This window comes from Chelonia mydas, chromosome 9 (genome assembly GCF_015237465.2).
Source record: "Chelonia mydas isolate rCheMyd1 chromosome 9, rCheMyd1.pri.v2, whole genome shotgun sequence".
Taxonomy (NCBI): Eukaryota; Metazoa; Chordata; order Testudines; family Cheloniidae; genus Chelonia; species Chelonia mydas.
In genome coordinates this window covers 52,925,140-53,213,497 of record NC_057855.1, presented here as the reverse complement: position 1 = coordinate 53,213,497, position 288,358 = coordinate 52,925,140, and the positions used below count along the sequence as shown (strand labels likewise).

At 49.2% G+C, this 288,358-nt stretch overlaps 2 protein-coding genes and 1 long non-coding RNA gene across 4 annotated transcripts; 1 reads left to right on the top strand and 2 right to left on the bottom strand.

Annotated features, from left to right (window-relative positions):
* Positions 1–7,956: 7,956 nt before the first annotated feature.
* Positions 7,957–74,041, top strand: LOC102943619 (ovotransferrin). Its single transcript, XM_007056961.4, has 25 exons — positions 7,957–8,050; positions 12,172–12,335; positions 12,594–12,702; positions 20,543–20,728; positions 21,348–21,477; positions 23,635–23,690; positions 24,789–24,961; positions 25,105–25,276; positions 27,498–27,658; positions 28,062–28,155; positions 29,013–29,051; positions 31,188–31,346; positions 32,382–32,532; positions 34,214–34,278; positions 35,416–35,600; positions 37,781–37,967; positions 38,964–38,987; positions 42,836–42,930; positions 44,041–44,200; positions 45,193–45,287; positions 47,276–47,353; positions 49,446–49,528; positions 58,296–58,432; positions 59,823–59,877; positions 70,101–74,041. Exons 1-25 carry the CDS (start codon positions 8,008–8,010, stop codon positions 70,315–70,317), a joined length of 3,018 nt encoding a protein of 1,005 aa, XP_007057023.3. The 5' UTR covers positions 7,957–8,007; the 3' UTR covers positions 70,318–74,041.
* Positions 74,042–129,876: 55,835 nt separating this feature from the next.
* On the bottom strand, positions 129,877–136,617 carry LOC122461690. The gene is made up of 2 exons (XR_006283794.1): positions 132,038–136,617; positions 129,877–131,835 (listed from the first exon to the last, which is right to left on the bottom strand). It is a non-coding gene; the product is annotated as an uncharacterized LOC122461690 (long non-coding RNA).
* A 1,341-nt stretch (positions 136,618–137,958) lies between these two features.
* On the bottom strand, positions 137,959–273,228 carry RAB6B (RAB6B, member RAS oncogene family). 2 transcript variants are annotated; one of them, XM_037909415.2, is made up of 8 exons: positions 272,967–273,227; positions 204,860–204,918; positions 184,352–184,405; positions 180,417–180,522; positions 159,995–160,106; positions 155,389–155,482; positions 152,242–152,308; positions 137,959–139,021 (listed from the first exon to the last, which is right to left on the bottom strand). In XM_037909415.2, the coding sequence occupies exons 1-8, from the start codon at positions 273,046–273,048 to the stop codon at positions 138,957–138,959; spliced, it is 639 nt and encodes a 212-aa protein (XP_037765343.1). In that variant the 5' UTR covers positions 273,049–273,227; the 3' UTR covers positions 137,959–138,956. The 2 variants fall into 2 exon arrangements, with proteins under 2 accessions (XP_037765343.1, XP_043378472.1); XM_043522537.1 differs by lacking the exon at positions 137,959–139,021 and adding an exon at positions 148,563–148,617 and having other exon boundaries at positions 152,178–152,308; positions 272,967–273,228.
* Between the last annotated feature and the right edge of the window lie 15,130 nt (positions 273,229–288,358).

Below are 288,358 nucleotides of genomic sequence, written 5' to 3'. Positions count from 1 at the left end.
CTAACATTTGAATAACACTGAATCATCACATGGACACTAACTCCCCCCGCCCCCGTAATCTTCTCCCCCAGCCCCAAACACACACATAGTTAATAAACTATTCCCACTCGCAAATGAAGAAACAGGTTATTTACTGACTTCTTCATTTTGAAGGCAAGTCGTGTTCCTTTTTTGGGGCCAGAAATGTTTATGCTGTGCTGATGGCCTGTGGTTGGTCAGGAAGATTTGTTAATTTGTATTTCCTCATGATTTCTGTAATTTTGCAGTCCCATCCTCTTTCTGAACACCTACCAGCAAGGTGGTGTAATGCAACGAACTCATGATGTGTAATGATATTTCATCTTATTTATGGCCGACTTACTGAGTCATGCTCAATTCCAGTACAAGGAGAGGGCCCGATTCTCAGCTGGTTTACATTGGCAGAGATCCATTAATTTCTATTTACATCACCTGAAAATCTGGCCCAATGTTTTAAAAAACAATCGGAAGAACTCTCATGTTTAGGTAATCAGCCCCTTCCTGTTTAAAGTGAAGCCACTCCAATGCATGTGCAAACATGTAAGCACCTTTGTAGCCTTCATTTTTGTGCATGCAAAAAGTGAGTTATGTGTCTAACTAGCCACTTGTGCACAGTTACTTGACTTGCACATGCAACCTCAGTAACTGTGTGTGTGCAAATTAGGTGCACCAACATACATGCATTTTTGCAGGTAAAATTTAAAAGCTCAGTCCTAACTAAACTAGCAGCTGAAAAATTGATTCTGTTTCTTGATTAATGAGCCATATTTATAGCCCTTTGGTTTCAGCATTTTTATCGAAAACCTCTGAAAAATTCCCAGGTTTTGAAAAATCCAGTATTCGGATTATGTCTGATTTCTACCTGGGTTTTGTACCGGCTTGAACTCCCTGACCCAGCTCCCTGCTCAGAGACACTCTGGCGATGGCACAGTGTGCTTGTGTAGGGGAGGGTGACTGTCAGTTGGGGGCTGCTCCCAAGACCTCTCAGAGGTCCAGAGAAGCCCAGGCCACTTCCACCTTTTGAAGCCCTTAGCCATAATGAAAATAAAAAATGATGACACATGAAAACAAAATAAGGCACCAAAAAAAGAGTTGAGACATAATTTGAATATGTTTATATTTAACAAATGCTTTTCTAGCCTTTTTCTGTGCAAATGCACTAATTATTGAGGAAAAATCTACCTTTTGTGCAATGTCACTGTTGATATTAAGCATGGTGAGCCCATTCAAATTCTCTTGTCCCATAGCTGAACAGTGATAGTTCTTTACCTGCTTCAACATATTGACGGTGCATTCACCTGAAGCCACTGATGCAGGCAAACTGACAAAAATACTCAATGCCATTGTGATATTAGGAAACACCCCAGAGAGTCCAAGTGTGAGTATTTCTTGAGCAATTCCTTTGGCTTGCAATCCAATTGAAAGTTCATGGAATATATTCATTTGAGGAAGATAACCTCATCACAGATCTTTTGAGATTTCTTTGTTGTACTGTTGCTGAAATTGTTCAGGCTGCAGAAAGTAGATCTTCATTACTCAGTCTGTTGAACTGCCAAAGAAACCCAAAAAAGGGTACAAATTAGTCAGTGACTCAAATCGATGTGTAAGACCTGATTGAATAGAGTCAACGATGAGAAGGAAGACATTGACCCTATAATGCTGCTTGGCATCGGATTCAGTCGGTAAATTGTGATTGGTGGAGAACTCAGATGAAATGCCAGTATTCCGTGCTACTAATTTGGACTCAGTCAGGATTGTGTCCCATTGTTCACGAATCTGTTGAATATCATTGATAAGACTTTCAGTGTTATTTCTCTCAACATCAAGTGTAGCATTGCGTGCTTCAATGACCAGATTAGTTTGGTGGATCATTGTAAGTAGTGTCATCCACAAAGATGACATCAGAATGCATTCAAATTTGGACATGTGCTTCTGAATAGATTGAAGTTCAGTTTGAGTCTGTGCAGTGAGACTGAGAGATTCAAGCTCATTTAAAGCCTTTCTCACTGAATTTAAATGCTGAGCAACTGGTTGAACATCATCAATCCATGCAGACCATCTAGTTCTGGACATCCCATGCAGTGAAACAGGAAGATATTGCTTCAGAATTTCCCACCTTTGTCGGAAATTTTAAATGTTTAAAATGTTCTAGTGTTAATAAGTAGCCTTTACAACTTGAAATGTTCTGCTGTAAATAAGTAGCTTATCCACACTTGAAATGCTCTACTATTAATAAGTAGCCTATTTACACCTGAAATAGTAAAGTAAATGTGTAGCCTATCCACACTTGAAATATTCTGCTGTAAATAAGTAGCTTATCTACACTTGAAATCTTCTACTATAAACATGTACACAAATGCTGAAAAGACTTAAAACAAAGGAATACTAATTAAGAACACAAAATGAAACAGTCAGACAGGTTATTAACCTTATCACTGAATCAAAACTCAAGCACGCAAGGTATAATATAACAGGCTGAGCTGAAGACAAAGGGATGACATATATATAGTAAACACAGACACGGATACAGACAGAGGGATAATGTCCAAAAATTTCAAACGTGTGTCCACGCGACATTCACTGTACAAGATGGTCGTCACAAATTTTCACCTTGAATCTGGGCCTATAGACTATGAAAGCCTATGATGATGGCTAAGCTACCAAACTAGGGCTCAACCAACCAACCAACCAACCACTCACCTCTTTTAGCGACCATATAAAGATAATAATGATGAATTATCACACACAAATAATTTCTTAGTCAACTAGACGTAAAACTACGAAGACCACTAAAATGTAACAATTCTCTACCTTTCAACATGCACTTGATCCAGCACCAGCCACTAGCAGTGGTTTGTTTATATAATCAGCTGATCTGAGAGGACACGTTCATCATGGTCTAATCTTGTGCCATCAGAACCGATATATTTTAATTAATATTTTTGAACATTTTTAACTCTTTAATATGACAAAATCTATATCAGTTTACAAAAAGTTATGTCTTTTGCCAAATCACATCTCTTACTTGCTTAAATTTGCAGCTCTAAGCTGAAAGAGTGTGTCTCATTTTGGTCTGATAGGGATGCGCATAAAAACAAATTGTGAAACTTATCAAAAGCCACAAAAAATTTAACAAGTGTCTAAATCTGAGGCCCCCTTTGAGCTTGAGGCCCAGGCCAAATGGCCCTCCTGGCCCCAGCTCTGATTGGCCCTGGCTGCTGCAGCTGTGCAGTGGGGGAGTGAGCTGGGCAAGGAAGCTGCTGAGACCACTACAGTGACAGAATGCAGGGAGCAGGGGCATTGGGCCCTCCCCCAACTCCATCCCTTCACCGCTGCCTTGGGGCATGCAAGCCCATCTGCTTCCCACTGTCCTCTCCAGTGCCAGGTACCCCCTGCCCCCTTCCCCCCATGGGGCACCTCCTCTTCCTGCCCCTGCCATGAGTGCCATGTACCCCTCCCCCTGTGAGTAGCTGGGCCAGGGCTTCTGCCACTGTCTGGAGCAGTGTCCCATGGCACTGAGCTCCATCTGCTTCACCCACCAGACAGAGCCCCTTCCTGCCCTCAGGCCAGGAACAGGACCTGCTGCTGGTGGGTCTGCATCTCTGTGACCGGATCTGCCCTCTCCTGGCACCAGTCCCTGTGTCCCCTCTCTGTGACAGGAGACATGATGATTTTAGGATGGGGGGTACTGTTGAAGTGTTGGTTCTTCTTTACTCTTTGGCATCCTTCAGGGGCTAGAAACCCATTTTCTGGTTGTTGGAGGAAGCCTTTTCTGAGCCAGCATGGAAAAGACACTTTTCAAGGACCGCTGTGAGCTTGTGCTGCACAGGCCTTTGGGAATTCACACTGAACCCCGTGATAGGAAGCGCAACTGCCCAAGTCACCAACAGGAAACTGATTTTTGTTTGTTTTGTAATGGGGATTAGAGATAATGATTTCAACAAACTTTCTTTTTCTCTATTTGTTGCTTTTTTTCTGTCCCATTCCCCCTATTAATCCTGATGTATACCTGGGAAGCTGTGAAGTTAATTTTTTACACTGATTTTCACCCATTTTTAATTTTTTTGAGAAATATTGATAAATTCCTGGGAAATTAAAAAAAAAAAGGAAAATGGCACACTACAAGTTAATTAGTGTACTTTGATCTACTCCACTTTGAAATGGGAATAGATCAAAGTGCACTACTAGGGAATTAGCAGGGTCCATATGGCTAGTGCAAAGTAGATTTACAGCCCTGCTGACTGCCCAGCAGTCATCAAGACAAATCCCTGCTTTAGGGTTCCTTTTGGAGTAGTGCGGATGCTGTATGTAAAACAAAAACAACCACCACAGAAAATGCATAGCTTACATCAGGTTCTCACACACTCTAGTACATTGTATGGCATGAAGAAGAACACCAGATGCCTTAATCCACTTGAGAAGCATAGATGTTCAGTTGGATGATACTGTTTGAAGAGAGTAGTCCCTTTATCAATTGTTTTTTAAAAACAGGTTGGCATCAGCTAGCTAACCCTTTCATTGCTCAGTCACTAGCTTCTTTCTGTCTTTCATCTAATCTAGCTATCTCTGTCCATTTAATCTAGCCTACACCTTCTTCCCCTCCCCCAGGCCTAATGTGCTTGTTGCTGTAGTATCACACGTTAAAAGATATCCTGTCAGTGAGTATGGCTCATCTCTACTTCCACAGGTTGTATTTCTCAGGAGCATGTGAGGTGGGGGATCTCAAGGGGATTTGGGAGATGCTAAGTCTAGGCTCACCAGAGGGCAAGTATGAAAAATCGGGACAGGGGGTGGGGGGTAATAGGTGTCTATATAAGAAAAAGCCCCCCAAATTGGGACTGTCCCTATAAAATCAGGACATTTGGTCACCCTAGCTAAGCCCCTCTGTATGTATCTTCATTTGGGCAAGGCTCTGCAGCATGGTATGGCTTGCACTGACCTGCAAAAGAGGCAAGACACACGCTCATCCTGAGCTCCAGGGGAAGATGTTTCCCAGGTGAACGCCCCGCAATCAGCAATACCCTGCCCCAGCATCCAGGGCTTTTCCCTTGGGTTCTGTCACTCCATTGACTAGGGCATTCTTAAAACTTCAAATGTGGCCCACTGTAAAATGGTTTTTCCATTTGGTGGGGAAAGTTCTCCAGAATCTAAACATCTGGGTCTCTTTTTAAATCAACTATCTCATCACCAAGAATTCCAGGGGCATTATTTTTATAGGAGCAAAAGTTTTGTTCTCCCTCTACCAGGGAACAACAAACACTGCTTTCCTGATCTTTGCTGACATTGTCTCCAAGTCTGGAGCACACAATGCCATGTTCATCTCAAGGTTCATCAGAACTACAGAGCGAGAAAGCAATACTTGCTCAGTGGAAAGAAGAAGAAATCAGTTGCAGCAGAAAGGATATTTGCAACCCCCACAATCTAACCGCAATAAGACACCTGGCAACTGTTGATGTGAAGCCAGAGGAAATGACTGGATGAACGTCTCTCGTTGCTTTAAAGCATTATGAAAAAGCGAGTCTTGAGGATCTGGAGTTCTTTAAATGAGGAATATATAAGGTCCCATTTGAGCACATTAGGATACGGTCACTGTGGAATGAGAGATGGCACAATCACCAGTTTGGGTAGGTCATGGGATCTCAATAGCCCCTGATTATTTCCAAACAGGAGCTTCTCACCAGCTCCCTCTGATTCAGCCAGTAAGTGGTAAACAACTCGTCTGCAGTGGTTATCCTCTCATGCAAAACCTCTCACCTTCTGGAATGTAACAAATCCACATACTTCCTTTATTTGCTCAACCAGCCCCTTTAGTCTATGTTCAGATGCCTGTTCCAAAAGAAGTTGTTAAAGAAGGCCATGCAATGTAACGATCCCACGCTGGTGGGGTGATGGCGGAACCCCTCTGGAATACACCTCCTTGTCCCATGCCATGCCTACAAGTGGAAGAATTTAAAGTCATTTCTGATGTAGCCAGATATTGGCGGTGTTAGGAACTCCAGGCTTGGAATGCCAGCATCTTGGACAGTAACCTCTAGGGAACTGGGCTGGCCTGGGGAGAACGGTGGTTGCTGCAGATTGTGGCAGCTCCTGAATCCCTCCCTCTTGGTGGTCCCTCATTGAATTTTCACTGTACTTTACTAATTCCCTTAGGGTGAAATTCACCCCCGTACAGAAGGCCAGCACAAAGCACCACTGAGGGGTTCTAGTGGTGGCTAGGCCTGGTTTAGCACAGGGGAGAATTTCATCCTTATTTTTTAATCCCAGACCGAGTGCTGGGTGCTGCTTGATACACAAATAAAGAAATGCGTGAGCATCCAAGGGCCAATCGAAGACTGGACAGGAATGTACTGGGAGGCCTAAATTACAGTGATACCTCAGCATAGTTATGCTCCAGTCCTTGCTGTTGTTTTCTATGCATTAGGGTGGGACGGCAGTATACTGAAGTGGGTTAGTGTCTGTGGGCCTCGTGGAAGAATGGAGTGAGCAGGAGGGATTTGGAGAAAGTGGCTATCTGGTGCATTGGGCTGGGGAAGGAACGCTGTGTATAGAGGATGGCGGGTCTTTCTTTTGGGAGAGTCAAGAGACTGTAGATTAAAATTTGCCAAAACCACCTGCTCAGAATGGAATGTTCCCAACTTCTGGAACCTGTGACTATTGCTAGATTGAATCGCGTGGCCTAGGCAGAGGGCTCTGGGCAATGGAATAGCTCCTCCAGGAGAAGAATAAGCTGACTTCAATGGGTGTCATAAACATCCTTAAAGTCAAGGATGTGCTTAAGTGCTGTGCTGAATCTGGGCCTTAACGCAGAAAGACCCAGGCAGCCAATGGAGGGATCTGAGGGTGGGGGTGGAGGAGCTGGCACCACTGGAGGAGTGGTGGGGGAAGAACACTTTAGCTGCCGCTTGTGTAGTTTGGAGAGGTGAGAACCAGGTGGGCCAGAGAGGAGATTCAGTGACTGTAAGAGCTATGAGTGGTCACAACCACCTGAACTGGTGGCCTGGCAGAGGAGGCACAGGAAGGAGCAGTTGTTAGAGGGAGCAGGGAGAGGATGTGGTGAGACCACTGTGGCTGTGCACTGTTAGCTCCAACGCTTCGCTCCAGAGGCTGTGTTCCTCGATATACTCTGGTCAGTTCACCCCGCGCTATGTCAGCTTCCGCCTGGAGAATCCCAACTGCAGAGCAAAAGTCCTTTTAAAAGGCACAAGGGGCTTGCAGGAGAACGCAGAGCCAGCATTGCCGCCAGAGCAGGTGGCCCTGATGAGAGAGGGGTGTAGCGAGGAAAGCTCAGGGATGTCCCAAAGGAAGTGAGTCACTCAGCGGGATAGTAAAGCATTTTGGATTCATTCCTTCTGGATGGAACATGCTCTGTGATTGCAAGGTTCCTCTGACTGACTCCTCTCCCTGCATTACAGTTATGGTATCAGGTGTTCTGGGAGCCACTGACTAATGTCTCAATTGCCAAGGCCTGGCATACAGGACGGGCAAAGACTCCTCGGTGAGAAGGAAAGGCAATAGTTAATGGGAAAGAAGACTAAATAGTCTAAATTGGATTTGATTCTCACAGTGGCTCTCTGAGATTAGCCTTTGTAAGGCAGGGGGTGGCTGGAACAAAGAAAATAGCCCTTCCCACTGTATTTCAGCCAAGCAGAAATTGAAATGACACAAAGTGGAACTTTCCCATTTTAAATCCCTTGGGTGAACAACATGCACCTGCCCTGCTCTCACTCATGCCTGCATGTGATTCAGTGCCAAAGTGAAATGCTGCCTGAAAATGGTCTGACTGGAATGGGGCAGGGGGGCGGGGTGAGGAAATTGAGGAGCTATTGGGAAACAAGGACAAACACTGCCAGTCATTGCTTCTGCTAACACAGCGAGCCCTGTCCCTCTATAAAAAGGCAAAGAGTAGCCCAGGAGTCATCACAGACTCAGAGGGGACAGTCTCTGAGTAAAGCTCCTGCAACACCTGGCTGCCAAGCCCAGGAGAGAAGGATGAAATTCGCTCTCCATGCCGCGCTGTCCTTGGGGATATTGGGTAAGTGCCTGCAGAGCAGCAGTTTCGAGGTGTGGGTGTCACTGACATTCTCAGCAGCCCCCGCACTAGCCAGAGACTGAGAGGACATTGCATAAGGGAGCCAGTTTAATTGCAGTGCACAGTAAACGCCAACAGTCACTGAACTGTGCAGGACAGAAACCAAAGGGAAAATAGCTGCTGGGTGCTGGACTGTGTCAACCGTTTGCCAGGGATCTTGCAGCCCGGAGATAGCAATTTAATACTAATTACAGCAACTACCACTGTTCCTATTTTGCTAAGGGCCTGATCCAAAGCCCAGTGACAACCACAGGAGTTTTTCCATTGACTTCAGTGAGCTTTGGATCAGGCCCTAAAACAGTCTGAAGGGACGGGCTGCGGTTTCAGGTTTGCTCCTTATATGGAGCTCCTGCTGCAGGTATGGGTGGAGGTATGTCCCCCCTGGTGGAGCACTGGTGTAGGAGGAGAGTCACTGAAAGCCTTCCCTACAGAGGATGTACATGTATTTAGAGAAGCTTCTTAAAATAATATTAAGAAAAGAATCTTTAAGGTGAAAGTTACAAAAAAATTACTGCAGAACCTGTAGGCTCCTGTCTTTCTAACCTGTCCCATATTCTTCTCTGGGGGGGGTCCCTGCAGCTCAACTTTGGACGCCCTTCTTGTAAAGGGACATGCCCCTTCACACCGCCCCGACCTTGCCTGAGAGTCCAGGGCTTGGCTCTCCCTACAATACCCTGCATTGCTTGGGGTTATCTCAAAGAAGCTTCCCCAATGGTCTAGTGCCACTAATGACTGTACCCTTTCTCTTCTACCCCAGCCCTGCTCAGCAAGATGAGGCTGTGAGGAGCACCTCTCTTTCTTCTCCTGGGCCCAGAAAGGCCCATAAGTCTCCTTCCACTAGATGTGTCTGTACTCTGCCTTTGGAGCCCCTGCTCTTTCAGGCTCCTGGATTCCTTTGTGCAAAAGGCTCGCTGCGCTCATGATAGATCAGTCTCTCTGTCTCTCTCCTCTCCTGCCCAGACCCCTCTATGTGCTGATAATGAGGCCACCTCCCTGGCAGCATTACTCTCTTAGCCTGATCGTGGGACCCTTGACTTAAATGGGAGGCAGTAGGGGGAAGACATTTTAGAAATAGAACTATAAAAAGAAAAACAGGCAGAGATTTTTTAAACCAATCAGTAAAAGTAGAGATTTGAAAATAGAAGCTGGGAGCAGGACAACAATTAGAAACAAACAGAAAAAGCACACGGACAATGGCAGAGTTTTACAGGTAAAACAAATAGAAGCAGGCACTGATTATTTATACAAACATTCTATTTTGCAGTAATTTGGAACAGGCAAGTTGTGCACACATTGCTGGCCTGTGTGACTACATAATCTTATTACTGTTACCCTTGTCCTCTTCCCACCTGGTGTTTGTTACGTTCCCTTAATGCTTCTTGTCTTAAATGAAGTGTCCTCTTCTCCTATGAATCTATCATAATTGGGACCCCCAATCCCAATTCGGGCCTCTGGACACTAATGTTAGCTAAATAATCACCACCCACAACACTGCGACTGATCCAAACTCTCCATCAGCAGAAGAAGAGCATCTGTTTATAATGTTCTGTCCGCCCTTCTTAAGGCCCTGATCCTGCAAATGCTTAAGTGCATGTGTAACTTTATGTATGTGAATAGTTGTCAATGGAACAACTCGTGCATGCAGTAAAGCAAGGACACGTTTGCAGAACTGGGGCTTAAGTTATCTATCCTTATATCTTATATCTATTCATATATTCCCAAACAAAAAACATGGTGAATAAGAGATAAGAGTGCAAAGGTATTTTTACCCCTCTGTAACAAGCCACTGAAAGAAACCTTGTGGAAAAGAAACCACATGCATTTTCCGAAACAGAAAGCTTAGACTTTAGCAGTTCAATACTCTTCATGTGGGACCTAATGCAAAGCTCTGTGAAGTCAGAGGGATTCTTTACATTGGCTTTAATGAGGTTTAGATGAGCCCCTTTTATACCCCAACCAGTTTCCACCCTCATTCAACCTCAGTTTTGCCCATGACAATGTAAACAAGCAGAAAAGAATGACTACACACCAACACCTGCATTCAGAGCCCTGCATTCCTACATGGTGATGATGGTACCTAATACACAACTATTCAGTAAGTAATAGCCACGTGCTTTCAAACATTACCTTAGATTCTACAATGCACAGGCTCAGCACATTCCATTATCCTACACAAGGCTGTAATGTCACCCTGCATGTAACCGCTTTCTTGGCTTTTGCCAACAATTCAATCTTTACTAACAGTTAAACTATTCAGTGCACTGCTGTATCTTCAACCTGTCTTCCTTCTCCAATGGCACAAAAATCCTACCTGGCCCGTGAAATTGGAACTAAACTTTACACAGCAGATTTGTATTTACCACTGATTCCCAAGGGTGGACAGAGTTACCAATAGGTGGGTGATGTGGGCTGGTGGCCTTGTGCGTGATTGCGTAGGGAGGGATGGCAGAGGGAGACTGGCTGCATACCTTAAACAGCCAATTTCCAAATTCTCCAATGTGTAGGCTGGTGGAAGTGCTGGGCAGATCTTGAGCCTCACTACAGCTGCTTGGTTTGGCTCCAGTGACACACACAGCAGAGGAAAGCTGACTTAGCTGGCCACCAGAGAATTCTCCTGATGTGAGGAGATGCTTCGGGTGATTCCACCTCTCCCCATATCTGGGGCAAGGGGCATGTCAAGGGACATGGGTGTAACTAGGGTGCGTCTGAGCTCCAGCAATCCCCACCCATGGGAACAGCCCTTTGGGCTTCTCTAGCTTACACCAAGGACTGGACCCTGGTCAGCCCCAGGATCAGCTGGGGAAAAGAGGCATCAAGACACCTTTTCTCACCCCCATGTCCAGTCCTGTACTGAGTGCAGTTTGGCCAGGTCAGAGAATGTGTTCCTCTGTGTTTTTTTGTGAGGGTGTCTCCTGGGGGCGTTCCAGAGAAGTGATGGCAACAGCCTTCCAGCCTTCACTTCCCTCTCACAAACTGTTTTGTTTGGGAACTTGCAGGTTTGTGGTGAGTCTGTAACAGAGAACATGCTGCGTTTCCACTTCCATTGACACTGTCAGGAACTCAAGTTGGTCAGCCTTCCACTGCAGTTTGCCCTTGCAGCATGAGAGGCCTGCAGCTGCAGAGCTCTCATTGTGCGCACTTCTTTGGGGTCTGCAGGGTAGGAATCCTCCTCCTGGACACGCCCTAAGGTGCACAGGACAGGCAGACTGGAGAGCAGGAGAGCCTGCGCAGGAGAGCAGCTCCCACCCCGCAGACCAGGAAGTCCATGACAGTGGAGCTGCCTGGCAATATACCTTAAAGTCTGCATGGTAGGAGCTCCCCTTCTGCACATCTCTTCAGGAGTGACCTCAGGACATTACGGTAGAGCATGTCTCCTTAGGAATGAAGGAAAAGTGGGAGAGTAGTTCCTTGGCAGAGAAACACATGTAAATTTGGAAAGCTCTCTGACATAGAGGAGGAATCTGGAATAAGGTGTTTATTCAAGCCCTGACGTTTACCCTGCTCACCCTGATTTCAGTTTGTGGGCCAAGTCCTGCTCTCAGTTACACCACAAATCTGGAGTGACTCCACAGAGGTCAGTTACGCTGGAATTACAACAGGGTAATAGAAGGTTGCATTTGCTCCTATTTCTTCCTCGAAAGAGGAATGACTGTCCCCTATGAGCACAAACCCTGGGAATCATCCTGCATTTGGGCTGGGGCAAGGAGCTTTAGTAGAAATCTCCTGGTGATTTGAATCTCAGGCGGCCAATTAGTAAGAGCTGGAATATAAAAATATCACACCCCCTACACTTTGGGCCAAATCCATCTGTGCAGTAACTCCACTAAGGTCACTGTGGTTACACCAGGGGTAAATTTAGCCTTTTGTATCCACTTGAATCTAGATCTAAGAAACCAGTAAACAGCACCCCTAGGCCCTGGAGTCCCGCTATTGGGAGCGGGCAGGGAAGGAGAGACCCATGGGTCTCATGGGAGACCTATGTCTGTAGGGAGGGATGCTAGTTCTTTCATCTAGGTCTGAGGTTCATGAAACAACCTCTTAGTCCTCTTTTGCTCTCTCCACAGTGCTCTGCCTTGCTGACCGCCCAGCCCAAAGTCCCATCCGATGGTGCACAATATCTGATGCAGAGCAGAAGAAATGTGTGGAACTGAAGACGAAAATGTCCTCAACCCCTTCATTAGACTGTGTGAAGAAAACAATTCACCTTGACTGCATAAAAGCCATTGCGGTAGGTTGCCAGTAATGTATCAGGCATGGGGCTGGGAGAAACAACTTGCCTGATGGGTTCCATTTGCCTAATCTGGGATGAAAGCTTCACTATCCTCTTTAAGTCACTGATTTCCTTCTGTCATTGCCTGGCTCCATTGCTACAGCAGCACCCCAGCCAGGAAGGACCCCAAAGAGAGGCTCTGTTAATTAACGCTCAGTGTTTTCTAGCCCTGCTGATGCATTTGCCCACAATTGATGTAACCCTTTTGTGTTTCAGGAGAATGAAGCAGATGCCATTAGTCTGGATGGTGGACACATTTTCGAAGCACACCTTGCCCCGTATAATCTGAAGCCTGTTGTGGCTGAGGTCTATGGCACAGGAAAAGGTACATTTGCATGGAGGACACTTATTGACCATAAAGTTGTGGAACTTTGACCACCACGGTGCTAGCTGTCAGCATGTTAGTAACACCATACTACTAAGGCAAACTGGGAAGGCACAAACCCCTGGGCAAGTCAGTGTGCTAACTCTGAGATTATGTACTTCTTCAGAGCTGGCCACAGATCAAGGGCCAGGGCCTTAGCTGGTATGCATGAGGACTGATCCACAGCCAGTGACCTCAACACAGCTGTGCCCATTTACACAAGCTGAGAATCGGGACCAAAGTGTCCCGGTGGAAAGCAGCAGTGATCTGTACTCCTGCTCCCTGCCTTATTTTCCTAGCTGTCCAGGTGATCACACTCTCCTTTGGAGCCATCAGCGTTAGTTCTATCACTCCACTCACCCTGATCTCCCCTTCCCCCACAACCAGTCCAGGCCTTTCCTAATCCTCTTGATTTCTGATTGGTTTGAGGGGTTTTTCCACTTCCATGAACCTTCTGGTTCTTGCTTCATTCCTTCCCAGTGACCCAGGGTGCTAGAGTAATTTTACCTGCAGACTGGGGAGCAATGCTAAAGCAACCAGTTACATGTTATTACAGGTGACATTGTCATTTTCACATGTCCTCCGCAACACCAGCAAGTGAGGTGACTATCGCTGCTGAGCCGGCATGGCATTTCCCCTCACCAGCCATGCTCACAAGCCCCCTTTGTGGTGCCTGAAAGCTCTGAGCAGCAGCAACCTATGATGCACTTGGCTGTATGCGGGAAGTGTGCTGTGAACAGTAGCTTTTCCCTGATGTCTCTCTCCATGGCTGTTCATGCAGAGCTTAGCTCGTGCGCTGCTACCCTGAAGGGGATAGAGCAGACTACAGGAGATGGTGGTGGGGTTTCTATCCCGGAGCAACCTTTCCTCTCCACACAGCTCTTCTATATCATTTCCATTGGGCAGCTGAAATTTGGCTCCCCTGCGGATCACAGAGGAGGAGCAGACCAGTCTATAGAAACAGTTCTTACTCCCACTGCATGTGGCGGTATCTAGGGAGGTGGTTGAATTTCCTTCCTTTGAAGTTTTTAAGGTCAGGCTTGACAAAGCCCTGGCTGGGGTGATTTAGTTGCGGATTGGTCCTGCTTTGAGCAGGGGGTTGGACTAGATGACCTCCTGAGGTCCCTTCCAACCCAGATATTCTATGATCACAAGGGCAGTAACTCTTTCTCAACAGAACTGGAGTAAATCCAGTGTGCTGCTATTGCTGTTCCCTCAGTGGAAGTTTACTGCTCACTGCCGTGGTGTTGCAATGGCTGGGGAAGGCTAATGCAATAGTGTGTCTGAAGAGTTTTGTAAGGTTAATTTGCCTCAGTAACTAACGGCCCCTGACAAAACACAGCAGGGGGACTAAGCTGAGCAAACCTCAAAGGTTTTCCGCTTTCAGGGACCTTGTACAAAACTGGAAAACAACTGGGCTAATCCAGGCACATGAGACCCAAGCTACGAGTCAGCTGCAGTAACAGAGGTTAAAGAATGGCAACAACACAAACTTTGTAGTGTTGGGGTAGCCATGGTGGTCCAAAGATATTAGACACCCAAGGTGGGTGAGGGAATATCTTTTATTGGACCAATTTCCGTTGGTGAGAGAGACAAGCTTTCGAGCTACGCAGAGCTATTCTTCAGGTGTGTGTAGCTCGAAAGTTTGTCCCTTCCCCGAACAGAAGTTGGTCCAATAAAAGATATTACCTCACCTGCCTTGCCTCTCTAGCAACATGAGGGTCAATTGTTTCTTGGAGGACCAGGCTGAACTGAGCACACAGATGGGGCAGTGGATGAACGAGCCCAATGAAGAGGGAAAGAAACAGAAAAGAAAGCTAAATGTTAAAGCTGCTGCTATCAGAGTTGCTGGGCCTCAGTGGAAGCTGTGATACAAACCCATTCTGTTCAGAATGAAGTCTATCGCTCAGTCTGCATCCCCAGTCTGTAGTTCTGTCTACTGCATTACTGATGATTCTTGAAGGAAAATGACAGTACTTCTCCATTCCTGTCTCCATCGGCTCCTGCTTTCCAGATCCCACCCAAACTCCCAGCCTTCTCTTTGTATTATAATACAGGTCTCTGTTTGGAAAGTCAGGCTGTTTTTTTTTCTCATAGATATTAAGGTCAGAAGGGACCATTATGATCATCTAGTCTGACCTCCTGTACAACGCAGGCCACAGAATCTCACCCACCCACTCCTGCAAAAAACCTCTCACCTATGTCTGAGCTACTGAAGTCCTTAAATCGTGGTTTAAAGACTTCAAGGAACAGAATCCTCAAGCAAGTGACCCAGGCCCCATGCTACAGAGGAAGGTGAAAAACCTCCAGGGCCTCTTCCAATCTGCCCTGGAGGAAAATTCCTTCCCGACCCCAAATATGGCGATCAGCTGAACCCTGAGCATATGGGCAAGATTCACCAGCCAGATACCCAGGAAAGAATTATCTGTAGTAACTCAGATCCCACCCCATCTAACATCCCATCACAGGCCATTGCGCCTATTTACCATGAATGTTTAAAGATCAATTAATTGCCAAAATCATATTATCCCATCATACCATCTTCTCGATAAACTTATCGAGTTTAATCTTAAAGCCAGATAGGACTTTTGCCCCCACTGCTTCCCGTGGAAGGCTATTTCAAAACTTCACTCCTCTGATGGTTAGAAACCTGCGTCTAATTTCAAGTCTAAACTTCCCAATGACCAGTTTATATCCATTTGTTCTTGTGTCCACACTGGTACTGAGCTTAAATAATTCCTCTCCCTCTCCGGTATTTATCCCTCTGATATATTTATAGAGAGCAATCATATCTCCCCTCAACCTTCTTTTAGTTAGGCTAAACAAGCCAAGCTCCTCGAGTCTCCTTTCATAAGACAGGTTTTCCATTCCTCGGATCATCCTAGTAGCCCTTCTCTGTACCTGTTCCACTTTGAATTCATCCTTCTTAAACATGGGAGACCAAACTGCACACAATATTCCAGGTGAGGTCTCACCAGTGCCTTGTATAACGGTACTAAAACCTCCTTATCTCTACTGGAAATACCTCGCCTGATGCATCCCAAGACTGCATTAGCTTTTTTCACGGCCACATCACATTGGCGGCTCATAGTCATCCTGTGGTCAACCAATACTCCAAGGTCCTTCTCCTCCTCCGTTACTTCTAATTGATGCATCCCCAGTTTATAACTAAAATTCTTGTTATTAATCCCTAAATACATGACCTTACACTTCTCACTATTAAATTTCATCCTATTACTATTACTCCAGTTTACAAGGTCATCCAAATCTTCCTGTATGATATCCCGGTCTCTCTCTAAATTGGCAATACCTCCCAGCTTTGTATCATCCGCAGACTTTATTAGCACACTTCCACTTTTTGTGCCGAGATCAGTAATAAAAAGATTAAATAAGATTGGTCCCAGAACTGATCCCTGAGGAACTCCACTGGTAACCTCCCTCCAGCCTGACAGTTCACCTTTCAGTAGGACCCGCTGTAGTCTCCCTGAATGCATCTGATGAAGTGAGCTGTAGCTCACGAAAGCTTATGCTCAAATAAATTGGTTAGTCTCTAAGGTGCCACAAGTACTCCTTTTCTTTTTGTAGTCTCCCTGTTAACAATTTCCTTATCCACCTTTCAATTTTCATATTGATTCCCATCTTTTCCAATTTAACTAATAATTCCCCATGTGGCACGGTATCAAACGCCTTACTGAAATCTAGGTAAATTAGATCCACTGCGTTTCCTTTGTCTAAAAAATCTGTTACTTTCTCAAAGAAGGAGATCAGGTTGGTTTGGCACGATCTACCTTTTGTAAAACCATGTTGTATTTTGTCCCATTTACCATTGCCCTCAGTGTCCTTAACTACTTTCTCCTTCAACATTTTTTCTAAGACCTTGCATACTACAGATGTCAAACTAACAGGCCTGTAGTTACTTTTTATCCCCTTTCTTAAAAATAGGAACTATGTTAGCAATTCTCCCGTCATATGGTACAACCCCTGACTTTACAGATTCATTAAATATTCTTGCTAATGGGCTTGCAATTTCATGTGCCAATTCCTTTAATATTCTTGGATGAAGCTTATCTGGGCCCCCCGATTTAGTCCCATTAAGCTGTTCGAGTTTCGCTTCTACCTCAGATATGGTAATATCTACCTCCATATCCTCATTCCCATTTGTCATGTTACCATTATCCCTAAGATTCTCATTAGCCTTATTAAAGACTGAGGCCAAGTATTTGTTTAGATATTGGGCCATGCCTAGATTATCCTTGACCTCCACTTCATCCTCAGTGTTTAACGGTCCCACTTCTTCTTTCTTTGTTTTCTTCTTCTTTATATGGCTATAGACCCTTTTACTATCGGTTTTAGTTCCCTTTGCAAGGTCCAACTCTACTTGACTTTTAGCCTGTCTCACTTTATCTCTACATGTTCTGACCTCAATAAGGTAGCTTTCCTTGCTGATCCCTCCCATCTTCCACTCCCTGTATGCTTTCTGCTTTTTCTTAATCATCCCTCTCTGAGATGCTTGCTCATCCAGCTTGGTCTACAACTCCTGCCTATGAATTTTTTCCCCTTTCTTGGGATGTAGGCTTCCGATAGCTTCTGCAGCTTTGATTTAAAGTAATCCCAGGCCTCCTCTGCCTTTAGATCCACAAGTTCTTCAGTCCAATCCACTTCCCTAACTAATTTCCTTAATTTTGAAAGTCAGCCCTTTTGAAATCAAAAACCCTAGTTGCAGATTTATTTTTGTTAATCCTTCCGTTCAGTTTGGACTGAATTAGCTCATGATCACTTGAACCAAGATTGTCCCCTACAACCATTTCTTCTATGAGGTCCACACTACTCACCAAAACCAAATCTAAAATGGCATCCCCTCTAGTCGGTTCAGCAACTACTTGTTGAAAGAATCCATCAGCTATCGCATCTACAAAAATCTGAGCCCTATTATTATTACTACTAACACTTGTCCTCCAGTCTATACCTGGGAAGTTAAAGTCTCCCATGATCATGCAGTTTCCATTAGTATTTACTTCATTAAAAACATTAAAGAGGGCTCTATCCATAACCAAATTAGATCCCAGCGGTCTATAGCACACCCCAAGCACTATCCCAGGGGAGGCTCTAGTAGTTTTCTTCCCCAATGTAATTTTTGCCCAGAGGGACTCTGTCTTATCCATTCCATCGCTTCTTATTTCTTTACATTCTACCTCATCATTGATATACATTACTCTACCACCTTTACCTTTATTTCTGTCTTTCTTCAACAGCACATTCCTTTCAATACCCATAGTCCAGTCATGACTACTATTCCACCATGTTTCTGTTATCCCTATAATATCTGGTTTCACTTCCTGCACCAGTAGCTCTAGTTCCTCCATTTTGTTACCTAGGGTCCTCGCATTGGTGTACAAACATCTTAATTTTTGCTGTTTGGCCTCGCTCACATTCTCTACCCGATTAGGCACGGTCATTCTACAGCCAGTATAACCTATTAGACTGGTATCCACACTACCCTTCCTCCTTATATCCATTCTCCTACCCATGGCTGTCTCCTTTCTTACTTCGTTTTCTTCCCTCTCAGTGCTAAAATCCGGCGTGGAGATTACCTGGACATCTCCCAACCATCTCCCCCAAATTCCTAGTTTAAAGCTCTCTTAATCAGTTGTGCCAGCCTCCATCCTAGAAGTCTATTTCCTTTCCTACTCAGATGAAGTCCATCCCGAGAGAACTGTCCTCTGTCCATGAATGCCTCCCAGTGGCCATACATCCCAAAGCCCTCCTTATAGCACTACTGCCTAAGCCATCTGTTGATAGTCATAATCTTGTCACACCTTTGTTGCCCTTCTCTAGGAAGAGGCAGAATCCCACTAAAGATCACCTGAGCCTCAATTTCCTTAAGCGTCTTCCTCAGCCTAGCATAGTCTCCCTTAATACTTTCCAGAGAGAATCTAGCCATATCATTGTTCCCACATGAAGGATAATTAGGGGATTCTTTCCCGCTCCCTTTCAGATCCTTTTCAACCTCAGGTCTACATCCCGTATCTTAGCACATGGAAGACAGCACACCCTTCTATTCTCTGGATCAGCTCTGGTTACAAGCCTGTCTATTCTTCTCAATAAAGAGTCCCTGATCACATAGACCTGCCTTTTCCTGGTGACGGTGCTATTCTCCAGTCTATCCCCCTGTTCCCTCTGGCTGCAAGTTCTTTCCATTCCTATTCTCCCTTGTAATCCTTTTCAACCCATCCTGTATCCTCCTGGGGCTCATATTTGGTGTAGTCTCCATTGACTCTCCCCCTTTTCCTATAGGACTAGCCGCTCTTCTCTTCTTCCTTGCCCTTCCACCTTCAGTGACTACCTGCTGAGCCCCTTCTTCATTTTCCAACTCTACAAACCTATTCTTGAGCTCTATTTCTCCTTTACTAGCCTGTCTTTTCCTCTGCTTGGTTCTCTTAGTCACATGTTTCAACTGTCCACTTTCCTCACCCAGCAGTCTCCCCTCAGAATTCCTCAGTCCTGCTTCCATCTGCAAGTCTGAGCTTTTCCCTTCAGATACCTCATGTCTTTGCTCCATAATCTGCTCGAACCCCTGTCTAAACTCAACCAGACTTTCCACCTGCATCTCCAAACCTCGGATCTTTTCCTCCATCAGCTCTATCAGACGGCATTTCATGCAGAGAAAACTCTTAGCAGGTGCCCCCTCCAGGATCATGTACATACCGCAGCTTCCACATCCAGTCATCCTCCATTGTGTCTTCCACTACATGGGTCACTCCCACTGCTGCCTCTGTATCTGTTATAGCCTTCCCACCTAAATCCTGTTCATCTGGAAAACACAAACCACACCAAAACACCACCCCCCACAGCAAAAACAAACCCCAAACAAGCACCACAAACCAAACTCCACTTTCAAACTCCCACTGAAACTCCCATTTACAGCTCTGTTTGCTGGCTCCTGTGCTGCTACAGCTGTCTGATACTGTGTAGAGAGTTTGGGCTGAAGGCAACATTACAGAGTAATTCTCAGTGTTATGGCTGAGAATTAAAAGGTACCAAAGTCAGGAAATTCAAAGTAGTGGGTTTCTGCTGCCTCCAGAACTCAGTCCCTTTGCATAGATGTAATATTTGCCAGACAGTCTATGGAGAGAATTTTAACAGACCCAGTTTAGAGTCCAGTCCTGCAAGCCTTACTTACACAAATCATCTTTACTCATGTGAGAAGCTCTACTGCCCTCAAAAAGACTTATCACAAGGGTAAGAGCTATTAACAACAGCACACATATCAAATAAATGCAAAGACAAGAGCATTTAACAAATGCTAGTAATACTAATTAGTAAGTTTCAGAGTAGCAGCCGTGTTAGTCTGTATCCGCAAAAAGAAACGGAGTACTTGTGGCACCTTAGAGACTAACAAATTTATTTGAGCATAAGCTTTCGTGAGTTACATCCGATGAAGTGAGCTGTAGCTCACGAAAGCTTATGCTCAAATAAATTTGTTAGTCTCTAAGGTGCCACAAGTACTCCGTTTCTTTTTACTAATTAGTAGAACATTTAACATTATGTCCATTACAACCATTATAATCAGATTGATATCGACATGGCAACCCACTAATACTAAACAGGAGAAAGGGGTAGGGTGTCTTGCTACATTATTATGGGGTTGAAAATGTTGCACTTTGCTTCCTGTGCCCAGGATTTGTGTGACATGGGAGAAAACAATTGTGTGAACTGGAAGGGACGGTAAGCGACTTCCATTTCTGTTTTTGTGTTCCTTTGTTCCAATACTTGCTTGCTTTCTCTCCTCCCTCCCTTACAGATTCGATCACCAGCTACTATGCTGTGGCTGTGGTGAAGAAAGGAACTGGCTTCACAATAAGGGAACTTGAAGGGAAGAAATCCTGCCACACAGGATTGGACAGGTCTGCTGGCTGGTTCATTCCCATTGGGACCCTCTTGTACCATAAAATCCTATCCTGGGATAGAGCCACTCCCATAACCCACGGTAAGCTGGGAAAGAGCTAGGTGAGTAGGGAATGCTAACATTAAGCTGGGGTTGAGGAGAACTGGGATTGATTAGTGTTAGGGGGAAGGAAGTAGATTTTCTGAGGAACTTTTGGGGAAACCAGCAAACCAACGGAACCATTCACATTTCCTAAATTTCTCTTCTTCCATCAATCAGGGCATTTCCATGACAGCAACAGCTTCCTTGCTTTGGAATCCATTATCTTCTACTCAGTCACACTCCAAAAACTTTGTTGTGCAATGGTTAAAGTTGCTACCAATGTAATACGCCATCCTGACACAAACCCAAGGAACTGGAAAGTCTAAGGCACCTCTACTCCTCCACACACAAACACCATGCATCACTGCCACGCACAGCAGACCACATGCTAGAACCTTCACTCTGCCCAGCTGGAGATGCCATTCTTCCAGCATCCCCTTTACCAAACCACCCCTTCCAAAGGCATCAGGTTACAGACAATCTTCCCTTCTGCACATCCCTCTCCCCCCACTACCTCCTCCAAACACCCCATACTACTATACCAAGCATCCACAGCTGGGAGAAGATAGTTTGCTAAAGGGTGAGTTTGCTATTAACTACGGCATGTCTTTTTCTATAGCTGTGGCCCAGTTTTTCTCAGCCAGCTGCGTCCCTGGTGCCCCCGCAAATGAACCAAATCTGTGCCGCTTATGCCTTGATCCGAAATGTTCCCGTACTGGGCCTTATTCTGGCTATTCTGGAGCCTTTAAGTAAGTGAAAGTTATTTTTATCTGGTAACTATCTGTTCCACACACATGTTTTCAGCTGCACTATAACTGGGTCTCCTGACATGGCTACACTTGTAGAGTAGTTGGGACCTAATTGTCTCATTGGTTTCTGTTGAGTAATGGGCCTCAATGGAATTAAAAAGGGCTCCAGAGGTGATCCCAGCAATTAGACCTGTAAGCCTGACTTCAGTACCAGGCAAACTGGTTGAAACTATAATAAAGAACAATATTGTCAGACATATAGAGGAACATAATTTGTTGAGGAAGTCAACATGGTTTTTGTAAAGGGAAATCATGCCTCACCAATCTACTAGAATTCTTTGAGGGGGTCAACGAGCATGTGGACCAAGGGGATCCAGTGGATATAGTATACTTAGATTTTCAGAAAGCCTTTGACAAGGCCCCTCACCAAAGGCTCTTATGCAAAGGAAGCTGCCACGGGATAAGAGGAAGGTGCTCTCATGGACTGGTAACTGGTTAAAAGATAGGAAACAAAGGGTAGGAATAAATGGTCAGTTCTCAGAATGAAGAAAGGTAAACAGTGGTGTTCCCCAGGGGTCTGTTCTGCAACCAGCCCTATTCAACATATTCATAAATGATCTGGAAAAAGGGATAAACAGTGAGGTGGCAAAATTTGCAAATGGTACAAAATTACTAAAGATAGTTAAGACCCAGGAAGACTGCGAAGAGCTACAAAAGGACCTCTCAAAACTGGGTGACTGAGCAACAAAATGGCAGATGAAATTTAATGTTGATAAATGCAAAGTAATGCACATTGGAAAGCATAATCCCAACTATACATATAAAATGTTGGGGTCTAAATTGGCTGTTATCACACAAGAAAGAGATCTTGGAGTCATTGTGGATAGTTCTCTGAAAACATCCACTCAGTGTGCAGTGGCAGTCAAAAAAATGAACAAAATGCAGGGAATAATTAAGAAAGGGATAGATAATAGGACAGAGAATATTATGTTGCCTCTATATAAATCTATGGTATGCCCAAATCTTGAATACTGTGTGCAGATGTGGTCGCCCCATCTCAAAAAATATATATTGGAATTGGAAAAGGTTCAGAAAAGGGCAACAAAAATGATTAGGGGTATGGAATGGCTTCCGTATGAGGAGAGATTAATAAGACTGGTTTCAGAGTAGCAGCCGTGTTAGTCTGTATTCGCAAAAAGAAAAGGAGTACTTTTGGCACCTTTACAGCTGTAGCTCACAAAAGCTTATGCTCATATAAATTTGTTAGTCTCTAAGGTGCCACAAGTACTCCTTTTCTTTTTATTAATAAGACTGGGACTTTTCAGCTTGGAAAAGAGACGGCTAAGGGGAGATATGATTGAGGTCCATAAAATCATGACTGGTGTAGAGAAAGTAGATAAGGAAGCGTTGTTCACTACTTCTCATAACACAAGAACTCGGGGTCACCAAATGAAATTAATAGGCAGCAGGTTTAAAACAAATAAAAGGAAGTATTTCTTCCCACAACGCACAGTCAACCTGTGGAACTCCTTGCCAGAGAATGTTGTGAAGGCCAAGACCATAACAGGGTTAAGAAAAGAACTAGATAAATTCATGAAGGATAGGTCCATCAATGGCTATTAGCCAAGATGGGCAGGAATGGTGTCCCTAGCTTCTGTTTGCCAGAAGCTGGGAATGAGCGACAGGGGATGTATCACTTGATGATTACCTGTTCTGTTCATTCCCTCTGGGCCACCTGGCACTGGCCACTGTCAGAAGACAGGATACTGGGCTAGATGGACCTTTGGTCTGACCCAGTAGGGCCATTTTTATGTTCTTATGGAAGAAGCACCCGTACTCCAGTGTTGAGTATGTGGCCTACGATAGCTCCTAGCCTCTACAAGCAGTTAGTGAGTGACCAGAAATTGAGCTATAAATTGCACATGGCAGTACAGAGCATTATCATTGGGCTACTCCTGATGATTTGCATTATAAAATTCTTCTCTGCCATTGCATTTCCTTCTGCAGCCCGCATGGCTTTTTGTGAAGATAAACTGTCACGTATCTGAGGCTTGTTTCAAAGGTAGTTGTCTGAAATGTAGAGGGATGATCTGAGATTAGCAACAAACACAGTATTTCAGTGTCCTCCTTTTCCTTCTGCTTTATTTCCCCCTCCAGGTGTCTGAAAGATGGAGGTGGAGATGTAGCTTTTGTCAAACACACAACTGTTCTAGGTAGGCATGGCGGATCATTCCATTTCACCACTTTCTGGTCAGGGCTTTCACTGGGACTCTATCCTTGAATTCTGTCTATATTGCACCTGCATTCGTTTCTCTCCCCGTTTATCCTAAGCCTCTTTTCTCTTTGTCTCTGGGAGGAAATATGATCTGTACGCTGTGTTCCTGACTGCTAAATAATCAGCAGAGAGAGATTAGATTTCACCTCTTAGTCTAATGGTTCTTTCTTGTGGCTGAACAAGGCTACCAGAGTGGGGACCAGTTTGTATGTTGCTTCTTTGATGTGCACAGTGAAATCACACTAGCACATTGTTCTCTGAAAGATTAAATTTGGGAATGGGCTTCACCTCCACCAACATCATCACTGGAATCTACTAACACGACGCCAGCAAAAGAGAAAGGATGGTCCTGTGGTAAAGCATTGGGCTGGGACTCAGGAGACCTGGATTCTGTTTCTAGCTTTACCACTGACTACTTAGGCAAGTCATTTTGTGCCACATTCACAAAGGGTCTTGGGCGCCCTTTCCCTTCCCCCACTGTTTTGTGTGGAGTTGCAAGAATGGATTCGATGCTTAAGGCCTCTGACTCCAGAAGCAGGGGGCCTGGTGGTGGATCGCAAGCAGAGACCTGCCCCCAATTTCAGGAGAGGGGAAGAGTTTAGGACACATCCCTCTTGTCAGTATCTGCCATTGGCTAGCTTAGGGCACACGTGTCTTGTCGACTTCTCCAATTGGCTAGCTTAGCTGTCTCCCCGCTCAGCATGCTGGCTTTTTGAATCCCATTCTTAGGTGCCTGTGTCTCCCCACACACTGTACAGGGAGCCTAGCCACGGCTCTCAGGCTTTGTGGATTTCTAGATGTCTAAGTCCCTTTGGGGATCTGGGCCTTCATCTCTCTCGGCCTCAGATCTCTAGCTGTGAAATTGGGATGACAATAATACTTCCTGCAGGGAGGGAGGAATCTGTCTCATGGAAGTTGTCACGCTTCTGGTTCTCATTCAGGGACAAAAATCATTGGGGAGTTTCCTGAAGTAGGGTATTCAAAGCCCTTTTAAATATTGGTGTTGCTGTAACCTGTGGACTTCCATTCCTCCCAGAAAATGACCCAAGTGGGAAAGACGAGTATGAGCTGCTGTGTGAAGATGGTTCCCGGAAGCCTGTAGATAAGTATCATGAGTGTCACTGGGCCAAAGTTGCTGCTCATGCTGTTGTGGCTCGAAGTGTTGATGGCCGGGCTGATGAGATCTGGAGCTTCCTCTCTCAGGCGGAGGTATTGCTTTCCTTCCCATTCTCTATCTTTCTCTCTGTTCCAGCCTCTCTCTTGCTATTATCCCTCTTTTGTTTGTTCTCTCCACTTTTTCAAAACTATCTCCTGCTCTTGGTATACACCTGATCATTTCTCCCCTGTGACAGGCAAAGTATGGCAAGAACACAAAAGAGAGCTTCAAACTCTTCAGCTCTCCTCATGGGAAGGATCTGCTTTTTAAGGACTCTGCTTCCAATTTTAAGCGTGTCCCTCGACTGATGGATTCCCAGTTCTACCTGGGCTACCAGTACTGGGCTGCTATTCAGAGTCTCAGGCCAGGTAAGCAGAGATTGGGCTCCATGGCAGGTGGTCATGAAATTTTAAGCTGCGGGAGGGTCCATAAGGAAGCCATGGCCCAGATCCTGCTCATAAAGCAAAGCAACTACATCGACTTCATTCACTTTGAAATTAACAGAGCTACTGAGCTGTATCAGGGTGTAGATGAGAGCTGGATCGAGCTGCATGGGTTGTGCTCTGCAGTGCGAGTTCAATATACAATTGGCACTGCCACAACTGGATCTGTTTGAATGCAAATTCTTGTGGCCCAGGGATCAGACTCCCAGGTGCCATTGAGCTGCATTGTCATTAACGAGCAGTAGTTTGGTGTCTCTCTGCTCTCGCAGCATTCTGGGTCCATCACAAAACGCCCCACTCAGAATATAGCACACAGCCCCAGAAACACCCAGAGGAAGAATCAGGCAGCAGGGAGACACATTTCTTCCTCTGTCCTCTCCCACTTGTTCCAGGGGCTATTCACTGGCTATGGGCCCTGACCAAGCAGGCACCTCCCAACCCCCTTCCCCGGGCAGCTCAGCTGTGCAGCTTGGTGGGGTGGGGTGGGGGCAGGGGGGAGCCTTGGTGTCGCTCATTTCTCATCCCTCTCCTGCCAGCAGCCCAGCAAGGGGGTCCAGGAACACAGCCCTTTGTCTCCCGAAGGGGCAGGATGCTGCTCAGCAACGGGGGGGTGTTCTCCCCCTCAGGCTCCTGTGCTGCCACGTGCGCTGGGCCATAAGTGCCGTGTAACACAGGGCACACTGAGCACAGGGATCCCTGACCCTCCAGCAATGGGGTGAGGGTGGTGGGGGTCAATGTCCTAACTACCAGCCCAGCCATTGGTTCCTGGGGTCTCCTGTATCGTGGGGACACCCGCTGCCCTTTGGCTTTGCTTTGCCTACATCACCTTTCCCACCACACTGGGTCTCCCTTCCGCCCCTGTTAACAACGCTCCCACACCAGTCAGTGGGGCTGCTGTAGAGCGACATGAGATCTCCCTGGGGCTGGCCACCCTGCCTCTGTACCGTGGCTGGGAGAACCATTCTGCACAGATTCAGGAGCTTCACCTCTGGGGTACTTTGTGCAATGGGCAGGTGATGGTTCCCATGACCTGCTCCTGAACTAGGGACACACCAAGAATCAGTCACGGAAACATTTGGAGAGTCGAAGAGTAAATCTGTTTGGGGGAATGAGGCAATTTTCTCACATTTATTTGCAATCCAGAATTATTTGTCAGATGTTTGCTGTCAATTGTTCCTGCTCTGTTGTTCGTTCAGGGACAGCTCATGGGGAATATCCCATAGTAAAATATTGGGCCATTTTGACTGGATGTCTGGATCACATGGGGCTAACTTTTTTTAGGGAAAATCAAAAATCAAACCAAAAGAAATCATTTCAGATTGAAACAAACCATTTCAATTCAAATTAAATGTAGTCTTTGAATATTTAGTTTTAAAAATGCCAAACAAAATATTTAGACTTCTCTGACACTTATTTATATTATTTTGGTGCGGGAGGTGAAACAATTAACCAAATTCGACCCATGTTCACAAATGCTTTCTGTCCACCCAAAACTACTTTTTTTTAAGCAGATAAACTACTCAGCCAAGAAACTTTGCCCAGCTCAACTCCCAACCTGGCTGGGCTGGGGAGTGAGAGGCTGGGGCTGTGCTGAGAAGAACACTGGTCTCTCACATAGCAATGCACAGCACCACCAATGCTAAGTGACCCTGAGGTCATGAAGCCTAGGACCAGATTCTGAGCTGGAACAAATCAGTAGAGCTAAGTGAAGCTAAGGCAAGTGGTGGAGTGTCCATCTCTTGCTGTCTTCAGACCAAGACTGGTGGCCTCTCTGGAAGATGCTTTGGTCCAACACACATTATTGGTCTCAAGACAGGGGTAACTGGGTGAAATTCTCTGGCCAGGGCTACACAGGAGGTCAGACAAGATGACCTAATGGTCCCTTCTGGCCTTAAAATCTAAGCCTCTCTGATTTTGAAGCATCCCCTGTCCAGTGAGAACCAGACCCAGCCAACTGGCCTCCCCTTCCTGCATATTCTGCACTCCACTAGTCCAGCATTTGTCAAACAACAAGACTATTTTGAATGGAGTTGCAGGGAGCTTGTGTGCGCAATGACCTGCTGTCAGCAGCCCTGCTCTTCCTGCAATCAGTCAGTTGGTGGCTTTACATTTTAGATAAGCTTTTGGCTTATTCTTTCTGCGTCAGTTTCTTCCCTAGAAACTCCTGAAGCCCCTTTGAAAAAGGTGAAGTGGTGCACAATAAGTAAGGATGAGAAGGCCAAGTGTGATGAATGGAGTGCAGTGAGCGGAGGCAGCCTGGACTGTGCGGTGGCAGAAACCACAGAGGACTGCATTGCCAAGATAACAGTATGGGCTTTTCGTTTTACCACTGTTCTCTCCATGCACCTGCCAGCTCGGAGAACAATTTCCTCTCTCTGTCTTTGAGCTGCACTGGTCAGGAATGTTTCAATGAAACAATTTTTCATTGGAAAAGGCCAATTTGTTGAAACTGAAACTTTTTCCTGGAAAGGGTCAGTTCTGACGAATTTCTGAACTTGATTTTTTTTTTTAAGTTTACAAATTGTCAGAACATTTCGATATTTTCTAAATTTTCATTTTCCGAGTCAACATCAATCTTCATTGTAAAATGTAAGCTACTTATACTACCCGTCTCTTTCATGACAGCAATTTTTTTAAAGGCCTCATCTCTGGCAGGGGGAGGCTGCATGAGAAGTAGCTTCACTTCATATTTGAGTTACTTTCATTGCAGAAAGGTGATGCTGATGCCATAAGCTTGGATGGAGGTTATGTCTACACGGCTGGTAAATGTGGTTTGGTGCCAGTCATGGGAGAATACTACGGGGGTGAGTGAGGTGCAATCTGCCTTTTTAGCTTGTTCTTGATGGGGAATTAATTGATATCAGAAGACTTTATTTTACATTGAACTATGATAAGTCAGTGGTCCTGATTCTGGTCACAATTAGCTTGATCCAGGAAATGAGTGGAGGTGTGGGGGCAAAGGGGCTTTAAATCACTGCATCACCTGGATGCCAAAGGCAGATTTGGACAGGAGTGGTTCTGGGCATAAGCTAGAGCATTCCCTTAATGGCTGGAGCAGGGTTCTCTAGCCGCACCCTTCCTGCTTCTGACACGCCCCTCCATCCCCTGGAAAACCCCAGCCTTGGGGGCTGTGTGGAGGGGATGGCATGGGGCTGCTCCATTGGCTCTATCCCTCAGGGAACATCCGCCCTGTATCAAGGTATTCCTAGCTGGCCAGTTCCAGATGACGTAGGGCCCCTCCCTGCCAGCAATCCAAACGTGGAGAGGCTGTCTGGGATCCACAATAAAGGCCAATGACAGCTGGTTTTGCCTGTCTTGAACAACCCTTATTCACAGAATTCCTAACAATCATTAAGTTATTGTCTTCTAGCCTCCAGCTCCAGTCTCCTTCTACTGAGTTGTTGCCCCAGAAGGGGAGTAGGGCAATGCTTTGTTCTGCTAATGTGCTAGATGTTAGACCAGCTACTCCTATCCCCTTCTGTATTAAGGCTTCTTCAGAAAGTAACTTGCCAGCAGCCCCACAGAGAAACCACTGCTGTGAACAGAATCCTTACAGAGCTAGGTATATACACAGTGCCAGGACAACCTATTTTTAGCATTAACTGCACACTTGCTTTTCAAGAGCTCTCTATTTGAAATCTCCTCCTCTTTCCCATTTCAGATGACTTTGAACGATGCCAGAATGAAGGAGCACCCGGAGGTAATTACTGGTAACAGAGGGGCAGAAGATAATATCCTGACCTAGAGTAAACTGAAAAAATAAATTGGTCAAGAAACAGAAAGCTAAGGGTTAGGAATAAATGGCCAACGTTCACCACAAAGGCGGCTATGGGGACCTTTGTGTCCAGTGTATTTAGTAATGATCTGGTATGCAGATCCAGTAGTAAAGGGGAAAGTTTGCTAATGGCCCTCAATTATTTAGATTAAGGAGCACAGAGAGGAACGACATAAGGACCTACCCAAACTAGTCAATTTGACAACATGATCTCAGATAAAATACAACAGAAAAGCAAGGTCAAGGTAGTACATACTGAAGGGAACAAGTTAAATTATCTAAAGAAATGGGGTCAGGAAGAGATTTACCCCTTGATATAATATTGCCCAACTGGCCAGGTGGATTATGCAGGATTTTTGTTGTCTTCCTCTGAAACATCTTGTACTAGCCTGGATCAGAGACTGGAGCAGACTAGATGATCTGTTCTAGGATGGCAATTCCTGTGTTCAAATGAACAGTTGTGATAACCACTGTTCAGAGTGTATTACACATCCCCACGTCCCCCACCCCACACACTGGCTGATCCATAGGGGGTTTTGAACCTACATCTGGTTAGTCCGCTAGCTCGAGTTGTAGAGGTTCAGACTTTTAACACTGAAGGTCTTGGGTTCAAATCTTGCTGCTGGCCCAAGGAGGGGTGAATGAGGGGGAAATCTTTAGAGGAGCCTCATATACAGAAAGGAACCCAAGTTCTCTTATGATATCTAGAAAGTCTGATTTCATGTTATTCAACAAAAACCCCTCTAGGGGAACTGAATATCTCCAGGAATTGCTAATGGGATATAGTGCTTGCTACCGGTAGGTCACTGATCAAATCACATCAGTAGCACAGAAGGTGTTATTGTCTGCTGCCTGTTCACTGACCTACATGACATGGGTTTGCCAGGTTCAGACCAGTTCCTAGTGGCCTGGCAGGGAAGCATTCACCGCAGCAGCTTGTGCGGTGCCAGTTCTCAGGATAAGCAGGGACTTTAGATCCAGAGCTGTCATGAGCACTGACTAAACATGATGTTGGCTTTTAAGGAACACATCAACCTTTCCTCTGTCTTATTGTGGACCATGGGCCATTTGTCCTTGAGAGCGGGAGAGGAAAAACCTTTTCCACAGTTTTCCTGGAAAGGGAGGGGAGCCCCCACTCAAATACCAGTTTCTGGGGTCTCCTCAACACAGACACATCATGGCCAGTTCCTGAACCCTTCCCCCCATGGGAGCAGGTGGCCTGAAAGGGATCAGAAATAGAAGGCTCTATAGTGGGAAATTGGGGTGTTCAGCCCTCGGAGAGCTCAGGCATTGGAGTCTAGGGTGACAAGATGTCCCAATTTTATAGGGACAGTCCCGATTTTGGGGTCTTTTTCTTATATAGGCTCCTATTACCCCCCACCCCATCCCGATTTTTCACACTTGCTGTCTGGTCACCCTATTGGAGTCTGTCTGCTCCAGTATATTGCTGAGTTGTACTCAGCTGGATCTTCATTGTTAGCAGAATGGTGGATGTGTGGCCAGCTGGATCTGTGACTACATGGATCCACCAGCTGATCCCACTGCGAAGTGTGGAAGAGTGTTAGAGAGACAGTCTCTGTGAAGCACCAATATGCCAACACATTACACCAGGATCTACCACAGGGACAGAAGGCCTGGGATACAGTACTAGAAAATAGGCTTTAGTTGAAATATTCCCCCAAACAGAGAGGCAGGATGGTCTTGTAGTCAAGGGGCAGGATTGGAAATCAGAAGGCATATGCTATATCCCTGGCCCTGACACAGACTTCCTGTGTGACTGTGGGCAAATCATTTAATGACCTAGTGCCTCAATTTCTGTGGGGAGAAAAATAATGGGGATACTACCAGAGGGGAACTGTGGGGCTAAATGCATCACACCTGCAAAGCCCTCTGTATCCTGGGGTGGATAGGCTGTAGGAGGACACAGTATTCTTGTTGTTCCCATTTGTAGATCCTCTCTATGAATAGGAAGGATGAAAAGAATTCTGGAACCTTGGATGTCCATTCTGGTTCAGGTTTGACTCTCCTGATTCACTTCCTTTTCCTTCTGCTCTGTGACAGAAACATATTACGCCGTGGCTGTGGTGAAGAAATCCAACCCCAGTATCACCTGGAAGACCCTGCGTGGTAAGAAGTCCTGTCATACAGCTGTTGGGAGAACTGCCGGCTGGAACGTCCCCATGGGCTTGATTCACAGTGAAACCGGGAGCTGCGACTTTGGTGAGTCAACTTGTGTATCAACTTCTCACAGCAACTGTGTGTATCCATGTCCCCAGTACAGACATCAGGGAGGCCAGTGCTGGAGAGCAAGAGCCTCATCCCACAGCTCTTGTCTGGCCTTCGAGTCTCTGGTGACTCCCAGATGGTGGTTGGGCGCTAGCACATGGGAAATGCTGCTTTGTTAAAGGTTTCAAGGAGCCACTTTTCCCTGAGATGGACTTGAGTATTTCTTACCCTGATGGAGCAGCAGTTGGACGTGGCATGTCAGTCTGTTTCTTTAGCAGATGTTATTGAACATGAAACAAGCAATGGTCATTTGTAGGGATAACAAGCCCATCTAGAGTTCTAATAGCCAGGATGAAAAAGACAAGGGCTTGGGCAGAAATTGGGTTTCTTGCACTTTCTTCTAGAGCAGCTGGTACCAGCTATGGTTGGAGACAGGCTGCTGCACTAGACAGAGCCCCGGTCTGGACCAAAGTAGCAAAATCTGTCTTCCTGCTGTGAAGGTTGTTAGATCAAACCCTGACCCATATTGACAGTGATCCCAGTTCACAATGTTTCCCTTATGCAGCCTCTGCCATTTCTTAGGCTGAAGATATTGCCTAGATTATAAACTCTTTGGGGGAAGGGACTGTCTTTTTGCTCAGTGTCTGTACAGCACCTAGATCAGTGGGGTCCTGGGCCACGACTGCAAAACAAATAATACTTATTTCCAAATTTCCTGTCATTGGCTTTGAGTCTCACGCTGAAAAACTGGTGCACACGATTTGCTGCCCACAGCAGAGATGTGCCTGCTTCTTATTGTGAGTTTCTCTGTCCATAACTTCACTTTGTACACGTGCAGCACAGCAACTGATGGTTTCTAAGGAAATGCCTCCTCAGTCTTTTAAAGAGGTTTTAGTTTTCTTTTCAACTAATTTAAATTACTTCAAGACCTAATAATGATGAATCATATGAAGATTCTCACTAAGGGATAGAGAAAAGCAAGAGCCAGAGAGGAAATATACAACAGGTGTTCTGTATCTCTCCTGGCAGATAAGTTCTTCAGTGAAGGCTGTGCTCCTGGATCTCCAGTTACCTCACCACTCTGCAAATTGTGTGTGGGCTCAGGCAGCAGCCTCCCACCAAATTACACGTGTGCTGCCAACAGCAATGAGAGATACTATGGATACAGCGGGGCCTTCCGGTAGGTGACTCCAATATAATACTAGGTGCTCCTTGGGCGGTGATGGAGTGAGAGCCCTGCCCCTGCTGACAGAGCCCTGAGAATCCTACCCCTTTCCCCTCACTCTAATTTCCTCTTCCCTCCAGGCCCCTCAATGCAGACACCATCTTTCTCCTCATAACTCCCTGCAAAGCCCATCAGTGCTGCTCCTTCAGGAGGAGGAGGAGCGACAGCAGATGGGGACTGGAACTTTAGACTTCCCACAGGGCAGGGTCACTAGATCTTACCCTTTAACTGAAAGGGAGAACAGGAACACATCTGTAAAATCTTCCCTTGAACTCTGTTGAATGATCCCAAAGGAGAACCTAGGGGGCCAGCTCCTTGGCACCCCTCCAACAGCTCAGGACTAAGTAGCTTGTGCTGATATGAGCCTTGCCAGGCAATTAATGGTGTTTCACTCCCTACTGGTAAAGAAATGACCCAATGCAGCAGTGCTTCACGGCTCGCAGTAGTTTTGGTGTAAGATCCACCTTTCACAGGCTATCGCTATTGAAATGTACAGCCAGGATCCTCGCTGACAGAAATTACAAGGATTTTGAGGGTAGCAAATTGAGTCATGCAACAAGAAAATAAATAAAATAAATAATAATAAACAGCCAGGGACAGCAGGTTTGTAGAAATTTTGGTGGTGCCCAGAATGCCCAGAGCCTGCCCCCCCCCAAACTCTGCCCCGCACCTGCCTAAGGCTCTGGGAGGGAGTTTGGATGGGAGGGAGGAGGTCTGGGGTGCAGGCCCTGGGCTGGGGCAGAGGATTGGGGTGCAGGACGGGTGAGAGGTTGAGCTCTGGGAGTGAGTTTGGGCAGGGGAGGGGGTCTGGGGTGCAGGTTCTGGGAAGGAGTTTGGGGGCAGGAGGGGGTGTGTCGGAAAGGGGTGGGGGTGCAGGCTCTGGGAGGGAGTTTGGGGGCAGGAGGGGTTCAGGAGGAGGGGGTTCAGGCTCTGGGAGGGAGTTTGGGGGCGGGAGGGGTGTGTGGGAAGGGGATGGGGGTGCAGGCTCTGGGACGGAGTTTGGGTGCAGCCTCTGGGCTGGGGGTGGGGGTGCAGGCTCTGGGAGGGAGTTTGGCTGCAGGGGCGCTTGGGACAGAACACAGACCCACCCTGCCCAGGGGCTGCAGGGAGGGGCCGGCAGCCATGTGGAGCGAGCAAGTAGGAAGCTGCTCAGCTCTGCTGCGCTGCCAGTGGTGAGTGGGGGCTCCGGGCTGTTTTAAATCACCTGGGGGATGCGCTGGGGCGGGGGGGGGGCGCCCAGGGGCAGAAGGCAGGGCCGAGGGAGAGACCAGTGCTGGAGCTGGGCCTGTGGTGCCTGGGAAGGAGGAATATGCCTGGGACCCAGGCACCATGGGCCCATAGAACTCGCCGCCCATGACAACAGCACACAAGCTTCTTATTCATTGAATAAGCTTATATTTTCTGTTAAATTAAAAAGGGTCAGTGGTGAAATGCACACTGGACTCCGCACATTGCTGGTGGTAAAAGGTTACATTTTAACTGTCCTTGTCAATTCTGTGTCAGTTCTAACAGAGCTAAAAATGCTCACAGATTCAGGTTACAAAAGATGACAAGTATCAACAGCAGATGTGCAGGGAAGGCAACGATTCACAAACACCTGTAACTCCTGATTGTCTTCTCTCTCGGTATTTGTTAGGTGTCTGGTTGAGAAGGGAGACGTGGCCTTTGTTAAGCACACAATTGTCAGTGAGAACACCGATGGTATGCAATTATTTCACCTTGACATTAAACTCCATAAATGACTAGACTGGATATTCATGAAACCTATGGTACAGGCAGGCTGGCTGTAAAGGTCTAGGCACTAGATCTGTCAGTAAGCACAGAGAATAGAAAGGGCTGTGGAGAAGGGGAGCACTTCATCATGCTGACGGGAATACCCCTCGCTGACTTAGCTGCTGATGAAGCACATGGTCTAGTAGCGTTGCTTCCCCACATCGCCATCCCACTGTGCTCTAAGGGCTTGCGCCAAAGCCAGCTGAAGTCAATGGGAGTCTTTCCATCGCCTTCAATGGGCTTCGGATCAGGTCATAGAAGGGCAAAGCCTCATTATCTGCTCAGGGATAGAAATTTGCAGATTTGGGTGGGCACACACACTAGTGCTAGCTTCAGACTCCAGTGGCTGGTCACTGCAGTCTATGGCCCAAGTCCTGCTCACCTTGCTCTGGTGTCAGGGAGCAGATGGCATGCTCACCCTGCTCCAGATAAAGCCTGCCTGTTCTGTCTGAGGTCAGTCTTACTCCTTTCCTGGGGTATGACTTTACTGGTAACTCAAACAACCACGATAGAACAGAAACCCCAGTCCAGGCTTTCTCCCCAAGAGTGTCTGGTCCCAGGGCTTCCTGCAGGGACAGGCTGTCTCTGTCCCTAGTTCTCTGACCACAGGCTCAGCCCCCTTCTCTTCGTTCCTCGTGGAATTAAAAAGCCACACCTGCCCCAGTCAGCTCAACTCCCACTCAACAGCTTCATGCAGGGTTCTTGCTCCTGACAGCCTGTCAGAGAGTCTGCCAGTCGCTGTCTCTACACCTGAGAGTTCAATACCCATTTCCACAAATCCTGGCTATGGTCTTCAAGCCAGCCTAGGGGATTTAGCCACATCCTCTAGTAGAATGAATATTAATAGAAGATGTGTGAATAAATCCTCCAGATTTCCCTGACAGTCTCCCGCACACCAGCCGCTCCCTGCTGAGCTCTAGTCAGTACATCTCCTAGACACGTGCATGTATCCAAATACAAGCACACACAGACATTCCCAATGATACCCCCTGTGGGCAGCCACACTCAGAGTAAAGCCTGGTGCTGTCAAACAGCTCTAGAGCCTCCATCTAATTCTCTTTCAAGGACATAATACTGCTGAGTGGGCAAAGGGGCTGAGAAGCGATCAATTCGAGTTGCTGTGCCTGGATGGAAGTCGCGCCCGTCCTGACGAATACAAGAAATGCCACCTGGCTCTAGTTCCTGCCCATGCTGTGGTCACACGTCCAGACAGAGCAGCTGCTGTCCGTCAGATGCTGATAAAACAACAGGTCAGTACTGGGGCAGAAATCTATTTAGCTTGTTTTTATATTCCACTGTTAGCACTTAGAGTGAACCAATAACAGGTCATGCGTAAGTGACACAAACCAGTGTTAGAAACTCTTATCAGCACGTCCAACTCCCTGTTCAAATCCAGACAGTTGGCTGTATCAGTGTTTGGATTCATGAGAGTGGATGACCGTCCTGCTACAAATTAAATAGAAGAGGGGCAGTCTATCACACTGAATTTTTTCATCCAAACAGCCCACTGCATTTAATGAAAGGTCTCCCATTGACTTTGGTGGGCATTGGTGCCAGACCCATAGGATGCCATAAGTCAGATATTTTATTTCATCACAGACCATATAAACTTTTCACGCAGTTGCAGCTTGTTTCCATATTCTGTCTCATCTACTGGAAATCTGAACGCACAAATAGTTTTCATACCATAGCAAGAAAAGTAGAGGCGATCAGGACCTTCCTCTTTTGCTGGCAGAGATTCCTGCTGTGATGGGTTGGGTCATAGAAACCACCTTAGGACTGCCACCTGATGTGTTGAGACTACCCCTGAGCCTATTTCCCCTGGCAGCTTGGGACTTCGGTACACCGCCTGGCTTCGGTACAAACACAGACCCAGGTCTGAACCACGTCCCCTAAAAGCTGCAGGCTTAACTGAAAACAGCTTAAGAAGTGCTCCTGTCTCCAGCATCCAGATACCCAGCTCTCAATGGGATCCAAACCCCAAACAAATCCATTTTACTCTGTATAAAGCTTATAGAGGGTAAACTAATAAATTGCTCGCCCTCTATAACACTGATAGAGAGATATGCACAGTTGTTTGCTCACCCAGGCATTAATACTTGCTCTGGGTTAATTAATAAGTAAAATGTGATTTTATTAAATATAAAAAGTAGGATTTACGTGGTTCCAAGTAATAACAGACAGAACAAAGTAAATTACCAAGCAAAATAAAACAAAAACATGCAAGTCTAAGCCTAATACAGTAGGAAAATAAATGCAGGTAAATCTCACCCTCAGAGATGTTCCAATAAGCTTCTTTGACAGACTTGCTCCTAGTCTGGGTCCAGCAATCACTCACAACCCCGTAGTTACTGTCCTATGTTCCCGTTTCTTTCAGGCATCTCTTTGGGGTGGAGAGGCTATCTCTTGAGCCAGCTGAAGACAAAATGGAGGGGTTTCCCAGGGCCTTATATAGTCTCTCTCTTGTGGATGGAAACCCCTAGTGTTCTCCTATGAAGAATCACAGATACAAGATGGCGTTTTGGAGTCACATGGGCAAGTCACATGTCCATACACAACTCAGTTCTTTACAGGCCGACGCCATTGTTTACATGTTAGTTTGAACATTCCCAGGAAAGCTCAGATGTGGACTGATGTCTCTCCAGGTCCATTGTTAGCTAAGTACTCCCAATTACTTGAGCAACCCCTTCACACTATGTTGACCAAATCTGCCTTATGTGCTTCCTACAGCAAACACTTTAAATACAAGCACAGAGCCAACGCTCATAACTTCAGATATAAAAATGATACATGCATACAAATAGGATGAATACATTCAGTAGAACATAACCTTTGCAAAGATATGTTACATGGCATATCTAGCATAAAATATATTCCTGTTATGTCATATTTACACTCATAAGCATATTTCTATAAAGCACTATGAGGTGCAACATCACACCTGGTATACAAGAGGAATTGTCCTATGGGAATCTCTGGCCACCTTAAGTTGAGCCTCAAAGTGAACTTGTGAGACAGGAGAATCCAATCCTCTGCATGAGGAAAATATGTATTTTGAGATCTTTCACTATTTCTGTAGGACCAAAACTGATTAAGATCAGTCATGTAGTGATACACTGCTTCATACTGCAGTCCCTGCTCTCTGTATTCGGGTTTTCTACCTTGCCCAACACTGTGGTATCTGAGCTCTTTCCAGGTAAATCTGCATGGTGAGGCCCCTACTGGATTTTGTGGATTCTTCTGCTCTCCTCCCATCCTTGTAGAAGGAAGTTCTTTTGGGAGTGTATGCAAACATTTTTTCTTACATTGTTCTGTTGATGGTGAGAAAACTTTTTCTGCAGCTTTGCACCCTACAGATGATCTGACTTTGCATGAGGCTGAGTCTTTGCTTTCATCTATGTCCATTTACCCATTCACTCCTGTATTTCAGGCATTGTATGGAAGCAATGGATCTCAGAGAGATATCTTCCAGATGTTTCAGTCTGAAACCAAGGACCTTTTATTCAAGGATTCCACCACGTGCCTGATTCAACTCTCCAGCGGAATAACTTATGAGCAGTACCTGGGAAAAGAATACTTTGATTCTGTCTCTAGTCTCAAAAAGTGCTCACCATCAGGTAACTGTAACAAACCCAGATGAGAAATAGATGAACTGCATCTCTCTGCTACATAGACATGAAGATCATGGGGAGTTGGGGCTCGAGGGAGTTATGTCTGTCACTGCCCAGTCCAGTTTTCCAAGCAAAATGAAGGCAACAACTTATGAAGATATCAATAGATCTTTTTTTCGTGTAAAAATGTTATGAGTTGAACCATGCTGGACTGGTATCACCAGACACCAAGGTCTGTTATTTATCTCTAGTATAGGTACAGTATGAGAAGTGGTGATGCAACCTTCCCTGCCCTGCCAATGTGCTCAATCCTGTTCTGTAGAAACTATGTCTTAGGAGAAGAGACGACGAGTTCCTTTTTCACGTTCATTCAGTACTTGGCCTCTCCTCTGAGATTGCCCACAAGAAGGGAAATTAGAGGAGAAGCCAAGAAAGGAAGATGGCTTTTGTGATGCGGACTCGTGTCCACTAAGAATCTAGCCTGAGATCACCAGTTCGTTTCACACAGTCCACTGTCCACTCAGTGAATGGTAGCGACTCTTGGCCCCTGCTGACCTGGCACAGATTTGAACCAGTGCCCAAGAATCCTCTTACAAGTCCCTTGAGCCCGTCCAGTCCACTGGCCACTTAATATTATGAAAAAGCTTATTCCCCAACTGGAACTGTTTTCCAGAGAGAGCTGGAAACAATATATTGCTGTGAGCTCTCCAGCCAGCCAGTGCTCCTGCCCCATTTCCTATGGTGCTTCGTGCTTGGAGAACACATGGCCAGAGTAGCTCTGAGCAGCCTACCCCTGATCCATTCCCAACAGTGAACTCCTGTCGGGACTGGGTTGGGAGAGCTCTTTGTAGCACTTTGTGCATGTAAACCTAGGGTATGTTTTCCACATGAGAGATTGTTACTGTAGTGTTATCTGTGCTGGTAGGATGTGAGATGTATTTATTTTCTGTTTAAGCAAGCTGCCAGCAATATCTGAATCTGCCTGTTCTCTTCCCCTTACAGAACTCCTCCAGGTCTGCAGCTTTAGTGACTTGGACTGATCAGATTAACGGGAGCTCCTCACCATGGGAGGAAAAATCTGGAAGCTTCATTCCTTGTAGCGTTCTCAGCACTGACCTCTAGCTAGCTGGGGTCCCACTGCTGCTGTCTCTTTCCCCCCTTTTAACTCACCACTGAAGAGGTGTCTAGCCTGTTCTCATGACATTTATGACTCCCTGATGTCACCAGAGCACGAAATAAAATCTCAGAGTCTAACACTGGGCTTGCTGTGATTTAGTTTGAAGTTCTTCTTTGCATTTGCAGAGTCTCAACTATTACAGAATGCTATCAAACACACAGAATAGCACAACACGGCCTCACCGAAATGTACATATTTATTTTTCAGAGTGTGTGGTGTGCCTATCATATTTCTTTGTTAGCATGAACAAGGCATCTATACAGCTGCTCTGGTAACAAATAATACATACCCAGAATAACCCAAACCAATAGAGCTTATTCAGCACTAAACCTTAGATACCAAGTGGAACCAGTCAGAAACGTTGAGCTGCAATTTCCATTAATGCTACATGACCAGCATTTCTGATGCAATAGGTTGGCACCTGTAAGCAGCAAATAAACATAGTTCACTGCATGGAAAATTTTGATTGTGTGCTTTTCTAGAAGGTCAATTGTATCCAACCAGCTAAAATCTCCAAAGTATTGACATACCAACTCTCTCAGAGAATGCATGGTCTGACCAGCCTCTCATAGCTCCAGTCAAGTGCCCCTCTTGGCTACTCCCAGACTGCTGTGTGGGGATCTAGCAACCGAATCCCTGAGTGCTTTCAGCCTCCAGAGTTGGAACAGAGCCCAAGCACTGCCCCTATCTTCGGGTCCCTAGGCACACTCTTGGGATGCTGATCCTCTATCTAACACCCCCTCCTGAGGGCCCTGCTGCCGGGGACAGGGTCAGAGCAAGCCAGGGCCCCCCTCCACCCCCAGTATGCTTGGCCCCTGTCCCCAGCAGCCAAGCCCAGACAGGGAGCGAGGCCTGCTGAACTGCCAGGGAGAGCAGCCAAACGAACAGGGGAAACACCCGGGGAAAGTACTGAGCCCCCCTTTCCGCCACGCCACAGGTAACGTGTGGTGGAGAGAGCAGGGAGGGTTGGATAGGGGATGGGGGGGGCCACGGGGTGGTCAGGGGGTAGGCAGCAGGGGGGATTGGATAGGGGACGGGCGTCCCGGGGGGATGGTCAGGAGGCAGAGAGCAGGGCTGTTTGGATAGCATGTGGGAGTCCCGGGGAGCAGTCGGGGGTTCCAGGGGGCTGGATAGGGGGCAGGGGCCAGGCCATGCCTCGCTGTTTAGGGAGGCATAGCCTCCCCCAGCCTTCTCTACCCAGCCCTCCACACAATTTCTGTACCCAAAAAGTTTGCCCACCCCGATCTAGGAGAACATTAGCCAACCCCTTCTTGCAGCAGCTCTGATTGGTTGTTCTGCTGCATGGGCAAGTGGGGCAGGCACCAATCACAGGGCTAAGATTTGCTAGGGTGCTGTGGCTTCTTAGCGTCAGACTGGGCCCAAGCCCTCCCAAAATCTGGTTCACTTGTGAAAAGTTGTGTGAGGTAGTAACACTGCAGACAAGTAGGAGGAAGTATCTTCTCCCAGCTCCAGCCAACCTGCTTAGCATATCTATTGGCCAGTCAGCATACAGCCATTAAAGTTAAGGGCATACCTGCTTAGGGTGACCCGAATTGGGTGGGACAGTCTCAAAATGCAGAGTTCGAGTCCTGGTCTGAATGACTCCAGGACAGTATTTGTCCCAGCTCTGCACCTGTCTAAGGCTCAGAGACAGCGCCAGTCTCACCCCTGCTCCTCCTCTTCCCCATAGACCCCGCCCACTGGCCAGGCCAGAAGCTAGAGTGGGGCCATGGTAAGAGCCACCCAGGGAGACTGGGCCACTGTGGGGAGCCCTGGACCCTCCACCTGCCCTGGGTGGCACACTTGTTATTTCTAGTGCAGCCCAGCTTGCTTCAGGCTGAATCCTGAAGGGGCTTACGAAGTGCAGTCAGGTTAAGCTAACTTGCTGAGCAAGGATGCTGATCTGTAATTTATAGCAGTGCTCTTAAAGTACAGGATATTTGATTCAGGGGCTTCAGTTTCAGAGTTCCCTTTGGATTATTTAAACACTAGTTTGGGATTTTTTTAGGGCTCTTATGTCCTGGTTGTCCCCACTGATCTGGGCTAACGCTTGTGATTGGTTGGAGTTTTCCCCAAAGCCCCAACCGCTGCCGTCAAGAGACTGTGTGAAGAATAACCTCAACTTTCATTAACAAAAAAAGAAAATGTATAGGTCTGATGTTTGCAGAGAAAAACTTGAAAAAGCTTAGGTGTGCCTTTTAAAGCCTGTGCAAAAGAAGGCATAGAAAAAGAATCCATAATTTATTATTTAAAAAAACCTCAAGATTTTTAAGCCCATTCCATGATTTTTGGAGGGCCCTGCCTCATCATTTTTGAAAGCTTTGAGGTCAGTAATACTGAAATCAGACCATACGTGGCCAGTTTTTACTTTGCAGAGTGACAGCATGTTTTCAGGCCTCTGTGTATTCTCAGACAGGCACTTTTTATCTTTTTAGTAGCGCGTGATGCTTTAACTCAGAGGTGGGCAAACTACAGCCCGCGGGCCACATCCGGTCCAAGGGACCGTCCTGCCCGGCCCTTGAGCTCCTGGCCGGGGAGGCTAGCCCCCGGCCCCTCCCCTGCTGTCCCTGTAGCTACGCCGCTGTGCGGGCAGTGTGGCTGGCTCCGTCTGGGCGGCAGGGCTGTGAGCTCCTGCTGCTCTGAGTGGCCTGGTAAGGGAACGGGGAGGAGGGGGGTTGGATAAGGAGCAGAGAGTCCTGGGGGGCAGTCAGGGGACAGGGAGCAGGGGGCGGTTGGATGGGGCGGAGGTTCGGGGTGGGGGCGGTCACGGGACGGGGAATAGGGGGGAGGGGGGTTGGATAGGGCGTGGGAGTCCTGGGGGGCCTGTCAGTGGGCAGTGGTGTGGATAGGGGTTGGGGCAGTCAGGGGACAGGGAGTAGGGGGGGTTGGATAGGGGGTTGGGTCCTGGGGGGGGCAGTTAGGGGCAGGTGGTCTCGGGAGGGGGCAGTCAGGGGACAAGGAGCAGGGGGGGTTGGATGGGTCGGGGGTTCTGAGGGGGGCAGTCAGGAGGCGGGAAGTGGGTGGGGGCCAGGCTGTTTGGGGAGGCACAGCCTTCCCTACCCAGCCCTCCATACAGTTTCTCACCCTGATGTGGCCCTCGGGCCAAAAAGTTTGCCCACCCCTGATTTAACTGCATGGACCTCTCTCACTCGACTCGAGTACAGCAGTTGCTTGATTGGAAACAGAAGTAGGCTTGTAACTTGGACCCCTTGTTTGCTGTAGCTCTCCATGTACATATTTATTAAGAAAACTATTGGTTTGAATATGGAGAGAACAGGGGTTAGTGAGCTGGAGAGCACACATGGGGAGTAGCCTCTGCTTTGCTAATTTACATCTTAGCCGTACTTAATGATTTTAGCTTCTATTAGCAGCAGCTTGCTGAGTTGTTATTTTTAGAGGAGCAAGCCCTATGTGTTAAAAAACAGTACCATCAAATGTGAGTAATTTCAAATGGATTATTTATATCCAAAAATTCATTACATATCTGGCAATTTAGTAGGGGCCCTGTGGAAAATATATTACTGTATGTACTCATGTAATTAGAGACAATATAATGTACATACGCAAGGGGGCACAATTCAAGTTGCCAAGCAGCCTTAATCCTGACCTTTCCTAACCTTTGAGTACTTGACTTTGCAAAGCTAATAATTTTCTCTTAATGCCATTTTTTGTACGGAATATACTATGTAATATGTAGAATTCAAGAACACAGCAGCAGGCGGATTCCTTAATCCCACGGTGCTCCATATAACTGCCTGTTTAGCTGTGGAACTCATGCACGTCACTCTGGTGGTGATCCATGAACTGCTATCTTGTCAAGCCTTTGGGAAATGGCCCACTATGCTCTGGAACTATTTGGCGTTATAAATTGATAAATCCTGATGTGGTGGCGACGCTGGTTGTCCTACATGGGAGCAGGAGGTAGGCATGACTGCCAGTGAGCCTGGTATAAAAAGAGGAGTCGCTGTTAAAAGTTTTACAGACTGTTTGGCAGCAATTGCTTGCAGACTGCTGAGTGACTGCACTTAGCAAAGCCACCTATGGCGCTGGGCTCCTGGCAGAGTCGGGCTACGGCCCCGAGTGCAACCAGCTCCATGGGAGGAGGGCTGGGCCCTCATGCCGTGTAGGATTACCATATTTTAAGTTCCCACATAGAGGACACTGCTGGGAGGAGGGGGAGTATAGTTTCTACTGTAGTTCCTTTCTAATTTGAATATCGAATATTTATAAATAACAAGTGTGATGACCTCAAAAACAAATGAAAATCAAATTTAAATGTACCTTTTCCCAGGCAGTCAATCCCGGCCCACAGCCGCTGCTCTCCAGCTGCCCAGTTCTGAAGGCAGTGCTGCCGCCAGCAGCAGCGCAGAAGTAAGGGCGGCCTCCGGTAAACACGCATGCTGGGATTTGCAGTTCTACCAGTACTGACCTTGAAAAAAGGACGAGAAAGGAAAAATCACAGACATGTGTATATTTCAAAAATCCACTAGGACAGAGATCAGAGGAGAGGCTGTGGGCAGGGAAACCCGGACGTCTGGTAACCCTGGCACCGTGGGCGCTACGGTGAGGCTCCCGACACGGGCCCTGGGCTGCTCAGAGGAGTGGAAGTGGCCTGGAAAGATGCCCTCTCTGCCTGTGACCTGCACAGGGGAATGTGGGGAGGTAAACTGGGTCAGGCCAGGCAACCCTAGAAGAGACCAACACTCTGTAGGTCCCCGGCTCAGGGCACCGCCCTCCAAACCAGGAGTGGGTTAAAAAGAGAACTCCCATGAGGCTCTCTAGAGAAGGCCCTTAAAGGACCACAATTCCCGAGAGCCCTTGCGGCGAGACTGTTGGCGGTTGCGAGCGGGAAACTACGTTTTCCATGATGCATCTGCACGGCGCGGCGCAGGACACGACTAGGGACACGTGGCTCTCAGCGCGGGGCAGGGGATGGCGCTGGAGGGCGACCAGCGAAGCGGGCTGCAGCCCTACCTGGACTCGCTGCGGCGGGAGCTGCGGGTGCCGGACGCGACCCTGCTCTCGGTGCTACTGGCGCTGCTGGCCGTGGCCCTGACCCTGCGTGAGTGACCGCGGCCTGATACCCCGGCCCGGTTCCCCGACTCCCTACCCGGCCCGCCTTCCCCTGCCGGTACCCCGGGCGCCCTGCGCGGCCCGGCCTGCCTTCCCCCGGCCGCCCCGACAGACTGCCTGGCCTACCTCCCCGGCCCGGTACCCCAACCGCCTAACTTACCGAAAGTATCGGTGTCACAAATTCGGTGCGCACAACCACCCCCTCTTGTGGTTTATTTTTGAATGCGCTTTTAATTTACAGCGGAACCCCATTATCCGGTCTAATTAGGACTGGGGCCAGATCAGATAATCAAAAATTGGGATAATCAGGAGAATTGGCAAAGAGCTTTCTATGCCTTATTTTAAGATGAGGTGGGAATTCAGGCAGTCAGCCCCTGGTGAGTGATGGCTCGCTTATTATGAAGAGCCAGATAAGGGAGGCGTGGATAAAAGGGGTTCAAACTGATATGTATATATATCGGCTCAGGAAACTAAAGTTCAGCGTTTCATTTTAATTGTGGAAAAACGCAGATTTTTGTTGTTTTTATTATCCTGGAAAACTAGGATCCCTGGTCAACTTTGCTCTGTTGCAGCTGAATATTCTCAGATGTGGTCCATGAGTTTTCAGTGAAGTTGGGCTAAATGGAAAATTTAGAAAAGTTAGTATGAACCATTCGTTAGCTAGAGAGATTTAGAGAAAAAATGGTGGGACTTGCAAAATTAAAGGGAGTATTATTTAACTTTAACTCTAGCTAATTAATTGTTCATCTATAACAGGTAGTATTAAACCTCGTCAGTAAGAAACTCAAAGCCAGCTTACCTGGGAAGATGCTATGGCACCTCCATAATGCTCAGAGCAAGGTTAGACGAAAAGGGGTAAGATATCTGAGCTGTATCTAAACTAGTACTTCCACCGATGATGAATTACAGATCCAAAATTTGTTTGTACGGATGCACGCTTGGCCATATGCTGGTATCCTATAATTTTTCCTCTTTCCACAGTGGTTTGGAAACTTATCCAGGGCAGGAAGAGCAGCCGGAGGACGGTGCTTCTGGTAGGCCTTTGTGATTCAGGAAAAACACTGCTGTTTGTCCGAGTAAGTAAGGTCTTGTGTGTTTTATAGTACTTCTGCCACTGAGATTGGCAAGGCGAATGAAAGCTGAGTGGCTCGTGCTCTTCATTTCAAACCTTTAATGGGCTCTTTGGGTGCATTTGTGGAAGGGGAGAATTCTCTTTAAATTAAAACTTGCAAGTACAGTATAGTAGATTCTGCTTAATAGAAACCTGGATGTTAACAACTTCCGGTTAATAACATCATTTTGTTGGGAATCAGCCCTGTTGCATTGACTTTAAGGTTACTGGGATTCAGATATTGGCAATAGCATGCCATTTATTAAGGACAATTTTTTAGGAGGAAGGCTCCAGCTGCAGGTAGGTTTGCAAGCTGCAGCCAGGGAAGGAAGTGCTGGAACGGGCCTTCTCTAGCTGTAGCCCAGCAAACCTGCCTGCAGCCCCTAGTGCTTCCTTGTGGGGCTGCAGCCCAGCAAGCCTGCCTGTGCACAGGGATTGCACAGGAGGTCAGGGGCTGAGGGCTGCGTGGGGAGGCTGGGGAAAGGAGCTGCAGCCAGGGGTGAAAGTAACTTAATGGACTTACCGGTACGCAGGGCGGCCGGGGTCCTGGGCAAGGTGGCGGGGGGGCTCGGGTGGAAGGGGCAGGGTTGGGGCTAGACTCCCCCAGCCAGCCCTTCGGTGCTGCCCAGCCTGCACCGGCCAGGGCTCTGGCGGCAATTTAAAGGGCCTGGGGCTCTGGCCCCTGACATGGGCCCCAGGACAGCTGCCCCTTTTGCCTCCCCTTGCCACCCCCCCAATCAGTGGCCCTGCTGGCATGGTCAACTGTGTACCGGCAGCCATTTTCTTACCGGTATGCTGTGCCGTGCCGTGCAGGCTTACTTTCACCTCTGGGTGCAGCCCAGGTGCCAGAGCTTCACGGTACCTCTCCTTGTGCTCCCCAGGCTGCACCAGGGAAGAAAGCACTAGCAATCTCTGGAGAGTTGAGGTACTGTGCTGCTCTGGATTCCCACTGCCCCTACTCACTGTAGAAGTCCCAGGATCTGGGCTGCAGCCCTGCTGCCTGCAGGCACGTTTCCTTGGCTGCAGCCCTACAAGTCGCAGGCCAGTGTTTCCTACCCTGGTTGCAGCCCTGCAAACGTGCCTTCCACTTACTGGCAACTGCTGGATAATGGCAACTTTTTGCATGCCACTGAGGGGTTGCTAATAAGCAGGATCTGGTGCACTTTGTTTTATTCCCTCTTGTTTGCAAAATGCTCCTTGAAACATGAAGATTAGAAAACCTATTTTTTTTTCTAATTGGTACATTATTTATTCAGTTTTGAAAAGAACTGGAAATGATGATGACTTTGTAAATGCCTTTTTAAAACATGTATTTAAATCTATCACTTTATAATCAAACTGATTGGGAAAGTGGGCCAAATATCAGACCTATGATATTTTATCTTTTTGTTAAAAGAAGTCTCAAAGCTGAGTTCATCTCTTTATATATTCCTGTATTTCCATTACCTTGTTCTAAATGTTGTTTCATCCCTGATTTTAGAAATCAGGCTGATCAAACAACTGGTTCATACATAAGTAAAAGTTAATTATAGCTCAACACGCTGCTTTTTGTTTGCTTGGGTAGTCTTCAGTGTCCCTATTCTGTTTCCAGTAGGGCTGCTGGGATACAGAGCAAAGAATGTTTAGTGTTTTTTGTTTTTTTTTTAGAAGAAACTGCCTACAGCATTGTAATTGCACGTCATTCTGGACTGTGATTAAGCATTAATGGCAGCTTTGAATTAGGCTTGGTGTTGGAGCCATTCATTTGGGGGGATGGAAGTGTTCCATGGAGATGAAGCCAGCCAATGTTAATTGATTGGGGGGGTTCCTGGAATGATAGGAAACAATCAGTGTAACATTTCCTAAAACGGACAATTCCATCATTTTGCTGAAATTTCACTGAGTAGAAAAACCATTTTCTCTGAAGCCTGGAAATAGGATTGATTTTCCTCTGTCTTGTTTTATTTTTAATAGCTGTTAACAGGCACTTACCGAAACACCCAGACCTCCATAACTGATAGCTCTGCTGTTTACAGAGTCAGTAATGACAAGGTAAGCAGACACTGGTTTGGATTTTGCATAAAACTCTTGGGATGTGATGAGTTTGGTTGTGAGTTGGTGGCCTTAGAATTTACAGCTGATTACAGTCAGATTCTGCAGAGAGAGGCACTAGTCTCTGCGTAGTTAAGCGGAAGCTATCAATCTGATTTGGTATTTCCTCCTCCAAGCTTTGCCAAAACTGGAACCGGTCTGCCTAAAATTTCACTCGGTTGGTCTTAACCTGGAGTAGAATCTTTCTAGAGGGGCTGGGACAAATCCGTGATGGAAGGGCAAAGAGGGAATGGAGGTGTGAGAAGCTCAAGTGGGTTTCATTCCATTGTCAGTTTATATTTTTGGTTGTTTTTTTTTTTTTGGCTCATCGTATCTTCAAAGTAGCAGCTGTGTTAGTCTGTATTCGCAAAAAGAAAAGGAGTACTTGTGGCATCCGATGAAGTGAGCTGTAGCTCACAAAAGCTTATGCTCAAATAAATTTGTTAGTCTCTAAGGTGCCACAAGTGCTCCTTTTCTTTTTGCGTATCTTCAAAGTGGCTTGATCTAGAAACTGCAGATTTGTTCCAGTCTTTTAAGGAGGTTGGTTGGGGGATTATTTAGATATTAAGAGCTGTGTTCATAAGCTAAATAAAGTATGCATTGCGCTGATGGGGCAGGAGTCATGAGAATGGAACCACATGAGGAAAGGGGGCTGGTCCAGAAGAAGCCACAAAAATCTCCAGCAAAACTTTAACCCCGAGTTCAAGAGACATTCTTAACTTGAAGTCTAGTTATTTAAGTCTTACACCACCCTCGCGCTGCTAATATTTGTAAACTTATACTCATATTTTTCTGTTTTTAGACATATGTTTTTCTCCTTTTTGTGTGAAAGGCCTATACAAATTTTAGGGCAGAGGTCTCCAATCTGTGGGGCTTGCTCCCCTAGAGGGAAGCTGAGGAATATTTAGTGGTGCATGGTTGGGCCCGGGCCAGCCCTCACCGGGGGTAGGGAGGGAGTGGCACCCATCTCTGTTCCTGCCCCTGCCCGCCAGCCCCATGCCCACCCCCAGCGGTGACCCCAGCCTCAGCCCCCTTACCCCTGTCCGCGTTCCCCCTCCCCCTGGGAGCCAGGGAGGGTGGCAGTGCCGCCATCTGTGATGGTGGTGGTGTGGGGGGCAGTGGCGGCGCCGTGGGTAGTGGTGGCATTGCTGGCAGGCTTCCTACCTTGCTCGGTGCCTTCCTGGAAGTGGCGACATCCCTCAGCCTCCTAGGCAGAGGGGGAGGCGCAGCCAGGCAGCTCTGCACGCTGCCTTTCCCCTGAGTGCCGGCTCCGCAGCTTCCATTGGCCGGGAACCGCAGCTAATGGGTGCTGTGGGGGCAGTGCCTGCAGGCGGAGGCAGTGCATAGAGTGGCCTGGCCCCTCCGCCTAGGAACCAAGGGATGTTGCTGCTTCCGGGGAGCCTCCATGAGGTAAGAGCCGCCCAGAGCCCTCTCCCGCGCCCCAGCCTGGAGCCCCCTCCCACACCCAAACTCCTGCTGCTGCTGGGGAAGGGGGGTGCAGTGGCCTGAGACTGCCCCAGTAGCAGCTGGTGCAGTTGGCCCAGGGGCTGCCCGAGCTGCTCAGATAGCCCCTGGGGCAGCCGCAGGAGGCACTGCAGAAGTCACAGAGGTCCTGGAAAGTCACAGAATCCATGACAAACTCTTAGCCTTACTTGTAACTAGTTGTAGCAACACAAAACATGACCGTGCTTGAGAATGTATGAAGTGTGTGGGGAAAGGTTCAACTAGCAGTTTAAATCAGCCTGGAGCTTGGCCTAGGAGAGAGATAGTTGTGATGGTGGTATGGGGGCCTCTTACACTCATGTATAGAGGCTGCCTATCAACAGCAAGTAAGTGGGAGATTTGGGACGCATATGCTGTAGGAGAAATGATGATACCAAAAGGGGCTGGGGAACTACAAAGCAGTCTTGTTTGCCGTGTAGGCCATGTCTGGCTGTAGAAGATGAACTGTTGTGTCTTGTTGTTACATATTTTATTACCCAGGCCTGCATGATCATGCATATTTGTGGATTAAATATTGATGGAACTGTTACTGCTTCTGGTCCATTTACAGGGCTCTAGTGTGACGCTGATTGACCTCCCAGGCCATGAGAGCTTGCGACTTCAGTTCTTGGAGAAGTTCAAAGCTGCAGCTAGGTAAGTGGTTGAAGAATGGAGGAGATGGATGCTTCAGTCTGTAAATGGAGAGAGGCCAAATTATGATACGAAGGCTGGGTTGAGGCGTGAGTTCAGAGAGATTCGAGCAAATCTAGAGCCCCTATAAAGCTGTTCTCTTGTGCCCTGTGTTATAAGGTCAAAAACCAACATGCAACCTCCTTCATTTCCTCCACCCTTGCATCCCCCGGAACTGCTCTGCCATGTCGGGGTGGGGGTAGGGCACAGGAAGAGGGTGGTAGTAGGCAGTAGGAAATGCGCATGGAACTGGTGTGTGCATTTCTGGAGAGAGTAGAAAGAGGTTTCTCTCAATTCTGCACGTGGCAGGTGTTGCTTCATACCATGATACGCAAACATCACACTGGCATCCCTGGTAAGGCAGCACCCCCACCTGTCCAACACATTGACCCATGCTGATTTGGACAGGGGTTCAGTGCTGCCTTTGAGCAGAAAGTCACCTATGATACTAAATCAACAAGGTTGCTTGTGCAGCGCCTAGACTTTCCTTGGAGGCCTCCCACAGTGCAGTTCGTGTCAAACCCTGCAAAGCTTACAGTGTGGCAGCCAGGATAGCATAGCTGCCTGGCCCCGTTGTACAGGCAGAGCATGCAGATAGCATTTAGCAGAATTGCATTCCCAACATTTTATTCAGTATAGTCCAAGCTTCTATGTAATGGAGCAACTCTTAGTTCAGGGGACTTGCCCCAGAGGGCAGCATAGAGAGAGCTAAAGGCAGTTCTTTGCAGGATTTTTGACACCAGCTTTCTGAAATAGCACCAGGAAAGTGAACCCATCAAGATTTTTTTTTTTTTTTTTTTTTTTTTTTAGGGGAGGGGGCACAATTGAGCTTTAAGAGTGGCTCTTCAGCACCCCAAGTTAGTACAATCCGTGCTCCTTGGGACTTCTCTCCTTTTTTAAAATCTTTTCCATGCTAGTTAAATCCTGTACTTCTCCCTGTGTCCTGCTCCACAGCCTCAGGTAGTGGCCTGGGTTCAGACTAAGGGTGCATTGGGAAATGACTAACTCTTTTACATTTCAAAATTAATGTCAGTCACTGGGAGGGTTGTCGGGTTCTCTTTGGTGGGGTTGATATCAGCTGATAACTGGTGGGAGTTGCTGAGCCATCCATACCATAGTGTTAGCAGGAGGTTGGCTATGCACAGGGGAAGAGAGCTTGCCTATGCTGCATTCACATTGCTAATCTGCCCCAGCTGTTCCAGACCTAAGCCTCTGCCAGTGCCCCTCAATCATGATCTGCAGCTTTCCAGTTCTGGTTAAGTTCTGAGCAGATCACCAGATGTAGGAAGTGGTTTGCTGTTGTAAACAAAGGGCCTCCAGAGGTCAGGCCAAAAAGTGGCTTTGACTTGGGATGTGTTCGGAACACAAGAACCAATTGCTGATGCATTAAACCCTCTGCCCTTGATGGTATTTCTTAGAGGGCTTTCCCTTCACCCTCCCACTTCCCTGGTTCTTGTCATGCAGACTGTGTGACGAAGTGGGACTGTTCTTAATGTTGTCTCTGAATACTGTGTAGGTACCTCAGTTTCCCCTATGCATTTCTTAAGGATCTAGGTGGTGGGATAAGGGTGTGTGATTGTTGCAGAGCTCTAGAGGGCAGGGGTGATGCGGTCTGCACAGAGAATGGCCAACACCCTGTCTCCTGGCAACTGATGGCCTGGGCCCCTCCCCTGCAAGGTGCCAACTGAAGGTGTTGGAGAACAAAGAGATCAGGTGGCCTCCTGGCCCTGGGAAAGAGACAAAGGCCAGAGAAGGGGCTGGAGGGAGTCTCAGTTTGGAGCTGGCTGAGGAAATGGAGGGAGGCCCAGCACTGGGGTCTGGGCTCCCTACCCTCCCAAGATGGATCTGACTGAGGGGTCCTGTTTTCTGTACCTACAAGCTCTGTTTTGGACTGTGCTCCTGTCGTCTAATAAACCTTCTGTTTTACTGGCTGGCTGAGAATCACGGTGAATCGCAGGAAGTGGGGGGTGCCGGGCCCTGACTCCCCCACGCTCCATGACAGACGGCAAGCAGCAAAAGACCAGAAGTCTGAAATGCAGACAATGAAATGTTTATTGGGGTTAGTTTCCAAGCAAGCATATTCCAAAGCCCTTCACACCAGTCGGGTGTGTCTCTGATAGTCTGTTCCCCAGTGTTCCATTCCCAGCTCTGATGCCACAGAGCATTTACCACATGTCCCCCTTCCCAGCTCGGATGCTGCAGAGCCTTGCCTGTGTCCCTGTTCCCATTCCCGCACCTTAGCAAACATGATTCCAATTTCCCCTCCACTTCCTGTTTGACCCCAGTTTATATAGTAATATTCTCAGCTATACCTTAACCGATCATTTTACTGAAATTTAACTAACCAATCCTAACATATTGTAACATAATTCTCTAACCAAGTATATCCCACTACCCTAATTAACTTACACCTAGCAAAATTAATTATACAACAGACAGAAACAATTAGAGAACCAGACAGATTAACAATAGAAAAGAGAGGGCCATAAAGATAAAACCGTACGGAAATGACGGTTTCACAGCCACAACCATTGATATATGATTTCTTGCCAGACAGGATGCTATCAAACAGTTTTCTTTACTGTTTCTTTATCTGGTGGTGATGGGCACTGTCAAGACAGGATCGTCTTCCTAATAGCCCAATACCACCTTATTCAATGTGAAAGGTTTGGGATGTGAGGATGTGACCGTATGCTTCCCAGCTTTTAAGGTTGCCCCTGCTGCTTAGCCAAAGGCCTTAGCCTAAGAGCAAGGCCTCAGACTATCCTAGTGAGAGAAGGCCCTTACACAGGAGGACTGTGATTTTGATTCTTTGTTTTTATACCCCTGTGACTAGCTAAATGATAAACATACACCTAAGTTCTTAAAGTATAGGCCTTTGCAGGCAGGCCTGAATATCTGTATTCTAACAGTACTGTCTGTTGCAGCCATTCAGATAAGGAATTCTACTAGTCTGTCACCTCAGCCTGTCAAAATGTATTCTTACCCTCTTGGCTCCCTGGTGTTAAATCCAGGCTTGCTCAGACATGAGACGTGGTGGTGGGGGTAATTGTAATCCTAAACAGTGCTGCCAAGAAAGAAATCTCATTCTCTCTGGTGTTCCACAGCCAGCCTGCAGGCCCACTTCTTCTCGAGCCCTGATCCCCAGCAGTAGCTAGGAGAAGCCCTTAATGAAGGTACATTACTAGTTCTGTGGCTGACGTGAATGGCATAGTTGCTTGTTTGTAACTTTGGTTAAAATTTTTATTAAAGTGTCCAGGCTTCCTACCTCCTCTTCTATGAGGGGCTCGTGTTTCCCATTGTGCGTAGTACAGAGACTGTCCCAGTAAGGGAGCATTTTTTTTCTGTCAATCCTCTGGGAAACCTGCTCTCAAAGACAAGTTACTGAGTTAACGGCTAATGGCTTCTTGCTGGGTGGGATGTGTTTTAGTTATCCAAGTCTGAGTTTGTGGTCAAGAGTGGGATAATGCTTATTTAGAGAAATACAAGCTTTTGCTGGGACTGTGAGACTGGGAAACCCATAGACCACTTGTTGCAGTTTTATCTTCTGAAACCGCCCGTGTAGATTCTGATGGAGAAAGATACCAAGAACTCAAGACCCTAATGACTCAGGAAGGTCACAAGTCCAAAAAGGAAGTTTTCTCCTTTGACCCTTCTTATTCAGAGGAGGGGATGTGGTGATGTCAGCACTCAGGATAACCTTTAGCCACAGAGCCCCACAGTTCAGCAAGGCGAAGAGCTAACTTGCATGTACTGAAATGCAAATTAGATGGTTGCTCTCTGTAACTAGGTTGTCTGGATGGTGCCCCCGTGTGGACTCTCTGGGCAAAGCTTGCCATACTTCAGGTCCTCGCAGTTATGGGGTCGTGGTGCCTTAGCCCTCAGGCTATGGTTCAAGTTCTACCCCCTTTCAGGGGTGTTAGTGTCCAGAACAAAAAGGAAAACATAAGACTTCAGAATGGGTGTGTTGGGAGCATCCTGCTTTTCTGCTCTGGGCTTGTCTCGGGGGGCTAGTCACCTTGTCAGTCCCACCCACCACATGGCTCGTCCAGGCAGCAAGCTGCCTTATGCTTTTGGCTGGAGTAAGGCATCCCTCGTCCAGGAAGAAGCAGAGCCCCAAGCTGGGCTGGGTTTCCCCATTTTAATTCTCCTCTCCCCATCTGACATTGGCTGCAAGTGGAGCGGGGTGAAGTCCAGTGGATCCACAGGCTCTCCTGAACCCCATCATTGCCCTTGTGGTGCAGAGAGACCCAGTCACGCTCTCTGTTTGCAGCAACCTTCTGCGGGTGGTAACAGGAATGTGCTCATGTCTGCCCAGCTGTATGGGCCTGGCTCCAGCCTGAGGGAGAAGATGGGGTGGTCAGTTGATGCAGCAGCCTTTCACCTGGTCCTGGGTTCAACTGTGGCATGGTCAGAAGTGAAAATACATTTGATAATCTTATTCTCGTACCTGCTAGCACAGTAGGCAGCTTCTGCTGCAAAGTGGGCTGGATCGAATGGTCGGAAAGTATTACAGGGGACTATTCTGGAGAGTAAGGGAGGTGAATTTACCTTGGTGCCTCTCTCCATCTCTGGCTTGAGGACTTTCCCAGGAGAGCATCCAGCACAGCTCAAGAAGGACGCCTCAGTCCGGATTTAGGTGCATCCTTTGTGGGCCCCCATGGAAGTGACTGTGACGTTGCACTCCATATGTTTATGGAAATATGCTTATGAGTATAAATATAATGTAACTGGAATATGCCTTTTGCAAAAGGTCTCTTGTAAGGTATCATTACAAAGCTTATAATCTACTGAGTGTGTTCATCCTATTTGTATGAATATCATTCTGGTATCTGAAGCTAGAAATATGAAGTATTACTCTGAAGTCCTATTGTAACTATGCAAAGTGTGGGCCATAAATGGTGGTTTGGAATCTTGATGGCTCCCATTAACAAGGACAATTGGTTGTAAATGGCTCTGTTTACTTATAAGCCTTCCTGTGTTCCTGTGAGTCAGGTCGGGAAGAATGAAGGCTTGGGGACCCACAGGACATGTGACCATGTCACCTGGTACTGGAATCCATCTTAAATCTGGTGCTTTTCCATTTAGAATGAGGGATGGGAACTCAGAGAGAGACTAAGGGCATGGCCACACTTGCAGATGTAGAGCGCTTTGAGTTAAACCCGCCTTTGGAGCGCGCAGTAGGGCAAGTGCTGCAGTCTGTCCACACTGACAGGAACAAGTGCACTGGCGTGGCCACATTTGCAGCACTTGCAGCGGCATTGGGAGCGGTGCATTATGGGCAGCTATCCCACAGAGCACCTCTTCCCATTCTGGCGCTGTGGCTTGTGGGAAGGGGGCGGGGTATTCTGGGTCCTGTCCCAATGCCCCGTGATGCATCGGTTCGCATCCCAGCAATCCCTGTGCTTCCATCCATATTTGGCACAGTCTGTCAACATTTTTTGTACTGCGTGCTCTGTCTTCCCTTTCAGTCTGCGGGAATGGAGTCCGAACTGCTGAGGAGTATGCTGACGAGTCTCGCCAGCACGTCACATTTGGCAGTCAAGTTATTCCTTATGATCCAAAGTGACAGCGAGGGTTCTGATGATGATATTGACTCGAGTAACGCATATGACATGAGTTTGCTTGTGGCATTCACGGACATGCTCACCACCGTGGAATGCCGCTTTTGGGCTCGGGACACAAGCACTGAGTGGTGGGATCACATCGTCATGCAAGTCTGGGATGACGAGCAGTGGCTGCAGAACTTTCGGATGAGAAAAGCCACTTCCATGGGACTATGAGAGGAGCTCGCCCCCACCTGCAGCGCAAAGACACGAGATTGAGAGCTGCCCTGACTGTGGAGAAGTGGGTGGCTATTGCAGTCTGGAAGCTGGGAACTCCAGACAGCTATCAATAGGTCGCTAACCAGTTTGGAGTGAGGAAGTCGACCGTTGGAATCGTGTTGATGGAAGTTTGCAGGACCATGAATCTCATCCTGCTCAGAAGAACCGTGACTCCGGGTAACGTGCATGACATTGTGGATGGCTTTGCACAAATGGGTTTTCCTAACTGCGGAGGGGTGATAGATGGGACGCATATTCCAATTCTGGCACCAGCCCACCGAGCCTCTAAGTACATTAATCTGAAGGAGTATTTCTTGATGGTTCTCCAGGCGCTTGTGGATCACCGTGGGCATTTCATTGACATTAACTCAGGCTGGTCCAGAAAGGTGCATGATGCACGCATCTTTTGGAACACTGGCCCGTTCAGGAAGCTGCAAGCCGGAACTTTTTTCCCAGACCAGAAGATTACCATAGGGGAAGTGGAAATACCCATTGTGATCCTTGGATACCCCTCTTACCCTTTAATGCTGTGGCTCATTAAACCCTACAAAGGGAGCCTTGACAGCAGCAAGGAGCGGCTCAACAACAGGCTGAGCCAGTGCAGAATGACTGTGGAGTGTGCTTTTGGCCGTTCAAAGGGCCGCTGGCGCTCTCTGTACGGGAAGCTGGACCTGGCTGGTAACAGCATCTCTGCAGTTATATCCGCGTGCTGTACCATCCATACCATTTGTGAAGGGAAGGGTGAACGATTCACTCAGGTATGGAACTCGGCGTTTCAACACCTGGAGGCTGAATTTGAACAGCCAGAGAGCAGAGCTATTAGAGGGGCCCAGCGTGGGGCTGCAAGAATTAGGGATGCCTTGAGGGAGCAATTTGAGGCTGAAAGCCACCAGTAATGTCTGGTGCCCTGCATGGGAGTGAAGTGCAGTGGTTCCAATGTTAGTAGGAATCTGCGTTTGCTAAGCTGACTTGCAGTGCCTGTTTCTTTCCTGGGCTAAGGTATCTTTTACTTTATGTAATAATAAAGAATTTTTTCAAAGCCAGAAAATCCGTTTATTGAAAAGAAAATTCATTTATTGAAAAGAAACACAACTGCTTGGGAAACAGGGCAAGGGGGTGGGGTGGGGAACGTACAATCACAGATTTGCGTATGTCCTGTTATCATACTCAGCCTTCCTGTCTGGAGTGCTGTGCAATGAGTGCTGCACTTCAGGATGGCTGTACTGCATGGTAATGGGGGTTGAGTGCAGTGGGTAAGGGTCATAGTTTTCAGGGCTAGGTGGTGAAACTACAGGTGTTGGAGGTAGCTGGTGGCGGTAAGAACCCAGATGTTGGGGCAAGTGGGTTGGAGGTGACATGGGGGCACAAGGGAAAGAGTTTTGGGACAAGGGCTGCAGGGGGGATCGGGCATGCTAATTATGCAAAATGTAGGCCATTAATGGTGATTTAGAATCTTGATGGCTCCCATTAACTAGGACAATTAGTTGTAAACAGCTCTGTTTACTTGTAAGCCTTTCTGTGAGTCAGGCCAGGAAGAATAGAGGCTTGGGGACTCACAGGACATGTGACCATGTCATCTGGTATTAGAATCCATCTTAAATCTGGTGCTTTTCCATTTAGAAGGAGGGATGGGAACTTGGAGAGACAAAGGATTCCCGTCTTGTGCCAAAGCTATAAAAGGGGGTGGAATAGAACAAAGGGGGCTGCCAAGAACTGTACCAGGGAAAGGATTGGGCCCAGACTAGGAAGGAGTCAAGTCTGTAAAAGAAGCTTATTGGAACATCTCTAAGGGTAAGATTTTATCTGTAATCAGTTGCCTAATGTATTAGGCTTAGACTTGTGTGTGTGTGTTTTTATTTTGCTTGGTAACTTACTTTGTTCTGTCTGTTATTACTTGAAACCACTTAAATCCTACTTTTTATACTTAATAAAATCACTTTTGGTTTTTAATTAACCCAGAGTAAGTGATTAATACTTGGGGGAGCAAACAGCTGTGCATATCTCTCTATCAGTGTTATAGAGGCCTGACAATTTGAGTTTACCCTTTATAAGCTTTATACAGAGTAAAACGGATTTATTTGGGGCTTGGATGCCATTGGGTGCTGGAGATAGGTAACTTGCTGAGCAGTTTTTGGTGAAAGTCTGCAGCTTTGGAGGCGTGGACCAGACCTGGGTCTGTGTTGCAACAGACTAGTGTGTCTGGCTCAACAAGACAGGGTTCTGGAGTCCCAAGCTGACAGGGAAAACAGGCTCAGAGGTAGTTTCAGCACATCAGGTAACAGACCCAAGTGGGTCTCTGTGACCAAACCCATCACAGTACGGTGCTGCAGGTCAGGACTAGAGCTGGGCGCAACTTTTTGATGGAAATTTTTCTGGCAAAAATTGCAGATTCAGCAGCCCCGGGGTGCAGTGACAGTCTGGGTCCAATGCATCGAATTGTTTCAATCGGGAGGTGGGGGATCTAAATGAAATGATGTGATTTGAACAAAACAAACTCTTCTGGTTTTGTTCCAGTTTGCAGTTTTCTTTCACTTTATGTTTAGAACCTCCATAATATGAACTGAGCCAGCTGAGAGGCTTTGTTCCAGCTGAAATGATTTTTTTTTTTTTTTTTTTTTTTTTTTAATTTTCCTGCATTGCCAGTGAACAGAAAAGTCCGTTGATCACCCAGCCCTGGTCAGGGCTCGAGTGAATTGACAGAACTGCGTGGGAAGGCTTGGCCTGTGCTGGCCCCTTCCTTCTTCAGGAGCACTGTGAACGACTCCAAAATAAAAGCGTGCTGAGTGATCATGTGACAATCCACTGGGGGAAAACCCCCCTGGGGATGAGGACTTGGGGTGTGGGCTGCATGGCAGTCTGAGCCTGCCAGCCACATGGCTATGTTGTGTTCACTCCCTTTTGCACAGAGCAATCGTGTTTGTCGTGGACAGCGTAGCGTTCCAGCGGGAGGTGAAGGATGTGGCAGAGTTCCTGTACCAGGTCCTGACTGACTGCACCGTGCTGAAAAACGCTCTGCCACTGGTGATAGCCTGCAACAAGCAAGGTACTGTTCATTGATTGGGAAACTACAGCCCGTGGGGGCTGGACGTTGAATAGGCCAGGTCTTTCTGGGTTAGCTCACAGAGTCTGCGGTGTTCTGCAACCTCTTTTCTTGGCTGACATGGGAGTTGGCAAAAAGAGGTTAGGGGACCTGTCAAAGGACGACTGGCTCTTTAAGTGTGACTGGGTCCACTGCCCCTGCTGCCCAGTTGAGCTAAGAGAAGGCACCTGGGCCTTGTAAAGGGGGAAATAGCAGCAGATGGGTTGGCAGGTGCCTGCAGACAGTGCAGGGAGTAAGAAGGCTCCTGAGTTAGAACAGAAGACTTGTGGAAAAGGCCAAACTCCAGGCAAGAGGTGCTGGGAGAGCAGGAAGACAGACCCTCAGGGAGGGGAGGCTGGGCCCAACTTTGGACTAGGGCAAAGGCTGTGTAAGTTTGAGTTCTTTATTGAAAGACCTTTGTGCCGGACTTAATAAATTGGAACCTAGGACAGGAATGTTTTGAATATCTGGCTTGTGTGGATGTTTTAAGGAGCCTTGAGTGAAGGGGAAACTAAGGCAGGCCTCAGTGGGAGCGCAAAAGGGCAGGCATGCCCTTTGACAGGACCACATACAAAAACCTGGTGTGTCCTGTCCAAGTCTGGGCCCCACCAAAGTAAGGGGTGAAACTAATTCCAGAGTCAAAGAACTCTAGGCAAGAACGCTACCACCAGCCCTGCTTCTCCAGGTTATGTAGGGGCTCTGGTGCTTCGATGATCCCAGCTGCACACGAGTTACCCGGGGAGAGGCAGCTTATTAGTGAGCCATTGAGGTAGAGAAGATAATTTTCCAAAGGTGAACAGAGTGCACCCTGCAGAGTTGTCTTCCTGAATCTGCAATCAGCATAATACAATAGCCCCGAGAACAGGGTCAGCTGCCTGTGTGCATTTTGCAGTGTTGCCTCTGAAACCGAGAAGCAATTTGAATGTCAGCATTAGCTATGCTGCAAAGTTATGTCTCCAATAGACAGACGCCTGCAGCACACTGACAGCTCAGGCAATGTGAAGTCAGTGTAATTTAATATCAAAATAACACAAGGGAATCTGTCCTGGCTGTGGTGTTCACTTTCATATGTAATTCAAACAAACACTTCCATTCTGTAATCTACCTGAGGCAGCTGCAGAATTCCCAGTTTGCCACACTGGACTGCCACAGAAAGTAGGGGGTCTTGCTGTTGACTGTAACTCCAGCCAGCCTTAATTCACATGGGGCCCTGGTTGAAATACCAGGTGATAGTATTATAGCGATGGGGTCTCGTCACTGAGCGTTCATCCCCACACGGAGCCCACTTTTCCATGTCTTGGAAAAAAAATGATGATGATCCAAGTGTAATTTTTTTAAACCACTTTTTTTCTAGATATCACAATGGCAAAATCGGCCAAGCTTATTCAGCAGCAGCTGGAGAAAGAACTGTAAGTGTGGAGTGGATTTTGTTAGACATCTCAGTGCCCCTCTCCCTATTTTACCCTCACTGATCTCCTCTCTTGTCAAGCAAAAGTCCCCTTTTGTGCATGTGTGTGGCCATTTCACAGTGAAGAAAGGAGCCAATACATAAGCTAGTAAAATCACAGCAGCCCTGTCAGGTGGGGATTTTCTGAAGGAAAACACTGATGTAAAAAGTGGGCGTTCACCCAGGCTCCTAATCTACTGGGGAGGGAATGTTGGACCTTAACTACATGGCAGGAGCAGTGACAGAGCTCTCTTGTGTTCCAGCGGGTTATGTGTTCACAACACGCTGCAGAGTTCACTTACAAGGAAGGTGATTGTATTATCCAATTCTGCCCTTTAAGTGTTTAAAAAAAATAGAAAGTGGGAGGGCAGAGGAGAGGGAACCTCTCTCTACTTGTCTATGACCACATTCAGATTAAAGTGATGAGGATTTAATCAATCATGGAGTCATCAGCTCATTAGCCCTTCCTGGGACAGTCAGTGTGGCACCTGGATTTCTAGGAGAAATGAAAATCGGAACCTATTCGATACAGTCAGTCTTACTCCCCATGATTGTAACCAGACTGAGTCTGCTCTGGTCGGCCCATTAAATCACTTCTGCACTTTGTCCAGTAGATGGCGGTGGTGTTATTTAAATGGAGCCTGTTCCAGCCTGAATGCATGCCCCTCCCTTTCATAAACAGAATTAGATCCGCATTATGGAGCTCAGAGGGGAAAGAGGCTGAAGGGTAATTTTCTGCTGTTCCGATGTTAGGTGTTTGCAAGTTGTTTGTGTCCTGAGACTGGGTTTCTGCTTAGAACTCACTGGCTAGCGTGCCAGCACTGAACAGGGCCTTGCGATTCCCATGGTGTTTGCCTCCTGCTATACAGTCCCCTCAAAACACTACACTGGCTCTTCTTGGCATGGCAGGTTCTTTTCCAGCCAAGCCTGACCAGCAACGCATCCGCTGTGTTGTCCATAAAACGAGGTCTCTGCTGCGTTGGTGGGTTCAAATAACAAAAGCTGCTAGGCTTGGCTGAGAGAGAGAGGACTTGGGCAAGTAGTATAAGGCATACTTGGGCAAGTAGTATAAGGCAGTATAAGCACAGGCATAAGAAGGGCTGTGGATTTGTAACAATAATGGAATGAAATGATTCAACAGTCTCATCCTGCCGGCTTTTCTAGATGCCCAGAGGCCTCAGTTACTATTTGCATCAGAGCCCGGCTTGGGCCTGACAGTCTTAACTCCCTTAGGACCAGCTCTGCTCTCCTCTTCAGCCTTTCAGAGGCAACTCAAGCACACGGTGTAGGCTTTCTTGGAGCGCTTCCCTCCCACCTGTCCCCCTTTCTGTTAACTTCAGGCCCCCTGGTGTGGCAGAGGAAGGAGAAGGGGGATAAACAAAATCAAAGGCTAACAAGGAGGGTTCCCCTCACTCCAGGGCAGTGCGGAGAGACGGGGGACTGTGATTAAGGGGGAGAAACAGGGCAACAGAAATCTCTGACACATTGCTTTCATTCATGTGTGTGTCCCCTAGAGCAGTGGTTCTCAAAGCCGGTCCGCCGCTTGTGCGGGGAAAGCCCCTGGTGCGCTGGATCAGTTTGTTTACCTGCCGTGTCCGCAGGTTCAGCCCATTGCGGCTCCCACTGGCCACGGTTCACCGCTCCAGGCCAATGGGGGCTGCGGGAAGCAGCGCGGGCCGGTGAAGGGGCTTGGAATATTTTGGGGAAACAGGAACTCCAAGTGGTCCTTTTCCTGAATCTTTGTCTAACTCACTTGGTGGTGGCAGCAGTACTCATTCAAGGACAAGGAAGGATTTGTGCCTTGGGGAAGTTTTTAACCTAAGCTGGTAGAAATAAGCTTAGGAGGTCTTTCATGCGGGTCTCCACATCTATACCCCAGAGTTCAGAGTGGGGAGGGAACCCTGACACTGGTCTAGCTGCTTTTGTAATGTGGAATTCTGTATGGTTTGATGTATGCTAGGTCAGGTTTCCCCTCTAATTTGAGCTCTATGATGGGATATCCTAACCATAAACGTTCAGTTTGTCCCTGTATTAGCCAGGACTCCTCGTGCCCACTCTTTCCAGATGGCGTTCTGCACCTTTATTGCTTTTCATTAATTTTCCAAGCAGTGCAGATTGTTGGGAGGGAATGTCCTTGAAATTTTTCACTTTCGCTTGCAAACTGTTACCCGATTTCTGAAGTCTCGCCTCCCTTAGGAAGTGAGCATAAGCATCTTCCCGCGGATAGAGTCTAGGGCCAGGAGTTGGGCGACGGAGGGTTTTCTTCTCAGCTCTGCCACTGACCCATACTCTATGGTCTTGGGCAAGTCACTTACCCTTTCTGTGTCAGTTTTTCCTCTGCAGAATGTAGAATACCTTGTGCTCTGCAGGTGACAAGTGCAGTGTAGGTGCTAAGTAATGTTCTCTACTGACACATTTGGTTTCCGTCGATGATAGAATAATGTGGCAACTGTCCAGTTTAGAATTAATCGACTCCATTGTTGGTCTGAGTTTTCTTCTGCTTCAGAAGTGTCTGCAGGTGGAGATCCCAGTATGCATGGGCAGGTATACCTCGGGGACCAGACCACAGTGCCTCACGAAATCTTGGCTGGCTGCTCCAAGTTCCCTCATTTTGCTTTAAACCATAGCACCTAGCATCCCCAATGAGGTAAAGCCCTGTTCTTTTGCAAGTGATTGCTCATGTGTATTCCACAATAGGTGTTTTTGCTCATCACGTGCACCGGTGCCGGAAGTATTTCCCCTAGCAGCACCCATAGGGGGGGAGCGCCCCCTGCGACCCCTGGAGTGGCGCCTGCCTGGTGTGGTATGTGGGGAGCTGCCCACTCCCCCTACCCTCAGTTCCTTCTTGCCACCAGTGAAGGTGCGTTGGAACTGCTCTGCTCCAGCTTTGCTGTAGCTCGTCCCCAGAACCGTTCGTTCGTTCGTTCGTTCGTACCTGTAGGTAGTTAGCTGTTTCGTTAGTCAGTGATCCCAGGCCGGGGCATGCCCCGCGCCCCGGGGTTTAAGTCATGCGGCTCTTGTAGGCGTTCTGTGCCAAGAAGTGACCCTCATGCAGAATGTTTGTGCTGTTTGGGAGTTACCCATATCAGCAAAAGGTGCAAGATTTGCAAGTCGTTTAAGCCTCGGACCAAAAGAGAAAGGGACATTAGGCTCCGGGCCATCCTGATGGATGCTGACCCTGACTCGGGCACACTGCTCCGAACCGGTACCCGGCACCGCAGCGTCAGTACGTGGCGACCCTCCGGTTCCATCAACCAGTTGGCACCGCTCCCCATCCAGAAAGTCTCCCTCTTCACAGTGGCACTGAGGGAAGTCTGGGACAGAAGCTAGGCCCATGTTGGGCAGTCCTCGATCCCCACTGGGCCCCAGGCCTCCGACTCATGTTGAGCGGACTAGCCCGGCCCCTTCGGAACAGGCCTTTCTGGATGTCCGGAGGCCGTCCACACCTGAAACCCTCCAGGCGGCCCGGGACGTTATGTCCATGCTGGTGCCCGGAGCGCCGCCGATGTCGGCCCCATGCTCCAGAGGCAAGCCGCCGCTGGAATCTCCACAGTCATCTCCAGCCCAGTCTCGGTCGAGGGAACATTCCCGACACCGTTCCCTGCCCAACAACCGTTCGGGGCAGAGTCCATGTGGATCGTCCTTGACACCGACCAGGCTGTCTGGCTGGGTTCTGTCCGGCCAGGACTCTCGGCACCACTCATCCTCAAGGAGCGAATATCGACGGGACCGCATCAGGCATCACCAACGGCCCTCGTCTCGGAGGGGGTACTGCAGTCGGTCACGGCATGGTCGTCGACGCCGTTCCCACTCGGACTCCAGCTCCAAGTCTCTGCCAAGACATTGCAGTCCCAGGCGTCGATCGCTGGCGTCTCGCTGTCGTGGGTCTGCCCGTTGAGGAGCAGCTGTTACCATTGGTACCGGTCCTCCACATTGAGATCGTGGTCCCGTGGCTGACGTAGATCTCGGCACCGCCACTCCTCCCAGTCCAGAGACAGCAGCAGATCTTACCCCAGCCTGGCCTCCATTCGTAGCCGTCCTTCGATGAGCTAGGCCAGTCAACCTGAACAGCCGGCCCTGCCGGTGCCACAGCAGGTGCAGTGGCACCGAGCATCGCGGCTGGCCCTATGGTACCAGTAGGCACCGTGACCTCCCGCGCAGCCCCCAGTGGGAGCTCGCTCAGTGGCCGGAGCTTCGGAAACACAGTCGGCCTCCCTCTCCAGACGCCCCGAGAAAGGAGTCGGTGGGACGTACGTCCTCGGAACCATGCCCGGAGTCCAACCAGGTGGTGGACCCGCCAGTGCCGGCCGATTACCCAGAGCACCGCACTGGCCTTTTCACCCGCTTCCCCCCCCCCCGAAGGAGGCAATTGCGGCCCTGCCCCCTCCGCCCCACAGGAGGACTTCAGGGTCCATCAGGAACTCTTAAAGAGGGTGGCAGCAAGCCTCCACCTCCAGGCAGAGGGAGAAGGAGGAGCCCTCTGACTCCCTGTGCAATATGCTGTCCCTGTTGGCACCGGGTAGGGTGGCCTTGCCCCTCCATGAAGGGGTGGCTAAGATTTCAAATGCCCTGTGGCAAACACCGGCCTCGTTGGCCCCCATCTCTAAGTTGCAGAATGCAAGTACTTTATACCCACTAAGGGGCATGAGTACTTGTATACCCACCCGGCGCCCAACTCCCTGGTGGTCGAGTTGGTCAACCACAGGGAACGGTAGAGTCAGCCCACCCGGACCCCAAAGAACAAAGACTCTCGGAGACTGGACTCTTTCGGAAGGAAAATTTATTAGTCTTTGAGCTTCCAGTCACGAGTGGCAAACCATCAGGCTCTCCTGGGCCGGTACAAATTCAGTCTGTGGGGCTCCCTGCCCAAGTTTGAGGACTCCCTCCAGGAGCACAATAAGGAGTTCAAGGCGCTAGTGGAGGAAGGGGCAGCGGCTGCTTGGGTGTCCTTGCAGGCAGCCTTGGATGCTGTGGACACAGCCGAATGATCCATGGCCTCCGCAGTGTCCATGAGACAGGCGTCATGGCTCCTGCTCTCTGGGCTGTCCAGCAAGGCACGGTCTTCCACGCGGGATCTCCCATTTGACTGGAAAGCTCTGTTTGCGGAGGAAATGGACGCAAGGCTGCATGGCGTGAAAGACTCCTGCACTACCCTACAGACTCTGGGCCTCTATGTCCCGGCTCCGGCAAAACCTAAGTTCAAGCCGCAGTGGACTCCCGCCCAGGCCGCCCTCCCGTAGTATGAGGCTGCCCATAAGAAGCACCGGGACTATAAGAGATGCCTTCAGAGGCAGTCTCGGCCTGCCCCCCAGCCTGGGTCCTCCAAGGGCAAGCAGGCAGGGAAAAGGCATTTTTGACGGGATGCTCGGGGGCACCCCGCCAGTCCTTATCAGGGATCCACCCCAAATAAAGCTCCCCTTCTCCAACCGATTGTGTGCTTTCCTCCCAGAAAGGTCGCAGCTAACCTTGGACCGATGGGTCCTCAACACCATCTCCCTGGGTTAGACCCTCCAGTTTACTTCCTCCCCGCCCAACCACCCCCATCCCTCTTGGGGGACCCCTCGCACGAAGCTCTGCTCGAGCAGGAGGTGGGGCGGCTCCTAGGACTAGGAGCGATAGAGGCGGTGCCTGAGGAGTTCATGGGCAAGAGGTATTACTCCCGTTATTCCTTATTCCGAAGGCCAAAGGGGGCTCAGGCCCATCCTGGACCTGCGAGGTCTGAACCACTACATGGTGAAACTCAAGTTCCGTATGGTCTCCCTGGCCGCCTCCCTGGATCCCGGGGACTGGTACACTGCCCTCGATCTACAGGACGCGTACTTCCACATCCACATATTCAAGGGGCACAGGCGCTTCCTCCGTTTCATGGTGGAACAGAATCACTACCAATTCACGGTCCTCCCGTTTGGTCTGTCCACTGCCCCCAGGGCGTTTACAAAATGTTTGTCGGTGGTAGCAGCCTACCTCAGACGGCGGGGGGTCCAGATATTTCCCTATTTGGACGATTGGCTTGTCAAAGGCACCTTCCTGTCACAGGTGAGGGATCACATGGCGTTCCTCCTGCCCACGTGCACTGCCTTGGGCCTGTTGATAAACAACACCAAGTCCACGTTAGTTCTGGTCCAACGCATAGAGTTTATCAGGCACTCCTGGACGCAGCGTTGGCCAGGGCCTCTCTCCTGCCAGACAGATTTGAGACCCTGAAAGGTCTCATCAACTCGGTCACAAGGTTCCTGGTGACGACAGCCAGGGTTTGCCTGCAGCTCTTGGGTCACATGTCAGCATGCACGCACGTGGTCCGTCATGCCAGACTCAGGATGAGGCCCATCCAGCTCTGGTTGGCCTTGAAGTTCTCCCAGGCTACTGACAGGATGGACAAGGTCCTCACCTTGCCAGACTCTGATCACCTCCCTACGGTGGTGATCTGCCCCAAACAACATGCTCCAAGCGGTCCTGTTCAGGGACAGGGCCCCGTCGTTGGAGCTGGTGTCCAATGCGTCAGACCGGGGTTGGAGGGCCCATGTGGGGAACTTTCAGACCGAATGCCTGTGGTCGGCTCAAGATCTGACCCTACATATAAACGTCGAGGAGCTCAGGGCACTACGGCTGGCATGCAAGGCCTTCCGCTCGCACCTGGAGGTCAAGATAAGGTCCTCACAGACAGCACGGCCTCGATGTTCTATATCAACAGGCGAGGCGGGGCCCGATCCTCTGCCACGAAGACCTCAAGCTGAGGGACTTCTGTGTAGCCCACGACATCCACCTGAAGGTCTTTCACCTACCAGGCGCCCAGAACAAGAGGGCGAATCGCTTGAGCAGGGACTTTTCCTCTCAACACAAGTGGTCCCTCCACCCGGAAATGGCTCACTGGCTCTGCCAAAGGTGGGGAACTCCCCAGGTGGACCTATTTGTGACTCGGCAGAACCAGTGATGCCCCCAGTTCTGCTCCAGGGGGGGTCTGGGGAGGGGCGCTATCTCCAATGCCTTTATACTGTCCTGGTCAGGCTGGCTTCTCTGCACCTTTTCCCCCATTCCCTCCAATCAGCAGAGTCCTGGAGAAGATAAAGACGGACGAGGCCCGGGTCCTTCTGATTGCCCTGGCGTGACCGAGGCAGCATTGGTATGGGACCCTCAAGGGCGGTAGCTCCGCTGTGGCCGTTGCCGCTTGCCTGCTCTCTCAGGACCAGGGCTGCCTCCTCCATCCCAACCTAGCGGCTCTTCACCTCATGGCTGTGGCTGCTCACTGGTTAGGTGGAGAGGAAAGGTCGTGCTCAGAACAGGTTCAGCGCGTCCTCCTCGAAAGTAGACAGCTCTCCTCGCCACACTTATTTGGCGAAGTAGTCCCGGTTTTCTAGGTGGGTGGCAGACCAGGGTGCCTCCCCTGTGGCCACCCCGATTACCTTCTCCTCCTGAGGGCCCAGGGCCTGGTGCCCTCATCAGTCAAGGTGCACCTGGCAGCCATATCGGCCTTCTATTCGCCGGTGCAAGGGCACACGGTATTTTCCCATGCTATGACTGGCCGGTTCCTTAAGGGTTTGGACTGTCTTTTTCCATATTCTAGACCACCCCCAGTCCCACAGTGAGACCTAAACCTGGCATTGGCTCGTCTCACGGGGGCCCCCATTTGGCCATATGATCCTGGTCTCACCTCTCATGGAAGGTGGCCTTCCTGGTTGCAATCATGTCGGTCAGGCGAGTCTCGGAGCTCAGGGCCCTGACCTCCAAGCCGCCGTACACAGTCTTCTATGAGGACAAGGTCCAGCTCCGCCCACACCCTGCGTTCCTCCTGAAGGTGGTCTCCACCTACCACATGGGTCAGGACATTTTTTACCCATCCTCTGCCCCAAGCCTCACACGTCCAGTGAGGAGCGCCATCTCCACACACTCGGTGTGCGGTGGGCTCTGGCTTTCTACCTCGAGTGGACCAAGTCATTCAGAAGGTTCTCGCAACTGTTCGTCGCCTTGGCCGAGTGCGCGAAGGGCCAGCCGATTTCCACTCAATGGCTTTCCAATTGGATCACTTCGTGCATCCGTTCCTGTTATGAGCTGGCGGGTGTCCCCCCCCGCCACCCATTGTGAGGGCACACTTGACTCGGGCGCAGGCCTCGTCGGCTGCCTTCGTGGCCCACATCCCCATCTAGGACATTTGTAGGGCCGCCACGTGGTCTTCGGTTCACACGTTTACCTCGCACTATGCTATCATCCCCCAAACCAGGGATGATGCCGGGTTTGGCAGGGCTGTCCTCCGTCCTGGGAACTTGTGAACGCCTACCCACCTCCAACAGATATAGCTTGGAATCCCCTATTATTGAATACACATGAGCAATCACTCGAAGAAAAGACAATTACCTTTTCCATAACTGGTGTTCTTCGAGATGTTGCTCATGTCTATTCCACATCCCACCCTCCTTCACCTCTGTCAGAGTTGTCTGGCAAGAAGGAACTGAGGGTGGGGGGAGCGGGCAGCTCCCCTTATACTGCGCCAGACAGGCACCACTCCAGGGGTTGTGGGAGGCGCTCCCCCCCCTACAGGTACTGCTAGAGGGAAAACTTCCGGCACCGGTGCACGTGGCGAGCACGCACACCTATTGTGGAATAGACATGAGCAACACATCTCGAAGAACACCAGTTACGGAAAAGGTCTTTTGTGCCAGGTGCTGTACCCGCATGAAGCAAGAGACAGTCCCTGCTCCAAAGAGATTATAGTCTAAGTAGGCAATGCAGGCACACAAGGTCAGAGGGAAGAAGGATTGTCCTCTCCGTGTTACAGGTGGGGAACTGAGGCATGGGGTGGTTAAGTGACTAGCCCAAGGTCACCCAGGCAGACTGTGTCAGAGCCAGGAACAACATCCTCCAGCCCTTAGCTCATCCATTTTTTTACAGTGTTGCTGCAGTAATTTTTCAGAGTCCCGGATATCCAGCATGTCAAGCTGTGTGGTAGTGGTGCTCTGCTCTGTTTTGGCCAGGTGCACCGTCTTTCTGCCCTACTCTGGTGTCATCTTTGCATTTCTCTCTCTGTCCATCCTTCCCCTCTCTCCAGCTTTTCATGTAAGTTTGGATTTTATTTTTTTTTTAGCGCTGGAATTAAATCCAGCACCATCTGCAGAACTCACTAGGTTCCTTATTTGCATTAGATTAGCATATTTTTGCTGAGGAATGATCAGACCTCTGAATGGCTGACTCTAATCCACATCTGAATAAGGGCAGGGGTAACTCCACTCCCCTAATTATCCTTGGTAATCTTCTTAGTTAGTATCAGGCTCTGCTCTTGGCAGGCTAATTGCATTGCTGGATAACGAGATTTGTGTTATACGGGGCTGGCAGCGGGGCTTTTTAAAGCGATATCACCTCTCCTGGCAGAAGGATGGGGAAGTGCACTGAAGCATGGAGCAAGGCTAGTGAGGATATCATGGCCTCCCAGGAGAAGGTGCTTTAGAAGGTGTTGGCAGTTTCTGGAGTCGGAACGGGCAGCTGGCGTGTGAATGGCCTACTGTTCATTAGTATGTGCTGCCTGAAAGATCACTTTCCCCGACTTTGTCACTGGTTTTAAAAGGAACCATAATGTTCATGCAATGTGATAGTCGTGCGAAGGGAATCAGTCCACACGGCGGGTATGGCAAGCTCCCCAGCAGTGCTCCTCCATGAAATCTCCACGCTGCTTTGGAGGGATCCCCTCTGCCAATCAATGGGCAGGCCATTTCTCAGGCCTCTTCAGGCCAGCTAGGAACTAGCTAGAGCCCAAAAGTTCATTGCACTCGCTGAACAGCCATTAAACGGGACCTTTTGGTCCCTGCCAGCCTAGGCTGGAGGTTAGCCAGTAGCATCAGCTTAAAAGCTCCATGTCCCATTTTCACACCCCTGTAGACCCCCAGTGCCCTGAAGAGACTATTCTGTGGCATGAGCATCATAACAGGTGGGCAGAATAGCTGGATGCTAGACACACACTCTCCCTGCCTACCTGCTCCTTTTGACTTCTTGTTAAACCCATGCACATGTGGGGGTTTTCTTGTTCACCAGACTAGCTGGTAGCTCAGTACTAAATGCACCACTCCCCAAGCGGCAGTGTTGGGTGAGGAAGGTTTGTCAGCGCTGGTGTTTACTGTTCCACTGGTAGACCCGTTGCATGAAGGAGGCTCGGTCTCTCCCCAGTTTATAATGTTTTCTATTTTCTCTCCTGCAAAACAGCAACACCTTGCGAGTGACTCGCTCAGCTGCCCCCAGCACCTTGGACGGCTCAACCTCCAGTGGGACTGCTCAGCTGGGGAAGAAGGGCAAGGAGTTTGACTTCTCACAGCTGCCCATGAAGGTGGAGCTGGTGGAATGCAGCGCCAGGGGCAGCAAGGCAGAGGAAGGCAGTGCTGACATCGATGACTTGGAGAAATGGCTGGCCAGGATTGCCTGAAAGCAGAGGGGGTTAGGGGTGGACGCAGAAACTAGCAAAGGGGAAACTAATGGTAAAGGCACTTAGCATCTGATAGGAAAGTACCGATGGGAAGGGGTGGGGCCCAAAATGTAATCTTGTTGTGGAAAGAACTTCAGGCATGCGCTGGCAGTAAATCCACTGTTACCTGCACTGGGCTGGGTTTTAATCAACCTATGAACATATTTGCCACTGTGATTTCAGTCAGTTGCAGTCCTTCCTATTCCTATCCCATGCTCCCCTTCTGGGAGGCTGCCCCTAGTGCTTGAGCTGCAGAGAGTTTAGAGTGGGGTTTCGGTTGGGGTAAGGAGCCTCTGGTTGTCCCAGGCAGCCTCCAAACAGATGGGAAGGTTATGTTTGGATAGCAGAAATTATTTCAAGATTGGACTGTGCAGCTTCTCCTGCTTTACCTTGGCATCTCGGCCCTCGTGCCTATGGTCGTTACTAACCTCCCTACTCATGGCATCTGATTTCTTCTCCCATTCCTGTCCTCTGTGATTCCGGCACAGTGAGTTTGTGATCTTTGTGCTGCCACAGCTAAAATGCCCAATTGCACATGCTACTGGGAAATCCCTGCCTGCTACGGAATGTACTAAAGCTGCTTTCATGGGTGTTGGCCAGCATCCCGCTATTTCCCCCCTTCCCACCTCCTTTTCAAAAGGAACACACAGCCAGATTGTCAGATGTGCTCAGCACCCCTGTAAGCACCGATATGGAAGTGACCAGATTGTCAGACATGCATAGTAGGTGCTGGAGGGTGCTGAGCACTTCTCATGATCTGGCCACTTTCATCTGGATGCCTAAGTGGGTGCTGAACTCTTGGAAAATCTGGCCCGGATAGTAAAGGTGGTTGATGATCATTGTGTAAATGGGGGCTGCTGTTCTGTTTGGCTCTGGCCCAGTCTTTGGTGCTGATTCACTTCTGCAGAGTGCACAGTGCTAAGAAAACTCATGCGTTCCTGTACATGACTTCTCAGTGGTGTACCGTTCTATAATGTGATCTTCATAAATGCACACAATAGTATTTGTAACACAAATGGTCGGTCGAGGTTAAACTTCTGGGAGGCCTGTATGCCTGGGTCTGAATATAACCCAGTTCTCCTTCCCCCGTGGGGCTCCAGCCTGAGTGCTGGATTCAGCTCTCTTCACGTAGACATGCCCCAGTTTCGGCTCCGTTTTTTCTTGAGACAGAACAGCAGCTTGCTGGTGCTCAGGTTGTGCTCTGGAGCCACCTGTGCCTTTAGCATCAGGAGTGCAGCACCCATACTGAGGGAACGGAAACCAGAGCAATTGGAGGTGAACCTGACTAGCTAGATGGTGTGTCTCATATAGAGCCTTGGCTGCCTATCTTATGTGATGGTGCTAATCTCCTGATGAAATCCTGGCTCCTTTTGAAGTCAGTGGGAGCATTGCCATTGACTTCATTGGCCAGGAGTTCACCCTTGATCTTTAACTGGGGCAGGGTCTAGAATTGCAGCAGTCTCGCACAACAAATATGTATTAAAACCCCATTCAGGTGCGTGTTTCGCCTGTGTTTTTGTCTCCCAGTCTTTCGGTTAGGCCCTCTTCTTGCAAACATGCCCGAGTGGGCTCACTCAGTTCAGCACATTAGTAAGAGGTTTGAAGAACAGAACTGTCCCTATGTGGGATCTACATGCGCCTCTGACTCAGTGATGTCGTAAGCAGAGTTTGACATCAGGATTGTCCTAGAATGAATTATGTTGTCACTTCAGTTGGACAAGGCCATAAAAAGAGAGGTAGGGGTTGACTTTTAAAGGCGTTTTTTCTTGTTTACACATAGACAGTGATTGTCATAGGAGCCAGGAATAGCTGCACAGAGGGCCTAAGAAGATCAGTTTACTGACCTGAGTGGGAGCAGTCATTCCAGTTTAGGTGTTTCTGATGAAGGTTCTTGATGACAAAGGGGAAAGCATTGAAAGTTTCCCAGTACTTGTTACATGTTTGTCCCCTGTAATGTTTAAAGCCAAGGGATCTGTTGTGGTTCCCAGATGCGGTGCCCTGTTGTGTGTTACATGTATTATGCTTAATTTTGCGAAGGAACAATTCTGTAGCAGTCTGCTTCTTCCTGCGGATGTACTCAGACCATTGGGGTCTGGTCCAGGACCTGTCGGAGTCTTACTTTAGCACATGTTGGATCTGGTCTAAGAGCTCTTTCCAAAGGTGGAAAGAGTGAACTGGCTGACCTTGGGAGTGATTCCGCAAACAAGCCAGCAGGGTGGTAGCAGCAGAAGGGGATGGGGGAGGAAGTGGTGGTTTTAATGGGCTGGCTGAGGAGATAACACATCCTCTTGGTGACCTTTTCCAACAGTTTCCTTCACTCCCAGTGGGGGCTCTGGCAGTGAGCATTGTCTGTCTGTGCCTCCAGTGGAGTCTTCCAGCGGAGCTCACTGGGGGAATCCTTTGTAATGCTGGACTGTTGATCCTGCCTCTGCTTCCTTAATAGGAATCTTCTCTGCAAAGAGGTGTTCACTGACCGGAGGCCACCTGCTGCTTTTTTATCTCCCAGGCAATAAGCTTGTGGTCTGCTGATTTATTTCCTCCACACTGTATCTGCTGAAGAGAGCAGCTGCTGGTACCCAGGAAATGCCGTTGCTGCGTTTTGTTTTTTTTTGTGGCCGGATTTGGCATTATCTATAACCCAGCCGCTCTCTTGGTCTAGAGGGTGGGAGGGAGGTGGTGTCTGGTCCTCTTCTTGGCTATGTTGGTAAGAATTCAGTATTTGAACTTTGCTCCTGGTAAATCTTGTTCCCTCCCCTCCTTTCAGCCTGATGTTCTCTGTGGGCCCCTTCTTGCCATGTCAAGCAATATACCACAGCATATCTTCTATCAAAGGTTACGTTCTGTATCCACATATTCTTCTCTCTGACATCTGTACTCTCTGCTCTCCTTAGCACTAATGGGTGTATAAAGCTATGCAGCAAGAGCAGATCGACTTGTGCTACTCCCATCAATTGGAGCAAGGTGTTTGTTTGCAAACAGCATCTTTTCTTGAAGAGAAGTGAATGTCTGAGCTGGGCTTTGCATCCAAAACTGCCAAACCTGCGGGACTAGAGGAATCCTCTCTTAAAACTGTGTGACCAGCCCTGTTCACTGCAGCAGCAGTTGGGAGGATTAAATATACTGCTAACACTTGGTGTAAGTGGAGGAGTGAGGGGGTGGCATGCTGAACTACCCCTCCTTTGCTTCCCCCTCCACCCTCCCGAGCCCAAACACCCCCTACCCCTTCCCACGGCTCCCTCTTTGAGTTGGGAATGCTAAGACAGTATACTTTCCAATGCCTCTTTGGGAGACAGGTCCTTCCCAGGTTGCTCTGATTTTAAAACCTGTCCCTGGGCCTAGAGAGAAGCGAAGCTGGATGCTCATGTCACAAGCCCAAAGGCTCACAAAAGATTTTTGTGTTAAGTATGTTGTGCTCTTCAATTTCCAAGCATAAACTTTTCAGCAGCAGAATGTTGCTAGAGGTACTGGTCACCAGTCACATTTTGAATTTAGTTAGCTAGGGCAAGGGTCTGATTGGTCAGTCTGTACCTGCAATGCTGAAGCAAGGAATGAAGAACTTATGCTTTTTTTCCCCTTTGCTACTAGCAGCCTTCCTCTTGGGAAGCCCCAGGACCTAGGAGCCTGTGTTTGCTTTTAAATTTATTCTCGGTAAATGTGGTCACTTAAATAAAGAAGTTTGGCTCTATGTTGTCAGTCCTCATTCAGTGCTGGAAGCAGCCATCTGTTGCTGTCCTTTCCTGGCTTCTCTTGTCACCAGGCCCACTAACTGTGCTAAGCCAGGCAGAATGTGGCAGCTCCGTATTAATAGGGCCCTAAATAGCCCTTGAGCCAGGGGCATTTCTCTGAATGTTGGTTATTGGAAGGGTTGTTGCCCTCACAACAAATTTCACAAGATTTGTTCTGGCTCAGTGTTGTGAAACTAGGGCAAACCTGGCTTCTATTGATTGAGCTGAATTCAGTAAGAAATCAACTTACGCTAAATCATTAAGTGAGGCTTAAATCAAATTCGGTGTGTGTCCATGCACTTCATGTCCATCCGTCCACTGCTTAACTGGCATTATTAAACTGCTTTTGGTCACACCAGTTTAACTTCCCTATAGATATAGCCTTGCTTGTGTCTCTGAGCCCTGGTGCCTTAGCAGTGGCCTTACAGCTGCGTCTGTGCCGTGGCACACCCTAGCCCCATGACTTTGTTCCACTGAACCAGCACAGGGAACCTGCTGTTGCTGCTCAGTTTCCTGTCGTGTCCTGCAGAGAGACACCTGCCCTGCCTCCTGCTGGTCTGGGAGTAGAGATGTTCCTTAGCTTGGTGCCCGCCATAGGCCCTTCCACCCATAAGGCTAGTGCGCCGCTCTGTGATCACAGGCAGGAGGGACTGGGGGGGTGCTGCTTCAGTAAAGATAAGCAAGCTCCTGCCCTTCTCTCCCCAACTGCAGCCTCACTTTGGCTCCCTTCAAATCAGCTGCACTTAGTACACATTTAAGGCAAACTTTCCCTGGGCATCCTAAGGTTGGGACTCTTCAGTTTCTGTCAGTGTGGCCGTACTTCCATGAGTGGCCTGCTTAATTAAAGCAGGGGCTATGGCAGACTTCTCCTGTGGCTGCTAATTGGTCTCTTCCTCCTCCACAGTGCATTACTTTGCTAAGTCTGTGGTGCAGGGAGGAGCTGGTTCTGGAAGAGGGACAGCCCAGCAGCCAGGCAGCGGTTTAACATCATCACGTGTTCCCCTGCATCAGGCTGGAGAAAGTTCTCCTTTCCCCGGGGGTGAGGTATGGGGAAAGTCTCCTCTGGCCTGCCAGGAGTGAAGGGGCATAGGGTGTATCAGTAATGACCCTCACCACAGACCATCAGCAGGGCTACAACCCGCAGCTCCCAAAAAGCAAGTCTGTGCTGTCAGCGGTAGTAGGCTATTATGTGAACTAGCTGCTTAGGGGAACGCTGCAAACTCCACCAGTGGGTTACCCCTCCTCCATGCTAGAAGCCAGGAAGTGCTATAAGAGACAATGGAAAGCCCTGTTCCCTGACTAGCCAGCAGATGAGATTCAGGGGATGGAGACCATGGCTTGGCATTTTCCCAGAGCAGTCACCTTAATGCTATTCCCAAGCCCCACCCAGCTGTTGGGGGGGAAAAGGGCACTGCACTCACTGTGTCCCTGTCGACCTGGCTGGAAGAGGTGGTTTCAAATCACGACTGCTTTCAGGAGATGGACAAGATGGGCTCAGGGTGTCCTGGGAATTTATACTGCTGGTCCTTGGGCAGTTCACCTAGCTGAGCAGCAGACAGGGTGAAGATGGAAAGAAATTCCGCAAATTTCCATTCTGTTTTTAATAACAAGGCTAATTGCTTGGATTAAGCAACTGCTCATGAAGTGTGTGATTTAGGGGGGAGCGCAGTGTGTGCAGAACTCTGCTACGACCAGGAGGAGGGCAAAAGCCCTGTTGATGCTCAGAGCGTGTAGCTCCTAGCCAAGCCGTGATGTGTCTTTCCATCCTGCTGGCACTATCCATGAGTGCTGCTGTCAGAGAGAAGCTGTTTTCATTTGGTCTTAGCCATATGGGTGAGCTGTGATGTGTAGGAGAGCTGTACAGCGGTGCAAAATGGCCAATGGGAGCTACGGGGGCAGTGCCTGAGGGCAGCAGTGTGTGGAGATCCTGCCCCCCCCCCCCCCGCCCGCCTAGGAGCTGCTGCCAGAGAGGTTTGCGGGTTGCTTTCAGTGGTCAACCGTGGTAAGCGCCTCACCCCCTCCTGCACCCCAATGCCCTTGCCCCAGCCCAGAGCCTGCACCCACCACCCAAACTCCTTCCCAGAGCCTTAGGCAGGTGGGGGGCGAGGAGGGGTGGGACTTGGACCCGTTCTGGGCACCACCAAAAATTATACAAACCTGCTACCCCTGCCCAATATCAAGTGGTACCAAAATATCCCAGTATCAAGGATGGTACAAAAACATTTCCCAAGGGTAATAGAAACACACTAACCTCTTCTAAAAGATAAGGTCAGGATAACAGTGTGTAATAGAGATGTTTTAATCAAACCAACATGTACAAGGTGGGTAATAACTAGCCACGTCAGGGGGCAGTAACTATGTCAGAGGTGCAGTACATAACTTGTTTGTATCGGGGTATAAAAATGTATCTCAGAGGAAGCGTCTTTGTCTAGCCTAGGGAGGAACGGAAAGTCCTGCCGTTCACTGAGCTGGTCCATTGTTCTGGGCATACGTGTATTAGAGATCCAGTAGAGTCTGCGGGATACTAGTACCGTGCTTTGTTGACAATAAACCTGGCGTGGTGCCTTCGTACCTTGACATCTTGTGGTCACTGGGCAGTCTGCTCGAAGTCTGCTATGCCACCTGTCTGCTCAGAGCAGGGGCAGCACACAGGAAGAACACAAAAAACACACACCCAGCCGAACATCTAACCACACAGCTGTCAACCTCAAGTCCTGTAACCCTCCCCCCTGGGTTCCCCCAGCGAAATTCCCTTCTCTTCAAATTCCCCCCAGGCAGATCTCCATCAGCCCCTGTCAAAACTTAGTTCGCTCTGAGTCCGTAATTACTTAAATTAAGCCTGTTAAAGCTTAAAATAAAATCCTATGAAAAACATTAATTTGCATGTAGGGGCTACACATGAGTCAGAGCCCAGCTTAACTGTGCAGGGAAGACAGACCTGTAGGTTTTGTCTACACTTAACACGCTACACTGGTGCTGCTGCAGTGCTTCAGCGGAGACAGTACAACAACGGGAGGGGTTTTCCCATCACTGCAGCTAATCCACCTCCCCGAGAGGCAGTAGCTAGGGTGATGGAAGAATTCTTCCAGCGAGGTTAGGTCACCTTACTTCGGTCTCTCGAGGTGCGGATCTTTCACATCCCCGAGAGACGCAGCCATGCTGATGTAAGTTTTCAGTGTGGACCAGCCCATTGATCTTACAACTGAAACAGACAAAAAAATGGGAGGAGAAATAGGAGCCCAGGGAGGTCAAGTGACCAGCCCAAAGTCACCCAACAGGCCAGTACAAGACTGTTTATTACTCATTTTGGACAATGAGTTTTCTTCCAAATGCCTCCAGCGCTCCCTTTCTCCCCACCCCACCCCCTCCACCGCCCCAAGCCTCTCAGGTTGTGTTGCGGCTGCTCCACAGGAAGTCAAACCTTTCCCCAACATTAACATCCATTGTAAAAAACAACTGCAGCAGCACAAAAGGATAACTGCACATACCTAGACAGCATGGAAATCTACAAAATGCCATAGCTATATATCAATTACAACACCCAGGCTGTCATCTGCATTGAGGGTTATGGTGGGAGGCAGGGAATGGAGGGAGATGCTAAATGGATGGCTAAATAATGTTACACAAACTGACAAAAGCCAGGAACTTCAATGTTAATTCTTCAGTGCCAAGAGCCGAAACTTCCTGGTGGAACTGTCTCCGTTGGAAGATGTGAAACTGATGATGACAGAACTACAGTTAAAGGGACAGAACTTAATAATCACGCTGCTGTCTGATTTCCCCCCCTCCCCCTTCCTTACTATGGTTACAAGTCTCCTCTTAAAGTCCTAGACATGAAAGAGATGAGAGAAGGAATAGTTACTGTTGAATTTGAGAGCAGTTGGCACAGAGCATGCTGCTGCCTCCCACGAACAATCAATTTCCTCGGTTGTTTCTACTGGCTACTGGAGGATCAAACTGATATTCTCCGGTGTCTGGTGGAGTTGCAAGAAAGGCAGCAGGTGCTGCAGCTCCTGTGTAACCACCCGTCCTCCTCCCCAAGTCCTATAGCCTCCTCACCCAGATGCCCAAGAACGTGGGGGGGGGGGCCCTCTGGGCACCCAACCACTCCACCCCAAAGGACTGCCCAAGCAACAGAAGGCTGGCATTCAATAAGTTTTGAAGTGCAGTGGGGCCTTGTCCTTCCCTCCTCCCCTCATCCACCACCGCACCCGGTGCTTCCCTTTTCTCCCACCCCTCCCGGGCTACCTTGGCAGTTATCCCCCTCTTTGTGTGACAAATTAATAAAGAATGCATGATTTTGAAACAACAATGACTTTATTGCCTCTGCAAGCGGTGATCAAAGGCGGGAGGGTGGTTGGCTTACAGGGAAGTAGAGTGAACCAAGGGGGTGGGTTTTCAGCAAGGAGAAACAAACAGAACTATCACACCGTAGCCTGGCAAGTCATGAAACTGGTTTTCAAAGCTTCTCTGATGCGCAGCGCGCCCTGCTGTGCTCTTCTAATCGTCCTGGTGTCTGGCTGCATGTAATCAGTGGCCAGGCAATTTGCCTCAACCTCCCACCCTGCCATAAACGTCTCCCCCTTACTCCCACAGATATTGTGGAGCACACAGCAAGCAGCAATAACAATGGGAATATTGGTTTCACTGAGGTCTAACCAAGTCAGTAAACTGCACCAGCGCACTTTTAAACATCCAAATGCACATTCTACCACCATTCTGCACTTGCTCAGCCTATAGTCGAACAGCTCCTGACTATTGTCCAGGGTGCCTGTGTATGGCTTCATGAGCCATGGCATTAAGGGGTAAGCTGGGTCCCAAAGGATAACTATAGGCATTTCAACATCCCCAACAGTTATTTTCTGGTCTGGGAAGTAAGGCCCTTCCTGCAGCTGTTCAAACAGACCAGAGTTCCTGAAGATGTGAGCATCATGTACCTTTCCCGGTCATCCCATGCTGATGTCCGTGAAACATCCCTTGTGATCCATCAGTGGTTGCAGCACCATTGAAAAGTACTCCTTGTGGTTTATGTAGTGGCTGCTTGGTGGTCCGGTCCCAAGATAGGGATATGCATTCCGACTATCGCCCCACCACAGTTAGGGAATCCCATTGCAGCAAAGCCATCCACTATGACCTGCACATTTCCCAGGGTCACTACCCTTGATAGCAGCAGCTCAGTGATTGCATTCACTGCTTGGATCACAGCAGCCCCCACAGTAGATTTGCCCACTCCAAATTGATTCCCGACTGACTGGTAGCTGTCTGGCATTGCAAGCTTCCAGAGGGCTATCACCACTTGCTTGTGAACGCTGAGGGCTGCTCTCATCTTGGTATTCTTGTGCTTCAGGGCAGGGGAAAACAAATTACAAAGTTCCATGAAAGTGCCCTTATGCATGCGAAAGTTTTGGAGTCACTGGGAATCATCCCACACCTGCAACACTATGTGATCCCACCAGTCTGTGCTTATTTCCCAGGCCCAGAATTGGCGTTCCACGGCATGAGCCTGCCCCATTGCCATCAGGATGTCCAAATTGCCGGGGCCCGTGCTTTGAGAGAAGTCTGTGTCCATGTCCTCATCACTCTCGTCATCGCGCTGCCGTTGCCTCCTCACCTGCTTTTGCAGGTTCTGGTTCTGCATATACAGCATGATAATGCGCAGGTGTTTACAATGCTCATAACTGCAGCAGTGATCTGAGTGGGCTCCATGCTTGCCGTGGTATGGCATCTGCAGGAGAGCAGGAGAGCAGAGTTGCGGCGGAAGTGGTGGCTGATGACGCATGCCATGAGAATAGATATTTATAGAGAACGACGAGAGGACCTGCGAGGTGGATTCATGACAGCAGGACAGCAGAGTTGCAGCGGAAGCGGAGGAGGATGATGGTTAGCACCGCACACATTTCCCAAGGAAGAACACACGTACCTGGGAGCCCATGACAGACAACATGGAGAAATTCGCTATTGAGACAATAGCAGCAGAGCAGAGTTGCAGCAGAAGCGTTGTATGACTATGGTTAGCAGTCCTACTGCACTGGCTGCTGCCAGCAGCACCCAGGACACAACAGCGGCGGTGTCGGTGAGCTGAGCTGAGTGAGCTGCACGCTTGCTGTGGTATGGCATCTGTGCGGAAAAAAGGCACGAAATGATTGTCTGCCGTTGCTTTCACGGAGGGAGGGGCAACTGAGAACATGTACCCAAAACCACCCGCGACAATGTTTTTTCCCCATCAGGCATTGGGAGCTTAACCTAGATTTCTAATGGGCAGCGGAGTCTGCGGTAACTGTGGGATAGCTACCCACAGTGCACCGCTCCATAAGTCGATGCTAGCCATGGTAGTGAGGACGTACTCCACCGACTTAATGCGCTTAGTGTGGACATATGCAATCGACTGTATAAAATCGATTTAGGGATTTAGGGATTGTGGGAACTGGGATTATTTAGTCTGCAGAAGAGAAGAATGAGGGGGGATTTGATAGCTGCTTTCAACTACCTGAAAGGTGGTTCCAAAGAGGATGATTTTAGACTATTCTCAGTGGTAGAAGATGACAGGACAAGGAGTAATGGTCTCAAGTTGCAGTGGGGGAGGTTTAGGTTGGATATTAGGAAAAACTTTTTCACTAGGAGGGTGGTGAAACACTGGAATGCGTTACCTAGGGAGGTGGTAGAATCTCCTTCCTTAGAAGTTTTTAAGGCCAGGCTTGACAAAGCCCTGACTGGGATGATTTAATTGGGGATTGGTCCTGCTTTGAGCAGGGGGTTGGACTAGATGACCTCCTGAAGTCCCTTCCAACCCTGATATTCTATGATTCTATGATTTCTAAAAATCAACTTCTAAAAAATTGACCTAATTTTGTAGTGCAGACATACTCTTAGTGTGTGACAATGACCCAAATGGTGGGGGGACGGGACGGGACACAAATATTCATACCAGAGCCTTAAAATGCGGTGGGATCCTTTCTATTAATGGAAACAACTCTCCCCTGAATCTATCTGATGTAAATAATCAGCATCTATGAATGTAAGGAGACACCAAATGTGTCTGGAAGGTTGGGAGTGGAATGAAAGCCACCTGGTGTGGTTAGAAGGTGGGGAAATGGACTCTCTTGACAGCTTAGCTATGCTCCTGCAACACTGCCCAAGAAAGCAACATCCAGTTCTCCCAGAAGGCCAAGTGCCCAGGGATAAAGGAGAATGTCCTCTGCGGTGATGGCAATAAATCACTACCAGATGACAGTGGTTCGGCTGGGCGGCACCTTCCACCGCAAGGCAGATGACGGGCCCATGAATAAGACTGAGCATGTGCAAAGACCCCCAGCTTGCAAATGCTTTGAGTTCCACACACATTGGTGTATTCTGCTGGGTGTTTGGTTGGAGGCCTTAGAGATGTGGCTGGTGAGCTGGCTCAATCTTTAACTGAAAGGGCAGGTTCTGAGTTCAGTGGACCTGCTCATGTGCATAAAGTTACTCCTGTGTGTAAGCGTGGATGGGATCAGGCCTAGAGCTGAACTTGGCACAAATGTGATGTTCCAAAGCTGTGTTAGTACGATTTTATTAACGGAGACAGGGACTGATTTTTTATTTAGATTTAAAACATTTTGGGCAAGATCCTCAGCTGGTGTAAATGGGTTTGACTGTAAATGGAGCTGCGCCAATTAAAAACGGCTGAAGATCTGTCTCAAAGTGTATCGGTTGTGTTTGTTACAACTTATGTAATTCAAATGCCTGAACAGAAATAAATCATTAGTAATATTCAACACCCCACCCATTCAGCTAAGCTCACAGCCCACATCTGAACCCTCCAATCTGTCCTCTGGTGAAGACCAGACTGGGGACTAGTGGCTGTCCAAGAGCCATCTCCTCTTGGCTTGACCATTGGTTCCAGACAAATGTTTCATGCTCAAGTATTTAACTAGCTACTCAGTCTTCAGCACTGTTAGTGGTGTCAGTTGTACAGCTTCGTTACTGCCTGGGCTGGGCATGCATTTGTGCAGCTAGTGGGATGTCATGCAGTATGCCCTGTGGGCTTTCCCTCTCTCTGTGGAGCCCAGCAAATTTTTACAAATACTGAGAAACTGGGTAAACTACAAGGTCCCTGCTCTCAGAGATGTTTTGAGGGCTCGCTGTTTCTTTACTTGGTCTAGGAATTGAGTTCTTAGTGGAGAGCACCCTGGTATCCAGCATGAGTAATAGTTACTTCTCTATCCTGCATGGGAACACACAGGTAGATACCATCCTAGAGTGTCTGAAAGAGCTGTGACTACCCCTAGCTCAAACCCCTCTTGCACACGTCTACAGGTAGGGGTCAGCACTGGTGCAGCTACACTGATTGTAGACCCAGGGCTATTCCAGACAAAGGCCTTTGTGCGTTTCTTACACCTTTTCGTCTAAAAGGCTGCACACTGTGGGTTCTAACCTGGAGCCGGTTCGGAGCAGAGAGAAAGTGATAGAGCAGCTGCTTGTTACAGGCACCTCTTACCCTGGGATGATGGAACACACTTCTCCTTCTGATTTTACCCTTCTGGATCAGTAAGGAATTAGGGGTCATAGAGACTGGGCTGCCCCTCCAAAAGCTAGTGATCACAGCTCCTGGAAACAGGACAACATTCTGGTTATAGCAAATAGCCAGTTTGTCTGTGTACGCAAACACACATTATGCAGTTCATGTTGGGATATGCTGCATTGGTGGGACAAGAAATGTGGTAAGTAAAACAGATTAGTTTGATTATCTTTCCAAAGCAGGTTTAGTGGGTTTATGATCCTTCCTCATCTTAAAAACCCTGTGCTTCTTTAGGGATTACCAATCCCAAATCAAATTCTAATGGCTGTATTAGACCTAGCTGTGCTTGATGGTTTCTATAACAAAATACATCTTGCTGCTTTCCCTCTGCAATGCGCTAGACTCAGCTGAGCTCCAGCTGTTTCTCAGAAATGCCCTGTGCCATCTAGTCCTTGAATTTTTCCCTGCCAAATTGATTGGGGCATCACCTGCCTCTGATAATCAATCAATTAATCCACAAACAGCACCCAGCCCCACCCTTGTTCTTCCAGACCCCTGCCTGATAGAAATGAGACACAAACTGACTTGCCTGTTAGGAAACTGAGCAATGTTAAATAAACCCAAACCAACCCCAGTGAATTTCTGCCCATTCTGAATTCTTGTCATTCTCAGCCAGGGAGGCCATGCTAACTGCCTCCAGGGGAGCAACAAACCCTGAAAAGCATTTTCTCTTGAGGCAGTGACAGTAGGAGCAGAATAAATGATCTTTCTGAGCGGTGGAGGGAAAGGCTGGTAACTTGCGAGGTATAGGTTAAGGACAGAGCTGGGTAGCTGTGTGTAATGGGGGAGAATGAATGCCTGGATTATATAGCAGGTGGCCACCCAGGGGATGGAGGAGTTAGAGGGCCTGTTATAGGAAAAAGCAGGCTGGGGAATAAGAACATAAGAATGGCCACACTGGAGCAGACCAAAGGTCCATCCAGCCCAGTATTCTGTCTACTGACAGTGGCCAATGCCAGGTGCCCCAGAGGGAGTGAACCTACCAGGTAATGATCAAGTGATCTCTCTCCTGCCATCCATCTCCACCCTGTGACAAGCAGAGGCTAAGGACACCATTCCTTACCCATCCTGGCTAATTGCCATTCATGGACTTAACCTCCATGAATTTATCCAGTTCTCTTTTAAACCCTGTTATAGTCCTAGCCTTCATAACCTCCTGAGGCAAGGAGTTCCACAGGTTGACTGTGCGCTGAGTGAAGAAGAACTTCCTTTTATTTGTTTTAAACCTGCTACCCATTCATTTCATTTGGTGGCCCCTAGTTCTTACATTATGGGAACAACTTTTCCTTATTTACTTTCTCCACACCACTCCTGAATTTATATACCTCTATCATATCCCCACCTAGTCTCCTCTTTTCCAAGCTGAAAAGTCCTAGCCTCTTTAATCTCTCCTCATATGGGACCCGTTTCAAACCCCTAATCATTTTAGTTGCCCTTTTCTGAACCTTTTCTAATACCAGTATATCTTTTTTGAGATGAGGGGACCACATCTTTACGCAGTAGTCAAGATGTGGGCATACCATGGATTTATATAAGGGCAATAAGATATTCTCCATCTTCTTCTCTATCCCTTTTTTAATGATTCCTAACATCCCATTTGCTTTTTTTGACTGCTGCTGCACACTGCGTGGACGTCTTCAGAGAACTATCCAGGATGACTCCAATGTCTTTCTCCTGATTAGTTGTAGCTAAATTAGCCCCCATCATATTGTATGTATAGTGGAGGTTATTTTTTCCAATGTGCATTACTTTACATTTATCCACATTAAATTTCATTTGCCATTTTGTTGCCCAATCACTTAGTTTTGTGAGATCTTTTTGAAGTTCTTCACAGTCTGCTTTGGTCTTAACTATCTTGAGCAGGTTAGTATCATCTGCAAACTTTGCCACCTCGCGGTTTACCCCTTTCTCCAGATCATTTATGAATAAGTTGAATAGAATTGGTCCTAGGACTGACCCTTGGGGAACCCCACTAGTTACCCCTCTCCATTCTGAAAATTTACCATTTATTCCTACCCTTTGTTCCCTGTCTTTTAACCAGTTCTCAGTCCATGAAAGGATCTTCCCTCTTATCCCATGACAGATTATTTTGCATCAGAGCCTTTGGTGAGGGACCTTGTCAAAGGCTTTCTGGAAATCTAAGTACACTATGTCCACTGGATACCCCTTGTCCTCATGTTTGTTGACCCCCTCAAAGAACTCTAATAGATTAGTAAGACATGATCTCCCTTTACAGAAACCATGTTGACTTTTGCACAAAAAATTATGTTCTTCTATGTGTCTGACAATTTTATTCTTTACTATTGTTTCAACTAATTTGCCCAGTACTGACGTTAGACTTACCGGTCTGTAATTGCCTGGATCACCTCTAGAGTCCTTTTTAAATATTGGCATTACATTAGCTATCTTCCAGTCATTGGGTACCAAAGCTAATTTAAAGAACAGGTTACAAACCATAGTTAATAGTTCCGCAATTTCACATTTGAGTTCTTTCAGAACTCTTGGGTGAATGCCATCTGGTCCCGGTGACATGTTACTGTTAAATTTCTCAATTAATTCCAAAACCTCCTCTAGTGACACTTCAATCTGTGACAATTCCTCAGATATGTCACCTACAAAAGATGGCTCAGGTTTGGGAATCTCCTTAACATCCTCAGCCTTGAAGACTGAAGCAAAGAATTCATTTAGTTTCGCTGCAGTGACTTTACCGTCTTTAAGTGCTCGTTTTGTATCTCGATCATCCAGGGACCCCACTGGTTGTTTAGCAGGCTTCCTGCTTCTGATGTACCTAAAAAACATTTTGTTATTACCTCTTGAGTTTTTGGCTAGCTGTTCTTCAAACTCTTTTTTGGCTTTTCTTATTACATTTTTATACTTAATTTGGCAGTGTTTATGCTCCTTTCTATTTACCTCACTAGGATTTGATTTCCACTTTTTAAAAGATACCTTTTTTCTCTCACTGCTTCTTTTACATGGTTGTTAAGCCACGGTGGCTCTTTTTTAGTTCTTTTACTGTGTTTTTTAATTTGGGGTATACACTTAAGTTGAGCCTCTATTATGGTGTCTTTGAAAAGTGTCCATGCAGCTTGCAGGGATTTCACTCTAGTCACTGTACCTTTTAATTTCTGTTTAACTAACCTCCTCATTTTTGCATAGTTCCCCTTTCTGAAATTAAATGCCACAGTGTTGGGCTGTTGAGGCGTTCTTCCCACCACAGGAATGTTAAATGTTGTTATATTATGGTCACTATTTCCAAGTGCTCCTGTTATAGTTACCTCTTGGACCAGATCCTGCGCTCCACTCAGGACTAAATCGAAAGTTGCCTCTCCCCTTGTGGGTTCCTGTACCAGCTGCTCCAAGAAGCAGTCATTTAAAGTATCAAGAAATTTTGTCTCTGCATTTTGTCCTGAGATGACATGTACCCAGTCAATATGGGGATAATTGAAATCGCCCACTATTATTGAGTTCTTTATTTTGATAGCCTCTCTAATCTCCCTTAGCATTTCATCGTCACTATCACTGTCCTGGACAGGTGGTCGATAATAGATCCCTACTGTTATATTCTTATTAGAGCATGGAATTACTATCCATAGAGATTCTATGGAACATGTGGATTCATTTAAGATTTTTATTTCATTTGATTCTACATTTTCTTTCACATATAGTGCCACTCTTCTCTTCCCCCCCACACCGCACGACCCGGTCTGTCCTTCCAATATATTTTGTACCCCGGAATGTTTATGTCCCATTGATTGTCCTCACTCCACCAGGTTTCTGTGATGCCTATTATATCAATATCCTCCTTTAACACGAAGCACTCTAGTTCACCCATCTTATTATTTAGACTTCTAGCATTTCTGTACAAGCACTTTAAAAACTTGTCACTGTTTATTTGTCTTCCCTTTTCTGATGTGTCAGATTCTTTATGTGACTGTTTCTCATCTGATCTGGCCCATATTTTATCCTCTTCCATCCCCTCCTCCTGACTAAAACCTAGAGAATCTCTATCAATAGACTCTCCTCGAAGAGAAGTCTCTGTCTGATCCACATGCGCCTCTGCAGCAATTGGCTTTCCCCCATCTCTTGTTTAAAAACTGCTCTGCAACCTTTTTAATGTTAAGTGCCAGCAGTCTGGATCCACTTTGGTTTAGGTGGAGCCCATCCTTCCTGTATAGGCTCCCCCCTTCCCAAAAGTTTCCCCAGTTCCTAATAAATCTAAACACCTCCTCTCTACCCCATCGTCTCATCCACGCATTGAGACTCTGAAGCTCTCTCTGCCTTCCTGGCCCTGCACGTGGAACTGGAAGCATTTCTGAGAATGCCACCCTAGAGGTCCTGGATTTCAGTCTCTTTCCTAGTAGCCTAAATTTGGCCTCTAGGACATCTCTCCTACCCTTCCCTATGTCATTGGTACCTACATGTACCACGACCATCAGCTCCTCCCCAGCACTACACATAAGTCTATTTAGATACCTCGAGAGATCCGCAACCTTCGCACCAGGCAGGCAAGTCACCATATGGTTCTCCCGGTCATCACGAACCCAGCTGTCTATGTTTCTAATGATCGAATCTCCCATTACTACCACCTGCCTTTTCCTAATGACTGGAGTTCCCTCCCCCATGTGGCAGACATGTGGCAGTCATATTCTTTCTAGGGCGGTTTCTGTCCAGTTCCAGATTAGGTACAACTCTAAATGGGGGACATTTCTGGGGAGCAAGGCTGGGGCTAGGAATATGCGAGTGTCACCCTGTATGTGATTCATGGCTGGTTGGGCAAGCATTCATGTATTCAGCTGGTGTGATTTTGCCTAGTGAGGGCTGCGTGAGCAGGCCAGGAGTGGCAGTTCTGACAGCAAAGCAGTGTAAAAGACACGACAGGCTAGAGAGTTAAGGGGATATTGCTGTTCCACAGTCCAGAGTGTACCCTGGAGACTGTCACAGGGAGTGAACATTGGGAATCCAGGCTCTGGTAGAGTTAGGAGAATCAAAACGATAAATGGTGTCAGAGTGCAAAGATGAGCAATACAGCAACCGGGAGAATTACACCAACAAAGGCCATTTATGAAGACGGTGTGTAACGTCTTGGACTTCAGCTGCTCCTCTGGCCTCCAGCCCGTCCGTGTGTCCAGCACCCATTTCCCATCTAGTGGCCTTGTTTCTCTTTTATTGTATCAAGAGCTCAGTTCTCTGTGCTGTGATGGGACTCCCCAATTGACCGCACCTCCTAGTAGCTAGGTCAGGAGCTCCCACAGCCTTTGAATAGTGCCATTGGCGCTGGCAATCCCCTGCAGTTCAGGCCATGGCTGACACTGCTGCACCTTTGCTGTCTCCCTTTGACCAAGTGGGACACGGTTCCATCTGCAGCGTTCTGCGTGATGAATGGGAGCAGGGCTAGCGCTGGTCACTGGTGAGGAGGTGTGCAGTGGAAGTCAGGAGCAGCAGTGGGCTTCCAGAGCCAGACAGAAGCTGAGGGGAGGCGGTTTCTGCCTCTGGTGGGCTGAGGATGGCTGCTAGGGCATGGCAAGAAGCTGCAGTAAAGAGGTCTTCACTTGACAGTTAGCCAGGGGTGCGCTGTATGGGTCTGGCAGTAAGGTCTGGCTTTATTACCACAGTGTCTCATTGTCAAAGCCACCTGTAGTGAGGCGATGTGGTTCCCTGCCGCCTCAGAGAGAGACGAGCCCTTCCAGATACCAGAGTGGGTGGAGTCAGGGAGCTCTGAGCCTGCCCCCAAGAGGGTCAGGCGTTGCCCCAGAAGTATAAAGGCCCGACCTCAGGGTTCACTGGGGAAGCAGCCGCCTGGGAGGTCAGATGCCTCCGGCTTAGCTTGTGAGTGGGAAAGCCCAGCGGCCTGCGGAAAACCTAAGGACTGGCCCGACCTGCCCAGCAACAGCTACCAGAAGGAGTTGCCGAGTCTACCCCTGGCCAGCTATCCCGAGGAACCCATGGTGCTGGTTTCCCCTGAGGACACCACCCTGACCCAGGTACTCAAGAGGGGGAGTCTGGAAGTAGCCCGGGGGCAGCCGACCCTACTCTGGCTGCAGCACTACCAGAACCCATGTCAGTGTGTTGCGGCCAGGATCCCCAGTGACTCAGCAGTGGGTCTTCTCCCACTGCTAGGACCCCAAGCTGGGAAGCAGTGGAGGGGGAGGGCCTGAGTCCCCCCCCCACTACCCAACTCGCGGGTGGCAGTCTCCCCCTCTCCCAGGCCCTTTGGAACCTAGGGCCTGGGCCTGTTGTTCCTATATACTGTTGTTGCTCAGCCCCTGCCTGAGGGCCTGAGCACCTGACTCACGATTGCCCCGCGCTGACCCAGGGCCTGGGCTCACTGTGTTTATTTGTACCTTCACTAAGGCCGTAGAGGAAGACTCGCGCGGCCGGACTAATTCCCCACAAGAGCTATTCCCAAAGGGAGTGAGGTGGTGTGGTTCCCTGCCGCCCCAGAGAGAGACAAGCCCCAGCTAGCCTCTCTACACATGGTGGAGAATGTGGGTGCGATCCCTCACCCCTTGTGAGAAGGGGTCTAGGGGGGAACGTACCTGAGAAAGAGCCATGGAGATGGACAAACTTATCAAGCTCCTGACTGAGAGCCAGGAGTGGCAGCAGGCAGCCCAGCTCCAGCAGCAGCAGCAGCATACGGCCCAGCTCCAACAGCAACAACAGCTCATCCAGCAGCTGGGAGCACAGCAACAGCAGCTGATTCGGGACCTGGGGGTTCAGAACAAGGAACAACAGCGGCAATGCCTGCAGCAGCTGGTGACGGCACTGCCGTGACCCACAGAGCCCCAGCCGGGAGACACAGCCGGGTCACCCCGCACCACCGCGCCAGGGCTGCTAACCAAGATGGGACCTGATGATGACCCTGAAGCCTTTTTGGTAACTTTTGAGAGAGTAGCACTGGTTGCAGGGTGGCCCCTGACCGATGAGCCACTCTCTTGGCCCTATACTTAACTGGGACAGCCCAAACAGTGTACAGAGGGCTGTCAACAGAGGATGCACAGGACTATAACCAGGTAAAGGCAGCAATTCTGGATGTCTTGGATGTCAGCCCAGAAACCTTTTGGCAGGAGTTCCGGAGCCAGACCTACTCCATTGGCACCAGCCCCTGGTTGGTGGCCCAAGAGCTGAAGGTAGCATGCAAGTGGTGGCTACAGCCAGAGAGCAGGACCCCGGACGAGGGCACGGAACAAATTATTTTAGAATAATTCATACACATCCTCCTGGCGCGGGGAAGGGCCTGGGTGCTTCACCATCAGCCAGTGATGCTAGCCACCGCCTTCACTTTGATGGAAGACTTCTTCACAGCCAAAGCACTGGTGGGGCCAGCTACCAGAGCCCACACCCCAGGACCAGAGCGCCCAAACCCCAAAAAGAAAGGGGGCTCTCAGACCGAAGTGTGGAGTCTCCCCCGTGGGCAAGAGGCTCACTTGAGGCTTTGGGCTAGACGCCCCGAGCTCCCACCTCGACAAGGATCCTCCCGCCATGTGCCAAGTGTCCTAAGGACCCGTCGAAGTCCCCCCAGGGGCCCAATGGGAGTCCCCACCCTGGGTGGTTGCCTGGAACTCGGGCCCTGCTTTGTATGCGGGAAATATGGACACTTACAGCGTGACTGCACTGAGATGGACTGCAGCTTCGGCCTCGTCTGTGCGGGAGACACCCAGGCCCGGCTGCCACAGGTCCCCAAGATCACGGTTCCAGTTGTAAGCAGAGTCAGGATGAGCTCCACCCTGCATCTTGCTGCTATCAACTTGGCCTGGCAGACGGGTTACATTTTTGGGGGGTCGTCCGGGATAAAACTGGGTCAGTACCCCTCGCAAGCACATCTTAGGTGAGTCATTAAATTGGGAAAACCCAAAATCTGGTTGTTGTTGTTTTGATCTGTTATATTTGGGAAAGAAATTACAGTTTGTATAATGGCCCTACACTTACTAGAGGATTGGTGCAGGGGGATGAATATTAACCCTAGGAACTGTCTCCTGGTGACCGGGGTGCTGGAGGCGTTCGATGAAGGCTCAATAGAGCCTGCTTTAAGGGCATCCACTGAGTACCTGAGTAAGTGTAAAATGCGTGGGCGCATGTTTGTGAGGGAGGACGGAGATTTTGCTGTACTGTGTGAGCTGTCGTCAGCTGTGGACCCTCTACAGGTTCGAGGCACGATAGCAGTGGAAGATGGTGAGTGGAAGGTAATAACTACTGGGAGCCAGCCCTCACCAGCCCCTGCCTCTGAAGTGGAGTTTTTAAAGAAAATGTCGGCCTTTTTGGGGAAAGAGGGGAAGACCTTGGCTGATATGCCGGGTCTGTTGGGCCTTGACCCAGGAGTCCCACCTCGGGAGGCTGCTCCATCACCTGATGAGTGGCTGAAGGCTTTGGGGCAAGCATTAGAGAAGGTTGTGCCACCCCACCCTGAGTCAAGCCCCTATCGTAAACTGAGGTTGTTTTCTGGAGGTCCCACCCCAATACCTGGGGAGGAAGCATTTGAACCCTGGCTGGAACACACCACTGAAATGCTGCAGGAGTGGGCAGTACCTGATGCTGAAAAGAGAAGGTGACAAGTAGAGTGCCTCAGGGGGCCAGCCCTAGATATGATTCGCACCCTGAAGCTCAGTAACCCTGGGGTCAAGGTAAAGGACTGCCTAGAGGCCCTTGATCATGCCTTTGGGAGAACCGAGGGCTCACAGGATGTTTATTGCAAGTTCCTCAATGCCAGGCAACAAAAGGGAGAGAAAGTTCCTGCCTATATACAGAGGTTGGAGAAATTATTACAGAGAGCCATCATGAGGGGAGCAGTAGCGGTTGAGCAAATGGACCAGACTAGATTGGCTCAGATTGTGAGGGGAATTCAATATCAGAACCCAATCCTTCTCCACCTTCGATTAAGGAAGCGCCAAGACAATCCACCGGGTTACTCTCGGCTGATAAAAGAGGTCCGAGAGGAGGAAGAGAAGCAGGCAGCTGTTGAGGTTTGCGAGGTTCAGCCACACCAGGCAACTGCCACAACATCCATATGAACGCCCAAGGCGCTGATGGTGAATCCTCAAGAGGAACTTACCCAACGAGTGCAGGTCCTGACACAGAAAGTGGCTGAACTAAAGAATACCATCGATTCAGCAAAGACTTCAGGGTACAAGGAACCCCCCGTTACCACGGTCCAGAAGACTACATTTAGAACCTCTGCCCCACCCCGGCAACATGGGAAAGGGCAATCCTTCTTCTGCTACCGGTGTGGCCAGGGTGGGCACATTGCTGCCAGGTGTCAGAATGCAGAGAATCCCCTGCTAGTATATCAAAAGCTGAGGACCACCTGGGGAAAGTCTGGAAACGGCCCCAGGGCTTGGGAAGGGAGCCGCCCAGGCCTGCAGGGTTTGGAGGCTCCCCTGCGAAGTACCATGCCACCCGAATCCCACCAGGATTGATAGGACCTCGAGCAGAGGTCACTGTAAAGGTTGAAGGGACAGAATGTAGAGCAGTGCTTGACACGGGATCCCAAGTGACTATCATATTCCAGTCTTTCTACAAGCAGATGCTTACGTATCTGCCTATACAGCCCTTGACAGGGCTTGGCCTGTGTGGCCTCAGCATGGATGAATACCTGTATCGGGGGTATGTCATTGTACACTTGGAATTCCCAGAAGAGATCGCTGGGGTAAGACAGGAAGTGGACACTGCAGCTTTAATATGCCCTGACCCTAAAGGTGTCTCTGATGTGTCCGTGCTAATAGGGACCAACTCCAGCCTCTTTAAGGTACTTGCAGATTACTGCAGACAGCGAGCAGGGGACCAATACCTGAACACCTTGGTGATACACACACATTGTGCCACAGCCTACAGAAAAATTGAGGACGCAAAAAGAGTGATGCCTGATTTGCCGGTGGGAGCACTGAGGTACGCAGGCCCGGTCCCCTTAGTGGTGCCTGCAATGACAGAAAAGGAGGTGATTGTCATGAGTACCTGCCTGAAAGGCAGTAAGAGAACATTAGCAGTGGTAGAGCAGCTGACCGAGGGAGGGCTCCCTGAAGGAGTGCTGGTTCTTAGTGGAGTCATAACCCTACCGGCTGAAGCCCAGGAAGAGGTGACTATACTGATTGCTAATGAAACGAGTTGTGATATTTTTGTGAAGCAAGGACAAAAGATAGCAGACCTCTTTGAGCCCGAGTCAATTGTAAAACCCCAGTGTGAAACTCAAGTTCCGACGATAGACCCAGCAAAGTTTGACTTTGGAGATTCACCAGTGTCCGAGGAGTGGAAAGATCGCCTGAGGAAGAAACTTTGTGAAAGATCCGAGGTGTTCTCACTGCATGAGTGGGATGTGGGATGTGCAAAAGGAGTAGAACACAATATCAGACTACATGACTCTCGACCTTTCAGAGAGAGATCTAGGAAGATTGCTCTCTCTGAGATGGAAGATGTGCGACATCATCTTCAGGAGCTGGCTGTGAATGGCATCATTACAAAGTCCCGCAGCCCATATGCCTCATCCATTGTGGTAGTCCGTAAAAAGAATGGGAAAATCCGGATGTGTATTGACTACCGCACCCTAAACAGCCATACTGTGGTCGACCAGTACACTATGCCTCGAGTGCAAGATGCCTTAGACTGTTTGCTGGGAAGCCAGTGGTTCTCTGTGTTGGATCTTCGAAGTGGATACTACCAGATCCCTCTGGAAGAAGAAGATAAGGAGAAGACAGCCTTCATCTGCCCATTAGGGTTTTATCAGTTCGAACGCATGCCCCAAGGGATTTCTGGAGCACATGCCACCTTTCAACGTCTCATGGAGAAAGTTGTGGGAGACATGAATTTACTGCAAGTGTTAGTTTATTTGGATGACCTGATTGTGTTTGGAAGAACCTTAGAGGAGCATGAAGAAAGACTTCTTAAAGTGCTTGATAGGTTGGAGGATTATGGTCTGAAGCTTTCAGTTGACAAATGCCAGTTCTGCAGAACCTCAGTGAAGTATGTGGGTCACATCATGTCCCAAGAGGGTGTGAGTACTGATGCTAATAAAATAGAAGCACTCACTACATGGCCACGTCCAAGTAACTACAGAGAACTCAAGACCTTTCTTGGATTTAGTGGCTACTACCACAGGTTTGTGAAAAACTATGCTACGATTGTAAAGCCTCTGAATGATCTTACCAGGGGACATCAGTCCAGCAAGAACAAATCTAAGACCAAGAATAAGGGGAGGTCCCCAAAGCCTCCTGTGCAGAGACACTATGGCCCTTTTGAACCATTTGGGCCACGGTGGGATGAGAGATGTGAAAGGGCTTTTCGAGAAACCATTACTTGCCTAACTCATGCTCCAGTCCTAGTTTTTGCTGACCCAAGCAAACCATTTATCCTGCATACTGATGCCAGTTTGGAGAGTCTAGGAGCAGTCCTGTACCAGGAAGTGGAAGGCAAACATAAACCTGTAGCCTTTGCCAGCCGAGGATTTTCTGATAGTGAAACTCGCTATCCCACCCACAAGCTGGAATTCTTGGCCTTGAAATGGGCCATCACTGAGAAATTTCGAGACTACTTGTATGGTGCTCAGTTCCAGGTGTGGACAGACAACAATCCACTGACTTATGTGTTAACAAGTGCTAAGCTGGATGCTACAGGGCAGAGATGGGTGGCCGCCTTGGCTAGCTACAGTTCAGCATTCAGTACCGATCAGGGAGAAACAATGTAGATGCAGATGCATTGTCCAGGCATCTGCCGACTCCAGAAGTTGCTGTGATACCCACAGATGGAGTGAGAGCTATTTGCAGTGTGAGTCACCGAGAGCCAGAGGCCCATGAGAGCCTTCAGGGATGTGTTGCAGAAGCTTTGGGCCTGCCCCCTGAATGTATGCCTTCTGCTTCAGTGAACTATATTGCATTGGACCAATCTCCTTTGCCCATGCTCAATGCGGCTGACTGGCAAGAAGCCCAGCGGCAAGATATTGACATTCGTGATACACTACTTGCCAAAAGGGAGGGGCGAAGCCCAGCTGCGGTTGTCCCACCTAACCCAGAGGGTAAACTACTATTGAGAGAATGGACCAAACTAAAACTGATTCAGGGAGTGCTACACCGAATGACCACCGACCCTTTACAAAAGCAACGAGCACAACTAGTACTGCCAAAAGAGTACAGAGCCCTGGCCATGAGGGCCCTGCATGATGACTTTGGGCATTTAGGGATAGAGAGAACCCTGGAACTTATTCGTAGTAGGTTCTATTGGCCCCGAATGGCTGAAGATGTTCGCAGAAAATGTGAGACTTACGCTCGATGTGTTCAAAGGAAAACTCTGCCCACGAGGGCTGCATATCTCAAGAACTTCACCAGCAACAAACCTTTGGAACTGGTATGCATTGATTTCTTGTCTGTAGAGATAGACAAGAGGAATGTTGGGAACATTCTAGTAGTGACTGATCATTTTACACGGTATGCACAGGCATATCCCACACGTGATCAGAGGGCCACCACGTCGCTTGAGTATTGTGGGACAAATATTTCTCAGTCTATGGATTCCCGGCTCGGATAGACTCTGATCAGGGGCGGGATTTTGAGAGTCACCTTCTGAAGGAGGTGCTGAAGATAGCAGGAATTAAAAAGTCTAGGACAACGCCTTATCACCCCCAAGGTGATCCTCAGCCAGAGAGGTTCAACCGAACCCTATTAGATATGTTGGGAACTTTGCGACCAGAGCAGAAGGCAACCTGGAGCCAGCATGTCGCATTTCTAGTGCATGCCTACAATGCCACAAAGAACGATGCTACGGGAGTCACCCCATATCTCTTGATGTTTGGGTGAGAACCAAGATTACCCATAGACTTGTGCTTTGGTGTATCAGAGGATGGAGATAGCTATGAAACTCAGCAGCAATATGTATTCCGACTAAGAGAAAAGCTGCGGGATGCTTATCACTTAGCTACCGCTGCAGCTCGGAAGAACGCAGATCGCAACAAACATCGATATGATGCTAGAGTGCGTTCGCAGGAGCTCCAGCCGGGGGACAGAGTCCTGCTGCGAAATTTGGGTATTGCTGGCAAACACAAGATAGCTGACAGATGGAAGGCAATACCTTACCTGGTGATGGAAAAGCTGGGAGATCTGCCGGTCTACAAGATCAAACCTGAAGACGGTCCAGGGCAAATAAAGACGGTGCACAGAAACCTTTTGCTCCCTGTGGGAGAATTGGTAAGCACCCCTTATGAGATGGGCCACGACAGGGCAGCCGGGCAGAACAGAAGTGCTAGACCAAAGCCGCCATCCAACACAGACAGCGGGCCCCCTGCAGCTAACGTATCCCTATTCTGCACATCTGAGAGTGAGTCTGAGGAGGAAGACACAACCCTGGTGTATCCTGGGATGGAGACAAGATTTCAGTCTCAATCAGCTGAACCAAACGAGAGTTCTCCCTCTTCCGCCCTAAACCCCATGGCGGAATTATTTAGGCCCCTTTCTGACACCCCTTTGCCGCTGATGAGAACCCCGTGTGATGACACACACAGGTTATTGGACAGTGGAAACACACAGGTAGAGGATGTCCTGGGCACCTTGGGCCCTCCAGTGTTAGAACTAGGAGTGCAGGGGCCTACGCCAGTAGCCAAGGGACCCTCAAAGGAAGCCTCTCCATCCGTCAATCAAGAGGATGTTCCCCCTACCTCGGCAACAGAGATTCTCAATAGACGAGACAGGGTGATAAGACCAGTAAAACGGTTAACTTATGATGCACCTGGGGTAACTAGTGAGGAGCCAATACATTTAGCACACAGGATTGTGGAAGCTAAAGTGGGCTTTCTGAGGCCCTTTGGAGGAAACCAATGAGTTGGTATAAAGGGAGTGTGATTTGTCGGGACGACAAATTCTCGGCTGGGGGGAGGATGTAAGCAGAGTCAGGATGAGCTCCACCCTGACATCTGGTGGTGAGGTGTGGCAAGTTGTGGAAAAGAACTTCAGGGGCCGATCTCATTTGCATAGGCACCCCCCCCCCCGCCTAGAATGAGGCTATAGCTACCCAAATGGTCACTTTGGCTGTTGTGGGATCCCCAGTGTCTCTGTTATTGGGGCAGGAAGAATAAATTGTTATTACCCTGATTATGGGAACTGTGCTTGAGAGCCTTTTGTTATAATAGAGGGACTCACCATCAACTAAGTAGCACTCGCTAGGCAAGGGACATGGGTTCCAAAACTCTGTGAATTGAGAGAGGCTTGGGACAGGTATTAGTACCTGGTGGTGTGGGCCCCTTTGTGAGGGCCTGAAACACCAATTGCATCTCTGTCTCTCTCCACTGTGGAATGTCAGAGCTAATTTTGGGTCTATTAAGAGTCTTGCTACAGGTACTGTGCTGAATTCACTTTGGCCTTATGGTGCACCAGCACTAAGGCTCCCACTACTATGAGCTGAAATCACTGAGCACTGTGTCAAGTAGTGGGGAGCTGGAAGATCTAGAGTGCAGTGGTGCTGTTCGTGGCTAGGCTGGCGGAGTGTTCGTGAGCCGGCGAGGCGAGCTGTGCAGAGCGGAGCCATTCATGAGCCAGCGGTGCGTTCGTGAGACGGCGAGGCGAGCTGTGCAGAGCGGAGCCGTTCGTGAGACAGCGGAGCCGAGCCCTGTGTGGCAGTCAGCTTCAGGTCACGTAAGGTGCCCCTTACTTCTTTCCCCCCCACACAGGCACATTTTTAGCCAGACTGGGGAGTAACACTCTGCAGATGAACTTTTGAACTCTGGGGATGGACTTTTTGGACTTTGGGTGATTTGTGGATTGCTGGACTCAAGAGACGTTTGGGTTCTGGGACTCAAGAACCCGAGGGAAACGATGTGGCCCAATTTGCTGGGGTGGGTTATGGTCTTTGCTCATGGTTTGGTTAATGAACACTAGTTGTGGTGTTTCCCCAATTTAATGCTGATGTCGTTTACCTCATGTTATTAAAGATTCTCTGCTACACCGAGACTCTGTGCTTGCGAGAGGGGAAGTATTGCCTCTTTGAGGCGCCCAGGGGGTGTGTAAGATTTTCCCAGGTCACTGGGTGGGGGCTCGAGCCACTTTTGCATTTGCTTTGATGAGAGGGAACCCCTGTGTACTGAACCCGGCTCTTGCTGCTATCAACTTGGCCTGGCAGAAGAGTTACGCAGTAATTGTCAAGGATCACCCAATCCTGGCCCTGAACAATTCAGGCTGTGGCCAGACGCTAATCCGTCAGACCTTGGGGCCCTGGGCCAATCTCCACCTGGGGATGATCTGGCTGCAATGTATCCATGGCAATGTGCGGCCATACCCCAGTACCCGGGTCCCACTAATGGTGGCCGGGGTCACAAGACAGATGGTCGTTGGCCTGGCTCCTTGACTAGCCTACCTGATGATTCTGGGGTGAGACTTGCCGGCATTCAAGGAGATCCTCCACTTGACTGTACTGGGAGGAGATTGCCCCAAGGCCCAACCGGAGGAGGAGGAGACCCCAGACCCCGAGGGAGGGACCGAGGAACCCCAGGACCCCCCATCTGGGCCGGCTATCAAACCCCGACTTATCACCAACTTTTGCCGCGATCAAAGAGCAGACCCCACCCTTAGTCGGGCCTACAGACAACTAGCCTCTGTCGATGGGGCTGGGATTGACCCGCATCGCGCAAATCAGTGGCCTTTGTTTGAGCTTCGTCGTGACCGTCTTTACCAGGTGGAACAGGATCACCGCACGGGAGAACCATGGACCCAGCTGCTGGTGCCTCGGTGCCACCAATGAGCAGTAATGAAGCTTTCACACAACATCCCTGCTGCAGGGCATGTGGGCCATGAAAAGACCCTTGCCCGGATTTTGACGTGGTTCTTTTGGCCCGGCATTCACCAGGAGGTGAGGAACTAGTATAGCTCCTGCCCGGAGTGCCAATTAGCGGCTCCCCCACAGGTACCCAAGGCCCCTTTGGTTCCCATGCCCATAGTGGAGATGCCATTTGAGCGGGTGGCCATGGACTTGGTGGGCCCACTCCTGAGAAGCACAACAGGATTCCAGTATGTGCTGATCATCGTTGATTATGCCACCTGTTTTCTCGAGGCTGTCCCATTGTGAAGCACCTCTGCCTGGACCATCGCCGGCGAACTAGTGAAGGTCTTTGCTCGAGTGGGCCTGCCCTGGGAAATCCTAACGGACTAGGGCACCAACTTCACTTCCCGGCTGTTGCAGCAGGTATGCGAGCTCCTGGGAGTTAAACAGTTATGCACCTATGTCTACCACCCACAGACTGACGGATTGGTGGAACGATTTAATCGGACTCTGAAGGAGATGCTGCACAAGTTCCCCGCAGAGGAGCTATGCCAGTGGGACCAGCTACTCCCACTCTTACTGCTGGTGATCCCTGAGGTACCCCAGTCATCAACAACATTTTCCCCGTTAGAGCTACTGTATGGCCGCTGCCCTCGGGGCCTATTAGACTTAATGCAGGAGACATGGGAGCAGTCTCCGTCTCCAAGCCAGGGCCTCCTGAAGTATGTTCTCAAGCTCCAGGAGCACCTCGCTCAGGCCGGAGCCCAACACGCGAAAACTTAAAAGCCGTGCAGGAAGCCCAGGCACGAACCTATAACCAAGAAGCACAAGCCTGTGCCTTTGAGCCAGGTGATCGGTCCTGCTCCTCCTACCGTTGAGTGAATCGAAGCTGTTGGCCCATTGGCAGGGACCCTATGAGGTGGCCCGGAAGGTCGGGCCCATCACCTGTGAGGTCCACCAGCCTGGCTGGCAAAAGAAGACCCAGCGATATCATGTGAATCTATTGAAACCATGGCGGGAGCAGGAAGGCCTATTAATTAACCCTTACCCACCGGAACCAGAGTTGGGTCCCCGCGCGCCCCTGACAGAGGACCCCGCAGGACTCCAACTCAGCAACATGCTCACAGAGAAGCAGCAAAAGCAGGCCCAATGTCTCCTGCAGGCTTTCAGGAGAACCTTTACAGTCCTACCCAGTTACACGACCCTGGTCCATCATGCCATCCAGACCGAACCAGGGAAGGTAATGTGGGAGACGACCATGCCCCTGCCACACTGAATGCGGCAGGAGGTCGAAGAGGAAGTACAGGCCATGCTAGCCCTAGGAGTCAACGAGCCATCGCAAAGTGAGTCGTGCAGCCCGGTGGTCTTGGTACCTAAGCCCGTTGGAACACAGTGCTTCTGTATAGACTTCCAGCGGGGCAACGCAATCTCGAGGTTCAATGCATATCCTATGCCCCGTGTGAACTGCTTGGTCGCCTAGGGGAGGCCTGTTTCATCACCACCCTCGACCTCAGTAAGGGGTACTGGCAGATCCCGCTCAACCCCATCTCTAAGGAGAAGACAGCCACCCCAACGGGACTTTACCAATTTACCCGGATGCCATTCGGCCTCCATGGGGCCCCAGCGACGTTCCAACGACTAATGGATTGCCTTCTATGGCCCCATCAAGACTATGCGGCGGCATATTTGGATGACGTCATAGTCTACAGCCACCAGTGGGAGGACCACCTGGAACGCGTAGCCGCGGTCCTGAATCCCTGCGAAAGGCAGGACTAATGGCCAATCCATAGAAGTGTCGCATTGGGTGGGAAGAGGCAACGTACCTCGGATACACCATAGCGGAAGGACGAGTGAAACCCCTCGTAGGGAAGGTTCAAGCACTGGCGGCCTGCCCACCACGAAACTCCAAGTGCGACAATTCCTGGGGCTCGCTGGCTACTATCAGCGATTCATCCCCCAGTTCGCTTCAAGCGCAGCCCCCTTGATGGGACTTTTGACTAAGGATAGCCCCCGGCGCGTGCCGTGGACCCAAGAATGTGAAGACGCTTTCCGGATACTCAAGGAGTGCCTCTGTCGGGAGCCAGTCCTATAAAGCCTGGACTTCAACCATGACTTTATCCTCCACACGGATGCCTCGGAGGAAGGGCTCGAGGCTGTCCTGTCCAAGAAATCGACGGAGAAGACCACCTGGTCTTATATCTTAGCTGGAAATTATTTTCCCACTAGAAGAACTATGCGGTAATAGAGAAAGAAGCATCTGCAGTGGAATGGGCCTGTGATGCCCTGTGGTACTACCTCCTTGGGGCCCCATTTACACTAGTCATGACCATGCCCCACTCCAATGGTTAACAAGAATGAAAAACAACAACACTAGACTACTGCGCTGGTACATGGCGTAACAGCCCTGTGCTTTCACCATCTGGCATAGGGCCGGCAAAGACCATGCGAATGCCAACTTCCTGTCTCGCCTAGGAGGCGTGGAAGAATCTGGCCACAATGAGCACTAGCTACCCAGAGGAGTTGCTGAGCCAGCCCCACGCCAGCTACCAGAAGGAGTTGCCGAGTCTACCCCTGGCCAGCTATCCCGAGGAACCCATGGTGCTGGTTTCCCCTGAGGACACCACCCTGACCCAGGTACCTCAAGAGGAGGAGTCTGGAAGTAGCCCAGGGGCAGCCTGCAGCACTACCAGAGTCTATGTCAGTGTGTTGCGGCCAGGATCCCCAATGACTCAGCAGTTGGTCTTCTGCCACTGCTAGGGCCCCAGGCTGGGAAGCAGTGGAGTGGGAGGGCCTGTGTCCCCCCTGCCACCCAACTCGTGGGTGGCAGTCTCCCCCTCTCCCAGGCCCTTTGGAACCTTGGGCCTGGGCCTACTGTTATTATATACTGTTATTGCTCAGCCCCTGCCTGAGGGCCTGAGTGCCTGACTCACCATTGCCCCACCCTGACCTAGGGCCTGGGCTCACTGTGTTTATTTGTACCTTCACTAAGGCCACAGAGGAAGACTCGCGCGGCCGGACTAATTCCCCACAAGAGCTATCCCCAAAGGGAGTGAGGTGGTGTGGTTCCCTGCCACCCCGGAGAGAGACAAGCCCCAGCTAGCCTCTCTACACCACTGTAGGCCGTAGCCAGTGTAACGTGTATGCGCAGCACAAGACTGCGCTGAGCTGTAGCTTATTACTGAGCTCTCTGGCCTTCACCAAATCCATCCTGCTCAGATCACAACCGTGGTCCCTGGAGCCTCTGACAAATGAGCTGTCGGTTGGACAGAAGCCTTAAAAGGATGTTGAGCTAATTAAACTCTGCCAGGCGCCTGCTGCTTTCCCGCAGCATCTTCACCACCCCCATTGGAAGAGGAGCGACAGCCCATGACACAGGCAGGGCTCCCTCACCCGGACTTGACAGCCTGGCTGTGAATCTCCTCCAGCTTCTGGCTGGTGTAGCCTGGAGACCGAATGCTGTAGAATCTACAGTCAGGGCCTGCTGGGAGGGCTCATTGTCAGGGCCTTCACATCAGTGTCCAGAGAGGGAAAAGGAGAGGAAAGGGGGAATTCTGGAAGCCACAGTGAGGGACTGAGGTGGGAAGCAGAAGCCTAGGTGTGCCAGTCACCTAGTATAGGGCATGTTCCAGACCTATCTTACAGGGTTAGGCAGGCCCACGAATAAGGACCAAAGGCCCAGGAGTTAGGTGCCTAAATCTGTTTGACAATTTGGACCTAAGGCTGTTTAGCTCCACATTTTGCCATCTCACCTTTCTTCTTCAAGTGATTGCTCATGTGTATTCCACAATAGGTGTGCATGCTCACCACATGCACTGGTACCAGAAGTTCTTCCCCTAGCAGTACCCATAGGGGAGCGCCCTAGCCACCCCTGGAGTGGTGCCTCCATGGCGTGGTATAAGGGGTGCTGCATGCTCCCCCCACCCTCAGTTCCTTCTTGCCGCCAGTGAAGATGCTTCGGAACTGCTCTGCTCCAGCTTTGCTGTAGTTCATCCTCAAAACTGCTTGTTCGTTCAGTGTATGGTACCTGTAGTTAGTCATTTAGTTAGTTTAGTTTAGCTAGAGTGCCCAGGCTGGAACATGGTCTGTGCCTCGGGTTTTAAGTTGTGTGACACTAGTAGGCGATCTATGCCAGTGAGTGATCAGCACGTGGACTGTTTACACTGTTTGGGGGAAACCCATCTCAGCGATCACTGCAAGATTTGCAAGTCGTTTAAGCCTCGGACTAAGAGAGAAAGGGACATTAGGCTCCAGGCTATTCTGATGAAGTTGGCGCTGACCCCAGCTCTGGCACACCGCTCCGAGTTGGCACCAGGCACCGCGGTGTCGGTATGCAGCGACCCTTCGGCGCCATTGACTAGTCGGCACTGCTCCCCATCCATGGGGCATGCTAAGAAGGCTAGGAAGAGGCCTTCTTCGCCATGGCACTGGAGTATACCTGGGACAGAGTCTAGACCCATGTTGGTCAGTCCTCGATCCCCACCGGCCTCTAGGCCTCTGACTCAAGTCGAGTGGAGTAGCGCGGCCCATTCGGAGCAGGTGTCCCTGGCGGTTCGGATGTCCTCCACACCGGAGGCCCTGCAGGCAGCCCGGGATGTTATGTCCATGGTGGTACCAGGAGCACTGCTGATGTCGGCCCCGCGGTTGAGAGGCAAGCTGCCGCTGGGATCTCTGCAGTCACCCCTGGCTCGGTACTGGTCTCGGTCGAGGGAACGTTCCTGATGCCGTTCGCCGCCCAGCAACCGTTCAGGGCAAAGTCCACGCGGATCGTCCTTGATGCCTACCCGGGTGTCTGGTTGGGTTCCATCTGACCGAGACTCTCGGCACCGCTCTGCCTCGAGGAGCGAACACCGACGGGACTGAGGCAGACAACGCCAAAGGTCCTCGTCTCGGAGGGGCTATCACAGCCGGTCACGGCACGAACGTTGACGTCTTTCCTGTTTGTTGTCCCACTCCAGGACCCTGCCACGGCATTGCCTCCACGGCCCCGGGCGTCAGTCGCTGTTGTCTCGCCATTGTGGGTCTGCATGCTGGAGCCGATCGCAGAGCAGCTGTTACCGATGGTACCGGTCCTCCACGTTGGGATTGTGGTCCCGTGGTTGGCATCTTTCCCGGTGCTGCCGCTCCTCCCGCTCCAGGGACAGGGGCAGGTCATATGTCAGCCTGGCCTCCCTTCGTAGTCGTCCATTGATGGGCCAGGCCAGCCAAGCTGAACAGCCAGATCTGCTGGTGCTACAGCAGGTGCAGTGGCACCGGGCCCTGTGGCCAGCCCAATGGTACCAGTGGGCACCGTGGCCCCCGATGCAGCCCCTGGTGGGGGCTCGCTCTGTGGCGGAGCCTCAGACGGATCATTGGCCTCCCTCTCCAGACCCCCGAGGAAGGAGTCGGTGGGACATACATCCTTGGCACAATGCCCAGAGACCGACCAGGTGGTGGACCCTCCAGGCTGGCGGGCACCCAGAGTACCGCACCAGCCTCCTCGCCCTCCCCGGATGAGGCGATTACGGCCCCTCCTCCCTCCATCCTGCAAGAGGACTTGAGGACCCATCAAGAACTCTTTAAAAGGGTGGCATCAAGCCTCCACCTCCCAGCAGAGGAGATGGAGGAGCCCTCGGACTCCCTGTTTAATGTACTGTCCTCCTTGGCACTGGGAAGGGTGGGTGGCCTTTCTTCTCCACGAAGGGGTGGCGAAAATTTCAAATGCCCTGTAGCAAACGCCGGCCTCATTGGCCCCCATCTCTAAGAGAGCAGAACACAAGTATTTTGTACCTGCAAAGGGGAATGAATACTTATACACCCACCCTGCTCCTAAATCCCTGGTGGTTGAGTCGGTCAACCACAGCGAGCGGCAGGGCCAACCACCCCCTAACCCGAAAAATAGAGATTGAAGGAGGCTGGACTCATTTGGAAGAAAAATGTATTCATCCTCGAGCTTCCAGTTACGGGTGGCAAACCACCAGGCTCTCCTGGGCCAGTAGGAGTTCAATCTGTGAGGCTCCCTGCCCAAGTTCGAGGACTCCCTCCAGGAGCACAACAGGAAGGAGTTCAAAGTGCTGGTGGAGGAGGGCACAGCGGCTGCCAGGGCAACCCTGCAGGCAGCTTCGGATGCAGCGGACAGAGCCACATGGTCCACGGCCTCCGCAGTGTCCATGAGAAGGGCGTCACGGCTCCTGCTCTTTGGGCTGTCCAGCAAGGCACAGACCTCCCTGCAGGACCTGCCGTTTGACAGCAAATCTCTGTTTGCGGAACAAATGGATACAAAGCTGCATGGCCTGAAAGACTCCCGCACGACGCTCCAGACTCTGGGTCTCTATGTTCCGGCTCCGGCTAAACCTAAATTCAATCCGCAGCAGACTCCCGCTCAGGCCACCCATTCAAAATACGAGACTGCTTATAAGAAGTTGCGGGACTATAAGAGGCACCCACTGAGGTAGTCTTGGCCTGCCCCCCAGCCTGGGTCCTCCAAGGGCAAGCAGGCAGGGAAAAGCGGTTTTGACGGGACGCCCTGGGGCGCCCTGCCAGTTCTTATCAGGGATCCACCCTCAATAAAGCTTCCCTTCTCCAATCGGTTGTGTGCTTTCCTCCTGGAGTGGTCGTGGCTGACCTCGGACCAATGGGTCCTCAACACCGTCTCCCGAGATTATACCCTCCAGTTTACTTCCTCCCCACCCAACCACCCCCCGCCCCCATCCCTCCTGGGGGACCCCTCGCACGAGGGTCTGCTCGAGCAGGAGGTGGGGCAGCTCTTGGGCCTAGAAGCGGTGGAAGCAGTACCAGGGGAGTTCAAAGGCAAGGGGTACTACTCCTGCTATTTCCTTATCCCGAAGGGGGATAGGCCCATCTTGGACCTGCGAGGCCTGAACCAGTACATGGTGATGCTCAAGTTCCGCATGGTCTCCCTGGCCTCCATCTTCCCCTCCCTGGATCCCAGGGACTGGTACTTCGCCCTCCATCTGCAGGACGTGTAGTTCCACATTCATATATTCGAGGGGCACAGACACTTCCTCCATTTCACGGTGGGGCAGGAACACTACCAATTTACAGTCCTCCTGTTTGGCCTGTCCACTGCCCCCAGAGTATTCACGAAAGGTATGCCGGTGGTGGTGGCCTACCTCAGGTGCCGGGCGGTCCAGATCTTCCCCTATCTGGATGACTGGTTGGTCAAGGGCAGCTCCTGGTCGCAGGTGCGGGATCATGTGGTGCTCCTTCTGTCCACATGCAACACTTTGGGCCTGTTGGTAAACAACAGCAAGTCCACGTTAGTCCTGGTACAATGCATAGAGTTTATCGGGGCGGTCCTGAACGCCTCTTCGGCCAGAGCCTCCCTCCACTGGACAGGTTCGAGACCCTGAAGGGGCTCATTAACACGGTCACAAGGTTTCCGGTGACAACAGCAAGAGCATGCCTCCAGCTCTTGGGTCACATGTCAGCGTGCATGTATGTGGTCCCTCACGCCAGATTCAGGATGAGGCCCCTCTAGCTTTGGTTGGCCTTGGAGTTCTCCCAGGCCAGGGACAGGATGGAGAAAGTCCTCACGGTGCCTGAGCCAGTGATCACCTCCCTACGATGGTGGTCCTCCCCGAGAAATATGCTCCAAGGGGTCCCATTCAGGGGCAGGGTCCCATTCAGGGGCAGGGCCCCGTCGCTGGAACTGGTGTCTGACGTGTCGGACCTGGGATGGGGGGCCCATGTGGGGAACATTCAGATCCAAGGTCTGTGGTCGGCTCAGGATCTGACCCTCCACATAAACGTCAAAGAGCTCAGGGCGGTACGGCTGGCATGCATGGCCTTCCACTCACACTCTGTCACGGACAACACGGCCTCAATGTTCTACAACAACAGGCAAGGTGGGGCCCAATCCTCTGCCCTCTGCCGCGAAGCCCTCAGGCTGTGGGACTTTTGTATAGCCCATGACATCTGCCTACAGGCCTTCCATCTGCCGGGTGCCCGGAATACGCAGGCGGATCACTTGAGCAGGGACTTCTCCTCTCAGTACGAGTGGTCTCTCCACCCAGAGGTGGTGCACAGACTTTTCCAAGTGTGGGGAACTCCCCAGGTTCACCTGTTCGCGACTTGGCAGAACCGTCGCTGTCCCTGGTTCTGCTCTGGGGGGCTGGGATGGGGCACTATCTTTGATGCCTTCCTCCTGTCCTGGTCAAGCCAGTTTCTCTATGTCTTTTCCCCATTCCTGCTGATTGGCAAGGTCCTGGAAAAGAGAAAGATAGCCAAAGGGTCCTTCTGATTGCCCTGGCATGGCCCAGGCAGCATTGGTACGGGACCTTCATGGGCCTGGTGGTCACCCCGCCATGGCTGTTGCCGTCTCACCCGCACCTGCTCTCCCAGGACCAGGGCCACCTCTTCCACCCCAACCTAGCGGCACTCCACCTCATGGCATGGCTGCTCAATGGTTAGGTAGTGAGGAAAGGACGTGCTCGGAAGGGGTTCAGTTCATCCTCCTGGAAAGCAGGTAGCCCTCTACGCGCCGAGCCTACTTGGCAAAGTGGTCTCAGTTTTCCAGATGGGCGGACGAGTGGGGCGTTTCCCCGGTGGCCACCCCAATCCGGTTTATTCTGGACTACCTCCTTCACCTTAGAGCCCAGGGCCTGGCGCCCTCATCAGTCAAGGTGCACCTGGCAGACATATTGGCCTTCCATCTGCCGGTGCAGGGTCACATGGAATTCTCCCATGTTATGACTGGCCGATTCCTTACGGGTTGGATCGTCTCTAAATCTGGTGTTGGCCCGTCTCACGGGGCCCCCGTTTGAGCCTCTAGCCACGTGCTCCTGGTCACACCTCTCGTGGAAGGTGGCCTTCCTGGTTGCAATCACCTTGGTTAGGCAGATCTTGGAACTCAGGGCCCTGATCTCCGAGCCCCTGTATACAGTGTTTCATAAAGATAAGGTCCAGATCCGCCCACACCCTTCGTTCCTCCCGAAGGTGGTCTCTGCCTATCACATGGGTCAGGACATTTTTCTGCTGGTCCTCTGCCCCAAACCCCATGCATCCAGTGAGGAGCGCCGCCTCCATAGTCTGGCTGTGAGACTCTGGCTTTTTACCTGGAGCAGACTAAGCCATTCAGAAAGTCCTCGCAACTGTTCATCGCCTCGGCCGAGCACATGAAAGGTTGGCTGATCTCCACTCAGCAGCTATCCAACTGGATCACCTCATGCATCCGTACCTGTTATGACCTGGCAGGAATCCCTCCGCCACCAATTGTGAAGGCACACTCGACTAGGGCAGAGGCCTCGTCGGCTGCCTATTTGGCCCATGTCCACATTCAGGATATTTGTAGGGCTCCACATGGTCTTCAGTTCACACATTCACCTCGCATTATGCGATCATCTCTCAAACCAGGGAGGACGCTGGGTTCCGCAGGGCAGTTCTCCGTCCCGAGAGTTTGTGAACTCCTTCCCACCTCCAACAGATATAGCTTGGAATCACCTATTGTGGAATACACATGAGCAATAACTCAAAGAAGAAAAGACAGTTACCTTTTCCGTAACTGGTGTTCTTCGAGATGTGTTGCTCATGTCTATTCCACATCCCGTCCTCCTTCCCCTCTGTCGGAGTTGTCTGGCAAGAAGGAACTGAGGATGGGGGAGTGCGCAATGCCCCTTATACCGTGCTATGGAGGCGCCACTCCAGGGGTAGCTAAGGCGCTCCCCTACGGGTACTGCTAGGTGAAAAACTTCCGGTACCAGTGCACGTGGTGAGCACGCACACCTATTGTGGAATAGACATGAGCAACACATCTCGAAGAACACCAGTTACGGAAAAGGTAACTGTCTTTTACTGTCTCCACCTTACAGAAGAATGACCATTCTGGATCAGACCAATGGTCCATCTAGCCCAGTATCCAGTCTTCTGACAGTGGCCAATGCCAGATGCTTCACAGGGAGTGAACAGAACAGGGCACTTTCGAGTGATCCATCCCTTCTCATCCAGCCTCAATTTCGGGAAGTCAGAGTTTTATGGACACCCAGAGTATGCGGTTGTCCCCTTGACCATCCTGGCTAATAGCCACTGATGGACCTATGCTCCCTGAACTTATCTAATTCTCTTTTAAAACCAGTTATACTTTTGGCCTTCACACTATTTCCTGGCAGCAAGTTCCACAGGTTGCTTGTGCGATGTGTGAAGCAGTACTTCCTTTTGTTTGTTTTAACCCTGCTGCTCATTAATGTCATCAGACGCTTTGTGTCTACAGATGGTGGTGGTGGGAAACAGTCCCAGGGCATGGCAGACCCTCATTGCCAAGCAGCACAGGAATGGCTTCATGGATGGAAGATGCTTCCTGTGACCATCTGCAAGGCCACTAGGTTCTCCTCTTTCAGGTCATGCCTTAAAACTCACCTCTGCCAGGACAATGGCTAGGCCACTGATGGGCTGTGACTGCTGATTATTACTCTAACCACAATGGTCTCACTGGTGCATTGTGCTGCCCCTGCCTGTACTAGTGGATCCACCTGTTGTCTCTTGTCTTGCCCTTAGTCAGGCAGCAGTTTAGGGCAGGGACTGGCTTTTTGTGATATGTGTATGTACAGCGCCTAGCACAATGGGGCCCTGATCCTTGATCCCTGAATGGGATCGCTAATCACTACCACAGTACAATGAATAGATTACTTTAATAGTTCCACGTAGCAAAGCCGTGAGGCAGGCAGATCGTCCTGTGTAAGTGCTAATGGAGCATTTCTGCAGCCATATATCATCATGTTGGCTTTATGACACAAAGACAAGTGACTGTCAAAATGACGTTACATTTAATGTATTTATTGGTTGTATTTTTTTTTAAGCACCTTTGGAAAAACAGTGGGGGGAAAAGTCATCAAAAAAATTTCCCAAATTTTGCATGATCCATTTTCAGCAAAATATGTGAAACATTTCAACCAGCGGATCAAGGGGAAAAAAACACCCCAAAAACCCCAAACCAAAAACCCCTGGTCATGATAAAATATGTGCTGTTCTTAATTTATATCATGGCAAGTCATAGAGACACCTAGTGAGAACAGGCTTCACACTGTACAAACATAGAGTAGGACACGGTCCCTGCCTCAAAAAACCTGATCTAAATAGCCAAAACTGGTAGTGCCAACCCCAGCATTAAAAAATGACGTCAGGCCCCCTCCCCGAAATTACACAATAGCACAAAATTAAGAGAATAATAATAAATGTTAGAGCCTTTTAATTTATCGCCTGGTTTCTGAACCTTAGGTCACCCTTTCAAGCTTTTCTCGGCAGCTTGGAGGGCTGGAAATGTATCTTTTCTCCAAAGAGCCTCACCTAACTATGTGACTCCAGGAGCTGGTCGGGGGCGGGGGGGATGGGGGGGTTTCAAGCATCACGAGACTCATGATAAAACAGTAAGAGTTGGCACCATTATAAAAGAGATGAAGAGTGGGAGGGGAAACTGAGGTGTGGGGTGGGAGAGTGACTTGCATGTTTCATATCACATTGCCAGGTTGCTTTAATAACAGGTCTCAGAGGGGCCAAAATATTAGCATCCATTTTCCAACCTGTTAATATTAGCATTTCAGGATGACGAGGCTCATAATAGTTGCAGCTGTTCCTGGGGATGTTGGCATGTTGGCTGTTTTGTGGTTTGCTTGGTTGTCATTGTTTCTGTTGCTGTTGTGGTTGAAATAATTGTTTTAAAAGAAGACATCTTGCAGGAAGATCTCTGCTAATGCCCTTTCTAATTGAATATGTTCTTCTTGCTCTCGCATTCCTGGAAAGGTCTGGGAGAGTGGAATTGTGGGTGATCACTGGCGGTGCAGCGGGTTAGTTTTAACAGGAGGAAGGGGTGGCCTTAAGCAGTAGAAAAAAATCAGTAATAATGTTGATGGGCCTGATGCAGTTAATGGCAGGACGGGTGAGTTCATTGTGCGTTGCCTCAGGCCCTACAGCACTAGAGAGAGGAGAGCTAGCAAGCAGTTGGAGAGCTGTGCAAATATTTGTTTTAGTGTTTCTTTTGATTTTTAAAATGTTGCTGAAGGGGCCAGCGGGCAGAGCCAACAACAGCCATTTCCATCCCCACTAGCCTACAAAACAGGCTTGTCATATTTATTCTGTGGGGAGGAGTTTGCTAGGGCTGCTTTACTGGTGTGTCGCTACCCAGGGCCTTGGGATTGCACCACCATGCTCCCCTAAGCTCCTTGTGTCAGTAATGCAGAGACACCCTAGTTAGAATGTCTGCATGGCTCTGTGGCGGCTTCCCTGCTCCCACAGCTGAACTATGCCTGATTTCCCCCCTGCTCTCCTCCTTGCAGCCTCACTTACAGCAGGGCACAGTTATGTGAAGCCAGCCATGTATGAGCGTGGAGGGTTACCCAGCTCACAGGTGTAATTAATCACAGGAGCAGCAAGGGCCTCGTGGCCTAACGAGTGTGATCTATGGCTGTTGTCAACGTGAGGCTTTGATTTAATCTCATGTATTAATTATTATGTTTATTATGGTAGCACCGGTATGCTCCAATCAGAGGTCAGGGCCCAGTGTGCCCGGAGCCGTACGCACCCAGCAGGAGACAGTCCCTGTTCTGTACCATCATAGTATAGTGCTGCCCCTTTGGGAAGCTACTGATTGTACCAGTCCTTGCCCTGAAGCATTTATAGTTCAATTCAAACCAAGCTGCCAGAGATGAGTGTCGCAGGCCAGAGGGAGGGAGGGGACAGGGCTATGGCTGCCAACTGTCTAATCGCAGAAAACCGAACACCCTTGTCCAGTCCCCTTCTCTGCCCCTTCTCTAAGGCCCCACCCCCCACTCACTCCATCCCCCCTCCATCCATCGCTCGCTCTCCCCCACCCTCATTCACTCGCTCATTTCACCAGGCTGGTCAGGGGGTTGGGATGCGAGAGTGGGTGAGAGTTCTGTCTGGGAGTACAACCTCTGGGGTGGGTCTGGGGATGAGGTGTTTGGGGTGCAGGAGGGGGCTCTGGGTTGGGGCCGAGGGGTTCAGAGTGTGGGAGGGGGCTCAGGGCTGGGGCAGGAAATTGGGGTGCAGGAGGAGGTTCAGGGTATGGGCTCCAGGTGACGCTTACCTCAGGCAGCTCCCGACATGTCTCTCCACCTCCTAGGCAGATGTGTGGCCAGGAGGGTCTGCGGCGCGCGATGTGTCCGCCCACTGGTACCGCACCCGCAGCTCCCCGGCCAATGTGAGCTGCACAGCCAGTGCTCAGGGCGGGGACAGTGTGGAGAGCCCCTGTGGCTGCCCCTATGCTAGGAGTCAGAGGGAAATGCTGGCCACTTCCTGGGAGCTGCACAGAGCCGGGCAGGAAGCCTGCCTGCGCCGCCAACCAGACTTTTAATGGCCCAGTCAGCAGTGCTGACCGGAGCCGCCAGGGTCCCTTTTTGATCGGTTGTTAGGTTCAAAAACTGGTCACCTGGCAACTCTAGACGGGGTGCAGGGGCGGCTCTGAATTGGGTTTACAGTTGGGGAGGGGGGGAAGTGCGTCTCTTCTGACTTCTTTTTTTTATCATTTAAAAACTTCTTGTGGAGCAACCCCCCGGGGGCTCCTCACATCCTGTCCCTCCCCAGAGGAAGTGACCCCCCGCAGCCTCCATCCCCACCACTGCTGAGTGTGTCTCTCCCACCCTTCCCCGGGGCTCTGGTTCCCTGTGGGTGCTGGAGGGGTGGGTGCTGGGGTGGGCAGGGCGGAAACAATCAGTGCCTGCCCAAAGGCCAAATCTGAGAGGTGGCTGTGACCCCTCGGCAGAGGCTGTGGAATGGGGGAAGGAAGTGTCACTCAGGATGATGATTGTACTGCACAGGTCTGAGATGGGGGGAGAGGCCTCAGGTGCACTGTATCCTTTCCTGGCTTCCCAGCTCCCCTAGGAGCCAGGCAAGCCCCTCGTAGCCGGTGAGGGAGCAGGATGGCACAGGAGGCAGGTGCTTCTGCCTAGGAGACCCACCCCCTTGCTTAGATGCAAGCTCTGTGAGCCAGAATATTCCGCCCTGCAGGTGTGTCCATTCTGCATGGTTGTTGCTAATTGCACAGGCACCTCTGGATAATACAAAGGCGCTCAGCCTCCCCTCCTTCTCCTGAGCCCCGCTCTGTTCCCTCTTGCAACTAGACCATTGAGCCAGGTAGCGTTTTATCTCTATGGCCTAGGGGGGCGCTGAAGTTATCCCTAGCCAGTGATGTCATTGCTGGGGAGCCGGGCCCCCAGCTGGATTAGCTGCCCCCGACCAGGAGGCCTGGTCTGATCTGATCGCAGCAGGCCCCTGTGCTGCAGCCCTGGCCCTGCTGTAGCACTCGCGGGGCATGTGTAGGTGGAGCCCTGTGCGATCACAGCAATTTGGGGCTGTGTCCAGTTACAAGTCGAACAATGTTAAAAATTGTCCCTGTGGGACAATGAAGCACCCAGCCTCCTGCGTCATCAGGATAGCTCCCTGGCACTCGTTCAGAAATGAAATCAGCAACTGCTCCTCCCTTCCCTTTGTTATTTTTGCAAGTTACACACTCCTCCAGAGAACTCTGCTGCTGCTCCCCACCAACTTCCCCTCCCCAAGTCCAGACAGAAGTTATTCAGGCTCTAATGCCACTGACCATCTCTTTTTGCTTGCTTAATTCTGTAACCCTTCTGCCAGGTGGAGCCAGCAACCACATGGGCCGGGTTCAGTATCTAGGGGTTGCTTTTCAACAATACAACACAAAACTTGGGACAATTACACACCACCCCCAAGGTGCCTCTAAGAGGCAATACTTCTTCTTGGAGTATGTCCCTATGGGTGCTCCACTGTAGGTGTAGGTGTGCCGCTGCGCCTCTAATCGGAGATTTTTGGTAGCAGTGTCCCTTTGAGCCTGCGCATGTGCTCTCCCTCCCTCATGGTCTGCCTGGAGGCTATTTAGCACTGCACCTGCGAACCCCCCTCACTTCCTTCTCTACCACCTTTGGCCTCAGATGGAATGAGCAGTTGTCCCTTCCTTATCTGTGTCATTAGCATAAGTAGTGTTTGTTTTGTTACCTTTGTTCTCCTTAAAAGTAGTGAGGCTAGTGTTTCTTTATTTTATTTTATTCCTTTGGGTTAAAAAAAAAGAGAGAGAGAGAGAGAGAGAGAGAGAAAGGAAAAGAACTTCAGTTTCCTGCCCTGTCTGGGGGGATCCCCCCTCCCCCTAGGCATCTAGTAGACTCGTAATTTTTTTTTTTCAGTTAAAAAAAAAAAAGTAAAGACGACGTTCTTCTGCATATTCCTCCCTGCTAGAGGATGACAACTCCTGCCCAGGGGCTTGGCTCTCTCTGCTCCAAGCGGTGCCCCTCCTGCCAGGAGTCAGGTCCTATAATGACCAGACGCTCACTGTTCCTGGGAGAGCCTCACAGAAGTGCTTTACCTGCCACAGCTAAAACGGCAGCCTCACAGGAGCTGAGAGCTGAAGTTCAAACTCCTCTCAGTGGAGAAAACACTTCAGTCTGCAGGCGACTCGGGTGGGTGCTGACCCTGGATCATCCCCGGAGCCTTCACTTCAAAAGGGATCAAGTGGTGAAGAGGCGAAGGAGGGAGAGAGAGAGAGCCACCAGCAGACTCCCCCCGGAAAGGCTCATAAAAAGAGCTCCTCTGAGCAACTGGCCAGCCAGAGAGATTCCCCAGTGTGGCCACCTCGGCACCGACCCAAACACATGGGTTCCGAGTAGCTGGCCAGCTAGTGGGGCTCAGCAGCTCCGCACGGAGAAGGGGCCCCCTGCTGTGAGCTCTGCCCTGTGGCACTGATGCCAGGGGCTTCCACAGTCATGCTGTGAGGCAAAGGTACTGCCCCCTAAAGAGAGGGGACAATTAGAATAATAGAATATCAGGGTTGGAAGGGACCTCAGGAGGTCATCTAGTCCAACCCCCTGCTCAAAGCAGGGCCAATCCCCAATTTTTGCTCCAGATCCCTAAATGGCCCCCTCAAGGAGGGAACTCACAACCCTGGGTTTAGCAGGCCAATGCGCAAACCACTGAGCGATCCCTCCCCACTAAAAGAATGGCACAGCAAAACCCTTTGGCACCAGGTGCAACAAAACTCCCATCTAGGAAGTGTTCTGCACCTTCCCAACCATCCATACTTGACAACATACTGCAGACACTCCTCTGTGGTAACACGTGCTCTGGTACTCTGGAGACCTGTGGTCTCAGTACCCAGGGAGAGACAATTACCTTACCATCTCTAAAATAGATTTCAGAGTAGCAGCCGTGTTAGTCTGTATTCGCAAAAAGAAAAGGAGTACTTGTGCACCTTAGAGACTAACCAATTTATTTGAGCATAAGCTTTCATGAGCTACAGTTCACTTCATGCATCCAATGAAATGAGCTGTAGCTCACGAAAGCTTATGCTCAAATAAATTGGTTAGTCTCTAAGGTGCCACTAGTACTCCTTTTCTTATCTCTAAAATAGTGGCACCAACAAACTTTCTGTACTGGGTACAACAAAACTCTCATTTAGGGAGTGCTCTGCCCAACTATCGGTACTGACAATGTACCACGAACACTCCTCTATGGTACCAAATGAACCCATGGTACTGCATGAGCTCTGGTACCCTGGAGACATGATGGTTGGGGAAGAACCACAATCCCCATTACTTGGTACCAGGACCCCAGTATCGAGCACATCCTGGAACCCAGAATCATTCTTGGCACTGGGCTGTATACTGCCAATACCCCAGTCAGCGCAACCCTTACCCACTGACGAATCTGACACTGGCCAGGAGGAGATCAGTTCCCTGGCCCCTCATCGTGGCCCACTGTCACACTACAAGGGTCCTCCCCAATTCCATCAAGCCAACCTACAGTCACGGTACAGGCCCCCTGAGGTAAGTCCACCACCCATGCCTGCCTTCCTCCCTTGCCCCACCAAGGCCATATTGTAATTCTTGGGCGACGTACACACACGTCGCAACTGTCCATGGGAGAGTCCACCAGGGAGAGTCCACCAGATGGTTTGCTACAGCCTGGCTGTTCAGAGCACCTGAGCTGGGGCAGGAGGAAGCTTTTTCAGAACAGGAAAAAAGAACCCAAAGAGGAAGCTACCCCTCCAGCACACTTCTCCTCATCTCTCCCAGATGAGGCTGTGCTGCCCAGCCCTCATCACTAGGTGAAGATTTAAGAACTTTCTGGATCTTACCAAGAGGGTGGCAGACGAGCTGCAGATTCCCCTACAGGAGGTGGCAGATACACATCACAAATTGGTGGAAATTCTGCACACCACCTTCTCATCTAGAATTGTCCTCCCAATTAATGAAGCGATTCTAGATCCTACCAAAGCCCTCTGGCAGACACCAGCCTCCATCGCACCAACCAGCAACAGAGTGTAAAAAACAAACAAACAAACAAACAAACAAACAAACAAACAAACCCACACCTATATCTCTACCCAAAGAGGCAGACTTTGTTTTCAATAGCCGCAACCCAACTCCATCATAGTGGATGTGGTTAATGCATGAAGCAAGCAACATAACGCCAAGTCAACTCCATATGATCAGGCTTGGCAAGATGGCGTATTCAGCGACACCATTACTGTTTAGAATCATAAATTTCCAAACTGTCATGGCCAAATACAATTTTATTAATTATGGGAAACCCAATGTGTTTCTGGAACATTACTGGAAACACAAAAAGAACAGATTCAGACCATTCTTAGAGTCAGTCAGTTAATAGCCAGACTGTTCCTAGAGACAGCACTGGATGTAGCTGTTACAGCTGCCCACCCAGTCTCCATGATAGTGGTACTGAGGCGGGTTGTGGGGTTTTGTTTTGTCTTTTTGGCTACAAAGAGCTACAGATTTCTAGTTTGAAGGGCCAAACTCTTTGCGGAGAAGACAAATTTTCTCTCTACATCCTGAAGGATTCTCGGACCATGTTACACTCCTTAAGAATCTACACTGTGGGACAGAAGAGAAGATATACCTCTCAACCACACCACAGGTCACAATCTTCTCAATACCCACCATCTCAGTGCTCTTATGAGCCACAGTGTAAGAGGACCAGGGCTCAAAAGTGAGAACAGTCTTCACCCCAGTCCGTGACCTCTCAAACTGCCTCTTATAAGCACTTTGATGAGCTGGTCAGGGGCCTAAACAATGATACCTTACAGCATCAGCTGTCATCTATATACCTGTCACGCCACTCAGAAGTCACCTTGCCCTACTTCACAGCAGTTAGGACCAGCTCTAGAGCAAGGAGATTGATTTCTATCCCTGAACCTACAGGGTGCCTACTTCCATATCTCAATACAACCATCGTACAGGAGATTTCCTACTGCTTACCTTTGGGGCAGGATCATTTTCAGTACAGACTGCTCCACGCAGGGTATTCTCCAAGGTTCTCTTCATTGTAGCAGCATACTAACCCCGGTACAGTGACTAGACTTTATCAGGACCAACCTTGATGCAGTACAAGCAAGAGTGTTCCTCTCGCTACCCACATTCACCACCCTGGGACACATGTCTCCCTAATACGCTGGGGAGCTCACCTACACAACCACAAGGTTTACGACAAATGGCCGTCCACAGAAATGACCTTCCATATCACTCTTTTGAGGCTAAGGGCTGTCAGGAGTGCCTGTGCACACTTTCTGCCTTTCATCAAAAACAACACACAAAGGTCATGATGGACTTAATGTGACCTGTATGTTTTGTATAAACCGCCAAGGAGCTGCCAGATCTCTCTACCGCTACAAGACAGCACTCAAACTTTGGAACTGATGCACCCATCACAATGTGCTCATCTCAGCTGTCTATCTACCAGGGATACAGAACGTGACAACCGACAGTCTCAGCTGGAATTTTCTCATGACAATGAGTGTTTACTGAATTCAGAGGTGCTTCAAGATATATCTGCCCTTTGGGGAACCCTGATTATGGATCTCTTCGCTACTTAACGGAACAAGAAAAGTCCTTGTTACTGCACCAGGGCCAGCCTGGGGAAACATTCACTGGCAGGTTTCAGAGTAGCAGCCGTGTTCGTCTGTATCCACAAAAAGTACAGGAGTACTTGTGGCACCTACCGGTTTTTGAACACTTCAACCTCTCTGGCCACTCAGTAAAAGATTTAAGGGTGGCAATTTTGCAGCAGAAAAGCTTCAAAAACAGACTCCAGTGAGAAACTGCTGAGCTTGAATTAATATGCAAACTAGATACCATTAACTTGGGTTTGAATAGAGACTGGGAGTGGCTGGGTCATTACACATATTGAATCTATTTCCCTATGTTAAGTATCCTCACAACTTCTTGTCAACTGTCTAAATGGGCCATCTTGATTATCACTACAAAAGTTTTTTTCTCCTGCTGATAATAGTTCATTTTAATTAATTAGCCTCTTACCATTTGTGTGGCAACTCCCACCTTCTCTGTATGTATATATATATCTTCTTACTATACGTTCCATTCTATGCATCTGATGAAGTGGGCTGTAGCCCAGGAAAGCTTATGCTCAAATAAAGTTGTTAGTCTCTAAGGTGCCACAAGTACTCCTGTTCTTTATTCACTGGCAGTTGCCCTCATCTTCCCACGGGCAAGGGCCCACTTGTATGTCTTTTCCCAGTTTCCTACTCTATCCAAGATTCTGGTGAAAATTCAATGAGACAAAGCGAGAGTTATTCTGATTGCCCCTCTTGACCATGACAAGTCTGGCTCCCTTACCTGACACAGATGGCAATATGCCCTCCTGTTTCTCTTCAGCCCATCCCTCACCCACTCTCTCAAAACAATGGGCTGATCCTTCACCCCAACCCGTGGGTCCTCTGCCTCCAGGCGCGGCTCCTTCTTAGTTCCAAGACTTAGAGGCAGAATGCTCTGACGAGCTGAAAGACGTGTTGCAACACAACCAAAAGTTGACCACGCAACATACTTATCTACAAAATGGAAATGACTCCAAGTTTGTGTCATTCCAAACAAACAGACCCAACCTCATCTTTCCTCCCTCTGATTTTGCACTACATTTTAAACTCTCACTCAGGACCCTTAAGGTACATCTCGTAGCGAAAACAGCTTCCCACTTGGTGTTTGCTCACCCACTAATGCATAGATTCTTTAAGGGCATTGGGAATCTCTTCCCACATGCGACACCACCCGCAGACTTTAACCTAGTTCTCAGGACTTTGACTAGACCTCCCTCTGAGTCCGGGGCAACTTGTTCTCTCTTACACCTGTCCATGAAGAGAGCATTTCTAATTGCCATCACCTCAGCTAGGCACATAGGAGAAATAGAATCACAAAATATCAGGGTTGGAAGGGACCTCAGGAGGTCATCTAGTCCAACCCCCTGCTCAAAGCAGGATCAATCCCCAATTTTTGCCCCAGATCCCTAAATGCCCCCCTCAAGGATTTAACTTATAACCCTGGGTTTAGCAGGCCAATGCTCAAACCACTGAGCTATCCCTCCCCCACTGAGCTAGTCCTCCCCCTGATGGCACATCCATCATTCACAGCATTTTTTTTTAAACACAAAGTAACTCTAAGGCCATATCCCAAGTTTCTCCCTACTTTCTCTGTACCTTCCATATGACTCAACAGATCCATCTCCCTGTTTTTTCCCAAAACCACATTGTGACACCTGGAAGACAATTGTGCATATGCTAGATATTAGAAGGACATTAGCATTCTACTTGGACAGGACTAAGGACTTCAGGAAATCCCCTAAACTCTTCCTTTCATCCACAGAAAGATCCAAAAGCTCTGTGATATCGGCTCAAAGACTATCCAAAACGGTCTCTAGTTGCATTAATCACTTATCAAGGGCACAACTTGCTTCCATCCAGAGTCCATATGCACTCCACAAGGTCAGTTTCTACCTCAATCACATTCCGTAGGGAAATCCCTATCTCAGCAATCTATAGAGCAGGAGTCGGCAACCTTTCAGAAGTGGTGTGCCGAGTCTTCATTTATTCACTTTAAGGTTTTGCAGGCCAGTATTGCATTTTAACATTTTTAGAAGGTCTCTCTCTATAAGTCTATATATTACATAACTAAACTATTGTCGTATGTAAAGTAAACAAGGTTTTCAAAATGTTTAAGAAGCTTCATTTAAAATTAAATTAAAATGCTGATCTTACGCCGCCGGCCTGCTCAGCCCACTGCCAGCCTGGTGTTCCATTCACCTAGGCTGGCAGCAGGCTGAGCGGTGCCTGCGGCCAGGGCCCCGGCTGGCAAGGGGCCGGCAGCCAGAACCCCAGACTGGCAACTGGCTGAGCGGTGCCAGCGGCCGGGACCCCAGACCAGCAGTAGACTGAGTGACTCAGCCCGTCCTGTCAGCCACTGTCCTGGCTCCAGGCCCCGCTCAGCCAGCTGTGGTCTGGGATCCCGGCCCTGCCCACATAGAGTGGGTACCTACCTTCTCCCTGATTCTAGCCCATTCTCTTCCTCTCTCTCTGCACTGAGCTGAGGATGGGAGTGCACTGAGCACAGGGCTGGGGGTGAAGGAGGAGGCTGGGGGTTGGGGTGTAGGGTCTGGCCAGGAGCTAGAATGAGGGGCGGGGCTCAGGGTTGGGGCAGGAGGTTTGGGTGTGGAGTGCTTACCTGGGCAGCTCCAATTTGGTGCAAGGTGTGCAGGTGGGAATGTGTGTGGGGGGGGGTGCAGGAGCTCCCATTTGGTGCTCTGCGTGGGGTGGAAATGTGGGGGGTGCAAGAGTCAGGGCATGGGGGGGGGCTGGGTGTGTGTGAGGAGGATGCAGGAGTCACGGCAGAGAGCTGGGGGCATGTGTGGGGAGTGCTGGAGTCAGGGCTGGGGTCGTGGGGGGTGCAGGGGTCAGGGCAGGAGGCTGGGGTGTGTGGAGGGTGCAGGGGTCAGGATAGGGGGCTGAGGTGTGTGTTGGGGGGTGTAGGGGTCAGGGCAGAGGGCTGGGGGTGTGGGCTAGGGTCCTGGGGGTGCTCCCAGCCCCCTGCCCAGAGTGGCTCATGGCAGGGGGCTGGAGGGGATATGCCCTGATTCCAACCCCCTTCCCCAAGACCCCATCCCCACCTCTTCTCCGCCTCTTCCCCGGAGCAACAAGCGCGCTGCAGCTCCGCTTCTCCCCCTCCCCCGCAAGGGCCATCAGCTGATCTGTGGCAGGGAGGGAGAGGAGGAGGGGCAGGAACCCAGCACGGCGGGGGAGGGGGACCTTGCCTGCCCTGCAGCAGCAGCCGACAGGACCAAGCTTCTTCACCCTGCCCCTGCAAGGGCGGGGAGGGCGGGGCATGGAGAAGAGCGGGCCGGGGTGGGCAGGATTTTTAATGGCATGCCGCTGCCTGCCACGGTCCCGGCCACCAGCCCTGCTCAGCCCGCTGCCAGCCTGGGTTCGGCAGCGGGCTGAGTGGGGCCAGTGGATGGGACCTAGCAGGCAGCAGAGTGCCATTAAAAATCGGCTTGCGTGCCGTCTTTGGCACGTGTGCCATAGGTTGCCGACCCCTGCTATAGAGCAACAACTTGGGCCTCTGCCCATACTTTTGCAGAACATTATGCGATCACTAAAGATTTGGTCGCTGACACCATCTTCGACTCCGCAGTGCTCTCTGTAGTAAAAGACTCTACTCCAAAGTCCTAGCCTCCAGTGGTGGGTACTGCTCGAAGTCACCTACAGTGGAGCACCCACAAGGACACTACTCAAAGAAGAAGAAGAAGTTACTCACCTTTGAGATGTGTGTTCCTATGGGTGCTCCACAACCCACCCTCCTCCCCTCTGCTTCGAAGTTCTCTATAGGGCTCTGCGGTAGAGAAGGAAGTGAGGGGGGTTCGCCTGTGCAGTGCTAAATAGCCTCAAGGCAGACCACGAGGGAGGGAGAGCACATGCGCGGGCTCAACGGGACACTGCTATCAAAAATCTCTGATTAGAGGTGCAGGGGCACACCTTCACCTACAGTGGAGCACCCATCGGGACACACATCTCGAAGAAAAGACGGTTACCTACCTTTCATAACTGTCGTAACTGTTGTTCTTTGAGGTGTGTTGTTCATATCCATTACAATTAGGTGTGCGTGCACCACATGCATGGACGTCGGAAACTTTTTCCCTTAGCAGCTCCCGTCAGGATGGCAGGGGAGCCCCCCTAGAGTGGCGCCCTCCTGGTGGTGTATATATTACCCCGCCTGCCCGACCCACCTTTGGTTCCTTCTTGCCATAGACTCTGACAGAGGGGAAGGGGGGTGGGTATTGTAATGGACATGAACAACACATCTCAAAGAACAACAGTTACGAAAGGTAGGTAACCATCTTTTCTTCTTCGAGTGATTGTTCATAACCATTCCAATTAGGTGACTTCCAAGCTTACCATTGGAGGAGTGTAGGAATCATGGAATGATTAATTGAAGAACAGCTCTGCTGACTGCTGCATCATCTCTGGCCTGTTGGTTAACAGCATAGTGGGCTGTAAATGTGTGCACTGAAGACCAGGTGGCTGCTTTACAGATCGAAAATTCCTGTGCTCTGGTTGAACGGGCTGTGATTGCTGGGGCTGGGGCCTTGGCCAACTCATAGCATGTGCGAATGCAGTCTGCGATCGAGGATGATATGCGTTGCGCAGAGACAGGAAGACCCTTCATTCTGTCAGCTATGGCGACAAACAATTGGGTCGACTTGCGGAAAGGTTTTGTGCAGTCTGTGTAGAACGCCAGGACTCTCTGGACATCCAGTGTGTGTAGGCTGTGGTGTCTCGGGCTCGTGTGGGGTTTTGGAAAGAACACCTGTAAGCAAATGTCCTGACCCATGTTGAATTGGGAGACCACCTTGGGGAGAAACTTCGGGTGTGGTCTAAGCTGCACCTTGTCCTTATGAAACGCCATATAAAGCGGTTCAGAGGTGAGGGCTTTCAGCTCGGACACCCTCCTTGCGAATGTAATGGCCACCAGGAACACCACCTTCCAAGAAAGGTAGAGGAGGGAACAAGTGGCCAGGGGCTCAAATGGTGGGCTCATGAGTTTGGAGAAGACCAGGTTCAGGTTCCAGGTTGGGACTGGTGGGTGAGAATACGGGAACACCCTCTCCAGACCTTCGAGGAATCACCCCACCATGGGATTAGAAAATACCGAGTGCCCACACTCCCCTGGATGGAAAGCTGAAAGGGCCGCCAGGTGTACTCTGATGGAGGAATAGGATAGACCCTGATGCTTAAGGTGTAGGAGGTATTCTAAAATAACTGGGATGGTAGCCTACAGCGGTTGAAGGCGCTTGGGTTCACACCAACAGGAAAACCTTTTCCATTTCACCAGGTAGGTAGCCCTAGTGGAAGGTTTCCTACTGCTGAGGAGAATTTGTCTCACCAACTGAGAGCACTGGCTCTCCATGGGATTTAGCCACGGAGTTTCCACGCCATGAGATGCAGAGATTGCAGGTTCGGGTGGAGGAGGTCCCGCGTGATCAGATCTGGGTGGAGGGGCAGGGCAATCGGGGTGTCTACGGACAGGGTTGTATGCCAATGCGGTCGGGGCCAACACGGGTCGATCATGATCACCGTTGCCCTGTCTCTGCGAATTTTGAGGAGGACCCGGTGGACAAGCGGGGTAGGAGGGAAGGCATACTTCAGACCATGGTATTAAGAACCCATAGGCAATCAAGCCCAGACTGTGGTTTTGGAATGAGCAGAACTGAGGGCACTGTAGTCGCTCTTGGTGGCAAAGAGGTCTACTTGGGGATAACCCCACTTCTGGAAGACTGACTGTATGATGTCCGATCTGATTGACCACTCGTGCATGTGGGTATGACCTGCTGAGGCGATCCGCAAGCTCGTTCGGCACTCCTGGAAGGTAGGATGCTTTCAGGTGAATGGATCGGGCTATACAGAAGTCCCAGAGAAGGAGAGCCTCGTGGCAGAGAGGTGAGGAGCGGTCTCCGCCTTGTTTGTTTATATATGGTGTTGTCTGTCAGGACTGTCATGCTGTGACCTTGCAATGTGGCGTGAAAGGTTTGGCAGGCCAGATGAACGGCCCTGAGCTCCTTCAGGTTGATATGGAGAGGTATCTCGTCCCTTGATCACAATCCTTGTGTCCTCAGGTCCCCTAAGTGTGCGCCCCAGCCCAGATCTGACGCGTCTGTTACTAACGTCAGAGAAGGTTGGGGCTTGGCAAAGGGGACCCCCTGAACAGACCACTAGTTGGTCCAGCCACCAGCGCAGGTATTCTAGAACATGTGCCGGGATCATCACCACGAGGTCCAGGGGGTCTCTGTACGGACGGTAAGACAGTGCGAGCCACACTTGCAAGGGTCTGAGTCTCAGTCGGGCATGCTTGACCACGTGCATGCATGCTGCCATATGTCCTATTAGCTGTAGGCAACATCTGACTTTGGTAGTGGGATACCGAAGCACTCCTATTTTAGCTGTAGGCAACATCTGACTTTGGTAGTGGGATACCGAAGCACTGAATTCACAATCTGCTCTATGGCTTGGAATCTGGGCTCTGGAAGGCTTGCTTTTGCCTGTACCGAGTCCAGGACTGCCCCTATAAACTCTAACCTTTGGGTGGGTATGAGAGAAGATTTGGGCACATTGAGGAGGAGCCCCAGTCTGTGAAATGTGTCCATGACCATCGCCACATGGGACTGGACCTCGTCCTTGGAACAACCTGTGAGAAGCCAGTCATCAAGGTACGGGTACACTCAAACCTGCCTTTTCCGCAGGAAGGCTGCCACCACCGACATGCATTTCATGAGCACTCGGGGGGCAGTGGACAGGCAGAATGGGAAAACCGTGAACTGGTAATGATGTTGGTTTATGACAAACCAGAGGAAGCGTCAGTGCGCCGGATGAATAGCGATATGGAAGTATGCATCCTTCATATTGAGGGCAGCGTACCAATCTCCCAGATCCAGCAATGGAATGATAGTGCTTAGGAGACCATGCAGAACTGGAGTTTGACCATAAATTTGTTGAGTCCGCGAAGGTCTAAATGGGTCGAAGACCTCCCTTTGGCTTGGGGATTAGGAAGTAACGGGAATAAAATCCCTTTCCCCTTAGCTCTTGTGGAACCTCCTCCACCACTCCTATCTCGAGGATTGAACGAACCTTCTGCATAAGGAGTTGCTCATGAGAGGGGTCCCTGAAGAGGGACAGGGAAGGTGGGTGGGAGGGAGGGGAGGAGGAGAACTGGAGAGAGTATCCCACCTGTACCGTGCGTAGGACCCAGTGGTCCGATGTTATATGGAACCACGCACAGTAGAAGTGGGACAGTCGGTTTAAAAACCATGGGGATGGATCGGGGAACTGGGTTGGTACACTGTCCTCAGGCGTGCCTTCAAAACCCTTGCTTGTTTCTGGGTTGGGGTTTATTTTGGCCCTGGTTAGGCGCGTTGTTCTGTCTCCGCCTGTTATTTCTGCCCCGCCTGCGATACGGCTCCTGCCTGGGTCGGGGCTGATACTGCCTCTGCTGTGGAGGCTGAGGCCTGAAGGACTTTCTCTGGGTTGCCGGAGAATGCATCCCTAGCGACTTCAGCATGGCCCGAGAATCCTTAAGGCCATGCAGCCTGGAGTCTGTTTGCTCTGAGAAAAGGCCCAAACCCTCGAAAGGAAGGTCTTAGAGGGTATTCTGGACCTCTGGAGGGAGGCCTGATGCCTGGAGCCACGCTGAGCGTCGCATGACTACCCCCGAGGCAATGGTTCTGGCTGCAGAGTCTGCTGACTTGAGGGAGGCTCGTAAGGAAGTCTTAGTCACCGCCTTCCCTTCCTCGATCAAAGCTGCAAACTCAGAGTGAGAGTCCTGGGGCAGGTGATCCTTAAACTGGGACATGGCCGTCCAAGAGTTGAAATTATGTCTATTAAGGTTCACCTGCTGGTTGGCCTTGCGTAACTGGAGGAGGAGTAGACCTTCTTACCGAAGAGGTCCAAATCCTTGGCTTCCAGGAACTCAGGAACTTGTAGCCACTGGAGGGAGTAAAGTATTTCCGTTCTACGCCCCTGGCCATTGGCGTGATGGAGGCCGGGGTCTGCCATATTGTTTTGTAATTTGTTTGTATGGTCTTTATGAGAGGGAGCGTGACTTGGAGGGATCCTCGGGTGTCAGAGTATCCACCATCGGATCCTCCTGCTCAACCGTTTCTTCCGCCTGGAGGCCCATATTGAGGGAAATCCTATGGAGTAGCTCCTGGTGAGCCCTGTGGTCGATCGGTGGCGGTCCTGAGACTGATGTGCCCTCCACCGCCTCATCTGGGGAAGAGGAGAAAGTGAGGTGCTGCAAGTTGCCCTCATCTAGACCCTCCAGTGTGTCCTCATATGCCTGGGACACTTTAGGGCCCTGCGGGGCTGACACCTCTCGGGGTGTCGCAGAGCTTGGCGCCACCTCGGGTATTGGGTCTGGGGGCGCCGGTTGCTCTTGTGGGTCCAGGGGCAGCCTAGAGAGAGTGGCCTCCCTTGTCCTTGTTGCGTGCCTGTGTGGCGACCTGGAATAGCGTCGCATAGATTGTCCGGACCTAGAGGCTCTGGAGGAGATGTCCTGTTGCTGGTGCTAGGCCCATGGGGTCCAGAAGGGCCACTGACTTGGAGGAGGCCATTGTGGCTGCCATGCTGGTTGGGATTCTCTGCTGGCTATTGTTCGATTTCTACTATAGCTAGAGCAACCGGAGTCAACCTCGGAGCCGGAGAATGCCAACGGAGAGGACCAGAGCGGTGCCAAACATTGAATGGTCGCAGGGTGCCAGGGAACCGCGGAGCAGTGCCTGGCTGACCGGGACCGTGAACAGTACTGGGAGTCTCCAGACTAGGATCAGTGTCTCACACTCGGTTCCAGTGAGGTCATCGGTGCCATACTCTGGTGCCGGGCAACTGATGGTGTCAAGGACTGGCGTGCAGTCACTGAGGGCACTGCTGGCTGGTTCGCCTCCGGTGCTGTAACCTCACGCTGGGTCGTGGGTGCCGGGGAATAATAGGACGCCGAGCTCCAACGGGAGTGGTGCTGTGAGATAGTGACCTCAAGTGGCGCACCATTGCCGGCATCCCTCTGGACAGCACCCTTTTAGGTGGTGCTGGAGGCTTCTCCCTGCATGGGAGGGGGTTTGGCAACAACAACTCAATGAGGTCTTTTGCTGCCTCGAAAGTGTCTGGTGTGGAGGGGTGTTTGAGGACCTCCTCCAGCCCTTCATCGGCACTGAATCCTCTGGGTACCAGACTCAATGGGGCCTGAGGTGCTGGAGTCGACGGTGCAGGTTCTTGGCTCGGGTCCGCAATATGTCTTTGCGTGCTGGGGGCGTCTTTGAGCGGCTTAGTAGCTCTTTGGGGAGAGCGTCCTCTTTCCCCTTGCTTGTGCCGCTTAGTTGGTGCCGGAGAGGTCGACCAGTGCTGAAGTTGGTCGTCCCGTCTCGGTGCCGGTGATTTGCGGTGCTGGGTCGCGCATGGATGCCAAGGCACTTTGCACTGAGGAAGCCGGTGTCAGTCGGTCAGAGGCTGGTGGTTGTAACACAGCCTCCATGAGCAACTGCTTAAGGCGAAAGTCTCTTTCTTTCTTGGTGTGTGGCTTAAAGGCCTTGTAGATTTTGCAGTGCTCTGTCTGATAAGACTCTCCCAGACACCAGAGACAGGAGTCATGGGGGTCGCTGTTAGGCATAGACTTGCGGCACGTGGTGCAAGCTTTGAAACCCTGGTCTTGTGGCATGCCCCGCAGCCCAGGGCTGGTGCTGGAACTAGCTTCCAGACACCTGAAAACAATGGAATTCTAATCAACTGATAACTATCTAAAAACAACTCTAACTAGAAGACTGAAAGGCTAAGGGATCACTCGCAAGCGAGAGAGAGGGAGAAAGAAAACGTTCCAACGCCTCCACGGACGGTAAGAAGGAACTGAAGGGGGGGCCGGGCCAGCAGGGTAATATATACACCACCATGAGGGCAGCACTCTAGGGAGCTGCTAAGGGAACAAGTTTCCAACGTCTGTGCACGCAGTGCGCGCACACCTAATTGGAATGGACGTGAAAAATCACTCAAAGAAGAACCATCGTTGCTGCACAAGGTGAGTAACTTCTTCTTCCCCTCTTGCAAGCACAGAGTCTGAGTGTAGCAAAACCTTTTAATAAGAGGAGGAAAGTAACTCAGCTTTAATTTGGGAAAACACTGCAATGAGGGTTAATAAACACAAACCATCAGCAAAAGTAAGTTGGGCAGTGTCCTTTTCCCCTCAGGGTCTTAAGTCCAGGAAGCCAAAAGTCCCTTTAACGTGCCCGTCCCCTCTGTGCTCCCCACTCACAATTGCTATGCGTCCTTGGCCAGTGCAGCCCCAGAGTTCAGAGGTTCATTGGAGAGTTCACCTCCCACCCTGGGTGGAAGGGGGAGGGGGTAAGGAGGCACCTTACATGCTCTGTTGCTCAGGCACTCGCTCGTCACCCTGCCAGCCAATTGCTGCACTTCTCTGCAGGGCTCTGCTCTGGCTTTCTCTACCAGCTGCCCTGCTGGCCGCTTGCCACGCCTCTCCACCAGCCACCCAGCTGACCACTCAACAAGATGTCTTCAGGACCCAGCACTTAACACAGTGATTTCAGCTGTTAGTGAGGGAGCCTCACTGCTGGTGCACACTGGGCAGTTTCTTGCAATAGATACACTCTCCCAAAGTAGGTCTAATACTTAGACCTAGGTATCAGTGATTTCAGCTCTGCAGCATGTAATAAGACTCTCAATTGAGTCTAAATTAGCTCTTTTATTATACTATGGAGAGAGGAAGGGTCAAATGGTGTCTGGGACCCTTAAACAGGACCCACACCACCAGGTACAAGTACATGTTTTTTTTCATTTGCTATTATAAAAAAAAAAAATCAATGTTTTTATCAAATGCCCCCTCCCCTGATGTTTTACCTAGAATTGTTTTTTGTGTGTGTTTTTTTGTTTTGTTTTGTTTAAATAAATCTGTAGGAAGTTTAGAAAAACATTCCCCACAAAAAATAGGATTCCGCTCTGCCCAGTGAGTGTAGATACTGCCATTCTGATCTGGCAGCATTACACACCCGTTTTATACTCTCTTTGCAGAGATGTAAATGCTACACAAGGTGCAAGAGTGAAGAGGCCAAACCTACATTCCCTGTATAGGTCAGAGATGCAAACTCCAGGGTCACTCAGCCAACCTGGATCCAAATCAGTGAGCGGTGGCTTCGAAACAGAGAGAGGGCCAGCCCTGCTCTGGCTGCTTCACACTGCTCCAGAGGTGCAAAGCCGGTTGGAAAGCTGGCTTAGTCAGCTACCCAGGGATCCCCCCAGGGTGAAGGAATTCTTGGAGGGTGTAGAGCTGGCTCAGCTGGATCCTACACACAGTTCTGCACTCCCTATCTCGGAGGATGACCAGGAGAATGGGGGCATAACCAGAATGCTGCTATACTTTGGTTATCCCTGACTGGGCTGTAGGGGTTGTAGCTTAGGGCTACAACCAGCCATTGTAATTTAGAGCAGACCTGAGAAAGCTCTAAACTATGGTGGCAACAGTAGTGGGGTAGAACTGGATCTTGGGAAGGGGAGACTTAAATGGCTTCTTGGCACCCCACCCTCCACAGCCTCCCTGGGCCAGAGCACCTGGAAACTGTTTTGGCAATAATGAGAAGGCCCATCACATCTGCAGGAGTTAGTGATACACACTCACATTCTTTGTTTTGAATCCAGTCCAGAGTCCGGTTTGTTAACCAGCCCCCAGGTGCATTTCTCATAGCCTGGCCTGGACGTTTGTTCTGGAGAACAGTTGAGCATGTGAATCAGGTTTCCAGACCCTGCCAGTTTAACAGGCCAAACATGACAAACACCACGCAGCATGATTATCAGTGCACTGATTACGCTGGGCCCGATTCAATCCAGGGTGTAATGCCGCTGGCTCCAAGACTTAAGCAGAATGAAGTGATCCTGGTAAAGAGCCAGTGATTATTTGTCATGCAGTGTGTGAGCTTGGGTCTCTCAGCCACAGGTACTCACAGCCCCTCTGTGGTCATAGTTAACTTGATAACCACTGGAGCTGGTCAGGAAATTATCATTTTTATCAAGGTTTCATTAAAAATCCCCAAACTGAATCTTTTTTTTGAATACCTGACAATTTTTGAAAAAAATTTTGGCAAAAATTTCTGTTTGGTGCTAAAGCCATTTTCCATCTCTAAAATGTTTTGAGGGAAAATTTTTGACCAGCCCTGTTAATGGTGGTGTGATGGGCTGACTCCCTTGACTTTATTCCCCGTAGTACTGCCTGGCTTCTGTGGTCCATGCATGACTCCTGGAGGCAGGGAATTGGGGAGTAGCCTGTACTAGCTCTTTGTTAGTTCAGACTTGCCATAGTGACACATAGGCGGAACGAACCCAGAGGGGTCTGAACTGGATCCTTGACGTTAATACAGCTGAGCCAGTGGGATTTTACTAGAATGACGAGCACAGAAAGGTTAACTGAGATCTCTGCCCAACCAGCACTTGTAGGTATAGTGATGAGTGACCCCCTCACAGAACTAACCTCCAAAAGCACAAACATAGACCACCTGAGCTAAAGGATTAACTCCATTATCTGGTAGCAGTAGCAGGCTCTTATCCTACATGATCCACTTGGCCAGTGGGTTACATAGATGTTGGCTTTAATAAGGCAGTCCTTGGAAACAATCCATTGGGAGAGCACGTTCTGTCACTGAAAAAACCCACGCAAGAGACTGTGCTTGAGAAGAAGTCAGTTTATTGTTTGTTTGACTAACATGCTAAGTCTTTTATACACAGTTTTATGGAAGGTTAACATGGCAGTCTGCACCCTCTGAGCCAAAAAGAAACTGAAACACCATGATGAGAACTGCCTACAGCCAGTCAAGTGATGAGGGAGGAGTCAGAGTGAGGAGTAGAAAGGGAAGATGAGAAGGGTGAGAAGAGAGGATGGAGAAGGACTACTCAACTGATAACCCACAATGTGATTTTGGCCTCACAAGCCAAGAAAGCCATCGCTTTGGTGAAGTAACTTAAAAGCTTGTTGACCGATCCAAGGTGGCAGCTGTTTGGCGTCCTTTGTGATAACTTTGACGTACCCAGTAAAGAACCAGGTTTAGCTCTTTCAAGTTAGTTTGTAATTTCCCCATGTGGGTTGGTTTTGATTAAGTTTTCAGTTTTACGCTCATTTCATTTATCATTTGACCATCACTGTGAATGTTTAATTTGTTTCTTACACTTATCGGAACTTACTTTTGACATGAGCCACTTTAAATCCAGATGCTGGTAGGTTCTTGGCTTATTTTCTGATGACCCCAAAGCAATGCCTTGGATTTATTTGTGCATCTTTTTGCCAGCTGTAAGGGTTGAAATCAGAGGCTAGAACTCTGTGCATTTAGTACATTTCGTTTCATCCCTCATGTTGAGTAGCTGCAAAGAATCCTGGTGCTATTTGCTCAATTGGCTGGTGTGGAGGCATTGATAATCTGACACTTATGCATGATCTTCCATCCCTCAAAGTGAAACACAAACTATACCCAGTACATACAGGAATCAAGTCATAGCTGAAATGAGGACACCGCTGAAGTTGACCATAGCAACTTTTTAATAACACATGCATTAGAACAACAGAACAGTTTAGGACATCAAGTGAGGAATAATATCACATATAACTGACGCTCCTGGGAGAATTTAGGTAGAATGTAATTTCTCTCATAAAAATTTGGCCAGAGCGAACAGCCCTCCTGATGCAAAAAATGACAGGAGTGTTTTTTTTTCAACAAGCACAAGTGTGAACAAGGACACCTCCAACAGCATGGAGCCCTTCAGCATGGAGCTGTGGTATTGGTTCTGTGCTGAGTGAGAGGAGTGTCACCTTCTGAACCTTCAAGATCTTCTGGAGTGGGAGCAATCTAGGCTCATAGAGGAAAGGGGAGAGCACTGAGGGATGGAGAGCTGTAGAGAGATGTCTGGGTATAGGATGAGGCTCTGTCTTCTTGTAAGAGCAACTGAACTTCAGTGTCAAAACAGAGGGGGCTGTGTCACATTCTGGGGCCACTGTAGCCATGTAACATGGCTATGGCTTTCTCTCCTGTCACTTTCCTCTTAGAAGCTGGTTTTGCTGTTCAAGGGTCTCATATTTATTAATGGCAACAGACTGGCCAGGATCCTAGCCTGGAAAATCATCCTGTAACATGTTCCTCTCTCCACCTTTGTACCCTCCACAGCCTTAGTGTGTTCTCCTTTGACTTCCCTGAGAAAGTAGAGACAATTTGATTCTGCTTCCTTTCTTAGTGCCCTGACTACAATTTGCAAGGGTCTGGGACTTCCTACATCTTCCATATGCCATCATGTGGGTTTAATGGTTCTCATATGTTCCTTTTGGAGGTTTTGCCATGTCCCAAAAGTGTCCAGTTATCTGACTCTAAGTCAGGGATCGGCAACCTTTGGCACGCAGCCCATCAGGGAAACCCACTGGCGGGTTGGGATGGTTTGTTTACCTGCAGCGTCCGCAGGTTCAGCCGATCGCAGCTCCCATTGGCCGCGGTTCGCTGTTCCAGGCCAATGGTGGGGTGCGGGGGAAGAGAAGGTATTGTCTTATTTTAAAGTGATATGAGTTTGTAAGGAAAACTAGGTTCTCCGGGGAAATTCTGTTAACTACCCCATTCCCTTTAACAGATATTTGAGAAGGAGACAACCACCTAATTCCATTAGAGACTAACCAATTTATTTGAGCATAAGCTTCGTGAAATACATTTTCTGTATTTTCCACAGTATGCATCTGATGAAGTGAGCTGTAGCTCACGAAAGCTTATGCTCAAATAAATTGGTTAGTCTCTAAGGTGCCACAAGTACTCCTTTTCTTTTTGCGAATACAGACTAACACGGCTGTTACTCTGAAACCTAATTCCATTGGCATCGCTAATAGAATAAGTTATTTAACAGATCTCAGTCTGCTGTTGGCTTTCCCCACTAAAAGCATGGGGGACTACTCTAGGGCAGGGGTTCCCAAACTTGGTTCGCAGCTTGTTCAGGGTAAGCCCCTAGCGGGCCGCAGTATACTTTGTTTACCTGAGTGTCCGCAGGTACGGCCACTCGCAGCTCCCAATGGCCGCGGTTCACCATTCCTGGCCAATGGGAGCTGTGGGAAGCGGTGGTGCTCTAGGGATATCTGCAGTTCTGGGATTTTGTGTTCCCATTGCACTCTTATGTGGGACACAATGTTTGGAGCATTGCATTAATTCATTTATCTGGTATGGACTCACCTAGCTTCAGTCTTATCTGCCTGAACACCTGCAGTTTGTTACTGTGGCCCTTGCTCTTCTATCATTACACGTATGGTTTCAAAGATGTCCCTGGGGAGAGTTTGGTTTCTGCTTGTCTAGATTTACATGCACCTTTGGGTCAATAAGTTATTGGTGGTAGACACCAATGGTCTCTGGTGTCAGATGTACATAAAAGCTTTCTAGTTCTGGGGCAGATGGAGACAAAATGAGGTTCATATCAATCAAAACCATTGGGCCTCCAAACTTATTTGCATATTTCCCATAATATGCTTGCAAAAGTGGGTATAAACATCACCCAGTGCAATATCACCACTGGGAAGGCACTTCCCCTGGGATTAATCTGTAGCCCCATGCACATGAATGCTAGACCCCTATCCTATGCTCCCCACTCACACATCCCATCTCCAAACATGGTTCCCAAGCCCCTAAACTACCATGTCCCCATATACCTAAAAAATAACATTTATGTGTATCTTATTGTAACATTTGACATTAAGCTTTTCAGTGGAATTAAAATCTATCCTTCCTTCTTCTCCCCCTCTGCACTGTCTCTTTTCTTCAGTCTAGTTAGTCTGTGAATTTGAGAACATTTCTATTATTTTTTTTCTCTGCCCATTTTCCTATCCTTCATCTGACTAGCTCTCTCTGGCATTTCTAATGCACCCAGGGCATTTCTTCAGGTTTCTCTTCTATCTGATTCAACCTGTCTTCACCTCCTTAGTTGTCATCTCCCTATCTTGCCCATCTATATTTTCTCACATTCCTTCCTGGTACATTGATCTCAGTTTCTTTTTCTCCCTCTCTGCTTTCTTAACCCTTTCTCTCCCTCTCAGCTCTTCTTTCCCCTTTCCCTTTCGTTCCCTGTGTTCTCACCTTCCTCCACCATTCTTTTCTCTCTCATATTGCTCCCCTTTGAAATGCCAGGGGCCTGTTTTCTCCTCTGGGAGAAGGGGGATCCCATAGTTTTTTCCTGTCTTCTGGAGTGGAGAGTCTGTTCTTTTTTTCCTCTCCCCTCTGGGATCCATTAGGGGCCTGTCTTTCTCCAGTAGGGGCTGTTCCGACTCCCTCACATTGGCCCCACATTCTCCTTCATCCCTGAGATGGGGATGAGGTGTCTGTCTGAGCGCTGCAGGAAGGACAGGCCTCACAGTAGGTCTCCTGTTTCTTGTTAGAGTATCCTTAGTGCCACATAGACACCCAGTGGCCCTGCAGGAGACAGCAGCCCATTGTGCCTATTGCCAACACTCACTGCTGTGGAACTGGCAGCTGCCAGATGTTCTGTTCAGGGCTTGACTCCACCTGTGCTCCACATCCGACCTAGCTGTGCCTAAAACACCATGACTTTGATTGCTCTTGCTGCCATATAGGGATCCTTTGGAGCGGTCCATCAAAGCAGCAGAGTCAATGGCTTGGGGGTAGCAATGACAAAGGCAGTCTCAGGTTTTTATGATCACAGCATGGTTACATCCATCCCTGCTCATTGTCTTGACATAGTTTTCATTCCGATACTACGGCTCTGAATGAAGACTGACAAGGAAGAACTGTTCTTGATGGGGCCCTCCAACACAGTGCTCATCTATCCACCCTAGTTGCTTCTTCTGAGGGCGGTTCCATTTCTCCCGCTTCCAAAGCAGATATTCTTGGAGCCATCGCTGCCCTGGCCTTTCTTCGGAAGTCTACATTAGTTATACTGAAAAGTTGTCAAAGCACAATAACCTCCCCAGCATGCTTTCACCCCTTGACACTGAGATGAATAGCTACCAAGGGCAAGTCCCTAGTTAGACTTAGAAAACCTTTTAAAATGATTTGGTTAGCATTGATTTTTCTCTAACTTTTTTCCATTTCATCTGGTTTTATCATTTGCAAAGTGCTCTCTGATGTTCCCATGAAGTATGCTAGAGAAGTAAAATTGGAGGGAGTCTTACAGGTAACTGTTTAAATCAATTACGCCCCAGGGATTTTCCATACCATAGAGGGTCCATGTCCTTCCACCCTCATAAGGTTCCACATGATTGGCTCTTGTGCATACAAATGACAAGTCAGCCTCAGATAGTATCACCCCCAACAAAGGGCTAAGTCAAGATTCCGTTCCAGTTTTCAGAATGAAATTTAACAACACTGCATTCCTGACAGCATGGGAGGCAAACAGGAGCGGAAAGTACAGTGATGACAATGTAGCAAATAAAGAGATTTGGTTATTAACACAATGAATGGGACACAGTATAAGGCTGGAAAAAATTAAAGTCTACATGACATGAGAGTCTATATAAGTGATGTGACTGGGGGGAGAGAGGGGGAGCAGAGAGAGTAGGAAAACTGCCTTATGGCCAAGCAGAACTGATTACTAATGCAACAAGGGAGGAGGTAAATGAAATTCTAAATACCTCATATTCAGGTCTGGCTGCAAGTCACATTGAGACAAACGACTCTTATACTGAAGCTCGGCTATCTTTTCTCTAAGGCTACTGATGAGGGGAAAAGAAAAAGGCTAAAGGTTCTCCAGATTGTGTGTGTGCATCTGTGTGTGGAGCGGGGAGGTTTATTTTTCTACAGGAATATTGCATGAGGAAAGCTACTTCATAAAGCAAAAATCAGTACATTCATTAAGTTCATACAATATCCTGTCACTCAGGCCAAGTACTGTACTAAAGATAAGACAATACACTGCAACCCAGGTGACGCTGAATTGGTTTAAATTGCTGTGAGGTAACAGGCAATCTTTCAACTACCACCATTGTTCTCTGTGTTTGTGTTTACACTGAGTGTGCATCTGCACAGCTCCCATATACAGATGTAGTGGATGTGGAGCTGTTTCCATGTGCATTTTTTTCTTGCTTAATGCACATCTATGTGTTATTTTATTGATGAGATGACAAATCACAAGTTATCTGACAATAACAAGAACCTCTTATTCCCACACATTTCATTTTCCACAACTGTTGTGTAAAGCAGTTGCATGTCATAACAACAGTGGGTGAAACAAAAACTATATGGTGTGTGTGTGTGTGTGTGTGTAAGTACGTGTGTGCATGCACCTGTGTGTGAGCGAATGGATGCTTTATATATATATATATATATATATATCCCGCTGTTGTTATGACATGCAACTGCTTTAGACAACAGTTGTGGAAAATGAAATGTGTGGGAATAAGAGGTTCTTGTTATTGTCAGATAACTTGTGATTTGTCATCTTTAGTACAGAACTTGGCGTGAGTGACAGGATACTGTGTGAACGTAATGAATGTACTGATTTTTGCTTTATGAAGTATATATATATGTAAAATGTGAGTACACAATACAAAAATTACATCCATGTTACCAAAACAGTCTTCCCTTTTTAGAAGACAAGACCTCCCCAATTCATCAACCACCTGCCTTTCTTTACTCATACAGAAAATGTTCCATAATAAAGAGCAACCATCACGTATGGACCAGTCAGTTGAAAAGTACGGTGGCCCCACTGGACAAACTTTATGATTTTGCAGTGATCTACAGGAGTGGCTTTGGCCACCATTTTGGAGCTGGAAGAGTGGGTGGACACTTAGTGCTCAATCCCCTTTGAAAGTGAAACACATCTGAATATTGCCCAGGCTCAAACAGGCGCTTTCCAACAGGAACAGGATTTTTTTTAAAAAGGTATCAACTGTTTGCAAGCACTTACTCCTATTCAAGGGCGAATGCAAAATGGTGGCCACTGTTAACCATGGTGAATGGAATTCTATGGGTCAACCATATTTTTTAAGTGATAGTAATGTAGTTTTTCCATATAGTCACTATAGCATGTGTGTCTTTCTTCTACCATACCCATGAGGAAAAAAAAACACCAGTACATTATACTTCAAGAACTAGGCCCATACAACATTAGCAACTAAAAATTCTTAAAAACATTGATTGCTATATCAGTATTTCTGCACATACCCCCTCTGGGATGGTATAATACTGTGTAATGCATGATGTTGAGACTTACATGTATTGAACACTCTGTCTGGGAGTTGGGTAGTCACCCCTAAAACATGAGATAAGAAGTGTATTACACTGCCCCCATCATATATTTCCCCCTCTGTTTATCTCTCTCTAAATCAGGGGTGGGCAAACTTTTTGGCCCGAAGGCCACATTGGGGAAATAGAAATTGTATGGCGGGCCATAAATGCTCACAAAATTGGGGTTGTGGTGTGGGAGGGGGTGCGGGCAGTGGTGAGCTGGAACTGGTTGTTACACTTAGAAGCCTTTTTAGAACCGGTTGTCCCAAGGGCTTCTAAATTTAACAACGGGCCAAAAGTGGCACCTTAGGCGCCGACTCCGTGGGTGCTCCAGCCCTGGAGCACCCACGGGGAAAATTTGGTGGGTGCAGAGCACCCACCGGCAGCTCCCCTCCGCGTCCCCGTCCCTAGCTTGCCTCTGCCCCTGAGTTACGCTCCGCCCCACTCTGCTTCTCCCCCCCCCGCCCCCCCGGCTTCCCACGAATCAGCTGTTCGCACGGGAAGCCTGGGAGGGCTGAGAAGCAAGCAGCGGCTTCGCACTCAGGGCCAGGGAAGCGGAGGTGGAGCGGAGGGGAGCTGAGGCGGGGGGTGCGAGGAGGGCCGCCCGCGCCGCAGCAGGTAACCCAGGGGGCGCGCAGGGGAACCGCTCCCCGCCCCAGCTCACCTCCACCTCCCTGGGCCTGAGCGTCAAGCCGCCTCTCGCTTCTCAGCCCTCTCAGGCTTCCTGCACGAACAGCTGATTCGCGGGAGCCAGCGGGGAGGGGCCTTCAGGGGAGGAGGCGGAGGTGGAGCGGAGGTGAGGCCGGGCGCAAGCTGGGGCCGAGCGCGGGGTGGGGAGCTGTCGGTGGGTGCTCTGCACCCACCAAATTTTCCCCGTGGGTGCTCCAGCCCCGGAGCACCCACGGAGTCGGTGCCTAAGGTGCCACTTTTGATGTGATCAGTGGGGGAAGCAGCCGCTCCCCCTGCTCCCCCCCACAGCTATGCTACCCCATCCCTAGGAGCCAGAGGGACCTGCCAGATGCTTCCTGGGAGCCGCCCCAGGCAAGCACCACCGGGACTCCCCACCTCGCCCCCGGCAGGTCCCTCTGGCTCTTAAGGGCAGGGTGGGCACCCACTACGGTGGCCCACAAGACCCTCCTGCCCAGTTCCGAGGGCAGTCAGGGGACAGGGCTGGATGGGATGGGGGTCCCGGGGGGGGGGGCGGGGATGAGCCACGACCCCCTCCTGGGGTTAGGAGGGAACCGGTTGTTAAGATTTTGGCAGCTCATCACTGGGTGCAGGCTTTGGGGTGGGGCTGGGGATGAGGAGTTTGGGGTGTAGGAGGGTGCTCTGGGCTGGGACTGAGGGGTTCGGAGTGCGGGAGGGAGATCAGGGCTGGGGCAGGGGTGCAGGAAGGGGTGCACATTCTGGTTGGGAGTGCAGGCTCTGGGGTGGGGCTGGGGATGAGAGGTTTGGGGTGCAGGAGGGTGTTCCGGGCTGGGATCGAGGGGTTTGGAGAGCGGGAGGGGGATCAGGGCTGGGGCAGGGGGTTGGGGTGTGGGGAGAGGCTCGGGGTGCAGGCTCTGAGTGGCGCTTACCTCAAGTGGCTCCCAGAAGCAGCGGCATGTCCCTTCTCTGGCTCCTACGTGGAGGCGCAGCCAGGCTTCCCCATCCGCAGGCACTGCCCCTGCTGTCCCCATTGGAGCACCGGAGGGGGCCACTGGATTGCGTAGCAGCCAGAGCAGGGCCATCCCGTGGCTTCCAGGAGCCATGTGGTGCAGCCCCCAACCCTGCACCCCAGCTGGAGCGCTGGAGCAGGGCCATACCACGTGGTGCAGCCCCCGACCCAGTGCCCTGGCCAGAGCGAGGCTGAGCCCCATGATGCGGCCCTGACCCAGGGCCCTGGCTGGAGCAAGGGCCAAGCCGCGTGGTGCGGCTTGCAGGCCGGCTTAAAACAGCTCGTGGGCTGGATCCGGCCTGCGGGCCATAGTTTGCCCACCCCTGCTCTAAATCTATATATGGAGATATAGTTAGAGCTATCACATCACACACTTATTTTATATATTTGCAGCATGATTTGTTCTACCATCAAATCTTCTACTGTACCGTTAACGTTTTGTTTAACCAATCAGGGAGTAGTTTGCTACAAGCAATGTCCTATATCGAATGCTGAAACTAACCAGACTGTAGTATTCTGGGGAGCTTTTCTGTAAGTTTACAAATATACAAAAACAAAAGACCAACCTCTTTCCAAAAAAACCCAAGTCACTACTTTTCATCTGGCAAAAAGTTGTATACACATGATTTAAACTTTCCTTTTTAAATGTTGAACTGGTTTTGGCAATTTTAATAAAGTACAATATATTACAACCAAACCAAAAAAATAGCAAGTTTCAGTAACAGCTGTTAAGAGTGATGTAATCTGAATATTTTCACCCACCCCTCCCCAGAGACAGAGAGAAAAAAAATCCTCCCCCATCCGATAACTCAATTTGTTTCTTTAGGAAGCTAACCAATAGGAAGCAACACAACAAGCGTGTGGTATCAAATGAAGCTGACCAATCCTGTGCTCTGTATTAGCAAGAACACCCTCCTTCACTGGCTGGAGGATCCTGTGGTTTGTCCAACTTGATGTCAATCACTGATGGAGGAAAGAAAGGTTAAGGAAGATGATGATATCATTACTCAAGGTAAACCTGTGTATTCTAGGTGCTGGGGCAGTTACCGCTGCTTGATTTCTGGCAGGTGGGAATTAATTTTAGTGCGCATGGAAGTGATATACCAACTGGCAGCAAGCACAGTGCAGGTTGGTGCTGTGTATCTCCACCCACCTATGCCCTAAGCCATCTCTACAGGACTTCTGCTTCACATGGAGGACCCCCAAAATTTCTGTCAAGGCACTTCCATCCAGTCTCCGCTTGTAGTGTCCGCTGCTTTGGTCTGGGCAGAGATTGCCAAGTGTGCTGAGTTGGGCAGGGGAGTTGGCAGACAAATATCCTCTAAGACAAAAGCACCGAACGCAAATCACATGGGACCAAAATCCAAAAGCTGTTCCGCGTACAGGCCCACCTGGGAGCCGAGGCATGGACCCAGGGGGCTAGCCCGTCGCACCACCGTGGCCACACCGCTATTTTAGACATGAGCTTGCTCAAAGCTAGTGTGCGTAGGTCTACCCACCTGGACCTACACCTCTGGCTGCAGGGAGATGTACCTGTCCTCCAAAGGCTCTAGGGGGGAGTTTGCTACAGAAAGAAGCGGTGTGGGAAGCTTTGCCATAGGGTACTGCCTCCCTCCCCATCCCCACCAGCTCTTTTCCTCCTAGGGAAGGTGCCAAATAAGCTATAAATGTGTACACTAGCCATAAAACATGGGAGCAAAATTACAAGTACCCCACTCTGCTCTCATATAGCAGGACTACAGGCCCTTGTTCTGCTGTGACGAATGTCGTTGAACCCAGGAGGCCAAACCTCCCCTGGTCCTAATGCCACTTGCTGCTGCTGCTTTAAAACGACACAGCAATTCCATCTGGCTGTGCGCTAAATGCAGCTGATTTAATAATTCACAGGCTTCCGTGAACAAAGAGTTGAACTGAGGTGCACATGAACAGCCACAGCCAATTCCGAGAGCTGTGGCTGCCAACGCGCGCAAAGATAAATACATTAAAAAATAATGAGCTGGGTTGATGTGCTGCGGAGAGGCAGCCCCTTCAGTGTGACAAGCCACTTGCTAGCCTGGGCATGCAGGAATTTCTCAACAGATAGGTATGTTAAGGCGCAAGGCTAATCCTGGCCTTCTGGACCAGAGTATCCTACCTTAATGGTTCCAAGAGAGGACATCAGGTCCTCATCTTGCCTGAAACTAGCTTCTTCCCTGAATCCTCCAAAGGGACTACCAGCTCATCTCATCTGACCTCTTGTACCTCACAGGCCACTAGCCCCACCCAGCACTCACACACTAAACCCAACACCTGAAATGCGACCAAAGTATTACAGCCCCTTAGGAGATTAGACTATTACATGCCATGGGAGAGATTGGGAGGGACTGAGGTGCACCAGTGTGTGAGGCCTCTGCACTGAATCATAGAATCATAGAAGATTAGGGTTGGAATAGACCTCAGGAGGTCATCTCGTCCAACCCCCTGCTCAAAGCAGGACCAACACCAACTAAATCATCCCAGCCAGGACTTTGTCAAGCCAAGCCTTAAAAATCTCTAAGGACGGAGATTCCACCATCTCCCTAGGTAACCCATTTCTGTGCTTCACCACCCTCCTAGTGAAATAGTTTTTCCTAATATCCAACTTAGACCTCCCCCACTGAACTTGAGACCATTGCTCCTTGTTCTGTCATCTGTCACCACTGAGCACTGCCTAACTCCATCCTCTTTGGAACCTCCCTTCAGGTAGTTGAAGGCTGCTATCAAATTCCCCCTCACTCTTCTCTTCTGCAGACTAAACAATCCCAGTTCCCTCAGTGTCTCCTCATAAGTCATGTGTCCCAGCCCCCTAATCATTTTCATTGCCCTCCACTGGACTCTCTCCAATGTGTCCACATCCTTTCTGTAGTGAGGGGCCCAAAACTGGATGCAATACTCCAGATGTGGCCTCACCAGTGCGAATAATCACTTCCCTTGATCTGCTGGCAATGCTCCTACTAATGCAGCCCAACATGCCATTAGCCTTCTTGGCAACAAGGGCACACTGCTGACTCATATCCAGCTTCTCATCCACTGTAATCCCCAGGTCCTTTTCTGCAGAACTGCCTCTTAGCCAGTGGGTCCCCAGCCTGTAGCACTCCATGGGATTTTTCCATCCTAAGGACAGGACCCTGCACTTGTCCTTGTTGAACCTCATCAGATTTCTTTTAACCCAATCATCCAATTTGTCTAGGTCAGTCTGGGCCCTATCCCTACCTTCCAGGGTATCTACCTCTCCCCCCAGCTTAGTGTCATCCACGAACTTGCTGAGGGTGCAATCCATCCCATCATCAAGATCATTAATGAAGATGTTTAACAAAATCAGCCCCAGGACAGACCCCTGGGGAACCCGCTTGATACCAGCTGCCAACTAGACATAGAGGAAATCACTGGATGGTGACATCAAGAAAATGCCAACTAGACATCACTGGCAGGAAAATGATTAAATGAGAGAGACCCAGATAATCCTGGCAAGTGACCCTGCACGCACATGCTATGGAGGAAGGTGGAAAACCCCCGAGATCCATATCAATCTGACTTAGGGGAAATTTCCTTTCTGCCCCGTGAGGCAATCTGTTAGACCCTGAGCATCTGAACCCAAACCAGTCAGCCCAGCACCTGAGTGAAAGAATGCATGGTGCCATCTGAGAGCCCTGGCACACCCCAGCCAATGTCCCATCTCCAGCCATGGCCCTCACTGATGCTTCAGAGGAAGGAGATTAAAAAAAAAAAACCCTCCCAGAATACATGGGTGGGAAAAACTGCCTTTCTGACCCCTGCTCGTTGTTCCACATGGCCTGCCCCCATAGTGTTTGCTGTGTGATGGGGTTGGGATTCCTTTGCTTCACCCTCTCCTATGGTTTTTAATCCATTTGCCCAAATGTCTAGTTCATGGCTCTGTTTCCTCAAAGACTTCGGGGCAGGTGGCTGAGGAGGGACAAGTGCTGGGGAGAAGGGGTTGGGAGACAGGTCAGCATCCTTGCCATCCAAGTCAGGGGGAGTTAGGTGCCTGTGAGGATCTGCGCTCCAGAAGAAGGCCCGTAAAGGGAGAGGCCCTGGCAGAATCCAGGAGTGAATATGGCAGATACCACTGGCTCCAATACTGAGTATGGCACTTTTAACTGCCCGCCTCCCACCCCATAGATCCACCAATGGGCTGATAATCTATTGCGCTTGTGGAATGTTCACTACAGAAGGTGCTAAGTGTTATTTCCCAGCCTACTCCATATTACAGCTGCAGTGAGAGATACCTGAGACACAGAGCCATGAAAAGCCAGAAAACTGACTACTGGGCTCTCTGGGCCAGATTGTCAAAGGTTGTTAGGCACTGAAAAATGCAGATGGGTGCCTAGTGGGCTATCTCGTACCTAAGCAGGTTAGGTGCCTAGCTCCCATCGACTTCACTTGGAGCTGCAAGTGTTTAGCACATCCGGGAAACAAGTGCAAGTCCAGTGCTAGTGCTAGTGTAAACAGGGCTCCCAGCGGTCATCATTGGCCAAAGTACCATGTCCTCTAGCTTGGCTTAGAGCAGGTCTGCTCGGCCCAGTGGGGCCAATGCGGGCAGTCATAGGCCTTTGTCTGCACTAGGGCCTGCAACAAGCACCAAACCTGGGCAGAGCATTTCAAAGTTGCCTAATGGATCTGGATGCCCAATTCCCATGAATATTAACTGAGGTCCCTTAGTTGGCTGTGGAAATCTCAGTCTTAGGGCTCAAACTGTGGAGGGCCATGATGCATAGGGCTGCAGGGGTGGCAGCCTCACAGCTCTGCAGAATCCTTCACACCACTGGGATCAGGAGGGAGTGCCTGGCCTGCTCCGAGGTTGCTGGGACTCAGCTCAGCATGGCAGCAGAAAGACATCCCTAGCGCACGGCTGCGAGTGGGAAGGGATCACAGCAGGCAGCATCGAGCGGGGTGCTGGGCACAGCTGATCGGAGGAGCTGCACTACAGGGGAATGCTAATTAGGTACACACCTCATCACAAGAGCTCATGCCATTTCCTGGGAGGCAGCTTTTGCTCCCATGGTAACAGGGACAGGAATCATTAGCCTGGGCCACTGCCTTGTGAGGAGGAACGGTCCTGCCCAGCCAGGCTTCCAGACATCTCCTCCTGGGCCAGGTGCTGGCGCCTTCAGTGAAGTGATGGCACAGAACAGTTTCCTGGTGGGGCAGACGGGTGGTTTTCACTGACACTGCGACAGTATTAGGATTTCCCCTGCTGTTGAGGCCTCCGGCCTTTGTGAAACGGGAGTGTCCTTCAGCTCTGAAACTCTGCCTGGCTCCATTAGCTGAACTGGGGATGGAATTTAGGATTTTCAGAGCCTACATTGGAGTATGCCTGGTCATGGTTGAAGGAGGCTGCAGCACTCACAGCACCACCCAGACAACTGGCAGGCACAGTCCCAGGCATTGGCCCCTCTGTGCCGCCTCCTAGTGCTTTGTTGTGGGGGGCGGAGTCCTGGCACTATGGAGTCAGCAACTTCTGTGGGCTTCTCTTGGCCTCCAATGCTGGCTGCTGCTCCACACTCCCTCTCACCTGCCTATGTGCGTCCAGGCCAGTGCTTGGAGAAGAAGAAACCATCCCCTAGCTCCATTAATTTAAGGCAAGTGCACCTGGATAGCTCCTTCGTCAGGTGTGTTTACCCCTCACATGGGTTTTCCATTGCTCCCCATAGCTGGCTGGGAGGGACTCACTGTCACCTTCAGTGGCCATGGCAACTGGGTTTGAAGAAAGGGCCCAGTCTTGTCTCCCCTCAGGGCTATCAGCAAATCTGAGGGACAAGAGTGGCTAAAAGCTCCAGTTCCGTCCCCTCTCGTAGTCTGCAGGGACACTGACTCGGTTGCCCCACCTCCTGGCAGACCCCAGGGAAGAATGTGGGAGAGGGAGGGTGGAATCCCAGAACTGGCCATCTGCACCAGGGGCCACATGCAGGCTCTGACCTGCCCCTGAGACAACCTGAGCCCGGCACACCTCATTGCAGATTAAGGGGCACATCCTCAAGCGCAGCTGTCTTCTCCATTCCCTCCCACAGTGCTGCGCTTCCATTCACCTCTGCTATCTGCCCACCCTTGACTCTGAACTCCCCTTCCCCTCCTCCTGTCCTGCTACCTGTCAATCTGCCCATCATGTCAGTCGCTGTGCGCCTCACTGCCTCGCTGGGCAGCCTCATCCAGACCAGTCTGGAGTCCCCACCTGGAGTTGTCACACTGACTTCCAACCTGCACAGCGCCCCCAACCCTGGGGAAACAGTCCCCACCCATGAACTGTGTTTGTCCTGGGTACAGGAGGGGCTGCACTCACCAATGTCTCCATCTTGTGAGGGCTTCATACAGAGACTGAATACCCTTTTGGATGATGCTTTAGCCAAGCAGTGCAAACCCATACAGATTTAAGTAAATACACTGATATCACAACCCACACCCACCCCCCGCCCAGGGTGAGTCGTGTCCTTGAACTGGGAGCCATTGACATCAATGCCCTTTTGGAGGGGGGAGCCCTTAGGACTTGGGGCTTAGCAGTCACAGTGCACCGGGGCAGTTTAAACCCTCCCTCGTCTGCACAGGGATTGATCGGAGAGCTCAAATGGCTTCTGTACTGAACACCCCCTGCTGCAGTGTATAATAAATGCCATTGAATAGCTGCCAGTGTTGTGTAAATATTAACTGGGATTGGCCCAAGGCTGTCACTCCGGTGCCTCAGGTCAGGGGAAGCCTTGGTGATACTATGTGGGGACAATAGCAACTTGACACAAGCTGTCCTCATTCAGAAAACACTGCCTCCCTGCACTGTTCACTAAGGAACTATTTGCTGCTCCCTCTCCCCTGGCCCTGGGGGAGTCATTATTGCTGTGTTTAATTTAAAAACAGGGAACTTCTCTGTAATAAATAAATCTTAATTGGAGCAGAACCATTAGCCACCCAGCTGGAGGAACTGCTACATTGATGCTTTTCTTTTTGTTCATTCAATAATTGGAGAAAAGAGACAATTAGCTTGGTCTAATGAGAGCACTGGTGTCTGCCAGAACCTAGCTGTGGTGGAAGAGAACATTTTCTGTCTACCTTCACACTGGGTACAGAGCAGTTTGCCTTGTAAGCTTCCCCAAATCTGCCCTCAGATTCTCCTCTGGTGGATGGCTGAGCAGTAATCCAGAAGCACAAATAACTAAGGAGCGGTTATGAGAGGGGAGCATAGGGAGACATGAGGAAATCCACCAAACGGTTCACTTTACCCTCTTTGTTATTAGCTCTTCATGGCTGAGAACTAACGAGGGGTGAATCTAAAAAGGGATGTTTCAAATAGGAATCAGAAAGCTCAGCGGCTTTCTCAATCTCATCTCAACCTTCCAGTCTGCAAAGCGTAGAAGATGAGCTGAACTGCAAGATTTCTGATCCTGACAAGTTTAGGCCCTGGTCCTGCAATGAGCTCTGGCTAGGCAGACCCTTCCTGACTTAACTAAGGCTCAGTGCTGGTAAGGTGATCATAGAAATGTACGGCTGGAAGGGATCTGAAGAGATCATCAAGTTCTGCCCCCTCGGCAAAGGCAAGGCCAAGTAAACCTAAATGATCTCTGAGGGCACTTGTCCAACCTGTTCTAAACCACTCCCAATGACAGGAATTCTGCAGCCCTCCCTAAGGAACCTATTCCAGAGCTTAATTCTCCTTAGAGTTAGAAAGTTTGTCCTAGTATCCAACCTAAAACCATCTTGCTGCAGACTAAGCTGCTCACTTCTTGCCCTACCCCGTGTTGAGTTCAGAGCCTTTGTGTGAGTCAAAAGTACCATGAAAAACAATAGTCTCCTTCATGGTATTATGGTACTTTGATCACACTATAATAAGGGTACTGTGTGATTAAAGTGTGGCTACATTGTAGTTACAGTGTAATTCAAGTGTGATTTTTGCTTTTCAGTGTGTAATCACCAGCACCATTTATATCACGAGTGGGTTAGCTACACCACTGAATTACTTATCATTACCCCTTGTGGGTATATCCAGGTATATTAACTACATCATAGTCAGGTTGTAATTCCTCTCAGTCATGTAGCCAACTTTCCGGTGACAGAGATCAGCACTAATTACAGATCTCAGAAAGCAAAACCACAGTAGCACTACACTGTAATTGCAGTTACAGGACCCTTTGTAGCAAGCATGGTGGATACTTTTGGCTGGAAGGAGAAAGGGCCGAGGAAAAACCTACAAAAACGTAGTGAAAGCTTTGGAATTCAGGAACAGTCGAGTTTGAGCTTCTAGGTGACTCACTGTGTGACTTCTCTGATCCAAAATGGGTGGGCCAGCCCTCCTGCGAACAACTCCCAGCATGCCCCCCTGCAAAACTGGAAAGATAAGTTGGTTTAGGTCGCTCAGCTGCCTGTTCTGCTAGCCCTGTGGCATGGCAGCTGGAACAGCGATCGCTGGACAATACCTTTCCTGGAGGCAGAAGTAGCAACTGCCTGATGTGTTTCCTTGGAAGGCTGGGTAGAAATCCAAGAGTCCAGCACTAAAGGTATTGATCCTACTGATCCTACTGCTGAGCTCTTTTACAGAGTTGCAATCCAGGCTCATGGAGTGGCCGATAGAGCTGTGATGGGTTGTCAGTCCCAACAGAAAAACAAACCCATCTGCTGCTGGCAGACTTCATCCACTGGTGACTTTACATCACCACCAGGGAGGGATGCAATGAGGGAAGCAAATTCTGATGTCAGCTTTGGGCCTCAGAGCTCTGGGTGCCTCCCTTCTCAGGTACCTTTGTCACTAGTCATTTTATAAAGCACATGTTGTAGAGCCTTAAACAGGAGAGGTCTGTTTGAGAGATCTGCTCACACAGCATGCTGGATGCACACCTGATGGTGCAGCTAGATACACAAGGCACCTCCCTGCTGCAGCCTGGCCCTGCACACACAGATGTACCCATAGAAGGACAGGTGGAACTGTGGAGTTCTGCTGCTTTGGAGGCCCTGTAAATCCACTAGGATCTCCACAGCAGCCCAGCTCGCAGCGGCTACCTGGGGGCCATGCTGAATCAGTGCATACCCCAGCTGTCTTGGCCATCCACCCCTGCTGGCAAGTGCAACCCCAGATGTCCTGGCTCTGTAGCATTAGAAAGCCTGCTGCAATCTTCCTCCCAGGCAACCAGCATCTGCCCCAGCTTCAGGTCTTACAGCTCAGCTTTCTCTGTCATTCTGCCTTTGTGCATCACTATATCAAACTCAAGGATTTCCTTTCTATTCTGCCTCTGTCATGACATTTTGTATGAAGAATACTGTCTAAAAACATTCTGAGGTCTTATGTAAACCAGTAAGATATGGCAGGGTGTGGCCATACAGCCTTCAACCTCCAAAGATTCAATGATGTTAGATAGGATTCCTGCACTCTGGAGTGTCTTACCTCTATGGGAGAATGGTTCTGTTTGAAAACTAAAACCCCAGTTTATGGAAGAGAAATCCAGATTCTGTTGCTTCTCAAGCTTTCAAACTGTGGCGATGGCAGAGGCACCACTGCATGGATGAATCAGAATGAGCCTGGCTTTTGTGTTTGACTTTATACCCTAGTAAACTGGGTTAGGGGTCTTTGCTGATACATTGGTCTGATTTGTAATGCCAAAGCTCCTGCCTGTGCTAGCCAATGCGGAATAAAAAGGTGAGGAAACAAAAGCAAAATCTAAAGAGTGCTAGGCATGAACCACACAGACGTGTGGAAAGATGAGATTTGTATCGGCAAATGTGGATCTCACTGTACATACACAAACCGATGAAACAATATTTCCATTGATAATAATCGAAATGTGCAGCTAGGCAACGTGAGAAAAATGTGTTTTGAGAATGTTTTACAGTTTCATTTAAGGAGCTTTACTTTGTATATTTTGCCATGTGATGTTGTCAATTGTGTTTTAATGGTTATAAAGCTTTAACTTTTTGAATTTCAACATCTATTGTCATTAAATAATTATTGTCTGGCTCCCACCATAATGAACATTTAATTAGATAAACACTGAAAAAATGCTTAACACACATGATTTGGTGCAACTGTAAAAATGTAAGTTGAAAAAATAGGCTTAAAAATACATCAATATACATCTGTCAAAATTATAAAAAAATCAAACTCTAATCCTGCCAAGCCCAGCCATAAAGCACTGAGCCAGCCCTTCAGCTCCAGCCTCCAAGTAGTTACATGGGCCCTTTGGAACCGAAGGAAAAGAACCAGTGCATTAATGACTCTTTTCCTTCTAGCATGTTGGATGTGATTGCATAGTCACAGGGGACATACACATATGTGCCTGATGGCTTCTCTCCACTTGAGTGAGTTTGTTTGGAGGCCTAAGGGTATTTTATTAGCTGCGCCACTCTAACACCCTCTAGTTGGCCTCTGCGTTGGGAAAGCATGGCTCTTCTCCCAGCATTCCAAAAGCATCAGACCAGAAAAATGGTATGTCCCAGACTGCAGCTTCAATACTGACGGTTCGTGGAATGCTCCGCTTTCCAAATGGCCTCTACACATTCCCGTGGAGTATTAAGGGGTTACAAGTATCTCCATTATTGCTGTCCTTAGCCTGGGGGCAGAAATAATGTCCCTTAGACAATGCTATTCTCTGTTTGGAGCAGTGCTCAAGTCTTAGCAGAGAAGTGCCGCAATGGCACTGGTGTCTCATTCCTCGGTGCTGGAGGTACCGGAATGCTGATCCCAAAGAAGGGCTGGAATGGCATTCTGGCATAACCTGGGCCCTGGCTTGGCTGCAGGACTAAGATTACTGGGACATCATGTTATCAGAGCAGAATTAGGAGTAACATTGCTTGGGCATTGGAACCTCAGGCTGTGCTGACTGGCGCTGCTCTTTGGAGCAGGTCCAGTGTGTAGACAGAGCCTAGCATGCAGTTGGCATTACTGGAATACTGATACAATAATAACAGAGCAATACTTCAGCTGGTTTTACTGCATTTGCTTGGCATGAGGAGCAAGATTTCGAGCATTGGCACTTTCTGGTGGCTTGGAGGAAAAAACTGGGGCATCAATTTTAAGCCCTGAGAGTGGCTCCCATGCACCCACTAGTGCCAGGGCTGTGTAATGACTGTGTAACCCAATGCAGGGACCATGCTGTACTAAACAATGGTTCACACAAAGCCTTAGGGAATATTGCAGAGGCCAACAGTGTTATCCGCTGTGCCAGGAAATCTTTACCTTCCATCAGACGGACCATGACGATGGGCTCCTTTATAAAAATAATAAAAAAGAAGCTAGAGAGCCACCTGGACAACTGCCAGGGAAGTATGGAAAGACTTGGGTTAATTGTATCAGCTGAAGGATGAGGCGGCAAGGCCATGATTTTCAAGAGTGCAGCACACTGGGCGCTGAGGTCTTGAAAATCTGGCCAGGAGCGTCCCCTTGGGAGCAGCTGGGTGCTGAGCACTTTGGGCTCCCTGTCCTGTTTTAGGGGCAGAGCTCTTTTGAAAACCTGGCCTGCACCATGACTCTTGAGCCCTTTTGACAATGATACCTTGCTGGACAGGAACCCCTGGGATCTTGATTCATCCCAGCCCCTTTGTGCTCACTTTGTACCTCTCTTTCTCTGCTCTCTCTCTAGCACCCAGGCCAGCCTGCTCCCAGTGGGCATCCTGTACTGGAGGAGGCAGCCTGAGGGAAGGGCACAGCTTCTCCATTCCCAGCCTGGCTCTTTGCTGTAGGGAACAACACTGTGTGGGGTGCTGGCTGTGCAATAGGCACAGCTACTGCCATGCCGGCTTGTCTCCGCGGGAGTGAGGAGCCAGAAGAGCACTGGCTGTGCGGAAGCTCACAGCTACAGCTGGGCTCCATGTCACACCCTGCCAGAGAGGGGAAAGTAGGCTTTTTTGGTAGAAACTGAAGCTAATTCCTGCCTCTGCCAGCCAGTGGCTCTGTGTGTGCAGGGCTGGAGCCGTAACAAATCCAGCTCAACACAAGTTCACACCAGTCCCCCAGCTCTCTTCAGCCGTTGCTGCACGTAATGACTGATGGGTGCTGGCTCTTTTATGCAAGGGAAGTTTTCATCTGCTAGGCCCTCCACATCCTCAGCCAAAGATAAGTCCTGGCCTGTTACAAAACACCACCCCACCCCTAAGCCCCACCCCTGACATGGGGCTTCGCCACCCTCCCGGCTCTTACCAGAGCCCCCAGCACTCCCCAGTGCCCCTGGATGGTGGCCGAGCAATTGACTACAACTCCCACCAGACTGTGTGTGTGTGTGTGAGAGAGAGAGAGAGAGAGAGAGAGAAGCATGCAGCACTGTCCACGGGTTCTGTGGATAGATTATACCAGCACCAAATGCACACTGGAAAAAAGAACTCTGCCTTGGTGCTATTCACAGTCCAACCCAGACACGATGTACAGTCCGAGGGAAGTGGCCTACAAGTACTGGCCAGTGGGGCACTTTTATCTGCAGCCTGTCTCTGACTTGCTTGGCTCTGAGAAGCCTCACGAATCACTGCACCATTCCCCATGGATTGTATGCACAACATGAGGGCCACTGGCCCAGGGCAGGCACAGATAGCAAGTGGGCTACAGTGGCACATACAAGGAAACCCCCCCACTGCTGGAACCACTGTTGGCAATTAAAACCTGAATACACAAACCACACATCTGTGACCATAGCTAGCCAGGGCTGGCTTCCCTAAGTATTTAGTTGGCATCCAATGGGATTTTCCAAAGCACCTAAGCAGGGCTGGTGCTTAATTCCAATCGATTTCAATGGGAGTTAGGCACCAAACCCACTCAGGTGCTTTGGAAAATCCCCCTAGGCACCTATTGGCATCATCAGGCTCCTAACTCCCTAACTCTGACCTTCAGTGTCTCTCAAAGGAGCATCCTGGCCCCATGCATGCCACTAATAGCCACAAATCTGTCCCCTCTGTGCTCAACTCCTCTGACCCATGGGATTTCTCTCACTCTCCAACTCCAGGTATGGTTCCTTTGCCCAACCCCGTCACCCTTGCACCTGGTCACTCCCGTCAGGACTCCTTCTCTTTATGTACAAGGCTATTTTCCTTCATCCTCTCCTCATCACGTCCACACACACACATTATTAAGTCCTCAACCCCCTCTTTCCAGTGCTGTTCCCCACTTCAGCCCTATTTTCTACAGGTCTGGTGACACAGAGCAGGGTGAGGCAGCCCAGCCCTGAATAAACCCAGCTGGAATTCCCAGCCCACTCTGTGCAGACAAGGACGAGGGACGGTGCACTGGAGGCTCTGGATTCTGCAGCTTTATGGATGTTTGTCTGCTCCCAAGTATTGTATATAGGATTCATGACTAGCTAAGGGCCAGATTGGGAACCCCTAGCACACAACAGTGTGTGCTTGGGCACAGAGTAGCCCCATTGAAGTCAATGTGGTTACTCACATGAGTAACTCCACACCCATGTGAGTGAGGAGTTCACAGCCTGCCCTGCCTGTGCACAGGACAGAAATGACCTGTCTGAACAAAAGACCCTGGCAGTGTTTGCTGATTGCAAACGTGAGCCATCCAGGAAGTCTTGTGTTTTCATCCGCTGGCTCACGCCTGCTCTGTGAGGCTGAGCCAGGCCTGGGGGCCTGCAGGGGAAATGGGCTCAGGGGCCCGTGCTGGGCCTTTGCACAGCTCTGGAGGGGAGGCAGGTGTGAGACACCACTGTGTCTGCATTACATCTGACAACAGGGGATGTGGAGTCAGCAAACTCTGCTGTGCCACCAGGATTCTCACAGGACTTGAGCAAATGAAGGCGTGGGACTACATGTCACATGTGGGATAACGTATGGGGATGTGGGCTCGGAGTTCACCCAGCAGCTCAGGCAGCTCAACAGCACCTAGGCTCAGGGCATGAACATGTCTGTGCATGTGTCACATGGCAGGCTCCGAGCCCTGCGCTCATCAGGCAGTGCAAGGATGCCTGAGGTCCAGGTGCCGGGCTTCATCCGCCCATGCTGTAGACAATGGTGCCAGGGCCTGTTTCAGATGGCGTCAGGGTGCCCAGGCTTGAGGTGCTGGGCTGGGCTCAGAGAACTGTGCCATCACTACACTGTTTGTGGGCTCTGAGTACACAGCCATGCTGTGTGACTGTCACCTCCCTGAGTCTCAGTTTCCCTTGGGGGACAATGTACTGACCTCTGAGATCGATGGCTGAACAGTGCAATAGAAGAGTTTGGTAGTTTCATTAAAAAAAGGATACTTCCTTCTTTGCTCTTCTCTTGAACGCTCTCCATGCCGGGAAGGGCAGATGCAACACGTCGGAACAGCTGGCGTAGGTCGGGGGGTAAGAGAGAGAAGGAATCTGTCACTGAAGTTCAGGGTTTGTATCCATAGCCATCACTTTTCATTCTGTATTTGACACAACTGAGAACAGCAAAACTCATTATGTGCAATGTTGGTGAAGCTAAACTAGGGACTGAGAGATGTGTCACTTCCACTCTGGTGTGACCAGGTCAATGTGTAAGGTCTTGCTCATGATAGAAAACTCAGACTGGTGTAACTAAATGGATTTAAAATCACTTTATACCGATTTAACTTAATCCAGGAAATAAAGGGATTAAACTAACCCTGTATAAACATGATTTACACTGGTTTAAGTGCAGCTATATAATGGATTTTCATCAGTGTAACTAAATCAGTTTAGTAATGCAAGCAGGGTCTGAATGAGTTCTCCCCTGACACTAGCTGGGAGGGGGACAGACTTCAGGAGAAAACTGTATTTACATGAACACACCTACTCTGCCAAGATGTCCAGCAGATAGAGTGGTGTTGTTCAAAGTGATCAACTTTGGGTGGTGTTGGGTTGCAAATCACTTTCGTACTGAATGCAGGGGTAGTGAAAGGTTGTTATTAGTGTTGTTGTCTTTACTGTATAAGTAAAGAGGATTAGAACTGTGCTTAACTGTCCCAAATGAGGGGGTCATCCCCATCTGAAAGGACCTTGTTCAGCCAGGGGCTCGAATGCCAGACCCCTGTGAAAGTAAGACGAGTGGGGACAGATGTCCTAGCCAGGAGATGTGGCTTTTCCATAAGGGTCCCTGGGCTGGTTTAACCTGTTTCTCCCCACTGTTCAAAGATAGAGCTAAATAGGCTCTATTAGGAGCCTTTGTTATTTTAAGTGCTTAATTGGGAGCTGAAATCACTTGTGGTGGGACAGCATTTCTGTGCAGCCTGCTAAAAGCTGAAAATCACTAAGAGACTGACCAGCAGAGAGGAAGGTGGCACCAGAAGGTAACTGACAGTTGGCTGGCAGAAGCGGAATGAGCGGCTGGTGAGGTGGCCAGCCAGAGTAAGTGCTCAGATGGTGGAGCAAGCAAGGTGCCTTCTTCCCTGGGTGGGAGGTGAACTCACACAGATGTACCTCTGACCTCTGTGTCCTCCCTAACCAAGGACAACCACTGTGAGTGGGGTATGGTAAGGGAACAGAGTGGGGCACAGCAAAGGAACTTTTGGTTTCAGAACTCAGGAACATGAGCCCATGCACTCCGGGGTGGGTGTTCTGCTCATGGTTTTATGATTATAAATCCTGCTTGTGGCATTTTCCCTAATTAATGTTGGGTGAATTCCACTCTGGTTTGTCTGTGAAAGTGTTGTTTTCTTTGGCAAGAGAAAAGAGAGTTACTTGGAAATGATGCAAGGAACATGTCTGATTTAAACAGAGAGAAGCAATTTACTCACATGACTGGATGACTTGCCCAAAGCTCTAAGGAGGTTAATTTAAGTTTGACATGTGCTGAGCAATCCTTCATTTCCTTCCACTAGAATCAAAGACCACCTTCGATTTTGTCACCTGTTTCCTGGCTGGATGTTGAGAGACATGGCACCAGCAGAGGAAGTAGCTAGACATCTAGGGCAGATTCCCAGCTGGTATAAACTGGCATCCCTTCATTGAAGCTACAGTGATTTCCACTAGGTGGGGAGCTGGCCCTTCAAAGTTATCATTTGCACCTTCAGTTTACTGTGCCAAATAAGACTGTTTCTGAAAACCGCTCCCCTATTTCTATTGCCTCCACGTTCCAGTCTGCAATACTGCATATTAGCATATTGTGTTAGTAAAGCGCTCTCACAGCTAACAGTCATAAACTTCTTCCATGGAAGCTATTAGCATACATGGAGCCTTCCTTTCTGTAGCGTGGGGCAATGTGCGCTCATATTGCATTACTCCGCAAAGTAAATAACCTCAGCCAGGGAACAGCCATCCCCATCTGTAGTAAACATGCAATCTGAGATACTGCATGTGTTATGTGAAAAATCATATTTTCTTCTTCTCAAATAATTTCTAAACAGTATCATTTACATTAGATGATTAATTACAGGAGCACTGCTCATGTATCCCAAGTATGAGGCAATTTTATATCACATCTCTCATTCATCAGAAGGAATGAGGTGATTTCTATCTTAGGACATGATTTATTATTTTTGAGGCCAGCACAAGTATCTGTTAGAATTGACTGTTATTATCATTGTAGTTTAGTGAATCTACATCTGCTTTGCTGCTGCAGCTGTAGGAGCAAAAGACAATGGCTAGTACTTAGATTTATCTCGAAGCTAATGCTGTGCTCCGGTGTCCTGTCCATTACACTTTTCAAATCCTACGTTCAGGGATCTAAACCAAGTCCTGGCTGTACAGTGACCTGGGACTTCTTTCCCTGAGATGCAAAAGGGAATACACATCCCTGTTTATTCATTTGCTCTAGTGAGATATTTACCTCCTGATCGTTATTATTGGTTATTTGTATGGTGGTAGCTCTCAGGGCTCCAGTGCAGTCACCACAACAGGTAACAAACAATTATCAACAGGTTTCAACAGAGTGAAAAGACAGCTCCCACTGCAAAGATCCCACTGAGCAGTGATCTCACCTCCAGAGCTGTTGCAGCAGCTAACATGAAAGGGCCTCCCTGTTGTAATGGATTCAGTTTAATTAAATCTAGCAATCTGTTTCTGAGTCAAAGTTTTTCTTCGTCTACAGCTGCCCAGCTACCCACGCAATCCTTCCTATTAGAGCCACACCTGCCTAACCCTATTCAGAGTTAAGTGTTGAGTTGTGCAGACCATGTCAGACAAAGAGGCATGTATGCTGTCATGCTCAGAATGATATTGCAATGGGCAGCATCCTACTTGGGGCCTCACATGTGTGATCCCAGTTTTTATATGTGCAAAAAGGACACCATGTCTTGCAAATCTATCCCTCCAGAGGGCACCAGGAGGAATCTAAGAGTGCTCTATGTAGAAATGAACTGATGGAGGGGAAGGTGGCAGAGCTTTCTGCTTCTATAGCCAGTAAAGATACAATATTGCATCCTTATGATCTTGCTACGATTCTGGCTGGAGCAGGTCTTCCCTTACCTGTTTTACATTGTAGCCTGTCTTTGCACTGGTCTCGATAAACATGACACTCAGTTCTTTGGCTCTCTGTTCTCCCTCTTCAATTGTTATCTGCCTGAGGACACACAGGAGAGAAGGGAAAACCGTAACTGTTCTAACCTTGCTGGGAAGGACTGGGGAAGGGCCTAGCTTAAAAGTCTGGAGGGAGAAAGGGGAAGAGAATTGCAGTTGGCTGTGATCTTGAGCACAGGCCTGTTTCCTCGCACCTCAGAGCAGAGATGGTCAAGGTCTCATGCCTACAAAGCCACAAGACCACACAAACAGATGCCATCAATTGTGCCTCTGTGACATGGGCTGCTTGGCAGACAAAGTGCAGGCAAGGGAGGGTTTCAGTACCTAAATCCTTTGTGACTCAGCAAACAGAATGAGGGGGAGCTGAAGAGCGCATAGGAGTGTTTGAACCCCAGGGAGGGGGAGCCGAGCCCGGTCTGATCACACTTTAAACATCTGCTCAATCTGCTGAGAGTGGAGCCTCATTTCGACATCCTCAAGCAGGCAGGACATATTTTGTGGGTGGAGCTTGGAAGAGTCGAACGAGTCGAACCAATGCTCCCCTCCTGCATTCGGCCCCAGGTGTGTGGGTGAGGAGACGGGAAAATCATTTGAACCCCTTTCCAGGCTGGACTCTCAGTGTCTATTCTGTGCCCATCAAAGTGGCACTGTCCTGTGAGCTCGGCCTCTGGGCTGCAGCAGGAACCCTCTTTACATGCCCTGGGCCTGTTGATCATTAAGGACGTACCAGGCATGGGGCAGCGCTTGAGGGTTAATGAATACATTGCCGGCCTTTCTCTGTGCTGGCACAGGGTATGAGGTTCGATTGGCACTAAACAGTATTCTCCTCTTCTTGGACTCTAGCAAAGTGCCTAGTGCAGAGGGGCCCAGCGTGGGCGTGAGTGAATGCAGACACTGAATCCCTCTGCCAGCACAGGCTGGCTTCTCCAGCTCAGTTTTCTGATCAAATGATGGAAAAAGTAGATTCTCCAGCTGCCCCTGCAGTCACCAGATCTGAGCTGTCCCACACAGGGTGTCTACACTGCACTTAGACATCTGCGGCTGGCCCGGGCCACCGGACTTGGGCCACAGGCACTGACATCTACTGGCACCAGTGGGTGCTCGACCTCCCTCTGCCCCAGCCCCGCCCTGACTCCACACCTGCCCCGCCCCCTCCTACTCCCATTCCAACCTCTTCCCCAAAGTCCCCACCCTAACTCCGCCCCCATTCCAACCCCTTCCCCAAATCTCCGCCCTGGCCCCGCCTCCTCCTCTGAGTGTGCCACTTTCCCGCTCCTCCCTCCCTCCCGGAGCTTGCTACAGCTGTTTGGTGGCAGCAAGCACTGGGAGGTAGGTGAAGGAGCGGGGATGCAGCGTGTTCAGGGGAGGAGGAGGTGAAGAGGGGCAGGGCAGGGAGCTTGGCTGCCAGTGGGTGCAGAGCACCCACTAATTTTTCCCTGTGGGTGCTCCAGCCCCGGACACCCATGGAGTCAGCGCCTATGCATGGGGCTGTTTCATTGTGGTGTAGACAGGCTTGCACTGCAGCCCGAGCTCTGGGATCCTCCCACTGCACAGGGTCCTAGAGTCCAGGCACCAGCACTGCAGTTAAACAGCCACTTAGCCAGAGCCCCATCAGCTCAAGTCTGGGGGCACGGACCAGTCGCGGGTGTCTAAGTGCAATATAGACATACCCTAGATCGGACTGTCTCCATAGGGCAGCCAGCCTTCTGATGCCTGTCAAATCCATTCTTCTGACTTGACATCCACATTCCCTGTCTCCTCAGCTGCTTTCTGGAGGCCTGAAGGAACAACTGGCGCCTCAGACCTCTCCTTGGAGAAGCGGGAGAACAATGGAAGCTGGAAGTCCTGCAAAGCTTAGCTTAATGCAGCCCTTCTTCCCTCTCCTCTCGCCGCAGACAGGCCCTGGGCAAGCCCACTGCTATGCTGCAAGAACGCATCCATGGAGGAGAGACCGTGCATGTGCAGGCCCAATGGACACAGCTACCGAAGTTCTCCATCAGCAGCGCAGGGACTCAGACACACCTGCAGCGGAGTACCCCCAGGGACACACTTCTCTAAGATGAATGCCAAATTCCTCAGCAGTGGCGACAGAGGGGGGAATTGGAGGCTCTTCTAGCTGTTAACGGGTTGAAGGCTGGCTGCTGTTTGGCCCCTTTCCCTGCCCACCTGCAGCTCCTTTTGCCCACAGATTGCTGGATAGCTGCCTGGAGCCACTTTGTCTGATACAGCAGCATGTTTCCTGGTGTCTTGGAGGGCCACAAGGAGAGTGGGGGCCCTCCCCCACCTCCCAGCAGTATGAGTGTGATTCTGACAACTCAGCTTTCTTCAGTGGAAACCAGGAACTCCACCTCCCTCTGCCTGCTCAGATCTCTACTACCACATCCCCCTACCATCTCCAGAGCACAGGCTCCCTTCCTGTCTCTCTACTTTATCCACCCCCCCTGCATCCTCTTGCTCACTCTATCTACTCCGCCCCAGAATCTGGAAAACTCCATCTCTCCATCCCCAGAGCAACAGTTCTCCCCTGCAGTACCCATTCTTTGCTGCCAGATTGCTCTCACTGGCCTCTAGCACACTCACCTTCTCTGTTCAATCAGCGTGGCACTAATGCTAAAGGGATGCTACCATTGCAATCCCTGCTCCAGGATGGGAAGGGGCTGTGGCTCTATTCCACTCCTGCAGGAGGCTGGGTCCCCAGCTCTCTAGCTCCCAGAGAGCTGTTTCAGAGGGTGTCTCGAAATGCAAAGCACTTATTTCCCTACCACTGAATTCCAACTGTTCTGTTCACCAGGATGCTGGAGGGAGCTCCTATCAGACACCTGCCTAGAAGCACTGCATTTCTTGCAAAGAGTTTATCTTTTTGTTCCATTTTGTCCCCCTCCCCTCCCGTTTACTCTGGTGAATTTCAGTGGAATTCCATTTCACCCTGGAATTTTTTTGTCAGCAGCTTTTAAAATGTTGGCAGTGTGACTGATTTGATAGTGCACTGGACTGGGCCACAGGAGACCTGGGATTCTAGTCGCAACTCTGCCCCTGGCCTACAGGCTAAGTTACTTTGGCCCACAGCCTCAAAGGATGCCCTATCTCTCACTAAAATCAATGTGTGTTGGGTGCCCAAATAGCTCTGAGGACCAAGGCCTTTGGCTCTGTACAGTAAGGAGAATGAGGCTTACCTCTTGGGAGGGCACTTTGAGCTGTCTGGATAAGGGCTAGGCATTATTAGTCAGCCGCCACAACCAGAAATGCCCACTTCTTCCCAGCCTGTCTTCAACAGCTCATATTTTGGTCCAGGCTGATTGGGACCTGTGGGCCAGGATCCCCCAGCTAGGGTGACCAGACAGCAAATGGGGGGTAATAGGAGCCTATATAATACAAAGCCCCAAATATCGGGCTGTCCCTATAAAATCGGGACATCTGGTCACCCTACCCCCAACTGCGTGCCTGCTGGCAGCATGTCCCTGAGCTAGACCAATCAGGGGCTGCTGCACCTACTGCAGTCAGGCTCAGGACCCCTATAAAAGGCAAGACAGGCTGCTGGGAGGGAGACAGGATCCTGTAGACTAGCAGCCAGGGCCAAGAGCTTTGCACACATAGAAACTGATCTGCTTATGGAAGGAGCTGTCAGCAGGGGGTTACTCCAGTAACACTGGTCATGGATCTGTAAAGCAGGGGACTACATTTCCCATCAGCTTCCCCTCCCCCCACAATTGCACTCCCTGCCCCTGGCCAGGTAAGGGGGAAGATCCTGAGGCGGGAGGTGGCTGGGCTCTGGTTTGGAGAGAATCCCCGGGAATGGGGGAACTGTGCACAGGGCCGCTGTGACTGCTGGATGCTCCAGCTGGGGCAGGTCTGTGTGGGACTTCTGGGGGAGCAGTCGCAGTTGGGCACAGAACCAGTGCATAGGGGCCCCAATAAGAGACACTAACTGAGTCTGGCTTGGAACCCTCAAAGTCTTATTTGCTGGGACAGAGAGTGGCCTGGAGTGGGCACCCCTGGCAATAGCCCTGCAGAGCCCTGGTTCTCTACTTGGCTGCTATTGTTCACTTAGTCTCTGTCCCTAGTTTGTGTGCGGCCTTCCCCTTTCCTGACAGCCCCAGTACAAAGCTCTCCCTGAGCCATGGGTCTCAGTGGTTACCGGGACCAACAGTGCTAGTGCAGCAGCGCCTAGCTGCTGCAATACCTCCAGTCATTGCCTCTAAGACGTGGTACGCTGGGCATGCTACTGGCACCCCAGTGCTTGGGGTACCAAGTAACCCCAGTAATGACACTTGATTGGACAATCTGACACTCACAGTATTTCAGTGCCCTCCCAAGCCAAAATGTCAAACTCAATAGCATACCACTGAGTTACCATGGGGCACAGCAGGAAAAAGGGGGTCGCGGCTGTGGCAGCGATTTGAACATGGCCAGTCTTCCAACTGGTCTCCCAATGGTACGTCAGTGCTTATCAGCTGTGACATCTGAGAATCTGCTCTAGAACTGCTGGGCTGTAAGGATAACGCCGTTCTCTTCCCTACCCGGTTCCCACCCTCCCGGCCCCCAGCCCCTCCTTTACCTCTTGTCTGCAAGGTCCGTCTTGTTGCCCACTAGCATAATGATGACATCACTTCCCCTTTCTGTCCTGACATCATCAATCCATTTGGATGTCTGCTGGAAGGAGTTGAGATCTGTGAGTGAGGAGACAGAACAGTGCAAGCGGCTGTGAGAAAGAGAATGATTTTTGCCAATTGTGTGATCTGCTGCGGTAACTCGGTTGACTTCTGTCGAGTTAATCCTGGTTTGACACTGGTGTCACTGAGAAGAGAATTGGATTCTGGGTCACTTTGGACAAGTCAGGTAATATCCGTGGTGTCTCAGTTTATCTCAGGGTCTGTCATAAATATAAAGGGAAGGGTAACCACCTTTCTGTATACCGTGCTATAAAATCCCTCCTGGCCAGAGGCAACATCCTGTTGCCTGTAAAGGGTTAAGAAGCTCAGCTAACCTGGCTGGCACCTGACCCAAAGGACCAATAAGGGGACAAGATACTTTCAAATCTTGGGGAGGGGGAGCGGGAGGAAAGGCTTTTGTTTTGTGCTCTTTGTTTACATGGTTTTTCTCTTTTGGGACTGAGAGAGGCCAGACAGAAATCCATCTTCTCCAACCCATCCTAATCCAAGTCTCCAATATTGCAACCAGTATAGGTAAGCCAGGCAAGGCAGATTAGTTTATCTTTTGTTTTATGTGAATTTTCCCTGTGTTAAGAGGGAGGTTTATTCCTGTTTTCTGTAACTTTAAGGTTTTGCCCAGAGGGGGATCCTCTGTGTTTTGAATCTGAATACCCTGTAAAGTATTTTCCATCCTGATTTTACAGAGATGATTTTTACCTTTCTCTTTTTTAATAAAACCCTTCTTTTAAGAACCTGACTGATTTTTCCAGGAGCTCTGTTCCAAGGTATAGGGGTTTGGGTTTTTGATGATTTTGTAACCAATTGGTTAGGATATTATTCTCAAGCTTCCCCAGGGAAAGGGGGTGTGTAGAGCTTGGGGGGATATTTTGAGGGGAAGACGTCTCCAAGTGGTCTCTTTACCTGTTCTTTGTTTAAAACGCTTGGTGGTGGCAGCATACTGTTCAAGGACAAGGCAAAATATGTACCTTGGGGATGTTTTTAACCTAAGCTGGTAAGAATAAGCTTAGGGGGTCTTTCATGCAGGTCCCCACATCTGTACCCTAGAGTTCAGAGTAGGGAAGGAATCCTGACAGGGTCTGATCATACTTGACAGGGATATTGTGAGATTTAAAAATGTAAAGTTTATACGGCACCTTGCGGTGTTTACAGAAAGACACTAAGCGCAAAGCATTTGTAACAGTGTCATTAAGTATTGTTTGCAGTGGTGTTGTAGCTGTCTTGGTCCCAGGATATTAGAGACAAGGTGGGTGAGGTTCAGTAAAAGAGATTACCTCACTCACCTTATCTCATTACATATTGTCCTTTATGTTACACTACAGGCAAGCATGGAGCTGTACAGTGCCTCGTGGGCTGGGACATGAAGGGAGAAGGAAAAGAAATCAGGGAAAAGAGAACATCAAGTGAGTGGCTTGTGCAACAGGAAAGATGGTGCTTACAGGGACAGAGCCAGTTAAGCGTCCGGGTGAGCCCTTCCAGAGGAAATACTGGAGAAGGGCAGAAGAGATGAACAGAAAGATAATTAGACTGGGGAGTCATCAACGGAGAGGTGCCTGACAAACCCAGGGGAGCATGAGAGATCAGCAGGGGCTAAAGTAAGGAGGAGCATTCACATTGCCCCCTTCTCCTTGGCTAGTGCAAGGGGAGATCCCTTCCTGGTCCAACCCATGTTACCCTCTAAAGGGCACTGAAGGGAGACCATAGAGGGGGAGGGGGCAGAGCTTGGGGGGCACATAGAAAGAGCTGCATAGTTGAAACCCACCAAAGAGAGGCTGACGGAGATGTCGGAAGAGTGGGAGAAGAATTGGAGGTGACGAATCGGTTTGAGGGCATCAGAAAGGTGATGGAGAGTGAGGACAATGGCCCTGGTTCTCCACTGCTCTGTGCAGAGTGTGACATGCTGCCCCCGCCGTGAGTGCATGGGAGCATTTCACACCCAGTTGCACAGGGGGACCAGTCTGCACAGGGGGCAAGACAGGGAGGGGTGAGGGAGTAGCCAAGAGAAGGATATTAACAGCATTGGTGGCAGGAGTCTATGGTTGGAAGAGGCTGATGGCAAGGGGAGCTGGGGGAAGGGGTCATGCAGGCTGGAAGAGATCCCATGTTCAAGGAGTCTGCAGAAGGAGGAATGGGGCTGAGAGTGGAAACAAAGGCATGTGTGAATGCCAGACAGTCCCTAAGGAGAGAGAGGGTGCAGGAGAAAGGGCCTGAGGAGAGGTACCGGGTGGAAGGTCAGACCATGAAGGAAAATGAGGAAAAAGAACCATCAGCGGTTGCTGTCACTTTTGTCCGTAACTTCCCACCCGCGTACTGAGCTCCACATGTCACTGCCACACTGGCTGCATGCTCCAGTTCTACCCAACGCCTGCTGGGATGGCACCCGACCCACCCCTTGAATCTACAACAGCTGAGAGGTTCATTCTGCTGAGGATGACATATTCTCTCATGAATGTAGCTTCACTGGGGACTGTTTCTCCAGCCAGTAACTCAGCTCAATACACAAAGGGCCGGGCCCAGTCTCTGCTCTGGAGCTCTGTGGAGAACCCACCACCCTTCAGAGACAGCACGCAGAGAGGAGGCACAACAACTGAAACAGGGACTTTGGGTGTAGTCCTGTCCTGAGGAGCCTTTTAGCAACACATTGTGAATGAGCAATACATCCCCAGATCAGCTCAGTAACCCTGCCATGCTCCTGTTGCAGCCACCTCCCTGCCCTTGTGTCACTTCTCTGTCACTTTGCATTTCCATTTCTGTTAGCAGCAGCCACAACAAAAACCCCACGCCCGTGCCACCAATGGGAGCTGAATACAAAGCAGAAAGAAAGGTCAGCGTGCCAAAGGCTGGCCTTGCCTTCGAGCTCCCAAGCAGCGGAAAGGCACTGGGTCTCATTTTCAATCTCTGTAGCAGCACAGCAGCCTGCAATTCTTCTTCAGCATGGAGACTGCCTTGTCGCTGGACAGACTGACTTGTTTGGGCACCTCTCATTACCAGTGTACACAGGCCAGGCCTGGTTCTGAATCTTTGTCCTTGCTTCACAGCTGCTGCATTGGTGAAGAGCTAGCTGAGAATCCTCAGGATAGGGTAAATTGCATAAATATGAATTCATTTACATGTATTTGCATGCCTGCGTTGCCTTTTTGTCCCTCTCACAGCCACTTCATGTATTCATTCCAGACACTCCAACCTGCATTTATTCCACACCTCCTTTTACCACACCTCCCAACCTGGTCTTTTCAGTCACACACACACACTCAGTGTGTGCAAATTCCCAAGATGCAATTCGTCTCCAGTTTCTTCTGCATCCACCCAGGTTTACTGCCTGCACCCCCATCCAATGCTCATGCAGCCAGCTGGACCCGTCCAGGCTGTGGGTTTCCACATTCTTCTAGAATGTTTTTGGGGGTGCAGGACACACTGGGTCGCTGAGGAAATCTCCTCCGATGTGCTGCTTTGCCCATGCCTGCTGAATCTGAAAGGTAGGCCTGGCCATTGTTTGGGTGTCATACAGGACTCCCTCTTCAGGAAAGCACACAAAGTACACAAATGTTCTAGGTCCATCAATGGCTATTAGCCAGAATGGGCAGGGTGGTGTCCCTAGCCTCTGTTTGCCAGAAGCTGGGAATGGGCGACAGGGGATGGATCACTCAATGATTACCTGGTCTGTTCATTCCCTCTGGGGCACCTGGCATTGGCCACTGTTGGAAGACAGGATAATGGGCTAGATGGACCATTGGACTGACCCAGTATGGCCATTCTTATGTTCTTATCTAAAAGTGGCTCTTCTGAGATAGCAAATCTCAAATAGAATTTTACAAAAATAAACATGCAGCTAGCTACGAAGAGTACAAGCAGTCTTCTCACTGACGTCTTGTATGATTCAATCCACGAGCTATATCATATGATTGGCTAGTTCCTCAATGGGAGTCAATCAGCATAGCGCTATTGACTTCAGTGGAGCTGCAGCGATTCACACCCACTGAGGATCTGTCCCACCACTTCTATCCAAGAAATAAATCCTAGACACGTTTGTCCAGCATCTGTTGACATGAAAGCCCAACTGTCTTTCCCGTGAAATCACCTGCCCTTGGATGGATGCAGAGATTACAAATCAATCACTTCTGAGGCATCCTCTTCCTAGTTATGGAATGGACATTGAGAAAGGTGGACTGTGGCTGGCCAGCCCTACATGCAATGCCACTCTCCATGAAGACAGGATCTAGCTCCCTGCCTACAGGCCCACCCATCTGAGCAGTGCACATGGTCCCTTTCCTATGATGTTTCTTCCGTCAGGAGCAAGCATGCAAAGTCCTTTGTAGTTCCTAAGCTCATCTGCACCACTTACACCAGATTGTACCAGTTACAGCTGTGCTTCAGTGCTGCTGCTGACCATGTGAAGGACTCTGGAGCACATCTCCGACCTGCACATGACTGAGCAGAAACAGGCAACCCTTTCTGAGACAGCACATGGGTGGGGGAAACTCAGGCATCAAAGAATAGTTCAGAATGGAGTATATTTGTCTCTAGCATCATAGGGATGGATGGTGCTTGGCAGTGAGAAAAAGACACAGTCTCTGCCCGGGGAGCCTCCATTCGAGGTATTATTGATTAGTGACCATGCTGAGGGAAAAAGCATCCTTTAAAATTTTGAAGTCAAATCCTAATAAAGAAAACCGTAAGGAGCATCAGTTCTGGCAAGTAAAATGTAAAAGTGTAAAAAGGCAGGGCAAGAAGGAATTTGAGAAGCAACTTGCTAAAGATGCAAAAACTAACAGGCAGTGGGGGCACTAGACAACAAAGGTGTTAAATGAGCACTCAAGAAAGACAAGGCCTTTGCAGAGAAGCTACATGAATTCTTTGCATCTGTCTTCACTGCAGAGGATGTGAGGGAGATTCTCAAATCAGAGCTATTCTTTTTGGGCAACAGAGCTGAAGTAATGTCCCAGACTGATGCGTCAATATAAGAGGTTTTAGAACAGACTGATAAACTAAACAGTAATGAGTTGTCAGGACCAGATGGTATTCACCCAAGAGTTCTGAAGGAACTCAGATATGAAATTGCAGGACTACTAACTGTCATCTGTAACCTATCACTTAAATCAGCTTCTGTACCAGATGACTGGAAGATAGCTAATGTAAAGCCGAGTTTTGAAAAGGGCTCCAGAGGAGATCCTCGCAATTACAGGCCAATAAGCCTGACTTCAGTACCAGTCAAATTGGTAGAAACTCTAGTAAAGAACAGAATCATCACACACATAGAGAAACACAATCTGTTAGGGAAGAGTCAACACGGATTTTGTAAAGGGAAATCATGCCTCCCCAGTCTATTAGAATTCTTTGAGGGAGTCAACAAGCATGTGGAGAAGGGTGATCCAGTCAATATAGTATACTTGGACTTTTAGAAAGCCTTTGACAAGGTCCCTCACCAAAGCCTCCAAAGGAAACTAAGTAGCCATGGGATAAGAAGGAAGGTCCTCTCATAGGTCAGTAACTGGTTAAAATACAGGAAACAAAGGGTAGGAATAAATGGTCAGTTTTCACAATGGAGAGAGATGAACAGGAGGGTTCCTCAATGATCTTTCCTGGGACCTGTACTGTTCAACCTATTCATTAATGATCTGGAAAAGGGGGTGAAGTGGCAAAGTTTGCAGATGGTACAAAATTATTCCAAGACGAGTCCAAAGCAGGCTGTGAGGTGTTAGAATCATAGAATATTAGCACTGGAAGAGACCTCAGGAGGTCATCTAGTCCAATCCCTTGCTCAAAGCAGGACCAACACCAACTAAACCATCCCAGCCGGGGCTTTGTCAAGCCGGGCCTTAAAAACCTCTTAAGGATGGAGATTCCACCACCTTCCTAGGTAACCGATTCTAGTACTTCACCATCCTCCTAGTGAAATAGTGTTTCCGAATATCCAACCTAGACCTCCCCCAGTGCAACTTGAGACCATTGCTTCTTGTTCTGTCATCTGCCAACACTGAGAACAGCTGAGCTCCATCCTCTTTGGAACCCCCCTTCAGGTAATTGAAGGCTGCTATCAAAGCCCCCCTCAATCTTCTCTTCTGCAGACTAAATAACCCCAGTTCCCTCAGCCTCTCCTCATAAGTCATGTGCCCAAGAGCCCACATTGCCCTTCGCTGGACTCCCTCTAATTTGTCCACATCCCTTCTGTAGTGGGGGGACCAAAACTGGACGCAATACTCCAGATGCCTCACCGGTGCCTAATAGAGGGGAATAATCATATCCCTCGATCTGCTGGGAATACTCCTACTAATACAGACAAATATGCCTTTGGCCTTCTTGGCAACAAGGGCACACTGCTGACTCATATCCAGCTTCTCGTCCACTGTAATCCCTGGGTCCTTTTCTGCAGAACTGCTGCTTAGCCAGTCAGTCCCCAGCCTGTAACAGTGCATCGGATTCTTCCTTCCTAAGTGTAGGACTCTGCACTTGTCCTTGTTGAACCTCATCAGATTTCTTTTGGCCCAATCCTCCAATTTGTCTAGGTCACTCTGGACCCTATCCCTACCCTCCAGCGTATGCACCTCTCCTCCCACCTCCCCATCTTAGTGTCATCTGTGAACTTGCTGAGGGTGAAATTAATCCCATCATCCAGATCATTAATAAAGATGTTGAACAAAACTGGCCCCAGGACCAACACCTGGAGCACTCCGCTTGATACTGGCTGCCAACAAGACATGGAACCGTTGATCACTACCTGTTGAGCCCGACAATCTAGCCAGCTTTCTATCCACCTGATAGTCCATTCATCCAATCCATACTTTTTTAACTTGCTGGCAAAAATACTGTGGGAGACCATATCAAAAGCTTTGCTAAAGTCAAGATAAGACAGTTACCTTTTCCGTAACTTGTATTCTTAGAGATGTGTTGCTCATGCCCATTCCACAATACATGTGCGTGCTCGCCATGTGCACCGGTGCCAGAAGTTTTTCCACTAGCAGTACCTGTAGGGGGAGCGCCCCTAGAGACCCCTGGTGTGGTAAAAGAGGCACTGCACGCTCCCTCCCACCCTCGGTTCCTTTTTGCCAAACAACTCTGACAGTGGGGAAGGAGGGTGGGATGTGGAATGGACATGAGCAATACATCTCAAAGAACACCAGTTACAGAAAAGGTAACTGTCTTTTCTTCTTTGAGTGATTGCTCATGTGTATTCCACAATAGGTGATTCCAAGCTATTTCTGTTGGAGGTGGGTAGGAGTTCACAGACACTCGGGACAGAGAACTGCCCCGCTGAATCCGGTGTCCTCCCTGGTCTGGGAGATGATAGCATAATGGGAGGTGAATGTGTGAATCGATGACCATGTAGCAGCCCTACAAATGTCCTGAATAAGGACATGAGCCAGAAAGGCAGCCGACGAGGCTTGTGCCCTTGTTGAGTGCGCTCTCACAATCGGTGGCGGGGGAACTCCCTCCAGGGCTAGTTCCTGCACGGACCACAGGCCTTGGGTCTGGAGGTTTTGCACATGGGCTCCCCACCCCAACTCCGACAGATAGGACACCAATTCTATAGTTGGGGATCAGCTCCTGAATGGGACTCCTCAGAGCATGTTCTCCAGGGTGGACCATCAACGGAGGGAGACTAGAATGGGCTCGGCTATGGTGAGGACTTTGTCCAGCCTGTCTCTGGATTGGGAGAATGTCGAGGTCAGCCAGAGCTGAAGGGGCCGCATCCTGAGTCTGGAGTGACGTACCACATACGTTCACACTGACATGTGACCCAGGAGTTGGAGGCACACCCTGGCAGTTGTCATGGGAAACCTCATGATCACCCTGATTAGTTCCCTCAAGGTTTCAAACCTGTCCGGTGGGAGGGAAGCTCTGGCCGATGTCGCATCGAGAATCGCACCAATTAACTCTATACATTGTACCGGTACCAACGTGGATTTGGTGTTGTTTACCAGCAGCCCCAGCGTGGTGCATGTGGACAGGAGGTATGTTACATGGTCCTGTTCCTGTGATCTGGAGCTGCCTTTGACCAGCCAGCTGTCGAGGAAGGGGAAGATCTGGAGCCCCGATACCTGAGGTAGGCCGCCACCACAGACATACACTTTGTGAAGTCTCTGGGTGCCGTCAAGAGGCCAAATGGAAGGACAGTGAACTGGTAGTGTTCCCATCCTACCATGAAGCAGAGGAAATGCCTGTGGCCCTTGAACATATGAATGTGGAAGTATGCATCTTGGAGATGGAGGGCGGCGAACCAGTCTCCGGCATCCAGGGAGGGAGTGATGGAGGCCAGGGAGACCATGAGGAACTTGAGTTTTACCATGTACTGGTTTAGGCCTCACAGGTCCAGGATGGGCCTGAAGCCCCCTTTGGCCTTCGGGACAAGGAAATAGCGGGAGTAGTATCCTTTGTATTTGAACTCTGCAGGCACGACCTCCACCGCTCCTAGGTGAAGGAGCCACCTCACCTCCTGGTCAAGTAAGCTATTGTTAGAGGAGTTCCTGAAGAGGGACTGGGAGGGAGGGTGAGTAGGTGGGGTAGACAGAAACTGGAAGGTGTAGCCCCGGGAGATGGTGTTGAGGACCCAACGGTCCAAGGTCAGTCGCGACCACTCCAGGAGGAAAGAACATAGGCGATTGGAGAAGGGTAGGTCGGGCAGATTCCTGGTGCAGACTGGTAAACCATACCCGGGCGTCCCATCAAAAGTGGCGCTTGCCCGCCTGCTTACTTCTAGAGGGGCCAGGCTGGGGAGCAGGCCAAGATGTTTCTTATAGTCTCTCGATTTTTTATCAGGAGGCTTGTATCTGGAGTGGGTGGCCTGTCTGGGTGCCTAATGAAGCTTGAACTTGGTCCTGGCCAGGGCCGGGACATAGAGACCAAGAGTCTTTAAGGTCGTGCAAGAATTCTTGAGACCATGTAATTTCATGTCTGTTTGCTCCACGAACAGGGCCTTGCCATTGAAGGGGAGGTCCTGCGGAGAGCTCTGTGGCTCGCTGGACAACCCAGACAAGAGGAGCCATGATGCCCTGATGCTCCTTGTGGTTGACCGCCTCGACCACTAGGGAGCTGGGACAAGATGTGTGTATAGATAGTCATGCCCCTTAGTGGGCACAAAATACTTCCGCTCTGCCCTCTTAGATATGGTGGGCAGGGAAGACGGGGTCTGCCACAGGGCATTGGAGATCTTCACCACCCCTTCATGGAGAGGAAGGGCCACCCTGGCCGGTGCTGTGGCTGAGAGGACATCAAAGAGGGAGTCTGAAGTTTCCTCCTTCAGCCTGTAGGTTGAGGCTCGAAGCCACCCTTTTCAAGAGTTCTCGGTGGGCTTTTGTGTCCTCCTGGGGAACAGGATTAGGAGGCGCTGTGATTGCCTCATCAGGGAACGATGAGGATGGGGGCGTGGTGCTCTGCGTCCCCACTGGTGCCGCAGAACCCATTGCTTGGTCCGCTTCTGAGTGCGGGGCTGGAGAAGAGCACTCCGCTGACCCCTTCCGGGGGGGCTTAGGGAAGGAGGCCGACGGTCTTTTCGAGGCCCCGGCCACTGAGCGAGCCGCCACCGGGGACTGCGTCGGGGCCCATGGGGTCCATTGGTACCAGGGCGCTGGCCAGAGAGCCTCGTGCCACTGCAATTGCTGTGGCACCATTGGAGCCGGCTGACCCGCTGGACTCGCCCGGTCCACCGACTGTCAGCTCTGAGGGGAGGCCGGGCTGGCATACGAATGCCTGCTATCCCGGGATGTGGACGAGTAAGGTGTCGTGAACGGTGCCTGGCTCGAGACCGTGAGTCTGGTGTAGAGGAGCAGGAGTACCGTCTGTAACGGTTGCTCTGCGAATGGCTCTCTTGGGCGGATCCGCGAGGGCCGGTTGCCAGCGATCTACACCTGGGGCTACGGGAGCGGTGCTGTGCCAGGGACCTCAACTGGGACAGAGAGCGTGAGTGGCGTCAACGTCGGCACTGTGAGGGGCTATGGTGGCTTCTCAGATTCAGCAACCTCGATGCGGAGCAGTGCCTGGATTCCCTGCTGCTCAGCACCCAGCCAGACAGTCTGGTAGGAGTCAATGGGGACCGGTGCGGGCTGCGAGCAGGTTGGTCAGTCTGCGGAGAACGGCATCAGGAACCTTCCCTCGACCGCAAGCGGTGCTGCCTGGGTGGCGACTATGGCAGTCCGAGTGCTAGCTTGCCCCAGGACCGGGAAGCTGCTGGGGTCGATGCAGCTGGTACTGGGAGAGACATTACGGCCTCTGGCGTGGAGGGCACCCATATGTGGCCACTGGCATCCGGGGAAGCCGGCTCAGAGTGGACTGGGCTACTCTGCTCAACTTGAGTCGGAGACAGCGAGGTTGAAGGGGATCGAGAGCTGCGCAACATGGGTCTAATCTCGCCCCCAGTCTTGCCCCAGTGCCTTGATGGAGAAGATCACTTCCTCGTCTTCTTTGAGCGTCCTGTGGTTGGGGAGTGGAGCCGGCTGGTGGAGGGCACCACGGGGTCACCACACACCGATGCTGCAGTGCTCAGTGCCGACTCGGAGCAGCGTAGTGGTGTCGGGGTTAGGGCCGACTCCATCAATATGGCTCGGAGACGTATGTCCCGTTCCTTCTTGGTTCGAGGCTTAAATGATCTGCAAATCTTGCAGCGGTCGCTGAGGGGGGTCTCCCCAAGTCAGCGTAAACAGCTAGTGTGCGGCTCAATTACGGGCATAGGCCATTTACAAGTGTCACACGACTTAATGCCCGGGGAGTGGGGCATTACCTGACCCTGATACATTTCTCTACTCTATCTATATAACTTTTTCTTCTTCTTTTTTTTTTTTTTTTAACCGGTACTCACTATCTAAAAACTAATGACAGTCCAAACAGGGAAAGCTACAGCAGAGAGTTGGAGCACAGCAGTTCCAAAGCACCTTCACTGGCAGCAAGAAGGAACTGAGGGTGGGAGGAGCACGCAGTGCCCCTATACCAGGACCGGCTCTAGGCACCAACAAAGCAAGCACGTGCTTCGGGCGGCATTCTGGCCATCCTTTTTTTCGGGGCAGTTGCGCTCTCGGAGCTGCATCACTTAAACAGGGCAAGGGTGCTGCGCCGCCGGCCACAGCGGGAAGGGGAAGCTCCAACGCCGGGATACTGAGCTGCCAGGGCCCAGCCACTACCCGGGGAGGAGAGGGTGAGTCCTGCCGGGGAGCCGGGACTGCGCCGTCTCCTCTACGCACTGGCTGCTGTGCTGCCTTGTGCCACCCCTTATATCGGGGCTTCTCTGCGCGGCTGGGCGGGGGAGGAGGTAAAGCCCCTGCAGGCGCTAGGAGAAGGTGACATCACTCCCTCCACTTCCAGCGCCACCTGCGAGCCCCAGCCCCACCTGATCACAAATTTTTTTGGGGCGGCAAATTTTTTGCTTGGGGCGGTGAAAAATTTAGAGCTGGCCTTGCTTATACTGCACCATAGCGGCGCCACTCCACGGGTCTCTAGGGGCGCTCCCCCTACGGGTACTGCTAGGGGAAAAACTTCCAGAACCGGTGCATGTGGTGAGTATGCACACCTATTGTGGAATGCACATGAGCAATCACTCGAAGAAGAAATATCACATCCACCGCTTTCTCCATATCCAAAGAGCCAGTTATCTTAATATAGAAGGCAATCAGGTTGGTCAGGCATGACTTGCCCTTGGTGAATCCATGTTGACTTCCTCTCCTCCAAATCCTTCAAAATGGATTCCTTGAGGACCTGCTTCATGATTTTGCCAGGGACTGAAGTGAGTCTGTAATTCCCCGGGTTCTCTTTTTTCCCTTTTTTAAAGATGGGCACTATATTAGCCTTTTTCCAATAATTCAGGACCTCCCCTGATAGCCACGAATTTTCAAAGATAATGGCTAATGGCTCTGCAATCACATCAGCCAACTCCCTCAGCACCCTTGAATGCATTAGATCTGGACCCATGGACTTGTGCATGTCCAGCTTTTCTAAATAGTCCTGAACCTGTTCTTTCATCACTGAGCACTGCTCACCTACTCCCCATGCTGTGTTGCCCAGTGCAGCAGTCTGGGAGCTGCTCTTGTCTGTGAAGACTGATGCAAAAAAAGCATTGAGTACTTCACCTTTTTCCACATCATCTGTCACTAGGTTGCCTCCCCCATTCAGTAAGGGGCCCACACTTTCCCTGACCTTCTTCTTGTTGCTAACATACCTGTAGAAACCCTTCTTGTTACCCTTCACATCCCTTGCTAGCTGCAACTCCAGATGTGCCTTGGCCTTCCTGATTACAACCCTGCATGCTCTAGCAATATTTTTATACTCCGCCTTAGTCATCTGTCCGAATTTACACTTCTTGTAAGCTTCCTTTTTGGAGTTTAAGCTCACCAAAGATTTCACTGTTAAGCCAAGCTGGTCGACTGCCATATTTACTATTCTTTCTGCACTTCGGGATGGTTTGTTCCTGCGCCCTCAATAAAGCTTCTTTAAAATACAGCCAGCTCTCCTGGACTCCTTGCCCCCTCATATTAGCCTCCCAGGGGATCCTGCCCATCAGTTCCCTAAGGGAGTCGAAGTCTTCTTTTCTGAAGTCCGGGGTCTGTATTTTGCTACTCTTTGCTCCTTTTTTCAAGATCCTGAACTCAGCCACCTCATGGTCACTGCTGCCCAGGTTGCCACCCACTTCTACTTTCCCTACCAGTTCTTCCCTGTCTGTGAGCAGCAGGTCAAGAAGAGCACAGCCCCTAGTGGATTTCTCCAGCACTTGGACCAGGAAGTTGTCCCCAACACTCTCCAAAAACTTCCTGGATTGTCTGTGCACTGCAGTATTGCTCTTCCAGCAGATGTCAGGGTGACTGAAGTCCCCCATGAGAACTAGGGCCTGTGATCTGGAGACTTCAGTTAGATGTCTGAAGAAAGCCTCGTCCACCTCATCCCCCTGGTCCGGTGGTCGATAGCAGACACCCACCCTTGTTGCTGTCGCCTCTAAACTTAACCCAAAGACGCTCAACAGGTTTTTCTCCAGTTTCAAACTGGAGCTCTGAGCAGTCATACTGCTCCCTTACATACAGTGCAACTCCCCCACCTTTCCTCCCCTGCCTGTTCTTCCTGAACAGCTTATACCCATCCCTGACAGTGCACCAGTCCTGTGAACTGCCCCACCAAGTCTCTGTTATTCCAATCACATCATTGTGCCAGGACTTCCAATTCTTTCTGCTTGTTTCCCAGGCTTCTTGCGTTCGTGTACAGGCACCTAAGATAACTAGCCGATTGCCGTACTTTCTCAGTATGAATCAAGAGGCCTCCCCTGTTCCACCCTCCTCCTTGTGTTTCTTCCCGGTATCCCACTCCCCCACTTACCTCTGGGCTTAGGTCACCATCTCCCGGCGAACCTAGTTTAAAGCCCTCCTCACTAGGTTAGCCAGCCTGCCTGCGAAGATGCTTTTCCCTCTCTTTGCTAGGTGGATCCCATCTCTTCCGAGCAATCCCTCTTCCTGGATCTCACAAAAGGGAGGATGACTGGGCAACAAAACAGGGTGACTGGGCAACAAAATGGCCAAAGAAATTCAGCACTGATAAGTGCAAAATAATGCACGTTAGAAAACAATACCAATTATACGTATACAATGATGGGTTCTAAATTAGCTGTTACGACCCAAGAAAGATCTTGGAATCATTGTGGCTAGTTCTCTGAAAACTTCCATTCAGTGCACAGCAGTGGTCAAAAAGGCTTACAGTATGTTAGGAATTATTAAGAAAGAGATAGAAAATAAGACTGAAAATAGCATAATGTCACTATATAAAGTCATGGTGCACGCACATCTTGAATACCTGTGTCCAGTTCTGATTGCCCCACCTCAAAAAGAACACAGTGGAACTGGAAAAGGTTCAGAGAAGGACAACAAAGATGAAGGTATTTGTATTTGGTTTTGTATTTGTATTATTTGTATGTGTAGAGGCTTGTAGGGGCTTTGTGCTGGGAAAGAAGCTGAGCCCTGATTAGGGGGTGGGGCTTCTCTGAGTAGTGGTCCTATAAAGGTAGCCAGCCAGTCAGGCAGCAGCACAGGAGCCAGCAAACAGAGCTGTAAACAGGGGAGTTTGAAAGGGGAGTTTGGTTTGTGGTGCTTGTTTGGGGTTTGTTTTTGCTGTGGGTGGTGGTGTTTTGGTGTGGTTTGTGTTTCCCAAATGAACAGGATTTAGGTGGGGAGGCTATGACAGATACAGAGGCAGCAGTGGGAGTGACCCATGTAGCGGAAGACACAATGAAGATGACTGGATGTGGAAGCTGCAGTATGTACATGATCCTGGAGGGCGTACCTGGAAAGAGTTTCATCTGCATGAAGTGCCGTCTGATAGAACTGATGGAAGAAAAGATCCGAGGATTGGAGATGCAGGTGGAAAGTCTGGTTGAGTTTAGAAGGGAGTTTGAACAGATGATGGAGCAAAGACATGAGGAGGCTGAAGGGAAAAGATCAGACTTGCAGTTGGTAGCAGGACTGAAGAACTCTGAGGGGAGACTGCTGGGTGAAGAAAATGGACAGTGGAAGCATGTGACTAAAAGAACCAGGCAGAGGAAAAGACGGCCTAGTGAAGGAGAAATAGAGCTCAAGAACAAGTTTGCAGAGTTGGAAAATGAAGAAGGGGCTCAGCAGGTGGTCGCTGAAAGTGGAAGGGCAAGGAAGAAGAGAAAAGCCGCTTGTCCTATAGGAAAAGGGGGAGGCATAGCTCGGGGGGAGGGATAGCTCAGTGGTTTGAGCATTGGCCTGCTAAACCCAGGGTTGTGAGTTCGCAGGGATTGGTCCTGCTTTGAGCAGCGGTTTGGACTAGATGACTTCCTGAGGTCCCTTCCAACCCTGATATTCTATGATTCTATGAAAAGGGGAAGAGCAATGGAGACTACATCAAATATGAGCCCCAGGAGGATACGGGATGGTTTGAAGAGGGTTACAAGGGAGAATAGGAATGGAAAGAACTTGCAGCCAGAGGGAACAAGGGATAGACCAGAGAATTGCACTGTCACCAGGAAAAGGCAGGTCTATGTGATCAGGGACTTCTTACTGAGAAGAATAGACAGGCTTGTAACCAGAGCTGATCCAGAGAATAGAAGGGTGTGCTGTCTTCCAGGTGCTAAGATACGGGATGTGGACCTGAGGTTGTTCTGTTCTTCATGTTCTTCATGTGGGAACAAATGATACCGGTAGATTCTCGCTGGAAAGTATCAAGGGAGACTATGCCAGGCTGGGGAAGTCACTTAAGGAAATCAAGGCTTCAGTGGGATTCTGCCTCTTCCTAGAGAAGGGCAACAAAGGTGTGACAAGATTATGACTATCAACAGATGGCTTAGGCAGTGGTGCTATAAGGAGGGCTTTGGGATGTATGGCCACTGGGAGGCATTCATGGACAGAGGACAGTTCTCTCGGGATGGACTTCATCTGAGTAGGGAAGGAAATAGACTTCTAGGATGGAGGCTGGCACAACTGATTAAGAGAGCTTTAAACTAGGAATTTGGGGGAGATGGTTGGGAGATGTCCAGGTAATCTCCACACCGGATTTTAGCATTGAGAGGGAAGAAAACAATGTAAGAAAGGATACAGCCGTGGGTAGGAGAATGGACATAAGGAGGAAGGGCAGTGTGGATACCAGTCTAATAGGTCATACTGGCTGTAGAATGTCCATGCCTAATCAGGTAAAGAATGTGAGCGAGGCCAAACAGCAAAAATTAAGATGTTTGTACACCAATGCGAGGACCCTAGGTAACAAAATGGAGGAACTAGAGCTACTGGTGCAGAAAGTGAAACCAGATATTATAGGGATAACAGAAACATGGTGGAACAGTAGTCATGACTGGAGTACAGATATTGAAGGGTATGTGCTGTTTAGAAAAGACAGAAATAAAGGTAAAGGTGGTGGAGTAACATTGTATATCAATGATGAGGTAGAATGTAAAGAAATAAGAAGCGATGAAATGGATAAGACAGAGTCCGTCTGGGCAAAAATCACATTGGGGAAGAAAACTACTAGAGCGTCCCCTGGGATAGTGCTTGGGGTGTGCTATAGACATCCGGGATCTAATCTGGATATGGATAGAGCCCTCTTTAATGTTTTTAATGAAGTTAATACTAATGGAAACTGCATGATCATTGGAGACTTTAACTTCCCAGATATAGACTGGAGGACAAGTGCTAGTAATAATAATAGGGCTCAGATTTTCCTAGAGGCGATAGCTGATGGATTCCTTCATCAAGTAGTTGCTGAACCGACTAGAGGGGATGCCATTCTAGATTTGGTTTTGGTGAGTATTGAGGACCTCCTAGAAGAAATGGTTGTAGGGGACAACCTTGGTTCGAGCGATCATGAGCTAATTCAGTTCAAACTGAACGGAAGGATTAACAAAAATAAATCTGCAACTAGGGTTTTTGATTTCAAAAGGGCTGACTTTCAAAATTTAAGGAAATTAGTTAGGGAAGTGGATTGGACTGAAGAACTTGTGGATCTAAAGGCAGAGGAGGCCTGGGATTACTTTAAATCAAAGCTGCAGAAACTATCAGAATCCTGCATCCCAAGAAAGGGGAAAAAATTCATAGGCAGGAGTTGTAGACCAAGCTGGATGAGTAAGCATCTCAGAGAGGGATGATTAAGAAAAAGCAGAAAGCATACAGGGAGTGGAAGATGGGAGGGATCAGCAAGGAAAGCTACCTTATTGAGGTCAGAACATGTAGAGATAAAGTGAGAAAGGCTAAAAGTCAAGTAGATTGGACCTTGCAAAGGGAATTAAAACCAATAGTAAAAGGGTCTATAGCCATATAAATAGGAAGGAAAGAAAGAAAGAAGAAGTGGGACCGCTAAACACTGAGGATGGAGTGGAGGTCAAGGATAATCTAGGCATGGCCCAATATCTAATCAAATACTTTGCCTCAGTCTTTAATGAGGCTAATGAGGATCTTAGGGATAATGGTAGCATGACAAATTGGAATGAGGATATGGAGGTAGATATTACCATACCTGAGGTAGAAGCGAAACTCGAACAGCTTAATGGGACTAAATTGGGGGGCCCAGATAATCTTCATCCAGGAATATTAAAGGAATTGGCATATGAAATTGCAAGCCCATTAGCAAGAATTTTTAATGAATCTGTAAACTCAGGGGTTGTACCCCTGGAGAATTGCTAACATAGTTCCTATTTTTAAGAAAGGAAAAAAAAGTGATCCGGGTAACTACAGGCCTGTTAGTTTGACATCTGTAGTATGCAAGGTTTTGGAAAAAATTTTGAAGGAAAAAGTAGTTAAGGACATTGAGGTCAATGGTAAATGAGACAAAATACAACATGGTTTTACAAAAGGTAGATCGTGCCAAACCAACCTGATCTCCTTCTTTGAGAAAGTAACAGATTTTTTTAGACAAAGGAAATGCAGTGGATCTAATTTACCTAGATTTCAGTAAGGCGTTTGATATGGTGCCATTATGGGGAATTATTAGTTAAATTGGAAAAGATGGGGATCAATATGAAAAGTGAAAGGTGGATAAGGAATTGGTTAATAGGGAGACTACAGCGGGTCCCACTGAAAGGTGAACTGGCAGGCTACAGGGAGGTTACCAGTGGAGTTCCTCAGGGATCGGTTTTGGGACCAATCTTATTTAATCTTTTTATTACTGACCTTGGCACAAAAAGTGGGAGTGTGCTAATAAAGTCTGCAGATGATACAAAGCTGGGAGATATTGCCAATTTAGAGAAGGACTGGGATATTATACAGGAGGATCTGGATGACCTTGTAAACTGGAGTAATAGTAATAGGATGAAATTTAATAGTGAGAAGTGTAAGGTCATGCATTTAGGGATTAATAACAAGAATTTTAGTTATAAGCTGGGGACGCATCAATTCAAACATGAATTCAAAGTGGAACAGGTACAAAGAAGGGCTACTAGGATGATCCCAGGAATGGAAAACCTGTCTTATGAGAGGAGACTCAAGGAGCTTGGCTTGTTTAGCCTAACCAAAAGAAGGCTGTGGGGAGATATGATTGCTCTTGATAAATATATCAGAGGGATAAATACCAGAGAGGGAGAGGAATTATTTAAGATCAGTACCAATGCGGACACAAGAACAAATGGATATAAACTGGCCATTGGGAAGTTTAGACTTGAAATTAGACAAAGGTTTCTAATCATCAGAGGAGTGAAGTTCTGGAACAGCCTTCCAAGGGAAGCAGTGGGGGCAAAAGACCTATCTGGCTTCAAGATTAAACTCGATAAGTTTACAGAGAAGATGGTATGATGGGATAACATGATTTTGGCAATTAATTGATCTTTAACTATTCATGGTAAATAGGCGCAATGGCCTGTGATGGGATGTTAGATGGGGTGGGATCTGAGTTACTATAGAAAATTCTTTCCTGGGTATCTGGCTGGTGAATCTTGCCCAAATGCTCAGGATTCAGCTAATCGCCATATTTGGAGTCAGGAAGGAATTTTCCTCCACGGCAAATTGGAAGAGGCCCTGGGGGTTTTTCACCTTCCTCTGTAGCATGGGGCACGGGTCACTTGCTGGAGGATTCTCTGCACCTTGAAGTCTTTAAACCATGATTTGAGGACTTCAATAGCTCAGACATAGGTGAGAGGTTTATTGCAGGTGTGGGTGGGTGAGATTCTGTGGCCTGCATTGTGCAGGAGGTCAGACTAGGTGATCATAATGGTCCCTTCTGACCTTAATGTCTATGAGTCTATGAGTCTATGAACAGGAGTATGGAACGACTTCCATACGAGGAGAAACTAAAAAGATTAGGGCTGTTCATCTTAGAAAAGAGACAACTAAGCAGGGATATGATAGAAGCCTATAAAATGCCAAACAGTGGTGGGAAAGTGAATACAGACATGTTATTTACTCTTTCCCACAATACAAAAATCAGGGATCACCTAATGAAATTAATTCAAACAAGAGAAAGTACTTTTTCACACAACACACAGTCAACCTGTGGAACTCATTGCCATGGGATGTTGTGAAGGCCAAAAGTATAACTGGGTTCAAAAAAGAATTGAATAAGTTCATGAACGACAGGTCCACCAATGGCTATTAGCCAGGATGCTCAGGAATGTAACCCCATGCTTGACTGCCAGAAGCCAGGAGTGGAAGACGGGGTGGATTGCTCCATAATTACCCTGTTCTGTACACTCCTCCTGAAGCTCTGGTATGGGCCATTGTGGGAGATAGGATACTAGACAAGATGGATCATGGTCTGACCCACTGTGGCAGCTCTTATGAGTCCAGTTCCACTGCAGAGTGCCCCTTGGTTCCTTGCCCTGTACCTACTGTCTCCCTTGTTCTGTGTAATGTCTGTGGTATAAATACACAGTTCCAGGCTCATTAGCCAATTGTTTAATTAAGTGTAACAAAGGCAGTGAATCAAGCCAGTTCCATAGCCTGTCAATGCTCCGCCCTGCAGGAGACCTATGGGAGCCAGCCGAGTTCTGCTGCATAGCCAGCCGGGGATGGGCACTCCTGGGCACTGGCCTTGGAACAAAGGATGTCCTTGGGTCACCTATGAAGTACAGGCTGTCCCCCAACCAGTGTTCATGAGCTCTGGAGAGGGGAGTAGCCAGTGCTGTTCACTATGAGAACATGCCCTCTGACTCACTACACACAACACTCACTACATGCTGACATGGGGACTCTGCAGGGGGAAGATGAAGGACCTCCTGTGTCTAAACCAGTAAAACCGTGTTTTGTACAGCACCTAGCCCCAAGGTAATAGAAATAACAGTAAAGAAGAGTGGTTACACAAGATCCCTGGGGATGGATCCTCCACCTCCCCGCACCTTGTGCAGGCCTGCACCCCTGTGCCGAACGCTTCCACCACAGCTCTGGTTGCACTTTTCAGCCACTTTATGCTGACGGGCAAGACTCCCCCAGCTGGGCTCTCAGAACCTTTGGGACCAGCTTCCGGACCCGCAGTGCCAAGGGCTGTAAAGCTGCCCTAACAGGCCATCCCTGGTGATGTGGCAGCCCCCTGGAGTCTGACATAAGAGGCACAATTTAGAGCACCTCAGGAACCAGAGGAATGCAAAGTTGATGATCAGCCCCATTCGCCATCCATCACCCCCTCTCAGGTCCTGCACTGAGCAGAGCTTGGCCAGACCTGAGCTATAGGAGACCTTGTATGTATCTGAGGTTCTAGACAACTTTGATTTCCCTCTCGTCTGCACTTTCTCCTCCCCGCTACACAGCATTTTTTGCAGTACATCACACTTTGGAGCTGATTCTGGCTCCCTGCCCTGCATTTCTGCCTTCCTGAATGATGGCCCACATCCATGCTGGGTAGTAGCGGAGTAGCATCTGCCATTCCAGCACCAAGCATGGGCACACGGACATTGGGATGGAAAGCATGACTCACTTGTGATGTCATAGACAACCACAGCCACTGTGGAGTCACGAATGTAGCTGGGTATCAGGCTTCGGAACCTCTCCTGGCCTGCCGTGTCCCAGAGCTGCAATCGGACCTGCCGGGGGGCAGATGAGAGACAAACAATTAGCAGGAGAAACAAGAAGAAAGGAGGATTTGGGTGGTGAAGGCAGAAGGGAAGAACAGGAGAGGTGATTAGGGTGGAGTTTTCTAAAGAACCCAAGGGAGATCGGTGCCAATGAGACTCAGGCTGCTAACTTCCACAGGTTGTGTTGAAACTCCCAGCCTCGGACAACAGTTTTACGACTCTCTCTTCATCTGTCTTTAACATTCCCTTTGGCATTCCATTTGGAAATATTGCAGTCCTCATTTACTGTCCTAGTCTGTTGGGAGGTGTTGCTGGGTGCTGTTAAGTGGCTGCCATGTTACATCCCAGAAGGAGGTACATTTCAGGTGAGGGTGAAGTTCAAACTTTGTTAAGTTGTTTGGGGCGATGAAAGGGAACAGTACAGAAATAGGAGCCATTACAGGAGTGTGAATAGAGGCACACGGGATTTTTCGATTTGCTGGCAATTTTGGGGGAAAAATTAGTTTCAAGTTGACCCGAAAATGAATTTTTCAAAATTTTGGCAAATCGAAAAGTTAAAAAAAAGAAATGTTTGTTATAGGTTGAACAAAATGTCAAGCATTCTTTAAAACATTTTTAAAATAAAACATTGAAGGACGTTTCATTGCAAGGTCATTTTGAATAAAAAAATCAAATAGTTTCATTTCAAAACATTTTAACCAAAATGTTTGGTCTTGTTCAGGTTTTTGGGCTGGGGGGAGGGTTTTGACACAAACGATTTGGCAGAAATGACACAAATCTGCTAAATGTTTCAATGTCTCCAAATCTGCTTTTTTTTTCCAGCTGAAAATTTTCCATGCAGCTGGCAAAGCAGTGAGAGGGAGCCCAGGACTGAAGGAACATGGAGGTGGAATAACTATATATGTTTCAGTGCTAGATTGACAGCCCTGGCAAGCGAAGTTCTCCTTTTCCCCACAGAGCCGTTACAGCCCAGGCAGTGGCAGTGCAAGCCTCCCCATGCTATCCCAGCTGTGTGCCTCAAACCTACTCGGGAAGGACCTGCCCTACTGCTCAAAAGGAATTCAGTCTCCCTGCCTCTGAAGTTCGTTGCCCTAGCAGCAAAGGCCATGTCTACACAGCCTGCGCCAGCGAACCTCCCAGCCTGGGTCGACAGATTCAGGCCCATGCTACAAATGGTGGTGTGGACATAGCAGCTTGGGCCGGACCTTGGGCTCAGAAACCGAGGGAGGGGTTAGCCCAAGATCCAGCTTGAGCCACAACTTCAAAGCGCTGTCTCCACAGCTAGGTTAAGCAAGGTAACATGAAGCTGAGTCTGTTGACCGAGACTGGGAGGCTCGCTGTCGTGGGCTGTGTAGACATAGCCAAAGAGGTCAACTAGTGCCAGTCATGGGGGTGGTTTGGAGAATATGAACATCGGTCCACTGGGAACTGGAGTGAAGCCACCAACTCTGGTCACCCAGGTCAAACAGATCACAGCCAACCTGGGATGGATTTCTACTGGCGCACGAAAGGCTCCATAGCCGATTAATAATCCAATAACTAATCTAGGCTGAGACTTCCAAAAAGAATTTAAGGGAGTTAGGCACCACATTCTCCACTGAACATCAACTCCCTCGGGTCCCATTGAAAATTCCAGCCCCTGGCTCCTATGGAACAACTCCTCTGGACAAAGGAAAATGCGGCTGTAGGGGGAATCCCAGGTCACAGCTGGCATCCAATTGTCGAGAAGTGAGATGGAGGCTGAACACAAAAAGGCTGATTCTCCTTGGCCAGGGGTGGAGTCCACTGGTGAAAGGACACGTATGAAAACCTGAACCCGAAAGAGGTGCAAACTGGGAATTAAGTGTGTGTACTGAGTAAATAGTTGCCTATCAACCCTGGGAACCTGATTTCAAATCTTAGATTCACTCTAAGACATGAGTTTGGTGGGACCCAGCCTAGTCCCTATTTGTTCAGCTCCCCTATCCCACCATCCAATGATTCTCAGACCTTGCTCAGGCCTAGTATTACAGGTCACGACCTTGGTGTATTGGCAGAGCTGTGTTAGGGGAGCTTGTTCAGTGCCAACTTGAATTCCAATGACTCAGTGCTGTGAGGTTAGTCCCTCACGTTCATGAGCACTGCATCAACCCACACCATTTCAAAGGCCTAAGACTATGATGTTTTTAAAGAATTGTGGGAGCTGAATTGTCTTCATCCTCCAGCTCTTGGGTCGGAGACAAATTCCCTTTGAAGGAATGTAGCCATGCCTTACTGTAGTTACTCCTCCACTCAGACTGCGGCTAAGCAGTGGATTTCATCAGAATGACTGGAGTGCCGTCTGAAGTAGAACCAGCCCATTTAACCCAAGACAGATGTCTCTGAGTGCATTAACACTGCAACAATAGCGAGAGGCTGTTTATGGATGAAGCTGTAGCATCTCTTTCATTACATTTCACTTCCATTTCTCCCATTCCCTTGTACAAAATTTCCCCCCAAAATCAATAATTAAAAAACTTGAAACAGATTTCCTTCCAGTGCCATTTTCTGTAAGATCTGTGAGCTGGCAGAAAACAGGGGATGGCTGGCCCGTGGGGATAAACTCTTGCCCTTGTCCAACAAAACTGAAGAGCCAGGGCATTTCTTCCCACTTCCTTGGGGTTCAACCATGCCTTGAAAGCACTGATCTGCACTAGGAGCAGGGCAGTCGTCCCACCCCACAGGTTGCTCAGGGAGGCATTGCACATGCCCCTCCCCAGCACAACCTGTCCCCTTCCCCAGCCCATTTGGGGTGAGTTGTGGTGCTAGCTACACATGGTCATTGCTGTCCAGGGGCGGAAGGGCCTGCGTGGGAGTTAGAAGAGAGTGTGGCCTAACTGGCCATGGACTGCCCAATCTGATTTTAAAGTACTGACTGGACGGACGGGTGTGGAGGTGCATCACCCCAAAAGGAGGGTCAAGAGGGAATGGAGGCCCAATCTCCCTCAGTGCTCCCAGGAACGCACACACTTCCCCATGCCCCTGCCCGGAGCAGCCAGCCAGTGTGAAAGAGAGGAAGCAGGTCCATATAATTGCCTGTCCACCCCCCTGTGTGGCAATTTGTACCCCTGGCGCCTCATGGAGGGAGCTGCCCTTTCTCCCCCCCATACGAGGGCTGTGATTGTTCCAAACACTTTCATGGGGTGCGGCATGTGTATATGTGTGGGGTGAGAACCCTGTTCACACAAGGTCAGGGCCTCCATGAGGTGGAGGGGAGCAGAAGGGCAGTGGAGATGGGGATCTCTAGGCTCTATATGCAGGGCTGGGACAGAGTTGGCTGTTGTGCCAAAGTTCCCTCCTTTGGGGTGTTTGGTGTAAGTGTGTCAATCAATCAGACTCCTTCAGCACAGTTGTGTGTCTGTGGGTTCCTGATGACTTGGATGGCCTAGGGCTTTGGTACTTTGAGGTCAGTTCTTGGTGGAAATGTCCAACCTTCATCCCAACCCACTCTCCCTCTCTGCTCAAGGGAGGCAACAACTGTCATTCTGGTATGCAGCTATCCTTGAACCCCTCTACCAGGGAGGTGACCTCCTAGGATGGGATGGAGAAGGTCAGCAGCGAAGCCACATGGGGGAAGTTACTGTGCATGGAGGCAGGGAAGGGGATTTCAGTCCCCTTAAGTACCCAAACTGTGGGTGAAGCTATCTGTGAAAGTCAATAATTGGCAGCATGAGGCGAAAGGGAGGCGCCCAGCTGGGGTATTTGCTGGGGTAGGTTTGGACAGCATAGAAGGGATTATAGCTAGTGGCTCCCTCTTCCAAAGGGTCTGCACAGAACTTCTTTTGGCATGGTCAGCAATTCAGCAGCATCTGACACTTACTGTCCGATCTTCCAAGTACATGGTTTTTGATAAGAAGTCGATTCCGATTGTAGCCTGTAAGAGAGGGAGACAGGAAATGAGAGAACATAAGAATGGCCATACTGGGTCAGACCAAAGGTCCATCTAGCCCAGTATCTTGTCTTCCAACAGTGGCCAATGCTAGGAGCCCCAGGGGGAATGAACAGAACAGGTAAACATCAAGTGATCCATCCCCTGTTGCCCATTCCCAGCTTCTGGCAAACAGAGGCTAGGGTCACTATCCCTATCTTCCATGAACTGATCTAGTTCTTTTTTGAACCCTGTTATAGTCTTGGCCTTCACAAAATCCTCTGGCAAGGAGTTCCACAGGTTAACTGTGTGCTGTGTGAAAAAATACTTCCTTTTGTTTGTTTTCAACCTGCTCCCTAATAATTTAATTTGGTGACCCCTAGTTCTTGTGTTATGAGAAGGAGTAAATAACACTTCCTTATTTACTTTCTCCACACCAGTCATGATTTTATAGACCTCTATCATATTCCCCCTTAAATTGTCTCTTTTCCAAGCTGAAAAGTCCCAGTCATATGGAAGCTGTTCCATACCCCTAATCATTTTTGTTGCCCTTTTCTGAACCTTTTCCAATTCCAATACATGTTTTTTGAGATGGGGCGACCACATCTGCACACAGTATTCAAGATGTGGGCATGCCATAGATTTATATAGAGGCAATATGATATTTTTTCTCTTATTATCTATCCCTTTCTTAATGTTTTCCAACATTCTGTTCACTTTTTTTGACTGCCGCTGCACAATGAGTGGATGTTTTCAGAGAACTATCCACAATGACTCCAAGCTCTCTTTGTGATGGGTTGGATCACAGAAAACCCCTTGGGAACTGCCAACTGATGTGCTGCGACTACCTCTGAGCCCGTTTTCCCTGGCCGCTTGGGACTTTAGTGCCCTGCCCAGTTTGAGCCAGACACGCTAACCTGCTACAAACTCAGCCCCAGGTCTGAACCACGTCCCTCAAAAGCTTCAGGATAAACTGAAAACAGCTTAAGAAGTGTTTCTGTCTCTAGCACTCAGGTACCCAACTCCCAATGGGGTCCAAATACCAAATGAATCCGTTTAACCGTGTATAAAGCTTATACAGGGTAAACTCATAAATTGTTCGCCCTCTATAACACTGATAGAGAGAGATGCACAGCTGTTTGCCCAACCGCCCCCCCCCCCCCCAGTATTAATACATACTCTGGGTTAATTAATAAGTAAAAAGTGATTTTATTAAATCCAAAAAGTAGGATTTAAGTGGTTCCAAGTAATAACAGACAGAACAAAGTGAATTACCAAGCAAAATAAAATAAAACACACAAGTCTAAACCTAATACAGTAATAAAACTGAATACAGGTAAATCTCACCCTCAGAGATGTTTCAATAAGTTTCTTTCTCAGACTGGACGCCTTCCTAGTCTGGGCACAATCCTTTCCCCTGGTACAGCCCTTGGTCCAGCTCAGGTGGTAGCTAGGGGATCTCTCATGACTTCAGCCCCCTTTGTTCTGTTCCACCCCCTTATATAGCTTTTGCACAAGGCAGGAATCCTTTGTCCCTCTCTGGGTTCCCACCCCTCCTTCTAAATGGAAAAGAACCAGGTTGAAGATGGATTCCAGTTCAGGTGACATGATCACATGTCCTGTGAGACCCCAAGCCCTCATTCCTTCCAGCCTGACTCACAGGAAGGCCTGCAAGCAAACAGAGCCATCTACAGTTGTCTTGGTTGATGGGAGCCATCAAGATTCCAAACCATCATTAATAGCCCACACTTTGCATAACTACAATAGGACCTCAGGGTTATATTTCATATTTCTAGTTTCAGATACAAGAGTGATACATTTATACAAAGAGGATGACCACACTCAGTAGATTATAAACTTTGTAATGATAATTTACAAGAGACCTTTTGCATGAAGCATATTCTAATTACATTATATTCACACTCATTAGCATATTTTCATAAAATCATATAGAGTGCAACGTCACACTCTTTCTTAAGTGGTAACAGCTAATGTAGACACCATCATTTTATATGTACAGTTGGGATTATATTTTTCAATGTGCATTACTCTGCATTTACCAATATTGAATTTCATCTACCATTTTGTTGCCCAGTCACCTAGTTTTGTGAGATCACTTTATAAGTCTTCACAGTCTGCTTTGTACTTAACTATCTTGAGTAGTTTTGTATCATCTGCAAATTTTGCCACCTCACTGTTTACCCCTTTTTCCAGATCATTTATGAATATGTTGAATAGAACTGGTCATATTGGGTTGCATTAGTAGGAGCATTGCCAGCAGATTGAGGGAAGTTATTATTCCCTTCTATTCAGCACTGGTGAGGCCACATCTGGAGTATTGTGTCCAGTTTGGGGCACCCCACTACAGAAAGGATGTGGACAAATTGGAGAGAGTGCAGTGGAGGGCAACGAAAATGACTGGGGGCTGGGGCACATGACGTGAGGAGAGGCTGAGAGAACTGGGCTTGTTTAGTCTGTAGAAGAGAAGATTGAGGGGTTCCAACTATCTGAAGGGGGGTTCCAAAGAGCATGGAGCTTGGCTTTTCTCAGTGTTGGCAGATGACAGAACAAAGAGCAATGGTCTCAAGTTGCTGTGGGGGAGGTCTAGGTTGGATATTCGGAAACACTATTTCACTAGGAGGGTGGTGAAGCACTGGAATGGGTTACCTAGGGAGGTGGTGGAATCTCCATCCATAGAGGTTTTTAAGGCCCAGCTTGACAAAGCCCTGGCTGGGATGATTTAGTTAGTGTTGCTCCTGCTTTGAGCAGGGGATTGGACTAGATGACCTCCTGAGGTCTCTTCCAACCCTAATCTTCTATGATTTTATGGTCCCAGTACATAGGGGTCACCACTGTTTCCCTCTCCCCATTCTGAAAACTGACCATTTATTCCTATTCTTTGTTTCCTATCTTTTAACCAGTTACCAATCCATGAGAGAGCCTTTCCTCTTATCCATGACAGCTTACTTTGCTTAAAAGCCTCTGGTGAGGGACCTTGTCAAAGGCTTTCTGAAAATCTAAGTACACTATATACACTGGATCTCCATTGTCCACATGCTTGTTGACACCCTCAAAGAATTCTAGTAGATTTATGAGGCATGGTTTCCCTTTACAAAAACCATGTTGGCTCTTCCCCAACAAATTATGTTCATCTATGTATCTGACAATTTTGTTCTTTACTATAGTTTCAACCAGTTTGCCCAGTACTGAAGTCAGGCTTACTGGCCTGTAATTGCTGGGGTCACCTCTGGAGCCCTTTTTAAAAATTGGTGTCACATTAGCTATCCTCCAGTCATTTGGTACAGAAGCTGATTTAAACGATTGGTTACAAACTACAGTTAGTAGTTCTGCAATTCACATTTGAGTTCATTCAGAACTCTTGGGTAAATACCATCTGGTCCTGGTGATTTATTACTATTTAGTTTATCAATTTGTTCCAAAACCTCCTCTAATGACACCTCAATCTGGGACAGTTCCTCAGATTTGTCACCTAAAAAGAATGACTCAGGTTTGGGAATCTCCCTCACATCCTCAGCCGTGAAGACTGATGCAAAGAATTCATTTAGTTTCTCTGCAATGGCCATATTGTCCTTGAGAGCTCCTTTAGCATCTCGATTGTCCAGGGGTCTCATTGGTTGTTTAGCAAGCTTTCTTCTTCTGATGTACTTAACAAAAAAAATTTTTGCTATTACTTTTTGAGTCTTTGGCTAGTTGTTCCTCAAATTCTTTTTTGGCCTTCCTAATTATATTTTTACAGTTCATTTGCCAGTGTTTATGTTCCTTTCTATTTTCCTCACTAGGATTTAACTTTCACTTTTGGCACTGTACCTTTTAATTTCTGTTTAACTAACTTCCTCATTTTTGTGTAGTCCCCCTTTCTGAAATTAAATGCTACGGTGTTGGGCTGCTGTGATGTTTTCCCTGTCACAGGGATGTTAAATTTAATTACATTATGGTCACTATTACCATATTCACCTCTTGGATCTAATCCTGTGCTTCACTTAGGACTAATTCAAGAATTGCCTCTCCTTTTGTGGGTTCCAGGACTAGCTGCTCCAAGAAGCAGTCATTTAAGGTGTCAAGAAACTTTATCTCTGCATCCCATCTGAGGTGACAGGTACCCAGTCAATATGGGGATAGTTGAAATCCCCCAGTGTGATTGAGTTTTTATTTTTATAGCCTCTCTAATCTCCCTGAGCATAGTCACTATCACCATCCTGGTCAAGTGGTCAGTAATATATCCCTACTGCTATATTCTTATTATTAGAGCATGGAATTACTACCCCGAGGTGTATGGCACCAAATAAAGTAGCCTCTACTGTGAAGAACTCACTCTGTGAAGGCACAAAAGGACACAGTTCTATACAGAAAACACCCATATGGCAGCATCGCATACATACAGTAGATGGGGAAGGGCGAACAGACAAACTTCCTCTAATTCACTGTTGTGAACTGCACTCTGAGTCTATATCTGGCTGTATAAATGACATAACACTGAATTTAAATCCTGATCACAGAAAGCTCTTTTCTCTTTAAAATACAAATCATTTGATGATAGCCAGGTTCCAATTAGTTTCCTGACCCCGTCTACCACGTCTGGGCCCACTTCCTTTGACACAAAAGCCTTCCCACCACAACTGTACAAGTGCTGGTGTTGGACTGAAAATGTTCCCATGTGCATAGTTCGTGGATGATGGCAAAGCAGGGGCGCCAGAACAGAGACCAGGGAGCCATGTCCCCCCACGTTTTACTGGTCGTAAGGGCAAGCAATGGGGGGAAGGGGTGGAGAGGAGGGAGCAGGGGATAGAGTCTTCGGGGGAAGAGGAAGCTCAGGAGTGGGGCCTCGGGTGAAGGGTAGGGTGACCAGGTGTCTGGTTTTTTACCAGAACACCCTGTCAAAAAGGGACCCTGGGAACTCGGGTCAGCACCAGCACTAAGGCAGGCTAGTCGCTACCTATCCTGGCTGGCACTGCGCTGTTCTCCGGAAGCAGCCAGCAGGTCTCGCTTCTAGGTGGGGGAGCCATGGGGCTCCGCGTGCTGCCCCCACCCCAAGCACCGGCTCTGCACTCCCATTGGCCAGGAACTAGCCAATGGGAGCTGAGGGGGGGACAGTGCCAGTGGGCGGGAGCAGCGCCTGAAGCCTCCTGGCCCCCCACCTAGAACCCGGACCTGCTGGCCACTTCCAGGGTGCATGCAGCATGGTGCCAGGACAGGCAGACAGCCTGCCTTAGCCCCCCATGCTGTGCCAGAGGTAAGCCCCTGTCCCAATGCAAAGCCCCAACCCCCTGCCCCACCCCTGAGCCCCCCCCAAACACAGAGCACCCTCCTGCACCCCAAACCTCTCATCCCCAGCCCCACCCCAGTGCCCGCACCCCCAGCCCAGGGCCCCCACCCCCTCCTGCACTCCAACCCCCTTCCTCAACTCACAGCCCCCTCCAGCACTCCAAATCCCTTGGCCCCACCCCCCAGCCTGGAGCCCCCTCCTGCACTGCAAACCTTTCATCCCTGGCTCCACCCCAGTGCCTGGACCCCCAGCCCAGAGCCCTCAACCCCTCCCACACCCCAACCCCCTGCCCCAGCCCAGAGCCCCCTCCCACACCCTGAACCCCTCATTTCTGGCCCCACCCCAGAGCCTGCACCCCCAGCTAGAGCCCTCACCCCCTTCCGCACCCCAACCCCCTCCCCCAGCCCAGTGAAAGTGAGTGAGGGTGGGAGACAGCGAGCCACCAAGGGAGGGGGAATGTAGTGAGTGGGGGGCAGGGGCAGGGCTAGGGTGTTTGGTTTTGTGTGACTAGATAGTTGGCAACCCTAGTGAAGGGTTGGTGTGAAGGCAGGGCCTCGGGGGTGGAACTGGACAGGAAGAGGCGGTGGAGCGGGCACGGGAAGAGGTAGAATGGGAGTGAAGTCGCGGTAGGAAGAGGTGGAGTGGGGGCAGGGCCTGGGGATGAGGGGGGTTGAGCACTCTCGGGGAAAGGAGAAAGCTGGTGCCTCTGATTCTGAGCCCCTTCATTGCTCCTCCCCCCTTTAAATTCTTGATAGGGGATGAAGTGGGATTTAAGAGATAAAAGCAATGGAGCCAGTCAAGTGATTAGCTGTATATCTGACCATCCCCCCTCCCCCCCCCTCGGAGAGGCAAGTAACCTAGTTTCAATGCTCTGAAGCTCAGAGGCACTTAAATATATATCACTTAAGCACTGCTGCTGACTTGAGAACAAAGGGGGTGGGGGTGGAGAGGCAGGGCCGGGGATGAGGAGAGCTGGACAAAGCAATTATATCCCTCCAACATGCTGGTGTGGGGGGGAAGGGAGAGAGGGGGTGAGAGAGAAGGCTGGAGAGAGGCAGTGACAAGCCCCCGGAAAGAGGAACACTAGACCGCACCTTGGACACTACTGCTGCTGCAGAGTGCAGAGCATGAGGCACTGGAAGATGGCGTGAAAGGACAGGGAACGAGATCAGAGTGATGCACATAGGTCAGAATGAGGACCCGAGTCTGGGGATGCCCAGAGGGCACGTTAGGTGGCAAGACCCATTGCCAGACAGCCCCGAGTACCTAGCAGGCTGGTGCAGCACAGTGCAGTCCCCTTAACGGAGAGGTGAGAGAATGGTTCAGGGATCATTCCTGTGGCTGGAGCCTCCTAGGACGTGGAACATGTTACGCTGCGGGATGGGCACCTCAACTTAATGAACTGCTTTTAAAACTAGGCATCCTGCAGAGCATGACAAATGGGAGTCATGTGAGCAGGGCTACCTCAGTTCTGGTGGAACAGAGAAGCAGGCCAACAGGAACCTGTGCATTAAGGATTGTGGGTAGGCTGCCCATCACCCACACTCTTCAAATGGAGTGGTCAGCCCATTTCTCTAGTGTTTGGAGACGCTGGAATGGACTGTGCCTAATCTCTTCCCTGGCAGTCATCCTATTTTGGGGACAAGTTGGGGAGTGTCATTTATCAGGAGGCGGATTCAGTTGACTCACTAGAAGGCTGTAGTGGTCCCATCCTAGATAGAAATGTAGGGCTGGAAGGGGCCTCAAGAGGTCATCTGGTCCCTCCCCCAGGCTGAGGCAGGATTAAGGATAGCTCCCTGACAGGTGATAACTATGGCTGCAACCAGCCTCCATCACAGAGCCCCACTTTAGCACATCTGTAGTTTTTGGTTTGAAAATTCAGGCCCTTAGAATGGGAAACACTCATGCAAACCTAAACAATGCTGTTGTCATGATTTATGCCCCCCCAACCATGATTATACCTCCTCATATAGATGAGCCAGTCTAGGAGAGCATGAGTCCTGTAAGCCAGTATAAATAATTTTACACTGGATGCTTTCCTTTGGAAGAAATCAAAATGAATTGTGATGTATTTATGCACAAGTACAGAATGGGGGAGAACTGGCTTGGCAGCAGCACTGCTGAGAAGGATCTGGGAGTTGTGGTGGATCACAACCTTGAAATGAGTCAACACTGTGATACTGCTGCAAAAAAAGCAAATGCAATTTTAAGTTGCATTAACGGCGGCATAGCATGCAAATCACGGGAGGTGATAGTACTGCTCTACTCAGCGCTGGTTAGGCCTCAGCTGGAGTAGTGTGTCCAATTTTGGTCACCAATGCATAGAAAGGATGTAGAGAAACTGGAAAGGATCCAGAGGCGAGCAACAAAGATGATCAAACGGATGGAATGCAAGCCATATGGGCAAAGTCTGAAGGAACGGGGTATGTTTAGTTTGGAAAAGAGGAGATTGCCAAGGGACATGATCGCGGTCATCAAATAATTCAAAGGCTGCCATAAAAAAGATAGAGAAAAGTTGTTCTCTCTTGCCACAGAGGGCTGGACAAGAGGCAATGGGTTCAAACTACAGCACAGCAGATTTAGATTGAATCTCAGAGAAAACTTCCTAACTGTAAGAACAGTAGGGCAATGGAACAGATGACTAGGGAGGTTGTGGAAGCTCCTTCACTGGAAGTTTTCAAAAGGAGGCTGGATAGCCACTTGTCTTGGATGGTTTAGACCCAACAAATCCTGCATCTTGGCAGGGAGTTAGACTAGATGATCCTTGCGGTCCCTTCTAACCCTATGGGTCTATGATCGGAGTGCTTGTCACAGCGCTCACCAAACAGTCCACACAAGCCATGTGTCAGCAGCTGTAAATGGACTGGTGCTGGGTCTGTTGGGTTGGGCCATTTTGTGATAGCACTCCCCCTCTGAGAATCAAGTTGGACACCCAAATATCACTAGCTGATTTTGAAAAGGGAGGCCTTCCTGTGTTTGTTAGTATAAGTGAATGTGATTTATCAGCTGGCATTAAAGAGAACTGGCACCCATGTGGCCAGCCCCGCTTTGAGAACTGCTGTCACCAATAGAAACAGGTCAGTTAACATGGACGGTGTCTGCTGTTCAGCCTGAGCATAAGAGTCCACAGCCACAGAAATGCAAGCTCTCGTATGACAAGTACAAGACTGAATGAGAAGTCCAGATCCATCAGTTCAGGCCTAGCTGCAGCAGCTGTAATTGTCTTAGCGCAAGGCACCAAAAAAGAAACAACAGAAGAATAGTGTGTGAAATGGGGAACTTTAGGTAATTTGACCATTTGCTAAACCTTAGAGAAAACGTTCCTTCCCCTTGTCCTACATTCTGAAGGCCGTGTCTCTCCAATCACCTACTACAGGGATGCAGGATGTGAACAGTATGGGGCTGCAGCCAGCCAATCATGGAGGCTGGCATTTAGAAAGGAGCCTAAGGGCTTATCTACATGGGGACACTCAGGAAAGTTAATCTAAATTAACTGTCCAAGTGGATTAGTTGAACCTCGTTAAACCCCAGTGTGAACACTAATTCAGAATTAAAGTGGCCTGAAGTTGATTTAGCTTAATTGACTTCCAAAGTGAACTAAACTAAATCGAATTAAGGCCTCTTTAATTCTGAATCAGAGCACCCACCCAGGGGTTTAATGTGGTTTTACAAATCCACTTTCAATTCACATGGTTCATCAATTTGGATAAACTTACCTGCGTGTCCCTGGGTAGACAAGAACTATGAGTACCTAACTCCCTTAGGTGCCTTTGGAAAGTCCCAACCAGAGGTTCTGAGCCCTGGTCTACACTAGGACTTTAGGTCGAATTTAGCAGCGTTAAATCGATGTAAACCTGCACCCGTCCACACGATGAAGCCCTTCATTTCGACTTAAAGGGCTCTTAAAATCGATTTCCGTACTCCACCCCTGACAAGTGGATTAGCGCTTAAATCGGCCTTGCCGGGTCGAATTTGGGGTACTGTGGACACAATTCGACAGTATTGGCCTCCGGGAGCTATCCCAGAATGCTCCATTGTGACCACTCTGGACAGCACTCTCAACTCAGATGCACTGGCCAGGTAGACAGGAAAAGAACTTCGAACTTTTGAATCTCATATCCTGTTTGGCCAGCGTGGCAAGCTGCAGGTGACCACGCAGAGCTCATCAGCAGAGGAGACCATGATGGAGTTCCAGAATCGCAAAAGAGCTCCAGCATGGACTGAACGGGAGGTACAGGATCTGATCGCTGTATGGGGAGAGGAATCCGTGCTATCAGAACTCCGTTCCAGTTTTCGAAATGCCAAAACCTTTGTCAAAATCTCCCAGGGCATGAAGGACAGAGGCCATAACAGGGATACGAAGCAGTGCCGCGTGAAACTTAAGGAGCTGAGGCAAGCCTACCAGAAAACCGGAGGGGCGAATGGCCACTCCGGGTCAGAGCCCAAAACATGCCGCTTCTATGATGAGCTGCATGCCATTTTAGGGGGTTCAGCCACCACTACCCAGCTGTGTTGTTTGACTCCTTCAATGGAGATGGAGGCAACACAGAAGCAGGTTTTGGGGACGAAGAAGATGATGATGATGATGAGGAGGTTGTAGATAGCTCACAGCAAGCAAGTGGAGAAACCGGTTTTCCCGACAGCCAGGAACTGTTTCTCACCCTGGACCTGGAGCCAGTACCCCCCGAACCCACCCAAGGCTGCCTCCTGGACCCGGCAGGCGGAGAAGGGACCTCCGGTGAGTGTACCTTTTAAAATACTATACATGGTTTAAAAGCAAGCATGTGAAAGGATTAATTTGCCCTGGCATTCGCGGCTCACCTGGATGTACTCCCAAAGCCTTTGCAAAAGGTTTCTGGGGAGGGCAGCCTTATTGCATCCTTCATGGTAGGATATTTTTCCACTCCAGGCCAGTAACACGTACTCGGGAATCATTGTACAACAAAGCATTGCAGTGTATGTTTGTTGGCGTTCAAACAACATCCGTTCTTTATCTCTCTGTGTTATCCTCAGGAGAGTGAGATATCATTCATGGTCACCTGGTTGAAATAGGGTGCTTTTCTTCAGGGGACACTCAGAGGAGCCCGTTCCTGCTGGGCTGTTTGCCTGTGGCTAAACAGAAATGTTCCCCGCTGTTAGCCACAGGGAGGGGAGAGGGTTGAGGGGGTAGCCACGTGGTGGGGGGAGGCAAAATGCGACCTTGTAATGAAAGCACATGTGCTATATATGTAATGTTAACAGAAAGGTTTACCCTGAAAGAGTGTAGCCACTGTTTTATAAAATGTGTCTTTTTAAATACCGCTGTCCCTTTTTTTTTCTCCACCAGCTGCATGTGTTTCAATAATCACAGGATCTTCTCCTTCCCAGAGGCTAGTGAAGATTAGAAAGAAAAAAAAACACACTCGTGATGAAATGTTCTCTGAGCTCATGCTGTCCTCCCACACTGACAGAGCACAGACGAATGTGTGGAGGCAAATAATGTCAGAGTGCAGAAAAGCACAAAATGACCGGGAGGAGAGGTGGCGAGCTGAAGAGAGTAAGTGGCGGGCTGAAGAGAGTAAGTGGCGGGCTGAAGACAGGGCTGAAGCTCAAATGTGGCAGCAGCATGATGAGAGGAGGCAGGATTCAATACTGAGGCTGTTGGAGGATCAAACCAGTATGCTCCAGTGTATGGCTGAGCTGCAGCAAAGGCAGCTGGAGCACAGACTGCCACTACAGGCCCTGTGTAACCAACCGCCTTCCTCCCCAAGTTCCATAGCCTCCACACCCAGACGCCCAAGAACGCGGTGGGGGGGCCTCCAGCCAACCAGCCACTCCACCACAGAGGATTGCCCAAAAAAAAAGAAGGCTGGCATTCAATAAATTTTAAAGTTGTAAACTTTTAAAGTGCTGTGCTTAAAGTGCTGTGTGGCATTTTCCTTCCCTCCTCCACCACCCCTCCTGGGCTACCTTGGTAGTCATTCCCCTATTTGTGTGATGAATGAATAAAGAATGCATGAATGTGAAGCAACAATGACTTTATTGCCTCTGCAAGCGGTGATCGAAGGGAGGAGGGGAGGGTGGCTTACAGGGAAGTAGAGTGAACCAAGGGCCGGGGGTTTCATCAAGGAGAAACAAAGAGAACTGTCACACCGTAGCCTGGCCAGTCATGAAACTGGTTTTCAAAGCTTCTCTGATGCGTACCGCGCCCTCCTGTGCTCTTCTAACTGCCCTGGTGTCTGGCTGCGTGTAACCAGCAGCCAGGCGATTTGTCTCAACCTCCCACCCCGCCATAAACATCTCCCCCTTACTCTCACAGATATTGTGGAGCACACAGCAAGCAGTAATAACAGTGAGAATATTGGTTTCGCTGAGGTCTAAGCGAGTCAGTAAACTGCGCCAGCGTGCCTTTAAACGTCCAAATGCACATTCTACCACCATTCTGCACTTGCTCAGCCTGTAGTTGAACAGCTCCTGACTACTGTCCAGGCTGCCTGTGTACGGCTTCATGAGCCATGGCATTAAGGGGTAGGTTGGGTCCCCAAGGATAACTATAGGCATTTCAACATCCCCAACAGTTATTTTCTGGTCTGGGAATAAAGTCCCTTCCTGCAGCTTTTGAAACAGACCAGAGTTCCTGAAGATGCGAGCGTCATGTACCTTTCCTGGCCATCCCACGTTGATGTTGGTGAAACGTCCCTTGTGATCCACCAGAGCTTGCAGCACTATTGAAAAGTACCCCTTGCGGTTTATGTACTCGCCGGCTTGGTGCTCCGGTGCCAAGATAGGGATATGGGTTCCGTCTATGGCCCCACCACAGTTAGGGAATCCCATTGCAGCAAAGCCATCCACTATGACCTGCACATTTCCCAGGGTCACTACCCTTGATATCAGCAGATCTTTGATTGCGTGGGCTACTTGCATCACAGCAGCCCCCACAGTAGATTTGCCCACTCCAAATTGATTCCCAACTGACCGGTAGCTCTCTGGCATTGCAAGCTTCCACAGGGCTATCGCCACTCACTTCTCAACTGTGAGGGCTGCTCTCATCTTGGTATTCATCCGCTTCAGGGCAGGGGAAAGCAAGTCACAAAGTTCCATGAAAGTGCCCTTACGCATGCGAAAGTTTCGCAGCCACTGGGAATCATCCCAGACCTGCAACACTATGCGGTCCCACCAGTCTGTGCTTGTTTCCCGAGCCCAGAATCGGCGTTCCACAGCATGAACCTGCTGCATTAGCACCATGATGCATGCATTGGCAGGGCCCATGCTTTCAGAGAAATCTGTGTCCATGTCCTGATCACTCACGTGACCGCGCTGATGTCGCCTCCTCGCCCGGTATCGCTCTGCCAGGTTCTGGTGCTGCATATACTGCTGGATAATGCACGTGGTGTTTAATGTGCTCCTAATTGCCAAAGTGAGCTGAGCGGCCTCCATGCTTGCCTTGGTATGGTGTCTGCTCAGAAAAAAGACGCGGAACAATTGTCTGCTGTTGCTCTGACGGAGGGAGGGGCGACTGACGACACGGCTTACAGGGTTGGCTTCAGGGAGCTAAAATCAACAAAGGGGGTGGCTTTACATCAAGGAGTATTTCAGGCAGGACTTCACCGAGGGTTCCAATAAGAAATGGTGCACCTAAGTTATTGTTCTTATTGGAACAAGGAGGTTAGTCTGGCCTCTGATTGATACGTGGCTAGATTTACCTCGCTGCACCTTCCCTGTGAGTGACTGCAGTGTGACCTAGAGGAATGAGTCCCCTAGACGGGGGAGGGGGAGAAGCAAATGAGTACAAAACAAATCTGGTCTATTTCTTGTTATGATACACTCCATCTATCTTTTACATCTTTGGCTGGCAGCAGATGGTGCAGAAGGACTGCATGCCATCCACATCTCATGGCTGCCCGGCAGAAGATGATGCAATAGGACTGCTAGCAATCCGTATCGCCTGCCTGCTCACCATAAAATGGTTCAATAGGACTGACTGCAGGACTAAAGAGAATGACATGGTCAAGTCACTCCAAATTTAGTCCCTGCGCCCATGTCTGCCCAGGCGCTCCTGGCCGACGTGGCCAGGAGCACCTCGGACATGACGATGACGGCTACCAGTCGTATTGTATCGTCTGCTGCCACAAGGCAAGGGGTTGCTGCTACTGTGTAGCAATGCAGTACCGCGTCTGCCAGCACCCAGGAGACATACGGTGACGGTTACCTGAGCGGGCTCCATGCTTGCCGTGGTATGGCGTCTGCACAGGTAACTCAGGAAAAAAGGCACGAAACGATTGTCTGCTGTTGCTTTCACGGAGGGAGGGAGGGAACAGGAGCCTGACGATATGTACCCAGAACCACCCACGGCAATGTTTTAGCCCCATCAGGCATTGGGATCTCAACCCAGAATTCCAATGGGCAGCGGAGACTGCGGGAACTGTGGGATAGCCACCCACAGTGCAACGCTCTGGAAGTCTACTCTAGCCTCGGTACTGTGGAAGCACTCCGCCGAGTTAATTCACTTAATGCACTTAGAGCATTTTCTGTGGGGACACACACACTCGAATATATAAAACCGATTTCTAAAAAAACCGACTTCTATAAATTCGACCTAATTTCGTAGTGTAGACATACCCTGAGTGTATTGCCTCAGCTGTCTGACTTGAAGAAGGGAAGACCAGCGAAGCACCTTCCTACCTTCCCTTATTGTTATTTCCTTTGAAATTCCCTATTTCGAATGAAAGGGCAGCTCCGACAGAGGCCATAGTCCAGTGAGGACTGGGCACTGCCCCTTGGGTCCTTCCAAAGTGCACTCCTTGCTCCAGTAGCGGGGAAGGAAAGTTGTTTTGGGGGTGCTGATTCAGCAGACAGCCCAGCTGGTGGGGCAGCAGCAACTGCACCAAGATGATTTTTCAAAACGGCCCAGAAACACATTTTCACAGGCAATCAGAGGAGAGGGTGACTTACCTTTATAACTGCTGCTGGTTTGCAGGGTGGGGCTGGTAAGATGGACCCCACCAGTGGAAGGTGCTGCAGGGCCCAGCAGCCAATGGCAGTTATTCCATCTTCAGTGGTCAGTCCCAGTGCCTCTAAAATTTGCTGAGATTGGCTGACAGGTCACAAGGAAACAGGCCGCCTTCTACTCTCCCTGTGTTTAGCGGCGGGTCGGGTAGCAGCAGGCTCCATCCTTCTTGCTAGGACAGGATTATGAATGGGGCACCAGGGTCTGTTGCTGATGCCAGTCTGAGGGGGATCCTCTTGGACTTTGCACAGAGCAGGCACAATCTCCTAGGTGTGAGGGTGATATTACCGCTGGTATTTCAGCAGTGCCATGAGGCCGCAATCAGGGTCAAGGGCCCCACAAATGCATGGTGAGAGACAGTTCCTGCCCCCAAACGCTTCCAGGCTAAGATGAAGACAGAACATAACAAGTGGGTTCAACACGCAATGAGAACGGAGGAGGAGGAGGGACTTCAAAGGGAATTAGGCACCTAAATGCATGTGAGGATCTGGGGCAGAGTCAGATGCAACTGGATTTCTTTTAGTTCTTCTTTTTCTCTTATTATAAGTTCCGCTGCCTAGTTTCTTTCATAGAATCATAGAATATCAGGGTTGGAAGGCACCTCAGGAGGTCATCTAGTCCAACCCCCTGCTCAAAGCAGGACCAATCCCCAATTTTCCTTGTATTTTGCCTTTGATTTGTTTCTATAGCAGTAAATCTCCACTCTTGCCTGCTTATTGACAATTTTATTCCACTGGATAACAAGGGAAAGTCGCGTATTCAAATGTCCGTATTTCAGCGTTAGCCCATACTCCGTTCCCTTTGTCCAGGTTGTGGGCCACACACTGCCTCCCAGTCATCACAGCTGGCTCTTTCTTGGGAAGGTGTTTGTGTGTATGTGGGAGGCTTCTCCTCCTGCAGCCCTTGCCTCCCCCTGCCCTAAGATTTCCACCCCTCTCCCAGCAAGCAGCCACACAGGGCTCCATCTCCATGTGCTTGGGGAGGGTGAGGGCACTGGGACCCTGCCTCTCCCACTGGTGTCTCTCAGGATGCGCTAGCTGGGACTTCCTGCCCCCTGCTGCTCTCCGAGTCCTTCGAGGTGCACAGGTGCACCCTGGAAAGGGGCTGGGGCTCAGCTCCCATGTGCTCAGGCAGGGACGGGGGAGAGGGTGATGATATCATTATTTCACGGGATCACCGCTATGGGCATTAATGAGTGTGGGGGGTGTTTAGAGCTCACTTGTCTGCGGAGGTTGAGAAAGGGGGACAAAGGCCTTTCCCAGAAAATCAGATATCAACCCACCTTGCCTTGGATTTAGTGCTTGTGGGGAGGTGTGGGGCTCCTGCATGCAATAGTGGCTGCAGGCTTTGGGATTACAAAGGCCCATAAAGGCCTGGGTTGGCATGAGACAGGCTCCAGATCAGCAGTTTATTCTGGATGTAAACATCAAAAGGAAACCAGCCTGGGGGAAGCTGTTGTCCTCACCCCTCTCACTGCTGCCGGGATGGATCACTTTTAGGAACGATCCTGCCTGTTGTTAAACTTGCAGCCACTTGGATATAAATCAAATGCTTGGGCCCATCACTGGCACTTGCCGCCACTGGCAATGTGGTGAATTGCCGTGGAACTGGTGGGAATGGCTGACCAGCAAACATTACCATTGGCAGCCATCTTGGAGTAGGCAAGGGCATTTTGGAAGTGCTGCGTGCCTTGGTAACTGTTATCCTTCCTTTACCCACAGTGCTTTGCAGTGTGAAACTAACTGTACTTCTCTCCCTAATTGGGACAGTCAGAAGAGAAGTAGAAGTCACCAAACTATTTAACTCGGGACAGCAGCAATCAAATATTTACCAAGCAGAGCTATTGCTTGTGTTTGCAGAATCCAGCATGGCCTTAATGGACGTGAGGGAGCCTTTAATACACAAATTAATACAGCCTGTTCAGACTATGCCTCTCTTTTGATGTATTATTTAATTGCTTGTAAAAGGTGAAAGAGCTGTTTGTTCACCTCAATCAATTGCAACACTGATTAGATCAGGTGGCCCTGGGATCCCAACATCACTGAGGAAATGGCTGCCAAATGTCACTAGTCCTTTTTATCTCAATTAAAAGGCATAACCTCTTTCAAACTACATGTTGTGAGCATACTGGCTCTTGGCCCCACTGGGAACCCCTTCTAATCTGAGGAGGTGAAGGGGTGCCCTCCAGGTCAGGGATTAAGAACAATCAGCAAAGAAGGGAGGGAAGTGGGGACTCAGCAAATATGAACAGTGACGTCCTGTGATGCACTGTACCTCAAGACAGTGCCCTGTAACTCCCACAGTCACTCACCACTTGTATATGGTTCTGATATTTTGTACAAAAAATGCCTTGTAAGGTCATGATCTGATGAAACTCATTGTTCTGTCCAAATATGTATATCATTATTGTATATAGAGTTAAGAGATTTTGGTATATGGTTGTTATTGAAATAGGTTGTGAGTCTCAAACGAGATGACTCACACCCAGTGACCAGCCATTGACCAGCAGGGGAATTGTAAACAAGAGACATACAATTCAATAAAAGCACTTGCTCCAGCTACACACAATGGCACTTGCTTAACTCTGTGACTCCGGAAGGCCTTGGGACATGTGATGCTTGACTCCATGTTTGAGCCAGTATTTTTCCAGGCACATGAACTGAGGGTATGAAATAAAGGACAGTGGCACCATGAGATTCTCTCCTCCCCCACCCATTCTGAAGGCAACATGAAATTTTGGAAGAAAAAGACACTGAACTGGGGAGATTGGTCCCAGGCTAAGCAGAGAATTCTGCCTGTGTATTAAAATCTGTGAACTGCTTACAATGCTTAGTGGGGTGAGAAAAACTGCTTGATTCAACTCTTGCTTGGTATGACAAAGTTTAAAATTTAGAATGCGTGTTTACTTTTTATTTCTTATGTAACATTCTCTGACCTTTATCCCTACCTCTTATAATCACTTAAAATCTATCTTTCTGTAGTTAATAAACGTATTTTAATCTGAACCAGTGAGTTTGTCCTAAGTGCTTGAGGGATCTGCTTAGGTTACAAAGGCTGGTGCATGTCCACTATCCTCTAATGAAGTAGCAAACTAATTAATGAGCTTGCATTGTTCAAGAGAAGGTCTTGAGCAGTGTAAAATTCGTACATTCCTGGGGTGCAAGGCTGGGGGGATTTGCTGGTGTTTCCCTGTGTATAATTCATGAGTGGCTTAGAGAGCATTCATGCAATTTAGCTTGGTGTGTCTCTGCATGTTGTTGGATGAGTGATAACAGCACCTGGAAGGGTCTGCTGCTTGTCACTGGCATAGCATTGTAAGAGACAGCCCAGGCTAGAGAGTAAAGGCAGCATAGCGGTCCCACAGTTCCAGGTTGTACCCAGGGGTCTGTCACACTTCCCCTCTGGTTTCTTTGCTTCAGCATCCTCCCTTCTCTTCTGCACAGGGAGACTTCTCCAGACACTCAGCAATCCTGCTCCCGAACACAGTCCCATAGATACAGCAGTTCTTGCCCCTCAGAGCCCCAGGTCAATAAATGCCATTTAGGAAATGTCTGTTCTCTTCATTAGCACAGGGAAACTGGGCTCGGTACAGGATCCTGTCACTTGGCATTGGGTGGCTGTTATTTTATGTACAGATCTTAACCCAGCGTGGTTCACAGTGGACCAACCAGCAACTGAGAGAACACAGAGGACAGAATCCTCAGAGGGGCTGGACCCACCTTCAGTGCAGTTCCAAGCCACCTTTCCGCTCCCTTGATCCTGGGGTAGGGTGGGGACCAGACTGGCCCCTGGCATAGCACAGATTAACTACAGGACCAATGATGGCTGGAGCACCACCTGGGGGATTCCATGACCCCAAGGGAACCCCCAGCTGCTCCGGACTCCAGGCAGCTTTCCAGCTGCACTGTGCTACCTGGATTGCTCTGGTTCTTCCAGATAGTTCCTTCAGTCCAGCTGCAGGGCTTCCCCACCTCTTGGGCAGCTCTGCGACATCTAACACCTATGTTCTGCTCCTTAAGGGCTCTCCAGCTGTTCCTGGGTTGATTGCTTCTCTGCCCTGACTGACTCCCTTTGGGTTAGGCCATGCTAGTCGTCTGGGGCCAGCATCTGCTCTCCTTGTGCAATGACCATCACTGCAGCTGACACACTGGGGATCAAACCAGGGACCCTCTGAGCAAAATGGGTGACACTCCCACTCCACATAGCAGCAGCTGTGCTGTGAAGGCAGGCCCTACCTCTGGAAACCTGGCTGGGGATAGACAGGCAGCTGACCTCTGAGCACGAGCTGGCTGGAGGGCTAGCAGGAAATCTTGTCCCTGCTGCCAGCTCTTCTGCAAATGGGGCTGAAGGATGCCACTTGAGATAGGACAACACAGATACTTCAGCGGCAAGCCAAGGAGCAGCTGGAGCATGTGGCTCCTGCGAGCCTTCCCCAGACATACCAACCAGCTACAGCCAAAGGGCAGGAGCTGCTGTACCTGGTCTGCCGAGGCCATTTGTAACTGAGTGAGGTACATCTGCTCCCACTGACTGTTCTTTGCAATGACACTGAGGTCCTGTCCAGTCAGGGCGCTGGGAGAGAGCTGGGTATTGGAGCAATTGCTGGGCGACTTCCTGCCTCCTCAGAGGGTGTCAGAGGTCAGACCAACCTAGCAAAGTAGGGAGACCCCACCACAAGGACCTGAGTCTCTCCTGCATATGCAAAGGAGCCGGGCTCTCTCGCTGGGGCAGCAACAGAGAGGCTCGCTCTGTGGATCAGGCACAGAGGGAGACGTGTGATGCACACTGACCCAGTGAGTTACACGCATGCTGAGCAGTCCCATTGACTTCCGCGGAGAACCCATGGAGAACAGTACCGGTCACCACGAGTGGGGCACCAGAGTCTGGCCCCTCGCAAGAGCTGTCCACGATTTCATCACCATCAATGGCACAGTCACTCCTCCCTAACAAAGGTGAACCCTCCATTTCAGGGCCAAGATACCTTGGCAAAGTGCACAATCAGGGCAGCTCGCACCTGCATACTCAGAGAAGGAGGAGACCTACAGACAGGAAAATGCCTCTGATGGGGTTCACATGCAGATGGGGCTTTCAGGCCATGCATTGCTTGAAAGGTCACATTTTGGCTCCTCTGCAATGGAAGCTGCTAGCAGACACACATTGTGATCGATACCATTCTCTCGCAGCTAAACTACATTTCATATAGCTTGGGTCAACCGCTTGCCCCAAGGGCAAATCCCTCCTGAGAGAAACAAACCCAGGAAAGGTGGAGATGCCAGTGAAAGGGGAAGTCTAGATTGAGTTACAAATTATTCACTGGCCCCAGGGGGATGTTGTTCAATGCACAAGAAAAGGAAATAAAGGCTGAGAAATCCCTTTGCCTGAATGCACAATGAAAGGAAAGAGAAACCCAATCTGTCTTTGGGGTCCCAAGCTAATTCAGGAAGGCTCTAGTGGAAAAGCAGAGTTAGGATATGAAGAACTTAGTCCTGATTCTCCTCAGCTTTACACTGACTTCAGTGGAGTTACTCCTAATTTACACCAAAGCAAGAAGAGAATCATGCCCCCTGCATTTTGGCAACAGCATCAGTGTAGAACTTGGAAAGTCTGAGGCGATCACACAGTTTACTTCTCATTACACACCTAGAACTCAAAACAATCCCTGTGAAATTACAGACACTATCTGCATAAATTAGAGAACTCCACAAAACGTATAGACTGACTATGTCATGATGGTTGCAAAATGCGCCAATGCCAGCTACTGCGGAGAATGGGGAATGTAAAGAGTAGCCCAAGTGCATGTACGTCATTCACCACTGGAAAGCCTGTTGGTAGCCAGTTTGCAACACAAGTGCATGTGCTCACACCACTACACCCATTTTGGGTTGCTAGGCAGAAGCGTTCCCCAGCAGACCCTGCTGATTTCATTCATGCACAAAGAATTGGATGCAAATATGTAGGCGCCATTGAAAATAAACAGCGCTATAGTCTAGATCTCAGTGTCGGGCTATGCGAGGAGTCATAAGTGGGCCGTGTTCACATGTCCATTTCCCACCTCTGAAGAAAGAGAGCTTATTTCTGCTCCGAAGTGGGTCCGACGCTGTGCACAGAACATGACTGGGGATTGACAGGGAGTAGGCGGTGCACTGGGGTTACTGTCACTCCAGATCCAGAAATGGAAAAAGGGTCTCACCTGATACGTGTTGTCAAAACTGTCGTACATAAACCTTGTGATCAGGGATGTCTTCCCAACTGCAAGAGAAGAAGGAACAAGGGATTAGGTGTAGAAGTTCACAGTCAGGCCCTTCACTTTCTTTTAAAGATTACAGACAAAAAGGAGACAAGAAAAGCTCATGCTAACCCCAGGCATCTCCCTGTACACTCCCCTGTACACAGCAGAGAGCAACCCACTGACTGATAAGAATATTCCTGTGGGTCAAGGGGCGTAGGCCTGGGCCCATTATTCTTCTGCTTTACATTCTTAGGGGGAAGTAAAACAGAGCATCCCTTTAAAGTCATACAGCTCTCAATACCCGTCCATGGGCAGAGGGGGGTCACAGAATTTGTGAATATAAAGGCTGGTTTGGGGACAGTGGTGTTAGGAGAAAGGCATGTGTCCTAGATCTGTAGCTGTGGCTATGTAAAATTAGCCACAGCTCTAACTCCTGTGATGTCAGAGCATTATTGTTCTGCAAAGTAACAAGCCTGCTCTGAGGGTATTTCCACCTGTGTGATATTCCCTCACTGCCAGCAGTGCACAAGGTCACTGGAATGGAAAGTAACCAAACTTTTCTCCCCTGGGGGCTGTGCACTTCATCCCACCAACCGCAGAGGTTCAGTGCATGTCTGTTCATATAGAATCATAGAATATCAGGGTTGGAAGAGACTTCAGGAGGTCATCTAGTCCAACCCCCTGCTCAAAGCAGGACCAATCCCCAACTAAATCATCCCAGCCAGGGCTTTGTCAAGCCTGACCTTAAAAATATCTAAGGAAGGAGATTTCACCACCTCCTTAGGTAACGAATTCCAGTGTTTCACCACCCTCCTAGTGAAAAAGTTTTTCCTAATATCCAACCTAAACCTCCCCCAAAAGTTCGAGACCAATGCGCAGTTTGTACATTAGCTTATAAAAGAATCATGCCTGAAATAATAGAATCATAGAATACCAGGGTTGGAAGGGACCTCAGGAGGTCATCTAGTCCAACCCCCTGCTCAAAGCAGGACCAATCCCTAATTTTTGCCCCAGATCCCTAAATGGCCCCCTCAAGGATTGAACTCACAACCCTGGGTTTAGCAGGCCAATGCTCATACCACAGAGCTATCCCTCCCCTCCCAGGTTACTGAGGTTAAGCCTCAGTAAACCACTGCCACCTCTCTCAGTCAGCCAGCTGTACTCAGCGTGTGCCGCTGTCTTTACTCCACCTGATCTAGGTGTCATTTTCAGAGGATGCAACCACAGCTCTGGCTCTCCCCTTCCACACTCTCCCATGGCTGTATTAAGACCCTTACGATAGTTGGGGGTTTTCTTTGATGATCTGGCCTTCTCTATGTGATTGACTTCTCTTCCTTCGAAGAGAAGAATAATGCACCCAATCTGGCATCGTCAGTGATTCCGATTAAATGGCACAATGATCATTCCCTCTCCTATGCAGGGCTAGTTATTTTGAATGTCAAAATATTAATTTTCAGAGGGAATTAGGTCCCTAGCGTGCACTTATATTCAAAAGCGGTTGGAGAATTCAGAATGGTGTCTGCTGAGCAGGGACCCTTTCCAAGACAATCTCTCGATCTTTTAAGGTTCACCCATCATGATGCAAACCTCCCGCTGCAAGTGCTTGGAGTAGACAATGAACTTGGTCAGCTATTGGTGCAGGCATGACATTGTGTGGTGCAAAGCTGTGAGCCCATGCCAGGTGAAATATGGATTTAGCAGACGACATACGCAGGGCATGTGCAGTGTCTATGGTGCTGAGTATTATGTGGCTCAGAGACACTGGATGGATTGTTTTGTGACTCAGAAATTTAACACTCTGTTCCTGAGCCAATGGAAAGACTGCCATTGACTTCAGTGGTTTTAAGATTAGGCCCTAGATCTCCCCGATTTTCCGCTGCACCCCTCCCCAAAAGCACAGCGGTCAGTGCTGCTGGCCCAGGGGCTGCCTGATCTGCTCAGGCAGCCCCAGAGCCAGCCACACCGGCCGCTGCAGAAGTCACAGAGGTCCTCCATGACAGACACACAGCCTTACTCATGAGCAATCAATCATTGTTCCCTTCCCTTCCCCAATGGCCAGAACACAGAGTTCTTTCTGCTACCCACACACAGATCTAGCCTCGCCAAGGCCTGGTGCCTTACTGACCAAAGATGAAAAGGAACAAAGGTTCCAGAGCAATAAGATGTCTATTGATTCACAGTCAGCACTAACACTGGTGAAGTAAACAACAGTTCAGACATAAGCCAAGCAGTTGCTGATATCTCATTAGACTCACATAGTTCGATTTGAAAACAACACCTAAAGTCCAAGCAAACATTATAACCCAAAAAACATTCTGCAGACTCCAAGCCCAAATCCCACAGAAGCACACTAACGACCTGTGGAGTTTAAAACACAAGGCACAAAGCAAGCTGAAAAGCAACCACACAAATATCAACTGAAGGCTTGAATCTGAGTTGTGGGCTCAGTCTTGGGATTCCGTTTAGAACTTCAGTTGATAAAACTGGAACTTTGGGTGTGATAATCTGGACCTCAGGGGAGCAGCCTGCACCCCCATGTTCATCCTTATAATATGACTGTCTGGTATCCAATTCAAAGTTCGTCAAGTCGGGTGTCTCCAGAAGGCTCATGATGCACTGAGCATTGTTGTTATAGTGATGTTATAGGTTGTAATTTCAGGTATATAGTTATCAGGCTGAAAATGTGTCCTCATAGCTTAGGACAAGCCCAGGCAAAACTCTCCAAGAGCAGAGGGGCAGTTCACACCTCATCAGGACATATATGGGACAAACCCAGCCCAGCCTCACAGGAACAAAGGACACTGGCCTAGGCAGCAACAAAGGATCTGTTGGACTCTCGAGGGAGTCACCCCCCTTCCCTTGGTCAGGGCTAGTTATTTGGGACTGCGATGAGGTAATGCTCACCTGACTCTGAAGCGGGAGGGGGGGGAGGGGGCAAAGCCAAGGGGGAAGAAAGAACATGATAAAAGGGAGAGATGTTTGCCATGCTCTCTGGGCACATCTACACTGGCAGTTACAGCGCCGCTCAGAGAGTGCAGAAAGGAAACCGCTGTTGTGTGTTCACACTGCCAGCTGCTTGCGCAACAGCGTGTTCACACTTGCAGCACTTGTGGCGCTATTTGGAGCGGTGCACACTGAGCAGCTATCCCACAGAGCACCTCTTTCTCTTCTGCCTCTAAGCCTTGTGGGAAGGTGGAGGGGGTCGTGGGGCATTCTGGGTCCAGTCCCAATGCCCCATGATGCCTTGCTTCACATCCCAGCAAACCCTGTGCTTCCATCCGCATTTGGCGCCATCTTTCAACAGTTTGTGTACTGCGCGCCCTGCCTCTTTTAGGCTGCAGGAATGGATCCCGAACTGCTGACCAGTGTGCTGCTCGCTCTGACCAACACGTCACGAGTGGCAGTGGAGCTATTCCTTAAACTGACCAAACGTGCTCACTCACAGAACTGGGAGCAGCTTACATGCCAGAGGCTGTGCGTGAACAGCCCGGGAGTGGGGATTCTCACAGCACAGCAGGGTAAGGCTGGCTCCCAGAGTCAAGGATTGGAGTGACCTAGCAGATCACCAGTCCAGATAACACCAAGGGAACATCACAATGGGTAGCTGCAGCTGGGGCTAACCCCTCAATATTCTTAGAATAGGCAGACATTTTCAAAGGAACTGGGCTGCTCCCCAAAGGAAAACTATTCCTTTCATTGTGACCTGAGCCACTCCTATGCATCCAGAAAGGTAGTACTTGGGTACCCCAAACAGGAATCGGATCACATGGCACATTCAGGACTCATTACTGGAGCTTGACAGAGGGCGAATCTACACTACGGCTGCTAAAGAATTCTGCCGCTGACATCTGCACCAGGGATTGGGTTGGTTCTAACTACGGTGCTCAGGGTATGTAATTTTTCACAGCCCTGAGCAATCTAGCTAGGTCAGGCTAATTTTTAAGCTTCGACCAGGCCAGAAACCACATTTTTGGTTAGCTCACTAGATGTAAAAAAGCCCCAAGCAGACAAATTCACTCAGTCTGGAACTGCAAAAATCTTAAGCAAATGGTAAAAACATCCACATGAATCTTTCTCAGTCTTAACAGATGTTACTACAAAGGGTCACTGGTGCTCCTGGCATCAGAATGGTAGATTCAAAGTCAGAATATTGAGCAATTAAACGGGTGTGAAGAAATGGAAACGTACATGAAAAATTTTAATGTTTTGAAATTCCCTTCGTTTCCAAAGGTTTGAAATAGAACCATTTAGAAATACCCAGAGTATTTTTCCTGAATTTTTTTCCAATTTAAATTTTTTTTGGAAAATATTCTCAAAAAACATCAAAATGGTTGTTAACTTCTTTTGTTTAGCAAAAGCTTGATTTTCGGTAAACAAAACATTGCAACAACTATTTTGATATTTGAAGTAATTGTTTTTAAAAAAATTTACCCAACCCCTCCAAAAAAAAATTTTAAAGGCAAACATTTTGCATTAAATGAAAAACTTTTAGGTCTTTTTTTTGGGGGGGGGGGGGTGGCGGGGAGAACACAGCTCATTTCTGGTCAAAAAATGTTGACAGCTCTACTTCAGTCACCAAGACTAACCACTCTGAACAAAGAATTCTGCTAGTACAAGTCCCTTGGTCTGATTTTGACAACAGGACTGTATTAGATGCAAGCCTGATGAGACACAGGAGGGACTCAGTGAAGCTGGAGCGGCTGCCTAGATCTGATGGCTCCAAAGTAGAACACAATGTAACCCTTTCATGCTGTGTTCAGCAGTCACTTGCGAAAGGCGTGTACTATGTCTCAGCTCAGGTAACGGCGCAACCTGCTTTCCCAAAGCCAATTCTTTCAGACAGTACCTGGCTCCATATGGGATCCGACCTGGCCTAGGTAAAGTCAGCATGATAATGAATACGGAAGTGCCCCAAAGTCATGCAGAGGCAAATGCAACCATGCCCCACTCAGATCCATTCAGAATGTAGCTGCAAAGATAATTTTCCTAGCCCACTGCTTTGACTGTGTCACCCCTCTCCTTGAATTCCTCCACTGGTTCCCTCTTCTCCATCGCATCAGACATATGCTGCTTGTCTTCACTTCCAAGGCCCTTCACGGTCATTCTCCACCCTACCTCTCATAGAATCATAGAATCATAGAATCATAGAATATCAGGGTTGGAAGGGACCCCAGAAGGTCATCTAGTCCAACCCCCTGCTCAAAGCAGGACCAAGTCCCAGTTAAATCATCCCAGCCAGGGCTTTGTCAAGCCTGACCTTAAAAACCTGTAAGGAAGGAGATTCTACCACCTCCCTAGGTAACGCATTCCAGTGTTTCACCACCCTCTTAGTGAAAAAGTTTTTCCTAATATCCAATCTAAACCTCCCCCATTGCAACTTGAGACCATTACTCCTCGTTCTGTCATCTGCTACCATTGAGAACAGTCTAGAGCCATCCTCTTTGGAACCCCCTTTCAGGTAGTTGAAAGCAGCTATCAAATCCCCCCTCATTCTTCTCTTCTGCAGACTAAACAATCCCAGCTCCCTCAGCCTCTCTTCATAAGTCATGTGCTCTAGACCCCTAATCATTTTTGTTGCCCTTCGCTGGACTCTTTCCAATTTATCCACATCCTTCTTGTAGTGTGGGGCCCAAAACTGGACACAGTACTCCAGATGAGGCCTCACCAGTGTCGAATAGAGGGGAACGATCACGTCCCTCGATCTGCTCGCTATGCCCCTACTTATACATCTCTCATCTCTCATTTGCTCTCAAGCCTCATCTCTCATTTGCTCTCAAGCCTCTGATTAGCCCATGATGCTGGCGTCCATCACCCTCTTGGTACATTTTCAAATAAGTCCTTTCTGCCAGGCTGCCCCTCACACTTGGGAGGAGCGCCAAGCCACCTCCCTATCCTCCTCCAAAACCCTCCTTTGCCATGAGGCCTACGGAACATTTGACAATGCTGAGGCTGTTGGAGTGCAGAGACTGCTGCCTGTCATGCGGAGCAATACTGCTTCATTGTTTACTTGTACTCCCCCGTCTGTCTGTCTGAACTATTGTCTCTTGTCTTATATCTAGATTATAAACTCCCTGGGGCAGGGACTGTCTTTCTGTTCTGGCTTTGTACAGCACCTAGCACAATGGGGCTCTGATCCATGCCTGGGGCTCTTAGGTGCTATGGTAATACAAATAAATAATAATAATCACCTATTGCAGGAGGTTATATACCAGTCCCTTCTGATGTCTATAGCATGCTGGTGAACCAGGAGCTTGGAGACAAGTATGGCAGAAGCTCCAAGCACCAGGCTCTACCAGAACCCAGGCCTGAACGCACATTGTGAAGATAACATTCCTTTATTAGATGAGCAGAAATACAAGGTGCAAATACTCTAGGGCAGCATTTCTCAAATGTGGCCACTGTGGCCGCATGCAACCACCAAGGACCTTTCTTAAGGCCACAGCCTCCTGGGCTGGGGGAGGGGGGCCAAAGTAGGGGGTCCTCTCCCACCCTGTTGGCCCCCCATGCCTCCCCTGGCCTCCAATCCAGGGCTTAATTAGTCCCCAGGCTTGGCAGGGCTGAATAAGTCTTCTGTGAATAGTGCTACTTGTATGTTTGTTAATATCACTTTTCACAATGGACTTACTAGCTCGCAATAAATTAATTACAATGATTTGGACGTGTATATGTGCATATTTATTTGTTTTTTCTAAAGCTAATTACATGTTTTAGGAAAAAGTGTGAGAGCAGCCACCAGCAAGATTTGGTGACTGCACTCTGCAGCCACCAAAATTTTTTTTCCTGAGAACCCCTGCCCTGGGGCACAACTGTATAGCAATTACAACAAAAAAAATCTAAATGGCAGCTCCCAATCAAGCCCCTAGGGGCAGTATGGTACAGGGTTTTAAAGGTGACAGTCTCCCCACTGTGCTTTTGCCTGCAGTCCCCAACCTAGCCCCTAGGGGCAGTGTAGTACACAGGTAATGGTCTTGTGTAATCCCGCCCCACTGTGCCCCTGTTGTGGCTATTACTGGCCCATGCCAGAAGCAGTGTCTCTCCTTCAGCTCTCAGCCTCTCAGTCCAACCGCAAGCCACCTGCTGCCCAGCTTTGCCATCCCAGTCACTTCCCAGGCTGCTTCCCTGCTCTCAGGCAGCCTTCCTGCCCTCAGCTTGCACTTTCCATTGCTGTATCTTGGGGACTAAGGGGCTGTTTGCTGGCTGGGTGCAGAAATGCCCCACAATGAGCTGGCAGGTTCATTACAGTATGTTTACTCACCTGTCCAACTATGCATCAAACTTGCTTCAGATGCATTACTACAAAAGCTGCTAAACCAAGACACTGGATTTCTTCAGGCTAAGCACCAGCGCCCGGCTTTCCAGAACACAGAGGGCTGGGACACAAGGGAATGATCAGTATCACCAAGTGTTTGCCTGCTTCGATCCTAAGAAAGAGCACTCTCTGCACACAGATGCATCTGAGAAAAAACATAGTGGAGGAGAGGGCTGGTAAGTACAGGCTGAGCAGGGGAACCTAGGAGAAGGGAACTGACCACGTCTAGGGAGCCAGGCATCAGGTGTTCCGGGGGCAGGTTCAGCCAAGGGCAGGCACAGAGAGGAGGGAAGAAGGTCGAGGCGGGGGGAGGGGAGCAGCCACTGATTGCAGCACAGGCTCTGTCACAGGCAGAAGAGACAACTGAGCCATGGCCCATCCTGGGCTTACGCTGTGGAAGAAGCCAGATACACAGGGCCTCTGGGTTGACGCGTGGAGACTTGTAGTCCGACACTCCCTGATAGGGTCTGCTGAGCAAAGGGCATGGGACCTACTGACACAGCTAACCAGCAAGGACATGGCACAAAGGGACCCCTGAGAAGATTACCAGTGGTACCAAGGCTAGGACTGGACCTACAGGCTAAAGTCTCATTTGCTCTGAAAGAGAGGGATGTACTGGAAGGTACTAAAGCCACAGAACACGCAGGGCACTGTTAAGCTTACACTCCTCAATTGAACAGTTTATGAAATCAAAAAGCCCTACAACACTGCCGGGTTGTTGTCCCCCTTTCTGTAACCTCGGTCTGTCAGTTTGTCCACAGGTGACGAGGTCTTTGGAGAGCAGACCATCCCAGCTTCTCAAGTATCTGGAAATCACATAGACCTTTGTGGACACAGCCATACATAAACTACTGCAAAATACCAGTACCACGACAAATTAATGCCTCACTTTGGTGCACGCTCACACGGATGTCTGGTAGAGGAATATCCACTGACTCAGCTCACCACAGTACGTCCATAGAAAATGGACGCTTCAGTTTGCCCGTCCTTTTACTCACAGGCTTGGGAAGTGCTGGTGCCCACCCTGCTAGCAGAGCCCCATGTAACAGGAGTGTGACATTCACCCAAAGTATCATGTAAATGGCTCCCTAAAGCAGACAGCTGCTGGGACTGCAGCTCTTCCATCTCCATGCTGCAGTGTTGAGGACTGACTGAAAATCTAGCTTTTCCCAGCCCCCACAATAATAAAAGTCTTCCAGGTTGTACTAACTGCACAGTAAAAGGGGAAATGTTGAAAAAACTCTTTAATTTAAAGAGTTATGTCCATCATCTGAGGACATAAATGTTAATTAAGAAACTATGTAATGCCATTCATCAGGCACTTTAATTAAATATGACAGGTTTCAGAGTAACAGCCGTGTTAGTCTGTATTCGCAAAAAGAAAAGGAGTACTTGTGGCATCTTAGAGACTAAGCTGAAGTGACGAAGTGAGCTGTAGCTCACGAAAGCTTATGCTCAAATAAATTGGTTAGTCTCTAAGGTGCCACAAGTACTCCTTTAATTAAATATGCTAATTCCCTGCGTGTTGTGCACCCAGCTATACCAGGGGAATAAGATCCTGTCGGGTTTTGCTAGCACTGGTTTTAGGGTGGTTCTAGGGTGGTTCTAGGGTCTATGACAGGACCATAATTCAGAGAGATGGATCACATTTTGCCTTCCAGCTCGACTGCCCTTAGTAATGGGGTGCAACCAGATGGCTTGGAGGGTGGTTCCAGGACCTCCCTCTCAGAGACTGTGGCTACATTGCTGAGATGATGTGTTTGGTCTCTGGAAGGGGGGTGCCACTAGCATTTCCATTAGGTGCCCCATGCAGGTTGGCTCACAGAGTGGCAATCATGTGCCTTAGAGGGATTTTGAGGCAAGGTCTCAGAATGATCCAGAAAAGAAGTTCACAGCAGAAAACTGAACAAACCATTTTAGTCCCTGTCCTGCTTTTCAGTCCAGTTCCTAGTGCTCCCCGTGTCTAATACATTAGCTATGTGACGGAGAGATTTCAGCAGCTGCAACCATGAGGCTAGGGAATCATCACAGCAATCACACTGTCAGACTCCAGAGTTCTACCTTTGCTCCAGAATCTTCTTCACTTTCTTCCAGGGTCGGTGCGGGACTCCTCCATTGGGAGAGGTGGCATGTGCCTGGACCATGGCCCTGCCCCAAGGCCCGCCCCCGCTCAGCCTCCTTCCCCCCCAAAGTCCTGCCCATGCTCCATCCCCAGTCCCACTCAACCCCCTCTCCGAGGCCCTCCCCGCCTGCTGATCGTCGCCCCCTCCCTTGATCCCCCCACTCATGCACACCTCTTCACCCCCTCCCACAAGGCCCACATGCGGGCAGAGCAGAGATGGGAAGAGGCAGAGCCTGGGCGGAGGGGAGGGGAGAGAAGATGAGTTGGAGCGGGGCCTCAGGGTGGAGGAGTGCAGGTGGGGCCATGGCCGGGGCGCTCACCCTTTCAGCGGCGGAGTGCTCCAAAGGCAGTGGGTGGTCTGTTTGGGGAGGTTTAGCCTCCTCTGGCCTCTTTACCCACCGCCTACGTCTTCTGCCTCAGTAAACTGAGCATCAGCTCAAGCAATCAGGAATTACACCAGCTCAGTAACGGAGGCAGCATCTTCTGAACTCAGGAAGGAAAAACCTCAAAGGAGCGCTGGTCAAAGCATCCACAGTAGTTTCTTCAAAAAATCTGGACGGAAATGAACAAAGAATTCATTTCCTTCCAAATTTTGTGGAAATTGTTGATTTTCTGACCAAAAGTAAAGTGAAGCTAAACAAAAATGTTTCTTTTGAGTTGAAATTTTCCTTTTGTTTTTTGGGTTACTTCTGCCCTGCTCCTTTTTCATTTAATCTTCCCCACAGGAAAAGTGTGAGTGGAGAAGGGAGAGGAACACCCTGCCCCACCTGAAAATCAAACCTTCAAATTATTTTCAGTTTTCAAAAATGGAAGTAACAACCATTTTCAGTCAACACTAAACAAAACTGGTTTCCCTTTGCCAAGAAACTTTCAGTAAAATCAAAAAAATTTGATCACAGCCAAATTTTTCTATTAGGTGTCAAAACCCTTTTTCGTTTGGGGGGGGGAACCTACTTTTTTTTTTTTTTTTTTTTTTTTACCAGTTCTACTTCTAGTAGAAGAGGCCCAGGATGGTACCTTTGGGATCAGATCTATGGACTCAACCAGTGCTTCATTTGTAATGAAAGAGGCTGAGCGGGGGCCCTGGCATGGGACTCAAACAACTTTTTTTAACTTTCATAATTCATGCCGGAAGCCCAGAGGTTCCGGGGTTCTGAACTGCCAAGCCCAGAGGTGCCAAGGCTCAGCCCTGGCACAAATTAAGCACTGGACTCAGCTACCCTTCTCCAGGAGAAAGAGAAACCCTCCTGGGAATTAGAGCTGTGGCCACAGCTCCCTGCGCAGGGGAGACCTCTGAGTTGGAGATATGCAGATCCCCCTTGCAGTGGAAGACAGAGGCAGCTCCCTTGTGACAGAGGATGACTCTCCAGAGGAAAAACAGGCCCAAGAGCTTGTCAGAGGATAAATGATAATCATTATCAGCATTCTAATGAGGCCAGGACTGTGCGGGGTTCCAGGCTCTGCCTGCCTATCAGGTCAGCCCATAGCCAGCGTTTGTTCTAATTTATTAGGAGGAGGCAGCAAGCTAAAGGCCCCACTTCAGAGGACAGGGAACTTCGTCACAGCCTCATCGGCTCATCTGCTGAGCAATGGCCTGTGCTGTGTGGACACAACAGACTGGGTCCTGAAGTGGAGGGGAAGGGACAGTAAGCCACCAGGAGCACCAGGTGATGAAGGCCTCCTGGAATTGCTCACTGTCAGTTGGTCGTGTATTACTCCTTTCCTCATCCCACCAATGGATGAGGGCAGGCCTTCCTTTCGCCTGTGCCCATGCAGAGGATCTAGGTCGCACGCCACTGGCTAATCACATTAGGCTTCAGCAAAAAGACCCCTAGTCTTCTGAAAAAACCTCTAGCTTTGACTATTTTATCCACCCATCCATTATACGAACCAGGGTGGATTTGATTTAAATCAAATTGATTTAAATCACTAGTCAGGAAGACTCGATTTAATCATGGATTTCTACATAAAAGTGCATTCTTGTCGGTTGTTACAACCTTAATACATATTCTTCACAATTCAGAGATAGATGTCGGTTTCATTTTTAGAAGGTACACACTATACATTTTTAAATGATTTATTTTGAAAACTTTTCAGATTAGTTTTACAGCTATATCAGAAAATGAATGATTGTTTGGTTATTTCATTTACCAAAGGTAATTGAAGCAGATATTTATGAAGTCATTGGGAGGTGAACTATCTCCAGTTCAACAGGTTAATCATTAATATTTGGAGGATTTTCTTGCCATGCTGTATTAGGAGGAGAACATCACCAGACAGACATTTAAATTGTTTTATTTAACTAAAACAACAATGTTATGTATTGGGGATTTTTTTCTTCAACAGAAAACGTATCATATTTTAATAAAACAAGCATATGAATTTTGAATTTAGTTAAACATTCAAGTTTTTTAAAATCAGGTTTGTTTTTGTTAAAATTATTTTTTACTAAAATAGTTAAATGAAGTATTTAAAAAAAAGACAAAAAAACTAAATCAGCTATGTCAGCCAGGTCAACATGAGAAACTTAAAATATTGGCTTCTGCAGCTAACTGAGTCGCCTTCACCTTCATTTTCCTGTTTGTTCATAAGCTGAAAAAGAAAAACAAGCTTTCCTGCTTTTGCAGGTCCCAAACTATTTCTCAGTTTGGAATGAATTAGTCCAAAGGAAGAAAATATTCTCCTACACTAGCAGAAGAAGCTACTGCTGTTAAAAGTGAGATTATCACTTCAACAGTCTCTGAGTCCAAGCGCTTAAGTGACTTCCATCAATTCACTTTCTTTTAAAACATCATCAGCAAACATGTATTTCTTGAATGGTTCACGCTCAGCTCTGAAGTTTATTATAGTTGGCATTATGGAGGGATGATTGCTGGATGTCCATGTCATAGCCAGCTCCTCTTCTTCAGTAGTTAAGGTTTGACCCTGGTACCGAGTATTGAGAATATTTGCAAGAAAGTGAGCTGGAGATAGTGCTTGTCCCATTTGTTTTTTTAATGCTTGTAATTTAACTCTGTCATTGCATATTTCTCGTTTTAAGATCTCACTCAGTTCCTGCCAAATGTCAACAGCGTCCGTAATAAAACAGCGATTTCCCTGCATTTTGTTCAAGGCTACAGAAATAGGCTTCAGGGTACTTAGCATGTGTTCAACATTTCTCTTAAGCCCGTTGTTGAGAACTGGGAAGGAAGATGGGAGGGATCAGCAAGGAAAGCTACCTTATGGAGGTCAGAACATGTAGAGATAAAGTGAGACAGGCTAAAAGTCAAGTAGTGTTGGACCTTGCAAAGGGAATTAAAAACAATAGTAAAAGGGTCTATAGCCATATAAAGAAGAAGAAAACAAAGAAAGAAGAAGTGGGACCACTAAACAATGAGGATGAAGTGGAGGTCAAGGATAATCTAGGCATGGTCCAATATCTAAACAAATACTTTGCCTCAGTCTTTAATAAGGCTAATGAGGATCTTAGGGATAATGGTAGCATGACAAATGGGAATGAGGTAGATATTACCATATCTGAGGTAGAAGCAAAACTCAAACAGCTTAATGAGACTAAATCGGGGGGCCCAGATAATCTTCATCCAAGCATATTAAACGAATTGGCACATGAAATTGCAAGCCCATTAGCAAGAATTTTTAATGAATCTATAAACTCTGGGGTTGTACCATATGACTGGAGAATTGCTAACATAGTTCCTATTTTTAAGAAAGGGAAAAAACGTGATTCGGGTAACTACAGGCCTGTTAGTTTGACATCTGTAGTATGCAAGGTCTTGGAAAAAATTTTGAAGGAAAAAGTAGTTAAGGACATTGAGGTCAATGGTAAATGGGACAAAATACAACATGGTTTTACAAAAGGTAGATCGTGCCAAACCTGATCTCCTTCTTTGAGAAAGTAACAGAGTTTTTAAACAAAGGAAACTCAGTGGATCTAATTTACCTAGATTTCAGTAAGGCATTTGATATTGTGCCACATGGGGAATTATTAGTTAAATTGGAAAAGATGGGGATCAATATGAAAATTGAAAGGTGAATAAGGAATTGGTTAACAGGGAGACTGCAGTGGGTCCTACTGAAAGGTGAACTGTCAGGCTGGAGGGAGGTTACCAGTGGAGTTCCTCAGGGATCGCTTTTGGGACCAATCTTATTTAATCTTTTTATTACTGACCTCGGCACAAAAAGTGGGAGTGTGCTAATAAAGTTTGCGGATGATACAAAGCTGGGAGGTATTGCCAATTTAGAGAGAGACCGGGATATCACACAGGAAGATCTGGATGACCTTGTAAACTGGAGTAATAGTAATAGGATGAAATTTAATAGTGAGAAGTGTAAGGTCGTGCATTTAGGGATTAATAACAAGAATTTTAGTTATAAGCTGGGAATGCATCAATTAGAAGTAACGGAGGAGGAGAAGGACCTTGGAGTATTGGTTGACCACAGGATGACTATGAGCCGCCAATGTGATATGGCCGTGAAAAAAGCTAATGCAGTCTTGGGATGCATCAGGCGAGGTATTTCCAGTAGAGATAAGGAGGTGTTAGTACTGTTATACAAGGCACTGGTGAGACCTCACCTGGAATACTGTGCGCAGTTCTGGTCTCCCATGTTTAAGAAGGATGAATTCAAACTGGAACAGGTACAGAGAAGGGCTACTAGGATGATCCAAGAAATGGAAAACCTGTCTTATGAAAGGAGCTTGGCTTGTTTAGCCTAACCAAAAGAAGGTTGAGGGGAGATATGATTGCTCTCTATAAATATATCAGAGGGATAAATACCAGAGAGGGAGAGGAATTATTTAAGATCAGTACCAATGTGGACACAAGAACAAATGGATATAAACTGGTCATTGGGAAGTTTAGACTTGAAATTAGATGAAGGTTTCTAACCATCAGAGGAGTGAAGTTTTGGAATAGCCTTCCAAGGGAAGGCAAAAGACCTATCTGGCTTTAAGATTAAACTCGATAAGTTTATGGAGAAGATGGTATGATGGGATAATATGATTTTGGCAATTAACTGATCTTTAAATATTCATGGTAAATGGGCCCAACGGCCTGTGATGGGATGTTAGATGGGATGGGATCTGAGTTACTACAGAGAATTCTTTCCTGGGTATGTGGCTGGTGAATCTTGCTCATATGCTCAGGGTTCAGCTGATTGCCATATTTGGGGTCGGGAAGGAATTTTCCTCCAGGGCAGATTGGAAGAGGCCCTGGAGGTTTTTCGCCTTCCTCTGTAGCATGGGGCACGGGTCACTTGCTGGAGGATTCTCTGCACCTTGAAGTCTTTAAATCATGATTTGAGGACTTCAATGGCTCAGACATAGGTGGGAGGTTTATCGCAGGAGTGGGTGGGTGAGATTCTGTAGCCTGCGTTGTGCAAGGGGTCGGACTAGATGATCATAATGGTCCCTTCTGACCTTAATATCTATGAGTCTATGAAACTTTGGCTGTGACAGTGCCATCTATTTTTTCATGATTTTGTTCACAAATGGTCATCAGATTAGGTCAGTTCTTGATATAGTGCTCAAAACAGTCCACTAGTGAGTTCCATCACACGTCTTGTGGGAGAGTTAGCTTGGTTCCTCACACTTTCTTCAGAGCAGCTGCTGCAAAGTGGTTGTTTCGGAAGTATTTTGCAATTTCAACAACATTAGCCTTTATTTCTGGAACACTGAAGTCTTTGGCTAGGAGGTGCCTCAAATGAGCACTGCAACCATGTTATTAGCTTGGGACTCTCTTCACCCTCTTCTAAATAATTTCTTCTCATCTTGGATACATTTGCAGCATTGTCTGTGACCAAGCTGCGTACTAGACATTTGAATTTTTTTTCAGTTTGTCAGAGCTTTTAATGCTACTACTTGTAAGTATTCTGCTGTGTGTGCATTTCCTGATGTATCAGTTGTTTCTGTATGGAAGACATTCCCTTTTTCTGTTGTCACACAAGCACATACAACAAGATCATTGTGGACATTGCTCCACACATCAAAACTCAGGTTAACAATTTCACCCTCTAGAGCTTTTGCACACTGCTCAATTTCTCTTTCATATAATTTAGCCAGCAATTTGCCTGAGACATCTGCTCTGTTGGGTGGACTGTATCCTGGTCTCAATGACTGCACCATGTTAATGAAGTGTGGGTTCTCAATCATATGGAAAGGAGCGTTTGTTGCATAAACAAACTGGGCAATTTTTTTGATCAATTACCTCTTTTTGTAATCTGCTGGTTCTTATTGCAAACTTATCTGTGGTTGTTTCTGGATGATGGAGATTTTTTTTTCTTTTTGCTACTATGGCTATGTGACATATATGATGTGACTGAAACACTATCATTGGCAGGTAACTCTGAAACTATATAAAATGATGGTGATCTTGATGGTGAATAGTCTTCAGAATCCTGTATGTTGAGGATGGATTCTCCTAAACAAAAAAGTCAATGCAGTTATTTAATTATTATTACCGTACTGCTCATTTCGTATTACTCATTGCATTCACTGACACTCAGTACTACTTTAAAGGTGAAATTGTAAAAGGAAGATCTGCCTATTTCAGCTATTTATTTTTTATCACAACTGCATCTAAAATGATAGTACCATAGAGTAATAACTATATTTTTGATCAAACATGAGAATTCAAGACTAGTCCAGAAGGACGATAGTCAGTGCTTAAGAAAGAAGTATGAAATAAAAAAGTTCACCAACCTGAAGATCCTGCGTGTTGAGACATGTTCCTTTCATCATCTTCAACGCAGCTTCCTCCTGAGAAGGAACACTTCTCGTCATGTTGTTTCATTCGGGCAACCAGGCCTTGCATTTCTTTGTTGCACTGTTTGCATTTTGCACACATGCCTGTCTTACCCACAAGTTGAGGAACTTCATTAAAATATTCCCAAACTGGGTCTCTTTTACGGCCTGTTGCCATTATAGATTTTCCCTTCTAGTGAGAGAATGGTATGGTAGATCTCAAATCAATGAAGGCTACACTAAGAAAGACCTCAAGACTTCTGGAATACGCTGCTCAAACAGTTTCACTTTTGTTTCTACTGCCTGTCCCTCCCGTCTCACATTTATCTCCAGAATTCTTCTCCTTGTCCAGATCTATTCTGCCCCCTCCAACAATCTTCTATTCATTGAACTTTTTGAAACTTTGCACTTTTAGAGAGGGTTGAGGTCTGTTATTTCTCACCTCTGTATATTATTTATTTATTTTAAAACATTTTTGCTGTTAAGAAGCATGTTATCTCTGGAGATACAAATCCACAGTCTGAGAACTACAAAACTAAGCGCCTCTGATGGTATCTTCTAGACTGAGCACTCAGTCCCATTGGGTAGATAGAAAAATTAACCTAAATAATCTATACAGAAGCCCCTGGAACCCACAAGATTGGGTCCCTAATCCATGAACTATTGGAACTCATTTACAAAACTTTTCTTAATCATTACATGAATATACTGTCTCATACTATAGAATTAGAATTTATAATCCCTATTCCATGGTGAGATATCTTTGAGCTATAATGTGTCTTAATTAAAACTATCTTTAGATAGATTTTTCCCTCAAAAAGCATTTCATCAAAAAAATCTGATGTAAATTAAAAAATCCAATTTAAAGAAAAAATCTGATTTTTATATTTTTTTTTAAAAAAAATAATTTATTTTTATCCACCCTGATCCAAACACAGCCCCTTCTAACCTCTGCCTTGGGGGGCAGTGGACCCTCTTCCTTCAGATTCCACACCGTACCTCAAGGCTTGTCTACACATACAGTGCTGCAGCTGTGCTTCTGTAGCACTTAATGAAGATGCTACTTATGCCAATGGGAGAGCTTCTCCCATCAGCATAGGAACTCCACCTCCCTGAGAGGCAGTAGCTATGGCAATGGAAGAAGCCCACCTGTCATAGTGCTGTCTACACCAGGAGTTCAGTCGGTATACCTGTCACTCAGGGGCGCTGAGGCCTTATCAGTGCCGAGTAGAGTGGAAGAATTACTTCTCGAGTCTTGCTTACAACATTCCTGCTAATACTTCCCAGAATGGTGTTACCTGTTTTTGAAACAGTGTTACATTGTTGACTCATATCCTCTTCTGCACCACGCCTTCCTAGGCAGTCATTTCCCATTTTGTATTTGTGCAACTGGTGATTCCTTCCTAAGTGTAGCAACTGTCTAATCACTGGCCTCATAATATCTAGCATCAACGAGATCCAAAACCTAGTCTGTGCTCTGTGTTTCCTTCCATCTGTTTTAAATGTGCAGCCCTGCATTTCATTGACTGGCTCTGTGTGTGCATTACAGAAAGTGGCTGTGGTGGTGGTGAAGTGCATGCATGCCTAGAAAGCGTTTGGGGGTAGGGGCTTGTTTAATTGTGCCTGAGATTCTAGGGTAAAGTCCATAGGAATTGGGGGCGGGAGGGTGATCACATATGCTCATTTGGTGCTTGGCTGAACCTTTTGGGATTTGCCATCACTAATATGGAGTCTCTTACACTGAACTCCCAGGCTACCAGATAGATATTCCCCTACTATTTTATCGAGGTGGCTGCTTTGAATAAAATCAAAGGAGTAGATAAACCAGACAAAACCTATGGTCCAATGGGTTATTATCCTGTTCCAGACTGTGTTCTATATCAAATGCTGTACAGCAGCGATACCCAATCCAGAGCAGCCAAGGAGCCAGCATGGAATGAAAAGTTGTTGCAGAGAAAAACAAGAGAATGGAACAGATTTACAAAACCAGCTGTACGCAGGGTCTGAATGAATGCTTCCCTGACAGCTAGCTGGGAGGGGGAGAGACTCTGGGTCTGGTTATGTAAATACAGTTTGCTCCTGATTTGTTTAGATTTGCTTAGATATTCAGCAGATGGAACAGTGTTTTGCTCATTGTAATCAACTTGGCTGGTGTTGGGTCACAAATCACGTTAGTACTGAATGCAGGGGTAGTGAAATGCTGTTATCAATGTTGTGATTATTGTGGTAATGCAGGGAAGCAGGACTGTGCTTAACCTCTTCTAAATGGTGGAGGGGGAGAGGGTTCACCCTGAGCGGAGAGGACCTCATTGAGCCAGAGGCTCAACTGCCAAAGGCCTGTAAAAGATGGATGGGGACAGAAGTTCTGGTCAGGAGGCTGTACCCCTGGGGTCTTTTCTAGACTGGTTTAACCTGTTCTTCCCCACTGTTCAAAGAATGACGCCACATAGGCTGTATTAGGGGACTTTTTTGTTATTTTAATTACTCAGTCACTGTTGAAACTGGTTGTGGTAGGCTTTGTTTCTGTCCTGCCTGTTAAGCGCTAAAATCACTTGAGATGGGGCAGTATTTTTGCCCAGCCTGCAAAAGAGATGAAAATCACTGAGAGACTGATATGCAGAGATCACAGCAGAGAGGAAGAAGCTGACTGACAGTCAGCTGGTGAATGAGTGACCAGCAGGGTGGTGGTGAAGAGGCGTGATGAGTGGCCAGCAAGGCAGCGGCGGAGAGGCTAGCAGAGTGGCTGGTGGAGGGGCATGGCGAGAGTGGTGAGCAGGTGGCTGGTAAGTGGCCAACAGAGCGAGTAAGATGCCTCTTTACCCCCCACCCAGGGTGGGAGGTGAACTGTGCAGATGCAGCTCTGAACTCTGGGTCTGCACTGACCAAGGACAGCAACAGTGAGTGGGGTGCAGAGAAGAGTCAGGCATGTGAAAGAGACTTTTGGGTTGCTTGACTTAAGAACCTGAGGGGAAAAGGGCACTGCCCAACCTAGTTGGGGTGGGTCTTTTATTCATGGTTTATGTTCATGAACCCTGTAAAAGCGGCAAAGAGTCCTGTGGCACCTTATAAACTAACAGACATATTGGAGCATAAGCTTTCGTGGGTGAATACCCACTTCGTCGGATGCATGTAGTGGAAATTTTCAGAGGCAGGTTTATGAACCCTGTTTGTGGTGTTTTCCCAAATTAATTCCGAGTTACTTCCCTCCTTTTATTAAAAGTTTCTTTTCTACACTCGGACTCTGTGCTTGCAAGTGGGGAAGTATTGCCTCTCCGAGGTGCCCAGGGGTGGTGTGTAATTTTCCCAGGTTACTGGGTGGGACTCGAGCCAGTTCTGTGTTGTATCGATGGAAAGGAACCCCTAAATATTGAACCTGGCCCTGGTTGCTGCTGGCTCCACTGGGCAGAAGGGTTACACAACTTACACATGAAAATGTTTTAATTATAAAAAGAACAGCTATTTATTATCGTAACAGCTAAATAAAGGTTACAAGCTGAGCAGTATTCATCAGCAACTCAATGGACATGCTAGTTCCTAGACGTTTGATTCAGCTGGAGTGATCGCTATCCGTTCGGAAGAATGTATCAGTGAGAATGTTTGCACTTACTTAGCCCTGCTCTTTGCATGCACGCGTGCACACACAGTCTGCTGAATGCTTCTAATTATTTTTGTTGCAATTTCCAATTTTTTTTTACTATTTCTGCTCTACCTCTTTTGAGATGATGCAACCAAACCTGAACTGACTATTTAAGGCGAGGACATGCTGTACCATCATTACACAACAGCCTCTTTATGCTTTTCATATTATTCTCTCTTGCCTTTCTCATCCAGCCTAACATTTGATTAACTTTTTTGACTACTGCTCTATACTGAGCAGGTTTCTTCATTCAGCTCTCCCCAGTCTCACCTTGATCTTTTTCCTGAGGTTATAGCCAACTCAAAATCAGCCAGTGATGACAGTGGAGCAGAACAATTGAGAATTCTGTTCCAACTTCTCCAAGCCCTAATGGGTAGGAGTAATTGACTAAGAAAGGACCCTGCATCCTTCCCCTCTGAGCTACCAACCTGCCTTTCTATCTCCTGGCCACTTTCCCCATGTCCTTCAATCTATCCATTCCCAGAGACTAATTTCTCCTGTTTTTCTCCCTCCCAGTAACAAGAGCACCAAAGCTACCGTTCCCTCGTTGACAGGCAGTCCAGTGTTATTCTCAAACTTTCCTCCCCTCTTGATTCCTCCATTAGTAAAAGATCTAGCTAACCATCTCCAGCAGCCCAAACCCTCTTGACTCTCCAAGTAGCATGTGTCTACACCTCACTCTAGGGTTGCCAGGTGTCCGGTTTTCAACCACTGACCAGGCCATAAAAAGTCTGGTTGGCAGCGCAGGGGGGATAAGCCAGGTTCCCTGCCTGCTGTGGCTCTGCATGGCTCCCAGAAGCAGCGGCATGTCCCCACTCCAGCTCCTATATGTAGGGGCAGCCAGGGGGCTCTACATGCTGCCCCCGCCCCAAGCGCCAGCTCTGCAACTCCCATTGGCCAGGAACCATGACCAATGGGAGCTGTGGTGACGGCACTTGCAGACGGGGCAGAGCACAGAGCCGCCTGACTGCGCTTCTGCATAGGAGCCGGAGAGGGGACATGCTGCTTCTTCCGGGAGCTACTTGAAGTAAGTGCTGCCCAGATCCTGCACCCCTGACCCCCTCCCATGCCCCAACCCCCTGCCTCAGCCCTGATCCCCCTCCCACCCTCTGAACCCCTCAGTCCCAACCTGGAGCACCCTCCTACACCCCAATCCCTCATCCCTGGCTCCATACCAGAGCCTGCACCCCAACCCCCTGCACCAGCCCGGAGCCCCTTCCTGCACCCTGAACCCCTCATTTATGGCCCCACCCCAGAACCCACACCCCCAGCCCAGAGCCCATACCCCCTCCCATACCCCAACCCCCTGACTCAGCCCAGAGCCCCCTCCCATACTCTGAACCCCTCGACTCCACCCCCCACAGCCCAGAGCCCGCTCCTGCACTCCAAACCCCTCCTCTTTGGCCCCACCACAGAGCCCACACCCCCAACCAGAGCCCTCATCCCCTCCTGCATCCCAACCCACTGCCTCAGCCCGGAGCCCCCTCCTGCACCATGAACTCATTTCTGGCCCCACCCTGGAGCCCGCACCCCCAGCCAGAGGCCTCACCCCCTCCCACACCCTAACCCCCAGAGCCAGCCTAGTGAAAATGAGTGAGGGTGGAGAGAGTGAGTGATGTGGGGATGGAATGGAATGAGAGGGGGCGTGACCTCAGAGAAGGTGCGGGGCCTCTAAGGGGCGGGGCAAGTTTGTTCATTTTTTTGTGAGTAGAAAGTTGACAACCCTACCTCACTCCCCTCCTGACTGCAAGCCACTCACCTACATCACTTGAGCCCCACCCCAACAGATCAACCCCCCACCCCATCCCGGCGACCAGCTGCATATGCTCACTGAATCTCTGCTTGTGACCTTCCACATGGCCCCATCCCTGGTTGTGTGCATTTTGCAGTCCATGCTGTAGTGTGCTGCCCCCCACCACATGGCAGGCGAGGGAGGAGCAGGGCAGGCTCCCCTCTGGAGTCACTCTCCCAGCCCAGGAAGCACCAACCCCGGGCTCCAAAGTCTGCTCAGGCCCCTTCTTCAGGGCACCCTTTTATTTGCCAAACACAAAGCAACACCAACAAAGCGATTACCCTGAGCTACCAGGCCCAGATGCCTTTCCCTTTGTCTCTCTCCCCTTGTTCCAGGGCAACCTCCTTCCTGCACCTCTGCTCTGCCTGAGCCGGAGCGCTCTATAGGAACCACCGGGCCCCTCCCAGCTATGTCTGATAATCTCCCGGGGCTGTCAGTGGCACTAGGGACAGAACAGAGAGGAAGTGGGGTAAGATGAACAGACTTGGGGTACAAGTGCTGCCAGCATCTGTCCCCAGCTCCTAACCTTGGAACGGGCGACAACATGGACAAAACGTGCCCCTCCCATTCCAATGTGTGCAAAATGGGCCTCTCTCCACCAACTGTGCTAATGTTATCGCTGAACCATGTTCTGAGGCGCCTCCTCTGCCCCCACCCTCTCCCTATTAACTTGGCTCCTATTAACTTCTCTGTGCTATGGGAACCCCCTCCTGCTGGGGGGAAGAGGGAAGGGTGCGGGTCAGCAGTGGAGGGGAAGAGTCCCTGGAAGTACATCTCTATTGCTACCCAGGAGAGGGAGTGGCCAGGAGCCCTCAGAGCCAGGACCAAGACACAAGACCTCCAAGAGGTGGCTCTGGCCTCTTGGCCAGCAGTGAGTTCTGAGGGATGATCCCCCTCCCTACTGCTCCGGGGATTTGTTTCCTTGATGATGAGCTGAGCTGCTCTGAGGACCTGCTCAGGGCTGGAGTCCTGCACAGCACGGGGAGGCAGGGGAGTGGTGATACATGTGGAAGCAGCAGGTAGGGCAATGATTCCAGGAGCTGGGAGGGGGCAGACCTGGTGGTGAAGGGGACGCCTCCCTCTCCAGCTCTTCACTTTCCTGCTGCCGCCTCCCAGACTTGTTCCTGTGATGGCTGCTGGGAGCCCCGGTGAGATCGCCTGTGTGGACACCATCCCAGCTGCACAGGGCTGGTGTGCACACAGCACTGCCTCCTAGGACAACTCCCCTGCCCCTCCTCCCTGGGGTGGTTTGCACCCCAAAGGCTTCTGGCAGGGGGCAGCCCCTGCCCTCCTCCATGCACTGCTTACTGGCCCTCACCCAGGAGGCACATGGGGAAAGGGGTCCTTGTCCTCTTCCCTTGCACACAGGCGAGGGACAATCTATCCACTCACGAGGGCTGCCATATGGCTGCTCTCACTCCCGCCTACAGGCAGCACTAAGGCCTCTCTGTGTGGTCTTTATCATCCTCAATTGCTCCTTCAATTTCCTGCCTGGCCCAGTGACTCCCAATACACTCAGAGCACGTCCTGGTTTTATGTTCTTGACTATTTGCTTTCTTTTCTGATTCCCATGCTAACAGGCTTTTGTCTCCTCCCCTGCCCAAACCAGCTCCGGTGTCCCCCATCCCACTCACTCAGCACCAAATCATATACCACCACTGAGTCAGTGCCCTTCGGAGCACCCTCTGGTGAAACTTACGTCAGTGAGCACGACCTGCCAATAACCCTGCCTACGCTTTGGGGCTGCTCTTTTGTTCTCCTCCCAGTTTACAACAGTGTTGTCAACTCTCAGGATTATTTTTTGCAACTCTCCCAGTATCTGGCATTGAACATAAAGCCTCAACTTCTGGAGTCATGCCATTAAGTGAGAATCTCAGATAACTATTTTTCTTTTTTTTTTTTTTTAAATGCAAGGTTTTAGCCCTCCTGATTTAGAAGCAAAGCTTCAAACGTGATCCATAAAAAGCCTCAAAACTCAAACATTTATTATTGTAAAACTCCCATGATTTTTAAACCAGTCCCGTGATTTTTTGGGGGCCTGACCCCTAGTTTTCAAATGCTTGAGACTGGCATTACGGTAGATACTGTTCTGTTCGTGTCAGCTACACAAACCTATGTAAGGAGTGTGAGCCACTGATGCTGAAGTGTAACCCAGTTAAAAACTAGGCTAAAAATCAATGGCAAAATTCCCATTGATTTCAGTGGGGCCAAGATTTCACCCTACATGTCCAGATACTGGTACCTGCTGTATACAAATAATGCAACAGCCATGCACGTTCCTCCTCTAAATCCCAACGCTGCCAAACAGGGTGACCCTGTCTCAGAGAGCCTGTCTAGTCCAACCTGGCTTTCTCTCTGCCCTAGGGGCTGGTGGGATGGTCAGGAGAGGATGTCAGCTCCTGGCAACCCTGTGGGCTGTTCCTATGCTGTGAGAGTAGCTGGAGCTGGACCTGCAGGGGGGGAGCCTGAGAGAGGAACCACGCAATACCTGCTCCCATGCAGACGAGCCTCTCCTTTTCAGATGGGTTACCACTGCCTCTGCATTACACACCTGCAGCTCTCCAGACTTGCACCATCCACCCCAAGCAAGCCCAGTGGTGTTGGGCTAGGGAACCATGAGCAATGCTGTTGCAGGAATTGCCAGTAAAGAAAGGGAGGAAGGGTGGCCCAGCAGTTAGGGCACTAGCTAAGCTTTAGGAGGCATGGGTTCAATCCCCTGGCTCCATCACAGGTTGCTTGATGATCCTTAGCAAGTCACTTAACCGCTCTGTGCCACCCTTCCCACACTGTGCAATAGGGATAATAGTACTTCCCTATTTCACGGGGAGACAGGAGCGTGAATCCATGAAGACTGAGGTGCTCAGATACTGGGACCATGTAAATCATATAGACAGAAAGAAAAGGTGTACTTGTGGCACCTTAGAGACTAACCAATTTATTTGAGCATAAGCTTTCGTGAGCTCACGAAAGCTTATGCTCAAATAAATTGGTTAGTCTCTAAGGTGCCACAAGTACTCCTTTTCTTTTTGCGAATACAGACTAACACAGCTGTTACTCTGAAACATGTAGACAGAAGCCATCCAGAACAGAGGGGTGCAGTCCAAGCCCCCATGTCCCTTTCAGGGCAGTGGTAGTTGGCAACTGTATTCCACAAAGACTGCCAGGATGCTGCTAAAGCCAAGCTCCTGCCAGGTGCCTGGAGTACAGGTTACATTGCTGTGGCTGACTGTACTCTGCCAATCCAGCTTGTGAGAGGAGTCAATATCCTGAGTGCATGGGACCTGAGCTGTTTTATGGTATTTGCGTTGCCATTTCATTTATTCTGTGTACTGTTCAAACCTCTACTCCCATTTCCCTCTTTGCTGGGCCTTTGGAAAAAGCTTTTCAGCCCCTGCCTAACGAGAAAGTGAATGACACAAACAGCAAGTCATCAGCTAAGTCAGCAGATCACAGGGTGACAGTGCATATGTTCTTCAGCACTGGTTTTCAGTAGGGCTGTCAAGCAATTTAAAAAATTAATCGCAATTAATTGTATGATTAATCACATTGTTAAACAATAATAGAATACCATTTAAATGTTTTTGATGTTTTCTACATTTTCAAATATATTGATTTCCATTACGATACAGAATACAAAGTGTAGAGTGCTAATTTTTTTTATTACAAATATTTGCACTGTAAAAAACAAAACAAATAGTATTTTCCAATTCATCTCATACAAGTATTGCAGTGCAATCTCTTTATCATGAAAGTTGAACTTACAAACGTAGATTTATGTACAAACCCCTCCCCCCGCATTCAAAATAAAACAATGTAAAACTTTAGAGCCTACAAGTCCAATCAGTCCTATTTTTTGTTTAGCCAATCGCTCAGACAAACAAGTTTGTTTACATTTGAAGAAGATAATGCCGCCTGCTTCTTCTTTACAATGTCACCTGAAAGTGCGAACAGGCGTTTGCTTGGCACTGTTGTAGCCAGCGTCGCAAGATATTTATATGCCAAATGCACTAAAGAGCCATATGTCCCTTGATGCTACAACCACCATTCCAGAGGACATGCGTCCATGCTGATGACAGGTTCTGCTTGATAACGATCCAAAGCAGTGCGGACTGACACATGTTCATTTTCATTATCTGAGTCTGATGCCATCAGCAGAAGATTGATTTTCTTTTTTGGTGGTTCGGGTTTTGTGGTTTCCACATAAGAGTGTTGCTCTTTTAAGACTTCTGAAAACATGCTCCTTGCCTCGTCCCTCTCAGATTTTGGAAGACACTTCAGATTCTTATATCTTGGGTCAAGTGCTGTAGCTATCTTTAGAAATCTCACATTCGTACCTTCTTTGCGTTTTGTCCTTAAAATGAAAACACGTGCTGGGTCATCATCCGAGACTGCTATAACATGAAATATATGGCAGAATGTGGGTAAAATAGATCAGGGGACATACAATTCTCCCCAAGGAGTTCAGTCACAAATATAATTAACACATTATTTTTTTAACGAGCAACATCAGCATGGAAGCATGTCCTCTGGAATGATGGCCGAAGCATGAAGTGGCATATGAATCTCTAGTGCATCTGCCACATAAATATCTTGCAAAACCAGCTACAACATTGCCATGCGAATGCCTGTTCTCACTTTTCGGTGACATTGTAATTAAGAAGTGGGCAGCATTATCTCCCGTAAATGCAAACAAACTTGTTTCTCTTAGCGATTGGCTGAACAAGAAGTAGGACTGAGTGGACTTGTAGGTTCTAAAGTTTTACATTGTTTTGTTTTTGAGTGCAGTTATGTAACAAAAAACCTACATTTGTATGTTGCACTTTCATGATAAAGAGACTGCACTACAGTACTTGTATGAGGTGAATTGAAAAATACTATTTTTTAAATAATTTTTACAGTGCAAATATTTGTAATAAAAATAATATAAAGTGAGCACTGTACACTTTGTATTCTGTGTTGTAATTGAAATTGATATATATTTGAAAATGTAGAAAAACATCCAAAATATTTAATAATTTTCAATTAGTATTCCATTGTTTAACAGTGCAATTAATCACGATTAATTTTTTTAATTGTGCTTAATTTTTTTTTAGTTAATTGTGTGAGTTAACTGCGATTAATCGACAGCTCTAGTTAAATGTACTCCAGTTAGAACAAGGAACATGGGGCCAAGTATCCGAAATGGAGCATCTGTGATCTTGCAAGGGTTTTGTCTCGGTTTTTTTGGTAGTGAAAGCACTTCGGACTTAATCCTCTACTGAGCACTGAGGGGCATCTAAAGTGACTCTCCCCCACTTTTTCTCCTCCCTCTTGACCCTGCTGGCAGCCAGTGAACAAACTGCCCTCAGTACAAGTCAAAGTACTGTTATGAAGCTCCCTACTTACAGCCTGGCTGTATTCTCCTTTACCTTCTTATTTTTCTTTAAATACTTTTTAAAAGAAGCATTTTCTTTGTCTCTGCAACACATGCTCATGACCACATGGCAGCTGTGACTCCACAAAGCAAGCGGGCTCCCAGGGATGCCCAGGCTCTTTCATTAGCTCACCAACAAAATAGGCTAAGAAAAGAAGGAGAGGAAAAGGGGCCACTGATATTTGTAGAGCAGCTCTAGCCAGTTCAGCAGAGGACATGGTGCTGGAGCTGAATTCCAATTGGCTGCCGGGATTGACAAGGCATTGCATGATGTCTGTTCCCTAGAGATGCTCTGGCCCTTTTGGAGGAGGCCATGGACCAGTTATACTTTTTGAAATTCTCATGTTGCTTTTGAGGCTGTGACAGGTCACAGTGTTGGAGAATAGGAAAACATACATGGGGCACAGGTTTAACTAAAGAGTCTAGTCCAGGGGGGAGCAGGGTTCCTTTCTGCTAGTGTCTAATGAGGAGTTTAGAAAGGGAATTCAGACTGTCACTTCATCTGTATGCATGTGGAAGGGCCAGATCCTCAGCTGATGTAAATCTAGGGGCTGATTTACACCAGTTAAGGAGCCAACCCTTTGCTTTTTATTCTAAATTTTATTTCCAGTTCTCCCTCCGTCTTCCATCAATATGGCAGAATCCTTCTAAGCAGGGCACCATCCCACTAACCTCAAGCCAAAATGTATTTCATGCCCATTCATGCAAACCCAAATGATGTCATTTTATTCCTGCCCATTTATCATCTCCTGGGGATGTTTCACAATCTAAATGATCTATTCAATTTCCTAATTCTTATTTCATTTAAAGCATAGCTCTACTCTGAAGAAGTGTCTCTGTAACAAAAATGGCTACTAATTACTCCGGGTCAGAGCTGATGACTTAAGAGACAAGGTAAGTGTTTCCTTTTTTTTTTTTTCCACTCACATTACCTCTTAGAAAATTCAGTTAAGAGAAGAGAGTGAGTCGGATTTTATTTCTAGATGCCCCAGAGCAACTGAATTCTTTAACCTCTATATGGCCAACCCCAAGCATTCAAAAATCATGAGGCAGGGCTCAACATTCATGAGTTTTTATTTTTTAAACAAAATAATCAAATCTGGGGTGTTTTGTTTTGTTTTATTTCATCTCCTGGCTTTTGAAGCTGTGACTGAGTGATCCCTACATTTGCAAGCTTTTCTCCACAACCATGAGGCCTAGAAACTTATTTTTTTAAAAAACAATTAAAAGAAAGCTGAGAGTTTCACATGTTCATGGCTCCGGGAGCAGATGCTCTTAGAAAAACACCAAATATCACAAGACTCCCTCCCAAATCACAACAGTTTGCAACACTCTAACCTCTGGTTAGTTACCCCAGGGCAAACCCATTAAAGACAGTGTCTCTCTAAAGCAAAAAAAATGAGGAATACTTGTGGCACCTTAGAGACTAACAAATGTATTTGGGCATGCTCGGGGGTCGCATAACTAGTTAGCATGCCAGAGTCTGGTTCGTTATCGGAATTAACCAGACAAATCGCTCCACCAACTAAGAACGGCCATGCACCACCACCCACAGAATCGAGAAAGAGCTATCAATCTGTCAATCCTTTCCGTGTCCGGGCCGGGTGAGGTTTCTAAGGCAGTGGTTCTCAACCTGAGGCCCAATCAGCCCACAACTGTGGCCCATGTGACATCCTCAGGGCCATACAGGTAGTATTGGATGCAGCCCACAATGGCAAATAGGTTGGGAACCACTAACTCTAAGGGCATAATCTGAAGACAGTGGAATTGCACAGGAGTCACTGCTGCTGTAATTCGACCTGCAGAACCCACATGGTATTAATGGATGGAAAGAAAAAGACCCATTCTGACTCTGAGAATCCAGGCAGAGTTTGGAGACCTGGCAGTTAAACCTCTTTCATTGTGTTACTTGTAAGCTGAGCACGCTTTATTTGGAAACAAACAGGGAACCCCTCAGTACCATTTGTATAGTTGTATTGCAGAGGTCAGCACTTCAGCATTTAATATTAGCTCTGAATCAACATAGGTTTATATTGCAAAAACTCCAGAAACAGTAACATCCCAAATTAGAATCAGCATATCATTTGAGATTGGCACTTTCAAAACAGCCTAAGGGAATTGGATGCCCACCTTGAATTTGCACTGGGAGTTGGGCACCTAACTCCTTTAGACTCTGAAACCTCTAGCCAAAATGGTATTTTCAAGGAGGTTAGCTCAGGGATCATTTCAATGCTATCAACTCTTCAGATATGAATTAAATCTGACATAGCAGATTTATAGGATCTGAAAAGACCTCCGGGTGCTGGATTGTAAATGACCATTCTATGTACAGAACGAAAACCCAATGGACATAGACTGAGCAGGGGAAAAATATTCTATAGATGCATGTTCCTAGATTAAAAAGCCAGAAAGGACCATTAAGATAATTCAGTCTGACTTCTGCATAGCACAGGCTGAGCATGTTACCCAGCGATTCCTCCAGCAAGCCCATGACTGGTGGTTGAGCTAGAGTATGTTGTTTAAAATAGAGATCCCCATCCTGATTTACAAGGCCTCCAAGTGATGGAGAATGCACCATGTCCCTCCTGCCTAAACCCACTTCCCAAGCTACCCTGAGTACGTCTGACCCTCACAAGCTCCCTCACCCTTAACGTGCGCTAAGGGCCACATTCTGCCCTCAGTTACACTGGCGCAGTTTCAGTAACGGCTGAGGCCCTGAGCCAGGAGAGCACATAAACACATGCTTCGCTGTAAGCACAAGAGGCATCCCATTGACATGACGAAGTGAAGGGCCTACGTGTTTGCTGGATTGAGGCCCTAGTCGGGGGACCAGCTAAGATTGATGGCAGAACATGATCCTGGGAGTTTCTGGCACCATCTCCCTCCCAGAAAATATATTCCTTGCTGCGATGGTAGGGGAGAGCTACCTCCTCCTTCAACAAAAAGGTCTTTTTCTTTTAACTTCAGTAGTGGGGCGCCATAAATCTGGGAAAGTGCTAACTTAACTACAGCCGTGTGTCCTATATTTTTCCTCTTTGGCTTGGAGAGCTGAGCTCCTGGACGATGATGGTGCGGTTTGTGTTTGTCTTATTAGTGTTAGCTCTTTGTGAAAGCAGACCGTGGACAATGGCCATAAAGGGAGCTTTGCTTCACACCCAGCAAACTCGTCTCAGGGACCTTCTGTTCCATAAATAATACCAGGTCCCTCTCACTATCTGCGATATCAAATCACCTCCGGTTCCAAGCCTTTAAATTGAGCTCTTGCAGAGCCAGTAATTACATAGAAATGTAGTTTCCTTCCCAGGAAAGCCAAGGTGTAACATAAAAGAGATTCTACTTGCATTGTTACTGAGCTGTTCCAGCATTTTCTGTCCACAAGATCCTGTTCCCAGGCTGGTATCATGCTGGGAGCTGAGCACATTTCTAGGTGTGGTACAATAATAGAACCCCTGGGCTCAATCATTCCTCCATGGGTTCCTCTGCAGATCTCCTCGATCCTGCACGGAAGCAGGGAGAGTCTCTGCAGCACCATTCCCCTCTGACGCAGACTCCATGGAGAGCCCTCCATGAGGTCAGGAATCCAGGGCTGGTGGGGGGAGGGAGCCAGGGCTAGGGAGAAACACTAGGGCAAAAGCCACAAGCAGAAAGCTAAGGCATCTTGAGGCTGCACCAGCTATTCTGTGATTCCCTCTGCACGGGAAGGGGAGGGGTGTAGAGGCTGCTAGGAGGAGCCCTAGGTGGGAGGCTCCATGCTTGTCACTTAGCTGGAGAACAAGGAAAGAGCCCCAGAGCTGGCATGGAGCCCAGAGCCTCTATGGGTCTGTCAACACTGCAATCAGACGCCTGTGGCAGGCCCATGCCAGGCATCTCAGGCTTGTGAGGCTCGGGCTGTGGGGCTGTTTCATTGCTGTGTTGACTTTCAGTCTCTAAGACCCTGCTGCAGCTGGAGCCCAGAAACCTACAAACAGGCCCACAGCTGGAGACCCACAAGCCTGAATCAACTGGCATGGGCCAGACACGGGTTTTGAATTGCAGTGTTGACCGACCCCTAGTTGATACCTCCATCCTCCTGCAGGTCCCCCAGAGCCCAGCAACATCCTAGCAAAGCTGAGAGACAGCATTCGTGGAGACTAAATGTGTCTCTCTCCAATTCTTAATGATCTGGAGGATGGTGTGGATTGCATCCTCAGCAAGTTTGCAGATGACACTAAACTGGGAGGAGAGGTAGATATGCTGGAGGGTAGGGATAGGACACAGAGGGACCTAGACAAATTAGAGGATTGGGCCAAAAGAAATCTGATGAGGTTCAACAAGGACAAGTGCAGAGTCCTGCACTTAGGATGGAAGAATCCCATGCACCGCTACAGACTAGGGACCGAATGGCTAGGCAGCAGTTCTGCAGAAAAGGATCTAGGGGTTACAGTGGACGAGAAACTGGACATGAGTCAACAGTGTGCCCTTGTTGCCAAGAAGGCCAATGGCATTCTGGGCTGTATAATTAGGGACATTGCCAGTAGATCAAGGGATGTGATCGTTCCCCTCTATTCGACATTGGTGAGGCCTCATCCGGAGTACTGTGTCCAGTTTTGGGCCCCACACTACAAGAAGGATGCGAAAAAATTGGAAAGCATCCAGCGGAGGGCAACAAAAATGATTAGGGGACTGGAACACATGACTTATGAGGAGAGGCTGAGGGAACTGCAATTATTTAGTCTGCAGAAAAGAAGAATGAGGGGGGAATTGATAGCTGCTTGCAACTACCTGAAAGGGCGTTCCAAAGAGGATGGATCTAGACTGTTCTCAGTTGTAACAGATGATAGAATGAGGAGTAATGGTCTCAAGTTGCAGTGGGGGAGGTTTAGGTTGGATATTAGGAAAAACTTTTTCACTAGGAGGGTGGTGAAACACTGGAATGCGTTACCTAGGGAGGTGGCGGAATCTCCTTCCTTTGAAATTTTTAAGATCAGGCTTGACAAAGTCCTGGCTGGGATGATTTAGTTGGGGATTGGTCCTGCTTTGAGCAGGGGGTTGGACTAGATGACCTCCTGAGGTCTCTTCCAACCCTGATATTCTATGATTCTATGATCCCTTTGCATCAAAACCAGTTCAACGGGGACATGATCAAACCCAGATACAGTCCTTATTTTAGCAGATTATGCCCTTTGCATTAGCAATCCTGTTTAAGAGCACATCCACTGCCATATATAAATAACTGATGGAGCTGGCAAAACAATGTATAGCTCTGTGTATTTGGGTTTCATTTCTTCGTAACAATCTTTATGATTATAGGCTGGAGTCAGGTCCAACCCCACACTTCCAGTCTCTATCTGTGCTTCTCTTCCTACCACACCGCTCAAACGAAGGAACAGGGTGCAGTTAAAATCCCCTCCAAACACCTATTTATCCTTCTGATTTGGGGGAATCTGTCTTGCCCCTAACTGGGAACATGCAGTGATCCAACGGACCCTGCTCTGCTAGCTTTTACCTTATTTACCATCCCAGCCTTTCTGCTGATCTTTACTTTAAAAGGCTGAACTGCAGTCAGTCAGTATCTTACATACCCCTCTTCCCCCTGCCCCACGCTGTTGCTAATGCAAACAGGGGTTGCGTGACCTATATTCTCATTATGCCTATTTCCGTGCCTTTCACAGAGGGGTGTTTCTTGTGGAAATATAATCAGAGCCAATGGGGATGGGATCTTACATTGTCTCTTCACACCATTTAACAACATTGTTTAGCTCTTAAAAAATAATTGCTAAAATTGTAATAGGAACTGCCATTTTGTTTGTCCAAGAATACATTTGATGATCTTTGGTGAGAGCAGCTTTTCTATGGTACACATTTGAGGAACACTGCTAGGGCTGCACAGTTCCAGACCCTATACCAAAGTCCAGGGCAGTGGCGACTCAAGCCCAGCATTCTTTATTTTTTTTTATTTTTTTTTTTGCTGCGGGGGGGGGGGGGAGGGGCAATGATTTTTTCCTCCAAGAGCTGAACTACGTGGAGGATTTGCCCTCCCCCCGTGTAGTTGTACCAGTATAAAAAGTGACCTTTCACCAGCGTGGCTTATTCTGGCTTCAAGCCAGCAGCTGCACCACTGAAAAAAATCCCCACCACTTCTTGGTTTTCATTCCTTCTTTTTAGCCGTGTGTCCATCCTGCTGCCCCTAAATCATCATTGGCCTAGTTTCTGACATTCTGCTCATGGTAAATAATCTTCGCTTTCTTATCTTGAAGCTTTCTCCTCCTTCTGGGTTTTGCTGCTTGCCAAACTCCTGCTTCCTTTTCTTCTGTATTTAGTCCTTCATCTTCTTTTGCTGCCCTCTTTTCTGAGTACAGAAGAGCTTTGGCCTTTCTTAGAGATCTCTCACAATAGAGCTGTGTCTTTGATAGCTAAACAGGAGCTTAGAGGGAAAGCCCCATATAGAATGTATGTCCTCCTGTCTGAGCTCTTTAAATCTGAGGCTACAGAAAGAGAAATAACTAAAGTAGAAAGATCTCAAAATGTTTGTATTTTCTGATGTTGCACAAGTTCCTTTTGATCTTTTGCTTTTCTTACCATTGCTGCTTTTTGTTGAAAGTAACACAGCTTAACTATGCTGTCCCTCAGACAGGCTGTCACACACCATTACTGGACTATTGACAAGGATACCAGCATAGCAGGAGTCTTGGAAAGCAAATAACAGCACTAAAACCCCCCAAAAATCTGACACACAAGCAGAAATACAGGAATAACCCTGCCCCTCAAGATAACTCTCTCTTTATCTAACCTCCTATTCCTTGTAGTAGAACACTCCACCCTTGGGGTGAAATCTTTGTCCCTCCTGAAATTGATGGATGTTTGGCCATTTAAGTCAATGGTACCAGGATCTCACCCTGGTCTAGAGGGCTGATGTGTCACATGCAGCTTTTCATTCTTTAGAAGAACCATCCAGCTCTTTTAGGCTGAGTACTGACATATTCAATGCACCTACTAGAAGAACCTGAGACTTTCCATCCCTACACTCAGGCTAAGCCCACAACAGCACTTCTCAAATCTGCATCCTTGGTAATGGTGTGAAACCAGCAGGGGAAAAACTCACGCTGGCAGAAGAGAGAAGAAGTCCTGCCCCCAAGCTGGAAAGATTTCTGTGCTAGCCCTCATGTAAGCAGGCTCTGAAAGAATGCTTCCCTGACAACTAGCTGGGAGGAGAAGAGACAATGCGTGTGTTTCTGTAAATACTGTTTGCTTCTGCTCTGTTTACATATTCATCAGATACAGCTGTGTGAAAGGATCAACTTTGGCTGGTGTTGGGTACAAATGACCTTAGTGCTGAATGCAGGGGTAGTGAAATATGGTTACCAATGTTGTAATTATTGTAGGAAAGCAGGACTGTGCTTAACCTGTCTCAAATGAGGGGGGTCACTCTCAGTTGAAAGAACCTCGTTAAGCAGGGGCTTGAATGTCAGAGCTCTGTGAAGTGGGGGCTGGGGCAGGAATATTAGCTAGGAGGCTGAAAGGTCTAGCTCAGGCTCGCTTAACTTGTTCTTCCTCACTGTTCAAAGAATAAAGTTAGATTGGCTTTATTAGGAGCCTATTTTGTTCTTTTAATTGCTCACTCAGAGCTAAAAATCACTTGAAATGGGGCAGTGTTTCTGCCCAGCCTGTAAAGACCTGACAATTATTAAGAGAGTGCTGTGCAAAGGTCACAGCAGAGAGGCAGGTGGCAGCAGAAGGTGACTGAGAGGTCAGTTGGTGGAGAGGTGTGGTGTGAGCAGGTGGCTAGCAGAAGCAGTGAGCAGGAGTGGCCAGCAGGGAGGCTGGCAGAGAGGGGCAGCGAGTAAGGTACCTCTTTACCCCATCTGGGAGGAGGTGAACTCTGCAGCTGCACCTCTAAACTTTGGGTCTGCACTGACCAAGGACAGCAACTGTGAGTGGGGTGCAGAGAAGGGTCGGGCATGTGAAAGAGACTTATGGGTTGTTGGACTTAAGAACCTGAGGGAAAAAGGACACCACCCAACCTAGTTGGGGGTGGGTCTTTTACTCATGGTTTATGTTTATGAACCCTGTTTGCAATGTTTCCCCAAATTAACACCCAGTTATTCTCTCCTTTTATTAAAAGTTTCTTATCTACACTCAGACTCTCTGTTTGGGAATAGGGAAATATTGCCTCTCCGAGGCGCCCAGGGTGGTGTGTAAATTTCCCAGGTTGCTGGGCGGGGGCTCGAGCTGGTTCTGTGTTGTATCAATGGAAAGGAACCCCTAGATATTGAACCCGGCCCTGGTTGCTGATGGCTTCACCTGGCAGAAGGGTCATACTCAAAAGAACTGGGGAATTGGTTTGAGGCAGGTTCTCTCCCCTCTCCTCTCAGGAGGGCTAGACAGCGTCTTCCCTGTCCATGCTGACACCAGGACGGAGGGCTGTACTTCTCCGCCTCCTTCTCCTGGCACAGTCAGGTGAATGGGGCACTGCGGACTGGCTGCCAAGCAACGAGGCTGGCTGCTGCCGCCTCTAGCTGTGCAGTGTCAGCAGCAGCCAGGCAGGGAAGGATGGACGTTCGTGAGCTGAATATCACCGGCATGATACCAGGCAGCGCTCAGCTAATTGACTAGCCCCGATATTCATGCTGTCCAGCTAAAGCAGCCTCCTTTAGTTGCCTGTTGCAGGCAGCTGCCTGAGCACCTTGTAGCACAGGCACTTAAGGCGAGGAGAAAACCAAACACACACACTCCGCTCCTCCAGCATGCTGATGGGTTTGCCAGGAGCGCGTCCCACGCAGGGACAAGCAACACCCCTTGGGAAATGAGGGAGGAAAGATGGATTGGTTTAAAGCACTTGACAGAGACTCAGGAGACCTGAATTCTACTTCTGGTTCCATCACAGCTTCCCTCTGGGACCTGGGCAGGCTGCACAGTGACTCAGTTCCCCGTCTGTTTATTTAGCATGCAAGCTTTTCAGGGCAGGGTCTCTTAGTACATATACGCCAGGAGCGTGCAGCTGGCAGCCCTCAAACTTCTGACATCAGCAGGTGAGAAAGGAGCAAGCTCCAGTTCCAACAGATGTAACAGATATTAAGAAGGATTTTTATTCAGATTTCCCCAGGTCCAATGTTACTTCCCATCTGAGACTCAGAAGTTATTGTCTGCTTACTCCTTCAAACGGAGATGTTCACATTATTTTCCCCTTCTAATTGGCTTCTCCTAGTATTCCTAAATGCTGACGTGTTTTAAATCTCTCAATAGAACGGAGTCATGCTGCAAAGCTGTGGACTCCTAGCTCTTTAGTTTCCACAACCCCACTCTGCCAGTGAATACAAGCGAAGCCCCCTCATCCTTACTGAGGTCAGACCTGCCCACAAAGGATGACTTGGGTGCCTTCAGAAAGGATGAGAATGGCTATGCACCTGGAAGAGGGTCTGTAAGTCCCAGGCAGGGTAATCGTAGGGTGTATGTGTACTATATGCATGCTGACATCTTCATAACAAAATTCACAACTTTGCCCCTTCCCAGGAAAGTTGAGTGATATGGTAAGAGAGGTGAGAGACAATTCAGCATGTTACCTTTGCAGGGATTTTGCAAGGTCCGTGGCCCTGTAGCATGTGAGGATGCAGAGAGAGCAGCTCCGCCACCCGGAGCCTAGACCATCAGCATTTAAAATATTCGCACAGGCCCCCAGCATTGACTCCATTACGCTTAGATCAAGGAAGGTGGGTGGTTATTACTGGTAGCGCCAGACCCAAAATTGAGGGGGAATGATTCATTTCCCCCCGATTATAATGAACAAACAGCAATAGCTATATCTATTGTATTAGCAGCTCAGGACCTCAGTTAGGGATCAGGGCTGCAATACACTTAGAACACTGTACTACCCACCCCAATACAGGCCCTGCTCCAGAGAGCTCAGAGACTACAAAAGTTTCCCCCGCTTGCTCAGACAGAGCCCCCTTCACTAGATGCATTTCAAATCCAGGGGAAATTTAGAAGATGGGAGGCACACCTAGGAGGGTGGCAGAAAGGGTGAATAAAGCAGAAGGGAAGACAAGATTATGATGATTTATAGGACAATGGCATCTAATGACCCCCGCCAAGATGACGGCTCCACTGTACATAATGCACGTATGGGGGTGAGAGACGGTTTCTGCCTCCCCCCCACTCTCCCAGCTTGCTATCTAAATAGACAAGCCAGACAAAGGATGGGAGAAATAATACATCAGCCCTATTATATAGAGGGGGAACAGAGGCATAGAGAAATTAAGGGCTGGATTTTCAAACGTTAATAATAAAAACTACAGTCAATGCCAGCTAGCTGTTACCTAGTGTCTTCAGCAGGTGATCACAAAGCACTGTACAAAGCAGATCGGTATTATTATCCTTCTTTTACTGATGGGGAAACCGAGGCACAGAGTGAGTATGTGACTTGCCCAGGTCACCCAGCAGACCAATGGCAGAGCCAGGAATAGACTCATGGCTCTGAGTCCCAGTCCAGTGCTTTGCCTCTTTAGATACCAAAAGATGCAGATACAAAAGCACCTTGGCAGGTTAGGCACCTAACCTCCTTGGGCTCTCCTGAAAATCCAAGGGGGTGCCTATTTGCATCCTTAAGTGCCTAAATCCCTTTGGAAATTTGGTCCCAAGGACACATAGGGAGTTTGTGGCAGAGCCAGAAGAGGACACCTGATCTCGTGAGTCCCAGTCTAATGCCCTAGTCACAAGAGCACTGAGAGTAAGGAGGAGAGAATCCTGCAGAGTGGAAGGCAAGATCCCATTGGGCTTTACTGGAGCGATGCACAGAAACAGAGCCAGTCTCCAAGGGGGAACGGCCCAATGGGGGAGCTGCTCAGGGGGCAGCATGGCCGCCTCTCAGAGGGAGGCACAGTTTATTCTAGAGCAATGCTTTCTCCGCACAGCATTAATTCTTCAAACCCTTGTTTGAGGACAGCAGTGGGGAGTTAATGGATGCTGTGACCCTGAGAAAATGCAATGCAATACGAGGAATAGATTGATGCTGTAATTGTATCCCATTTCCTACCAAGGGACAGCAAGCAGCTCATCAGTCACATGCACGCAATTGTATGAAGCCATCCGCTGGTAATAGGTACACAGAATTAGCTCCCCACTAACGCACCCGGCTGCTACTTGTCACTCACCCTGGCAGTTAGGGAAAATGTTCATTCCCAAAGCAAAAAGCTTCAACCACTGGAGAGGTGGTTTCTGGGCCTCCCCCGCTCCCCTCAGTACAGAATCCCAGGACAGATCTGCAGGATGGGCATATGGCAAGGGACTGCCTGCCCCACAGACTGAGACAGGTCTGCATGAGGGGCTAGAGTCCAGCGTTAGCAGCCACAGGTACCCTGGAAGGTGAGGGGGGGAGGAGATACACCATCCAATTCTGGCTGATTCATCAAACTTCTTTGGCAAGTATGTTCGGCCACCCTGGAAACACCTGTGCACCCCTGTGCAAGAGGCAGGCCCTGGTGACTGGTGTGGAGAGATGAGGTAGGGCCCATCTCTACCTATGCCGTTTGGGTAGCCCATTCGAATCAATGGCTTCAAGTGGCACTGGCACTAGCAGGGCCTGCAGGCCTCATTGGGACGATGGCTGCAGCAGGCCCCACGGGGCTGTAGGGATTTATCAATACTATTAAACCCTGGCACTTACATCTTGCATTCCATCTGAGGTGCTCAAGCCCCACCCCCATTTACCCCAGCAGCGCTGCCTGCATCCAGATGTGCTGGATGTGCGCACAGCCACTTCCAGGAAAACTGCACTCCGGTACACTCAGGGAAGGCTGGGGGCACGGCCGGACGCAATGCTCTCAGCCGCTGGGAAAAGGCTGGAGCAAGTCTCCTGCTAATGCACTGGAAACAGCTAGAGAACAATCAGAAGCTGGCAGTCGGCTTCCTTGAAAGCAGAGCTGTGGTACAAGGCAGGCACAGGTGTTCAGGAAAGGAAATCAAACTAGAGGGAAACAGCATAGAAAATCCCCAGGTAAGATTTCTACTAAGAACTGACCCAGGTTTTACTTCCAGGATCCAAAAAGTTTGCATTATTTATTTTAAACACTCTGGTTTTTCACCTCTACCTCGGTAGAGAGTTACCATTCTGCAAGCGAAGCTCTTCCCACCTGATCTCCTGACTTACAAGAATCTTACAAGAGGTTTGCTACTGGGTTGTGCAGACTTGTCTCTGGCATGAGCAGAGGGCAGGCAAATGAGCTGGGTATTGTAGGTGGTAGTTAGCGCTGTGTTAGCAGCAGGGCTGCTTGTATGGGGCTTGATCCTGAGAAATGCGCAGCACCCTGCAGCATCAAGCAAGCAGCAGACTGTTCTTTCTCGGAGGCCAGCCCAAGACAACAGAATGAACTGCCCCAGGAACTAGGGACCTTCCCCTCCAAGTGGCAGGCGCATTTCTTTGGCCTGCCTTCTCTAACGCAGCAATGCGTGTGCATTCCCAAACAAACCACTCCGCTGCACACACTCTTCCCCCTGGGGATAGGAGAAGAGATCAAATGCATGACAGATATTGACCCATCGCTTACGACACGACTGGAAGATGAGGGTGGTACAAGAATGTACATGGAATAGAATAGATGCTCGTGCAACCTAAGAAGCATCAAGGCAGCTGCACATCAATAGACACAGCTGTGTAAGTGCTGTTATGTGGCTATATAGCCCCTGACACAACAGGGCTCAGATCCCTAATCGGAGCCTCTAGGCACTACTGAGCCTTCCAATAAGCCTGGAAATGAACCAAAATGAGCTGCAGTTTGGTTAAAGACCTGCCCCATCTGCATACCTCCCCTGGTTTTTTCTTGTGCATGTTAACAGCTGTCAGGCATGTTGGAAGCATGACATCCATGTTCACTGGAGTCAGTCATACATCCCTAAAAACAGGTACAGTGCAGGAAGCAGCGCCAGAAACTTCTACACATATTCCACGGATGTGCTCCAGCCCCAATCATTAGCAAACACCTCTCGGGCTCCAAAGATAGCTCGGAGTCTCCCTCACCTAGGGCCTGATTCACAAGACCCTCCCAGCACATGCCCACCCTTAGACACCTGAGAAGTCTTATTTACGTTAAACTCATGTGCTTAAAGTTAGGCACGGGCTTAAGGACCTTGCAGAACGGAGGCCTAAATCCTTGGACTCTGGAATGATCCAGCCAACAGCGGTGCCAATGGTGAGGCCAACTCATCTCCCATAGGCCACTAACCAACCATCTGGGGGTGATAGTTTCCCGGGCAGCCAGCCTGCCGGAACCAGTGACTTAGACATGAATTCCATGACAGCCCATCACCCACCCCCTTAAGCCACCAGGGCCTCTTAGTAATGCTGAAAATAAACAATTACAATAAACAAATGGCCTCCTCCAATGATGCTGCAGGAGATTTATGGTCCTTTCCCGAGAATACACCTGTGGGGGCTAAACAGGTTGACCGTGTTCATTTCAACCATTGCAAATCCCCTTGGAATGGCTTCCAAACACAAGCAAATACACTACAGAGGTGAGATTCAGGGGAACCCTGAGTGGGAGGAGAGAGATTATTTTACCTGTCTATTTGGCACTGGTGCGACTCCTGCTGGAATCCTGTGCCCAGTTCTGATGTCCACAGTTCAAAGCGGATGTTGATACACTGGAGAGGGCTCAGAGCAGAGCCCTGAGACTGATCAAAGGATTGGAAAACCTGCCTTAGAGTGATAGACTCAAGGAGCGCAGTCTGTGTATTTAGCGTGACACGAAGATGGTTCAAGGGCAATTTGACCATGGTTTGTAAGTGAGACAGATATTGCCATTGCATGTGATATGTGCGGGTCCATAGTGTGTTAAGTGTGTGAATGGTTTACACATCACCGTGGGCCAGGATTGTATGCAACTCCATGGTGGGGGAGGGGAGAGTTACCTCAGCTCCCTCAGGAACCACCTGAGGGGGTGATTAAAGTGAGCTCCTCAGGCTGTGAACACCTCCACGGGTGGAACAACCTTTAGGGTGACCAGATGTCCCAATTTTATAGGAACAGTCCCCGATATTTGGGGCTTTTTATTATATAGGTGCCAATTAAGCCCCACCCCCAGTCCTGATTTTTCACACTTACTATCTGGTCACCCTAGCAACCTTGCAGATACGGGGTCAAACTGGGTTCTTCCTCAGACCAGACAAACAAAGGACTTTTGCTATAAAAAGGCTGTGTTCAAACTGACACAGCTTCTTTCTGATCCAGCAAAGAGACAGGCCCCTTTGCAGAAGGGTTGGGAACACTCTGGTCTGCTCAGGCCCCATAAGGTGCCCTTGGATAAGCTTTCACAGGCGCATGGACTGGTTACGTTTTCTCTGTAACACTTTTATACTAAGAATAAAGGTGCTATGCTATGTGATGGCTGGTTGGTACCTGGTGGACATTGCTGTAGCCCCTGGGGAAAGGTTCACCGCAGGGGCTGGAACCCGATCAGACCTGCTGGGGAAATCACGGTGAGGTGCAGGCAGACTCCAAACCTAAACACCAGTCTGGAGGGAGAGAGATAGGCCTTTGCCTGAGAGTGGTGACCGCTGGGAGCCGGGGGAGAGTGAGTGCCTCGAGGAAGACCCGAGGGCAGGGTGGAGGGCTCAAAGATGCAATTAACCCTGAAACTGTGACAAAAGTTACACCTAGAGAACAAATATTTGACAATGGGTTTCAGTCCGGCAGAGAAAGGTGAAGCTAGACAGATTCAGACTGGAAATAAGGTGTACATTTCTAACAGGGAGGGTAATTAACCACTGGAACAATTTACCATGAGTCATGGTGGATTCTCCATCACTGACCATCTTTAAGTCTAGGTTGGATGTTTCTCTAAAAAAGACCTGCTCTGGGAATTATTGCGGGGCAGTTCTCTTGCCTGTGTTACACAGGAGGTCAGGCTAGATGATCACAATGGTCCCTTCTGGCCTTGGAATCTGTGGGTCTTGGTGGGAAGGGGAGGGAGCATCCTGAGCGGGGTCCTTGGCCCTGTAAACCTGGCACAGAGTGGGAGCGACAGGAACCCCCTTTCTCCTCCATGGTGTGTACAGCGTTTTATCTACAACTGCACGAGGTTGGTGCTAATTATCCCCTTGCAAATCCACACACACAGTCAGCCACACAAAAATCACAGCAGACTCAAGCTCTTCTCTGCACTAGTGCTGTGTTATTAAGACTGCCTTACTATTACAGCATACACGTTTACTGGCGTGCTAGGAAGTATTAGCATCAATAATTCAAACTCAGCAGCACTTATCCAAATAAAGGAACAAAGTGTATTTTGCAATGTAGGATCCTTGGGCCAGATTCTCAGCTGATATAAATTGGTGCGGCACTATTGCTGTTCTGCTGCATACCCATCCTCACAAGGCTAGATTCTCCTGTCACATTGCTATTACCCTGATGGACCCCATTGATTCCTGCAGGATAGCCTCTGCTTTACACTGGATTTTAGAGGGAGCAGAATCAGGCCATGGATTATCTCAAGGGTTTAATTCTTGTCTTGCTTTCACCAGGATGACTCAGGAGTGGTTCCACTGAAGCCAACAGAGGGGCATCAGGCTAGAACCAGTGTAAGCAAAAGGAGTATCAGATCTCAAGCATTCTCGTCTCCTCCAATCCTGCCTTCCACATACATGACTCTACAGAACCAACCCTCAGCTGGTGTGAATGAGCATTGCTCTGTTGACTCCACCAAAAATGGGTCAATTCACACCAAGTGGTGAATGGGATGGAAGCAGATGTGCAGCTAGCCCAGTTCAAGATGCTCTGCATTGATACAAGACTCAGACCCTGTCTATATTTACAGGGAAGCTGGATTTGAAAACTGTGTTTCAACAGGGGTCCCACTAAACCAGATTGTGACATAGTTTAACAGGCCATTTAGACCATTAAAAACAAAATCCATTGTAGATTAGGAAATCTATTTTTAAAATGGCTTCAACCTGCCTTTGGCCCGTCCACACCAGCCCTATTCACCATGTCAGAATTCAGTTCAGCATCAGACATGTTCAGGTGTCTTTAAACGATGACCTTTGAGCGCAGCTCCCCTGCAGGCAGGCTGGGGTCTGTGTGTAGCACCAAGAGTGGATCCTGTAAGGAGACGTGTTGTCGCACCAAGCGCTTCTCGCTTCCACTGGGATTAGAGCCGTTGATCACAGGTTGTCTGTGATCTAGGCTGTCCCCTGCCCAAGAGGAGCCCGTTGGAGGGAGCCAGAAGGACAGGACTGCTCAGCAAGGTGCTGGTGTGGCTGCGGAGTGGTGGGCAGGCGATGACTCCCAACCTTGGGGATCCAGGGCCCAGGGAGGCCTAGATCTGCAGAAGCAGGAATGATCCAGGATTGCCCCTGCCTCCCTGGCTTCTGGCTCTCCTAGTGGTAGCTCCGCAGCAGCTCCAGTGCCAAACCAGAGGGGCAGCCATGACTTCCGGCAGCACTTCTGCTGGGACGTGATGGGGTTCACTGAGGGTGCAGCCATGGGGAGGGACCAGTCCCCTACTCTTGTCTCACCTGCCCCATCTTTGGAGCCCTTTCTGCAGACAGTCCCTACAGAGGGACAGCCAGGTGGTGAGGGGACAGGAGTGGTGGCATAGGTCCTGGAACTAGGGATGCTGCGGGTGCTGCTGCACCCCCTGGCGTGAAGTAGTTTTCGTTATATACAGGGTCACAGTTTGGTTCAGTGGCTCTCGGCACCCCCACTATATACATTGTTTCAGTAACCCTGGGTGGCAGCACAGAGGTCCCAACCCACCTCCGCTATGACATGTTGTCAGGCAGGAGACCTGCATGAGGCTGGGGATCTGCTCCAGGCACCGATCCCACAGACATGCCCTGGCTGTCTGTGCTGAGCAGTGAGAGCTCTGCAGGACCAGATGAATGCCAAAGCCATAGGGCCAGAGTCCCATCTACACTAAGGCCCCTTGGCATTGGCAGAGCCGCGGAAAGGGGCCCTAAGCATGAATGAGAATCCGGCCCAGGGTCTGTGTGTGCGTTTCAAACACAGACTGATTATGGGGGAAGGCAGGAAGAACCTGAGCTGCGCTGAGCTACCCACAGACACCATCTGAGAAATCCAGCCACCACTCAGTAAACACTAACCGCATCATTTATATTCTGAGCCCATGCCCTGGCGTCCTGTTCAGCATCTCCTCAGAGAAAGGCCAGCCTTAAAATAACTCATGAAAAGTCACTGAAAAATTGCTACGTTCATTGTTCCCTTAATATGGTGTTTCCTTAATAACAGTGTCTCTGCTCCTCTGGGCGAACTCTATGCACAGCAGGAAGCATTTGGAGAGGAGGGTGGATATCTCCTGCTAGTGACACCTCCTTCCCTGACAGCTGTACCTAAGGGTGGGGTCTACCATGCCATTCCTCACGCTGACCAAGCAGCTGGGTCTCTTGGTTGGGGGGAACCGAATTAAACACCTAGCCACTGAGGGTTTAGTGTGAGAGATGATTTCACGCTGGAGCGGAGGGGTCTGCCTCGATGCAGAACTCCACCCCACTCACCCCCAGACCTCAAGGGACAACGCACTGGAGTGGTGACACTCCAAAAGCATTACATCTTCAGAGCCACACACGGACTGATCAGACTCCAAGCCCAGAACACTTTTTATTAGCTGCTTCTGAACGCTGCAGGCAGACCACAGGTCCCTGAGGATACCCTAAGTCTTCCTCCTAGGCACCGCTGTTTCTCCTGGAGAGTTCTCTCCCAGTGAGTTCTCAGCTGTACAAGGATTGGGACCATGGGTGGCCTAATCCAGAGCCCACTGGAGTGAACAGAAAGGCTCCAGGGGACTCAGTCAGCCCCTCAGCCAGTGGCCATGGTGCTAAAGGGGCTGGCAGGAAGGGTATGTTAATGCAGCAGCGATGCTGCCTCCTCTCCCAGCTCCCTGAAGCTCTTCTGGAGAAGCTGTTCCAATAATGCAGTCGCTGGAGCAGGGGGCTGGATGCTGGCTCTGAACCCCAGGCCACAGAATCACACTCCTACTGGCTCTCTCTGTCCTTCATTATCCCCAAGGAGTGACTGAGCAAGTCCCATGGCGGAAGAAGCCACAGCTCATTGTCAAGCACCCTCCTGAGAGGTGGCCAGTCCCTCCTCCCCACAGCGGGCGGGGGGGACGTAGCCTGGGGGTCCCACAGTACCCCAACCCCTAGGCTGAATAACAGGGGACCGCTTGCAAATCGGGCATAGGCCATGAAAGGGTTGGCTGCTGAGCACCCCAAGCAGAAGGCAGCACCCCCTGCAGCTCGGATTCAGGTGACTGTCTCCGAGAGAGGGGCAGGATTTAGCACACACACACCCCGGTGTGGCAGCTCCCATTGGCACGCTGGCTTGCGTGAAGCCCATTCGAAGGCACCCAGCTCCCCACCCGTTGCAGAGGGAGCCTCGGCACCTGACTCAGGCTTTGGGAATCCCAAAGATTTCCTAGGTGCCTAAAGCTCCTCGTGGCCACACCAAAGTACCTGTGTGAATCTAGCCTCATGTCCACAGCACGGTAAGGTAGACTGGGATCACATGGGACAGGGGAGGGAGAAATCAAGAACTGAAATGTTGGGGGGGGGGGGGGAAAACACACATGGTGGGAGCAGGGGTGCCAAATGGGTGGGAGGGGGGCTGTCCTGAACCCCAGCTGCAAAAGCCCCCAGCCCCGGCAGGAGCGGCCAAGGGAGGAAGCCCTGAGCTCAGCACCCGGAGCCGCACAGGAACCGTGGTGGGGGAGGGGCAGAAGCCCCAAGCCCAGGCTGGCCCAGCTGGAGCCTAGAGCCTTGGCTGCCCCAAACCCCGGCTGGAGTGGCAGGAGGTGGAAGCCCTGAGAACGGAAGCCCCCAGCCATGGCAGGAGCTGCTGGGGAAGGAAGCCCCAAGCTCTGCACCCAGAGCCACAGCAAGAGCTGCAGGTGGCGGGGGGAGAGGGGCAGAAGTCTGGAGTGTACCACATTCATTTCTGCATTGCCTCAGGAGGCGGGTCTGATCTCCCCACCAAGAGTGGCCGTGCAGGGGAAGGACAATTCCTGCCCCTCCTCAGCCCAGCCGGACTACCAGCTAGGAGCCCCAGGATCCCAGCAGCACTGGAAGATCAGATTTCATAGGGAAGGGGTGATTTCATGGTCTGAGACACGTTTTTCACGACTGAAATTGGTAGGGCCCTACTAATAGCTACTGATGAACCTATCCTCCAGGAATTTATCTAGTTCTTTTTTGAACCCTGTTAGTGTCTTGGCCTTCACAACATCTTCTGGCAAGGAGTTCCACAGGTTGACTGTGCGACGTGTGAAGAAATACTTCCTTTTGTTTGTTTTAAACCTGTTTGTTTTTAAACCTGCTGCCTATTAATTTCATTTGGTGACCCTAGTTCTTGTGTTATGAGAAGAAGTAAATAATACTTCCTTATTCACTTTCTCCACACCAGTCATGATTTTATAGACCTCTACCATATCGCTTCTTTTCCAAGCTGAAAAGTCCCAGTCTTATTGATCTCTCCTCATACAGAAGCCGTTCCATAGCCCTAATAATTTTTGTTGCTCTTTTCTGAACCTTTTCCAATTCCAAGATATCTTTTTTGAGATGGGGCAACCACATCTGCACATAGTACTCGAGATGTGGGCATACCATGGATTTATATAGAGGCAATACAATATTTTCTGTCTTATTATCTATTCCTTTCCATTTGCATTTTTGACTGCCACTGCACAATGAGTGGATGTTTTCAGAGAAAACACAATGGCTCCAAGATCTCTTTCTTGCATGGTAACAGCCAATTTAGACCCCATCGTTATATGTGTATAGTGGGGATTATGCAAAAAGAAAAGGAGTACTTGTGGCACCTTAGAGACTAACCAATTTATTTGAGCATAAGCTTTCGTGAGCTACAGCTCACTTCATCGGATGCATACTGTGGAAACTGCAGAAGACATTATATACACAGAGACCATGAAACAATACCTCCTCCCACCCCACTCTCCTGCTGGTAATAGCTTATCTAAAGTGATCACTCTCCTTACAATGTGTATGAATATCAAGTTGGGCCATTTCCAGCACAAATCCAGGTTTTCTCACCCTCCGCCCCCCCCCACACAAACTCACTCTCCTGCTGGTAATAGCTCATCCAAAGTGACCACTCTCCTTACAATGTGTATGATAATCAAGGTGGGCCATTTCCAGCATAAATCCAAGTTTAACCAGAACATCTGAGGGGGGGAGGGTAAGAAAAAACAAGGGGAAATAGGCTACCTTGCATAATGACTTAGCCACTCCCTGTCTCTATTTAAGCCTAAATTAATAGTATCCAATTTGCAAATGAATTCCAATTCAGCAGTTTCTGGCTGGAGTCTGGATTTGAAGTTTTTTTGTTGTAAGATAGCGACCTTCATGTCTGCAATTGCGTGACCAGAGAGATTGAAGTGTTCTCCGACTGGTTTATGAATGTTATAATTCTTGACATCTGATTTGTGTCCATTTATTCTTTTATGTAGAGACTGTCCAGTTTGACCAATGTACATGGCAGAGGGGCATTGCTGGCACATGATGGCATATATCACATTGGTGGATGTGCAGGTGAACGAGCCTCTGATAGTGTGGCTGATGTTATTAGGCCCTGTGATGGTGTCCCCTGAATAGATATGTGGGCACAGTTGGCATCGGGCTTTGTTGCAAGGATAGGTTCCTGGGTTAGTGGTTTTGTTGTGTGGTATGTGGTTGTTGGTGAGTATTTGCTTCAGGTTGGGGGGCTGTCTGTAGGCAAGGACTGGCCTGTCTCCCAAGATTTGTGAGAGTGTTGTATCATCCTTCAGGATAGGTTGTAGATCCTTAATAATGCGCTGGAGGGGTTTTAGTTGGGGGCTGAAGGTGACGGCTAGTGGCGTTCTGTTATTTTCTTTGTTAGGCCTGTCCTGTAGTAGGTGACTTCTGGGAACTCTTCTGGCTCTATCAATCTGTTTCTTCACTTCCGCAGGTGGGTATTTTAGTTGTAAGAATGCTTGATAGAGATCTTGTAGGTGTTTGTCTCTGTCTGAGGGGTTGGAGCAAATGCGGTTGTATCGCAGAGCTTGGCTGTAGACGATGGATCGTGTGGTGTGGTCAGGGTGAAAGCTGGAGGCATGTAGGTAAGAATAGCGGTCAGTAGGTTTCCGGTATAGGGTGGTGTTTATGTGACCATTGTTTATTAGCACTGTAGTGTCCAGGAAGTGGATCTCCTGTGTGGACTGGACCAGGCTGAGGTTGATGGTGGGATGGAAATTGTTGAAATCATGGTGGAATTCCTCAAGGGCTTCTTTTCCATGGGTCCAGATGATGAAGATGTCATCAATATAGTGCAAGTAGAGTAGGGGCGTTAGGGGACGAGAGCTGAGGAAGCGTTGTTCTAAATCAGCCATAAAAATGTTGGCATACTGTGGGGCCATGCGGGTACCCATAGCAGTGCCGCTGATCTGAAGGTATACATTGTCCCCAAATGTAAAATAGTTATGGGTAAGGACAAAGTCACAAAGTTCAGCCACCAGGTTAGCCGTGACATTATCAGGGATAGTGTTCTTGACGGCTTGTAGTCCATCTTTGTGTGGAATGTTGGTGTAGAGGGCTTCTACATCCATAGTGGCCAGGATGGTGTTATCAGGAAGATCACTGATGGATTGTAGTTTCCTCAGGAAGTCAGTGGTGTCTCGAAGGTAGCTGGGAGTGCTGGTAGCGTAGGGCCTGAGGAGGGAGTCTACATAGCCAGACAATCCTGCTGTCAGGGTGCCAATGCCTGAGATGATGGGGTGCCCAGGATTTCCAGGTTTATGGATCTTGGGTAGTAGATAGAATATCCCAGGTCGGGGTTCCAGGGGTGTGTCTGTGCGGATTTGATCTTGTGCTTTTTCAGGAAGTTTCTTGAGCAAATGCTGTAGTTGCTTTTGGTAACTCTCAGTGGGATCATAGGGTAATGGCTTGTAGAAAGTGGTGTTGGAGAGCTGCCGAGCAGCCTCTTGTTCATATTCCGACCTATTCATGATGACAACAGCACCTCCTTTGTCAGCCTTTTTGATTATGATGTCAGAGTTGTTTCTGAGGCTGTGGATGGCATTGTGTTCTGCACGGCTGAGGTTATGGGGCAAGTGATGCTGCTTTTCCACAATTTCAGCTCGTGCACGTCGGCGGAAGCACTCTATGTAGAAGTCCAGTCTGCTGTTTCAACCTTCAGGAGGAGTCCACCTTATGTTTTCCAATGTGCATTACTTTGCATTTATCAACATTGAATTTCATCTGCCATTTTGTTGCCCAGTTTTGTGAGATCCCTTTGTAGACCTTCGCAGTCTGCCTGGGATTTAACTATCTTGAGTAGTTTTGTATCATCTGCAATTTTTTCCAGGAATATTAGGCTGCCACAACTCAGACAGGCTCCCACTGCTGTTGAAGTCACCTGGGGCTGCTCCAGCCCCCTGGCAGCTCAGTATTGGGAGGGTGCCACCTTCGTGCCTTCCTCTACCACAGCCTCTGGCCCCAAACACACACATGCAAACACATAGCTGGCTTTCAGCGGGATGCATTTTCAAACAAATTTGCCTGTGTTACCTGCAGATAGCTGGGAATCGAGAGCCTCACTGGACACGCAGCTACACACACACACACACGGTTTCAATGAGTGCTTCTGAAGAGCCTATAAGCTACTGTGTCCCTGCAGAGGAGCACAGATACCAACTAGCAGGCCTCAGTGCATGGTTTTCTCTTGACACATGAAAGGGAACAGCCAACAGAATTGGGAGCCCAAACCTCGCCGTTGCACAGTACTTGCAAGTGTCCATACTGATGATGTATTTCCCAGCACTCTGCTGGCAAAGCTTTATTCCCCATTCCTACCCATCAGTTTACTTACGGGAGCATGGTGAATTTTGAAATAATTTTGAAAAATGACTCTCTTTGCGTTTCATTTCCTTTGTGTTACATTGGGCAAGACACGATCCCCAGAACCCACAAGCTACTGTGACAAAGCCAGGGATGACAAAATAAGTAGACAACACATTTTTAAGGGCATGACAGTACAGAACATTATAAAGTCCCAATCCTGAAAACATTTACAGATAGGGTCATCTTTATCCACCCGAGTAGTCCCATTGCCTTCACCAGAATTGCTCACATGCTTAGAGTGTCTTGTGAGGACTTCAATCATTCTGGTAAACAATGAGTTTCAGAGTAACAGCCGTGTTAGTCTGTATTCGCAAAAAGAAAAGGAGTACTTGTGGCACCTTAGAGACTAACCAATTTATTTGAGCATAAGCTTTCGTGAGCTACAGCTCACTTCATCGGATGCATACTGTGGAAAGTGTAGATAAATACAACTTAGACATGGGAGAGTCACTGTCAAATACAGATCCAGAAAACAACTTACTCTTAGAGATGGACATTTGTCCCAGGGCAGAGGATCTATGCACCATGTTCCTGGAAATCTTGTAATAGCCCATGCACTGGGGGGTGGGGGGGGCAGGATTTCATCCAGGGAGATGAGCACCAACCTCAGACTATATCTGGATGCTCGTGACAACCCCCGTTTTGGAGACTCCAAATCTTAGAACCAGTTGGAAAATGTCCCATAGATTTTTTTTAAACAGGCCTTACATTGAGGCTCATCAATCTGTTTCAGCATCTAAATTAGGCACCTGACATGCAGGGCTGTCTACACTTAGGTCAGCCTGTAGAGTACAGGCACTACACATGTACCTACATGCTGTGATGAAAGGCAGGTTGCATCTATGGTGCATAGCTACACGCTGCAGGGAAAGGTTCTCGTAGGGAGGAGGCAGCAGGGAAAAGCTCCAGCAGCTCCTTTCCCCACTGCTGGAGCCTTTCACTGCAGTGGGACATCACACTGCTAAAAATATAAGCGTAGGTGTGGGAGGCACATCTTGGGCATGTAGGGCACTCTGCTCTACTCACCTGAGCCATGTCTCACCACATTACACGGCTATTTACACCCACACTCTCTGGGCATATGGTGTCTGTACTCTACAAACCACTGGAAGTGCAAACCTAGCCTCAGAAGTGCTGAGCCACCCGAGCTCTCGTTCACTTCAGTGGGAGCTGCTGGAGGTTCTGGACTATGCAGGGATGGCACAACCCAGAGAACATGCTAAAGAGAACCCAACAGCATAGCAGCAATGGAAGCACCAGCTGGCACCGTCCTCTACAGCCGTGTGGTTCTGATGTCACAAGAGGAGACCTCCTAGCATCAGAAATCTTCTATGCATAGGTATAAAATGGCATTGGGCAGAAACCAACAAGAGTGACTCATTTTTCCTCTTAGAGACACTATTTAAAAACTTCTCAAGCAGGAGGCAGTTTGGCATGTGTATTGCAAGGCTGTTTCTTCTCTTTGGCCCCTTTAGTTTCCTTTCAGTTCTTCTCTTCCCAGGGAGGCTAGTCAGTGTTGCTGATTGGCAGCCCCTTTGTGATATTCCCCCAGGCACCGTCCAGTTACTCTGCAAGGTTTCCTGATAGCCTCCGGTGGTTATTAAAAATGAGGGTAATTACAGCCAACGCATTGTTAGGATTCCACTCACCAACTAAACTCCACACAGGGTCAGTTTCCCAACATAGGCGGTGTCATAAATATAAAGGGAAGGGTAAACCCCTTTAAAATCCCTCCTGGACAGAGAAAAAATCCTCTCACCTGTAAAGGGTTAAGAAGCTAAAGGTAACCTCGTTGGCACCTAACCAAAGTGAGCAATGAGGAGACAAGATACTTTCAAAAGCTGGGAGGAGGGAGAGAAACAAAGGGTCTGGGTCTGTCTGTATGCTGCTTTTGCTGGGGATAGAACAGGAATGGAGTCTTAGAACTTTTAGTAAGTAATCTAGCTAGGTATGTGTTAGATTATGATTTCTTTAAATGGCTGAGAAAAGAACTGTGCTGAATAGAATGACTATTCCTGTCTGTGTGTCTTTTTTATAACTTAAGGTTTTGCCTAGAGGGATTCTCTATGTTTTGAATCTAATTACCCTGTAAGGTATCTACCATCCTGATTTTACAGAGATGATTCCTTTACTTCTATTAAAAGTCTTCTTGTAAGAAAACTGAATGCTTTTTCATTGTTCTCAGATCCCAGGGTTTGGGTCTGTGGTCACCTATGCAAATTGGTGAGGATTTTTACCAAACCTTTCCCAGGAAGTGGGGTGCAAGGGTTGGGAAGATTTTGGGGGGGAAAGACGTGTCCAAACTACGTTTCCCAGTAAACCCAGTTAGAGTTTGGTGGTGGCAGTGGAGATCCAGGGTCAAAGGATAAAATTAATTTGTACCTTGGGGAAGTTTTAACCTAAGCTGGTGAAAGTAAGCTTAAGAGGTTTTCACGCAGGTCCCCACATCTGTACCCTAGAGTTCAGAGTGGGGGAGGAACCTTGACAGGCGGTGAGTATGCAGAATCAGTAGTGGGCCCCAGGCACTCAAAGGATGGTACCAGAAGGTTCCTAGTCCAGAGAGCAAACAAGGCCATTGTATGGGCCAACTTGTGCTCAATGGTTACTGAGCTAGTGCTAGAGCAGGAGAGAATCCCCAGTGACAGGGCAAGGCTTGGAAAACGGGATGCATGGTGGGCTGTAAGTGCTACACAGGATGACCTTGCTTTTGTCCCCTTGAAAGCCTGGGTTCCCAAGCTAAGGACAAAGCAGCGGTTCTTGGGCCATGGTGTCACTGGACCACGGTGCACACAGGAGAGCAGGGCTGAGCCTTCTGGACGTGAAAGGACTATCAGAACGATCCGACACGTTCCGGATCGATCCACAGGCATGGCACATAGTGACTGTCCCTGCGCTGCACTCTCTGAACAGACAAAGGGCTTGTATCACTGGCAGCAGTATGGGGCCCTGTTGTGCTGGGTGCTGTATTGTTTTCCCCAGTTTACAGATTGGGAACCAAGGTACAAGTGAGATGATGTGACTTGCCCAAGGGAGTCTGTTATGGAGCTGGGACTGTAATCTAGATCTCCTGAATCCCAGTTCAGCACCAGACCCACCAGACCCCACTTCCTCTCCTGAGCATGTGGTATTTGCAGTACAGGTGGATGCTCAGAAAGCATCCCCCAATCTCACTGCCTGAGGGGAGGGGGTTATACCGGGAAATGCCTGCTAGCCGTTGCTCCGCATCTGCCCTGGGGCACCAGGGGGATGGCATCCTGGCATGCTGGAAGACTGCAGAGGCCCCTCACTGAAAAAGCAGCAATGGAAGTTTGATGGAAGGGCCGCTGCGCTGTCTTTACTCAGCTGAGCTCCACTCTGGCTTCGTTCACAAATGAAATGAGTCCAGTGGTCTCAGCTCAACCAACCAACCTGGCACACTCAACAACCTCTGCTCAGGGGGTGTCTTGAGATCAGCACTGCGGGTCAGGAGCGAGCCACGTGAAGATGCTGGATCGGAACCACAGGGCACTCCTGGAGGTGAAGATTTAGGTGCCGTGGTAGAGCTGGGACAGGACTAAGGATGCAAGTAACTGGGTGTATTGCAGCTCAGGATTCAAACGTATTGGCTGAGCTATTTGAGGGAAGCTTATGCAGCATCCAGCCCTACGCGGAGCTGCCAGGCTGTCATCTTCCCAATCAGGGTGCACCAGAGTTATTTGAAGGAGCAAAATTAAAAAACAGCATGTAAGCCGGCTCCTATTCTAATTGTCTTCTGCATGCATGGGAGGGGACTTGGATTCCAAGGGGATTACATGAAAAGGAGGAGTCCAAACTGACAGAGACACAAGAGTTAAGGAAGAATGGGAGGTGGGGGAGGGAAGGGAACATAAGAAGGGGGAAGATCAGTTACTAACAAGATGAGTGAGATGGAAACAAGAAAAACTGGTACAAAGAAAAGAGAAAAATCCAACAGACTGAGCAAATGAAATGAGAAAGGGAACCATCAAGCATCTTGATGTATAATTAAAAACCATCCTGGTTCCCCTGCTGAGTGGAGCTGGTCCTATCTATGTCTGCACTTCTAAAATAGCGATGCTTGGGCAGCTGGAGCATACATCACGCCTACCAATGCCTGCAGAGCCAGATAGCCCGCAGGAGAGCTCTGCTCCCAGGGCATCTTCTGGGACAAGATCTCGCTGGAAAGAGGGAGACAGTGGCTGGGTAGGTGGGCCGACTGTAGGAGGCAGGAGCTTCTGGGACTGCAAAGCAATATTCAGCTGACTCCCTTGTCCTTGGGGTGGGGCATGTGGCCAGGGTATGAACACAGTGCACCGGGCCCCTCTTGGCTTCCCACCCATTTCACATAGCTCCGCCAGCTCCCAGCAACGCCTGTAGTCGGTCTTGGGGCAAAAGCCTCATGACTGGTTTGTTGCTCAGCACTGACCTTTTTCAGGTTTCACATGCAATCCTAGTGGCAGGGGAACACATGCGGAGCGCATGGGTGCTAGAACAATTTTGATAACGGGGGTGCTGAGAACCACTGAACCAAACTGTAAACCCTGGATATAATGGAAACCACTGCAAGCCAGGGGGTACTGCAGCACCCCACGCACCCTTAGTTCCAGCACCTATGGCAGAGCAGCACTCTCACAGATGCCTGCCAACTACCAGCGAAGCGTGCGAGTAAGCCAGAGAGGTCAGGAAGAACAAACAGAACCACCGTGCTCGGCTCCTGACCAGCAACACTGGTGTACTGGCACGAACACTCAGAGCTCTACAGCTCCCCTGAAACAGCACAACAGGGGCTGGCTCCTACACAGAACTGGTGACCCCCAGAAGGGCCGAAGTTTGGGTGGGATTCAGAGAATCACCCCAGAGTTTAAATGTTTATCTGCAGCTTATCTGAACCTTTGGCACCCCTTCCCCCCCAGCCATGTGACTTCTCCCCATGAAACTCCCACCTTCCAAACAGTTTAGACTTCCGAACCCCTAAACTCCTGGGCCAGGAAGACAACCACTGGTATGAAATGGCAGAGACAAGATGTCATAAATATAAAGGGAAGGGTAAACCCCTTTAAAATCCCTCCTGGCCAGAGGAAAAATCCTCTCACCTGTAAAGGGTTAAGAAGCTAAAGGTAACCTCGTTGGCACCTGACCAAAATGACCAATGAGGAGACAAGATACTTTCAAAAGCTGGGAGGAGGGAGAGAAACAAAGGGTCTGGGTCTGTCTGTATGCTGCTTTTGCTGGGGATAGAACAGGAATGGAGTCTTAGAACTTTTAGTAAGTAATCTAGCTAGGTATGTGTTAGATTATGATTTCTTTAAATGGCTGAGAAAAGAACTGTGCTGAATAGAATGACTATTCCTGTCTGTGTGTCTTTTTTGTAACTTAAGGTTTTGCCTAGAGGGATTCTCTATGTTTTGAATCTAATTACCCTGTAAGGTATCTACCATCCTGATTTTACAGAGATGATTCCTTTACTTCTATTAAAAGTCTTCTTGTAAGAAAACTGAATGCTTTTTCATTGTTCTCAGATCCAAGGGTTTGGGTCTGTGGTCACCTATGCAAATTGGTGAGGATTTTTACCAAACCTTTCCCAGGAAGTGGGGTGCAAGGGTTGGGAGGATTTTGGGGGGAAAGACGTGTCCAAACTACGTTTCCCAGTAAACCCAGTTAGAGTTTGGTGGTGGCAGTGGAGATCCAGGGTCAAAGGATAAAATTAATTTGTACCTTGGGGAAGTTTTAACCTAAGCTGGTGAAAGTAAGCTTAGGAGGTTTTCATGCAGGTCCCCACATCTGTACCCTAGAGTTCAGAGGGGGGGGGGGGAGGAACCTTGACACAAGAGATACAGTGGAAAGAGTAGTGCCAAGGACAATTTTTCCACCCCAAGAGTCACTTCCGACAAACAACCAAAGGAACAAATGTCCTCAAGGGAAGATCAAGGAGTCCAACCACATAACTGCAGATGCATGAGCTTTGGTGGAAATAGGAAATGACTGTGAAAAGCTCATGAATTGACAAAGGCCATGTCAGAACTTCTTCCAGCACAGATACCTAGTGAGGATAACCATCAACGAAACCAAGGGACACCACATAAATCCACAGAGAGTGGAAGGGCAGTTAAACTGCATGGTAATTTGAAAACTTCATTCATCAAATTCCTTTGTGGGGAGATGCTAGGAGTATGCTGTGTAATCACACACAAAAGGTTCACTTAAAAAAAGCACATTATTAGGGCTGCACGACAGCTATTTCTTGTATCACACTTTTCCTCCGTGGATCTCAAAGCACTGCAAAATCTTTAGTGTCTTTATTCTCATAATATCCCAGGAAGGTAGGGAAGCATTATTAACCATGCTTTGTGGGACAGCAAACTGAGAGCCTAAGCAGCATATCCAAAGGTCACACAGGAAGTTCATGGCAGAGGAGGGAATTAAACCTGAGTCCCCACATCCTAAGCCAGTGCCCCAGTCTTTTGTCACATGATCACCAGCACTTTTTCCATGGAATCCCTGCCTCATTCAGTGCATAGGCTGGACTGTGATCACTGAGCAAGCAGCTACTCAAGAGTTTGTTGTCTCATTGGTATTGAACGTGTGGCTCCGGTTTTATTTGTTGCCCACTATGCAAACCCTGCTCTGCAAACAAAATGATTAATTTCTTCCTGGGCTTCCCTATGGCGCTATTATGAAAGTACCTGACTGCTTCACAGACATTAATCATAGAATCATAGAATATCAGGGTTGGAAGGGACCTCAGGAGGTCATCTAGTCCAACCCCCTGCTCAAAGCAGGACCAATCCCCAACTAAACCGTCCCAGCCAGAGCTTTGTCAAGCCTGACCTTAAAAACCTCTAAGGAAGGAGATTCCACCACCTCCCTAGGTAACGCATTCCAGTGTTTCACCACCCTCCTAGTGAAAAAGTTTTTCCTAATGTCCAACCTAAACCTCCCGCACTGCAACTTGAGACCATTACTCCTCGTTCTGTCATCTCGTAACACTGAGAACAGTCTAGATCCATCCTCTTTGGAACCCCCTTTCAGGTAGCTGAAAGCAGCTATCAAATCCCCCCTCATTCATCTTTCGCAGACTAAACAATCCCAGTTCCCTCAGCCTCTCCTCATAACTCATGTGTTCCAGTCCCCTAATCATTTTTGTTGCCCTCTGCTGGACGTTTTCCAATGTTTCCACATCCTTCTTGTAGTGTGGGGCCCAAAACTGGACACAATACTCCAGATGAGGCCTCACCAATGTCGAACAGAGGGGAACGATCACGTCCCTCGATCTGCTGGCAATGTCCCTACTTATACAGCCCAGAATGCCATTGGCTTTCTTGGCAACAAGGGCACACTGTTGACTCATATCCAGCTTCTTGTCCACTGTAACCCCTAGGTCCTTTTCTGCAGAACTGCTGCCTAGCCATTCAGTCCCTAGTCTGTAGCGGTGCATGGGATTCTTCCGTCCTAAGTGCAGGACTCTGCACTTGTCCTTGTTGAACCTCATCAGATTTCTTTTGGCCCAATCCTCTAATTTGTCTAGGTCCCTCTGTATCCTACTCCTACCCTCCAGTGTATCTACCTCTCCTCCCAGTTTAGTGTCATCTGCAAACTTGCTGAGGGTGCAATCCACACCATCCTCCAGATCATTTATGAAGATATTGAACAAAACCGGCCCGAGGACCGACCCTTTCTTTTCCCAACACCCCCGTCAGAGGATGGCGTACTACCGTCCCCATTATACAGGTGGGGCACTGAGGCCCATGAGATTAAGGCCAAAAGTATCCACTAACTTTGGGTGTCCAATCTGTGATGCTTGGACCTGGTTGTTCAGAGTACTCAGCATTCTATAGCACTTTCTATTTGCACAGCACAGCTCCCATTGACTTTAGTTGCAGCTGTGAGTGCTCAGCACTTCTGCAAAGCACATCCCAGGTCTCACATCAGGCCCCCAGAAAATGAGGAACACACAATTGGTGAGCACTTGTGAAAAGTCTTGGCTAAGTGACGTGCCCAGCGTAACACAGGAAATCTGTGTCAGAGAGGGGGAGGACCCAGTTCTCCAGGGCAGCATTCAACTGCCATCACCATGGCACCCTCCTTTCTCTTCCTGCAGTCTGTCTGCCTCGTTCACAATGTGCCTTCCAGGGAGGTAATGGTCAGCACTCAGGGCTTGGAACACCAGGCCTTCGGTTGGGTAGGGCCCCAAGATGTCTCACTGCACTGAAATACTCGCACGTGCCCTGGGGGAGGTTGCTGCCTCTGGCCCTCTGGAACCTGTTATCGGCCCCCCCACCCACATGCCTCTCCAACATGTCACTGAATGATATCAGATGGTCTGTACATGCTCAGGCTTCAGACAAGCCACTTCCTTGACCTCATATCCCACCCCAACATCATAGGTGGCAACAGGTCCAACCACTTGAAGGGCAAGAGACCCTGGTGGGCCAGTCTGTGCCCTACCATGGTTCCATGGCTGCCAGGGATATTAGTGGGCAGCTCCTCCACAGAGCCGTAAGCATGGGTGTGTACGTGGCACCGGTCACGAACTGCCTGACACCTGTTCTTTCTGCAGTGAGAGGGAGACCCTGGTGCATATCTATGTGGAGCATGTCAGGCTGCAGCCACTCTTCTGGATCCTCTAGAACCTCATACTGAAGTTCTGGATGCACTTTTCCCCACACCTCCTGATTCATGCACACCCATCTACGGCCCCATGAAGTCACAGGACCTCCTTGTCATCTTCCTCCTGGTGCTGTCCAAGATGGCTGTCCATCATATCAGGAAGCTGGATGAGGGGGTTGGTCTGTGACCGTGGGGCCTATTTCCGATCCTTCATCCAATCACACCTCTGGCCAGAATTCCTCTGGGCAGTGTCCACTGACTCCTCAGATGCCTTTGAGGAGCAGTGGGTACTATCGGAGGTTCTCTGTTCCATGTCCCCCTCTGGATCCCTGAGTTTTTAAGCCAATCGGTGATTTTTTTAGTGACCTGATATGATTTGTGGACTCTTGGAGCTGGCAATCCTGGACTGCTTTCTCCTGTGCCCAGGACAGGCCACAGGAACTGGGGGGAGGCTCAGACAGCAGGCTCTTCCAAAGTCAAACTCATTTTCCATAAAGCCATTGTGCTTGGGACCATGCCTACTTGTCAGCATTTCAGAGTTTCAAGGTAAAGCTCTGTCATAAAGTGGGAGAATCTGAGGGCCACCAGGTCCCTACCCACCAGAAGTGAATGTTATGGTATTTTCCTTGTCTTGTTCTCCCATACCCAGAGCAGCAAGCCGTATTAATATAACATAAGGGCCCGAAATAGCCATCCCATTTCTTTCCGCCAAGCCTACATAAACACAGGCTGTCTGCCAACGAAAGGCCATAAAATAAAGGCTCATAAATAAATGAAAGTTAAACTCACTGACCTCTCTGCCATAGGTCTTTTCTTGCCTTTTCCCTACCTCCATTTGTTTGTCCCCCTTTTCTTTCATTCTGCGCGAGTCCCTTCTCTCCAATATTCCTTTTCTTGCCTCTTTTCTCAGCTCTGTCTGCAGTTTTCTCTTCTCCTTTCATTCCCCCATTCCCACTCCCCACATCCATCATTGTCTAGCCCTGGCTTTCTGCCATGTTGCAGTGAACATTTCCAGGGGCTCTGGAATGGGGAGGAGAGGGTGGAAGGGGGAGCAGAGGGCCATGGCCCTCCCACTTTCTACCAGCCATAAGCGCGAGCAAGGGGGGCAAAGAGGAGCGAGCAGGGAGCAAGGTCTCCAGGCGGGTTGGGGGGATAGGCAGCACGGTAGTGGGGTCTCGGGGGAAGGGGCACTGTGAGGCTATGGTTTGGGTGCCTGTGCCCCCTGCCCACACACACACACAGACTTATAGGGCATTTCTGCTGCTCCTGCCCATTTCCCCTTACTCTTCTCCTTCCATTCTTGGGTCCCTTTTCTCCCATCTCCAGGGAAATCCTTTCTCAAAGGCTACCCACAGAGGGGAGTGCTGGACTCCTCTCCCCCCAGATGCCTTCCCTGAGTTCCACAAGATTTAGTTCTTTCCTCTGTCCTACTCCTGCAGTGCTAGGAGAGGTGACAGGTTCCCATGCATTCCTCTCACTCCACTGGCTCCCTACAGATCCAGTGATGTTGGAGGTCTCTGTCCCTATTATAAGGCTCTGAACAGACATGGACCAGGTTACCTAAATGACCACTCCCCATAGCTTCCCTGCGGCCCTCAACAGCCCTGCTCCTTAGGAACAATGGGCTGGCCCTCAGCAAGGTTTGAAGTGCCTCTGTGCAGGAGACAGGGCTTTCTCATGGGAGCCTAATGTGGCATGACAAGGAGTAAAAGAAGGGTGTCAGATGAAATCAAACAGAACTTGGGGGTTGATTGTTATGCAGTGGAGTTGATATGTGTACTACCAACTTTCCCTCAAACTAGTCACATGGTCAAGTGACTAAGAACTAATCATTTGGTCAAATGATTGACAAGGACAAGACATTTAACCAAATGCCCAGTGTTGCTCAATGAGCTAAATAACCACAGAGAGATCAAACTATCATATTTTATTGCAGAATGTCAAATACAAGAGACCATCTATCATCCAGCAACTGCAAATGTTGCAGGAGTTTTGCACTGCTATGTACCAGCGCCCAGCATCCAAGTAACATAGAATATCGGGGTTGGAAGGGATCTCAGGAGGTCATCTAGTCCAACCCCCTGCTCAAAGCAGGACCAATCCCCAATTTTTCCCCCAGATCCCTAAATGGCCCCCTCAAGGATTGAACTCACAACCCTGGGTTTAGCAGGCCAATGCTCAAGCCACTGAGCTATATCCGTTGTTACAGTCCAGTTTCTTACCGAAGTATTTCCACCTGCTGGTTTAGGGCCCTGAGCAGGTTCATTCAATAAGACCCCAAAAGATGAAGACTACCAACACGTAGATTCTCTCCCAGCGGCATTCTCAGGGTTTGCACCATTTTCTCTCAGCACAGTGGTTTCTAGGGTTCCAGGAGTTATGGGAGAACTTCCCTCCAGTATTGCTGCCATATAACTAACAACGGTGTTTGAAACAGCACCAAGAACACGTCTTGGATTCCTCCCACTGATCTCTGCCTGCAGGTGACCTGGGTGCAGCTAAGCTGTCTGCCACTCTCCCAGGATTCCTTCTACATGCAAGCCTCAACCGCAGGGTTACGTTTCTTTTCCTCCAGTGGATTAGTGCACGGCTGCTTCTGACAGGAGCGCTCACATGTACAAAGAAAAACATTACAGTCCCACCAATCCTCACATGTTCACTTCCCAGGCCCATCTGTGGTCAGTAAAATTGAACACAGGACAGCGTGTGGAAAGCAAGCAGAGAATGGGTGTGAGCACAAGCAAAGGGCAAGCATTCAGAATGCCACTGGCTATTCATGAGGATTTCTCTCAGCTTCTAAGCATACGCTACCACAGCCAGCCTCCTTTAGCATCCAAACATAAGTGAACAAAACAAACAGGAGCAGTCCCTTTGCTCACCCTTTGTCCTAGGCTGTCACAGACTCCCCTCCCAGGGATCTCTGCTGATCCTACTTGTTGCAGCTCCCCAGTCCCAGCCAACTCTGCTCCCTTGCTGGAACACTAGCCCCAGGGCTACCGTCCTGAGCACCTGGCCCCTTGCTCCAGGGACCTATCCTAGGATGAGCACCCCGCCTCTTCCCAGGGACAGTCTGCCCCAATGACTCCTCCTCTTCCTTCCTGCCCTCTGCCAGGCCTTTATAGGCCCAGGTGTAGCCCCGCCCCCTTTAATCGGCTCCACTGGCCCACCTGCTCTGACACAGGGGCACTGGGCCTGGCCTGCTCCCAGGGACCAGCAACCCTATGACAAGGAGTTTATTATTATTTGTCATTTGCATTCCCGTAGCACCTAGGAGCCCCCAGCATGGCCCAGGAGGATGCCATGGTGCTAGGTGCTGTACAAACCCACAACAAAAAGACAGCCCCTGCCCTTTGGGGCTGCCAAACTAATGGTGAGAGTGCTAGCACATGGGAAGTGTGTGTGCATGTAACCCATTGGTACTGTCTTCATGGGTGTGCCGCGTTCCCCGAGAAAGCATGCATGCAAAAAAAGGAGGAGGGAAGGTTGAGACATCCCCTTTAGCAAGATACTTGGCATGTGGGTTTGGGGGAAGTTAGGCAAACTTGCAGGTGGGATAGAGGAGAAAGAGGTGGGGCTGTAGGAGATCAGGAGGGTATATCTGGATCTCTGCATGGGCTTTGCAACAAGGAGGTGTTGCACCCAAGAGCAGCATGCCAAAATAAAAAATGGTGCAGCTCAGAAATAATGGTGGCATAAATATTAGTCCTGGATCTCCTTGCAACGACTAAGGGAGAAGTGGCAGGAACGGTTACTGCCAGTCAGTTTGACTCGCCACCCACTCCCGGGACTTGTTATCTTATGTCCCACAACTACTGCTCTGGCTGACTCACGATGAAATCCTAGGGGTACATAGAACAAATGAGAGCTGCCAAAATACAGGCAATAGATCATCACAGAAACCCCATTTTCTCCAAAACGCCAAGTGACCTACAGTACGGTAAGTAGCTCATCACTGCACTGAGTCCAATCTTGTAAGTCCCACCTCAGAAACCAGCAAGCACCAGGCAAGCAGCACATTTCCAGCTATAATGGCATTCCAGGAGAGGCTTCGTCAGTTAGCAGTCCTTAAGGGAATGACACATAGCCGTGGTGGTAGCCCCGTGGGGAGACGTAGTGCTTTATTCTGCTCTTTGGGGCAGCGGCCTGCTCTTACCTGTGGGTCTGTACAGCATGCCCAATGGGACCATGACTGGAGCTTCTATGTACTGTCACCCTATCAGTGCCACTGCTACTAATACCCAAACATCTTCCATTTGAGGTAGTGGAGATATCAGACAGTAAACTAGCCAATCTGTCATAGACACCACGTGTTCTCATATCAATGGACCTGCAGTGAAAACTATGTGAATTCATTGTTTGGATATTTATAATAAAGTGCATCTATAACCCATTTCTGGAATTGCCCATTACCTGAAAACTTTGGCACTAAATGTTAAATTACCATGACACTCTGCTGGAGACAGACTGTGCTAAGTGTCACCAGGAAAGCTGAACTGATTTTTAATTAAGAGGAAATTAATGTACAAGACCGCAGGTAAGGAAAACAGGGAGTGTGTGGAGAAAAACGTGCTCAGAACACCTTTGGTGTCAATCATCCCACCCTTCTCCACTGCTCCTTCCCACTGCCCCATGCACACTAAGGCCAAACCAGTTTATTCAGGAAGCTGTCTTCTTTAACCCATTTTCTTAAGAAAGACTCCCATGGTCTTCACTGTAACCAGTGCGTGAGGTTAGAACACGTGACTCTCACCCTGGAGTCAGTGCACAGGGTTAGACAGAACAATGCCCATGGTGAGGGAGTGGGATTCTTATGCAGGAGTTGACACACAGGGTTATTGCACAACGGACTCTAAGTTAGGGGGAGCTGAGGCACAAGTCTGCACTGAACAACGCTCATGCTGGAACTGGATTCTCACAAAGCACAGATTTCTGACTTGTGATGCAAAGTCAGAAAGCAGGTGATTGCACATTACTGGGCTAGATTCTGCTCTCAAGTGGGTGCAAATCAGGAGTCATTTCAGGAAAGGCAATGAAGATAAACTGGTATAAAACCAGTGTGAACAGAGAATGGGACCCACTGTGCTTTACTGATCCTGCCAGCATGCAGAAAGGCCTCAAATGCCCCAGTGCTGAAGCTGCAAGGAGGGGGTAACAAAAATTATGGCACTTTCTGAGGCCTGATCTAGCCTCTAAATGTCCCAGGCCCTAGAATCAAGGTGCTCAGAGTCTTTCAGTGCTATACATGCAATGGGCCTGATTCTGATCTCCAGTGTAATGCCGTTGATATCCATGGAGTTGCTCCTGATCCCCAGGCATGTAAATAGATTCAAAAATCAGGCCCACCTGGTTTCTAATTCTTCTGGTGGCGGCATGTACAGCTGACCTGAAAACTGGATGGGAATATTACTATAAATAAGAATCAGTGGGAGGAAATGAAAGTGTGAAGCTAATCTTGTTGCTAGTTTAACAACCAGTTGAGCGTCGTGTGTCTTACAGCCCATCCCAGAAAACAAGGGGTTGGTACAGCACCACAGATAGAATCAGCCTTAGAGCCTCTGAGCAAAAGTGCCAGGATCTCCCTTTAATGCAGAGATGCCCATGGATGCACATCCTCTCCTGAGTGGACAGAGAGGACACTTGCTGAGGACCTGGCACTCTGTCCTGTGAGCACAGGGCACTTGGTAGCCAGCATGCTAGATGGATGGGGAAAGGGCAGTGACTTCTTTTGCAGGAGACACCAGAGGTCACTTGCAACCATCAATGCCCCTCCTCCATGTAGCTACTTATTTCAAATGCTTCTGAGAGCTGGACCTAGATCAGCTGTATGCCCCGTTACAACTGAGCTCATACGGCCTTTGATCAATAGCACTTCAGTCAGACTACAGTCACTGCCTGGGGGCATCTCCCTGCCCTGGCTCTGCTGGGATGCACTGGATAGAAAGTTTCATGTGAAAACAGAAAGGGGGATTTTAATCATTCCTGTTTCCCAAAGCAGCCCGTGGAAGACCCTCCAGTCCACAATCAGACTCCCGATCCACTCATGGGCCTTATACAGTGGAAATGGGATCAAGGGTGTGACTTGCATGCAATAAGGCAGGATTGATTCAACTGCTTCTCATGGCTCTCCCTGGCTCACATTCTAAATGTGCTGTTTAATGTGCAGATGGGAGACTTATCCTGAGAGAGGAATAACAGTGATTTGTCAGACAAGGGTGTATGTGTGAACGTAAATCATTCATGCAAGACCCTGCAGCTGCAGGTCGTAGATTCTGTAGTCCCTGACCCTCCAACCCTTGCAAAGGCTTTTGGTAAAAGGGGGCCTAGAAAAGAAAATGGCCAGCCCAGGCTCCGTACATTACATCACGGAGTAGGTTTCTCTAATGAACTGTTCCTGTTTGAAAATCTGGGGCAAATGTGGATCTGAACAATAGAAATACTGCCACAGTTGTAAAGAAACCATTTCAAAACAGAAATAATGGGAGCAAAGTTAAGCTTTGAAAGTGTTCATTCCAGATTTTATACCATTTTTCTGTAAAAAACCAAACCAACTAACCAAACCACCCCCTTTATATGAGGTGATAAATATACTTCTCCCCTTAGAGACATATTTTATTGGAAGATGGTTACTATCTCTGATTGTCAATCGATACACTTGCAAGAGCACTTAAATCACTTTTTCCCCCTGATTTTTCTTATGATGCAACACTGGAGGAATCGTTAATGCCATAGAAATGGTAAAAGGCAAAGCTGCTCAGATACTCTGGGGATGGGCAACTAGATAGAGAGATAGCAATTTAAAAGACAACACTTTTGATATACAGACTACCTAGCTCAATGCAGCCAGATGTGTGGGTGAAAGCTTCTCTGGTGACCCTCTCTATACAGATCAGAAGCACCTTTCAAGGTAACACTCCTCAACCTCAAATCACAGGCTGCCTTTGTCTGGAAATTGGTCAGCAATGACTGTAGCTTAATGAGTTTGTCGCCCATTCTCTGAAATTCCACACTGGGAACAGAAGAAAAGATGAAATACCATTGAAAAGCGGACTGATTTCAATTACAGCTGTGCTTTCGACAGCAACTATCAGGCTGTGGTTTGCTAGCCAGCAAGTAAATGACAGATAGATTCAGAATGTGGGGTCTGTCATTAGAGGAAGAATAATGGAGGCTGCAAATGGAAGGTAAGGGGTTCTCAAATGGAAAGGTCTCAGTAAAGTTCATGGTTTCTGTACATTAAGGAAGACTATACAGCTGTCTCCTTTCCCTATTCACTGACAAAGGTCTCAGGCACTGGGAGCATAGCTGCTAATTTGGAGGGAGTGTCTGCATTTGCTGCTTTGCTGATTGATAGTGTAGAATCCATGACTTCAGAGACCCCAGTGGGTTTCTCAGAAGTGCTCACTGTAGACTCTGTTCCCACTCAAGTCCCTGGGGAAACTCCAATTGGTTTCAGTGGGAGCTTAGGCCAGTGCTGAAAATCCCACCCTGTGGGTTTTCAGAGCTAGATAGCTGAACAAGTCAGCGCTTTAGAGGGACCCCTTCACTGCCCCCATGGCTACCCACACACCCCAGAGGAAGGCAAGTAAGTTGCTACAGGCCTATGAACAATAGCTGCTAACAGCCCTGTGAAGGGTGTTAATAAAGTGACAAAGGTGGGAAAGAGTCTTTTGTTCTTGCTTATCCGGCCCCCCACCCCCGCAGGGTGGGTCAAGTATGGAGAAGCTCAGGGCAGGGAGGAAAAAGGATGAGAAAACTGATCATCAGCCAGGAGTTCTTGTTTTCGTTCTGCATGTGCGTACGCAGCCCGGTCATATGGTCTCTCCTCCACGTGACACAACATTCATCCAAGACAGTCAAAAATATCATAAAAATGCATAGCTCTGGATGATCTTCACACCATTCCTGAGCTCCTGGGGCAGTCCAGCCCCCCTTCCCAAACCCATATTGCTACATCTTGTACTTTTCCATCATGACACGCCCTCCGGTCACTACAAGATTGTTCTATTCCCCTCCCCCTTACTGCACATATGGCAAATACTGTTCTCTAGACATTGCAGCATCTTCTTTGTCAGAATCAGAAACTCCTGCACACCTGGGAGCCCTACACGCGTGCGCCCATTGAAGGAGGGGGCAAACTGGGGAAGGGGAGCTGCTCTGGGAAGCTGTCCGTCAATGAGAAAGAAATGACAGGAAACAGCAAAGCCGTGAATAAAGAGGGCATTGCAGGATGGGCAGCGTGTAGCATCCTGCAATCTTTTGTTCCATCATCCAGGCTTGGGAAAGTCAAGTTCAGCCCTAAAGAGAGGGCAACTAAACATGCTGCTCGCTGCCAAGGGATCTGGACTACAGAGCATCTTGAAGCAGACTCCTGCTGGGAACTCCATCTAATCCACTCTGTCATCAATGCCAGACATTTACCTTTATCCTCATCCCACCTCCGCCCCTTCAGAAAGTCTGAGGAACAGGCACGCTCTGCACAGCATAATTAAACCATGAGCTGCAGCCATGCGATGTGGATCTCATACAGCGCCAGCTCCCTCTTCCCCAGTGCTGTAAACCAAAACCATTAAGGACGTTATAGGATAATCACTCTGCCCCAGAACCCTCCCAGGTTTCCATGTGAGCTCTCCTTATATTGTGCAACAAATGCCTTTCATTTGACAGCCAGGTGGCACATCAGAAGCAGGGAGCCAGACAAAGTTTGGTTACAGAAGAGCCACTGCTAGGCTCACGGATGGTAGAATCCCTGGCAGGAGGCTGTGAGCTGGGGGGATATTAACAGATAATTTTATGGCCAGGTCTTGCTAACTTGTTACATCCCCGGAAGGGTTTTTAATATCAATATAGGTGGGTGGGGGAAGGGAGGCCGCAGCTCAGGCACTTGGCAAGCATCAGGGTGTGTCTCCTTCTCCTCTCATCTTTATTTTCACATCCAGCTTCTATAAAGCTCAGCAGGCTGCTTTACACCAGACTGTCCAATACAACCCCCACCACCCCGTATGTGCTAAGACATGCCAGCTGCTTGAGAGACAATCCAACAGCCACCAGCGCGCCCCCCAAACCAACCCACCCACCCCAGGAAAGGGGCAGTCCTGGAATTCTCTGCACCCCCAGGGCTGCGGACAGATGCCTGTCCCTGCTCCACCAGACAGGAGTTCAGCTACAAAGGGGAATGCAAAATAACAACAAAGTTCTTGAGCAGGCCCCTTGGGCCGGACCCCGGGTTTATTAGCACTGGGTCATTGATCCTGCGGTTTCCGTTTGGCCTGAGCCCTCCCCTTGGAGCAGGGATTGCAGCTCCATCCCCGGACGCCTCCCTATGCAGCACAGTCCCGCAGCCCGAGCCGCCCTCCCCAGGAGCCAGCCCACCAGCGCAATGTGCCAGGCGCTGATCCCGGGTCACTTTCAGCTGCCCCCCTTCGGCACAGCTGCCCCCCTCCGGCACCTCGCTCCCTGGGCCCGGCCGCAGGATCGGGGCCGCCCTCCGCAGCCGCAAAGGACACGGGGGGGGGGGGGGCGCAGGCTGCAGCACAGGCAGGGGCCGGCTCCAAGGGGACCCCACCCGCCCCACGGGACGGAGCCCCAGACTCACCGCTCTGCTCCCCGAGAAAGACCAGCTTGAATTTCCGCAGGGGGTTCCCGAAGTCTCCTCCCGCAGACATGGTGCCGGGCATGGGGCAGGAGGGGGTCCCTGGGCGGGAGGCGGCTCCTTGCCTTCCCTGGGCTCGCTGGCCGGCGGAGGGAGCGGCCGGGCGGGGCCAGGACACGCCGGAGTCGCTCCGAAGCGATGGGGATGCTGGCGAGCACCGCTCTCTGCCTCCTGTATCTTCACTCCCCCTCCCCGGCGCCTGCGCTCTGGCTCCCCGCTCCTGATGTCATGCTGGAGCAGCAAGCCAATGCGGTGCGGCAGGGAGCTTCGCCGGCTGCATCGGGGCGGGCAGGGCTCCTTGGGCAGCATCCCCCGAAGCCCAGCGCCGCGGCCTCACCGGCCCTGCTAGAGCCAGCTCCGGCTGCAGGGGGGCTAACCTGCAAAATGCTGCCTCACCTGAGAGAGGCTGGGAGGGAACAAAGTGACCTCGGGGCTGTGCAGCAGCAGCAGATAGTCGGGGGGGGGGGGGGGGGGGGGAGAAGTGGACAAAATTACCTCCTCCCAGAGCCCCCCGTCCAACACCCCCTGCTCCACACCAGCTCACCCTGCATGCCCAGACCAGAGTCAGCCTCCTTCCTTCCCCTCCTCCTGCCTAGGGAAAATAAAGGCTAGGCACAAGCATCTCCTTACTGCTCCAAGGTGACCAATGCTGCACTGTTTAACAGGAATAACAAACCGTACAAAGGAATAGCACCCTGCACTGCTGAAGTGCAACTTGTTAGTATCATTAGCATTATAATAGGGCTCAGAGGCCCCCTGGTGCTAGGTGCTGGATACACCCATAACAGCTGATCTCTGCCCAGTTTACACATCAAGGCTCTGGGGCGACCATGCAGTATCATGGGCTAAATGGAGAAAAGAAGTATTCTCATTTTAGGGATGGGGAGCCACAGGTCAGAGAATAAGTGACTGTCCAAGATCACATAGGAAGTCCCTGGAAGAGCTCCTGTAGCCCATTAGAGACCAACCAGCTACCTCTGGGGTGGAATGCATCAGTTATTTAACTGCACATGGGAACACCACCCCATGGTTCATGGGGTGTGTGCCATATAGGACTGAAATTTCAGGGTGAATTTGAATCGTGAGCTCTGGAGAGGCACATTTTAAAAAACGAACAGAAGGGAGTCTGCCTCAGCGGGGTGGAATGGAATAAGCCAGCTGGAATGTGGCCAGGTAGCACTGGTGGTCTTGAAAAAGTGACAGAGCATCAAGACTATCTCAGAAGGAAAAATGACACTATCAAGTTAACTAGCACCACTAGTCTTTGGGGCTCCCATGCACCCAGTTACCAGGCCCAAACCTGCTTAAACTTGTGATGAGATCATAGGACCATAGGGAGGAGTACAATCAACAATGGTATTTTTTTAACACGCTCACTTCCAGTGCATTCTGGGAGGCAACTCACTCCTTAACTAAAACCAGCGAATGATAGAAAACAGGGGAAATAATCTAATAGGTCATCGTATCTACACCCTCTCCCTCTCTGCCAGTGTAAGGTCCTCCCCACCAGTGTATTATCAAGGGCTTTGTGCTGTGTAGTTTCAAATGCTTCTGGCAATAAGACTTCCATCACATCCCCTGTGGGAAGCTATCACACCTGTGTTTAATAGACCTCTCTGGTAGGAATGTTTTTTATGATATCCAGACAATACTTTCCTTTGCTCAGCTTCAGATCATTATTAATTATGTCTGCTGGAAGCCTCTGAATTCCCCAGCACCTTAGTTCTTCCACACATCACATACTTGGAGGCAGTAATCAGAGCCATCATTTAGATGGGCTCTTCTATTTAATTACATTAATATTTCCTCACCAATCAGCTGCTGCAGCCCCAGAACTCCAGGCTGGGTCTCAGAAGGCCAACTTCCCGCTCCGTGACATGGCATCTTTGTGTCTGCAGCCCAAACTTGCCTGGACTTTTTATCCACATTGTATGTTCATATTAATTTTCCATCCACTACCACAGTGAGGTCTCTTCAGTATTTCTCCTTGCTAACTAACTTCCTCCTATTGAATAGCGGATGTGGGATTATTTCCCACTGCCCCCCAATCTAGTAATCTGCATTTTTCCCAGTCAAATATCCTTTTCATTTATTTCCAGTGCTTATTTTTAATTCTCTAGGCCCCTTTATTTTCTTTCTGGGCTTCTCCTAGTCTACAGCATTCCCCACAAATTTAACTCAGGATGACTTGGCTCCTAATAGACGATCATTACATAGATATTAACCCAAGTTACTTCTGTTCTTTGTGGTAACCTCCTGGATCCTTGCTCTGTTTATTGATACCCTATGATCACCATTCCTCAGCCTGCTTTCACTTCATCTAACAATGATCATATCCAAGCTGTTTTCAATATGTTTTCCCACTAAGTTTCATAAGGAAGTGTGAGGCACACTTTACGAAAGGCCAGGTGCACAAACCTATTGATTTCAGTTTTTCCTTCCAGTGATGTTGATCAAGAAAAACAAGCTGGCTTCTCCAGCATGCTATTCCTTGCTCTCCGGTATTTGCATGGAACATATTTTGCAAATCTGTCACATACGTCAGTCTTCGGATCGGCACTTTTTAAACCTATGTGTAAAGTGACACTAAGTAAACCAATGGGATGGGCCAAGTTCCTCCCTCAGGTAAATTCACTGAAGTCAGTGGAATTAGACCATCATAACTCTCACACCTTACAGTTTTCCTCACCTCACTATCACTTCCTGTATTTTACCAGAGCGTGACTGGCAGGAAGAAGAAGAACTGACGTGTGCTGGGGATCTTGCACTGTGTTCAGACCCCGGTGAGGTGTCCACCATCCCATGACTGCTGCTAGAAGTGGCCCCATCATTCCTCCCCTCCCAATTTAAGGCAAGGATACCAACTTGATCTTTAATTAGAAAGTAACTATTATCACCGTAGCTTTGGGGATACAGTCGCATAGATCTTAGTGTAGACTGTTGTCCCCTTACTAACGTTCAGTGGGGGTGTTTTAGTTGCTAGCTCCCAGTACTAAAAAGGGGGAAGGGTCAATGGGGAATCAGGACCCTGAGACTGACAGACCCCAGGAACAAGGGGGAGAGGCCAATGCTCCAGGTCAGCCTGAACGACAGGGCGAGCAGGCTAATCAGGGAGTCAGGAGGCCAGGGAGGTCCCGTCCTCCATGTGAGCTAGATTTGCCTGGGTCAGACAGAGTGGGGCCGAGCTAAAGAGAAAGCAGGGGCCCAGGCTCAGCTGGGGAGCAGAGCTGTGCCAGATCCAGAGGGACCAGAAAAGCAGCCCAGGAAGCAGGTCAATGCTGGGAGCAGAGTCACAGAAGCAGCCTGCAGAGCAGACCTGTCCTGGGAGCAGAGCTGCTGCAACCAGAGGGGCCAGAGAAGCAGCCCAGGGAGCTGGAGGCAGAGCAGCAGCAGCAGTGCAGAGACAGAGTGGTGGAGCTGGGGCTGGAGCAGTCTGGAGCTGGGTGTGGTGAGCAGCTGGGGAGAGCAAGGGGGACCCTGGGCAGCAGGCCCAGCACAGGGAGATGCCTCAGCCAAGAGGCTCTGCAGGCCAGGCTCGGATCGTAACCCCGAAAGGGCGGGGGCGACACTGGGAAGAAGGGTCCTGCCACTTAGAGCCTGAGAGCGAGTGGCCACCACCAGAGCAAGTATCCAACCCACAGCATCCCTGCAGCACAGCCAGGGCCTGAGAAGAAGGCCTGGGACTTACAAGGAACAGACTGTGAACTGCCCTGACATTCCAGAGACACTGTTTGTGATGTTCCCTGCCACAGAGTGGGTTGATGTGTTTCCTGTAACCTTTCCCATTTTTCCTAATTATTTTTAAAATTAATTGCTGATTAAATAACTTGCATTTGCTTTAACTTGTATGTAATGGTCAGTGGGTCAGAGAAGTGCTCAGTGCAGAGAGAGTACCCTGGAGTGGGGACACCCTAGCCCCTGTCCTAGGTGACCACAGCAGGGTTGGGGGTCGAGCCCCCCAGGAATCCTGGGCCCAGGCTTGTTGGGGTTACGAGGACTCTGCCAGACAGGAGAGTGGAAGGGGAGTCCTCAAGGGAAGAGAGGCCACTGGGTAAAGGAAGTGGGAGCAAGGACTCAGATCCTTTCGCTAGCCCACTTCACCGGGGTAGTGCAGAAGCCAGGAAAGTTCCCCACAAGAATGGGACTATTCCCCCACTTACATTAGCCTCATGGGCCCCAATCCTCAAAGTTAGTTATGCACCTAACTCCCAGTGGAAACTAGGCGCCCAAATATTTTGCAGGATCTGGGCCTCTGTTCCTACAATTCTGCCCTTTACTCTACCATGTCTTATTATCACTGATGGACAGTCACTTACCCAGCAGCCTCTGGGGCCTGAGGATTGGTATCTGAGCTCTTGGTTCATATACATGTTGGCAGGGGAGGAGTTTGATCTATTGCTGCATCAAAAGGAAAATTTAGCTACTTTCTCTAAACCAGTTTAGGGAGCGAGAGCTGGGGGCAGGGGGTCATCCCTTTGTGCAGAGCTAGCAGGAGAGATTCTTCTCCTCAGCAGGAACATGTCAGGGTAAAGAGCAGGCATGGCAGGAAGTGTGATGAACTCACCACTTGGCAATGGTGCCTCTAGGTGTAGCTGTTTCATTATTACAGATGAAAATTGCTTTATAGTGACCCCTTCCTCCTCTTGCAGAGAGTCCTCCAAGGGGCTCAGTCAGGCTCTGCCGATACCTTCCTATTTGCTAAACGAGTTTCTACTGATCACAGATGGCCAGTCCCCCACAGCTTTCAACCTGGTGATACCGGTGTGGCTGCTCATTCAGTGCAGGGTACAATGGGGGTATCAATAGGCACAGAGTTTCAGACCGTCAGTCTTATGTTGAATTGGGCATATGCTTATCCTTGGCTGTCTCTTAGCGTCCCATTGCCCTGTTCGCAAGGCATATGGGTCATAGCGGCAGTGGTCAGCTGAAAGTCAGAGACCAGGACATCAGCAAGACTGCAGTGGGGCAATAGTGCGAGCAGCTGGCGCACCGGAGAGTGGAGATCCCCTGGTGGAAGCTCTGCTGCATCCTGGGCCTTTGCCATAGGCTCTGGCAGGGTCGTGCAAAGACCTGCAAGCAGGAGTGGTTGCACACTGCAGAACTAGGGCGCAAGTGCAAAGAGACAGGGCAAGATGAGCTACAGACAGCACGGCAGGGGGTTAGCATAAGGAAAGGCAGCGCATACATGCGATGTTTTCAGCTGGCTATATAGTGGCGGCTGCCATGGCCAGTCCTCCACTGAGCCTCACGCAGCAAAGGCTCTCTCCTAGGCCTTCATTAGCAGACGGCTCAAAGGAAAACCATTTTCAATCCGACTGGTTAAAACAAGGTCCGTCTCGCCACTCTAGGTGGCTCTGCCCACACTATGTTGTGGTTAAGGCATAGTACCAACACTCTCGAGATCTGGGTTCGAGCCCTCCTTTGTCTGACATTGGGCACAATCATTTCTGTGCCTCAGTTCCCCATCCATAAAACATGGCTTACAAGCCTTCCTTTATTTGGACTGTAAGCACTGTCTCTCACTAGGTGTCTGGATGGGGCCTGGCCCATCAGGGTCTTGATCTTAGCTGAGACATGCAGCCAGCACTGTAATAAGTGGGTAGTGTCTCTGCACTCTGTGTCCAGGCCTAGCTCTGTAAGAAAGGGAATGGCAGTGTTAATTCTGCTGGGTTGATTGGTCAAACCCACACGTTAAATCCAATAGATTCCTTATGTCATATATGCCAGGAAACAAAGCCCATTGAAAACCAGATCATCTGCCCACAGCCTCCTGAGGGTCGGAATATTGAACTCAGCTGCAAAGACTGGGGCAGGGGAACAGGGGGGCTCTTGTATTAAGGATCTCTATGTGCTGGTTAGTGAAACTCAGCCAGTCTACTGTGCTTTCTCATTCCTTCTTCCCCCATCTCCTTAACGCACAAGGAGGCTTTGCTACCCATCACATGGATTGCACAGCACAATGAGCTGGTCCCTCACCTATGTAATCTCAGCGTTACACTCCACAGCGGTTCCATACAGCAGTCCCATTTACATCTCCCTGTTCATGTCAGGCCTGATCTGAGAGTGTTATTTAACATGCTTGTTAATATGCATATGCCTGATTTACATGTCAAAAGCCATGATGCATGGGGGGGCCTTTGGTGTTTCCACGGCTGTCCTGAAGCCTGATAAGGTGACTTGCTGGAATGGACAAGATTTTTAAATAAAAGCCTATTAAAGAATATCACACGTTTGTTGACAGCAATGTGTAATCATGTGGGCTAACTAACACAATTGTAAAGTGTCATTTAGACAAGGGTCAAACTTCTGTTGCAAGTCATATTTAACACTAGGGTGGATCTTTGGTTTAAACAGGATTAGCACAAATGTTTGGTCCTTGGCTATGTCACAGTTTACAGTCGTGTTAGTTAAGCCGTGTTAAAGCACACTTACATGTTGTACCATACCAAGCCACTAGCAAAACTGTTTGCAAACAACTCAGGCTGAAATTAGCCATCTGCCTACTCAATGGATACTTACGACTCACTGATCCATTTGCCAAAATTAGGCTTTGGGCCTTAATTCCTCACTCAAATATCCCATCGCTCAGGTTAGACCCAAAGTTTTCTACATTCCGCACAAATCTGGGGTCTCCTCACTTCTGTTGTTGAAAGTTATTTACAGCAAAAATAAAGAATCATTGCACTGACGTTGTATAGACACTAAAGGGATGAATCTCACGGCATGTGATATTTCCTAAAAGAATCATTTCTTTGTGTCCCTCATTTTGCATCTTTGTCCCACATTTGAACCTAAGAACAGCCATAGTGGATCCGACCAAAGGTCCTGCTAGCCCAGTATCCTGCCTTCCAACAGTGGCCAATACCAGGTGCTTCAGAGGGAATGAACAGAACAGGTAATTACCAAGTGATCCATCTGTCACCCATTCCCAGCTTCTGGCAAACAGAGGCTAGGGACACCATCCCGGCCTATCCTGGCTAATAGCCATTTATGGAACTAGCTTCCAGGAATTTATCCAGGGCCTTGGAGTTACTGGTTCGAGAACAATTCGTGAACTAAAACGCGGCTACATTTGTGTGATGTTGCACTTCCTATGTTTATGGAAATATGCTTATGAGTTTAAATACAATGTAACTGGAATATGCTTTCTGCAAAAGGGCTCTTGTAAGGAATCATTACAAAGTTTATAATCTACTGAGTGTGTTCATCCTAGTTGTACGAATGTATCAATCTTGTATCTGAAGCTAGACATATGAAGTATTACTCTAAAGTCCTATTGTAATTATGCAAAGAGTGGGTCATTAATGGTGGTTTAGAATCTTGATGTCTCCCATTGACCAGGACAATTGGCTGTAAATGGCTCTGTTTACTTGTAAGCCTTCCTGTGCTCCTGTAAGTCAGGCCAGAAAGAATGGAGGCTTGGGGTCTCACAGGACATGTGACCATGTCAGCTGGTACTGGAATCCATCTTAAACCTGGTGTTTTTCCATTTAGAAAGAGGGATGGGAACTCAGAGAGACAAAAGATTCCTGCCTTATGCCAAAGCTATAAAAGGGGGTGGAACAGAACAAAGGGGGCTGCCAGTCATGAGAAATCCCCTTTGTTACCACCTGAGCTGGAACTAACAAGGACTGTACCAGGGGAAAGGATTGGGCCCGGACTAAGAAGGAGTCTAGTCTGTGAAAGAAGTTTATTGGAACATCTCTGTGGGTGAGATTTACCTGTATTCAGTTTCTTAAATGTATTAGGCTTAGACTTGCGTGTTTTGTTTTATTTTGCTTGGTAACTTACTTTGTTCTGTCTGTTATTACTTGAAATCACTTGAATCCTACTTTTTATACTTAATAAAATCACTTTTGTTTATTAGTAAACCCAGAGTAAGTGATTAATACCTGGGGGAGCAAACAGCTGTGCATATTTCTCTATCAGTGTTATAGAGGGCGGACAATTTATGAGTTTAGCCTGTATAAGCTTTATACAGAGTAAAACAGATTTATTTGGGGTTTGGATCCCATTGGGAACTGGGTGTCTGGGTACTGGAAATAGGAAACCTGCTGAGCAGTTTTGGTTAAAGTCTGCAGCTTTGGGGGCGTGGCCTGGACCCTGGCTCTGTGTTGCAGCAGGCTAACGTGTCTGGCTCAACAAGGCAGGGTTCTGGAGTCCCAAGCTGGCAGGGAAAACGGGCTCAGAGGTAGTTTCAGCATGTCAGGTGACAGTACCAAGGGGGTCTCTGTGACCGAACCCGTTACAATTTGTAACAAATACTGTCATAAATAGATAGTTCATCCAGCTCTCGTTGTTGGATGCTGTTGGCATTCCTTCATCATTTTATTTATATTAGTGTCTTATTACATTGTCCATGGATTCTGAAAGGAATAACATGCCTATAGATGGCCATGCATGAAGAAACAGCACTGAATATACAAAGCAGGTAATTGCAAGGTAGACAGACCCTGGATTATGCACCACCCTGTTAACCTAGACCTGTGACAATGAACAAACAAACCAGTGTATGTGTTTGAGAATTAGGGATTTGAAGGGCAAATAGAATCTCATGTCTGGAGAGCTTAAGTAACCCACACACCTTCCTGGGTGTGGTGTTCTGCCCCATCTAGTGGTACCGAGACCATTTAGACACAGAATTAAATGAGTCTGCTCTACAGCCTTAGCTAACAGCCAGCTGGCTTTTAGCTCATGCAGTAGAGGCTCATGCAGTAAGCTCCAGAGGTCCACCAATGACCACAGTCTGTCTGTGTTACACTTAGAAGTTTAGATCCTTCATGTGTGCCCATAACTTTATTTAACACTTCCTTCTTCATAGTCGGCGTCACCATGGTAGCTGAGGCGGCCACTCCATTCAGCCAGTCTGCATAAGCAGATCCATCTCCTCTGAAGGACTCTATCAGAATAGAATTCACTGTCATTTTCCGCCTTGCTGGATAAGGATAGCTCCCAGAAGACATTTACTTTCTTTTTCTTGTACCAGTGTAGCTTCCTGTTTACATTACAATCATTATTTTTGAAGGCCTTGTTCATTCTTACTCTTAAACGCTAAATGCCAAGAGCACAGGTTTTGTTAGACTTCTAAATAAATGTAAACATTTTAACATTACTTTCTTTACCTTCCAGGTGTCTCTTTAGTTTTTTGTCTGCCCCCCACCACCCTGTTATTGCAGTATCTGCACACCACAATTTTTAATGTGTTTATCACATTACAATAGCCATGTGAGGAAGGCCCGCGCTATGCCCTCTGCTTTACAGATGTATACAAACAATTAGTTTGCAGCAAGCCAGGTTGCAAATCTCCCTTCAACTAGCTGTCTAGATGGGCCCTGCTGCCATGCACTGAAAGGTTCCTACGGCACATTGATCTATCCCACTTCAGTTAGATTCAATTGAAATGTTTCATTGTGACATTTTCAAAATGGTTCATTTCTATGTCAACCTTATTCCTTTTTTTGATCCTAAAAGCAGCTTATCTTGTGATCCAAAAAGCCATTCCAAGCTGAAAAACGAATTTTTTGTTTACCTGCAGCTCTGACCGCAGTTACCAAAGACATCAGGACCACAGCTGCCTGGTGGAGCTGGGGTGGGTGGAGCAGGGCAGGAAACTCATGCCCAGTTGGGCCCAAGCACCTGAGCCCTGCCCCCTCTGCCAGCTGTTTCAACAGGCAGCAGAGGGTGCTACAAGCTCTGCAGCCCAGGGCTCCTCCCCGACCACATCCCAGCTGGGCCCTTCTCTCTCCCTCTCCCCAGTCCCTGTTGCGGCCAGTCCTGCAGCACCGAGCTGAGAGATGTAGCTTCTTTCCAGCTGACCCCATCCTGGCTGCCACCACTGCTGAGCCCCACGGGGTCAGGGCAGGCTGCTCCCTCCCCTCCTTCCCCCAGAGGAGATTCCTCCAGACCGGGGAGGAGAGGGGCTGGGGGGGGACAGGAGGAGGGTACCCAGCCATGTGGGATGGGCAGGGGGGTGAGTTAAGGGGAGGCGGGAGCTCTCACATGTGTACTGACTGCCCTCAGAAGTCTGGTGCTTGTAAATGCAGCAGTTGGTGCGCGGGCAGAGGTGCATGGCCTGTGGTCGGAGGAGGTGGCAGCACAGGCCTCTTGTCCACCACTTTGTTACTCCCGGCCCCTGGTGACTAGGGAAACTCAGCCCTCACCGCTGACCAAGTTTGCCCCTGTCGCAGGGCTCATAAGTAACCTCCCTCCCACTTGGGATCTGTGGCAATGGCCTTCGCCTAACTTATGGCTGCCATCTTTCTACTTTCACAAAACCAAATACCCTTGCCCCCCGCCCGCCCCGCCCCTCCTCCAAGGCCCCTTCTCCGAGGCACAGCTCACTCCATCCCCCTCTCTGTCTGCCGCTTGCTCTCCCCACCCTCACTCACTCACTCATTTTCACCAGGCTGGCTCAGGGGATTGGGGTGTGGGATGGGGGTGAGGGCTCCAGTTAGGGGTGCGGGCTCTGGGGTGGGGCCAGAAATTAGAAATTCAGGGTATGGGAGGGGGCTCCAGGCTGAGGCAGTGGGTTGGGATGCAAGAGGGGGATGAGGGCTCTGGCTGGGGGTGCGGGCTCTGGGGTGGGGCAGGAGATGAGGGGCTTGGAGTGCAGAAGGGGGCTCCAGGCTGGGGCTGAGGGGTTCAGGTGCAGGGGGGGATGCTCCGGCTAGGGGTGCAGAACCTTGGATGGGGCTGAGGATGAGGGGTTTGGAGGGTGGGAGGGGGATCAGGGGTGGGACAGGGGTTTGGGGCATGGGGGTGGTGAGGGCTCCATCTGGGAGTGCAGGCTCTGGTGTGGGGCTGGGGATGAGGGGTTTGAGGTGCAGGACAGTGCTCCAAGCTGGGACTGAGGGGTTTGGAGGGTGGAAGGGGGTCAGGGGTGCAGGGTCCAGTTGGCGCTTACCTCAGGCAGCTCCCGGAAGCAGCGGCATGTCCCCCCTCCAGCTCCTATGCAGAACCATGGCCAGGCAGCTCTGCACACTGCCCCGTCTGCAGGCGCCGCCCCCGCAGCTCCCATTGGCTGTGATTCCCGACCAATGCGAACTGCAGAGCCAGCACCTGGAGCGGAGGCAGCACGCAGAGCCCTCTGGCTGCCCCTACACATAGGAGCTGGAGGGGGGACATGCCACTGCTTCCAGGAGCCATGTGGAGCCACGGCAAGCAGGGAGCCCACCTTAGCCCCACTGTGCTGCCGACTGACTTTTAATGGCCCGGTTAGTGGTGCTGACTGGAGCCGCCAGGGTCCCTTTTTTATGACCAGGTGTTCTGGTTGAAAACCAGACACCTGGCAACCTTAGCCTCAGTTCCCCACCATGCCTGTGACAATCCAAGGAACAGCTATCTCTTTAACCTGGTGCTCCGCAGTTAAGGTTAGCTTCAAGGGCTTGTGAAGCCCTAGAATCCAGGCATGCACACCGACAGGTCCAACCTGCTGTCTGGTGTACTCCTCTCTGTCCACGCAGCCCTATCCCCACTAAAGAGATTTCAGCTTTGCTGGCACTAGGGCAGGAGATCCTCGCTGGAACTCATACCAATCTATTAGTATTCTCCATCATACCCCAGCTTCACAAGATCTACACTGAATAAAGGATCCTTAAGCACAGTTGTTACTATCAGCTGGGATCCCATTCTGCTTCACTCTGGCTTATGAGTTGGTTAGGATGACACCTTGCCAAGCACATGCTGGGGACAGCTTTGGTGCCCTTTCGCTGCACATTAATGTTAGCAATTTTTCATTGCCCCTGCTCCCAAAAATAAAAGGAACTTGCTCCAAAGCACCCAAAGTGTTCACACTGGAATGGTGATAACAAATGCAAATGAGGCTTGGCTCATTCCACCTCTTCCCCTGGATGCCAGCAGAGGGGAGTAGATAGCTGTATCCTTCAGAGCCTTTGCCATGGGGCAGATGTATCAATGGCCAGAAATGCCATGGCCAAAAGGGAGGAGGCAGACCCAGTCCTTTACCATAGACATGCACCTTTGTGAGCCCAGTACGTGTCCCCTGGGGCTGACCAAAGAGGCCCATGGAAGGTTCAGCTCGTGCCAGAGACAGCCTCTGCCTCTGGAGCGGGGCTGGCAGCCGCTTACGCCTGCGCTCTCTGGTCTGCACTCAGTGCTAGCTCTCATCTAATCTCTGAATGGCCAGGGTTCGCCTCACCTCAGGCAAGTCTATACTACAAAATTAAGTCACCATAAGATACATCTATGTACAGCCACCACGGAAAGTGAACTGGTTTTACACATCCACACTACGCTCCTTGAGTTGGTGGTGCGCGTCCCCACCGGGAGTGCTTGCACCAATTTCACTGTCAGTGTGGGGCATTGTGGGGTGGGTTCTGAAAGGCAGCAACAGTCGATGTAAGCGATGCAGTGTCACTGGCACCGCAGCGACCTAACTCCATCGACATACTCCTCTCACGGGGGCGGAGTTATTAAGTTGGCGTAGTGGGCGAGTGTCATTGGTGGGAGCGACATTGCAGTGTAGAGGCTTACAGAGTTAGGTGAGTGTACGCTGCCTTATGTCAGCCTAGCTCTGTAGTGTAGACCAGGCCTCAAATACAGCTCTCCTCGCAGGCCCTGCCACGGTGTGTGGGCTCAGCCCCTCCCCAGGGCGGAGGGAGGGAGAGCTGGCTTTCTGGAGCAGGGCTCTATCTGTGGAATTCAGTCCTGCCAGAGACGCAGTGGCCCAGCCTGACCCCTTTTCGAGCACGGTGTAAGACACAGCTGTTAACCAAGCTTCTCCTCTGCCTGCAGGCCTGGGCTCTCCTGGCGCACAGAACACTGACCCCCATTCTCGGAGACTGATACTAGCAAAAGCCCTCGCCATCATTCCCCACTGGGGCAGCCCCATGTGGGGCAGCAGTGCTGGAGGCTGTGACATGGACAGCGGCAGGTGTTTCCAGCCCCACACATCCTTCTCCCCTACACCAGGGCCGGGGGAGTGAGAGGAGCATTTGCACATGGGCAAGATAATCAAGCCTTCCTTTTTCTCCTTCTTTACCATATTATTTCTGCCCTTCCCCTAAGGGCCTGGGCTAGGCCGCGCTGGGGTCCCCTGCCTATGCCAAATCGCAGCTGGCATTCAAGTGCTGACTCCCAAGCCTTATATTCTCAAGTATTGCTTCCCTGGCATTTGGTCTCTGGAGCCAGGCTTCTTCCGAAACCCGCAGGATCTCAGTGATTCCCTGCATTGGCCCCGTCCCCAGATCTCTGCTCAGCCCTCGAGTCTATCACCTCTCCTCCAGGTGTGCGCCATGATCCCCAGGTGGCGCTGCCCATGGAAAGCCTCCAGCCTTCCTAGGTGGGTCCTTTGCTTGCATAGCACCCTGGGAAGCTTCATGTAGGGCCAGTGTCTTCCCTAGGGACGTGCCAGCCAGGATCTTCTGCTGCTTCTTTCTTTGTGGTGGTACCTGTCCAGCTTCTTTGTCCCCAGGCTGATGCTTGCGCCCCTTGAGCCCGTGCTCAGCAAGGGGTGGAACAGCCCAGAATACCTCATGCAGGCATCTAGGTTAAATGTCTCCAACACATTTCCCTCACGGCCACACTCATCACCCCCCTGCCCTGCACACCCTGCTCCATGCATGGGGTGTTTCTGGCAGTCCTCTCATGCCCCATGCTCTGTCTGATTTCACTGCCCTCCTCGCTCAGCGACACCAGCGGCCCTTTGAGTCCTTCCCTCCAGAAAGGAGACACACTGGCTGCTGGGGGTGCAGCCCAGCAGGGCTCCATCCCAGGAGTGGCAGATTGCATGTGGCTTTGGTGGCCATTCTACGCCCCAGATGAGGTCTCAAGTTCTAGACTTCCCCCTCTCGGAGCCTGTTAGTGTCTAGGCATGCTCCCTCCCGGGGTGGGGGGGGGGGGTGTAGTTCCACAGTAGCTGCTGTTGGCTTGATCTCCATGTACGAAGATCTCCACAAAACTCTGTGCCTGTCTCAGCCACATCACTCTGTTATCAGCATTAACTCACTCAGTGCGTGGTGGAGCCCTAGAAACACACAGCCCAGCCCCACATATCAGCCTCCTCGATGCGCCAACAGAGCCTCTGCAGTTGCTCAGATCTTACAGCCTCTGCCAGTCCCCCAACTCCGACATGACCCTGCCCTGTATCCTCTGTGCAAGGGGTACACTCTCCCGTGAGGAGATAGCATGAAGATGGCACAAATACCACCTTAAAGCTGGCTTAACCAGGCACATGGGGGTAGGGTTGCCAACCCTCCCGGATTGGCCATGAGTCTCCTAGAATCGCTCTCCCATTGGCTACTGAAACCAATCTGGGAGATTTTAATAGGCCGCTAAAAGTCCATTCGGCAGTGCAGGGGGCTAAGGCAGGCTCCCTACCTGCTCTGGCTCTGCGCGGCTCCTAGACGTGACCAGCATGTCCCTCTGTGTGCTGACCCCACCCCAAGTGCCAACTCCGCAGCTCCCATTGGCTGAGAACCACGGCCAATGGGAGCTGCAGGGGCAGTGCTTGCAGGCAGGGGAAGCATGCAGAGCGACCTGGCCACCCCTGAGCCTCGCAGCCAGACATGCTGGTCGCTTCTGGGAGCTGCCCAAGGTAAGCGCCACCTGGCCAAAGCCTGCACCCCGAGCCCCCTCCTGCACCTCAAACCCCTAATCTCTGGCCCCACGCCAGACCCAGACCCCGCCCCCGCCCCCGCCCTGGAGCCCGCACCCTCTCCCTCTCCCACACCACAACCCCATGCCCCAGCCCTGAGCCCCCTCCCGCACCCAAAGTCCCTCCGAGAGCTTGCACCCCACACCCCCTCCCGCACCCCAACCCCATCTCCCAGTCCAGTGAAAGTGAGTGAGAGTAGGGGAAAGTGAATGATGGAAGGAAGGAGGAATGAAGCGAGCATGGGGCGGGGCTTTGGAGGAAGGGCAGGACAGGGGTGTGGCCTCAGACAAGGAGCAGGGTAGGGGGCAGGGCAAGGGTGTTTGATTAGACAGTTGGCACCCTACATGGGGGCGGGCAGTTCCTTGCAGGAGGGAATCCCCATGTGATATGAAGGCAGCAGAGCCAGCCCTATGCCACCCCGCTCTGCCAGCCCATCATCTGGAGCTCACCGCTGCCAAAAGGGCGCCCCAGTGGCCCCGGCTGTGTTCCTCCCTGAAGCCCCGCTCCTGCTCATCCTCTTCTCCCTGAGGCACCTGCGAAGAGGTGAGCGCAAGCGGTGAGTGGTGGGCGGGCGGCGGGGGACCTGGAGGAGGGGAAGAAGAGGTATGGGTGAGCTGCCAGCTGGCTGGCATGTGGGGGGGACCAGGGGAGGGGGCAAAGAGGCACACATGTGGTGGGTGGGGAGGCCTCAGGGGAAGGGGTGGGCAGTGGGGCTAAGCAG

What these genes read in the sequence shown, in the direction of transcription:
- LOC102943619 (XM_007056961.4), top strand. Translation starts at nt 8,008, where the DNA reads ATGAAATTCGCTCTCCATGCCGCGCTGTCCTTGGGGATATTGG. An exon ending in ACTGCATAAAAGCCATTGCG is followed by an intron (nt 12,336 to 12,593) that starts GTAGGTTGCCAG and finishes TTTGTGTTTCAG; the next exon opens with GAGAATGAAGCAGATGCCAT. An exon ending in ACTGCATTGCCAAGATAACA is followed by an intron (nt 27,659 to 28,061) that starts GTATGGGCTTTT and finishes CTTTCATTGCAG; the next exon opens with AAAGGTGATGCTGATGCCAT.
- RAB6B (XM_043522537.1), bottom strand. Translation starts at nt 273,048, where the DNA reads ATGCCCGGCACCATGTCTGCGGGAGGAGACTTCGGGAACCCCCTGCGG. An exon ending in CAGGCTACAATGTAAAACAG is followed by an intron (nt 152,309 to 155,388) that starts GTAAGGGAAGAC and finishes GACCTACGCCAG; the next exon opens with CTGTTCCGACGTGTTGCATC. An exon ending in TTCAGCCATCGATCTCAGAG is followed by an intron (nt 148,618 to 152,177) that starts GTCAGTACATTG and finishes TTCTGCCCCCAG; the next exon opens with GCTAAGGACAGCAATAATGG.